At 47.5% G+C, this 249,410-nt stretch overlaps 12 protein-coding genes across 13 annotated transcripts; 6 read left to right on the top strand and 6 right to left on the bottom strand.

Annotated features, from left to right (window-relative positions):
- The first annotated feature begins 7,205 nt into the window (after window positions 1–7,205).
- DIXDC1 (DIX domain containing 1) lies at window positions 7,206–30,268 on the top strand. Its single transcript, XM_056860229.1, has 16 exons — window positions 7,206–7,274; window positions 10,851–10,963; window positions 13,251–13,399; window positions 17,758–17,847; window positions 17,940–17,993; window positions 19,513–19,563; window positions 22,855–22,959; window positions 23,585–23,638; window positions 23,928–24,020; window positions 24,125–24,196; window positions 25,093–25,179; window positions 25,316–25,477; window positions 27,087–27,153; window positions 28,457–28,565; window positions 28,749–28,857; window positions 30,153–30,268. The coding sequence occupies exons 1-16, from the start codon at window positions 7,252–7,254 to the stop codon at window positions 30,231–30,233; spliced, it is 1,419 nt and encodes a 472-aa protein (XP_056716207.1). The 5' UTR covers window positions 7,206–7,251; the 3' UTR covers window positions 30,234–30,268.
- Window positions 30,269–38,861: 8,593 nt separating this feature from the next.
- Window positions 38,862–50,409, top strand: DLAT (dihydrolipoamide S-acetyltransferase). The gene is made up of 14 exons (XM_056860227.1): window positions 38,862–39,086; window positions 40,426–40,527; window positions 41,063–41,187; window positions 42,009–42,165; window positions 42,796–42,922; window positions 43,583–43,770; window positions 44,772–44,913; window positions 45,021–45,088; window positions 45,964–46,065; window positions 46,561–46,668; window positions 47,953–48,068; window positions 48,316–48,478; window positions 48,651–48,787; window positions 49,862–50,409. The coding sequence occupies exons 1-14, from the start codon at window positions 38,862–38,864 to the stop codon at window positions 49,989–49,991; spliced, it is 1,890 nt and encodes a 629-aa protein (XP_056716205.1). The 3' UTR covers window positions 49,992–50,409.
- Window positions 50,410–52,946: 2,537 nt separating this feature from the next.
- Window positions 52,947–56,706, bottom strand: PIH1D2 (PIH1 domain containing 2). The gene is made up of 5 exons (XM_056860230.1): window positions 56,509–56,706; window positions 55,982–56,102; window positions 54,824–55,066; window positions 53,618–53,877; window positions 52,947–53,108 (listed from the first exon to the last, which is right to left on the bottom strand). Exons 1-5 carry the CDS (start codon window positions 56,689–56,691, stop codon window positions 52,947–52,949), a joined length of 969 nt encoding a protein of 322 aa, XP_056716208.1. The 5' UTR covers window positions 56,692–56,706.
- A 2,877-nt stretch (window positions 56,707–59,583) lies between these two features.
- Window positions 59,584–65,797, top strand: NKAPD1 (NKAP domain containing 1). 2 transcript variants are annotated; one of them, XM_056860231.1, is made up of 5 exons: window positions 59,584–59,691; window positions 59,801–59,901; window positions 60,768–60,926; window positions 63,843–63,896; window positions 65,283–65,797. In XM_056860231.1, exons 1-5 carry the CDS (start codon window positions 59,623–59,625, stop codon window positions 65,782–65,784), a joined length of 885 nt encoding a protein of 294 aa, XP_056716209.1. In that variant the 5' UTR covers window positions 59,584–59,622; the 3' UTR covers window positions 65,785–65,797. The 2 variants fall into 2 exon arrangements, with proteins under 2 accessions (XP_056716209.1, XP_056716210.1); XM_056860232.1 differs by having other exon boundaries at window positions 59,620–59,691; window positions 60,771–60,926.
- A 2,967-nt stretch (window positions 65,798–68,764) lies between these two features.
- Window positions 68,765–70,470, bottom strand: TIMM8B (translocase of inner mitochondrial membrane 8 homolog B). Its single transcript, XM_056860243.1, has 2 exons — window positions 70,368–70,470; window positions 68,765–68,932 (listed from the first exon to the last, which is right to left on the bottom strand). Exons 1-2 carry the CDS (start codon window positions 70,452–70,454, stop codon window positions 68,765–68,767), a joined length of 255 nt encoding a protein of 84 aa, XP_056716221.1. The 5' UTR covers window positions 70,455–70,470.
- A 134-nt stretch (window positions 70,471–70,604) lies between these two features.
- LOC130486941 (carotenoid-cleaving dioxygenase, mitochondrial-like) lies at window positions 70,605–101,434 on the top strand. Its single transcript, XM_056860245.1, has 13 exons — window positions 70,605–70,653; window positions 73,204–73,308; window positions 88,837–89,038; window positions 89,608–89,819; window positions 91,281–91,396; window positions 91,902–92,004; window positions 95,223–95,354; window positions 95,474–95,634; window positions 96,909–97,076; window positions 97,779–97,916; window positions 99,631–99,813; window positions 100,317–100,427; window positions 101,274–101,434. The coding sequence occupies exons 1-13, from the start codon at window positions 70,605–70,607 to the stop codon at window positions 101,385–101,387; spliced, it is 1,794 nt and encodes a 597-aa protein (XP_056716223.1). The 3' UTR covers window positions 101,388–101,434.
- Window positions 101,435–106,238: 4,804 nt separating this feature from the next.
- LOC130487354 (interleukin-18-like) lies at window positions 106,239–117,525 on the bottom strand. Its single transcript, XM_056860846.1, has 7 exons — window positions 117,398–117,525; window positions 116,873–116,986; window positions 110,281–110,354; window positions 109,004–109,012; window positions 107,803–107,952; window positions 107,077–107,222; window positions 106,239–106,472 (listed from the first exon to the last, which is right to left on the bottom strand). Exons 1-7 carry the CDS (start codon window positions 117,523–117,525, stop codon window positions 106,239–106,241), a joined length of 855 nt encoding a protein of 284 aa, XP_056716824.1.
- A 4,850-nt stretch (window positions 117,526–122,375) lies between these two features.
- On the top strand, window positions 122,376–150,226 carry BCO2 (beta-carotene oxygenase 2). The gene is made up of 15 exons (XM_056860228.1): window positions 122,376–122,435; window positions 122,649–122,757; window positions 126,572–126,600; window positions 127,062–127,072; window positions 128,417–128,584; window positions 131,241–131,452; window positions 135,429–135,544; window positions 136,064–136,166; window positions 138,153–138,284; window positions 139,405–139,565; window positions 141,264–141,431; window positions 147,545–147,691; window positions 148,741–148,923; window positions 149,713–149,823; window positions 150,113–150,226. Exons 1-15 carry the CDS (start codon window positions 122,376–122,378, stop codon window positions 150,224–150,226), a joined length of 1,824 nt encoding a protein of 607 aa, XP_056716206.1.
- Window positions 150,227–153,795: 3,569 nt separating this feature from the next.
- Window positions 153,796–159,114, bottom strand: LOC130487353 (6-pyruvoyl tetrahydrobiopterin synthase-like). Its single transcript, XM_056860845.1, has 7 exons — window positions 159,061–159,114; window positions 158,777–158,862; window positions 156,748–156,821; window positions 156,617–156,639; window positions 155,595–155,651; window positions 154,550–154,620; window positions 153,796–154,087 (listed from the first exon to the last, which is right to left on the bottom strand). Exons 1-7 carry the CDS (start codon window positions 159,112–159,114, stop codon window positions 153,796–153,798), a joined length of 657 nt encoding a protein of 218 aa, XP_056716823.1.
- A 1,661-nt stretch (window positions 159,115–160,775) lies between these two features.
- On the top strand, window positions 160,776–167,106 carry PTS (6-pyruvoyltetrahydropterin synthase). Its single transcript, XM_056860242.1, has 6 exons — window positions 160,776–160,843; window positions 161,932–162,011; window positions 164,412–164,434; window positions 165,625–165,681; window positions 166,313–166,383; window positions 166,920–167,106. The coding sequence occupies exons 1-6, from the start codon at window positions 160,776–160,778 to the stop codon at window positions 167,059–167,061; spliced, it is 441 nt and encodes a 146-aa protein (XP_056716220.1). The 3' UTR covers window positions 167,062–167,106.
- A 2,860-nt stretch (window positions 167,107–169,966) lies between these two features.
- Window positions 169,967–179,462, bottom strand: LOC130487352 (6-pyruvoyl tetrahydrobiopterin synthase-like). Its single transcript, XM_056860844.1, has 6 exons — window positions 179,365–179,462; window positions 175,442–175,515; window positions 175,133–175,155; window positions 174,133–174,189; window positions 170,898–170,968; window positions 169,967–170,100 (listed from the first exon to the last, which is right to left on the bottom strand). The coding sequence occupies exons 1-6, from the start codon at window positions 179,460–179,462 to the stop codon at window positions 169,977–169,979; spliced, it is 447 nt and encodes a 148-aa protein (XP_056716822.1). The 3' UTR covers window positions 169,967–169,976.
- Window positions 179,463–197,914: 18,452 nt separating this feature from the next.
- Window positions 197,915–203,250, bottom strand: LOC130487480 (uncharacterized). Its single transcript, XM_056861007.1, has 4 exons — window positions 203,085–203,250; window positions 200,125–200,332; window positions 198,968–199,026; window positions 197,915–198,194 (listed from the first exon to the last, which is right to left on the bottom strand). The coding sequence occupies exons 1-4, from the start codon at window positions 203,248–203,250 to the stop codon at window positions 197,977–197,979; spliced, it is 651 nt and encodes a 216-aa protein (XP_056716985.1). The 3' UTR covers window positions 197,915–197,976.
- Window positions 203,251–249,410: the final 46,160 nt, after the last annotated feature.

Here is a 249,410-nt window from a genome sequence, read left to right as displayed (position 1 = left end):
AATCTGGGGCTCTCTCTTCTGGCAGGGTTTTGGGGAGCCAGATCCAGAGGGAGCAGCTTGTAAGAGCTGATCTTGCCTCTCTCTGTGCGAGAGGAGAACAGGGGAAGTAGCCTTTCGTGCTATGCTGGAGGAAGCCCGACGTCCTGTAGAGGAACCTTTCATGGCCAGTTGGGTGGAGAAAAGCTGACTGAATTGTCAGAGGCTGCTGTCACCCCCCTTCCCGAAAAAAGCTTACTTTCTGCTACTGAAAGCGACTGGGTATTGCAGCGTTTCTTGCTGCTGCTATTTATCTCTTTTCATTTCTCCTGCCCTATATATTCCTTACCAGAGTGGTGTAGAGGTTAAGAGTGGTGGTTAGGAGCAGCCGACTCTAATCTGGAGAACTGGGTTCGATTCCCCACTCCTCCACATGAGCGGCGGATGCTAATCTGGAGAACCGGGTTGCTTTCCCTACTCCTACACATGAAGCCAGCTGGGTGACCTTGGGCTAGTCACACTCTCTCAGCCTCACCTACCTCACAGGGTGTCTGTTGTGGGGAGGGGAAGGGAAGGTGATTGTAAGCTGGTTTGATTCTTCCATCTTCTTCTGACCCCGACATGCTCAAGCACACATCCCATTACTCCTCCCCCTCAGGGTCCATGTTCAGAAGGTTCAGCATTTAATTCATTTCTGCAGAGACCCCTGTACCCACCCATTCCTCCTGAGGTACAAAAAGAAGTTGCTGCAGCCCTCCCAGCAGGTCCGTTGCCTCTGGACTAGGGAAGGAAGAATCTCACGTCTTGCTATAAATAGCCCCTGTGATCGTCAGGGCTGTGGACTCGGAGGACCTTTCAAGCTAATTGAAGCTTGAGCCAGGACCAGAGCTGAGAGGGGGGCGGCCCTGGGAAAGGGATCTTGCAGGAAGTGGTGCTTGGCTGTAATTAAAAAGGTAAAGGTCCCCTGTGAAAGCACCAGGTCATTCCTGACCCATGGGGTGACATCACATTTCGATGTTTCCTAGGCAGACTTTGTTTTATGGGGTGGTTTGCCAATGCCTTCCCCAGTCATCTTCCCTTTACTGCCCAGCAAGCTGGGTACTCATTTTACCGACCTCGGAAGGATGGAAGGCTGAGTCAACCTTGAGCCAGCTACCTGAAACTGACTTCCGTCGGGATCGAACTCAGGTTGTGAGCAGAGCTTTTGACTGCAGTACTGCAGCTTAACACTCTGCGCCACGGGGGTCCTATTGGCTGTAATTACCGCTCCTTTTTACCCTCCGCCTGACCACAGGGGGGTTTGCCGGGCAGGCGGCGTGCACGCCTCTGCAGTGTGGGCAGCAGAATTCTGTCCCTGTTTCTCTGTCAGATTGTCAGGGCGATCGCTTTTCCCACAGCGGGTCCGATGCTCACTAGTGGCGCCTGTCAGCCATACTGCGAGAGTCTGCTGCCGGCAGGCGCAGTTATGACATTGGGTTCTATGCTCCGAAAGGGGCCATGGCTCAGTGGTACAGCATCTGCTTGGCATGCAGAAGGTCCCAGGTTCAATCCCCGGCATCTCCAGTTAAAGGGACTAGGCAGGTAGGTGATGTGAAAGACCTCTGCCTGAGACCCTGGAGAGCCACTGCCGGTCTGAGTAGACGATACTGACTTTGATGGACCGAGGGTCTGATTCAGTAGAAGGCAGCTTCATGTGTTCAGAGCAGAGCAAGGAGGATGATCAGGGTTACCACTGAGGGCTACCACTGAGCCATGGCCCCTCTCCATGGCTCTCCAGGGTCTCAGGCAGAGGTCTTTCACATCATCTACTTGCCTGGTCCTTTTAACTGGCGATGCCGTTGTTTGAACCTGGGACCTTCTGCATGCCAAGCAGATGCTCTACCACTGAGCCACAGCCCCTCCTGTAGCAAGCGAGAGGGTGTCCAAATGCAGGAGTCCGAGGGGCACATGTACAGGTAGGAGGGAGCCCTTGTGACTGTGGAACAGGAGCGTCATGCAGACACACTCTGCCACTGAGCCACAGCCCCTCTCTACCACTGAGCCACAGCTCTTCCCCAAGGTATGGTGCTACCTGGCCTGGAAAGACACAGACACACACACACACACTCCTGATTTGGTAAAAATCTGACAGAAATGCTTATGGATTCCCTGTATGGCCCCTATAGAGAAGCCCTGGCTTTAGGGTACACGGGGGCAAAGAGACAGCGTACCACCACATATGCCGTTCTCGGGTGAAATAAAGGGAGTCCTCGGTCCTGTGGGCTCATTAAAAATCACACGGCCCATTTCACAAGAGTTAGGGTGATTGTTCCTCCGAGCCCTGGCCAGATTCCAGGGTGGGTAATGACAATTTGCCTCCTGCAGTTCCCTCTGCTGTTCTAATTGGCAGTGGTTCCCCCATGCCCTTCCTAACCTAAACTCAGCCATATTATCCGTAAACAGGAACCAAGCATTTCAGTCCCAGGCAACATGAGGATGGTTCTGCCATCTGGGAGCGCTTGGGGATTTGTTTTTCTCCTCTGTTCCATTCGTATAAAACGATGTCCGTGTTTGCAGGATGTGGTTTTTCATACATGAAAAACATAAGAACATAAGAAAAACCCTGCTGGATCAGACTAAGGCCCATCAAGTCCAGCAGTCTGTTTACACAGGTGCCTCTAAGAAGTCCACAAACAAGATGGCTGCAGCAGCATTATCCTGCCTGTGTTCCACCTAAGGTAGTAGGCATACTCCTCTGATATATGTCATATGCATATGTCATCTGCATATGTCAGATGACCTGTATGGCCCCTTCCAACTTTGTGGTTCTATGTTTGCAAAGAATTATCACAGAATCATAGAATCATAGAGTCAGAAGGGACCTTACAGGCCATCTAGTCCAACCCCCTGCCTCATGCAGGATCAGCCTAGTTCATCCCTGACAAGTGCTTGTCCAGCCTCTGCTTAAAGACTGCCAGTGAAGGGGAGCTCACCACCTCCCAAGGTAGCTGATTCCACTTTCCTTGAGCTCTGTTGCCATCCCTCTGCAGGCCTCTCACTTCCCACCCAGCTGTGTTCACAGGGTCAGAGACAAGAGGAGACCCCAAAGATTTGACAGGCTTGATCCAGTGTGCAAATTTCCCAGAGTTCTCCTAATCCTGCCAGGCTGAGGGTCGTTCGGAGGGACTTGCCTGCCTGCTAGGAAATTGATCGGAGATTGTATCAAGCGGAGCTCAGATGCTCTTTAATTAAACCCAGGTCTGTTCTGGGATGTGTAATTAGATTTCAATCGTAATGTCCTGAGAGTTAGAAATATTCCGCGTCCGTCGGGTGTGGATTTGCAGCCTGGCTTGGGACAAAGGGCAGAAACGGCACTGCGATGCTCAGCCGCCACACACATGAACACATGAAGCTGCCTTATACTGCATCAGACCTTCGGTCCATCAAAATCAGTATTGTCTACTTGGACCGGCAGTGGCTCTCCAGGGTCTCAGGCAGAGGTCTTTCACACCACCTACCTGCCTAGTCCCTTTAACTGGAGATGCCGGGGATTGAACCTGGGACCTTCTGCATGCCAAGCAGATGCTCTACCACTGAGCCACAGCCCCTCTCCATGGCTCTCCAGGGTCTCAGGCAGAGGTCTTTCACATCACCTACTTGCCTAGTCTCTTTAACTGGAGATGCCAGGGACTGGAGACCTGAGAGAGAGGCTGATAGAGGGTGATGCCATACCAGAATTGTGTCTGTGTTGTCACAGGGGAAAAAACCATGGTTGGCGTACAATAATGTAGGGGTGAGGACAGAAAATGCCGTTAATTCAGGGTAGATTCAGGGACCCAACAGAACGATGTCTCCCCCACCCCCTGCCCCCCACACTGTGCCAACTGCACAGCTTGTTTTGTGTGAAAGGAAGCAGATTGAGCTTCTTGTACACAGAAGTGCCTGAATCTGGCACCCAGACTCCTTGCAAGCACAGAGAATGACTGTTTAAATGGCAGTGGTGATTGCCAAACTGGCGTTATGCTTCTCCAAGAGGGGAGGAGGAGGAGGATTTGGGTTGGAGGGGTGGGAGGAACTGCTGCAGGGCAGAGAGGGCCACGCGGAGGCAGGATTCGCGTTGAGTCAGCGTCAAGACCAATTTGCCATCCTTCCGAAGGCGCTAGGTAGCTTGTTTTAAATCTAGGTCACATGCTGAAGGATGCTTAATGCAGATTAGCATGTCTTTAACTGTTATGGATTCACAATGGGGGGGGCGGTGAAGGGGCAGATTTTTCATATATGCCCTTGCGGAAGCAGACTTCAAGGAGTTCCTCATCTGGGTGGTAGTTTCAGAGGGCAGCCGTGTTGGTCTGCAGCAGAACAGCTAGATTCAAATCCAGGAGCACCTTAGAGGCCAACAAGATTTGGGGGGGTGAGCTTTCAACAGTCAAAACTCCCTTCGTCAGATCTGACCAAGGGAATTTTTACTCTCAAATGTAAAAGGTAAAGGTTTTTGCAAGCACCGGGTCATTCCTGACCCATGGGGTGACGTCACATCCTGACGTGTCCTAGGCAGACTTTGTTTACAGGGTGGTTTGCCATTGCCTTCCCCAGTCGTCTACACTTTACCCCAACAAGCTGGGTACTCATTTGACTGACCTCGGAAGGATGGAAGGCTGAGTCAACCTTGAGCCGGCTACCTGAAGCTGACTCCTGTTGGGATCGAACTCAGGTTGTGAGCAGAGCTTTTGACTACAGTACTGCAGTCTGTGCCACGGGGCTCTTACTCTCAAATGTGCATACCCCTAAAATCTTGCTGTCTCTAAGGGGCTACTGGACTCAGATCTAGCTAGCCTGGGTGAGCGGTTGAGACTACAGGGGACTGTCGTTCTTCAGGATTCACGTGAGACACGAAGGACATCTCCACACGTAATAGGGAAGGGCCGATAGCACAGTAGCAGAAACTGCCACAGAGACCAACTTTCAACGCAGCCCTTTTCTCCAGGGGAACTGATCTCTGTTGGCTGGAGACCAGTTGTAATTCCTTTACCGTTATCCCTGAGAAGCTCCTTGATCCATTGATCTTTAGTAGCGTAAATCTAATGTTTGAGGGTTATGAGGACTGAAATAAATCTTGCCACTGACAATGTAGCCTTGGGATCCCTGTCACTTGATAAAAAAAGGCATTATGTCAGAGATAGAGGCATTAAATTTATATGTTAAAAGGGGAGAGATATAATGATCTGAGTTACTCATAAAAGCGGCATTCCAAGAGGCCATGAGCTAATAGAGCCACAGGTCCTGTCTGGCTATGGTATATTCAGAATTCTGCCCTGCATAACCGTAGAGGGGTTAGCATTCAGTCTAGCTAAAGGTTGTAATTCCAGGAGATCTCCAGCCATGACCAATGTGACACGTAATGGCCCCCAGGTCCATTTTGGCTTGGGGAGATGGTCGGGGGGGGGAGAGGCGGGGTCCTCTCCTCACCCCCCACCACCAGTGTAGTCCCAAGTAGAATTGGACCCCTGCAGCTCTTCAAAAGGCAGTTCCCTGTGGCTCCCATGTCCATCGTGGGAACCCCAATCACCACCTTGGGAACTCTGAACTGAGTGGAAAGGCAGCATGGAAATGTTTAAAAGAAGTACAATGAATAAAAGTCATAAAGTCTGGTCTGGGTCTAAGTTGTGGTTGTGGGCACTTTGCTGCTCTGCTTGTTCCCTCCTTGCTGTAGCAGGAAGAGCACGGGTTTCCTAGGCGGGACTAGGATCTGGGAGACCCAGGTTCGAATCCCCACTCTGCTGCGGAAGCTCACTGGGTGACCTTGGGCCAGTTGCACTCTCTCAGCCTGGCCTACCTCACAGGATTGTTGTGCTAGTGAAAGAGAGGAGAATGATGTAAATAACCTTGGGTTCCCATTGGGTAGAATGGTGGGGTATAAATGAAGTTAATTAAAAAATCAACCGCTGGCGCTGCCTGTTACTTTCGGGTTCCAATGCAGAAATTAAAGCCTTTCTTCCAAAAAAGGAAGTGAATCAAAAGGAGCAGACAAGTTACCCAAAGGTGGCTGGAAATACCTGCTGCCTTTTTATCAATGAAGAAGAGGAAGAGTTGGTTTTTATGTGCCGACTTTCTCCACCATTTAGGCAGAATCAAACCTGCTTACAATCACCTTCCCTTCCCCTCCCACAATGGACACCCTGTGAAGTAGGTGGGGCTGAGAGAGCTGTGACTAGCCCAAGGTCACCCAGCTGGCCTTATGTGTAGGAGTGGGGAATCAAACCCAGTTCTCCAGATCAGAGTCCACCACTCCAAACCACCGCTCTTAACCACTACACCACGCTGGCTATTCTGTATCCCTCTGCCCCCCTGCCCCCCCCAAATCCCATGGCCAAATTTTTCTCAACACCCCCACCTACCCAGATGCAGGCATATAACAAGTATGTGTGTGTGTGTGTGCAGCATTTCTATGTGCATTTATTCCCTGTGGCTCAAAAGCACATTCCTGACGTCACAGTTCCTTGGTGTGTGTGTGGGGGGGGTCTTTGCACTAAGGGAAGGCAGCCGCTATGATTCATAGTGGAATTGCCCAATTCTTGCTGCTTTGCCCAGGCTCCGAAGCGCTCTTCCTTCCTCCCCTGCCTGCCTCCTTCCCTCCTTCCCCAGCCCCTCCCCTCCTCGACCATCCTCCTCCTCCACCCCGGGCTCGGATGTCTCGGAGCGGAGCTTCTTCCTCGCATAGCCCCAGTGACAGCATGAGCGAGACGGTGCTGCTGCGGAGAACGGAGCAAGGAGCAGCACGTGGGCAGTAGCACAGGCGGAGACACCCAGGACCGGGAGGGATCCGAGCATTTTCCGAGGCTCAGCGGACCCCGGGTGGCTGAACTGATCGGAATGGGATGAGGACCAGGACTCGCATTCTAGACTCAGGATCCAAGAATCCAGCCGTCATACGTCAGACCAAAATGCAACAGCGCGAAGCAAACAACCCGACAGGCGACCAAGCCAGCTCCAAGACCCAGGCGGCTGGATTTTCGGCTCCCGCCTCCCGTACCGCGCTCTCCGGCTGCAGATTTATCACCGGCTCCTGCCCAAGCAGCGGAGCTGGTTCTCCCCTGGCCACGAATGCCTCTTGGCTCACATGAGGGAGCCCGCCTGCCTGGCAAAGGTTTCTCCCTTAGTTTGACAGCCGCTGACATCCTCGGTGCAGAAATCCCAAGCCCGCGGAGGGGGACGGAGGAATGCCAGAGGCCGGGAACCGCGGACAGCTGAGGCTCCCGGGGAGACGGGTTCTGTGAGGGCAGAGGTTGACGGGGGATCATGGGAGGGAAGCAGGTCAAATGGTGAGCCACCGACGTGTGCTGTTGTCATTTAAATGGGGGGGGGCAGAGACGGGGAGGGGTGTTTGTGCAAATGCAGTGGATGAGGGGGAGGCGGGCTTGGTTGCTAAGACCCTTCCAGTGGTCCCTGGTCAACTGTTCATGGGGGCAAGGAAGGCAGGAAGGAATTGTGCTTTCCTGCACCATAAATCCTGCTGGGATTGATTTAATTTTCCAGACCTAATTTCCCTGTGTTTTAATGATGAAGGAATTGGAGCGCGTCCTTAAAAGACAGGTTCAAACACACGTTTTCCTCGTGGATAAGGTGCCGAACTATCCCCCCTCTTTTTCCAGGATACCAGTCAAAATGAATACTAGTCATGATGCATGCCTATTCTCTCCAGGATCAGAGGAGCAGGCCTGTTATATGAGGTGCTGTGGAACACAGGCAGGACAATGCTGCTGCCGTCGTCCTGCTTGTGGGCTTCCTAGAGGCACCTGGTTGGCCCCTGTGTGAACAGACTGCTGGACTCGATGGGCCTGGGCCTGATCCAGCATGGCTTTTCTTATGTTCTTATTGTGGAACTCCCTGCCCCAGGATGTGGTGATGGCTGCCAACTTGGAAGGCTTTGAGAAAGGAGTGGACATGTTCATGGAGGAGAGGGGTATTCATGGTTACTAGTCGTGATGCCTACCTATTCAGGATCAGAGGAACATGCCTATTATATCGGGTGCTGTGGAACACAGGCAGGATGGTGCTGCTGCAGTCGTCTTATTTGGGGGCTTCCTAGAGGCACCTGGTTGGCCCCTGTGTGAACAGACTGCTGGACTCGATGGGCCTGGGTCTGATCCAGCAGGGCTTTTCTTATGTCCTTATGTTCCTGCCCCTTTTATCTATGCAAGATTTAACCGATGGATGGAGGCAGCTTTTGATTGGTGCTTTTGGGCTGTAGCTGTAGACTCCAACTCTGTGGCTCGTTTTCTTTTTGAGGAGCCCCTATGGCTACTGGTGGTGATTCATGAGCCCACAAGGCTGTAAACAGAACTAGACTTGCACCACTAGCTCAGACGCTAGCAAGCTGCCTAGAGACAGAAGGTGTCTGAAATCCTGGTGCGACTGCAGTTTGGGTTGTTGAGCTTCCTTTGGGCTGCGTGAACCCCAAGATGTATTGTGCAGGGCTGGGGACGATCATTGTTTAAGGTTATTTTCCTGGGTGGATGTTGCCAGATGCCCCTCCTCTCCTGTTCAGGATCGCTGCCTACCGTTTGGCCTCCCAGCCGTAGCTCGCCTTGCCCCGGTCCCCGAAGGAAGGCCGCCTTTTTGGCCGTCCTGTTTCTGTGCGCTTGACGGCAGCCTGTCTGCTGTGCGTCAGCGTAACAGGTGAACCTGGTTCGGATATGGAAATAAAGTGGTGTGGAAAAGATCTACCCACCTGGCTGCTTTTAAAGGCACAAGAGCGGTACCGTGCAGTGATTCTCTCTGGCAAGGCTGTTCCCTCTTCCCGCTTTAGTCATTGCAACACTGCTGTCGTGACCAGCCATATGGAAAGCCCCCTGCTGATTTCAGATGGTTTTTGGGGTTTTTTTGGTTATCACCTGCACTTATGCAGAATTCCTGACACCCTGACGTCTCTCTGAGCCCATGCGGTTCCTCCTGAGGAGTCTGATTCAGAAGTGCTGGGAAGATTCCTGGAAATGTGCCTGAGAGGCATTCTTTTTCTTTTTCTCCAAAAAAATCTCTTCTGCTTTCTTCATCCCCATTTTTTCCTGTTTCTTTTGTTTGTTCCGTCTTTTGTTTCCATCTCTGGGAAAATGATACATTAACTCTTGCTCGCACTCGCAAGGATAAATTCTTTGGGGACGCATTAAATGGGTCAGTGGGTTTTAGATGCCGTTCGCTGTTGTCTGGGCGATGCGCACAGGAAGAATTTCCGGGAGGGGGAGAGGGAAGGGGTCTGAGAGGTTGGACAAGGGGAGGCATCTGGGAATGCCTGACATTTTTTTTTGGGGGGGGAGAGAGCAGGAACCTGCATTCAAGAGTGTAAAGTCCAGGTCAGGGGTTGGGGCCCCTCTCCTCGTGGGAATCCGCGATGGTTAAAAATAATCTTATTTGACTTTTGACTGGTGGCCGGTGGCCCCCCTTCATAGCCTCAGAAGCAAGAATCAAGAAGGATCTGGGAGAATGCAAAAAGCCTTGGTTAACAAATGGTAGCCCCTGCACATGAACACATGAAGCTGCTTTATACTGAATCAGACCCTCGGTCCATGGAAGTCAGTATAGTCTGCTCAGACCAGCAGCAGCTCTCCAGGGTCTCGGGCAGAGAAGACGAAGAAGAAGAGTTGGTTTTTATACGCCGGCTTTCTCTACCACTTAAGGGAGAATCAAACCAGCTTACAATCACCTTCCCTTCCCCTCCCCACAACAGACACCCTGTGAGGTAGGTGGGGCTGAGAGAGTGTGACTAGCCCAAGGTCACCCAGCTGGCTTCATGTGTAGGAGTGGGGAAACAAATCCAGTTCACCAGATTAGCCTCCGCCGCTCATGTGCAGGAGTGGGGAATCAAACCTGACTCTCCAGATTAAAGTCTACCGCTCCGAACCACCACTCTTATCCACTATACCACATCACCTACTTGCCTAGTCCCTTTAACTGGAGATGCCAGGGATTGAACCTGGGACCTTCTGCATGCCAAGCAGATGCTCTACCACTGAGCCACTGCCCCTTCTCAACGGCTCCTAATGAGAATCCCCATCATAAGATGTGTTTGCCTCCAAGTGAAACTGCTGTCACAGTATAGAACAAGCTGCTTGGTTTTTAGAATATGGGCTAAGCCCTCTGAGCTTTTATATATGTGTTAGGGTTGGGGATGGGGGAGCATAAAAAGAAGTTTCTTACCGCTCACACTTTGTTCAGCTAAGGGGATCGGCGGTAGAGGCAGCCCTACCGGAGGGGCAAGATGAAGTATCCACTGCAGACCATAGAGATTGAACACAATTGAAGGAGGCAAAACAGGGGAAAGAAAGACCTGGCCCTGGGGCAGCCTTCGGTGGGGAGTTTTCCTGCACTGTTGCATAGCTCCTGCCCTTCTCAAAGGGAATTTGCTGGTGGCTCGTTGCCTGGAAGACAGATGTCCTGGGTCTTTCCACTAATGTGCTCCTCTGAGAGCCAGTGTGGTGTAGTGGTTAAGAGCAGTGGTTTGGAGCGGTGGAGTCTGATCTGGAGATCCGGGTTGGTTTCCCCACTCCTTCACATGCAGCCAGCTGGGTGACCTTGGGCTATTCACAGCTCTCTCTGAGCTCTCTCAGCCCCACCTACCTCCCAGCGTGTCTGTGAGGAGGGGAAGGGGAGGGGATCGTAAGCCGTTTTGATTCTTCCTTAAGTGGTAGAGAAAGTCAGCGTATAAAAACCAACTCTTCTCCTTCTTCTTCTCCTTCTTCTGCTTCTTCTGCTTCTTCTCTGCTTATCCCTTAATTCAGTCTAGTTGGACGTCTTATAGCATGGGATACTTATTTATTTCACACACCAAGATGGGGGTTATTCCTTCCCTGCCAGTTTGCATTGAAAAGGACAGTTGCCTCCTCTTCTCTTCCCCTTCGCAGCCTCACGTCGCCCAGCCCAGTAAACAGTGCCAAGAGCGAGTCCAGCGCCACTCCTTCGGAGGAAAAGGCGGGATTTGACATTGTTCGTGAAGAGGAAGCCGAGGCTAGAACAGGTAGGGGAACGGTTAGCAAATTGTAGCCCCTACACATGAACACATGAAGCTGCCTTATACTGAATCAGACCATCTTGGTCCATCAGTCAGTATTGTCTACTCAGACCGGCAGCGGCTGTCCAGGGTCTCAGGCAGGGGTCTTTCACATCACCTACCTGCCTAGTCGTGGGACCTTTTGCATGCCAAGCAGATGCTCTACAAACAGCCACAGCAGATTCTCTACAAACTGAGCCACAGCTCCTCCCCTGTGACATGACTCTTATTCTTGGCAGCCTCAAGTCAATATGAAATTGTTTCCCCTGCTTTCACACCCACGGGACCTCGATACTGGTTTTTTGCTTTCCCATGTTTGCAAGTCAGTTGACCAGTATCGGCCAGCAGGTGCAGTTTTGTTTAAAAGGGTCTTTCTCCTGCTTTCCGTACCAGAACAACGTTTGCAAAGGAGAAATCCCAGGTGTCACAGCCTCTCGATGTGTAGCTCATAGAAACACCCAAAGTCTGAACTGCGTGACAAATGATGCATCTCCCCCCCCTCCGATTCAGGATTCCCCAAATAAGGGAGAGATGGCAGAGCTGCGGGGTCTCTGTACCTCATGCCCATGAGGTGGGTTTAGGGTTTCATTGATGGGTGGGTTTAAATCCCACGGCTCGAGTGATGGGGACACAACTGCAGCAGTCTCTTATTTGCAAAGGGAAAAGGTCCCAGAGAAGCCCCTTTTTATTATTCACGGTGCAGGGCAGGGGGCTTTGTCCTTAAACCAGGCAAGGGCGGGGGAACCCCTCAAAACAAAAGCCTGAAATCCCCAGTCTGAGTGAGTCTGAATTTATAATGCACAGAAGCTGGAACGGGGCCTGGGAAAATGCTGTTTCCAAGGCTGATTGTTGTTTTTTTTTTTAAAAAATGCTTCTGCTCAGTTATTTAGAGTCACTGCACCATCTGCGTTAGATGGGCGGATAGTTTGTTTGTACGTTGCATTCCTGTCCCATTTTCTCTTCCATTGTGGGAGTCAAGGGGGATTACATGGCCGTAGGAGGGGATCCCAGGTACTGACCTGATCCCAGTGGCTTCGCCCCTGCAAGGCTCCTGTGCAGTGGGTGTTCCGATAGATAATTGATAGCATGAATACTTGCAGCTGCCTTATACTGAATCAGACCCTAGGCCCATCACCCTAACCCTACTCAGACCGGCAGCGGCTCTCCAGGGTCTCAGGCAGAGGTCTTTCACATCACTTACCTGCCCGGTCCTTTTAACTGGAGATGCTGGGGATTGAACCTGGGACCTTCTGCATGCCAAACAGATGCTCTACCACTGAGCCACAGCCCCTCCCGTAGTGAGTGAGAGGGTTTCCAAATGCAGGAGTCCGAGTGGTACAGGTACAGGTGGGAGGGAGCCCTTGCGACTATGGCGAAGGAGCGTCATGCAGACACACTCTGGTGACTGGGAAAGCTGTATTTTTTGACATGGCCCTTTCCTCTGGACTTGGGTTAGTTCTTTTGTAGTTGGGTACAGCCCTACGAACTCTCACTGGGAGAGGTTTTGCGTGTTGGACAGCGGCATAGAGGTGCCTCTTGCTACCTGCAGGCACCCTCAAGAGAGAGACTTGGTGTGAGATATGGCAGATATGGTCATGGTTGCCAGCTTGGAAGGCTTGAAAAAGGTAGTGGACAAATTCATGGAGGACGGGGCTATCAGTGGCTACCAGTCGTGATGGATATTTACTCCCTCCAGTACCAGCTCATTCTATGACCTTAGGCAGATCATGAGAGGGAGGGCACCTTGGCCATCTTCTAGGCATGGAGTAGGTGGTCACTGGGTATGTTTGTGTGTGTGTGTGGGGGGGGTAGTTTGGAATTTCTTGCATTGTGCAGGAGGTTGGACTAGATGGCCCTGGTGGTCCCTTCCAGCTCTATGATTCTATGTACCAGAGATAGAATGCCTCCTGGAATCAGTTGCTGGGAAGCACAGGCAGGAGGATGCTGTTGCAGTGTTCCTGCTTGTGGACTTCCTAGAGGTAGTTGGTTGACCACTGTGCAAACAGAACGCTGGACTTGAGGGTCCTCTGGTCTGATCCAGCAGGGCTCTTCTTGCGTTCTTGTGGTGTGCCCTTCCTGCCAGCACTGATGGGTTTTCACCCCACTCCTTGGCATACTTTGAGAGTACAACAGTAGAAATGAAACATGGTGGGTGGGTCTCCCCTGCTATTCGCCACTGGCCCTTTCAGGGGAAGCTGGGCCCGTCTAGAGTGGTTCTGTTCTCCTCCCGACTGTGACATTGTTCCTCTTGCAGAAGAGACGGGCTGCCCCTTTTCCCTGGAGTGGCAGGCGCGCTGTCCTGCAGCGAGCTTGGAGACTTCATGGGAGGAGCAACTGCTGGAGCAGCAAGACCACTTAGAAAAGGAGATGGAGGAAGCCAAGAAGATGATTTCGGGACTACAGGTAGGAGCCTTTGCACCGTGCTGCGCAGTGGTAAAACAGTGGCAAAATAAAAATGTTTACTATATGCGCAGTTGTGTAGTGGCATGAGGGGAAGAATTTCCATGGGAGCCCGTGACATTTCTTTGACTACATTCCACACATAACAGTAGCAAACAGTGGTTAGCTGTCTGGGGGAAGGACTTTGTCCTCCCAGGTGTAAAACAGCAGGTGATACAGAAGTGCAACATCCCATAGCAGGAGCATGAACTTGAGTGAAAATGCCTGGACGGTGTATCACAACATGTGCAAAGTGCAAATTATTCTGCTAAGAGAAGAATAAGCGGGTAATGAAGAAGAAGAGTTGGTTTTTATATGCCAATTTTCTCTACCTTTTAAGGAGAATCAAACCACTCATGTGGTTTGGTCCGCCACTTACGTGGAGGAGCGGGGAATCAAACCCGGTTCTCCAGATTAGAGCCCACTGCTCCTAACCACTACACCACGTTGGCCCCCACAGCATTGGGAGTGATATCTACATTGGATCAACAACGGATCAAAATCCCGCGAGTTATTTGGATCATCCCAGAGCAGAAATGACTGAATCCATTTGGTTTTTACCAAGCCGGGTCTGAATGGTGTATTTTCAGATTTTCCTTACAGCAAGACTTGTTGGGCAACGAAGCCACAAGGCCTCACCTCGGTCCCCTCCATGACTCACCCTCCTCTGCTTCTGTGCCGTTCTGCTTTGGAGAGCAGACACTCTGGAGCAGAGACTCTGGATTCTCTCAAGAAACCAGGGTCTTTCTGTCCTGGGAACTGCACTGGGTTTTGAATGGTAAATATTTATGTAGGGATGAACAAAGGCTTCATTGTGCTGGCGGCTCCAAGCGGGGCAGGCAGAGAAAAGTGCCCTTGCAGCCACCGGTGAGACACACAACTGCTGGGTGCCCCCAGCAGAATTAGATCACGCAGCGTACCCTCGGAGGAGAGTGTGACCCCCCGCCCCGCCTTTTTTCCATGCCCCGGGAGCCAAGAGAGGCAGCTGGTGTTGCAACTGGCAGCTGCCTGGCACTGTTGCCCCCTCGTCTCCCAGGAGAAAAGGGGAGGCGGCTGAACCCCCTGCCCAAGAAACTGGATTTGCGTTGTCAGTTTTGCTCTTCAAAGGCAGGCTGCATCCGCTAGAAAACAGGATGAAGGAGAAGAGTTGGTTTTTATATGCTGACTTTCTCTACCACTTAAGGGAGACTCAAACCGGCTTACAATCACCTTCCCCTCCCCACAACAGACACCCTGTGAGGTAGGTGGGGCTGAGACAGTTTGAATAGAACTGTGACTGGCCCAAGGTCACCCAGCTGGCTTCGTGTGTAGGAGTGGGGAAACCAACCCGGTTCACCAGATTAGCCTGCCACTCATGTGGAGGAGTGGGGAATCAAACCCAGTTCTCCAGATCAGAGTCCACTGCTCCAAACCACCGCTGTTATCCACCACACCACGCTGGCTGTGGTAAGTCACTGTCTCCCACTTCCTTCGGACTGCATATCCTTTGGGGCAAAATTGGAGGAGGCCTTGGCACAGGGGATGCAAATATATACTCACTTTTTTTTTGCAAGAGGTTTTTTTTTTTAATTTGGCGAGGTATTCCTTCTTCCTGGATTGCAGAATGGAGCTGAACTGCTCGGCCTGTGCTCTTTCGGGATTTCAGTTAGACTGTCCTTGCCGGTGGGTAGCAGCCACTGATGTCCACCTCTGTCATTGGGATCGAAGGCCACGGTTCCCTTGCAGGCTGTATTTTAAAACTGCCAAGTTCTGAGATCCTCATCTCCTGCAGAGGCAATTCTTGTGATCTAAAAACTAACTCCTGTCTCCTGGATGCACACCTGGCCATGGATTGAGCTGTAATGCCATAGAATGTTTGCAAACATTCCGCCTGTTAAGGTAAAAGCTTTTAGTGCTGTTGCCAAAAAGGAACGGAGTAAGTTTGGCCAAACAAGGTCCTGCACACAGGAACACATGAAGCTGCCTTTTAGTGAATCAGACTCTTGGTCCATCAAAGTCAGTATTGTCTACTCAGACCGGCAGCGGCTCAGGCAGAGGTCTTTCACATCACCTACTTGCCTAGTCCCTTTAACTGGAGATGTCGGGGATTGAACCTGGGACCTTCTGCCCCTCCCAACATACACAGAACCGCCTCTGCTGTGTATGAACTAGATTTAGTGGCAACAGGCATTTGTGGGTTTTGTTGCCCATTTGGAAGGGCCCTTGGTTCTTCCATTGTGGACCTCAGGAGCATGCCTGCTTTCTGGGTCAGTATAACTGTCAAACTCCTACCTGCCAGTGCCAAATGTGCTGGAGATACAAACATCCCTTGAGATGAAGCTCTGCAAAAACCGCTCAGTTGGTTAATTAATTAAAAGTTTTCCCATGTGGTCCAAGGTACCTTACCATTCTAAAGTTAAAAACATACAAAGCTCAATAAAAGCCTGTTAACTCCCTCCTCTCACCAAAGTGCCTGCTGCTTCTACCTCATGAAAAACTCTTGCAAAAAAAAAAGCCATTACAGCGCCTCCTAAAAACTTGTAAAAATGGCTTCCCTCCATAACTCCTCAGGGAGCCTGTTCCACAAGGTGGGGGCCACCACACAGAAGAAGCAGGCTGTAGGAGATGCTGAATGGGTCGCCTTAAGTGGGGGAAACAACTTGAAGGTAGCAACCAGAAGACCGCAGTTGGCTCACCGGGACGTAGGAGGAGAGACGGCCTGTGAGACAGGTGCATTCTAGGCCACGAGGGGAGGGGCTGTGGCTCAGCGGTAGAGCATCTGCTTGGCATCCAGAAGGCCCCAGACTCCATCCCCGGCATCTCCAGGTTAAAGGACGAGGTCGTAGGTAATATGAAAGACATCTGCTTGAGACCCTGGAGAGCTGCTGCCAGTCTGAGTCGGCAATACTGACTTTGATGGACCAAGGATCTGACTCATCATCAGGCAGCGTCGTGCGTTCAGGGGCTTTAAGTCATAACCCGCACCTTGAACTGGATCCAGAAACAAACTGGCAGTCGGTGTAGCTGTTTTGAAACAGGCGAAATGCGTTCCCATCGGCTACCCCTTGACAATCGCCAGGCTGAACCAGCTGCAGTTTCTGGATGGTTTCCAAGGGCAGCCCAACCTAGAGTGTGTTACAGTAATATAGCAGGGAGACATAAAAGGGCTGCACCAGTCACAGGAGATAAAAAATAACGCCAAGGCAAATGGTGCAAAATACGTGAAAATATATTTTATTACTCAGATTAGAAATTCCCTCCACGTTTCGCCCAAGAGGCTTCCTCAGGGGAATCTGTAGTTCTGGCAGTGGTCCTTCAAAGAAGAGTAAGCTAGCTGGGTGACCTTGGGCTAGTCACACTCTCTCAGCCTCACCTAACTCACAAGGTGTCTTTTGTGGAGAGGGAAAGGGAAAGTGATTGTAAGCCAGTTTGATTCTTCCTTAAGTGGTAGAGAAAACCTCCGCCTCCTCCTCCTTCTTCTCTGGTAAATTATGTGAGAGATGTGGCAACTTTTCTCTTTATAGTGCCAAGAAAAAAATTAATCTTCATTTCTCCCTTTTTTAAAGGGTGAAATGGCAGATGAATATGCAAAATGGCTGTTAAATGTAGGGAAAGGAATTCAGAAATTCCTAGTTCATGCTGACCACCCCAGAGCCCCCCCTGCCTTCTGCCTGGCTCGTTTTCCTAGCAATTACTGTTCTAATTTTTTTGTTTAGATTACTCTTTCTTGGACGCTTATCAGACTTTGTCCCCAAAGGGGCCTCTGCTGAAGCAGCAGCCTCTTTCCTTGCCTTTCATTTTTTAAGATGTCATCTAAGGATAGTTTCAGAGGGTAGCTGTGTTGGTCTGCAGTAGAGGAACTAGATCCGAATCCAGTAAGACCTTCTTTCTTTATTTTTTCGATTTGTAGTTCGCTCTCCCTGGCCGAAGCCAGGCTCAAAGCGGGTAACATCATTTAAAATACATCATGAATAATCAGTAGCAAAATTAACCATAAATTCTAAATTCAAAACAACAAAATCCCAATTAAGACCAACAAAATGCCAGTCAGAGACCAACAAGATTTTCAGGGTATGAGCTTTCGACTTACCTGACAACGGGAGCTGTGACTCTCGAAAGCTCATACCCCCAAATATCTTGTTGGTCTCTAAGGTGCTACGGGACTCCGATTTAGCTCGTCTAGGGACAGCACTCCATTTTTTGCCCCCAGCTGAATGCCAGTTGTCGAAATGGACGCAGGCACGTCTTCCGCTCTGGTCCTCTTAAGACAAGGTTGAAATTCTCCCCGGTGCTTTTCCAGGGAGGCAGCTGACCAGGTTTCCGTGCCTTTCTTCTTTTGCCAGGCTTTGCTGCTCAACGGGTCGCTACCTGAGGACGAGCAGGAGAGATCGCTTGCCCTTTGTGAGCGGGAGGCCTGCCCGGAAGAGCAGCTGGTGAGTGAGAACGCCTCGTCCACTTTCAGAAACCGCTTTTGTGTGTTGCTCTGCCTGAGCGCCCATCAGTAACGGCAATGTTTTGCACTCAGATTATCATCCGAAGCCGACTGGACCAGAGCATGGAAGAGAACCAGGAGCTCAAGGTAAGAAGGTGCAGGCTCAAGTCAGAAAGAGAGCTTCCTTCAGTACTTAAAAGGTTAGAAAATGCTCAGCAACTGGAGGGACAGCAGCATCCTAAAGGTGTGGGCCATGAGGGGGCTGTTAAAGGGGAGGCAGCTATGTTTGGAGATAGTGCTTTGGAGGTGAACTGAACATGGCCGTGGCTCAGTGGTAGAGCATCTGCTTGGCATGCAGAAGGTCCCAGCTTCAGTCCCTGGCATCTCCAGTTAAAGGGACCAGGCAAGTAGGTGATGTGAAAGACCTCTGCCTGAGACCCTGGAGAGCCGCTGCCAGTCTGAGTAGACAATACTGACTTCGATGGACCAAGGGTCTGATTCAGTGTAAGGCAGCTTCATGTGTTCATGGCATTTTCTTTTTTAATAAGCTGCAAAATGGTGGAAAGGATAGGTTAGTCCAATCCCCTTCCGCCCCGAGTCAACCACGGGCTTTTCTGCACTACCACTTTTCTAAGTTGCGGAAGCCCTGGATCTGACACACAAGTCTAAACGTTTGAAGGCTCAGGGTGAAGTCTCCTGTGCTTATTTTCTCCATGGCTGTAGGGCTCAACCAGGGATGTTCCGGCATATGGCAACCCAGTAGGGTTTTCAAGGCGAGAGATGTTCAGAGGAGCTTTGCTATTGCCTGCTTCCCTGTCACGACCCTGGTATTCCTTGGAGGTCTCCCTTCCAAGTATTAACCAGGGCCGACCCTGCTTAGCATCTGAAATCTGACGAGATGAGGCTGGCCTGGGCTGTCCAGGGCAGGGCTTAATACAGATCTCTAAATATTAGGCTTAGACTGCCCGTATGTTACCAGGCTTTTCTGTTTGACCAAGAGGACTAGAAACTCATGCTTGGTCCCACAGGAGTCTTTCCATTCCATTTTAATAATTGGCATTCTTCAGCTTTTCTGCATCCTCCACCCTGTCATGGTATCGCTTCCCTCTCCTGCCACAGAAGGATATCAGGCCCAGCTCTCCATACGCTTGTCCGGTACTATCCTGAAACGCTGTGCTCTGTTTGGGAAACTGTCCGGCGAGGCGGTTGAGGTTTCTGCCCATGTCTGGATGTAAACGTGTTCGTTGGGCAGATGAAAGCAGCCCTGTCATGCCTCTTCCATCTGGGGCCAGTGCTGGGGGTTGGCTGGGAGCCCAGCGTTTGTCGCTGCGCCCCCAGCACTCGATTGAAAGGGCGATTTCAAGGGATTGACGGCTTTCCCGTTTCCCCTTTAATGTTGAGCGCTTAAGGGAACCGTGGATGCCCACAGGGCTGGGAGTGGGGGAAGAGTCTTAATGCAGGAATCGATTTCTCCTTTATGGTTCCTCCAGGCTCCTTAAAATAATTCCCGCTCCCAAATCTTGTTCTGATTTTTCAGGGGGAAAAGAGGCTTATTTTACATTGGGGGAGGGTGACAGAACTGGGCAGGGCTGGGGGAGAGGTGGGGCTGATTGGGAAATGACGACATGGAGCTGTCATTGTGACCTGAACTCTGTCGAATTTGCAGAAGGAACTGCTGAAGCACAAGCAAGAAGCCAGAAATCTGCAGGGAATGAAGGTGAGGAAAGAGAGGAAGGGACTTGGTGGGGCTGGAGAGCAAGGAAAGTGCGGAAATACCCCCACAGCGTCTTCTTACTCACTCCTGGAAGCATGGATGGTATAGTGGTTAAGAGTGGTGGTTTGGAGTGGTGGACTCTGATCTGAAGAACCAGGTTGGTTTCCCCACTCCTCCACATGAAGCCTGATGGGTGACCTTGGACTAGTCACAGCTCTCTTAGAGCTCTCTCAGCCCCACCTACCTCACAGGGTGTCTGTTGGGGAAGGGAAGGTGATTGTAAGCTGGTTTGAGTCTCCCTTAAGTGGTAGAGAAAGTCAGCATATAAAAACCAACTCCTCCTCCTCTTCTTCTTCTTCGATGGCGCTCACAGGGCACAGTAGGAGCAGGAGACACGCACTTTTAGAAATCCGCCTCCATGACCGTACAGAAAAAAGTGTGTCCTGGAAACTTTTGAAGTAACGCCCACTTTCACTCCACGCTGTGGGAACATGGTCTCAAAGAAACGGAGGGGTTGTGAGTTCCATTCTCCTCTTTAGAAGTGGAGGGTTAGTCCAAGCAGCAGCCTGGGAATTATGGACTTCGGGCCTCTGCTTTGGATCAGCCCCAGAGCGGATGCTGACCTTATGCGAGGTGCACAAAATGTCTCACCTGCATTCGGATGCTTGAAGAGCCAGTGTGGCGTAGTGGTTAAGAGCGGCGGACTCTAATCTGGAGAACCGGGTTCGATTCCCCACTCCACATGAAGCCTTCTGGGTGACCTTGGGCCAGTCACAGTTCTCTCCGAACTCTCTCAGCCCCACCTACCTCACAAGGTGTCTGTTGTGGGGAGAGGCAAGGAAGGTGATTGTAAGCTAGTTTGATTCTCCTTAAAAAGGTAGAGAAAATTGGGGTATAAAAACCAAGGCCATTTATGCATGAGAGGTTTTGCCTTGGATTTGCCGCTCTCTAGATGCACATTTTCCCCCACTTGAATTCTCAAAACCCTGCATGGGGGCTTATTTTTGAGTTTTGAGAATTTGGATGGGGAAAATATGCATCTAAAGAGCGGCAAATCCAAGGCAAAACTTCCCATGCATAAATGGCCTCTTCTTTCAGAGTGTAAAGTTGCCCAGGGGCCAATTAAAAACATGACAAGTCGATGGGGGTTGGGGCCCCCCCATGAAGAGCGATTAGAGTAGCATTTGCATTTGTGCTGAATGTGCAAATGCTGATTTACGAGTCAGACTGCAAGCACACAACGTGGGTTTCTGCAAGCAGCAAAATGAAGGCGGAAACAGCCTTTATGCTGGGATTCACGTTCTAAGGGACAAAGCAGAACTTGATCAACCCCTGGTTGCTTGGACCTCAATTGAAAAAAAGCCCTGTTTATTTTCATTTTACAAATCAATATAACCAACTGTAAATGTCCATTCCCCCTCCCTCTCACCCCCCATGTTTCCTGTTCACATCATGACTCAAATAACGTGTGTTATTTGTTTAGTGGCCTTAGTAATTACTACCCTTTGCTCCTCCATAAAGTGATCCTGACCTGTGGTGAGAATTTGCAGCTAAGTCTCAGACTTTCCAAATGCAGTTGTTCCCTGGTGAGGGTTCTTCCACTGCTGCATAAGGACATGGTGGGCTGCCATTAATACACCCTGAATTACGGTTTTGTGAAAAGAAGCTGCATCTCCATCACAAGCAACTCACAGTTCTTGATGCCAACAGGGATAATTTCCCAAAATTCTTAAATTTTAAAACAAGTCCACTATGCGAGCAAGTCCCTCCGTCAAAGTGTCCTGTCCAGCAGTCCATACCCCTCCTCCCCCTTTGTTGCTGTCAGGTCGCACCTGAATTATGGTGACCCTGCGGAGTTTTCAAGGAAAGATGTTCAGAGTTGGTTTGCCATTGCCTGCCTCTGTGTAGCCACCCTGGGCTTCCTTGGCGGTCATCTGTCCGAGTACTAACCAGGGCTAACCCTGAAGAAGAAGAAAAAGGCCTTTTATGCATGGCTATTTCCAGGGCCGGTGCTACCATTAGGCAAACTAGGCAGTCGTCTAGGGCGCAGACCTCAAAGGGGTGCAGAACTGACCCGAGGGGCCATTTTTTTAAAAAAACTAGCAGTTTCAAGTTTTGTGTTTTTATTTTTTCTACAAGACATTTGTTTTTGAAGACTGGTTTGCAATGGGTGGGGGGGGGCGCCTAGGGCGCAAAAAAGCCTGGCACAGGCCCTGGCAGTCATCCCTCTGCAGTCATCCCTCCGACGGCTTAGGCCTTTGTTTGGATTATGCATTCTGTTTCTGACTGTCAGAGGTCGCCTCGCTCTCCCCCTGGGCTTCCCTGCATTTTGCCCGTGTTTTCAAATTTGAGATAAAACAGGTCCCTCCAAACGCACCCACAAACAGGAAGACTGCCACAGCATCCTTCTGCCTGTGTTCCCCAGCAACTGATACAAAGAGGCATGCTGCCTGTGGTACTGGATGAGATGGGGCTATCCTGTATATGTATCTTATCTTACTTGGAATTAAATTCCAGAAAACTGAGGAACGTGAAAAAGAGGTTCCTCATATTAACTCATAAGCACTTATTGGGGACATCTGATAGAACTGCCAGTGTTCTGCTGCTATTTCCCGACTTAGCAGTGTCCCCCAACTTTTCATACACAATGTCTGTGTTTCTGTTCACAAAAGCACTATATTTGATACTGAACCCGGCCCCAGAGCACGGATCAAAAAACCTGCACAACAGGGCCAGGTACTGAAAAATAGGTTTCTACAAATGAGGGGAAGAAACCCAGATTTGTAGGAAAATGTTCACTTTTAAAAAATGGAGGGAAGAGAAGAAAATTCAAAAGATTTCCACACGTCGAGATCTTGTGATATTACCTCACACGATCTCTGCAGCCATTTTGGATTGCCTAAACCTCTGCCAACCATCTACAGTTTCCTGGGTGATTGAGAATGGCTGCTGCAGTTTCATTTGGAAACCTGAGGTGAGTTTGGCAGGGAGGGGGAGAAGAAGGGAGAGGCAGGAAACACAAGAAGGAAGATGGTGGGGGAGAAAGTTGGCATATAAAAACCAGCTCTTCTCCTTCTTCTCCTTCTAATATGAAGAACCGGGTTTGATTCCCCATTCCTACACACGAAGCCTGCTGGGTGACCTAATAAGGCTAGGCCTATGCCCATCCTGCTGACCCAGGCTGATACCTGCAGGTCTCTTTCCCCGGTAGCTAGGACCTTGCCCTCCCCTCTCCCCTCTCCCTCCCCATAGTGCCTGTCGATCTTTTTGAAGAGGGTGCACTTATTTTCCCAGGATGCCTTGCAGCAGCGGCTGGCTCAGCAGGATGCTCTGATTCTTCAGCTCAAGCAAGAGTTGCTGAGAGCCAACATGGACAAAGAAGAGCTGCACAGCCAGCACGTGAGTGTGTCCTTTTTATGCGCGCGTGGATAGGGCCGTCAAGTCACACTGTGGGGTTTTCAAGGCAAGAGGTGAACAGAGGTGATTGGCCATGGCTTGCCTCTGCGTAGCAACCCTGGACTCCCTTGGGGGTCTCCCATCCAAGTACTTACCAGGACAGACCCTGCTTAGCTTCTGAGATCTGACAAGATCGGGCTAGCCTGTGCAATCCAGGTCAGGACGTCATACTGCAGGCAGCCTCTGCAGAGGCCACGGAGCAAGGAGCCCAGTCTGTTTTGGGGTGAGTTAGAATGTGGGGATGAGGCATGGCTGGTGAAGATGGCCAGCAGTAACAAGAAAGATAAAGAGGGGATTTGCCCCTGCAGGTCACCAGTTAGCCTAGCTCCATCTTGAGCAGAACTGGCCCAGAGCCGCACCTGTTGACTTGCAGTCCATTCTGGACGAAAGAGGCTGGACGGGCTTGAGAGAGCCAGGGCGACAGGCAGGACCCCCACGAAGCTCCTGTTGTGCTTTGCTCTTGTTGGCTTTGGGTCTTGCTGAATGCTGGGCCCGGTCCCTCGTGCCAGTGCCTAGCGGTAAGTGCCAGGGGCGCACCCACCTGATGTGCCACCTTGTGTTTGCACAGGCTGACCTGCAGAGGAAGGTGGAAGAGAGGAATCGGCTGCTGGCGGAATACAAAGTAAGGGGGCCTTCCTGCCTTTCAGGGTTGGGGAGGGGCCGTGTGGTCATTGCAATGGCAGCAACCCCCGCCCCCCATCCATCTCCTGTGCCTCTACAAACCTGCCTCTTTTGCCAAGTTGACTCCTTGGCCGGTGGCCGAGCTGCTCTGCGTCCCTGTGGCATCCAAGCAGCCTGGAGCCCTGGGAGGGGGGGCCTAGTCAACCTCTCCAAAGAAGCGACGGCTGTACGGGCTGCACTGACCGTTGCCTCCCCCCTTGCTGAAGCCCCCCGTTCTCCACGTGTTGCAGAAGGAGCTGGCCCAGAAGGACCGGCACCTACACCAGCACCAAGCCAAGATGGACGAGATGTTGCGGCAACTCTCCGAGGCCAGCTACCAGCAGGTAGGCCACCCCCACCCCACCCCCACCGCCAGACGTGCCCCCCTCCCAGCCCCTGCCCCCCTCCCAGCCCCTGCCGTCCCTTGACCCGCTTCTTCCCTCTGCAGGCAGATTTGGAACGGGAGCTGGAGCACAAAGAAGCCCTGTTGGCTCAGTGTATGAAGAAGGATGCCGAGGAGGTGGGTGGGGCTTTAGCAGTGAGCAGTGGCTTACAGAGGTTGTATGGGGGGGGGGGCAAAGTTTCTTGGCTTGCCTAGCTCCAGATGCTTCTTCAGCCGTTCCAGCACCAACCCTTGATTGCACACAGTAGGTAGAACAGCAGCTTCATAAGATCAGGCTGCTAGGTAAGAAGAAGGTGCCATCAGATCGCGACCAACTGATGGTGACCCCATTCTCAGGGCTTTCCAGGCAAGAGACAGTTTGCCAAGGTGGTTTGCTGTTGCCTTTGCTGTTGCCTTCCTCTGCATAGCAACCCCAGTCTTCCTCGGTGGTCTCCCATCCAAGAACTGACTCTGGCCGACCCTGCTTAGCTCCCAAGAGCCGGGGCCAAACTGGGCTATTGAGGCTGCTCAGAGAGCCTCTGGTTTGATACCCCACTCCTCCACATGAGCGGAGGATGTTAATCTGGTGAACTGGGCTGGTTTCCCCACTCCCACACATGAAGCCTGCTGGGTGACCTTGGGCCAGTCACAGTTTTCTTAGAGCTCTATTTTTAAAGCGCCAACTAAATCTGGGAATTGGCAGGGAGGCAGAGGTGCCTAGTGATAGCATGGGCTTTAGCCATTGGCACCATGCAGCATCAGCTCCTGCTGCCCAGTTGCAAAACTGTTTCCCCCCTCCCTCCCCCTGGCTCTACAGAGGTGGAGGAGTGGAGCATTGGCATTCGTTGCCATGAGGGTGTTACCCAGATATCTCCCGAGCTCCACTGTCTCTTTTCTTCCTTGATCGCCTGTAGAACAAGGTGGCAAATTAAGTTGGATTCCTGCTACATCTTGCCCCCCTGGGAATTCCCTGTGGGGGAAGGTCTGGCCTGGCCTCTGAAGGTCTGGGGGTGTTTTTTTATCTCACCAAGCAGGTGATCGTCTACAGCAACCACAGCTCTCAGAGCAACGGCTTCCTGCAACCCTCAGGGAAAGGAGCAACTTCCACGACGCACCGAGGGGTGAGTGCCTTCCCCAGCCTCCCTCAGGTCTCTGCGGAGCACCCTCGCCCTGCAGAGAGGCGGGCACGGGGATGTGGGCAGAGGACCCCTACCGCTGACGCCCGCTTTCTCTGATTCCGGCCACCCGCGCGGACAGACCAACGACCTGCAGCTGGTGCGCGAGGCCCTGCGGAGCCTGCGGAACAGCTTCAGCGGCCACGACCCCCAGCACCACACCATCGACAGCTTGGAGCAGGGCATCTCCAGCCTGATGGAGAGGCTGCACCGCCTGGAGGTGCAGAAGAGGCAGGAGAGGCGGGTAAGAGGCGTTCCTGGGGCGAGGCTGGGCGGCTCGTCCAGAGACACTTTTTCTCTGTAAGTCGCTCGCCTGCTCTGTGTTCTCAGGATGTTTCACTCGGGGCTGAATGGGGTCACCTGCGCATGGGAGGGGATTGTTGGCGTCCTGCCGGAGTAGGAAACAGCCTTCCTGTCCAGTTCCCTCCTCGCTTGCCACGTGCAGCAGATGGCCCCAGGATCCCTCTTGCATGCAGGTCACCTGGGATGCCCCCTGCTCACGCAGTCCTGTGAGGAGCTTCTTACTGCAAAGACAGGGAGTCATGCAGGCCTGCGGGGAGTTTTGTCTACAAAGACGGAGGCTCCCTGGAATAGCAGCCCTTGGAGCGCATTCTGCCAGCAGAGGGCCCAAGAAAGTGGGATTGGGGGATGCCTCCGGCTCTCGGCTCCCGTTCCTCTGCTGGGTGGCCCCATGCCTTTGGGCAGAGGACCAGTACCCGCCAGATGGGCGACTCCCTCCCATGGAAAGCAGCAAGGGTGATCCATGTGCAATCTGGAGGCTCAAGGAGCCACTGTGGGCATCTATCACTGCGGGGCTTTTGGAAAAAACCTTGTGTTGTCCGCACTGTTCCCCCTCGGGGGTCGCGTTGCTGACATTACGGAGGGCTCGTGGTCCCTTTGCCTCTGACTGGTGCGGTCTTGCTTTAGGCCTTTTAATCAGCATTGCCCATCTGTTGTTTTTCTTTCCGGTGACCTTTCAGTTAGAGGACTGGTGGGGGGGGGGCATCTCGTGTGTGTCACTGTTGTGTGGCAGGCAAACTTGTGGCTGGCGAGCTGCGTCCTCTGCCTCGCTTGTTCTGCTCAGCAGTGCGGGCAGGGGGGCAGTAGAGAGCCGGCTGTCAAAAGAGCTGTTTGTTTATGTGTTTTTAGTGCATTATTTTATAATTTTACATGTATTTCTAATTGCTCGAATGTTCTAATGTCTTTTAAGTTAGCCGTTTTGTGGACCTGGATCAGGTGGAAAGGTGGCATAAAAATGTTTTAATAACAACAGTTAGTAAAAATAAATATTAGTCATGATGCATCCCTATTATCTCCAGGATCAAAGGAGCATACTGGTTATCTTAGGTATTGTGGAACCCAGGCGGGGCGGTGCTGCTGCCGTCGTCTTGTTTGTGGGCTTCCTAGAGGCACCTGGTTGGCCACTGTGTGACCAGACTGCTGGACTTGATGGACCTTGGTCTCATCCTGCATGGCCTTTCTTACGTTCTTACGTTTATGTAACAACAACAGTAATAGCAGGCTTAGACCTTGGAACCTGGGCTTCATAGAGGGCCTGTTCATTGACTCATGGAAAAATAACTTTCTACATCTCTTCCAAATACACAAAGAAAAGAGTTCAGATTGCGGATCTTTTGGGTTTTTGGTGCCAGAGGGGGCTCAATTCCAGGGCCTGTTGGATGACCTTGGGTTAGTCACATCTCTCTTAGAGCTCTCTCAGCCCCACCTACCTCACAGGGTGTCTGTTGTGGGGAGGGGAAAGGAAGGTGATTGTAAGCTGGTTTGATTCTCCCTTAAGTAGTAGAGAAAGTTGGCTTATAAAATCCAACTCTTCTTCTTTCCTTCTCATCTAGGGTAGAGGGAAGTCGCCCGCCGGCCACCCAACCAATGAGTGCCGAGACTCCTGGTCCTCCAACTCCAGTGAGTGTGATTCCAGAGCTGCCCTCCTCCCAACCCAGCGGCAGTTTCATGCTTTTCGGGCTGCTGCGTGCACCTCCTTCCAGGAGACTGGGGAGGGCTGGCTTCTCATTCCCGTTACCCCTCCGAGCCATCCCCCGGTCTTGACTGTTGGTTTTGGGAATCCGCCTGGGTTGGGTTGTCAGGGGACTGCTACAGCCTGTGGGCACAGGGTTGCCAACCCCCGGGTAGTAGCTGGAGATCTCCCGCTATTACAACTGATCTCCAGCCAATAGAGATCAGTTCACCTGGAGAAAATGCAATTTGACTCTACGGCATTGAAGTCCCTCCCCTCCCCAAACCCCGCCCTCCTTAGTCTCTGCCCCAAAAACCTCCTGCCGGTGGCGAAGAGAGCCCTGGCTACCCTGTGTGGGCATGAAGGATGAATGATATTTGGAGATAAAGCAGGAAAGGCCACATTGCAATGTTCCAGTGGATTTATTACAACCCAGATCTGTCATCTAGTGGCTGTGGCTGGTACTGCCGTCCCTTTTCCCTAAGCTCTTCCATCACTCAGTTAATCGGATGTCCGCACATTTGACTTTTTCTTTGGGACTTTTTTACCCGCACAAAGGTTGTTTTGCACTGCTGAACTATTACTCTTCCACACTTAGCCGGAAGTAGGCTTAAAAGTACAGTTCCACCCAGACCTTTCTGTAGGTCTATGTAACTCTCCATAAAATCCAAGCGATACCTGTCCCCACAGGCGAGGGCCTGTTTTACATTTACTTGGAAGTAGGCACATGATTGCTCGCTTTAAGTACTGAGCTGTTCCTGTTGGCAGCAGAGGATAGGACTCGCAATAATGGGCTCAAATTGTGTGCGGGAAGGTACCGGCTGGATATTAGAATTTTTTATTTTTTTTACAGTAAGAGTTGTTTGATGGTGGAATCGACTGCCTAGCGAGGTGGTGAGCTTCCTCTCACTGGCAGTCTTTAAGCAGTGGCTAGACAAGCACTTGTCAGGGATGCTGTAGGCTGATCCTGCATTGAACAGGGGGTTGGACTAGATGGCCTGTATGGCCCCTTCCAACTCTATGATTCTAATATCCCCTTTTTCTTTCTGGCAGCAGTCTTCCGGGGTCCTTGGCAAAGCTATTTCTAGTGTTTCCCAGCTCTGCCACCCAAGATTCTTTAAAAAAAAAAAACCCTTAAAAACAGGGTCTGAATTTGGGGTTTCTGCATTCAAAGTATGTGCTACCCCTTTGCTTTCCCCATACAGTGGGAAGTCTGTCTTCTCACTGCTGCCCGGATTCCTTTCTTTGCAGAACTGCCTCATTCTCACAGCACCCCAGCGATGGGCAGCAGCGCCTGCACCAAAGTGCTCTACTTCACTGATCGCTCCCTCACACCTTTCATGGTCAACATACCAAAGAGGTGAGGCCAGCAGCCCTGCCTTGCATTCCTGTGGCAGGAACCAGGCGAGATTTCTGCTTCTGCTTGGGGGCTTCCTCTCCCGGCAGGACGTGCACCACTGGCCCCCGAGAGGCCAGGGCCCAGGGCCCCGCCGCAAGGTCTCAGCAGGGGCGGCTGACCTCCTTTCTGCTCTCGTGTGGACAGGTTAGGTGAGGTGACCCTGAGGGACTTCAAAGCGGCTATCGATCGGGAAGGAACGCACCGGTACCATTTCAAGGCCTTGGATCCGGAATTCGGCACCGTCAAAGAGGAGGTAGGAGCCATAGGATTTTCAAGGCGAGAGATGTTCAGAGGTGGCTTGCTATTTCCTGCCACTTGTAGCAACCCTGGACTTCCTTGGTGGTCTCCCATCCAAGTACTAACCAAAGCCACCCCTGCTTAGCTTCTGAGATCAGGGCTCTTCCACAATACTAGAACTGAAGTCCAAAGGCGGGCGATTGAGGAAGTCGTGTGCTGCTGTCTTGTGGCAACCCCTTGAGATTTTTCAAGGCAAGAGACGTTCAGAGGTGGTTTGCCATTGCCTGTTTTTGGGTAGCAACCCTGGACTTCCTTGGTGGTCTCCCATTCAAATAATAACCAGGGCTGACCCTCCTTAGCTTCTGAGATCCGATGAGATCGGGCTGTGCTGAGCTAGCCAGGGCAGGACAACCTCTAATGGTGGTGTAAAGGGCCGTCAAGTCACAACCAGCTTATGGTGACCCTGTAGCATTTTCAAGGCAAGAGATGAACCAAGGTGGTTTGTTATTGCCTGCCTCTGCGTAGCAGCCCTGGGCTTTCTTTGGGGAGCGGGGGGGTCTCCCATCCAGTTACTAACCAGGGCTGACCCTCCTTAGCTTCCAAGGTCTGACGAGATTGGGTTAGCCTGGGGCATCCAGTTGAGGGCATCTGCTTGTAAAGGGAGGCAAAATGGCAGTGGGCCCAGGAGGCCCCTTTCTCATCTCCATATGCTCAAGTCTTGCCAGTATCGTGGCGGGGGGAAGGGGAGGCGGGACTGCCAGTCTAAAGTACAGTTAGGGAAAGTGCATGAAACAACCTGACACACACACACCCAATGAGGGCTCCAGGCAGAGAATGAAGTCTCCAGACAAATCAGCTGTTGTGGGTGTCCAATCAGTGGCGCACCAGAGCTGTGAGATCTTTTCTTGTTTGATTTGACTCAACAAGGACTGGGTTTTGCTGCACCCGATGAAGATGACACAATTTTTCGGCATAAGAACATAAGAAGGGCCATGCTGGATCAGACCAAGGTCCATCCAGTCTGGCAGTCTGTTCACACAGGGGCCAACTAGGTGCCTAAGAAGCCCACAAACAAGGCTACTGCAGAGCAGTTAAACATTGAGCAGGCTGTCATTTGCAGGGCCCGCAGCCTGTTTGCATGTCACTGCTGGATTTGGAGAAGTGTGAAAGTTTGCTGGGGATTGAACCTGGGACCTTCTGCGTTCCAAGCAGATGCTCTACCACTGCACCACGGCCCCAAACGTCTGTGCCATATCTGATGACCAACAGTTTCCCAGATGTCCCTGATTTTCTTTTCTGCTTTTCCATTAGGTTTTCCATGATGACGACATCATCCCCGGGTGGGAGGGGAAGATTGTAGCCTGGGTGGAAGAGGACCACGGGGAGAACTGATCGGATCCCTGTGACGCCTTTTATTGTGAAGCCCTGTCACTGACCAGGGCACTGACCAAAAGGGGTGCAAACTGGGATGCATCTGATTCAGACTGCCAAAAGAAAGAGATGGACTTCTTGCAAAACGACGGGTATAATGCTCCTCCACATGCGAGGGCATCCGGCACTTGAGTTCTGCGGCCAAATGTTGTGACGTTCAAAAATCCTACACCGTTGGGAATGAATCACCTCTCGTCATTCCATCTGTGTTGGCCTTAACGTCATGTTTCTCCCTGCTTCTTGTTCCTGCCGCTGTCGGTAATCCAGATTGCTTTCATCGGTGGCATACAGTATTTCAAGGAACGTTGCCCTTACGGATAAAACTGCACCCACTTGAGCTGGGCAGAGATGTTGCAGCCACACTCTCCGCATCAGAAGCACTCGCCGACTTAGCATTCCTCTTCCAGCAGCGAAGCCGTCTCGGTTCTGCCAGCACCGAAAACCCAAGAGAACCTTCACTGGAGAACGGCAAGCTGGTTGAAGTGTGCTCCATGTCCAAATCATCTGGGCAATCCTGCTTTTGCTGTTTTGGTTTGCTGTCCTGGAAGACTTGAGGAGCTTGAAACAACTCCTGTTTTGTTTCGGGGTATGGCCGAGGACTCTGCCCTTTTCCTCAATACCCATGTCCCCTTCCCGTTTTCCTTTTGGCAAAGCGGGTCACAGAAAGTCCTGCATTTTTAGCTTCTGAACCCTGCCAGAAAACAGCTCCAGGGATCGAGCAGAAAAAGAGCCCTGTTCGTGCATCTCTCTGGATGCTCTTGGATGAACTGCAAAAAAAGAGAGACCAGAACAGTAAGAGATTGAAGGGTAGCCCTTGGCATGGTGGCTTCTCTGTTTCTCAGAGCTCAGGGTTCCCAGCATGGCCTTGCTTCCAACACTGCCTGATCTCTTTTCTAGTCAGCTTGTGCTGAGACCCATGTGGAACCAGGGTTGAACCCTACACTAGTGGCTTCAGTTTCATGTGGATCTTGGCACCGGGTTAATGGCGCAAGAGAGGTCACTGTGCAAAACCGTCCCCCAGAGAGCAACGACTCTCTCCTGCCCTCCGCGATCTCTGGATTAAAACCATCAGCAGTCACGTGGGCTTCTTTCTCCCATGCCTGCGTCGCCTGATTTGTTTTCCTCTAGCAGAATGCGCTTGGAGGTGTTTGCAGAGGCACACAGACTTCTCTTGTGGCCAAGGTGACCTCTGCAGTTACCTTTCAATCGCATGGGCTGACCTTCAAGCTTCTTCTCTCTCCACCACCGGTCCCTGACTTTGAGTATGACATCATAAAGCTGAGTCAGAAATGGAGGGCTACGTCTAGGGCAGATTTTACGGAAGAAGCAATGTCTTCGTCATTTGGGCCGCACTTTACTGACTGACTGCGATTCTCCCCAGATCTAAACTGATCCTCTGGTGGGCCAGGCAAGAGGCTGGAGCTGTCACAGGCTTGGAGGAATCAGTGCCGGAGAAGGGACACACCCAGCTTTGGGCGACATTGTCTGTTGGGTTGGGGGGCAGCTTCCTATGTTTTCAGGGACCCTGTACATCGTTGAAGTGTGACCACGGGAAGATGCCCTGTCCACAAGTCCTTGGCCTCACTGAATTGCGAAGCAGGCCGTCTTTTGGGTCACCCAGGATTTTTGTTCCCTCTCCTCTCCAGGTCCTCCACGCTCTGCCACCCCCTCCCCATTTTGCCTCGTCCGTCCTCGCCTCCCAGAGGTGTGTTTGGAGGACCAGGTGATAGCCCTGCATGCCTTTGATGCATGAGTCCGGCACCCCCTGAATGTGCGCCTCTGCGTCGGCCTGTCTGCCCTCCCTTTTTTGTTCGAAGCTGGACATTGGGAGGAAAACTCGGTTTTATCATTTTGTAGATTCAAATGTGTCCTTTTGTATACTTGTTCCTGTTTTCTGGAATTATTTTGTATCTGTTGATGTCGTTGTCATGGTTCGAGGACAAGTGTATATTTTTATACCTGTGCGACTGCTTCTTTTTCTGTATATTTCTGCGCCCAAACCGCACTGTGTTTTATCCATTTTTTCTAGAGGACGCTTCTATGTTTTATACGGCATCCAGGTAATGCTACCTGAAGTGGCTTCCATAACTAGCTTTATTTTATTATGAAGGTATGACAGGTTCTTAACGGTTTTCTATTTTGCCAGCAATCTCTTGTACAGATGGTGTTTGTGTGCTGCTCGTCGCACTGCACCCTCAGTGTTCGGAAAGCATGGGAGTGCCTTCCTGACCCCTCCCCTTGTTGGCTGTTAGCATTCAGGGCACCAGCCTTGGCGGGTCAGCTGGATTTTGAGGGAAATCGTTCGATGAGGGATAAAGAAGAAAAGTTCTCATCACGGGATTGCTGGTTTCTCCGTTGCATGAAATTTAGTGGGTCGCAAAGCGACGGCATGACGTTATCTTTACTCAAAAGACCAAGGAAACGGTCGGGTTTATTTCAGCAAGGACACTTTCACTGAAATTGCATTCACTCTCCTCTGTCACACGGCCCCGAGGCCAGAAATCTGGGGAGGGGGCTGCCGGTCTCAGTCATCTCAGGAAAGACTTAAGGACTCTCTGGCTGCAATCTTGCACACTGTTCAGCTGCGTACCACCAATCAGTTCCACACGGTGATGCTTTCGTGGGGTTTCCCCGTTGCCACAGCTGCCGACACAGCGGGGTTTCCACAAGGTGGGGCTTTCCCCCATATTTTCCCTGCCGAGTTCCCACAGCAACCATTTCCCCCCCACAACACACACCCCAGGCGCTTTTTCACGTTTATCTTTATGGGTAATTGAAATACCAATGTACTATTATATCACTGTCAGTTGAACAATCCCCCTGGAAGCATGGGGGGAGGGGTGGGCCTCGGGCAGAGAAAATGGCCCCAATGTAAGAGGGATTGGGAGGATCCAGATTTCCCACCCACATGGCAACCATCCCGGCTTCATTGCAATCTTTCACAAAATATTGCAGCAAATCGGGTTTCAGAAGGATTGCAGGAAAGTTGGGGGAGACCTGGGAGGTGCACAAAAACACCACGATGCTTGCAGGAAGCCAGGGTGGGGGGACACGGACAGTTTCGAACAGCAGCAAAGCCGGGGCAAAGAACCCATGTGTACGAGTGATTACAGTTGAACTCACCTGGGTTTAAGTGTATCCTAGGTACGTGCCTGGTTACAGGCCGGATCTTTTAGCATTAATGCTCAAATTGCAGCACGTAAAATATTTCCCTATGACTGACACCTCCACCCACACAAATGCTCCTCCTACATGCTGGTTCGGTGTTTCTACAGTACCACTAAAGGTGTATTAATACCAGTTTGTCAATTATTTTTTCTTCTCCCCAGGGAACTACAGTTCTTCTGTGCGGGCGCCTGAGTAACAATTTTCAGCACCCTCAAAAAATTGCAGTTTCCAGGATCCTCTGGGGGATGCCACAACCCTTAAACTGGTTTAAATCCTTTTATGTGTTTGTAATATAGCCACACGCCATGTGTCTGTTTGCTCTCCTTTCAGTGGAAAAGACACAAAACTGCCCAGGGGGGGATGAATTGTTTGCAGAACGAGAGGCTGCAGTATAAGAGATTGCAAAGGAAGACGCTAGTTCTCTTATCTCTGGTTTATCCTCACCATTACTACTTCCGATTTGTACCCAGTTACCCCAGAGTCGTTCTCATTCCTTTTGAAATTGCTCTTCTGGTTTATTACCCTAGCCATGCAAGCTACGTGTAAAATACTCTTATTTTCCATAGAAATACTGAAGTTTTTCAATCGTTACTGTTAAATCAAGGATCACTCTCGCCTTCCAGGGCCCTGGCCAAGAGAGACCTGAAGCTCATTCTTGTTCTCTGACATTTGGATATGCTTTTAGATTTGTGGACCCAGCCTTGGAAGGGGCGGGGAGGAGAATATTCAATAAAGAGAGTTTGTGAACCGAATCTGATTTCGCTTCTTTGGGGCGGGAAGTGGAGGGAGGTCTTCTGAATGCCCCAGAGGAATTCCACAACTTTTCCGCCTGCGTCATGAGACGCGCGTCGTGTCTTTGTGCTGTGCTGGAGGAAAGAAAGTCACCCGTTTTTGAGGTGACGGGAACTGCAACCTGGCTCTGGTTTGAGGAGTTGGGCAGGCAGCCAAGCGAAGGGTGTTTCCACCCTGGATTCTGGGCAGCGGGAAGGTTTGGCAACACGAGAAATGACACTTTGGAAAGACTTGGGTAGGATCCCAGCCCTTTCCAGGCCAAAAAATTAGCGATGCCAGCCAAAGGCCTTTTTGTTTTGCAAGAAATTGTGAAATGGAAGTCTGCTGAGTATTTCCTCATTGAGTTACAGTCTGCTTTTTTCAGACGTGGCTTCAGTGAAGTCAAGGAAAAAGAGATTTGTTTGTGAGCGAAGATGTGCCTCCCACGAATACCAAAATCATCTCATGTGTCCTGAAGATGAGCGGCCTTCACTTCTCTCTCTCCACACCCCCACGCTGTTGACATCTGGTATTCTGAGTTGCCAAAAACTGTCCTGCTCCACCCCTGGCCTGCAGACACACACACATAAATACACCCTCCGGCCTCCTGACCGGCCATGACGTTATTTTGCACCCAATCAGGTCTTCTTCAAACTACAGGTTGGCAACCCTGTGGAAGACAGAGCCGGCTTTGGATGGGATTTGGTTGCGCTGATACAGCATTATTTTATTAGGGGCCTCCATGAATCACTGATCTTTCATTTCTAAGTTTCAGTAAACCTACAGAATTCATAAAGTGATTCTACTGTGTATGTATGATTGTGTGCATGCGTAACATGTATTAATATGTCTGTGCTGTCCCAATTTACCAGGGATGGTGCCCATTTTCTAGAGCATGCTATGATAAATTGCTGTCCCTATTTTATCTTGACATTTGAGGAATGCCTTTTTTCTTTTCTTTTTAAAAAGTTGTTAATCTACCCGTGTGCAATGGCTTCTATCTGTCCCATGTCTGTTTTTCCAGATCATGACTATGATCGCATGTGCTTTGTGTAGTAATTAGCCAGTACAACCTGATCCGCTGTGCTGTTACAAACATTAAGTTTTTAAAAAGGAATCGGTCAGGATCAATTTGCTGACACATTTTGTTCCAAAAGCTGGTATAGGAGAGGCCACTGCAGATTGAATGAATGTAACTTTCAGCAGGTACAGAAGAAAGTTTTAACAATTGGGGGGGGGGTGGATAGGGGGTGGATGTGGATGCCTAGCAGTGATCCTTGTGAGAAATTCCGGATGATATGCTTGCACTAGGACTCTTGCAAAGAACATGGCTGTTGGTTTGATCGGAAACATCTGAAACTGCCCAGTCCAAGCCTAGTTTTGTTTGTTCTGCAGCTCTCCCCCCAGGCTTTGCTGAAGATGGGTAGAGACCAAGCAAAGAAAAATATAACCCAGCGAGTTAATGATATTGTAAGGCAGACTGACTTGCTGAGCACCCGGATTTATGTCCACCCCTATGACCAGATACATTCCGGCCCCAGCTGCCTACCTTTCCATTTTGGAAATCCACACCCATAGAAGGGCATTCACTCTAGCCAGGTGTTCAGCCCTACCTTCTGCGGTCTTACAGGGAAGGTATAATAAGATCCCAAGCTCAGAGAGATTTTGTCCATGCAATTTTGGGGAAGTTGAAACACTGGATCACATGTTTCTTAGATGCCCATTCTACAAGGTTGCCTGTTCTAAGCTGACTCGATCCATGTCTGAGAAAATTTCAGGATATTCCGATAAATTTCAGGTTAGGAAGCTCCTCTCGGAGGAAAATCCCCACCAAATTAGTGAGGTTGCCAAATTCTGTGCAGCAATCTATAAACTTCGTCAAAGTCTTTTATGATAAAATCCAAAGGAATTAAGGAAAACAAAGAAGAGAGAGGGATTTTTTAAAAAAAATGTGTCAAAATGTTTATTTTTTACCTAACTGTAAATTATTTTAATTATATACACTCTTTCAATTTAATACGACATAACTTTTACATTATATCAATGTACCCGTGGTAACATTGCTGTTATGTTCTTAATCTTTATCGGCGCAATGCCGCAATAAATGTACTACTACTGTTCTGCAGCTTGGCATGGGAGATAAACTGGACCTCTCGTGTTGGGGTGACCCCGCCAGCTTCGCTCCTCTGCGAATATGGAGCTGATGCCAGAGAATTTGCTGCGCACACCCGACAAACCCCGCCCCGAAAACCTCCTGGCAACCCTATTCTGGCTCCTGAGATACTATCATCCTCCACAACCAATAATTTGGAATAATAATAATAATAATAATGTGACAGTACCCCAGAGATCTCCCAGTAATAATTGGCTTCCAGACTGCCAGGGAAGGAATTTCTGCCTAGCAACAAGCCTGCTCTGTGCACTGGGTGACTGGGCTAAGAGTCATTGGGCGAAAATGCACGGTCGCTTTAGCCTCCTTTCTTCCCTGTTCCAGCCAGGATGCAGCCAGGATCGAACGCACGTTTGTGCGTTCGATCCTGGCTGAATCCTGGCTGGAACAGGGAAGAAAGGAGGCTAAAGCGACCGTGCATTTTCGCCCATGGAGTGTCAGAGTGAACGATAAACAATGATAGGAGAAACTGGATGAAACTGCAGCTGTACTGAATCGCCTTTCCGTCCGTAACGCAGTCAGATATGCATAACTTGTCGATGTATCGTCATAACTTGAATTTGGATAAATCTCTCCTCCCCGGTGTTATCGGGACGCAGAGATTTCTGCCCATTAGGGCCTCTGAGTCAGCAGCTGCAAATACACTGTTTTCTTGATAATGATCTTGGGTCTCTCTCAACCCCCCCCCCACCCCGAACCCCTGTTTTACTGCAACATAATAATTTGGAATAGTAATAAGAATCACCACCACCACCGCAATAGTAATAATAATGAATAACGACGATATTGGATTGTTATATTAGAAATATTACCGTATATACTCGCGTATAAGCCGAGTTTTTCAGCCCCAAAAATGGGCTGAAAAAGCCGGCCTCGGCTTATACGCGGGTCAATACGGGGGGAGGGAGGGGGGAAACTTACCGCCGTCGCCGCCGCCGGGCCCGTGCCGCTTCCTGCCGCCGGGAGCGGCCTGGGGCAGCCTCCTGCAGCCGCAGGAAGGCTGCCCCGGCCCCCGCCGCCATTTTTCCCGGGCGGGAGGGGCCTTGGGCAGCCTTCTGCAGCCGCAGGATGGCTGCCCCGGCCCTTCCCACCCCCGCCGCCATTTTTCCCGGGCGGGAGGGGCCTGGGGCAGCCTCCTGCAGCCGTAGGATGGCTGCCCAAGGCCCCCCCCGCCCCCGCCGCCATTTTTCCCGGGCGGGAGGGGCCTGGGGCAGCCTCCTGCAGCCGTAGGATGGCTGCCCAAGGCCCCCCCCGCCCCCGCCGCCATTTTTCCCGGGCGGGAGGGGCCTGGGGCAGCCTCCTGCAGCCGCAGGAAGGCTGCTCCGGGTCCCCCTGGGCCTCGCCGCCGCTTCCTCCCGCCGGGAGCGGCCTGGGGCAGCCTCCTGCAGCCGCAGGAAGGCTGCCCAGGCCCCCCCGGGCCGCGCCGCCGCCGGACCCTCGCCGCTGGAGAGCCCTGTCAGGTAAGCCTGCGGGGGGGGGGAGGGGTTATAAGCCGACCCTCGGCTTATACGCGGGTGCCTAATTTTTCCCCATTTTTGGGGAGAAATTAGGCACCTCGGTTTATACGCGGGTCGGCTTATACATGGGTATATACGGTATATATATTTTTATCATTACTATTATTATTATTATAAAAATATATATTAAAATATATATTAAAATAAATATATATATTTTATTACTATTATTATATTTGTTTCTGTATATACATTAAATGAAGCAAGATTTTAAAATATTAATAAAAAAACTAATGCGATGAATATTATTATTATTAAAATATATATTTTAATATTATATATTAAAATAAATATATATATATTTATTATTACTATTATTATATTTGTTTCTGTATATACATTAAATGAAGAAAGATTTAAAAATATTAATAAAAAACTAATGCGATGAATATTATTATTAAAATATATATTTTAATATTATATATTAAAATAAATATATATTTATTATTACTATTATTATTTGTTTCTGTATATACATTAAATGAAGAAAGATTTAAAAATATTAATAAAAAACGAATGCGATGAATATTATTATTATTAAAAATATATTTTAATATTATATATTAAAATAAATATATATATATTTATTATTACTATTATTATATTTGCTTCTGTATATATATTAAATTAAGAAAGATTTAAAAATATTAATAAAAAAAAATTATGCGATGCAAACTGGCCCGCGGGGGCTCGTTCCCTCTCCGGCGCCCCCTAGCGGCCCTGAGCGGCACGTGGTCTCCGCCTGGCCCGGCGGGCGCGCCCCGCCCCGCCCCGCCCTTCCTCCTCCCTCCTCCCTCCCCCCCGCCCCGCGCTTCGCGGCTCCCTTTTGCGACACCGTCGCGCGCCCCGTGCCGTTCGGCGCTGCCGTCTGCGGAGAGGCGGGAGGTCACTCGCTCGCCTCACGGAGGGGCGGCTGGGTCCGGCGCGGCCTCCTCCTCCTCGTGCTCGTGCTCGTGGGTCGGGATGTGGCGCGTGCTGGCGCGGCGCGTGGCCCAGCAGTGCGCGGCCCCGCTGCGGCCCTGGGGGGCGAGCGCCGCGGGGCCGCGCCGGGGCCGCGCCTGGCGGTGTGGCAGCGGCGGCGGGGGGCTGGTAGGCCTGACGCCGCTGCGGGAGGGGGCGGCGCGGAGGAGCCCCCCGGCCCAGGCCCAGCCCGCCCGCCGATGGTGCAGCCACCCGCCCCACCAGAAGGTGAGCAGGGCCCGGGGGGTGGGAGGGAGGGAGGGAGGGAGGGGGCCGCCCCCCGCCCCCGCCCCACCAATGGGGCGGAGGGGGCCCCGTCCTCCTGGCCCCACCCTGCGGGGCGGGCAGGCAGGCTGGCGAAGCCTTGGGAGCCCCTTGCCAGGGGCACGGGCTGGTGGAGGAGCCTGGCATGGGGCGCCCGGCCTCGCCCTTGAGATGCCCTTCGGGGCCCTGGGGGGGGGGGAGACAAGCCCCTGGGCAGCACCCCCCCCCCAGCGGGGTGGCCCTTTGCCCGCCTGCCTCCCTCCCCTGGCCCAGGGCTGGGCTTCCTGCTCTCTGCCTTGGCCTCCCCCTGCCACCGAAGGGGCCCACAGCATGGGTCTGTCTGCCCCGGCGGTCGGGGACTCTTCCCTTTCAGGATCCTGCCTCTGCCCAAGGTCAGAGGGGGTCTCCTCCGTGGAGGATCCCGGGGGGGGGAGACAAGTCCCTGGGCAGCACCCCCAGCAGGGTGGCTCTTTGCCCGCCTGGCTTTTTCCCCTGGCCCAGGGCTGGGCTTCCTTCTCTTTCATCCCGTTCTCTGTCTCAGCATCCGCCTGCTGACCACGATGGGCCCAGGGACCCCCTTCTATATCAGCCCCGGGCCCCCTCTACCTGGGGTCGGGGACTCGGGATGTACTAAAACGAATGACAAGTCAGCCCATTGGAAGCAACGGGAGAGGCTGCACAGCCCGTTGAAGATAATGGGAAAAGAGAGTGCCGGTTGACTTGCATTGACTCCATGGAAAGACATTAAAGCACAAAAACGGTTGCAAAGGAAGCGTGGAATGGATTTCCCACTAAGGTTTCTACACCATTCTGAGGTGGGGATGACAGATCCCCAAGGGGAGTGAAAGCCTCTGGGACCCCCAGAATTGTTCTAGGGAGGGGATGACAGCCCCTGGGACCCCTAGAAATGTTCTTAGGTGGTGATGACAGATCCCCAAGTGGAGTAAAAGCCTCCAGGACCCCCAGAAGTGTTTTAGGGTGGGGATGACAGCCCCTGAGACCCCTAGAAGTATTCTTAGGTGGTGATGACACATCCCCAAGGGGAGTGAAAGCCTCTGGGACCCCCGGAAGTGTTCTTGGGTGGGGATGACAGCCAGGATCCTGCCTCCCTCCAAGGTCCAGTCGCAGCCGGCCGCCCCTCTTTCTAGCCTCCACCTCAAGCGAAACAAACTCTGCTGGAAAAGGGCAGAGGGCTGAGAAAGGGACCTGCGGGAGCAGACGGCCGAGATGGGTGCAGGCATCCCTCGCTGTGCCCGGGTGGGAGCCGCCCGTTCCCTTTGTGACGACCCCCTTTCCCTTCCAGGTGCCTTTGCCTGCCCTCTCCCCGACCATGCAGATGGGGACCATCGCCCGCTGGGAGAAGAAAGAAGGCGATAAGATCAACGAGGGGGACCTGATAGCCGAGGTACCTTGACAGGAGACAGAGCCTGCTTTTAAATCGAGGCTCTTGGTCGATAAGAGGGTCCGGACCCCCACTTTTGAATGTGTTGTAAATTCCCTTTTTACAGGGTGGCCGTGCCTCAAAAGCAAAACATCCTGCTTACATTCAGAAAGGTCAGGGTTCAGTCCCTGGTCATGTTGAAAAAGTCAGGTAGCAGGTGTAGTGAAGGACCTTTCTCTGGCTGAGACACTGGAGAGCTGCTGCCAGTCAGAGTAGGAAATACTGATCTTGATAGGCCAAAGGTCTGGCTCAGTAGAAGGCAGTTTCTTGTTGTGGTTTCTGGGCAAATCCGTCGTATTTGTTTCCATCATCCCCCAATGATTCCCCCGCTGTCTGTGCTTGAAGGAGAAGTGGGAGTTGATCCTTGCTGTAGTCTCGGCGGGGAGGCTTCCTGATAATGGGGGGGGGGCGGTTGATGGGGTGAAGCTCAGACAAACGTCATGGAACTGTTTTAGGGCTGTTGTTTTTGCCGTAACAAGACGGTTGTGTGTACGTGAAGGTGGAGACGGACAAAGCGACAGTGGGTTTTGAGAGCATGGAAGAGTGCTACCTGGCCAAGATCCTGGTAGCGGAAGGAACACGGGATGTTCCCATCGGAGCCGTCATATGCATCACGGTGGACAAGTGAGTAGGCTTGGACTCAGCTGGGTGAGGTTCCCTCCCTTCCTGCCATCTGCTTTCGTTTTGTGTGTCGTCCCCCCCCCCCCCCCGCCGGTTTTGGCTTAGCCACTCTGTTTCCTAAGACGTTTTCTCTGTCAGTCCCTCTTCTAGCTCATTCCTCCTCAGCAGCAACAAAACCTTTTCCAGACTTCCAGAGCCTTTGCCGTTGCCTTGAACTGGCCAGGTGCCGGGTCTCAAGTCTACTAGGAATCCCTTTTCCCTAGTCCTCTGAAATATGAGCAGGCTGCTTGCCATTAGGCAGTGGTGAGAGGCACTCTGCACTTGCACAGAGACAGTCCTGTGTTCTGGTCTCGCCAGCCGATCCACTGCATTTCAACCTCCTATTGGTGTCTTCCTCCAGCGGGTGAAGATCTTTTTGGTTCGTTTGGCATACCCACAATAACGTTTATTGTACCTCTTCCCTGTTTTTGGTATTGTTTGTTTATATGTTTTTATGGAAGTGTTGTTTTTAATTGTTCTAATGTTTTGATGTACACCGCCTTGGGGACCCTGATTGGAGGGGAAAGGTGGCATAGAATTTTTTAAATAAACAAATAGATTCTGAGGCTGAGCCCACCTTTTCCAAGCCCTGCCATTGTCTCTTTCTCCTCTCTGCCTGGCTGGGCAGGGAGCATTTTTCCTCGGTGTTGTGCACGGCACCTGGCACATGGTTGGCACACTTGGGTGTTTAGTGGCAGTCACCTGGGGCATCCTGGGTGCCCCAGTTCGAATGCTCAGGCTGCCACCTCTGGATTGGCTCATGGCTCCTTCCTGCCTTTTCCCAGGCCAGAACTTGTTGATGCCTTCAAGAACTACGCCTTGGATCCTGCGGCCCCTGCAGCCTCAGTGCCTCCCCCTCCAGCAGCAGCAGCTCCCCCCTCTCCGCCGCCAGCTCAGCCTCCTACTCAGGCCCCAGGCAGCTCTTACCCTCCTCACTTGCAGGTATCGTATGAAATTGCCAGCAGAATCCCTCACTCCCCATCCTGGATATCTCTGTGACAGATGTCCAAGTATGTGCAATTGTGAAGAACTGGGAAGTTCTCTTGGGGGTGAGAAACCTCCCGTGGGTCACAGCCCTTTCTCTGGGGGCACCAGAGGGACACAGGAAGGGTTGTTCGCGAATTAGAGGCTGTGTGAGAGAGGAGGCTTCTGTTGCCTCCTTTCACTGATGTCGCACGTAAGGAAGCCAGAGCAGAGATGTAACCACACTGTTGACTAAACCTCATTCATCTGTTTCTTGCTACCAGATCACTGAGATCTGGTAGGAAAAAAGGCTGTTGTGCGCTCTTAATTCCCGGGTGGTGTAGTGGTTAAGAGTGGTGGACTCTAATCTGGAGAACCGGGTTCGATTCCCTGCTCCTCCACTTGAGCGGCGGAGTCTAATCTGGTGAACTGGGTTGATGTCCCCATTCCTATGCACGAAGCCTGCTGGGTGACCTTGGGCTAGTTACAGACGCCTACCTCACAAGGTGTCTGTTGTGGGGAGAGGAAAGGAAGGCAATTGTAAGCCGGTTTGAGGGTCCTCAAAGGTAGAGAAAGTAGGGGTATAAAATCCAATCAAATCTTCCATAGATTGCTCTCCCCGCCCTCTCACCCACCATGACGATGGGCACCGTTCAGAGGTGGGAGAAGAAGGTTGGTGAGAAGCTGAGTGAAGGAGACTTGTTGGCAGAAATTGAGACTGACAAAGCGACGATAGGTGAGAAATTTCTGAACTCTCAAGTAAGACAGGCTTTGGGGATGGTTTCCATTTGCATTTCATGAAGACCATCATGGATGGGCTACGGCTCAGTGACGTACAGCTCCTGCTTTGCCTGCAGGAATTCCCATGTTCAATCCCTGCATCTCCAGTTAAAGGACTGTGGACGCAGGAAAAGACCTTTTTCTGCCTGAGACCCTGGAGAGCCACGGCCAGTCGGACCAGACGGGCTCACAGTCTGACTGAGTCTGCTTCATAGAAGGGACCGTAGCTCAGGGATAACAGTACATGCTTTACCTGCAGAAGGTCTCATCCTTGAAATCTCCAGTTAAAGACCTTTCAAATCCCGGAGAGTTGCTGTCTGTCAGAGTAGACAATACCAAGCTCACTGGACCAGTGATCCTGGCTCTGTGTAAGGCAGCCATCTAAGTTTTTCACATCTTGTAGTGATGAAGCTCTTTGCTAAATATTGCTCCAGATTTGATAAATGCCTGAACATCTGTTCCCTAAACTTGCTGATACTTTTTTAAAAATTACAATTTACACATAATTTGTGCACTGGCATTTACGCATGTAGCTTTAGTGGATTTTTGTGCAGTGGAATTGTGAATCTTGATTATTTCTCCCTCCAAACAATTTTTTCTCCCCCTCCCCCTGAAGGCTTCGAAGTGCAAGAAGAAGGTTACTTGGCTAAAATCTTGGTGGCAGAAGGCACAAGGGACGTACCTTTAGGAACTCCGCTCTGTATCATCGTGGAGAAGGAGTCGGACATTCCAGCATTCGCAGACTACAGGGATGCCGGAGTGGCTGATGTCAAGCCCCCAGCCCCTGTTTTGCCACCGAGCCCTGTAAGTACAACCTCCGTGGTACCTTCTCTGATTGGGGGGGGTGGGGGGAATGATGAAAGCCCCAACCAGCATATCCACTTGGGCCCAGATTCTTCTGAATTCCTTCTCTTGCACAGGAGGGTTTTGCAAATGGAAGGGGCCACCCCAAGCCAGCCCTCCTTGGGGATTTGGAGACTGGCTTAGGCAGCCTGTTTGCCAGTTTGATCTGCTTTCTCAGTCACTTCCATGTGAAGGGGCTGTGTCAGTTTAGAGCAGTGGTTCCCAACCTTTTCAGGCCACTTCTTCCTTGATTTCACAAACTCAACCCCAGCACCCCAAAACAGTAACAATTAATTGCACATCTATTCCAAATCAAATTAAAACTTTTTAGTGAAATGTACTTTAGCTCTTCAAAGTCTAGAAAAAAATTCTGATAGTTTCCATCAAATTTGCCAGCATGGTGCCATAGCTTGATCTATTGTAAATTAGTGAACAACACAGTTGAAGGAGTCCCCCTGCTGCCCCCTTGCCTCTTAGTGCCCCCCTAGGTAATCCCACCGCCCCCCAGGGGGTGGTACTGCCCACTTTGGGAACCACTGATTTAGAATGAAACGACTAGATTACCCTGGTGGTCTCTTTCAACACTATGATTCTATACTCCTAGTGAGGTGGCTCAGCTCTCTGCTGAACGCTGCACTTGGGAGGCCAGACTGTTTAGCCCACTTCCTGCCATGTGTTCCATCCTGTACAATCATCTCTCTTCTCTCTCATTCTTCTTCTGAGTAAGGTGGGCTCCCTGGCCAGTTCCTGCTAGCCATACCCATGCTAACACAAACCCACCATTCTGTTGGTACTGGACCCAGAGAGGTTACCACTATGCCCCAGCTATGTCCCTTTGCGCTGCACAATCGGGCACAGGTTGAGATAGGTGCACTGGGGGGGATGCTTGCACTGGGGGGATGCTTAAAGGTACGCTCAAGCCAGACGGTAACCCCCTACAGCACCTTATCCTTTTTCCCAAGATGGCAGCTCCTCTACCACCAATGCCCCCGTCTGGAGCCCCCGCTTCAGCTAAAATTAGCACACCTAAAGGAAGGATTGTAGTCAGCCCCCTGGCAAAGAAGCTGGCAGCAGAGAAAAGAGTTGATCTTTCGCAAGTGAAAGGTGAGTGGTTGTTCTCGGCATGCTTCTGAAGGCTTGGGCAACTGAGCTGGCCCCTAACTCACTCAGCCAGGCATTGCTTAAATGTTTGTGTTCTACATCTGCCCCAGGGACGGGTCCAGATGGGCGGATAACAAAGAAAGACATCGAATCGTTTGTGCCATCCAAGATTGCCCCGGTGAGTACAGCGTGATCTGCAGCAACGCATTACTTTGGCCTCGGCAGGGTGTGGACATTTGATAAGCTATTGGAGGACCTTTCCCAAGCTGGGGCTCTGTGTCCAGTCTGGGACAGGCATGATGCTGCACAAACAAGACCTTGGAGCACTTTCTGGGTACCTTCCCTCAACTCCGGGTAACTCTAACAATCCAGGGTGCATCTTCCTGACAGATCTGTCGATTGTTGCTTTAGGAACAGAGAACGGTTTGCACAGCCTGCCGCATCAAGAGATTGTTTGCTAGGAATGTGATGCTCGCAAATGCTTTTATCTTACTCTCAGTGAAATGGTGTGGAATTAGTTCAGAGCTTTGGTCATCTCCAGCACCAACTGAATGTCTTTATGGGAGCAGCTGCTGGTGCTGCCATAACTGTGTAGAATTGTGACCTGCTGCCAAAGGTTTGATTAGCTCAGATTAAGCCTGGATATATGCCCGCCTATTAGGATGCCTGCGCACATGCCCACCTCTGGGTGCTACATCCTCTGCAGCCTCCCTGCTTGCAAGCTCCCTCACCTTCCCAGCCATGGTCTGCCCACAGCCCCACTTCACTCCCACACTGTGTTTTCAGACACACTGGGGCTCTAAATTAGCTAAACTGCATTGGATGGAGCTGAATCAGGAGTTATGTTTTTCTGTGAATTGGAAAAAGTCAGGAAAGGGGGCGGCAGCAGGGATTCAGAACAGCCATCTTTGTGCATGGAATAATGAGGACACTTCAAAACTCAGTGTTTGGCATAGCGGAAAAGAAATCAGTTGTCATCTTCACTCCTGGTGGTGGTGGTTAAGACTTCTTCGCTCCCAGTTCTTGTTCACTGAGAATCTCTCCCACCAACAGGCCCCCCGGGCACCTGAAGCAGCTCCTTTGGCTCCACCGGCAGCTGCCGCAGCCCTTCCCACAGGCGCCTTCACAGATATTCCGATCAGCAATATTCGCAAGGTAAAGAGCCCGTCCTCTCCCCTTTATAGAGCGGTGGCTGGCAGCAAAGATCTGTGCTCCAGAACCGTGAAAACTTAATAGCCTGAGTGGAGAATTTGTTGGCTGTTCCTCTTCCCTGGGTGCTGAGGTGGGTTTGTGGGAGACTGGGGATGTTAAGGAAATCTAATAATGACGTTTCGCCATCCTCTCTGGCCCTTTACCAAAGCCCGATCTACACATGCCTCAAAATAAGGGGGTCAGATGGACTATACCATTTCAAGTTACAGGTGGAGGTACCACGTTCAAATGCTTCTGTGTGTAAAAGCAATCCATGCTCATTAGGACAGGGAAAAGCACAAGGAAAAGTTGGCTGGGTTAAGTTTTCTACTTGTGGGAAGCATTTCTGGAGGAATAGTCCAACGTGGTATCCTCCTGAAGAATGTGGTGGTACAGTCAGTTCTGCTTCCTGTGTAGGCCAGGCCCGGGTCAGATCTTAACGCCCCACCTTGCCCGCAGGTTATCGCTCAGCGCTTGATGCAGTCCAAGCAAACGATACCTCATTACTACCTCTCCGTTGATGTAGACATGGGAGAAATACTGGTGCTAAGAAAAGAGCTCAACCAGGTACTTTGCTGTTAGTGAAACTGTTTGAAAGCGTTTGGGGGGTGGGAGGGGGAATCAGCGTGGACCTCCTGGATCGAAATGGGTCTCTCTCAATAATGGCTTAGTGTTTCCCTGAGTTTCCCTTGTGTGACAGACAAGATGCTGGAGCATGACGCGTGTGCTCTGCCTGCCTTCCATGGGTATTCCAGCAGGATAGGGGGTCTATGTGCATCCCTCAAGGGTCCCTCCTTCTTTGCATTCTCAGATCTTAGGACAGACAACCAGAGATGGGAAGTGCAAAGTGAAATATGATTAGTTCAGAGGTAGCTTAGGGGGAGGGGACAGGTTTCGCGCCCCGGGGAGATGTGTCATTAGGGCAGAAGTGAGGAGAAGTAGCTCAGGCCGCCTTCTGCAGGCCTCTCATCTGGAATCCCAAATTGGAGAGAAGAGGAGAGGCTACCACTTAGTCTGAAAGGAGGAGGGGAAACCCTGTTGTGAACTGAGTGCTGCAGCTTGGTGTAGTGGTTAAGAGCAGTGGTTTGGAGTGGCAGAGTCTGATCTGGAGAACCGGGTTTGATTCCTCACTCCTCCACATGAGCGGCAGAGGCTAATCTGGTGAACTGGATATGTTTCCCTGCTCCTACACACAAAATCAGCTGGGTGACCTTGGGCTAGTCACAGCTCTCTCAGCCCCACCTACCTCGCAGGGTGTCTGTTGTGGGGAAGGGAAGGTGATTGTAAGCCGGTTTGAGTCTCCCTTAAGTGGCAGAGAAAGTCGGCATGTAAAAAACCAACTCTTCTCTCTCTTCTTCTCTTTTCAAACCTGCCTTGACCAAGTGGGCTCTCTGAGAAGACATTCAGTTTTAGTCCTGCTCCTGTTTGCTCCTAGGACTTTATTTAGTTTATACCCCACTTTTCTCCCCAATGGGGACCCAAAGTGGCTTACAACAGCCTCCCCATCTCCATGTTATCCTCACAACAACCCTGTGAAGTAGGCTGGGCTGAGAGAGAGTGACTGGCTCACGGCCACCCAGTGAGCTTCTGAGTTTGAGTGGGGATTTGAACCTGGGCATCCCGGATCCTAGCCTAACGCTCTAACTACTACACCACGCTGGGTGTCACTTGAGCTGAGGATTAAGTTCACTTAATAAGGCCTGTTGGGGCTGTTTGGGAAGATCGGTTTCCTGCAGTCCTTGTAGTTAGGTGGAGGACTGTGGTGGGAAGAATCACCTGCCCTCCTCTGAGAGCGGCTATGGAGGATGAGCCCTTCTGCCCGCATTGCCATCCTCTATCTTGTCTTTGCAGGAGACGCCGGAGAACGTTAAACTCTCTGTCAATGACTTCATTATTAAGGCTTCGGCGCTGGCTTGTCTGAAGGTGCCTGAAGCGAATTCCTCTTGGCTGGACACGGTCATTAGGCAGTAAGTGAACAGTAGAGTTCTGGGTAACGAACAGCCACATCTCAGAGCACGCTGGAGCCATTTGAGCTCCGGGGGCTGTGGCTGGTTGTTAGATAACTTCTCATGCAAGTAAGTCAAGTGAGGTCGGAAGGGTTTGGAGAAGGTGAGCGTAGATAGGTTGCAAGAAGTGGCTGCCGCTGTGTGTTTAAAACCTGGGCTGTCTTTTTCAGCCTTGCTTGTGTGTTTTTTGATTTTGTGCCTCTTCCAGGAATCATGTGGTTGACGTCAACGTCGCAGTCAGTACCCCAGCAGGTCTCATAACTCCAATCGTGTTTAACGCTCACATAAAGGGGCTGGCGTCCATTAACCGAGATGTTGTCACGCTAGCTGCCAAAGCTCGCGAAGGCAAGCTACAGCCGCATGAATTTCAGGTGAGGAATGCGGCACCAGAGGGCCTCTGAAATCTGGATGGCCAGAGAGACTCGAGCTGCATGGTTGGCTGGGAAGCAGATTTGCGAAGGGATCCTCTTCTGTGGCACAAGTGACAACCTGCCAGACACAGTGGCCCAGGACACGACATTGACACGGTGTGTTTATTTCCAGGGCGGAACATTCACGGTCTCAAATTTAGGAATGTATGGCATCAAGAACTTCTCTGCCATAATCAATCCACCACAGGCTTGCATTTTAGCAGTTGGTGGTTCCGAGAAACGGCTGGTGCCGGCAGATAATGAAAAGGGGTAAGTGTGTTTAGGTAGGAGGTAATGCATGCGGGAGAGGCTCTGGGGCGTTACTGTAACAGGGAACATTCCGTAATTTGTGGAAAAGATGGGACTGAGGCTTTCTTCTTCACTGGCAATTTGCCTCATCCCCTGCAGAATCCTCAAGGAAGTAATCTGAGGCAGTGTGAAGTGACAATTAGTGAGTTAAAAAAACAATGCTTAACCAATTAATGGGTTTAAAAAGACAGTTTGTTTTTATAACCAAAGCTTTCATCAGATACTGTCTAAAGCATGCTTCCAAGGGTGCGTTCACAGGGTTGGGCTGCTTGTAGCATTCGTTCCGTATACTTCAACACTTCCTTTCTCCAACATAACACGTGGTAGCAAAGGACGAGTGTAGCGCCCAGCCAACTGGGGTACAATGTAATAGTTTCAATATCGGCGCAACAGGATTCCAAAACCAGCAACCCGAAAGCGGCTACTGATGAGATACCATTTTCCTTCATTATATCCACACTCTGTATCGTGCCTAATAATGCTCATTCAGACTTGGGCAGTCCTGGGACATGGCTCATTTGATGTCTCCTCCCATGGATTGTATCGACATACACTGTGCTTATTAGATGTCTCTTCACACAGGCTTTTCAGCTTGCACCGTGTGATCCGCTTTGAGCCTTAGTGAGAAAGATGGACTATAAACACAGACGATATAACAATAAATAAGGGAGGGGTTCCGGCTCCATCATGGAGAGCCTGCTTTAATACAGCCTTGGGTTCTGTCTTTTGGAGAGCTGCTGCCAGTAAGAGTAGACAATGGTAAGTGAGGAGGATCAAAGGCAGCTTTTTATGTTCATCCGTACTAATTTTGGTTCAAGAAACCTCCAAAAGTGCAGCTGCAACCTTAAGAGAGGGTAGCCGTGTTAATCTGGATACCCTGCCAGAAATGTTATTAGTCTTTAAGGTTCTACTGGACTCTTGCTCTTTTCTACTTGAGAGAGGGTCTTTGAATAAAATAGTCAATTGCACCAGGGATTCGTCTCTTGGGCTAGGTTTGCAGAGGGCTAAGCGTCTGGGCCATCTCTCCCCACCCAGGTTTGACGTGGCCAGCATGATGTCCGTGACCCTGAGCTGTGACCACCGCGTTGTGGACGGGGCTGTCGGAGCCCAGTGGCTCGCCGAGTTCAAGAAGTTCCTGGAGAAGCCCACCACCATGTTGCTATAATCCTCCCCCCAAGCCGTCAGGACTGATTTGGCCACATCACTTCACCCTAAAGAAGCTATTTATATACCTAGTGTTTAGACTTTTAAACAAATGTTCCTTTCTTTATTTTTTAAACAAATATATATATATAAATATACATACAGTTGCTGGTAATTTTTATTGCCAGCTGTACAGATTACTAGTTTGCAAAGCACTTTCCAGAAGTGTCTACAACTATGCTGTATTTTGTACGGCGAATGAATTTGCAAACTTTCCCCCTCTTAAAAAATCCCAGCTGTGTAGAATCATGTGAGGAGCTTGTGCTTCTTTCTGATCAAGGGAACAAAGGCCAGCCCAGTCCAGCAATCCGAAGGCCCCTTCTGAGTTCCCCAAAGCAAGCAAGCTGGATTGCAAAAGCTTTAAAAGAAAAAGGAGAGAAACCTGAAAGGTGTGATGGATGGAACTGCCAGTCTAGTATTGAAAGTAAGCCGTTTTGTTCTCCTGTCCTCTAGACTAGCAGACATTTAGTGAGGTCAGGAGCAGAATAGGCTTCCGAACAGTTCACGCTCCAGATTATTTTGGGAATTCAGCATTTATTCAGGATTTCTAGTTGTAGGAACCCTTTGAAAGCACTTTAATGCAAAAGGGAACGAATTGTACTCTCTAAACTGTACTGCGAAACCGTTTATGAAAATGTGCCCCTTTTGGAGAATATCCAGAGTATCTTCTTCCCCACCCCCACTCAGTCCTTCATTTCATAGTTGAGAAGATGCTGCTTCACTCTCAGCAGGTGACACGGTTCAAGGGAACAGTGCAATTCATCAGGCATTGAGATCCACTATAAAAATAAAAATGGTGTCATCGATATTCCCGGATTTGGAAGTTTTTCCCGGGCAAGGTAACTGAGGAAGTTCTGGCAGGTGTTGAGACTGAAGGCAGTAATGCAGGGCCACATGAATGTAAGGTCACAGTCCCCCTTGTTTAAACCCAGGAATGTGCAACAAAGAAGCCCCTGGTGGTTGGACTGATTGCCTCTAATCCAGAGAAAGTTTGGTGTGCTCAGCGTCCCGTGAAATGGCTAGGACGGGCTCAGTCGTGGTGAAGTCCCGGCTGGTCCCACTTGGGGACCACGCTCTTTCTTCAGGCCACAAATGCTGCTAGTGCAGCCGGGTAGCTGTCTTGGCCACCCAAGTCTTGAAAGCAGCAGAATTTCTTTGGCCATGTAAATAGTGTAAAAAATGGAATGGCAGGAAATGGTTTCCTTTGCAGATTGCACCCAAATGTATTTATCGCTGTGTCCTGTAGTGGGAAGGATGTAGAAGTGGGAAATGCTCCCCTGGGCTCGCTTTCCAAAAGAGGATCACATTTAGCTGCCAAGAGACATGACCCAGAGAGCGGCAGCGACAGTGACGTGAACTGACCCTGAATTGTTCTGTATCATATGCAGCACATTAAATATTGTCTCTTGTAAAGCTGTGCTCGCAAATCCACTAAAAATAATATTTAAAAAAGGTTATACTGTGGAGAGCAAATATTTTTGTGAGAACACCTCACCAATATTTTCTGATTTTGGTTGCAGTTATACCTACAATCTTTTTGGTAAAGAGGCAGGTTGCACTTAAAATGAATTTTAAAAGTGTCCTCTGTTCCAAACTGGGCTAGTGGGCCCTGGTGTTCCATTAAAGGTTTGGAATTGATCGGCCTGCTTTTCCTTGTCCCCAGTGCTTTCTTTGTGTGGGTGTTTGTGTGTAGACAAGTCAGCATGCACACATGGCTGACCCTGGGTTCCTAATATGTATCGGGAAGCCTTCTGTGCAGGCCCACTAGGGCGGGGTGCTCCTGTAGCAGCACGGCGCTCTGAAGAGGCCTGCAGCAGGCGGGGCAACAGGCTGGGGTTTCTGAAGCCGAGGCTCCTACAGCTGGCAGCTGTATTAATTGGGAATGGGAGTAGTCACGCAGTCCTTGCTGGATTGACCCCAAAAAAACTTGAGTTGAACCCTGTCCTGCTTGGGGAAGGGGAGGGGGTTGCAGGGGAAAGCTTTTCTCATGCAGGCCAGATGCTTCTGGGCTATTTGTTAGGATCCAAGTTCGGTGAGGCCTTTTTTTGGTAATAAACAAAACTTGACTGTTTTGCAACTGACCATTGGGGGAAGGACTGTGTCAGAGCATATCCTTGGTATGCAGAAGGTCCCCGGTTTGATCCCCAGCATCTCCAGTTAAGGATCACGTAGTAGGTGATGTGAAAGACCTTAACCTGAGAATCTGGAGAGCCGCTGCCTGTCAGAGCAGATAATACTGACCTTGATGGACCAATAGTGTGATTCAGCGTAGAGCACCTTCATGTGTTCATATGTATGTTCGTTGTCTGCCTTACTGATAGCCCTACTGGGACAGAGTACAGCAGCCCAGAGGTTTTTTTCTTTGTCTGCTGAACCGGCAGCAACCAGAACAGAGAGGACCTTTGTGTCAGGAGTCTCAAAGTCAGCTTTCAATGGACCTGGGGCAACTGTGGTGAGTGAAGTCTGTTTCCCAGCAATCTAAACATTGCCAGCAAACGCCGCCCCCCCGGTATCTAATTCCCAGCTAATGCCAGGGAAAACCACTTCTACATCTGATCTATCCAGCTAAGCAATATGGCTCTTGAGAAGAGGGTATGAATGTATTTTGAACTTCAGAAACCATAGGAAGCGACAGGATTTAACTGGTTTTTATTCCGGTTAATGCAGGAATTGTTTTGAGGAGTATTGCTTTACAAGGTTAGTTAGTGTGGCTATCTCTTACGGTTTAATAGCACGGTAGAAATTCAGTGACGGATAAGAAATATGTAACCGTTGTTACTGGTGGCATGTCTTATCTCGAGGCGGTGGTAGAGAACGCGCTGCATCAGTTCAAAGGGCAGCGGAGCTTCCTGTTCACAGGAGTAAAATACTGGCTAAGAGCCAGCACACTGAATATTAACCCCTTTAAAATCGTTGCTCACTCAACACTCGGCTCTTGCTTCTCTTGGCAAACCGGCATGGTGATCAGCAGGACCCCTTTCTTCTTGAAAAACCTTGCCGATACGGCTTCCTCCTCCACAGACTCCGGCAGACTCAAGTGCAGTTGGTATTTTCGAGGGCATTCGATCAACAGGTCATCCTAAAGCACAGTGACAGAACATCCCATGTTTAAGAGCAGTAGGCTTCAAACTGCAGTGCTGGGGGGGTGGCAACAACAGGGGCAGGCTCTGTCGGGGGAATCTGGTAGGTCACTGGGAAAAAGGATATTGGGCAGTATAGCTGATGTGGTGCAGTGGTTAAGAGTGTTGGACTGGTATCTGGGAGTCCCAGGTTCAAATTCCTACTTGTGCCATGGAAGCTCACTGGGTGACCTTGGGCCAGTCACACACACTCAGCCAAACCTACCACACAGGGTTGTTGCAAGGCTAAAATGGAGGAGAGAACGACGTAAGCTTCCTTGGGTCCCAACTGGGGAGAAAAGTGGGGTGTACATGAATTAAATAAAATATATACTCGTCTGTTCCTAAAAAGCTTTTTGTAAACACAGATGTGGAACTGCTACTAGAGATTCAGGCTCACCAGACAGATAGGGATCGCCCGGGGGGAGAGGGCAGGTGGGGTCAGCCCTAATTCATCATTCTGACCTACCTTAGAAACGCTCAGGTTACACTCGGAGATGCAGCACACCTCTGGCACTTCAACTTTCACTTCAAGCTTCAGGGCTTTTCCGCTGGCATCCTTCCTGGTGGTGACTTCATAGGCCAGAGACCTCAGTTCCTCTGGCCTCTCCATACTAGAAATCTCCTCAATGAGGCACGGTTTACAGGGAACCGTTTTCTCTGCTGGCAGAGTCCGACTGCTGTCTTCCTCGGGTGCTGTGATGTCTCTCAGCTGGTCAAGTATCCCCTCTTTCCAAGATTACGTTTCCATCCATGGAGTTAAAAACATATTCAAATGAATGACTGCGTGAGTAGTAGGTGAGTGTCAAATCCATGGCCCTTTGCCTGCCTCATGCCAAATCTTTTTTTTCCTGTTTTGTTTTTAGGCTGGCAGCCAAAAGAGTTATATTTACTTATACTGGGCAACCTAAGGCCAGTCTTTGTAGCAGACGGAGAGTCTATTTGGTATAAATGTAAATAAGTGAAAGAACAGACTAAGGCCTACACCAGCATTGTCAACATTTCAGTATTTCTTACAAGTGGCGATGCCTGTCCTCCCACACAAGGAAGGTTCCTGGTACTGGAGGACAGTGTTGCTGTTAGTGGGAGAAATCCATGGCCAGCTGATCACTTCCAATGCATGTCGTGATGAAGAAGAAAATGTTTTTATACTCTGCTTTTCTCTACTGAAAGGAGTCTCAAAGCAGCTTACAATCGCCTTCCCTTCCCCCCCCCCACACACAACAGGCACCTTGCGAGGTAGGTGGGGCTGAGAGAACAGACTGTCCCAAGGTCACCCAGCAGGCTTCATATGGAGTAGGGAATTGAACCCGGTTCTCCAGATTAGAGTCCACCGCTCTTAACCACCACACCATGCCGGCTCTCAAGCATGGCCACAAGCATAGTTGGCTTGCAAAGGGGGTTAGGAGAGGTCCATCCATTGGCTACTCACCACGTTGATTAAAGGGAACATCTGTATACGGAGACAGCAAGCTTCTGGATACCAGAGGAAGCAGCCGGGCAAGGCCTCGGCCTCTACACCCTGTTCGTTCAGCCCTCCAAGGCAACTAGATGGACCAGATCCAGCAGGCTCTACTTCATGTTCCTATGTGCCTCCAACCCAGAAATTCAGAGAGTAGTTCACCCAACCCCCATCTTGCTTTCAGTCTTATTCATGATTTGGGGAGCTACTTACCATACTTTGTGCTCTTTGTAGGCGGGGACACTGTCGGATGCCCTCCCCGCAAGCTCTGCCTCATCCTTTCCATGCTTCCTTTCATTTTAACTGTTGCAATACTGTACGTGGGAGACAGAGTGATGTTGTAATGCTCCTCAATGAACTTCAGGGATAAGCGAATCAGCTGGTCTTTCTCTAATGGGTTCTTTTCTTGCTCGAGGACAGATGGATTGTATGCAATGTCGATGACTCTGTAAGACTCTGAAAGAAGAGTCAAATTGTTACTGTGCTCTGTACATCAGGCGAGAGTGAGAATACAGCCAGCTATGATGACTAGAAACTTATTTTTAAAAAACTAAAATGAAAAAGCTAGTCTTCAATTGTATTTAACAATGCTGTTTTGGGCTATACACTACTATAGTGCAGTTTTGTCTCTTTAATAGGGAGGTATATTCTATATGAAGCATTTATGTTGCCTCTCTGCTATACTGTGCAGGACGTAATTTAGAGTCAGTAAATATAAAATCCATAAAAACAATAGCCTGCACTAACAGAGCAGTAAGGCAGAGAGCAGATAAACCTCCCTAAGCTCCATTCCATAAATCAGAGGGGACCATCCGGCTGGAGAAGAAACATGGGAAAAAGGCTCAGAAGGCCTTCAGGAAAGAAGAGGGGTTGTGTGATGCCAAATAGTCTTAGAGAAGGTGCCAAGTGCAGGAAAAGAGGGAAAGCATTTCACAGCCAGGAGAACATCAGTGAAAAGGCCCTACCCCGACAGCCATAAATCCAAAGCCCACCTTTCTACTGTTCTCCGTTTTATCCTCACCACAACACCGCGAGGTAGGTTAGACTGAGAGTGTGTGACTGTCCCAAGGCCACCCAACGAGCTTACATGGTAGAGGGGGGAATGAAACCTGGGTCTTCAAGATCCAAGTCCACCACTAAATCATACTGAAGCTTAAGCACCACGGATGGCCTGTGCTTATGAATGTAGTGTTTGTGCAGGACCAGTATGGGAGCAAGTAGGCCTATAACCAGCCAGTAGAGTGTTCATTGCTGCCACAGCTTGGTGGAGGTACTAGAATCAGCATCAAGACATTCCATTGACAGCCTACAGAAAGAAGAATTGATGCAATACAGGAAGCTCAGTATCAAGCCTCTAGTTCCTTTGCTCACCTGACTTTGCAAACATATCCATTTTGCCAGCACTTAACGGGACTGGGTCGGATTGGGACTGGGGAGGGGGGACTTTATTCCAACTGCAGAGGTTCACGAACAGTCGGTTTTCAGTTGGCTCCTGCAAAGGGAATTTAAAACCCATTCCGTTACTAAAGCCGACTGTGAAATGAAGCAGTCATCAGTGAAATGAAGCAGTCATCAGTTACCTCGCTATTCTGTATGCATGACCCACCAGCAGGAATGCTATCAAGTCCTGGTTTGTATTTTCTGGAGTATTTGCTGAAGAAGACAATACAATTGCTTCTGATCTCTCCACTGTACAAGCTCCTAATGCAATTTATGCTCATACTGTAGGCAGGTCTACATGATTTGTCTTTTGTAGTCTGAACCTGACTACAAAATGCAAATCAGGCAGACACACCTGTCACATCTGCATTCCACTAGTCAATGGCTTTCTGTAGAGAGGGTCCCGCTTAGCCCGGAAGGTTTGCCATTCCTTCTTTCAGCACAGATGGCTCACATACCAAGATCTGGGCTTCCAGGCACAGATATGGCTCAGGAGGAGCATAATATTGCTTTGCACTGTTGAATTGCTGCTGCATGAATTGGCGGTAACTCTCGGGAGAACTCTCGGCCATGTCATCCAGCATCACCCAGACCTGGGATGCCTTTGCCAGCATGTCCTCTGAGCGGCAAAAGGCTTCCATCGCTGCCTTTCAAGTGATGAGAAGATGGCAGGAGCTGCCAAGGAGCAGGACCTGGAAGAGCAGTTGGATCTGAGGTGGAGCAGCAAAACCTTTAAGTGAAAAAAGAAGACGAGTTGGTGATTATCCCTCGCTTTTCTCTACTGTAAGGAGTCTCAAAGCAGCTTACGACAGCCTTCACCCCACCCCCCAAACAGGCATCTTGTGAGGTAGGTGAGGCTGAGAAAGTTCTGAGAGAACTGTGACTACACCCAGCAAGCTTCATGAGGAGGAGCGGGGAACCAAACCTGGCTCTCCAGATTGGAGTTATAAAAACATAAGAAAGGCCCTGCTGGATCAGACCCAGGCCCATTGAGTCCAGCAGTCTGTTCACACAGTGGCCAACCAGGGGCTTCAAAAACAAGACAACTGCAGCAGCACCATCCTGCCTGTGTTCCACAGCACCTCATATAACAGGCGTGCTCCTCTGATCCTGGAGATAATAGGGATGCATCATGACTAATATTCATTTTTACTAGTGAGGGTGACTTGCCAGAAAGGACAGTCTCTAATCAGGAGGCTGGAGGAAAAGCCCACTGCGAAGGCAACGCAAGCCAGCCCCAGACGCCCCCCACACCTGCTTCGGCCGCTGGTATGAGGCCAGCCTCGCAAGGCTGGCTGTTGCATTGAGGGAGGCAAAGAGGCATTTGTGCGTGTGTGTAAAGTGCCGTCAAGTCGCAGCCGACTTATGGCGACCCTTTTGGGGGGTTTTCATGGCAAGAGACTAACAGAGGTGGCTTGCCAGTGCCTTCCTCTGCACAGCAACCCTGGTATTCCTTGGTGGGCTCCCATCCAAATACTAACCAGGGCCGACCCTGCTTAGCTTCTGAGATCTGACGAGATCAGGCTCGCCTGGGCCATCCAGGCCAGGGCAAAAGAGGCATTTACGCTTGCGCAAAAGGCAGGGCCCAATCACTGTATTTGGTTTTTTTTAAAAAGGAAAAAATGGTTTACTTGGGAGTAAGACCTCGCTGAGTTCAGGCGGCTTACTTGCGATTAAGCAGGCTTAGGCCGCCCAACGGTTGCAGAAACTACTAAAGCGTTACGAAAACTTTAAAATGCTTGTACAAATAAATCTAAAAGGAAGAAGCAATGTCTGAAGCGCTCAGGCCCGCGGCAGCCTCCCTTCGCCGGAGCGTCCCACGCCGTCTCCATAGCAACCGCCGGAAGCCGGAAGCCGACCCGGCCGGAAGCGGAAGCGCCGCGTCCCCTCGTCCCCCTGCCCCGCTCGCCCTGCGCTCGCCGGGTTCCGAGGCCTCCGGAGCCTCGGGCGCCGCGCGGAGCCCCAGCCCGGTACGTGAGAAGCCGGCCGGGGGTGGCGGGACAGGAAGGGCCGGGCTCGGCCTCCGTGTCGGGCCGCGTGTGAATGAGCCTGAACGCGTGTTCGCCCAGGAAACCTCTCCCGCTGCTGCTGCGGGTGGTGTGTCTGTGGGGGGGGGAGGGGCTGGTCGGCTGCGTGGGATCTGCGCTTTCCGTCCCGCTCTTCCTCCCAGGGGCGATGTGCGTGGCCGGTTTCCCCCTCCCTCTTCCTCCTTGGGTTGTCTCCCAACAGCCCTGTGAGGTAGGCTAGGCCGTGCGAGGACCGGCTGTGCCACCGTGGCACGAAAGCAGGAAGTCCCGGCTTCCGTCGAGAGCACCTCCTGGCCGCGATTCTCCGGAAAGGCCTTTCTGTGCTCAAGACCCTGCAGGACTTTTACTGATCAGAGCTGAGCCAGCGACACACACACCCCTCCATGTCAGGCAGCTGCATGTGCAGGATGGCCAGCCTCGGGTCCCATCAACCCACCAGCGAGCTTTCTGTTTGTGGGATGAAGTTCTTAAAGGCTGGACACACAGAGTGGACCCTAAGAGGGAAAGCTGGCATCCAGCGTGGTGTAGTGGTTAAGAGCGGCGGTTTGGAGCGGTGGACTCTGATCTGGAGAACCGGGTTGGATTCCCCCACCCCTCCACGTGAGCGGTCGAGGCTAATCTGGTGAACTGGATTGGTTTCCCCGCTCCCACACATGAAGCCAGCTGGGTGACCTTGGGCTAGTCACAGCTCTCTCAGCCCCCCACCGACCTCACAGGGTGTCTGTTGCGGGGAGGGGGAGGAGATTGTAAGCCGGTTTGAGTCTCCGTTAAGCGGTAGAGAAAGTCGGCATATAAAAAACAACTCTTCTTCTTCTTCTAAGGCACCAAAGGTACACCTGTGAAAAGCGCCAGCTGCCCCTGAAAGGGTCCCCCTTCACATCCATTTAAAATGGGTGGATTTGTTAACCTGGAATGGTAACAATCAGCTTGTTACCTACTTCTGTACAATTAGAGTGAAAGTCTTGGTATATTTTAAAAGTCAAGCATGCGCTTTATAGGCATGACTGTAGTTTGTTTGAAAGGGACTGATCGGCATTCAGTGTTCCTGCAGTGACTTGTTCCTTTGAGTTTGGCTCTCTTTCTTCAGTTCAGCAGCATGACAAGGAAAACCAGCATTTTCAAAGAATGTGAGAAGAGATTTGTTCCCAAGATTCCTAATTAGCTGTGGGCAACAGGGATGACCTGGTTTTTAAAAGGCAGCAGTGAGTGATGCGTTTGTGAACCAGCGTAATCTTTTCTTTGGTATTTTGATCCCAGTTGCGTAACATGTTCTTTATCTGTAAAGGTATTGCGTTTGAGAACTGGGAATGAAAAAGGCCTCTCTCAGCATGGATACTGCTTGCTGACTGATGTTTTCCCCATGCAGATACAAGATTTTACCCTATTATTTATGTAACAAATTCCTTCTTTGAACAGCCACTGAATAGTTTTCCTCTTCCGCTTCCTAACAGGAATATTTTCCTAACAGGAATATTTAGGCAATAGTATATAGTGTCATTTACTAAACTTACTGGATGTTTGTTTGTTATTATCTAAGGTTGAAGTATGTCCCGGGTCCCTTTGGGGAAAGTCCTCCTGCGAAATGTCATTCGTCACACCGATGCCCATAACAAGGTACAGAGCAGAGCATATCACAGTCTAGGCTGTCTATGTTCAACTGAGATGTTTTATGCACTATTCCTGTAGAAATGTTGCTTTGAGTTTGTTTCTTGATGTTTCTCAGATTCAGGAAGAGTCAGAAATGTGGAAAATACGAGAGATGGAAAAGCAAACTGAAGAAGTACATCAGGGCAAGCAAAAGAGTTTGCTTTCCAATTCTTCCAGGTATATTATTACACTTTACCTTTAATGACCTTTTCCTGCTTTCAGATATTATCAAATGTTCTCTTTAGGAATGGAAATTCTATTTCCCCCTCTTTGCGCCTTGACTCTTGCTTCTTTATTAGGGCTACATATCCTGCTTAGAAGATTGTGCCTGGTCCATTCAGAGTTTGAGCATTAGGGAAAGGATGTTTGTTTCCTCCTTTCCTATCAGTCTTCTAGCTGTTCAGTGGCTTATCACATTCCACACCTAGGATTGTTCCCAGGAGCTTTTAACAGGAAGGAAACGTCTGGTACTCAGACTACAGTAGAATGTTTGAGGACAGAATGTAGAGCGCATTGCAGTAATCCAATCCCAAGGTTACAGCATGGCCAGATCAGCCGAGTCTAGGTAATGAGAGTTGGAGAATCAGATGTAGCTGATAGAAGGAGCTCCTGGCCACAGTGCCAACCTGCTTTATGGAGAGCAAGGCAGGGTCCGTGAGCACCCCCAAGCTCTTAACCTGCGCTGAAAAAGTCAATGTGACTCCATCTAGGACGATCCTATCCCAGCTATGATTGCCAATCTTCATATCAGGGAGAAGTTGAGTGAGTGTAGCTTTTCTGTCCACTGCAGCATTCTTTTATGAAAAGCTCTTGAAGCACTTCAGAAAACTTAACTCCAGCTGTGCATCTTTAGGACAACCCAAGCTGGGAAATGAAGTGATTTTTCTATTTCTGAGAAAGGAGGGAGGGTCATGGTGTCCTCTGTCCTTCTTACCAACATTGGCAGAGCTGTTTCTTGCCCTTAGCATGCAATTCCTTCCACAGAATGCTTATTTCATGTGCGTCGACTCCTACTGAAAAGTTTTCTCTTGTCCCGCCTGCAGTAGCCGGATGCGTAGCGACGGTTTTGATGAGGGCAGCCAACACAACGACTGGAAGGTGAGGAATTTTGCTCCTGTATCTGTGACGACGGAAGATGACCTCCGCCATGCCCGGTACTGGAACAAGAAGCTCTACGAATGTGAAGCCAGCATGCCAGACAGGTCGGGAAGCTGCTGCTGTTCGTAGGATGTCTACAGCGCCTTCACAGTGTCAGGCCTTTTATAGACAAACCTAAACTAAACAGAAAGGTCTCTGCCTCTCAGAACTTAAGAATCTAAATGTCAGTTTTGACTGGGGAATATTGGCCAGGGGGAGGAACGACGAAGGCCAGGATAATGAGGAATAGATTTATTTACGTTACTTATAGTCCGCCTTTCTCACAGGGACTCGAGGCAGATTACGCAGAGCACGTCAATACCGTCAACAATATGGAACATACAAAAAACAATGCATTAGGACTAGAAGTCTGGAACCAACCAGAAAAAACTGAAGCGTACAATAAGTATTCACATGACACATTAAGTGGTGCAGAATTTACAGAATAAGATCCTACTTACAGTAAGCTGCACAAAGCAATATAGACCTCAGTCCGTAATCGTTTGTCCAAGTAAGTTTGTGAACTATTTTGTACAGTACAACCCTGTTACCTGCACAGGAAAGCCCTCTTGAATAATTCAGTTTGAATATTGGTTCTTGTAGGTTATCCGGGCTGTGTAACCGTGGTCTTGGAATTTTCTTTCCTGACGTTTCGCCAGCAACTGTGGCAGGCATCTTCAGAGTAGTAACACTGAAGGACAGTGTCTCTCAGTGTCAAAGGTGTAGGAAGAGTAATATATAGTCAGAAAGGGGTTGGGTTTGAGCTGAGTATTGTCCTGCAAAAGTATTGTCCTGTAAGTATCAAGATAATGTGCTAATGAGGGTATGGTATGTTAATATGGAACCATTGTATCCTGAAGTGATCTGTTAATGTGTGTAATCCAAAGCTAATCTGTATGGCTATTGTTGAATGTTGTCTTTGTCTGGAGGTTTTTCAGGGCAGGAAGCCAAGCCTTATTCATTCTTAAACTCTCCTCTTTTCTGTTAAAGTTGTGCTGATGTTTATGAATTTCAATGGCTTCTCTGTGCAATCTGACAAAATAGTTGGTAGAAAATAGTTGGTACCATGGAAAAGGAAATTGAGGGTAAACTCCCATTTCTTGATACCCTTGTCATCCGTAAATCAAACCTTCAGTTAGGTCACAAGGTCTACCGGAAACCAACTCACACAGATCGCTACTTACACAAAAACTCCAACCACCACCCCCGACAGAAAAGAGGAATAATCAAAACATTAATGGACCGTGCAAGACGGATCTGTGAACCACAGTTTCTCAAGGAAGAAACTAATCATCTAAATCACGCACTGCTAGCAAACGGCTACTCCAAGAATGAAATCAGAAGGGCCATTAAACCAAACAAAAATCAGAAAACTCAAGAAAAACAGTCTCCCATAGGAAAGGTATTCTTGCCATTTATTAAAGGAGTCACTGATAGGATGGAGAAACTTTTGAAAAAACATAACCTACAAACAGTGTTTAAACCCACCAAGAAAATACAACAAATGCTACGATCAGCAAAAGACAAAAGAGACCCCCTCACCTCTGCAGGAGTATATCGTATACCTTGCAGCTGTGGAGAAGTTTACATCGGGACCACAAAACGCAGCATACAAACAAGGATAAAAGAACATGAAAGATACTGCAGACTTGGCCAACCTGAGAAATCAGCAGTGGCTGAACATGGACTGACACAAACAGGACACAGGGTCTTATTCCAAGACACTGAAAGACTGGACAATTCTACCAACTATTTTGTCAGATTGCACAGGGAAGCCATTGAAATTCATAAACATCAGCACAACTTTAACAGAAAAGAGGAGAGTTTAAGAATGAATAAGGCTTGGCTTCCTGCCCTGAAAAACCTCCAGACAAAGACAACATTCAACAATAGCCATACAGATTAGCTTTGGATTACACACATTAACAGATCACTTCAGGATACAATGGTTCCATATTAACATACCATACCCTCATTAGCACATTATCTTGATACTTACAGGACAATACTTTTGCAGGACAATACTCAGCTCAAACCCAACCCCTTTCTGACTATATATTACTCTTCCTACACCTTTGACACTGAGAGACACTGTCCTTCAGTGTTACTACTCTGAAGATGCCTGCCACAGTTGCTGGCGAAACGTCAGGAAAGAAAATTCCAAGACCACGGTTACACAGCCCGGATAACCTACAAGAACCAATGAACTCTGACCGTGAAAGCCTTCGACAATATTCAGTTTGAATAGTTTGCGGAAAGCCAGGAGAGAGGGAGCCTTCCTGACCTCCTCAGGCAGGCCCTTCCATAAGGTGGGAGGCCACAACGGAGAAGGCACTTGTAAGGGCAGCTGTGGGCTTTGCCCATTTGCAGGTTGGCACCTGCAGAAGGCCCTGCTGACATGAGCGAAGCTGTCATGCGGGAGCAAAGGGGGAGGGCCCCCCGCTAATGAGAGAGGCCAAGGCCATGAAGGGCTTTGTATGTGATAGCCGGTATCTTAAATTGAGCCCGGTAAGAAATGGGCAGCCAATGGACTGTCTGCCGAATGGGAGTAATATGCATGCTCCACCAAGCTCTGATAATAGTTGAGCCATAGCATTCTGCACCAGCTGAAGTTTCTGAATTGATTTTAAGGGGAGACCAATGCATAGTGCATTACAGTAGTCTAGGCTTTATGTGAATGTGAGCAAACACAGATGTCATTTTAGTTGGAGGTCCGAGCATACAGCAGGAACTGTTGTACTTCTGTTGCTCTATAAGTGTGCAGTAGTGCTTGATAAAATACTTGTGTTTCACTTCCCAGTAAACAAGTGAAGTAGAGATGCTATAGCGTTTATAAATATAATGTTCCCCTCCTGCTGCCAGAAGTGGTACAGCCCAGCAAGGACCATATCACATGATTCTATGGACGAGGCAGCCGGGCTCGGTCGTTATATAGCTCTTGGGTGAGACCATTTCTCCAGTGGCTTGATGCTCTCTTTCAGATGGGGCCACAGTGGCTACAAAGAACTGTATCCGGAAGAATTTGATACAGACAGGTAAAGCAAATAAGCTACTAAAGAAATCTTGTATGTGTGTGTGTGTGTGTGTGTAAAGTGCCGTCAAGTTGCAGCCAACTTAGGGCGACCAGTAGGGTTTTCAAAGCAAGAAGATGTTCAGAGGTGGTTTGCCATTGCCTTCCTGTGCATAGCAACTGCAGACTTCCAAAAAATCTTATAGCTGTGTCTAAAGTTGGTACTGCAATAGCTCCTTAGTCTTTTTCTGTATGAAATGAAATGCCGCTATGGAAATGTATCATTTGAGAAAGGATGGGGGGTGCTGCTGATTTTGAGTGGGGACACCCAAACTGCCTCTTGCTTTTCTCTGCCCCAAGCGGTTCTGGAACATCCACGTAATGTTTGAAAGACGTATTGAATTAACTAGCAATGCAGAGGTCTAATCCCAAGATGCACTCAGAAGTTTGAGAAGCATCACAGTAAGGATTTCGAACACGTGCGGCACGTGGCAAACAGCAGCAGATGACACTGTCTTGGTCACCAGGATGGACTTCTGCCCTGTTCAGTTAGAACATTTCTCTCCCCTGTCCGGGTATCTGCTTGATATATCCCAAACACTGAGGCTCTTGGCATGAGAGGAGGCAATGCCAGTTGCTGCCTCTCAGGTCTGTCCAGCTGCCAGAGCTCTTGGAGACAAGCCCGAGATTGTTAACACCACCGCTGGTGCTCGGGTTGTTCCTAGTGTGTCTGGCCAAGTATGGCCCTCATCTTTCTTCCCCTTCCTTCCATTTCAGTTTGCCGGCACACCAAAAGTTTCTCTTTTACATACTCTGGCCCACCCTTGCTTTAGAATATCGCAAGATGTCATAGTTCCGTTGTACACTGCATTGGTCAGGCCACATCTGGAGTATTGTGTGCGGTTCTGGAGGCCTCACTTCAAAAAGAATGTGGACAGAACTGAGTGAGTGCAGAGGAGAGCAATGAGGATGATCAGGAGCCTGGAGACCAAGCCCTGCGAGAAAAGGCTGAGGGAGTTGGGAATGTTTAGTCTGGAGAAGAGGAGGTTGAGCTCTCTTGAAGTATTGCTCTCTTGAAGGGCTGGCACTTAGTGGAGGGCAGGGAGCTGTTCCTGTTGGCAGCAGAGGATAAGACTCGCAAAAATGGGTTAAAATTGTTGGCAGAAAGGTACCGGCTGGATGTTAAGAAAAACGTTTTTACAGTAAGAGTTGTTCAGCAGTGGAATCTGCTTCCTAGGGAGGTGGTGAGCTCCCCCTCACTGGCAGTCTTTGAGCAGAGGCTGGACAAGCACTTGTCAGGGATGCTCTAGGCTGCATTGAGCATGGGGTTGGCCTGTGTCACCCCTTTGTGATTCTAATATTTTTTCATTCAACATGCTCAAAGCTTTTATTATTTTTATTTGCTAAACAGCGATCAACAGGAACGAGACAAACAGAATTCTCTAAATGGAAAAAGAAAATCTCAGCCTGGGAGACGGTCCTCGCTGGAGCTGCACAAAAAGAAAAAGGCCAAAAAATCACACAAGAAGAAGCGGAAAAAGAAGTCGCACAAGAAGCGGAAGAAGAAGAAAAGGGAGCAGCTGAGCGTGACATCGGATTCCTCCCAAGAATCTGAATGTTCCGAGGCCAGCGCTTCGGGCACAGGGAAGCAGAGGCAGCAACGCCACAAAAAGGCCAAGAAGACCCCGACCAAGCGGCCGGCCTCTTCCTCAGGGCAGGACAGTGGCTCCAGCGGCTCAGAGGACAGCGAGCCCAGGGGGAAGCTGGAGAAGCAGCCGAAGAAAAAGCGAAGGAAACACTGCTCTTCCACCTCAGAAAGATGCAGCGAAGGGGTGCAGGAGAAGCGCAGCAAGAGGAAGAACTGGAAAGTGGCGGCTGACGAGAAGTCGGAGGACAGCTCCGACGAGGATTAATGAAAAGGGACCAGCTCTGGCTGTGCCTGTGCTTATTTTTGCAAGAGAACAGGGCTCTCTTCCAAATGCCGTCCCAGTGGAGCAAACTGAGGTCCAAACTGGCTCTGCAAACCTCGGGATCTTGCAGGAGGCAGCCTTCCGTCTGCCCCTGGCCTGAAAGCTGCCATGGAGAGAAAGCAGCTCCTGACCAGGGCTGTTTGCCCACCCCCAATTCCGGCCACATCACCATCTAGCCATGACCAGGCGGACCCTTGATTACCAATTGATACTCTTGGGAGCGGCTCAGAAGGGAACTTGGTGGCTTTATGGCCCATCTCCATTTTTTTTGTAATCTAACTCTATTTTTAATGGCCAATATGTAAAACCTAATTGCAATAAATAATGGAGAAACCCCAGAACTCCTCAAGCTGTCAGTAAGGCTCTGCTGTGGAACTGAGCGGAGAGAGGCCATATTCCCCATGCATCCCTCGTGCCTAAGCTTACGGCTGTGAATAAAAGGGGTCAACAGGGAAAAGTGGAGATTAAGAGGTGCGGCTATCCCCTGGCTCTGATTAAGAGATTGTACTCTGGTGTGTGGAGGCTCAAAACACATACAGTCCTGAGCTTTGGTCTCTGTTAAGGGAAAGAGGATATTATACTAGGTGCTGTGGAACACAGGCAGGTTGCTGCTGCAGTTGTTTGTGGGCTTTAAGAGAGGAGTGGAGGATATTCATGGCTACTAGTCAAATTGGATACTAGTCATGATGCATACCTATTCTCTCCAGGATCAGATGAGCATGCCTGTTAGCTGCTTTGGAACACAGGCAGGATAAATGCTGCTGCAGTCATCTTGTTTGTGGGCTTCCTAGAGGCACTTGGTTGGCCACTGTGTGAACAGACTGCTGGACTTGATGGGCCTGGGTCTGATCCAGCAGGGCTTTTCTGATCTTATGTTTTTATGATAGTTGGGGGTCATAGCATCGTAGCTCTGAGCATACTGATGGTTTACTGGGAGCTGGCCAGTGCTGAAGCTGCCCTTCTCTCTGGGTGCAAGCAATCTCTGATTGTCAGACTTCCCCTTCTGAGGCAATTCTGGGATATGAGCGAAGAAAGGGCCACAATGGGTATAATAAATGTTTATGCAGTTAAAGAGAACAACACTCCTTGGCTAGAGCAACAGAAAAGGTTGGTAGGTTGCGCCCCCTCCCAACAAGTAGTGTTATAGACTTAAATAACTGAAGTACTGGCATCAAAGGATTTGAGAACATAACACGTTTTTTGGGGGGGGGGCTTGGGGTTACCAACTCCAGGTGGGGCATGGAAATCTCCCAGAATTACAGCTGGTCTCTTGACTACAGAGACCAGTTCCCCAGTAGGAAATGGCAGCTTCAAAGGGCAGACTATGGCATCACATCTGACTCAGTCACCCTCCCCAAACTCCGCTGTCCTCAAGTACTGCCCCCATCCCTGGGAATTTATGAGGCTGTGGTTGGCAACCTTAGTTTGGCTCTAATGTAAAAAAAAATTCCCAGCTGCACAGACAGCTCTGTAGAGGGTAGTATGGGGAGCTGTAATCCAAAGAGAGGGCCACAACAGTCCCCTCAACAAACTACAATTCCCAGAGTTCCTTAAGGGACACCATAACTGCTAAACAGCTGTAAAATGGATGTACCTAATGCTGTTTGTGCTTTTCAGCCACGGGGTGCTGTTGCCAATTGAAGGTGTTAACTCAGGGTAACAGAGCTGGTGAGATCGGGGGCTCGGGTGTGTTTACTCCATTCCGGATTCACAATTTACCCTCACAGGGCCCATATTGGCTTGCCCCCGCACCTCATCACTTTCTGCAGGACCTTTGCTTTACCGCTTGGGCCCCCTGGTCCACAATTGCTTGTTGTGGCATCCATGTCTGTGGAATCATCATCTTCCAAAGATTATGAGTGCCAGGTTTTCTGTCTTGCAGTGTAGGACCAGCACATATACAGCTTTGTTTTGAAAACAATCTTAAGGTGTGTTGCTATTAAAGCAATGGAAGCGATTTCTGATCCACTGAACTATTTGATTTTGATACATACAAGAGATGTTAGAATCGCTTGCGAGAAGTTGGGTTGATACAGCATGGGCTCCACTCATGAGCAGTCCAGGTGTGTGAGAGGGGGTGCTGACACCTGTTTTTCTAACTTCTGCATTATTGGGGATGAGAGGGGCAGAAGGTTTGATGCCAAGAACCTGGTGATTCATGCAGAGGAGCTGGTGGAAGAGGAAGAGAAACAGAAGGGGGTAGATTTGAGTCCAGTAGCACCTTAGAGACCTGAGGGAGTTATGACTCTCAAAAGCTCATACCTCAAAAATCTTGTTGGTCTCTATGGGTTTGCTAGATTCAAATCTAGATGTTCTAGGCTATCAGGGCTGCTATGATGCACAATGTGCTGGGCAGAGTAATTGTTACGCCTTTACAAAGAGACTGAAGAAATTGGTTTTAATGGAAACTACTGCATCATTACAATACACTTATACTGGTGCAGATACTGGTGCAGTGTGGCATGCTACACCTAAATGGTTGTGTGTTATACTTTCTTTTAAGTTCAGCTTTACCGAGTGGGGCAAAGGCCCAGAGCAGTGAGAGCTACACTTTCAGGTTCTCCAGCGAAACACATTTTTCATTAATTTCCTGAAACCACTTGTATTTTAAAGCAAGCCATTTGCCTCTTGAAAAAAATCTAATCCCGCAAACAAAAGAACACAAAGCAACCGGTTTCCACTATATCAAGTTGTTTGGGCAAGTTTTCCTGATTTATTAAATGTCACAGAGGCAAGATGTTGCTCTTGATGACACAGTTCAACATCTTCTAACAGTGGCCAGTGACATTCTCAGAACAGGGATAGACTTTCTGCACTGAGTTAGATCTTTTCACCAAGTAGGACTTTCGATGTTGCTGGCCAGTGTCCAGTCTGTTGGTCAAGGAAGGCTTGGCAGAACTCCACGCCGCACGAGGTGGGGCCATCAATGCCCTCCTTTCTGTACTATCTGCGCAAAGCGACTGGTGACAGACAACGTTGTGTCTATGAAGCGGTTGACGCAGTTGGCCAGGCAAGTTTCAGTTCTGGAGTCCAGTTTGGCGCCTGTTTTATCAACACATTTATCCCAGCAGACTTCCATAAAATTGTGGACCTAGAGGAACATGGGGGTGGGTGGGGGGGAAAGGGACACAAACATCTTTGGTCAGCAGCACCTTTTTTATAGTAATCAAAATTTGAACAAAGACTGATAGGCAGCTCTGGGAGAAGTGTGTGAAATTCAGTGTTTCCAGGGATTAAGGTTTCTCCCAAACTTCCCAGTTGGGAGAGACATGCCTCCAATGATGGGTGAGGTACGTGTAAAACAACAGGTAACTCTGAATAGGGCAGGCTAAAAGAACCTACTTTCTGTAGCAGTCTGGGTAAGGGCCAGACATCAAGATTGACCTCATGGGTTCTCCCTGGGCCAGGCCTCCTGTGAATGCTCCCAAGGAGTAGCCAGGTCAGTCTGCTGCAGCAGAACAGAACAGGAATCCTGTGGTGCCCTAAAGGTAGTGTGTGTTTGTGTGTCAAGGGAGAGCTGTGGCTCAGTGGTAGAGCATCTGCTTGGCATGCAGAAGGTCCCAGGATCAATCCCCGGCATCTCCAGTTAAAGGGACTAGGTGATGTGAAAGACCTGTGCCTGAGATCCTGGAAAGCCGCTGCCGGTCAGAGTAGACAATACCGACTTTGATGGACCAAAAGTCTGATTCAGTATAAGGCAGCTTAATGTGTTCATGGGTCAAGTGCCATCAAGTCGCAGTCCACTTCTGGCAACCCCAGCAAGGGGCTTTCAAGGCAAGTGAGAAGCAGAGGTGGTTTGCCATTGCCTTCCTTTGCAGAACCTTCCTTGGTGGTCTCCCTTCCAAGTTCTGACGCCGCTCAGCTTCCGAGACCTGAGGCAATCGGGCTCTGCCATGCCGCCTTCCCTCCCGCCACAAAGGTGACCCACATTTGTTCCAGTATGAGCCACAGCTCACTTCTTTGGCTGCAACGAGCATGCAATGACAGCCGGCGGTTAAGAGTGTCAGACTGGGATCTGGGAGTTCCTAGTCTGAACCCGCACTCGTGCCATGGAAGCTCACCGGGTGACCTCAGGCCAGTCACTAGGGTTGCCAGGTCCCCTTTTGCAAACGGCGGGAGGTTTTTTGGGCGGAGCCAGAGGAGGGGAGGGACTTCAGTGGGGTCTAATGCCATAGAGTTAGGGTTGCCAGGTCCCTCTCCACCACCGGCGGGAGGTTTTAGGGGCGGAGCCTGAGGAGGGCGGGGTTTGGGGCGGGACTTCAATGTGGCGCAATGCCAGAGAGTCCACCTTCCAAAGCAGCCATTTTCTCCAGGGGCACTGACCTCTATAGGCTGAAGATCTCCAGCTAGTACCTGGAGGTTTATAAATATAATTTCCTCAGATTGCACTATTGCTTCATAGCGCCTTTTCAATCAACAAAATGTACAGTATTATATATACACTCTCAGCCTAGCCTACTGCACAGGGTTGTTGTGAGGAGGGGAGCAGAAGACGTGGTGCTTCGGGGGGGGGGTGACTTTCCCACCTGGGCGGTGAAGCGGGCCCGCTGCTCCTCGGCCGCCACCAGGCGCTGCAGCTCCGCCGCGTCGGCCTCGCCGCCCGGCTCCGCCATCGCGGGGCTCTCCGGCCGCCCTTCCTCCTCGGCGCCGAGGGCCGCTCTAGGAACCGGCCGGAAGCGCCCCTGGCCCGGCCCCCTTCCTGCTTCCGGGTGGCCGCGCGACCTTGGCCGGCAAGCCCCGCCCCCCCGGCCCAGGGCGGCAAGATGGCGGCGGCGCTGCGGCTGGCGTGGCTGGGGAGGCCCCGCGGAGGCGGTGAGCGACCCCCCCCCGGGGGTGGGGGCAGGGGGGCGTTGTGAGTCACGTGCACAAGCACCCCTGCAGGGTGGGACGGGGAGACACGTGTGCGCGGGGTGGGAGGGGTCACTGCTGCTCTGGGACTCTTCTCCCCTCCCCCCCCCCTTAGCATCCCAAGGACTCCAGGAGAGGATGAAAGCGGAGGGAGGGATGGCGGGCTCCATGTCTCCCCCCCCACCCCGGTCCTGTGTTAATTGAGATTTTCCTCTGCGTTAAAGTACAGTCCCCTTAATGCCCTGGAGGCGTCTTCCCAATGTCTGTCTGTCTTAATACTGAGACAGCAGGGTAGACTTCCCCTGACTATGGAAGATCCACTGATGTTGCAATTTGTAATAATCTCTTTTCCTTTCTGTAAGTGTATTGAAATGTATTAGGGCAGCAAGGGAATAGCTTGTTGCTGGGCAGGGTCTCTCTGTGTGTCTGTGTGCTAGTAATTGGGGCAAAAGTCGTGGAGGGTTACAATAAACCGTAACAAGAACTGGGTGAAACTGTTACTCTACTGCCGCCTCCATGTCTGGAGTGCTATCCGCTTTACCCTGAATGTTGATGGGTTGTCGTATCTTGAATTTGGATAAATATCTCTCCCTCAGTACAATCGGGACTCAGATTTCTGCCCATTAGGGCCTCTGGGTCGCAGCTGCCAGAATAAACTGTTTTCTAGAAATAACGGTTCGGGTCTCTATTTCCCCCACGAACCTCTGGTTTACTGCATCAATGCCTATGAGAGCTTTCCCAGTTTCAAAGAGGGGGTGGTGGTGGTGACGGTCCTGGGCAAATGCCTTTGCAGCTGGCAGCCAGTTGCAGCCAACCCCTCCCTGCCCCGCCTACCAAGAGTTCTGTGCCATCCTAAAGCTTTTAGGCTCTTCTCGGGTTTTTTTTTCTTCAGTCTTGCAGTCTTTACCTAGCTAGGATTTGTTTCTTGGGTCTCCTTTCCAGTTACGAGGTCGTGTGTAAACGGCTTCAATAAATAGTGCTCCCAAATTCCGACCCAAGCCCGTTTCTTGCCCAGGAAAGCCGTGCTCTCTCTCTCCCCACCCCCCTGTGTGTTTGCTTTAGGGCACCACAAGGCTCTTTGCGCTTGTGTTTGTGCCCAGTCTCCTTCCACCTGTTTTTTGGGGGGCACAATACTTTAATTGCTGGATGTATGGGAGGTATTTGAGTGGGAGAAAGGTGTGTCCTTATTGGCATATCCTCCACTGTGTTGTCTGTGGGGCAGAGAAGCTCTTCCTTTGCAAATCACCTGGGGAGTAGCCTTCCTTGCTGGGAGTTGCATTCAGTTTAGTTAGAGCCAATGCACTGAGGAGGGGCAGCTTTGTCCTTTTGAAGGTGACCCTTATTCTCCTCCTTCCAGCCTAGAGCCTTCTGCGGCTGGGAGACCGGGCAGAGCCTCTTTTCCTCTCTCATCGTGGATGCTGTGCATTTACTAGTGTTGAGACTGGCATTGTGAATGTTTTTTCCTCGGCTTTCTTTTTTTTTATTCCTTGCGTGTTTAATCTCCAGGGCAAGAGACTTACTGCAGCTTTCTCAATGAATATTTTGGGAGGGCTCTAGGGCTGCTTGTCATGGACAGGGGGCCAATTGTTTTGTCTCCCCTCCCCCTTCCCTTTTATTTATTGGCAACGTGATGCATCATCTGGTGTATGTGCAAACAACGGACAGCATTGTGTGGATAAGGGCAATACAGCCTGTGGAAGCTTCCTTGCAGATAGCATGACATCTAGTAGCCAATTATAAACACATCTCATCTCTGACAAGTATGAATTGTACTAATGGCATACAAAAGTCATTTGCTTATAAACAGGATGGTCTCGTGGCAAACATTATGCAGGCTGAATAATGTTGTGACTTACAGTTCGGGGATCTTGTGTGGCAGCTTGTTACATCCTGCATTATGATATGGCCTGTTTGAGATTCCACTACTTTGGTGGTTGTTACTATAGTCAAAGTGTTCTTGTGTTATGCTTCTGAGCAGCAGAGAGAACATTGTTCTTACCCTTACAAAAAGGAACCTTAATACTGGATGTGCATACAGGTCCTCCCCACATTGTGGGCTTGCATAGTCTGTGGTTTTTGGAACACTTCCAAATAGTGTGGGGTCTGGAAGCCATCCAGTTCTCTCTCTTGTGCAGAGATGGGGTCCGTTTTGTTAAGAATTCACCCACTTTGACTTGAAGGCTGTTTCTCATGAGAATATGAACCACTTGAACATGGAAGCTCTTTTGTGTTTCGTATCGGGTGGTCCTTAGATGATACTACTGCACCCTTTTGAATTTCTGGTGTGTATGTGAGGTAGAAGATATTGGTGTCCGTATCTGGATGAGAAATGTTATCTGTACTGGATGAGACTTTACACTTCCATTGTTCCTAAGGGCCTCGTGTGTTTGGTTCCAAAGTCCTTTCCTTCAGCTTGATACTGGTGGTGCTTATTGCCTCTAGTGTTATAACTGTGTTGATTGGAATTGTGAAATCCATGTGCCGCTGAGTGAAACAAATGTGTTCTGTGTACAGTTCTCCTGAATAAGGCTCTTCTGACCAGATCAGCCATTGCCTGTGCTGCAACTGAGGAACGCCATCCTCTGGCATGCAGAATCCACACATCCCCCAGGAGTTTAGGTAAGCTTCTCAAGTTTATCTCATGTTCTTATTTCACATAACTGTACCAGTCTGCTGGAGTTGCCAAAATTGTTCCTAGGCTTCTGTGTGTCAGGATCAGTGCAAAACACTCTTCTGAACAGCAGAGGGGTTGAGATCATACTGATGGGATCGAGATCATACTGCTGCTTGTGCTGGTTGAAGCCTATGGCTTTCCTTAGGAGCTAGTACCCTTCCACCAAAACATGTTCATTGGCAGAACGTGCCAAACAAAAACAATACCATTAGCAAAATAAAGCCATTGGGGCGTCTCAATAAAATACATTTAAAATATTTGTTGTTTTAGACTTTATTCTGTTGTTTGTTGAAGACTGCTTGTTTTGGGTAATGCATTAGTCTTTAGAATCTAGTTTACCGTATATACTCGTGTATAAGCCGACCCACGTATAAGCCGAGGTGCCTAATTTCACCCCAAAAATGGGGGGAAATTAGGCACCCGCGTATAAGCTGAGGGTCGGCTTATACAACGCCCCTGCCCCGGGTTGCCCTCCCACCCGGCCTCCCGGGCCCTCCAGACCCACCCCGACCCCAGCTCCACCCCCTCCCGGGCCCTCCAGACCCACCCTGACCCCAGCACCACCCTAGGGGGGGAGGGGGAAGAGCCCCTGAACCTCCTACTCACTGGGAGAGGCGGGAGGACGAGGCCCGCTGATCAGCTGAAGGCGGCGGCAGCGCCCTCCCTGAGCATGGGCCGGTGGTGGCGGCGGGGCCCTGCTTGCGCGCAGAAAGGCCCCGCTGGCCGCTCCCAGGCCGCAAGGAAGGCGTGCGGGCCGGCGGCGGGCCCCTGCCTGCGCGCAGGAAGGCCCCTCTGGCCGCTCCCAGGGTACAGGGATGGCGCGCGGGCCGGCGGCGGGGCCCTGCATGCGCGCAGGAAGGCCCCGCTGGCCGCTCCCAGGGTGCAGGGAAGGCGCGCGGGCCGGCGGCGGGGCCCTGCCTGGCCGCAGGAAGGCCCCGCTTGCCACTCCCAGGGTGCAGGGAAGGCGCGCGGTGGTGGTGGTTTTAAGTTCCCCCTCCCTCCCTCCCTCCACCTGCCGTATTGACCCGCGTATAAGCCGAGTTGGGGTTTTTCAGCCCTTTTTTTGGGCTGAAAAACTCAGCTTATACGCGAGTATATACGGTAGATGAATACATACATGAAGCTGCCTCGTACTGAATCAGCCTCTTGGTCCATCAGGCTCATTATTATCTACTCAGACTGGCAGCATCACTCCAGGGTCTTAGGCTGAGGTCTTTCACATCACCTTTTACCCGGTCTTTTTTTAAAAAAACTGGAGATGCCTAGAATTGAACCTGGTACCCTCTGTATGCCAAACAGAAGTTCTACCACTGAGCCATGGACCCTCCCGAATGAAATGCTGCAGCCACCCCCACCACAAAGATAGATTTCTAGCCGTCATGGTTGGTTGCAGAGGAAGATTTTGAGAACATATAGTGGAAGTGTACAGTAAGGCAGCATGTTGGGGAAAGAAGGGTGGCTTGGCAAAGTTCCCGTTGGCAGCAAGTTCATGGTTCTTTTAGCTGTGACAGGATGGCACTGCCCCACAACCCCGTCAAGTCTCCACTCCTTTCTTGCCTTCAGTTGTTCCTTTTGTTCTGAATGAATGATGAGATGGTCAAGTTCAGGACATTGAATCACATTCCTGAAGGCTGTGGGTTCAATTCTTTCCTGCTGTATAAAGGGGGATCCATTTTTCTTGGTTTGAAAAAGTAGCAGCGTTTGGTTTTTATTTTCCATGCAGTGGCCTCAGTTAGTAGTAATCCTCAGAAAGTAATGAACCAAAGTGACCCTAGGTGGCTTGGAGACTGTTCAACAGGATGGGTTTTGTAGCGTTCTTGAGAGATCGCTGGCTTGTCTTGCACTTATCTTGGGATCCCCTGGGGTGTCTACTAATTAGTCAACCAGTTTCAAGCACAAGATTTTGCTGTACCTGTTTCCAGTGCCTGTTTAATATTGATTATCCCCCAAATCGTGCAACTTGCCGGCGCTGCTTAACATTTTGGAATTGAAAACTGTCTTTGAAAGATTCCCGGTTCTACTCCGCATTTTGAAGAAAACTCTGAACGCGCAGTGGTTGGAAAATCTGCCCACAGCATGCCTTTGAGACTTCCCCTTTGCGAATAAATGCTGGGTTCCACTTCGCTGATGAACACCTGCTTCTGATTGCAGGCTGGAACCTAGATGGTGGTGCTGCAGAACTGTGGAACAGCTACTGTTGGGGGATGGGGGTCTGGGCTTATCCTGCAATGCAAATCCTGTTACTTAGGAGGCAGTTAAAGTACTCAAAATGCGCAGATGGCGATGTGCATGCTACAGTCTTGAATGGAGCTGGGGAGTTTTCTGTGTGCTGCAGTGGTTCTTTTCTCAAATGGGTGCTCTGCGTCTTCAATTGTGTTGTTCCCCTCTTGTGACAACCTTAGGGATGCTCTCCAGAATGACAAAATCAGGTTCACAACTTCATCCTTGGAAGTCTTGCCTTTATATATTTTTTTCAAAGGACGTTTCTAGTCCTTTGGCTTCTGGACATTCATTTGGGCACAGACAGGCTTTATTTATTTATTTAAAGCATTTCTACGACACCTTTCTGCACAACACAGGGCCACCAAGGTGGTGAACATCAACACATTAAAACATTTCAAAACATTAAACCTTTGTGTGCGGGAGCTTCAGTATTCAGTGAGCGGAGCTTGTGTGCCCTTCGGAGGCTGCCCACGCCTCCCTTCCAAGCTGGCATTCCAATCCTGTGCCAAGATACCCTCCGCTGCCCCACATGTACCTCTGCCATCTTCCTTCTCCAAAAAGAAAAGGTACGCAAATGTCTGCCATTGGGTTTGGAATAACGTATGGCAATTATTGGTGTTCAAATTTACAAAATTGAATTGACCTGTGTGATTGGGACATTTAATTGGGGTGCGGGCAGGGGAATGATGCTTCTTTGTGCCACTGAGGTGTTGGGAATTCTTAATTGCTGGAGGGAGAGACATGATGGTACTTCTAGGCAGCTGCCTACATTTACAAACTTGAACCCTTAAGCAACACTCAAGTAGCCAAAGCAGGCCATTGTTGGAGAGTAACAGCACATCTTCTCTTTGTAGCAGGTTCCAAGGCCGCCTCTCTGCACTGGACGGCCGAGCGAGCGGTCAGCGTCTTCTTGCTTGGGCTCCTGCCTGCGGCCTACCTGTACCCTGGACCGGCTGTGGACTATTCGTTGGCTGCAGCTCTCACACTCCATGGCCACTGGTAAGCTTGTTGGTGGGCTTCCTAAAGGCACCAGCGTGGTGTAGTGGTTAAGAGCGGTGATTAGTAGGAGTGGTGGACTCTAATCTGGTGAACCCGGTTTGATTTCCCCACTCCTCTATATGAGCAATGGACTTTAAACTGGAGAACCGAGTTTGATTCCCCACTCCTCCACACGAGCGGTGGACTCTAATCTGGAGAACCGGGCTTGATTCCCCACTCCTCCACATGAGCAGTGGGCTCTGATCTGGAAAACCAGGTTTCATTCCCCACTGCTCCACACGAGCGGTGGACTCTAATCTGGAGAACCGGGCTTGATTCCCCACTCCTCCACATGAGCAGTGGGCTCTGATCTGGAAAACCAGGTTTCATTCCCCACTGCTCCACATGAGCTGTGGACTCTGATCTGGAAAACCAGGTTTGATTCCCCGCTCCTCCACAGGAGCGGTGGAGGCTAATCTGGTGAACCATGCTGGTTTCTCCACTCCTCCACATGAAGCCAGCTGGGTGACCTTGGGCTAGTCACAGTTCTCTCTGAACTCTCTCAGCCCCACCTACCTCACAGGGTGTCTGTTGTGGGGAGGGGGGGAAGGTGATTGTAAGCCTGTTTGATTCTTCCTTACATGGTAGAGGAAGTCGGCATATAAAAAACAAATCTTCTTCACCTGGTTGGCCTCTGTGTGAACAGACTGCTGGGATGGATGGGCCTGGGTCTGATCCAGCAGGGCTTTTCTGATATTTTTATGTCAGTCCAAAAGTGCAGCCAAAGTGGGAGGGCGGGTCTTCCTGACAGCGCAGGCCTGTGGCTGAGGAGCTCATTTGTTTTCTTAGTGTCGTTTTTAAAAAATGTACTAAATAACAACTAAGACAAAACTACCAAAAAGGGAGCTAGCTAACAAAATTACTGTTAAATGATGATCACTTTATACCAATATGAATACTTGTTTGAGGCACCTCCAGGTTTTCGTAAGGAATCTAGGAAGGCCAAGAAAGTTGACAGGAACAGGTGGGTTCATTTGAAATGTGGTGTTGGAGGACAGTTTTAACCGATACCGCGGACTGCCAGAAAGACAAATCAATGGGTTCTAGATCAAATCAAGCCTGAACTCTCCCTAGAAGCTGAAATGACTAAACCGAGGCTATCACACTTTGATCGTACTTATGAGAAGGCAAGAGTCACTGGAAAAGACAATCATGCTAGGAAAAGTTGAGGGCAGCAGGAAAAGAAGAAAACCCAACATGAGATGGATTGGCTCTATAAGGGAAGCCACGCCCCTCAATTTGCAAGACCTGAGCAAGGCTGTCAGAGATAAGATGTTTTGGAGGTCATGAATTCATAGGGTCGCCATGAGTCGGAAGTGACTTGACGGCACTTAACACAGACATACAAGTGGGTTCCAGGGCTGTTAACTCAAGACGCTAAACAAGATTAGTGAAGTCTTGTTTAGTATCTTAACAGCCCTGGAACCTACTCGGCCCTCCTATTTTTCTCACCAAAACCTGGAGTTGCTCCAAACAAGGTGGCAAATTCAAAGTGAAATCAGCTGTGAAAGAATGATGGGGGGGGGGCCTTGTTTGTCAAGTTGACAATCTCCAGAGATGCCAGTCGAAGTTCTAGCAGTGCCGTGACCTCCAGGGGATGCCACTGATGTCAGAATTGTCCTGTAAAAACAGAGTGGACCTGTTAATGGTCCAAGACAGTTTGGAAGTAGATGCTGGAGTTCCTGTTGTTATTTCTGACAAGTTACACCCTTTGAACCAAGAGGAAAGGCGGGTTATAAATGTTTGGATCTAGATCAGGGGTGTCGAGCTTATTTGTTATGAGGGCTAGATATGACATAAATGTCACTTGGTTGGGCTGGGCCATGCGTACCGTAAAATTTAATGCCATGAACTAGAGATACAAACTTTATAGAAAACACAAGCAAAGCCAATTAATGATATTTTTTAAACTTTATTGTTTACTTAAAATACAAGCATGCTTAACACAATAACACTCTTCCAGTATTTTCTTTTATTTAACAGTCTTTGATAATTGACACCTCAGGAGTCGGGGGGTGGCTGCCTTGGCTGGATCATGGGCCAGATAGGAGCTCTCAAGGGGCCAGATTTGGCCCCTGGGCCCTATGTTTGACACCCCTGATCTAGATAATATGGTACTCCAGGATCGGCCCTCTTATTTCTAATCTGGTCTGTCTTTTGGCCCTTTGCTTGTTCAGGCTGCCAAGTAAGCAGGGACTTCTTTTCATGGCTGTGAGCGGTGACAAAATGGAATCTCCCATGTACAGGAGCACTGTACCTTGGAATACTTTCTGTCAGAGAGGTAGTGCAGGGGTAGGGGAGCTTTGTTCATCTTGCTCTGCTTGTGAGCTTCCCAGGCGTACATGGCTGGCCTCTGTGGGAGACAGAGAACCAAGACTAAGTAGATAGGTGTTGGTCTGATTCCGCAAGGCAGTTCTTCTCAGAGTTTTAATTCTCAGAGTTTTATCTTCTCAGATTTTTAATTCTTTTGCAACTAGAGTTTTCTGCTGTAGAAATCACTTCTGCCTTATTATTAGGCTTCTGGTTTAGATGCACTTGCAAGATAACAACCAAGGGTGCCTTCGAGGTGCTTCTGGTTTCTCCAATCCGTGAAATGAAACCAAAAAAGGGAAATTAAATCCAAATCCAGGAGCACCTCAGATCAACAAGATTTTCAGAGTATAAGCTTTCAAGAGTCAAAGTTCCCTTCGTCAGGATGTCTCTTGCTCTCGAAAGCTTACACCTTGAAAACCTTGTTGATTTCTGACGTACTGCCAGACTCGAATCTAACTGTTCTACTGCAGACCAACAAGGCTACCCTCTGAAACTTATCTTAATAAAAGGGAAATTGTCTTTTCTGTATCGATGCTTTAGCTCAACACTAGGGAGCAGTGTGGTACTTAATGCTAACTAATTTGGTCCTTAAGGTACCATTAATATTTTAAAATACTTGCATGCCTTCAGGGCAGATAACAATAAAACGTAACGGTACAATACCAGAGTTTAAAATGTCATAGATCTGGAATAAAACAAAACCAAATTACTACCATCCTGAGAAGAGAGCAGTGGGGAAATGATGGCATATTGCAGACAAGTACAACCAGGCCACAATACAGCACAGTCTCCTGCAAAGGAGCTGAGGTGCCATTACTAAAAGGCCTTCTCCTTAGTAACCACCTGTCTCATTTCAGACACTGTACAGTAGCCTGTGCCATCTGGGCAGAACCAGGGGGAATTTGGCATACCTTTTAAGTGTCCTGGCCTCAGACTGTTTACCGCTTTATAGGTCAAAGCCGACATTGGGCCTGGAAACCAACAGATAACTTGTGTTAGACTTCTTCTTTGGGGCTGGTGCTTGTTCTGGACACTATCAATTTTTTGTGGGAAGAGATTTCCACAGCCAGCTGAACTGGAGGAAGCCAGTTTGGAGTAATTTTCAACAATCATTTGTTTTTCAGTAGTGCTTCTCAGAGTCAGCTGGCTTCTGCTCTTATGGATTATTAATCCCTGATCAGTTAGTAGAGATTAGCTATATGGGCAACTGTGACAAGTCCTTGTTGGGGCTCTGTTCTCGCATTTAGTACCAGCCAAACGCTGCCCTTAATGTTGGGCTGTGAATTGAGCATCCTTCATTCCAAAATGCATCTCTCCATCTTGGCGGTTTTCTGCAGTAGACTTAATATAGCTTTCTTGTGGCCATCTTTTGGCCATGGAGTAGGGGTCACTGGGGGTGTGGGGGTAGTTGTGAATTTCCTGCATTGTGCAGGGGGTTGGACTAGATGACTCTCGTGGTCCCTTCCAACTCTATGATTCTAATTTCAGGCCAGACTCTTAATTAGAGTCTGAGCCACAGCCCCTCCCTGATTGCCTCCTGGGGCAGTCAATTTATGGCTGTGCCCACCAAAGGCTCAGAAAGGTAGGAGACCCCTATTCTAGTGCTGAATGTCTGTTTTCAGGCTTGGTGTTCCACCCAGCGATATTATGGAAGAAATGGTGCTTCTTATATGCCCTGCCTTACTGTATTCACTGGCCCCCATATGCTGCCTCCTGGCTTTCTGTTGGAGGTTGTTTTGCAGGGTCTGTCCTGTTGATTTTCTCTGCCCCGTCAGGTCTCAGAAGTGGCTGCTGTATTGATGCTCTCATTTCGCACCTGCCCCCCCCACTCTGTCATCCTGCCATGGAGGCTCCTCATATTTGCATATATGCATATATCTTCCAATTTTGCATGTGTGTTTTGCCCTACAACCCTCCCCCAGGCCTCCTTAAGAGATTGTCATTTCTCTGGTGCGTTTCTTGCCAGGTTCAATCCTGTCACCTAGTCGCTGACTGCATCTCTTGCGTCCCCACGCCCAAAGGCTGAGTCATTGGAGTTTCTCTTGCCCTTTTCTGAGACCTCAGTCTGGAAGCTGCTCTGCGGCTTTTCCATCTCAAAAATTCCCCCAACGGGTAATGAACCTGCAGAGAGAGTGAAAAAGGCACTGTGCCAGTCAGATCCATTCATCTTTATTACAGCCAAAGGCCAGCATAAAATATAAAATAGCCATCCTATGATAAAACTGTATGGATCCTGCTTACAGCATCTTCTCCGTGCTGATTAACCTGAAGATTTACCCATAAGACCTTTATTCATCAGACAGTGAGACGTCCTCCCCCTGGCGTAACAGACCCGTGGTCATCTCTCAAAAGATGTACAGTTCGACAAGGGAGGCTGCAGGAGAGGTGGGGTAAGGTGGGCAGAGGTGGACCCACAGAAGGTGTAGCTTCATCCCCTAGAGCTGAAACTCCCCATGGCCCGGAAGGCCTGCATCTTCTGAACGTCTGCTTCCATCATGGATGGGTCAAAAGTTTTCTAATGTGATATTAACCCATTATTTGTTATGTTTTAAGCGTTCGTAGCTCTTTCCAGGGGATCCTCTTACAAATCCTTTTGACAATCCTAGGATGGGCCGACATTATTTTTTGTGTGTTGCGGGTCTGCGCTGGAGTGGGAGAACTCCACGAAGGCTACTGAGTGATGTGAAGAAGAAGAGTTGGTTTTTATATGCTGACTTTCTCTACCACTTAAGGCAGAATCAAACCAGCTTACAATCTCCTTCCCTTCCCCTCCCCACAACAGACACCCTGTGTGGTAGGTGGAGCTGAGACAGCTCTAAGAGAGCTGTGACTAGCCCAACGTCACCCAGCTGGCTTCGTGTGTAGAAGTGGGGAAACAAATCCAGTTCACCAGACTATCCTCTGCCGCTCATGTGGAGGAGTGGGGAATCAAACCTGGTTCTCCAGATCAGACTCCACTGCTCCAAACCACCACTCTTAACCACCACACCACCAGAGGTGTGATTTGAAGTGGGGATTACCCTGCTCCTACTCAAAGCCACATCCTCTCCCCCCCCCAGCTCCTGATGACTTCATCTTGTGTGAGAACCCTGGGAAATCCCTGTTTTCCCCCTGCTTCTCTCGCTGTCCAGCGAAGCAGGTCTCACAGTAGCTCTTCAGATAGCAGCACGGGACACCTTGGTCTCCTGACCGTCTGAGCTTGTAGTGGGGAACAGCAGTGGTTGATTTCTTGAAGGATGCTTTGCTGTTGTGTGTTAGGAGGCAGGGAAGCCATGTACCCCAGGCCAACTCGGAAGCGGAAGTCAAAAAAGGTGTCAGAGCCCCCTACCGAAAAGTGGTTCAGTCCTGGTGGGGCTCTGTGCCTGCTGCTGTGGGGCAACCAGAATCAGCACTTAAAGGCATTTGTGGCAGGGGAAGGGGTGGCCTAGGCAGCAGTGTTGCCCTGTCTGCCCCACAAACCACCCCCTGAATCTCCCCCAAAAGGGGGGGCTCAAGTCCACCCCATGCAACGCACTGCCTCGCATGGGGTGGACTAGAGCCCCTCTTTGGGGGGAGATTCGGGGGGTGGTTTGTGGGGCAGACAGGGCAACACAACTGCCTCTGGCAGCCCTGATACAAACTTGAATCTGGGTGAGCAAAATTGGCCACTGAACTCCATGTGAGTCCTCACCCAGAGCTTTGTGTGTTGCCGTTTCATCATCCTCTGCGCTCTCCCTGCTTGCGGGTTGTGTTTTTTCATTTCCTAGTGAGCCAGGGACTTTCCCCACCGCAGGCAGGAGTCAAGCTGTTGAAGACATATGGGCTTATGCTGGAAATGTGGAAAGGAAAGAGGAACATTTATGCATGCATGGTGGATATGTAAAAAAATTAAGTTTTTGGGGAAAAGTTATTATAGAAACTAATAATTTGATTAATATGAAAGTAAAAAAGAAAACCTGCATTTTGTTTATTGGGAATCCCACAAGAAAAAATGGGTAGTAATGATAGGGTCATTTGTCAATATAGTTTTGCGGCTGCAAGAATTGTAATAGCTAAAGTTTGGAAGCAAGTGAATAAACCTTCAATTCGTGACTGGAGAGGGAAACTATGGATGTATATGAGGATGGCCAAATTAACAGAATTCCTACAGGGTAAAGATATGGAAGAATTAAAAAACTTGGGCAAAGGCCATCACGTATTGGGACAAACTGGCAAAAATGGATTTTACTACTTTAGTTAGTGAGTTATAGAAACAAGATTATCTACTTTTATATTACTTTAATTAATAACTTTTAAAACTGTTTAGACACTTCTGCGGAAGTCAGGTGAAGGGTCACTTTTTAAGGTGGGTGGAGGGTCAAAAGGGTATTTTGGCTTTGTTGAACTTTATAATTCTGTATAATCATAATTGATACTCTTTTGTATTTTGTTTTTATTTTTTGTTTGTTATTGTATTTGTTTTGTTTTATATTATAAAAATTAAAAAAAATTAAAAAAAAAAGACACTGGTGACGAATGGTCTTGTGAGTAACTCAGTAGACAAAGGACCACTTGTGAACTGATTGTTTGAACGGGGCGGGCTGTTCAGCCTCTGCCTGCCTGGTCACCCCAATTTCCCCCTTCCTCGAATAATACCAAACAGTTTTCAAAGTGAAATGCGCAAAGTTTCCTGACATTTACTCACTCCCACTCCTGTTTTAGAGCCAAGAAAGGGTCTCCTTATGTGATTTACCAGTGGTGTCTAGCGTTAGCTGATTGAAACCAATAGTCATATACTGGGGAAGGATGGGGCTATTCCCCTCCCCCAGGCCTCAGTCTGTAAGACAGGACTCTGGGCATTCAATGGCATTTAATCTGTGTCCTGCATTTAATCTGCATCCTTTATGCTTTCATTGTTCCAGCTCCAGCATAGCTGACTATCAAAGAGGCCCGTACTGGCAGTCCTTTAAAACTGGGAGAGTCGCCATGGTGTAGTGATTAAAGTGTCAGACTAGGATCTTGGAGGCGCAGGTTCGAATCCCCAGTCTTGCCACAAACATTTGCTGGGTGACATCGAGTCAGTCACAACACTTCCAACTTCACCTACCTAGCAGGATTGTTGTGAGGATAAAACAGGGAAGGGAGAACTGTGCACGCTTCCCTGAGCCCCTGGCAGGGTGGGCAGGATAAAGCTGTTTTGGAGAGAGAGGGTATTCGCAGCTTGTGCCAACAGGAGAGCCAGTGTGGTGTTGTAATGGCTAGGATGCTGGACTAGGATCTGGGAGGCCCAGGTTCGAATCCCTGCTCTGCCATGGAAGCTCACTGGGTGACCCCAGTGCAGATACACTGCCTAACCTACCTCACAGGGTTGTTGTGAGGATAAAATGGAGGAGAGGAGAAGAATGTAAACCACTTTGGGTCCCGATTGGGGAGAAACGCGGCATATAAATGAAGCAAGTAAATAAATAAATTGTGCTTGGCAACATCTGCACATTCAGAATCTTCTCCCAAGCCTCTGTGTGCATGTCTTCCTGCAGTCTGACCTTTTGCAGCTAAGAGAGCTGTGGCCTCTCTCATCCTTTTGTTGGGGATAAAATCTACCACTTTAAGGAAAATTTCCTGGGTAGAAGTTTCTCCCCCAGGGGATCTAACCACGCTCCCTGGCAGCTTTCCCAGAGGACAGAAGGTACAATAATGGCTGTGAATGTAGAAAAGGGATTCTCCTCTGTCAGCAGTTGACGCCGTCTTGAGCCACGCGGAAGTCACAAAAGGTTATGTTGATATTTCGATCAGTCAAGAGTTCCCAAGGAAATTGCCCTTGAGAAGTTTAGGACGAAGGGCGGGGCCAATCTGGAAGGTGTCTGTGGTTTGTCTTTTCACACTGCTCTTTAATCTTCCCACCTCAGGGGCCTCAGCCAAGTTGTGACCGACTACGTCCACGGAGAGACGTCCTTCAAACTAGCCAGTGCCGGCCTCTACCTGCTCTCCGCTGCCACCTTTGCCGGCCTCTGCTACTTCAACTACCATGATGTGGGCATCTGCGAGGCCGTGGCCATGCTGTGGAGACTTTGAGATGCAACGCCCGCCGCTGGCAAAACACAACGATTGTCCACTGCTGCCTCAGCTTTGGTCATTTTATCACCAAGTCATTGAATAAGGGAAAGAAGGCAGCAGAGCTCTCTGCGTGGCACACAAGAATCCTTTGGGGAGAGTGGCTTAATAGCTGGAAGCGGCTCCCACAAAAGTGGGGAAGGGTGCGCTGCTGGCGCTGGGATGGCGAAGCCAACCGTTTTCTCTGTCTCCGCAGCTCCTCTTTCCCTGTCCAATGACAGCCGGGTTTCAACCGGTGCAGCATAGCTGATTTTGATTTTTTGGGGTCTCGCATTTTGGTCCTAAAGTTGTCATTAATAAAATCGTGTACGCGACATCGTGCCCTGGGGTCAGACTTTGGCCCCAAACAATCGCTGTGCAAAAGGGAAGCCTTTTTGTCTGTTTGCTTGTTTGTTTCTTTCAAACTGTATACAATAAAGAATTTACACAAGCCTGAAGTGTTTGTTTCAGAAATAACATTTTTTGTTCTTTCTTGTTGGGACTTAGCTTTTTGTCTTAAAAGTACCGTATTCTCTTCCAAAAGAGCCAGTGTGGTATAGTAGTTAGAGTGTTGGACTGTGATCTTGGAGACCCAGGTTCGAATCCTTTTTCTGCCATGGAATCATGCTGGGTGACCTTGGGACAGTCCCACACACTCATCCTACAGGGTTGTTGTGAAGATAAAATGGAGGAGAGGAGAATGATGTAAGCCACTTTGGGTCACCAATGGGGAGAAAAGCAGGGTGTAAATGAAATAAATAAAAATCTGGTGCCCCAAATAACATTACTTATAGAGACACCATTTCTTTTCAACCCTTCCCTTTGAGAACATCCCTGTACCTTATCTGTTTACATTGAGGCAGAGGTAAATGGCAGGTACATTCATTTAGCTCCTGTGGATGGATAAGAGACAGGCTGTGTCCCAGTTTTCCTTGAAGTCTGCCCTTTTGTTGGCTCCAAAGAGGTCACAGCTGTGTCTGGCTTACTTCCTCTGATCAAAAATAGAAGGAAATTTGCTGACAAGGAACATTTATTTCTTTACAGATTGTCAGTGGATATTTTGAGACAACTCACATTAATGTCATTTTGAAAATGTTGATTGGTAGGGAAGCTCATGAGGAAATTCAGGTTTTTTGTTTGTGTTTTTTAAAATATTGTTCAAAAGAGCTAGATACAAAGTGCAGTCTTAAGCAGAACTATACCCTTCTAAGCCCATTGACTGTGTTTAGGATTGCACTTTAAATAATTCTTCAGTGAGTGAAAGGAAGAACATATTAAGGGGGCAAGAGGAACACTCTTCCTTCCCTGATTTATTTCTAAAGGAGAATGGTCTAAAGGGCAGAGATTCTTCTGCATAATATTGCACATGACATTGGCACGTGCCAGCCCATCCCTGTTACATAAACTCAGGCTGCTGAGAAGGCTTTTATTTTGAAATGCAGTGTTCAGCCAGCCCTTCTCTGTATTCCCACAGTGTCAGATGCATTTTGAGTAGAAACAGGATACTTAGAATTTGCTTTGTTATTTGAGCACTACATCAGATGCTTTCCTATATCCTTTCGTTCACCAGTCTCCTAACGAAGAATGTGGCTGATTTCCTCTGGTTTTTGCTCCAGTACATCCCAGGTAAGAGTTTCCCCCCCCTCAATCTCCCACAAAGGTTGTATTGCTGGCATTTTTAAAAAGCATCCGAGGCTGGATGGACTGAATGCACAAGTCTCTCTTGTGCTGTGCAGATTACACAAAAGAGAAGTGTTTGATTCTCTCAGTCGGAAAATGCAGATTTAGGGCTAGGATGTCATTGGTGAACAGGTGCCAAAAGCTCTCGTTAAAGCTGGGCTCCTCGCTGAACTCTGCAAGGTTTCCTGACAGTTCAAACCATGAAGCGTACCTGCTAAGACTGTTTTCTACTGTTGCTAACAAAGCAGAATATCACAGGATGAGTGGTTAGTTAAGAGCATATTTCTTGTTGGAATTAAATGAGCTGGACTCCAAAGGTTCCAGAGTAATCTTATGTAGCAGCTACACATAATGCAACAAAACCGGGGGCACAGTCCTCAAGCAAATGAGTTACTCATGCACCAAGTAAATACAGTTTGCAAAGTCAGAGCAAGCTTTGGTGCAGTTATGTAAATATCCACTAGAGCTTTAATTGCAAACTAGGCAAGAATAAATGCCTTGAGCAACATTAATTTTTATTTGCATTTTGCTGTACTTTGTTCTACTTTGATATTGGCGTTTTTTTTCCCCTTTTGCGAATGAGAGCTAGCCCAAATGTTTTTCACGTTGCTTTATTTTGATGTGAAAAATCGGTTAAGAGCCTCGGGGTTATACTGGACCCAACATTATTGCTGGAGAAGCACATCAACACAGTTGCAAATAAGGCATTCTTCCAACTCATCCTAGCTCGAAAAATTGGCCCTTACCTTGCTATGGCTGATCTGGCCACTTGGGTACATTCCATGGTGGCATCAAGACTACACAACGGTAATGCACTGTACATTACTATCCCCTCAAAATCAATTTGGAAACTCCATTTGGTACAGAATGCTGCCGCTTGGCTATTATTGGGAGCTAGACCTTCTACACTGGCTGCCCATCAATTACCAGGCTCAATTTAAAGTATTGGCTATGACATACAAAGCCCTTCATGGCCGTGGACCCTCATATCTGTGAGACTGTCTCTCCCCCTATGCTCCACAACAATAGCTTTGTTCATCTGAGGAAGGCCTTCTACAGGTGCCAGCCTGCAAATGGGAACAGTCCACAATTGACCATACACATGCCCATGCACATACATAAGCTCTGTATATTTTAACTTATTATTGTAAGATGCTTTGGAATTTGCCCCCGACTGAAAAGTGGGTGTAAGTATTTTAGTAAGTAAATGAAACAATGGTATTACAAACACATTTATCAGACTCCAGATTCTTGTAACAATCTATTCCTTGTTCATTAAAAACAACATGGTGGATAAGAGTGTTTGCACCTTCCTAATGTGGGAGCAGACTTGTAATTTGTGCTCATGACGGATTCTAACAACCCATTCAGGATCCCAGTGGTCCTTACAATATTTTGAGCACCAGTGTCATCTAGTTCAGCCCCCTGCACAATGCAGGAAATTCACAACTACCTCCCCTACACACCCCCAGTGACCCCTACTCCATTCCCAGAAGGTGGCCAAGATGCCCTCCCTCTCATCATCTGCCTAAGGTCATAGAATCAGCACTGCCGACAGATGACTATCTAACCTCTTCTTAAAAACCTCCAGGGAAGGAGAGCTTACCACCTCCCGAGGAAGCCTGTTCCACTGAGGAACTGCTCTAACTGTTAGAAAATTCTTCCTAATGGCTAGATGGAAACTCTTTTGATTTAATTTCAACCCATTGGTTCTGGTCTGACCTTCGAGGGCAACAGAAAACAAGTCAGCACCCTCCTCTCTCTATATGACAACCCTTCAAGTACTTGATGGTTCTCATATCACCTCTCAGTCTTCTCCTCTCCAGGCTAAACATACCCCGCTCCTTCAACCTTTCCTCATAGGACGTGGTCTCCAGACCCCTCACTATCTTTGTTGCCCTCCTCTGGACATGTTCCAACTTGTCTACATCCTTCTTAAATTGTGGTGCCCAAAACTGAACACAGTACTCTAGGTGAGGTCTCCCTTGTTTCCAGTGTATGAACCCTGTTCTTTGCTGTACCAGTCCATTCTTTGAAATGGTCTCATTCAGTCACAACTGTATTGAATTAACGGTGAAGTTCTCACCTGAGATACACCAGGGTTGTGTTGTACACAGTGGCAATGATATTATTCTCTTCCTGTCTACTAACCTCTCACTTTATTCCCACAGTTCTGAATAGCCTCGTATCTAGCCAGAAGCAGCAGCTCACCTTCAGCAGTCGGAAAGGTTTGGAATGTATCGCACCATTGTTTGCCAGTGTGGAGGAGACACCCCAACAAATCCCTACACAGGTCAAAGGGAACATCCCCCAATGGCTCAAGGGCAAGTTGTTGCGGAACGGGCCAGGGAAGTTCGAGTTTGGAAAAGATAAGTAAGGCCTGCTTCTTGTTGTTGGATTCTCTCGGGTTTATTAATTCCAAACTTCGGTAGTGACCACAGCTGTCTCTGGGTCTGTAGTTACTAGCCCACAAAAAACTGTAACTATGCTGTGTTCTCACCTACCTGTGTTAGTAATTTTTGTCTCAGAAAAAAACACAACAACACAAGCTCTGCATTCCTGCCTGGTCGCCTAGAGGCAATTCTTGCTCCCCATAGGTGATTCTCTGAAGGCCTGGCTTACAGGGCACCTTTTCCTCTGAACTTCTGGGACTAATAACAGAGGGGACTCTTGCTTATGTTGTAGTGCTGCCCTTCTTTCTACCTGATATGCTTACCTTTTAAAGAAAGATTTCTTTTCCAAACATTTGATATTTACAAGGAAGAGGTGTTCCCAATGACAAAATGACAAAAAAAACCTTGCGGATTTGTATCCATTAGAATTTATTCCCCCACCCCACCAGGTGTGTGAATTTTGATTAAAAGCTATTAAACAATTTCCCTACATTTGGAGACTTCCCCCCTTTCTTCTCCTTTGACGGTGTTTCTTTTCTCTGATGAAAGGTACAACCATTGGTTTGATGGTGCTGCCCTGCTACACCAGTTCACTATTGAGAATGGGGTCGTGAAATACCAAAGCAAGTTCCTAAGGAGCGATTCCTATATGGCTAACATCCAGAACAACCGGATCACGACCTCTGAATTTGGAACCCTGGCTATGCCGGACCCTTGCAAGACCATTTTTGGTCGCTTCATGTCAAAGTTCGAACAACCAGGTCAGTATCTTTCTTAGATCTGCTCTATCACATCTTGTGTACTGGATGCTGTTGCTTTCCTTTAAGAAATGCTAAAACGAAATTGTGGAGCAACGTTTTGCAGTTGTGTGGACTTTTTTTTACAGTGTGCCTGTTGCAGAGGGTGGGCAGGATTCGGCATGGACCTGAGCCCAATAGGAGCGTACTTTTCTTGCCTGCCCTTGAACGCCATCCCCCATCATTTTTGTGCCAAATTGGAAACCGTGCTTAAAACAGCTGAGCTTCTTGAACTGCAAAAACAGGAAACATTTTAAAAGAAAAATTGAGAGAGCAATCCTAAACAGGTCCACTCAGAATCCTACTTAGGTCTATTCAGTGGTGTCTGCTCCCAGGAAAGTGTTCTTCAACTTGCAGACCAAGGGTTGCAAGAGTGGTTAAGTGATCAAGTCAGGGCCAGCGTAAGCATACTCTGAGGTGGGGCAGCTGCTGAGGCCCACAGTTTCATGCAGGGGCCACTGCTGCTGGTGTCCCTTCTGCACTGATTTGCCAGCACTCCTCTCACTACCCATGCTGTCTGCTTCATGCACTGCCTAGTGCCACTGGGGAAAGGGCGGGAGGCAGCTGTGAGCGAAGGCAGTAGGAGGGCTCTTGAGCAGACAATGGAAGAATGCAAAGCAGGGAGAAGCATGTGGATGGGTAGGGCTGCCAACCTCCAGGTGGTTGTAAGAAAAGCAAGGACAGCACTGATGGCTAACTGGATATATAATAAATACCAAAAGGCAATGAATTCCAAAAGGCAATGAATCACAAATGTACAATGCACAATAACAGAAGGCACAATAACAGAACACAAAGTCCCAAAAATGAGTCCACACTCCTGATGAAACGCTCAAGGCGAGGTAAGTGTTGCTCTGCTCTGGGTGTAGAGCATCTACCCAAGCTGCGGATCAGAGTGGAGTCGAAGACTGAGATTGTGATCAAACAGAAGCATCCCTGAGATGGGAACCCAGTATGAATCACTATTTCCCACAGGCAGGAGGGTGCTGCTGCAGTCATCTTGTTTGGGGGCTTCCTAGAGGCACCTGGTTGGGCCACTATGAACAGACTGCTGGACTTGATGGGCCTTGGTCTGATCCAGCAGGGCCTTTTGTTATGTTCTTATGTTACGCTATCGCTTTGACTATCAGGAATTAGTTGCAATGGATGAATATCTATCACATTGCTCAGTGTATATACACGTAGTATTCAAACGGAAGGCTATTAGCCTCCCCTCCCCAAACCACACCCTCCCCAGTCTCCACCTGCAAAACCTCCAGGTATTTCCCCACCCAGAGCTGGCAACCCTATTCCTCAGTCAGTTCTCTCAAGATGTCAGTGATTTCCACAAGTGGATGTGCTTAATTATAAATGCATCCATGCCACCCAATGAACCCCTGGTGTTTCATACCACACCCACAAACTAAGCCAGGACTTTTGTTCCAGGTACCACTGACAACTGCAGTGTGAACTATGTGGTCTACAAAGGGGACTATTATGTCAGCACAGAGACCAGCTTAATGCACAGAGTAGATGTGGAAACCCTGGAGTCCAAGGAGAAGGTAAAGGGGGTGGGACAGCCACGGGATTAGGGTCTCAGATGGGTGTGTGTGGGGTGGTCCCAACATTTCCAGTTTGGTGTCCATCGGGGTAATTTCAGCATATGCTGGGAGTAACCCATACCGAAGGAGACATCACCTTGGACTGAGCTCAGTTTGGGCTTGAGGCTGCAGTGGAATGATAGGGAAACGCAATGGAATGACAGCTGAGTCCCTTCAGTTTGCAGGTAAGGAATTACAATTTTAGGTGCTCCCCAAGTTACAAAGATCAGTGCATGCAGAAAACTCCTGCAGCAAGTGCTGCATACACCACACCCGTTAACTAATTAATTTTAATCTATTAGCCAAAAGGCCCATTTATGTTATTACCCGTAGTATGAATATCCAAATAGCATCGTGCATAGCTGGTTGCAAACATAGAGACACACAGTTTATTCCAGTACTGGAAAAATATTTTGAAGATTTCAAGAGCTACTTCTTGGAAAGACAAGCATCTTTGCATTGGCAGGTGGATTGGAGCAAGTATGCTGCAGTGAATGGGGCGACCGCCCACCCACATTACGACCCAGACGGAACAGCATACAACATGGGCAATTCGTATGGGAAACATGGTAAGGCTAGTGGATTTAGAGATGTGGTCTAGGGTTCAATCAGCGCATCAATCAATCATCTATTACGGTCATGGAGCAGCAGGGTTGGGCTTCTCTAATTTGTTCTTTACTGGGTACTTATGTCTGTGATTGTGCTCATAAAATGTTTGGAAGTAAATAATTGGGGTTGGGTACCCAAGGTTGGGTGGGATGAAAAAAATATAAATAGTGGAAATATGTGATTTATTAGAAGCGCTATGTCAAGATTAAAATTATTTTAAAAACGTTAAAACCGCACAATGGCATTTCCTAAGGTTGATATCTGTCACCACATGCCAAATGCGTTTCAGCCTATATGGTCTTCCTCAGTGGTCTATTTGAAACCCATATAAAACATGCACACATATTACAAATATATTTACATATACTGGCAATATAAAACAGACCAGGCTTGTAATAGGTTATATATATTACCAATTAAACCCACATTTGGTAAGATTGTTTTAAGTTTTTATGCTGGGCTGTATATGTCTCCCGTATAAGCTGTGTGGAAGTATCAACCTAGTCAAACAGTGTGTGATTGTGCTCATAAAATGTTTGGAAGTAAATAATTGGAGTTGGGTACTCAAGGTTGGCTGGGATGAAAAATAAATAAATAATGGAAATATATGGTTTATTAATCAGTCATTTATTACGGTCATGGACCAGCAGGGTTGAGTTCTCATTTGTTCTTTACTGGGTACTTATTTCTGTGATTATGCTCATAAAATGTTTGGAAGTAAATAATTGGGCTCATGCTCTGAACAGAAGCTGAAGTATTCTAGTGTCAGAACAGTAAGGTTAGAGTCTTACATGGAAAGCTTAGAGGAGAAAGGGTTTCTTTATATCCCATGAATGTGAACATACAAACTTACGAAATTGCCTTCTTCTGAGCCATCCCACTGGTCCTCCTAACTCTGTGAGAGCAGCTCTTTGGTACCAGAGATCCTTATTGAAGATGCTGGGGATGGAACATGGGGGATTTTACATAGAAAACAAAACTCTCTTTAGCCCTCTTTTTCTTAAAGTGTGTTCATAATTTTCATATGGGGCAAAGGGATGGAGAACAAAATGTGTATCATTGGGATAGGAACCCTCATGTAGAAACTGGTGTGGGTGAGGGAAGTATCTTTCAAACAGAAAGTGTTCAGAGAGTTCACTGAATCCTGTTCACAAGCTTGTAACAACAAGAACTTTCCAGTCCCCAGAGAAACTGTTCATGGCCTGTGAGGCTGAGGCATAGGCAGCTCACTTGCTCCAGCTCTCCCCAGCAGTTCCTTGAATTTGCTGACTTTTCTCTCTTGCAGCTCCCAACCCTCACTGCTGGGCCACATGAATTGCTGGCAAAGCTGTCTGGTTTATTCTCATTATAAAAAACATTGGGGGAAAACCTAAGAGAATGGAGAGTTTGTTTTTTAAAAGATTAAAATTTTGTACCATGGTTTCCTTTTACTATCTGCCAGGGCTACATTCTGTCCTGCTATTGCTGTTTCATGCTTATTCAGAATGTGCCCAGACAGATACTTTCTAGGAAATCAGAAGGCCTATTCTGAGTATATCTGACAAGGTTGATCAACCTGCAATGATGTATACAGCAGCAGGGAGCCAAAGAAGACTGTGCAGCTCAGATGTTTGACTTCCTGCAAGTCGGTTTGAGGATCCATGCTTTAAAATACAACAATGACCCTTTTCGCATTCTTGCTTTCATCTCTGGTGTCATGGAAAAGCATGTCTTTGGGCAGTGCCATGTGCACCAGCCGTTTTTGGCAGGTGTTGCTGATACCAGCTGTGGCACTTGTGGACTATAACTGCTCCTATCACGAGTTAGTAATACAAAGCAGAAGATTGGCCCAGAATCTTCAAGTGTTTTGAAATCCACAATGATTATTTAAAACCATACACGTATAGCCTAGAAATGGTAGAATTTATTTGTAGGTGGCCATAGGCCTTCTCAAAACATCATCCACAGAGTAGCACAGTATTAAAAAAAGAGAGACATGTACAAGAAAATAAAATCTAGTAGAATTAACATTGATATGAACCACCAAAAACAACATCATTTGTGGGATTCTGCTCTAGAGCTAACTACCTTAGCTCTTATTTTTCTTGCTGCCAGAGCAAACAATGATGTTCTATGAGAAATATATTGGTTGCAGTCGGACAGCAAGAATATGGTTTTCTCATTTTCTGAGTGGAGGTTGTACCCACTAGTAGCCCATCAAGAAACTTAATCCTGGGCTGTACATGGAGTGGACAATGAAATAAATAATGGGGTAAATCCCCCTGCAGATACACAAGCGTTGATCCTTGGGGATTTGTTTGTACCGCCTGACTAAAACGGTCTTTGGCATGGTTTCAAAGCGTAGAGCAGAAAACACTGCTCTAAGGTTATAATTCGAAATCTTAAGTTAGTTACCACGCTCTAAAGTGGTCGCTTTTAATTAATTTAAACAATGGTGCATTCTGAATTAATGCCCTGTCAGACAGGGCATCACACCTAAAGACCCAGTCTCTTAGATGCGTTTTGGCTGCTGAAAGTCTAAGAAGTGCATCAGGGATGGAGTACTGAGTTAATAATTTGTTTATATAGCCTGATCGCACCGGGTCCCTCGAGAGCATAATATCACAGGACAGTTTGCTAAATGAGTTTGATCTGTCCGCTGTGTTTTTAAAAATAGTTTTAGAACCTCAAGGTGGACGCCGGCCCTAAGAGATGGTAAGCCTGTTTCAGCTCTCATCAGAGCAATTGGAGTACCCTTAGGAAGGGTACACGTATAGCAACCTTTCCTGGTAGAACAGCTAGATTCGAGTCCAGAAAGATTTTTGGGACATGAGCTTTTGAGAGTCAAAGCTTAAGCTGTTCTGATTCTAGCAGTTCTGCTGCAGACCAACACAGATACCCTCTGAAACTTTCCTGGTAACAATCCCATTCTCTGATGTTTTTTCTTGAATTTCTGCCCACTGGGATCTTGCTTACCCAGAACCTTTGGTTTGCAGCTCATGGGAGTTAGGCTCGATCAAAGCATGGTTCCAGAGCAATTTGGCACGAGCTGTGCTCCTACTCTGGTGTCTTGTTTAGCGCTTGATGTGTCCTTTAGCAAAAGGTGCTAGGTACACCAATAACGCAACAGGCAAAGGCCCAAACCCACTTGCAGCTGTGGTCAGAATCATTCCTAACAGATGTGCTTTTTCCTGTCCAGGTTCAAAATATAACATCATTCAGATCCCCCCACAGAAGTCTAGCCCTGAAGACACCAATCTGAAGGGCGCAAAAATCCTGTGCTCCATTCAGCCAGAAGAGAAGATGAAGCCCTCCTATTACCACAGCTTTGGTGAGAGTGTCCCTCCTTGGAACCGAAACTCATGCACATCCAGTAGAATTGCCAGAGATAGTGACCAGAAGTGCGATTGGGACAGAGCTTGCCTAAACCCTGTCATCTTTTGCTTCTAGGAATGAGCGAAAACTACGTGATCTTCATTGAGCTGCCCCTCAAAATGAACCTGTGGAAAATCATCACAGCCAAGAGTCTTGGCAGGTCCTTTTTGGATGGAATCAGCTGGGAGCCTCAGCAAAATACCCGCTTCCATGTTGTGAACAAGCTTACAGGGGAGGTAGGTCTTTGCCAGGGTGCTAGGGCTGAATCTGTCATTGCTGGGGGCTGGAGGAGGGTGAAAAGCAGGCAGTCATCTGGCTTTCCAAGGAACCTCATGAGAGCTCAAGAGCCAGAGGTATGATCATAGATATGCAAGGTCTGATGTTCAGGGAGGCGACAGGTAGAACAGAGAGAAGCAGATCTGTCCTAGATCTGTCCACATCTTGGCAAGTGGTCCAGACTGAAGAAGCAGTCTTCAAACCAGGATCTTATAAAAACTGAGGTATCCTGGTTCAGTCAAGTCATGCCTGAAGTGATTGGAGCCAACATGTGGGGGTGGCTCACCCACTAGGTGGCCCTAGGCAACTGCCTAGGGTGTCAGAAGGCGGCAGGCACTGGCAGACCAAAGCCCTGCAGTGCTTCAGTCCCAACTCTGCCACCTGACGTGCCAGGCCAGGGGACACCTCAGGGCATGCCCACCCAGGCTGCTTAGGCAGCATGTGGCTCCAAATGTGCCTGCCTCCAGAAGCGCCTGCCTGTGCCAACTGGCTGATGGGTGGGTGTGCCCACTGCCAGCAGGAGGTTTGGGATATGCCTGGGCCAGCCGGTGGGAGGAGAAGCGCCATGGGCACCACCAACCCTTGGGCTGCCCCTGCCCATATGGGTTTGTTGGGCTGCTCTGGGTCTTTCCTGCCTTCTATGCAGTCGCTGGCTTTGTGGGGCCTGGCAAGAAGAAGGATCAAGTAGATCCCCAACTGGGCCTCTTTGAGATCTAGGATTTCCCTGCTGTGAAATCAATTGGCCCAACCCAAGCTTGTATAACAGCAAATTATTTGGCTACTGCAGAGGAATTGCTCGACAGTCATGAATGTGACAATCCTTGGGTTTGAAGAAGCCAGACTGTGGAACAGGCTGGGCTGTAGGCTTTCAGGCTCTTCCCATGTATAAAAATCTTATCAAGCAACATTGTGTTATTTCCAGATTTTGAGAGGGGACGTTCCCTTGGTGGGGCTGAAGGTAGGGTGGCCAACCTCCAGGTAGGGCCTGGGGATCTCCTGGAATCACAACTGATCTCTAGACGACATAAATCTGTTTCTCTGGAGAAAATGGCAGCTTTGGAGGATGGCCTGTATGACATTTTAGCCCCTTAAGGTCCCTCCTCAAACCCTGCCCTCCCTAGGCTCCACCCCCAAATCTCCCAGAATTTTCCAACCCAAAGCTGACAACCATAACTGTAGAGGAGAGATGAACAGAGAACGAATGGCTTGCATGTCTTGTGTGTTCTTTGCACAGGTCTTGCCCACGCAATACTATACCAAGCCCCTCATGTCTTTCCATCAAATCAACGCCTTCGAAGATCAAGGCTGCATTATCCTTGATCTCTGTTGTCAAGATGATGGGGGAGCCCTTGATATTTACCGACTGCAGAACCTCCACAAGGCAGGGGAAGCCCTGGACAAGGTAAAACTCTGAAGACACTCTTGAATACAAGGCCTGGCTAAAGGTCATAGGGCTTCATTGACCAGCTCAGGGTGCTCACATTCCAGACCTATAATGGCAATTTCTTATCCATCAGTATTCATGCACTGACCAAGGGCCTTCTCTGTCATGGCACCAAAGCTCTGGAACTCTCTTCCCAGGGAAATTTGCCTGTCCCCTTCTGTTTCCATCTTCTGCCAGTGAATGAAGACTGTTTTGTCAATGATCCCTCCCTCCTCACGAATGTTTTTATGTTTTGTGGGTATTTAAACTCTGTTTTGTATGTATTTTAATCTCTGTTTTTTAACTCTGTTTTAAAATTGTTTTAATGTTGTCTGTTTGGCCAGGGGAGTTGATTTTAATGGTTTAAAAATGTGATTTTATCATGTACATTTTAAATTGTTAGCTGCCTTGGTGGCCCTTCTAAGGGCAGAAAGGTGAGATACAAATTAGAATTTAAAAAATACACAAAAACGTACACAGGCAAAGGAACACGTGTCATTCTTGTCCACTTCCAACTGCTCTTTCCTTAAAGGCACACGGGGGCCTGGAATTTTCTGTACCCATATGGTGGACAAGCTGTTGAAATTTCCTCCTCCTCCCTAGCTAATGCTTCCAGTTCCCCATCTTCAGGGAACAGAGTTAATTCCTGTCTTTTGCTGCATCTTTCTGTCTCCTTGGCAGGTCTATAACTCGGTAACACGGCCGTTTCCATGGCGCTTCGTTCTTCCCATCCACGTGGATCCCAATAGCCCTATTGGACAGAATCTCAACCCCTTGTCCTACGCATCAGCAAAAGCCATGAAAGAGGCTGATGGGAAGGTATGGACAAACTTTATGCCCCAATAGGGGTTTCTGGAGTGGTGCTGGTCTTTTGTCTGGCATTTCTACAGGCTGCTGAATTCACCCTTGTGTCATGGCCCTGTACTGAGACCAGTTTTGTCCCTTGGGTTCCTGCCACTGGACTGCCACTTGGCAAAGAGGTACTGTCTCTAAACCCAAGAATGCAAATCCAACTAGAATGTGAACTGAGAATCCATGTCTAGGCCAGCCTTGTTTCCAACATTGCCCACTAAGATGCCTCCAGAAACTCACAAGTGTTGGCACAGAGGGAATGGTTATCCCTGTTGTTGGTCCCTTATCTAGTACATGGCTATGGAAAACTAAGCAAGAGTCTGGTGGTGGTGGAAGAAAGTGATGTTAAGTTGCAGCCAACTTATGGTGACCCCTCATGGGGTTTTCAAGGCAAGAGACGTTCAGAGGTGGTTTGCCATTGCCTGCCTCTGCATAGCAACCCTGGACTTTCTTGGTGGTCTCCCATCCAAGTACTAACCGGGGACGACCCTGCTTAGCTTCTGAGCACTGATGAGATTGGGCTATGCTGGGTCATCCAAGCAGGAGTCTAATAGCACCTTAAAGAGTAACAAGATTTGATTCCAGAATATGTTTTGTGGACTAGAGCCCACTGCTTCAGATACAGTGGAGGTTCCATTTAGCAGCCACTGATTGACCTCTTCTCCTTGAATGTTTCTGATCCTTCCTAAGCTTGTGATCATTCACAAGAGCCAGCGTGGTGTAGTGGTAAGAGTGGTGGACTCTAATCTGCAGAATCAGGTTTGATTTCCCCACTCCTCCACATGAGGGGCAGACTCTAATCTGGTGAACCCGGTTGGTTTCCCCACTCCACATGAAGCCAGCTGGGTGACCTTTGGCTAGTCACAGTTCTTTCTGAACTCTCTTTGCCTCACCTACCTCACAAGGTGTCTGTTGGGGGTAGAGGAAGGGAAGGAGATTGGAAGCCAGTTTGATTCTCCTTAAAAGGTAGAGAAAGTTGGCATATAAAAACAAACTCCAACTCCTACTCTTCCTTCTTCTACCTTGCAAAATAAACAGACCTGCATACATTCTGTAATTCTAGCTCAGAACCTGATACCCTGCTGGATTGGTTTTGGGTGGGAGAGGTTTTGCTATGTAAATAAGCTTGCTTTGAAGACCCTTGCAAAACTAGGAATGTGGAACAGGATGATATTACCTTGGGGGGAGGAGGAGGAGGAGATTTTTATAGGCCGATTTATAGGCCGACTTTCTCTAACACTTAAGGAAGAATCAAACTGGCTTACAATTTCATTCCCTTCCTTTCCCCTCCCCACAACAGACACTGTGTGAAGTAGGTCGGGCTGAGAGAGTGTGACTAGCCAAAGATCAGCCAGCTGGCTTCATGTGGAGGAGTGGGGAAACAAATCCAGTTCACCAGATTAGCCTCTGCCTCTCATGTGGAGGAGTGGGGAATCAAACCCGGTTCTCCAGATCAGAGTCCACTGCTCCAAACCACTGCTCTTAACCACTACACCATCCTGGCTCTCAGCGTGGAACTTTGAACTTTGTGCCTGAAAACCTAGACCCATCTCAAAGGTTGCCCACCATATTTCATTTTTCCCATTAAATGTAAATAATTAATACCTGCTTTACATAAGATGGACCATGAGACTACTGAAGCCATCTTCAGGAGCTGATGACATGTTGATTCCTTTTCCAGATTTGGTGTACATATGAAAGTCTACATGATGAGAGCCTAAAGGAAGCAGGAGGCCTGGAATTCCCTCAGATTAATTACACTCTTTGCAATGGGAAAAAATATCGTTTTGTTTACGGCTGTGGCTTTGGCCATATGGTTGGAGACTCGTTGGTTAAGATTGACACAAAGACCAAGGAGGTGAAGGTGAGAGCATGTGAGGCTTCTCTGTGGCCTGGAAGTTGTGTGCTAAATATAACCTCAGTTTGAGGAGAGGGGATATATGGTTGCCCACTCCAGTGTGAAAAATTCCTGGAGGTTTGGGGAGTGGAGCCTGGAAAAAATGGGGTTATGGGGAGGGAAGAGACCTCAGCAGGGTATGATTCCACAGAGTCCACCCTCCAAAGCAGCCATTTTCTCCAGGGGAACAGATCTCAGTAGTCTGGAGATCAATGGTAGTTCCAAGAGATCTCCAGGCAGCACACCAAGAGTTCGGCAACCCTAGCTCAGCAGGGGTATGATGATGCCATGGAGCCCATCTTCTGAAGCCGCCAGTTCTTATGGGGGAACTGATCTCTGTGGAGATCAGGTGTACTTCTGGAAGAACTCCAGGTCCCCCGCCTAGAGACTGGCAACCCTCGGGGAGAGAATCAACTCTGAAAAGCTGCATCAAAAGCCTGTTTTGATCCCTTCTTTTTGATGCCTACTAGATTTGGAAAGAGAAAGGCACATATCCTTCTGAGCCGGTGTTTGTTCCAGATCCTAATGCTACTGGGGAGGACAGCGGAGTCATCCTGTCCGTAGTGGTCACACCCAAGCAGGTAGTGTAAAGCCCTAAATTACTTTTAGCACTCAATTAAGTAATTCAAGGTGAGGTTAACAACCAAACAGCTCTTTTATTGGCCAATAAAATAGCAGAGCGCACGTGGAGGAAGCTCTTAAAAAGTCAGAGATCTTCCACCACCAAACAAAGGGAGACGTTAGGTTTTATAATCATTAAGGCAGACAGCACTAATTATCATTGCGTATAACAAGTGAACCAATAAACCATTATAGACGTATAAGCAACTATTTGCATGTCCAATAGAAAGTGCTCTTCAAGGCGTTCCCTAATGGTCATAAGATCTTAGTGAGGAAACGAAAGCTAAGATTCCTGGCTGACACTTCTTGTCTTAAATCAAAGCTTCAGGTCTCGTTAGGGAGCCTGGCTGTACCAAGTGAGAATGATCTCACTTGCACCTGAATTACAAACTAGCTGCTAGGTCATTCTGACCCAGAGATTCATTAGTGAATCTCTTGACCAAAGATTTCTACTTTACCCATCATGCATAGTGTCTTTACATATGTATCAGAATATATGTGTCTGATGCCTAAGCTCTTATATAAGAGCATGGCATCTTATGTTAGCTTGTGAATATACATACATGTGAAAGAATATACCGGTATGTTTTCCCCATAAATGAAGTTAATAAGGCATTACAGTAGTTTAGTTTTCGCTGCTGATAAAATGGCCACTGTTTGGACTTAAATTTTAGGCTGTATGCTTCTGCCTTTCACCTTTCCTTTTGAGTATTTCCAATTTAATACACTACCTGTGGAAGAAGAGCCCTGTAAGTGAATATTCTGGTTGAGAAAGTAGCTGATTTTAACTTTCCTTCTTGTTTCAGAATCAAGGCACCTTCCTTCTCATTCTTGATGCTGAGAACTTCACTGAACTGGGCCGAGCCGAAGTTCCAGTACAGATCCCCTATGGTTTCCATGGCATATTTATCCAGCATTAACAGGGATTCTGTTTGCAGGGAGGGGGAGGACATAGCAGCAAGGAAATACTTTGACCTCAGCTATTCTCCCCTTTTGTGGCCTTGGACAAATTCAGTACAGTATGTGCCTTGATTTCCTTTGTCTATGCACTGGTGTTTGAGAACTGCCCTGATCCATACAGGTATTGTAAGGGAGAATATGTTTATGATTGCAATGTGGATATTTTCATGAATGGTAGATAAATATTGCCCACGCACAAAGCTTTTTAAAGAGTCAATCAAGAGATGTAAGGTTCAAGTTTGACTTTGGGTTGGGAGAGTTCAATCTTTTGTTCTTTATTTTTGTATACGGTAAATGTATTACAGTATGATTTTACTGTTACCATATATGCAACGAGAAATGCCTGATGTTCAAGCTGGATTCAGAAAAGGAAGAGGCACTAGAGATCATATTGCAAATATACGTTGTTTAATGGAGCATACGAGAGAATTTCAGAAGAAAATCAGCTTGTGTTTCATAGATTACAGCAAAGCTTTTGACTGTGTAGATCACGAAAAGCTATGGCTGGTTTTAATGGAAATGGGTGTGCCACTACATCTGATTGTTTTGATGCACAACCTGTACTCTGGACAAGAGGCCACAGTTAGAACAGAATATGGAGAAACAGAATGGTTTCCAATTGGCAAAGGTGTCAGACTAGGATGTATTTTATCTCCCTATCTCTTCAATCTATATGCAGAACATATAATTAGGAAAGCTGGATTAGATTTAGATGAAGGTGGAGTGAAAATTGGAGGGAGGAACATTAACAATTTGAGATATGCCGATGATACTACATTACTGGCAGAAAATAGCGAAGACTTGAAACAACTACTGCTGAAAGTTAAAAGAGAAAGTGCCAAAGCAGGACTACAGCTGAACATCAAGAAGACAAAAGTAATGACTATGGGAGAATTACACAACTTTAAGGTTGACAATGAAGAAACTGAAATTGTGAAAGATTTTCTATTCCTTGGCTCAATTATCAACCAAAAGGGAGACTGCAACCAAGAAATCAGAAGGAGATTGAGACTGGGAAGGGCAGTCATGAAGGAGCTAGAAAGGATTCTGAAGTGTAAGGATGTGTCACTGGCCACCAAGACTAGATTAATTTATGCCGTCGTATTCCCTATTACTATGTATGGGTGTGAAAGATGGACAATAAAGAAAGCTGACAGGAAGAGACTCCTTTGAAATGTGGTGTTGGAGGAGAGTGTTACGGATACCGTAGACTGCCAAAAAAACAAATCAGTGGGTTATAGATCAAATCAAGCCTAAACTGACCCTATAAGCTAAAATGACTAAACTGAGGCTGTCGTACTTTGGTCACATTATGAGACAACAAGAGTCACTAGAAAAGACAGTCATGCTAGGAAAAGTTGAGGGCAGCAGGAAAAGAGGAAGACCCAACAAAAGATGGATTGACTCTGTAGAGGAAGCCACAGCCCTCAGTTTGCAAGACCTGAGCAAGGCTGTCAAAGATAGGACATTTTGGAGGACGTTGATTCATAGGGTCGCCATGAGTCGGAAGCGGCTTGACGGCACTTAACACACACACATGATTTTACTATATACATGTGCCCAAAGCAGTTAATACATTTTGTTAGTTTTAGAAGAAATCTTTACAGTAATTGTCAATATGCTTAAAATCAATTTTGGAGAGGATAGGCAACATGTTGGAGGAGAATGTTGAAGTTCTTCTAACTCTTTACTGAGAGCATCTGTAAGATCTGACAGAAGGAAAAGCCATCCCCCTTCTTTCTAGAACATGAGGCAGGAGAAGGGAAACTCAGGGTCTGCAGTGAGATGCAATTGCCTTTATTAAACAGGGGCTGGTTTAGGCAGATCTGTTCTGCTTACAGCTATGGCTACTTCAGCTGGAAGGTGCCTTCCCCGATACAACACAAGAGCTTCTGAGAGGCCCTTGTTCCAGAGGAAGGTTCCACCATTAGTGGAATAGATCCACAGGATCTGTTTCAGGGTGATCAGATGCAAAGAAGAATAGCTCCTATGCCTTTCATACAATCATAGAGTTGGAAGGGACCACCAGGGTCCAAATGGGGGGGGGGGGGCTCTTAGGCTTGCCACAGACTTGGTGTGGTCTTCTATACACAGGGCAGGAATTCTTAATATGTTTTAAACCTAAGCCAGATTTTTTAACATAATTATTTAAAAACCTGATCTTTGCATAGGAACCTAAATTGAAATCTGTGGTGAAAATCAGGGGTTTTGCTGGGTGACTTTACAAATGGAACCACCTTTTTGGCAAAGGCTGTCGTGGGGTTTTGCATCTAAGGTTGCCAGATCCCTCTTTGCCACCGGTGGGAGGTTTTGGGGGTGGAGCCTGAGGAGGGCGGGGTTTGGGGAGCGGAGGGACTTCAATGCCATAGAGTCCAATTGCCAAAGCTGCCATTTTCTCCAGGTGAATTGATCTCTATTGGCTGGAGATCAGTTGTAATAGTAGGAGATGTCCAGCTAGTACCTGGAGGTTGGAGAGTAGATTTTTCAAGTAGAAAGCCTATTGTTTATAAGTTGGTCGCTGGCTGCTTTTTCTGAAGGGAAAGATCTTGCAACCTGACTATGTGTTTTGATGATTAATATTCAGATTCATATTGTGGCTTCCCACTTTTAAAATGAATCAGCTGGACAGACTGAGTCTCTGACGAAATGACCGCTCTGTTTTGAAGCGGCTAACTTCCCTGTCTGCAGTTACAAGCGTTCTGCTCTCTAGGGTGAGGCAATCTGCTGGCTTGTGAGTCATAGAGTGTGGGCGCTGCTTACGATAAAGAAGCACTTTCCCTCACCTTGGGGAAACTCCTGAGTGCAAATCATTTGCATTGAATGCCATTGTTGATATTTCAAATGTCTCTCTGCTTAAAGAGCAGTTCACGCATGCGTAATAATGCATTTTCAATGCACTTTGCAGCTGGATTTTACTGTGTGAAGCAGCAAGATCCACTTGCGAATGATTGTTAAAGTGCATTGAAAGTGGATTGAAAGTGCATTATTCAGCATGTGTGAAAGGTATCCTAAGTCTTGTGTTGCAGACCGCAGCATGGTGATTTGAGTGGGGGTTGGAGTGGAATGTAGTGGAGCATGTGCAAAAGGACCAGAGTACAATCCCCAGCCCCTCCAATCAAAGGAAGTCTTGCAAACTGGAGTAGGGAAACCTTTCACCCAGGACTTCAGAGAATCCGTTATAGGCGGTCTGGACTCGATGGGATAATGATCTGTTTTAGTAAATAGTGATTCCTTCTATACCTGTGGGGCAGTTTTGGCCACCCATACCTGTTCAGCAAATAGTCTTAATTGATTGCTTTGTGGCAGACTTCAGTGATGATTGAGAAGTGGGGTGAGGCTTTGGCTCAGTGGTAGAGCATCTGCTTGGCATGAGGAAAGCCCCAGGTTCAATCCCCAACATATCCTTTCACGGTCAGAGTTCATTGGTTCTTGTGGGTTATCCGGGCTGCGTAACCGTGGTCTTGGTACGGTTGCACAGTTACACAGCCCGGATAACCCACAAAAACCAATATCCTGTTAAAGATCGAGGCAGTAGTTGATGTCAAGGCAGTAGGAGAGCCAGCGTGGTGTGGTGGATGGGAACGGTTGTTTGGAGCGGTAGAGTCTGATCTGGAGAATCGGGTTTGATTCCCCACTCCTCCACATGAGCAGCGGAGGCTAATCTGGTTAACTGGATTTGTTTCCCCACTCCTACACATGAAGCCAGCTGGGTGACCTTGGGAAAGTCATTCTCTCTCAGCCTCACTTACTTCACAGGGTGTCTGTTGTGGGGAGGGGAGGGGAAGGTGATTGTAAGCCAGTTTGATTCTCCCTTAAGTGGCAGATAAAGTTGGCATATAAAAACCAACTCTTCTTCTTCTTCTCTTCTTCTGTGAAAGACCTCTGCCTGAGACCCTGGAGAGCTACTGCCTGTCTGAGTAGACAAAACTGACCTCGATGGACCAAGGGTCTGATTCAGTATAAGGCAGCTTCGTGTATGCAGCTGGATTCAATTGCCCTAGAAATAAAACTGGAATGTGAGTAGTCGTCTGCCAAAGACAACTTTCCCCTTTGTTCTGTGGGTGTCTGTCCCACAACATGGAATGATTCATATCAAAAGCATGATGAAATGCAAACTCACATGACTGTTCCATGGTTGCACACTGCTGCATGCAATTTCTAGGTATGTTAAGGGCCTCTTTGCTCACTACGTTTTCCTAAGTAATATACCTAAAGTTACATGCAAAGCAGGTGTCTGAAATATGTATGCCATACAAGTATCCTCGGTTGTGTTGACTGGAGCTTTGCTGGTGAGACTCATTCAGTTATTACTCAGTGTAGCACTTTCTTTGTCTTTTCTTGTGGTTTTTTCCTTTACTTATTTGCATAACAGTAATATGGCTCAGAACAGTGGCTTTTCAGCACTTTTCTAAGTCAAATGCTGTCCTAATTTGGGTTGTGCTAGTATCTTCACTGCCTTGTTTGCATTTGTTAGAGGGAACAGAAGATATATGAAAAACCAGGGAATATTAGAAGCAATAATAAAAAATGAGCGGCTAAAAGGTTAAATCCTGAGTCTGAAAAGGCTGGTCTGTCTTCTCTTTGTTGCATCGTAGAATAACCCTGACACAAACCAAGCCCTTTTTGCAACTTTTTAATCAACTCTATTAAAAAAAAACCAATAAAAAAACCCTTTATCAAATAATTGTACCGATTTTAATTTGAGTATTAATGGAGTATTTCTTCCCATCCCCCCCTCCCCCCCACACACACACTTGAAGAGGGATCCACTGACTCCAGATGGAACCATTTATTGGCCCCGGTGAAAAGTGCTAGTTTGAGGAAGGGCACAGTTTGATGGTTTCATCCACTTCATCTTTTGTGAGTACTCTCTTCATGATCAGTCTCCGGGTGTGGTTGCCCTCGCCTCGCTCAAAGGCAAGGAAGTAACCCCGCTGCAGTGTGGACTCAAATTTGAAGAATTTGCTGTCGCCTTCTGAAAATGGGATTTGAAAGAAGATGATGCCGCTGGTGTCTCCTGAAATGCGTTCTGGAATGTTGCTTTCCTGAAATGGAGAGAATGCACTCCTGCTCAATCGATCTTAAAGGGAAGGAAAGAAGATTGGAAACCTCTGCATTTCTGAAAGCCACTCAAAGAGATTGCAGGGCATCTTTGGGCAGCAATACCCCACTAGTGATTGGAGCGGTTTTTTAGAGAGCCAGTGTGGTGTAGTGGTTAAGAGTGGTGGTTTGGAGTGGTGGAGTCTGATCTGGAGAACCGGGTTTAATCCCCCACTCCTCCACATGAGCGGGGGAGGTAATCTGGTGAACTGGATTTGTTCCCCCTCTCCTGCACATGAAGCCAGCTGTGTCACAGGCGGTTGTGATGGTCTGATATACAAACTGTCACAAACAGTATATTTCTGCTAATTAAAGTTGTACTACGTTTTTCTGAAAGAGCTGAAGGAGGCAGGTAAGTTCTGAGCAGATGGGTGGTCAGAAATTAATATGGGACAGCTTCGTATTTAATGTAATATTAAAAGCAGGTACTCAATCAAATTAACATGCATAGAGTTTATAAAGAAAAAAAATGCATATGTTTTCAAGGGTTCCATCTGATAAGGGCAGTGCTTAAAATACCATAAACGATTCCAAAGAGCAACCGTTTACCTGGAATGCCACCCGCATTTCTCCGTTTGCTTGTTTCTCAGCACGCAAGCAGTAGGTTTTGTTGTCCTTTCTTGTGGTCAGGGCTACACTCTGCGCTCTGGGCACAGTGTCCTCATAACTGTGAATGATGAACCTGATTCCGGACTCTGGGGATGAAGGAGAACCAGACAGGTTTCTGCTTAAAAAGCACGTTGTGGTAGCTGACAGAGCATGCAGCTTGGGTCCTACCATGGCTCAGCTTTCTTGGTTTAGTACCTACTACCAACCCCAGCCCATGTTCCCAACCTGCCCTTTGATATAAATAATGTTGCTGTCAGTAGGATTGTCAACTCTGCCTTGAGCCTGAGCTCAAGGAGGGGAGGCCTGAGGAGGGGAGGGACTTCAGCAGAGTACAATGTCATAGAGTCCACCCTCCAATGCAGCCATTTTCTCCAGAAGAACTGATCTCTGTCATCTGGAGATCATCTGAAATTCCAGGAGACCTCCAGGTTTCACCTAAAATATAATCTAGACATACACCCCTGCCAATTAACAGTTTCTTCTTACCCTGTCTCTTAGTAACAGTTCAATGTTTACCTTGTTGCAAATATTTTTCCCAAATGCATGAAACTTGGAGAACCAGGGTTGGGGGGGAAGAGAGAGTGTGGGGGAGGGAGAGGGAGAGAGAATTGATGGGTGACTCCAGGTAAAATCAGGACTTCAGAGAGGTGTGAACAATTACCATACCATCATCCTTGTCTTGATCTGTCATCTCCTCAAATACTGCTGTCTGATTTTCTGGTCTTCCTAGCTTCGCTATGAGGATGTAATGTTCTACGTTTCGGAAGATTTGCGGTTCTGAGCACCATTTAGATCTCCAGTTGTCAGATTCTAGGCCTTTGAAACAGGTATATTAAGCAGTGCATTAGAAAGAGGATTCATAGGGCTCTTAATTTGTTATTCCATAAAGTGTGCCACCCCCACCCCCAGTGAGCATGTATACAGTCAAAAGTGACCACTTTGAAGCATGGTAATTTCCTATCCCTTGAATCTCAGTATGAATTGAAGAATCAACTTTTTTTCATGCTGGTTCACTCTTCAATCAATCGTGCCCTACTCCTGTTGTTTACAATCTCTGTTATAACATGTATTGTTCAGCTGTTCGTTCTGTCATGAGGCCCATATTAAATTCATTGCTCCCCTGATCAGTGAATTCCCCGATAAGCCAGTAGAATTCCTGACTAAGAGGCTCCTGATGGGTGAAACTCCACACTTTTCAATCCCAATTGCCAAATTTTGTGCCATCGCAATTAAAACTCGCAAAAATAGAATGGAAAAAAATGACTACACCTTGCTATACTTTTAGAAATATTAAGATGTCAAGTTAATTCTTGTGATTTGTTTTAATATCATTAGTCTTTTATCTAATTTTGTAATTTATATTAGTTTTGCAGTTTTATTAAGTCAGATAATTTTATGTACTAACCTTTGTCTGGTCAAACAGACCATATCAAATAACAACAACAACAACAACAATCTCTGTTATGGAAATTGGGCTAGCTATGATCAGAGTGACTCCATGCAGAAATGGATCTGGGCTGAAACGATTCTCACTTTTCCACTTTTGTTTTCATTTATACTGAAAAATGTTTTCCCTTTGACACCTTTTCAGAAATTCTTTGTTCATGATCATTTGTCTTTATTTGCTGAATTCATGCTCAATGACTAGGACTGGTTAAACCAGTCTGTCTCTGTTGCCCCATGCGACTATTTATGTTTGCTGACATTGTGATGTCCATGAATAGCAGCATGACATCATAATGTTTGCTGCATGGTATTCAACTGAGAATGCAGTTGCTGCTGAACACACAGACAGAAACATCAGTGGGAGAAGACGTGGTGTAACCTATTAACAACTGATTTTTCACCAAACTGGATTACTGCTCACCATCATCATCTTCATTTCATCCCAGGTAATGGACAAGGGAATAAAAAAGAGAGAGGTGTTAGAATGCATCCGGGCCAAATATTATTTCCACTTCTTTCTGATCAGCATCCCCTCCTGCCCCCACCCCATCACCAATTCATTTAGGAATAACTAGAGAGCTTGCGACACGGGAATTGTGCTGCTATCAGAAACTGCTTGCTTTCTTAATGTGTGTGCTTTCACCTAAAAAAGAAAAGAAAAAGACCAAAAGCTTCAAAACATGAAGTCAGCTGGCGGAACATCTTCATTCTGCACTTACTCTGAGACTGTCACCCTTTCCCTCCAGCTAGACTGTGCATCTACTTAGCCCAGGGGCTTCTACTTGGATTTGCAACAGGTTGCTAAAGTTTCAGCGCTGCAATCTGAAATTCTTCAATCAGAGATTGAATTTAGGACCAAATGTGGGACTAGGGTGAGTCTACTAGAATACACATGTAAATAATAATAATAATAATAATAATAATATTGAAAAATGCAAATCTGCCACTCAGTGGGACTATTTTGCAAAGTGCGGACGCAGAAACATAAGAAACCAAAGCAAGTCTTTATGGAGTGGAGAACAATTCCCGAATGGCTCACGTCCTGCCGGCAACCTCATTTTGTCTGACTATGTTACTAGTCTGAGTTGCCCTCCAGTTTTCCACGAGTGTCAGCGGGCATCATTAATCCGTTCCAAAGGTTACCCCATCCCTTCATGCTTTCTATGGGGATGTAGGCCATAATCCAGCACAGAGTTGCATGTGCTTAAGCCAAGCGCTTTCTTTAATTTCAGGCACTGACTTGGCTTGCAACAGCCAGGGCATTAAAAAACACTTTTCAAATTAATAGGCCCCAGTCTTAATTTTAGGCAGAGCTCCATCAGATTTTAATGCGCTAGATTTGCTCAGGGCTGCATGAAATGTTAGCATTCCTAAGCACCAACATAAGATGTCTAGGAACCAAGCTGGGCTGAGTGCCCAGCTATTGTTCCAGACTCTCTGTGTTGAGGGAGTACCTTGTACCAAAAGGGAGTGGCAGTGGCTGGACAAAGCTGCTACAGCCGTCTTGTTTGTGGGCTTCCTAGTAGAGGCACCTGGTTGGCCACTGTGTGAACAGACTGCTGGACTTGATGGACCTGGGTCTGATCCAGCTTGGTCTTTCTTATGTTCTTATGTTATGCTCTAATGCAGCCAAAATATCAGTGTGTGGCCTGATTCACAAAACCTGACACTAGTCCAAATCAGTTGGCCAAGAGATACCTTGGAAACAGAGTGTCCCATCGTCTTCGAAATACACTGGAAACATGCGAACTGGGGCACCATTCTTCTCTGCTCTACAGTGAGGGAAATAAAAGGAGTGGTTAGCAAAAGGTAATAACATGATGGGCCCAGGTAGGGCACTTCTCTGCTCTGTGAGTAGGTACTTCTGTTGTCGTGAGGTATGTTTTATTTTGTAGGTCATATTGAATGAAGGGGAGAGGAGGAAATAATTACCGGTATTTCTTTTGGAAAACGGTGTTATTACTTCCTACTTTTTCCCGTCCTGGTTGCTTAACTTCCTCTTGTTTTATGACATCACTGAATCATTAGTCAGAATTTGCTGGTTTGCACAGCCAAGAAATGTGACATATGTACATTTCTGCACAGCTTGAATATGCAGTGTTTGGAGGCATGACGGCAGGGCCCTCCTTTTGTGGGAACTGTACAGTAATTCAACTCCAGCTTTCCAGTTGTGCTACCCTCTCCCACACACAACGTTGGCAACTATTCCCTTGCCACTGCAGGGTTAACCCTAGTGCAAAAGGCAATGTGGTGCAGTGCTACAGTGTCAGACTAACAAAAGAACATAAGAAAGCCCTGCTGGATCAGACCAAGGTCCATCAAGCCCAGCAAGCTGTTCACACAGTGGCCAATCAGGTGCCTCTAGGAAGCCCACAAGTAAGACAGCTGCAGCAGCATTATCCTGCCTGTGCTCCTCAGCACTTAATATATTTGGCATGCTCCTCTGATCATGGAGAGAACAGATGTTAATCATGACTAGTATCCATCTTAACTAGTAGCCATGAATACCCCTCTCCTTCATGAACAAGCCCACTCCTCTCTTAAAGACTTCCAAGTTGGCAGCCATCACCACATCCTGGGGCAGGGAGTTCCACAATTTAACTATGCGTTGTGTGAAGAAATACTTCCTTTTATCAGTTTTGAATCTCTCACCCTCCAGCTTCAGCAGATGACCCTGTGTTCTGGTATTATGAGAGAGGGGAAAAAGCTTCTCCCTGCCCACTCTCTCCAAACCATGCATAATTTTATAGACTAGGACCTGGGAAAAGAAGAACTTGCTGTGGCTCAGTGGTAGAGCATCTGCTTGGCATGCAGAAGGTCCCAGGTTCAATCCCTGTCATCTGCAATGCAAAGGATCATCAGGTGATGTGAAAGAGCTCCTCCATCTGAGATGCTGGAGAGCCACTATCACAGTACGCAATGCTGACTTTGATGGACTGATCGTCTGATTCAGTATAAGGGAGCTTCCTTTGTTTGTGTCACCATAAGTCGGCTGCGACTTAAAGGCACTTTACACACACGTGGAGATGCAGCCATGATGTCACATCCAGGTATCAACCACAGCTGACTCTGCTTAGCTTCCAAGCTCTGACGGCCCAGGTGCAAATCCCTGGTCACTCTGCCATGGAAACTCGGTGCATGACCTTGGGCCAGTCACACACCCTCAGCCTAACCTACCTCGCAGGGTTGGTGTGAGGATAAAATGGAGGAGAGGAGAACAAAGTCAGCTACTTTGAGTCCCCATTTGAGTGGGGGGTGCAGGGTTAGAAATGAAGAAATTCATCAAGCAAGGCAAAGTTTGTTGGAGCAGTGAAATTTTTTGGCGGCGGCAAGCATTCCAAGATGATGTTCCCCAGTGTGCTGGGTAACCTGGCAAGGGAAGCATGCTTCTTTGTTCTTGTGGTAAAGAAAAGTATCTTAGGAGGATCCTGCTCTTTACCGCTCGGCATTGACCTACTTTAACAAAGTTTTTGACCCTCAGCAGCAGAAGAGCTCGATTCGAGTCCAGGAGCACCAGAGGCCATTTATGGGAGGTTTTGCTTTGGATTTGCCACTCTCTAGATGCACATTTTCCCCCAACCAAACTCTCAAAACTCAACAATAAGCCCCCATGCAGAGTTTTGAGAACTCAGGTGGGGAAAATGTGCAGCTAGAGAGCAGCAAATCCAAGGCAAAACCTCCCATGCAAGATTTTCAGAGTATAAGGTTCCCAGAGTCCAAACTCCCTTTAGTCAGCTGAGTCAAAGCTTCCTGACCAAATCTGACCAAGGGAGCTTTAACTCTCCAAAGCTTATTACCCCCACCCCCTGTCCCAAATCTAGCTGGTCTCTAAGATGCTACTGTACTGCTCCAACCCCCCACCCCCCGCCCCAAACCCAGCGCCCCGGACTGCAGCTCCCAGCCTACCTGCCTCCCGCAGCCGCGAGGTCCGAGGCCATCTGTGCCAGCCGGGATCGCGCGCGCGACTGGGCCGCGTCTGCCGAGTTGCAGGACTTCGCTCCGGCTTAGAGGCTGGGCGGTGCCAGGGCGGGGGATCGCGGCTCTCTCCGCCCCCTCGTCCACCGGCTAGCAGGCATGATGGCATCAGCCCCGCGGCTCCTGGTCCCTGGCCGAGCTGCCCTGCCACAGATCTTCCCTGCGCCCTGGTCAACGTCTAAGTGCTGAATAACCCCGTGAAACTCCAGGCTCCAGTTTGCGCAGCAGTCGTGGGGTTGCCTACAGACAATTGGGGGGGGGGGTGATGCACAGGGCCCGGCTTCCTCCTCTTCTCGTGCGGAAGAGGGAGGGCGAGATTGCTTCACACCACCCTTCCCTCTTTTGTGGGTGTGGGTTCATGCGCTTGTGACTTCACCAGAGGTGGTGGTGGTGGTAAATTCCTCCAAAGACGCGTTGAAGCTGAAAGGCGCATATGCCCCTTTCCCCCTAATCCGAAATTCGCGGGTCGTGTTCAATGGAGCTTTTAGTTTGTTGGAAGAAGTCGGTTCCGGATGCAACCACTGCGCGCTGGCTGCACGACCGAAGCTGGCCGTCCGTCTTCGAGTCTGACTCTGCAGTGCTCCTTTGGTGCGCCCCTTTCTCTAATCGGAGCTCCAGCCAAACGATCTGGCTGTCTGTCTGAATTCCTGTCCTGTATGTGGAGATGCGCCCTGACATGGATGGCCCAGGCTACCCTGATCTTGTCAGATCTCAGAAGCTAAGCAGGATCGGCCTTGGTTAGTATTTGGATGGGAGCCCACCAAGGAATACCAGGGTTGCTGTGCAGAGGAAGGCACTGGCAAATCACCTCTGTTAGTCTCTTGCCATTAAAACCCCCCAAAAGGGGTCACCATAAGTCGGCTGCGACTTAAAGGCACTTTACACAGACATGTGGAGATGCAGCCATGATGTCACATCATGAACATTGAACATGAAGCTGCCTTATACTGAATCAGACCCTGGGTCCATCAAGTCAGTATTGTCTACTCAGACTGGCAGTGGCTCTCCAGGGTCTCAGGCAGGGGTCTTTCACAAAACCGACCTGCCTGGTCACTTTAACTGGAGATGCCTTGCTGGGTGACCTTGAATCAGTCACCCACATTCAGTCTAGCCTACCTTACAAGGTTGTTGTGAGGATGAAATGGAGGAGAGGAGAAGGAAGTGTGAATCTCTTTAGGTCCCTAGTGGGGAGAAAGAAGAACTTGGCGTTCCAAGCAAGAGAGGAGGAGCAGATGTAGCAAATGCCATTGTCTTCCTCCACATAGCAACCCCTCTTCTTTGGCAGTCTCCCATCCAAGTACTGGCTGCGGCCATCTGTGCTTGGCGCCCAAGCTCTATGGAGCCCAGGCGGAGCTTGGCTATTTGTGCTACCTATTGGGGAGAAAGGGGGTGCTCAAATCTAACGTTAAAATCTAATGCTCAAATCTAACTTAAAAAAAACAACTCATCATTTTTAGCCTAATGTTCACTTTCAAAGTAATTCAACTTTATCCAATAAAAATATTTTAATCCATTAATACATGAGATCAAATTCCTATCTCACAGGGATCTTCTGAGAATAAAACTGGAGAGGAGGGAACCATATATACCACTGTGAGCTCCATGGATGAAGGACAAAATGCGGAAAGGTAACCCAGTGTGCTATAATATGACAAACTGTTTTATTTTGGTTGGAACATGTTACCCCTCTTGAATTTTCCTTAATATATGTAAGCTCTGGCTATTCTCAGAGCATCGGTGAAATGTATTTGGTGCACCAACATTCCAAAATCCTAGCAATTCATGAGACAATTGAGAGGATTGTACATTGAAATGTCTTTATGTGTACTGCCCTCACAAGGCTCTACTGGAATGTTTAAAACACCTATTTGCTTACTTTGGAGAAAATCAGGCTTTGAGAACAGCTTGTGGGAGTTTGTGTGGGATCATTAGGATCACACCCAGCCCTTTTTTGCTCCCTTTAATAACTTACATTGTTAGCCCTAAACAAATAATTAACTGTATTTGGTTTTCTTCTTTAAAAATGTGTTAAAATTGTGAATATTTGTTTGATCTGAATTTAGTCCCGGTGAACACGACAGCTGTGCAGATAAATACATGATTTGAAATACAATGTGTCAATGGTGGGCTAATACCGCTGTGTATGCCCAGGTTTGGGGGTTGTTGTTAGCTCTGTCCCTGCAGATGAATGCTCAAGTATCACCTGTGGCATACAGCACCATTAACCACCTTCAGTGGTTGTGCTAGCTGTGCCCTTTCCTTAAAAAGCAAGATCTGGAGATCTCTACTTTGATCATATCCAGGTTGGATTACCGCAGTGTACTATAAGTGGGACTGCCTAACTGTACCCCAACAGCGAAGAGCATATATGCTCGCTAGATTAAATGTATTACCATCTGCATTACTAAATGGAAGATTTAATAAAGTTCCATATCTGGATAGGGTCTGACCATGCAGGGAGGGCAACATAGAAACCGTTTCACATATCCTCCTTAAGTGTCCGCTCTACGATAGGGGCCGTTCTAATCTCATAGACCCATTACTTGCTGATAGGGAATGGTTACCTACCAAATCTAAGGTGTCCCACCTTATGACCACGCAGGATCCAATAGTTACTGACTCAGTAGCAAGGTTTTTTCAGCTCGTAATTAGAGAACGGGATTTTTACTATGCACCATATAACGGTTAAGTCAAAATTGAATAACCAAGTAACCAATTTAGTGGGATTTGTATGTTCTTATAAAAATGATTTTATAGTATGATATCTGCATGCCCTTATATCATGATTTTAATGTAAACTTCACTGTATGATTTCCCTTTTAATGCCAATAAAGGCTTTCATATTCATATGGCACTGCCCTTGAAGATGGTTTAGAGACTCCAGTCAGTTGAAAATGCAGTCACAAGATGGCTGGGTGGTAAGCATTGCAGAGAACATAAATAACTGGTACTGAGAAAACTTCACTGGCTGCCCATGCCCTCCTGGGCACAATTCACAGTGCCGGTGCTTCCCTTCCAAAGCACTCGATTATCTGGGACCTGCCTGCTCCCCTATGAACCTGCTTGGCAGTTGATATCTTCCTCAGAGGTTGCATTGCATTCCATGCCCTCTCATTTTCAGAGGTGAAGTGTGGTTACAATTTCCTCTATAGTGGTGGCTCACCTCTGGCAAACCTTCCCATTACCTATTTGCTTGGCATCAATGTTGTTGAGTTTTTTATTTTACAGGAAGTTGGGGATACGGGGCTGTAGCTCAGTTTGTAGAGCATCTAGGTCCCAGGTTCAATCCCCGGCATCTCCATTTAAAGGGCCTAGGCAAGTGGGTGATGTGGGGGACCTCTACCTGAGACCCTGGAGAGTGGCTGCCAGTCTGTGTGGACAGTGCTGACTTCGATGGACCGAGGGTCTGATTCAGTATAAGGCAGCTTCATGTGTTCATGTTTATTTCCCAGATGTCTGTTGCTGACTAGCTTTGTGCTCTACACCCTGGTTATATGCTGTACACTTTGTTTTCTGTTTTTTGTTCTCTAGCTGCTTTATTTTATGGGTATCTGCTGTTGTTTGCACTGACCTGGATGACTCAAGTTAGCCCAACCTTGGAAGTCTAAGTGGGGTCAGCCTGGGTTAGTGTTTGAATGGGAGACCACTGAGGAAGTCCGGTGCTGCTTCGCAGAGGCAGGCAATGGCAAACTGCCTCTGAACATCTCTTGCCTTGAAAATCCCATGGTCCTGGGGTTGCCAAAAGTCAGCTGCCTCTTGATGGCACTTTCTTTCACCATTATTCTTTTGGATTTTACTGTCAAGGCATCTTTAGAATAGGGCTGTTTTTAGTATGGCCCGATCTTTTTACTGTTTATTTTTTACTGCTTGTTTTTTTGCTAGTTTTTAATTACTATTGTAAACCGCCCTATGAATGTCGGTTGAAACAGTGGGATTGAAATGCCTTAAATAAATAAAAATAAACACCCAACTCTCTTACTAAGAGAGCAATCCTAAGCAGGTCTACTCAAAATCCAACTTGTGTTGTTAGCCAAATTGCCTAGTTATGAACGGTTAGATGGGGAATAGCGAATTAATAACTGGCAAAAGGCGTAACTAAATGGGATCTAACCTGTGTGTACAAGAGCCCGTCCCGTGACCTCCAGAATAAGGCAGAAGCGATGGATTTTGTTTAAAAGGTTTTTACCTAATTAAATGTACACACACAAGAAAACAAACTTTCACAACATTCAAACAGAGCCTAGAGAATAAATGTAGTACAAGCAGAATGTTCGCCAATTTGGCAGGGTCCCTTTGAAGATAGGGCAATAGTCACCTGATCCTGAAGACTGTGTCCTGGGTTCCGTGCGGCGAAGATGAGGGGGCAGGGGGTTCCCTTGACTTGACCAGCAAGGTGGGAGGAGTGCATGGTTGGGCAGCGCCATCCAAACTGACAGAGTAACAGGAGGAGAGAGATAGGGGGTACGAAAAGAAAAAGAAGAGAGCGAGTGTGGGCTGGGATCCCCAGTTATACTCTTTCTGGGGGTGGGGGATCAATGAGATGACCCCTCATGGTTCCCTGAGTGAACAAAGACCTTGATGGTTGGCAGAGGGCAATTTGGGCAGTCTACACCTAAACCATTGATTAAGCACATTCCGGGAATGTGGGGACAAAGACAAGACAAAAATTCACAGGGCTACGTCTGGGTGACTCATCCCTTCGACGCTGGAGGTGCGATCTTTTGCTCCACTGTTATCTCGGAGGTTTTCGATGAGCCATCAATCATGCAGATGGAGGATGGGGTGGGCTGCCTGCGTGTCCAGTTGTTCCCTGCGAAATGGTTGCTGCTGGAGACTTGACCTGGGCACAGTGAAAATGGATTCCCTCTTGGTCTCCATGAGGGGCTTCTCTGCCCATGGTTCCTCCTTGTCAGTTTCGCTCTTTCCATAGCGTCTGGGCTTGACATAGGTCTGGGATGGTTGTGACATGTGTCCGTTTGGTTACCATGTAAATAGTCCGGGAGACTGTAGCCATTTGGCGCTGCCATTTGGCTACAGTGTATTCAGTGAAACTTAACTCCAGGAAGCGTTTTTTGGACTGTACCGTTAGTCGTGGCTGTCAGAGATCTGAGGTGGAGAGGCTAAACAGATTAAACTATCCAAATAAGTAAGATATTTTGCAACATTGCGATTAGGGTGATGGTACTTGGAGATTGTAAGTTCATTGGGGTGGGAGAGTTACTGGAATCCAAGGCTGTGTTCCAGGGTGTAAAGCACTGATGAGAAGGAACCGAAATTAATACAGAAGAGGAAGCTGAAGCTAGTTTTGTCCACAATGGAACTGGTCATCCCTTGTTGCAAAGAAATATCAGTCTGTTCTGGACCGACAAAGTGCACGGGAAGTGGATTTGCAGAGTGGAAGTGGTTTGGGGTGTCTTGTGAGAGGCTTGTGATTCATCTCCCCCCTTTACTTACAGTGAAATTTCAGCTGTGGTGGAATATCTGTATGTTTCCTACCACAGTTCTAGGTTAACAACAGTTACTCTGGGTCAGCAAAAAAGGTTGGCGATAAATGGCTGTAAAGTTCATAACCCTTGAGAGGACCCTGACAAAAACTGAGTTTGTGACAGGGAATTAATTTGCCTTCTGTTTTTCAGCTTTCGTACAAGCATTACTAACAGTTCATGTCAGATATTTTGTTGAAAGTTTTAATTTGCCTTCCGTATTTGTATTTACAATTCTAATTACATTGGCATTGGCTCCTGGGAGGACACTTTATCCACAGATTAGTAGAGCAGCAAACTATTCAACTGAGAGACGATTAAAAATCCACTTGAAACCATCTTGAAAGTTCCAGGGGGGCTTTTATACCACTGTATTTGCAAATTATTTTAAAATGCTGATTTCATGTTCACTTACCTCAACAAGCATTACTTACTGTCTGGTGGAAGTATTTGCAGTGCACAATACATCTAATTCTCCAGGATTGGTTGCCAGGTCCCTCTTCTCTACTAGCAGGAGGTTTTTGGGGTGGAGCCTGAAGAGGGCGGGGTTTGGGGAGGGGAGGGGCTTCAATGCCATAGAGCCCAATGGCCAAAGGGGCCATTTTTTCCAGGGGAACTGATCTCTATTGGCAGGAGATCACTTGTAATAGAAGGAGATCTCCAGCTAGTCCCTGGAGGTTGGGGGAGAAATAGACACCACTGTACTAATATTGGGAGGATGAGGAACTCAGTACAGGAGCGAAGTGTATACAAAGTGCAAAAAACTTTATAAGCTACCAAAATGATATAACAATACAGCTATACACACTATACAGTCATGTTGTTTGTCTTAGCTTGTGTGTTTCAGCTTTGTAGTGTATATAGTGTGTATAGCTGTATTGTTATGTCATTTTGGTAGCTTATAAAGTTTTTTGCACTTTGTATACACTTCGCTCCTGTATTGAGTCCCTGGAGGTTGGCAGCCCTACTTGATGTTGACCTTACTTCACTACAGTGTTATGGTTCACTTTATTTATTTATTGGATTTTTATCCCACCTTCCAAATTGCCCACAGGCTCAAAAAGGTTGGGGACCCCCGCCATAAATAGTGGCATGGATATAATACAAATGTCGGTTAATGCAGAATATTTATCAGGGAGGAGATTCTTTGGCATGAGAGAGCAGTGCCTGGTTGTTTCCGGCCCTCCCTCTGCAGGCCAAACTCATGCAACATTTCAAGCTAAGTAATATTCCTGGAACGTGTGCTCATATTTTGGCTGCTGCAGTTTCCTCATTCGCATGATTCACACACTCCCTTTTGTGGGATGTGTAAGATTTTAATGAATTTAATTCTAGCATATTAGAAAAATGTTATTCTTCTATTATATTTGTAAGCTGTGGTTATTTATATAAGTCAGTAGAAAATAGTCCTGTCTAACTTAAACTGAACAAAGCAGGTGATTTTTCGTATCTGGAACAGGGTATTACCAACTAACAAGTGAGATCATATACATGTGACCACGAAGATGAGATCAGAGTTAGGGTGGATTTGAGAGGAGGAGATATTCAAATCCTCTTAGAACAAAGAACTCTGGAAAAGTATAAAAGATTAAGAAATGGGAGGAGATTCCTGGGGTGGAGATTTTCATTTTGTGGCCTTTGGCTAAAATCTCTGCTCTCATTATTTTTGCAGCAAAAATAATTAAAAATCTCTTGCTTTCAATCCTGAGGTTGGGTTTCTTTTTATTCAGAACTTAAATCTGTTTAAAGAAATAAATCTTTTTATTTCCAACACTTTTTCTCTCCTCTGAGGAAGAAAAAGGCTGGCTATTAGTGTTGTGTCTCATGAAGCTGTCCTACTGTCCATGGGTTAATTCAGAATATCGGATGCTGTGGATTCCCTACCCACTAATTCCCCTCCCTCCAGCGCAGAGGATGGGTTTTCGGGTCAGTCCAAATAGGGGATGTCCAGATAAGGGATACTGTCGTGCCTCAATGATCTAATTGCCCAATTAAACAATTGAGAGGAGGTCGGGTAAACTAAACAGCTTTTATTTGGTACCAATAAACAGAAAGCTGGGTGTACAAACCCACGACCAAAGATCGAGAGAATGTCACACCCAGAAATAGGCAGGGACAACGTTTGGAGACTTCCAGCAATCACGTTACAATTAACAGATACAATTTCTGATCAGCCCACCATTATGTCATTGTACAGTGAAATTGACATTGTCAGTGATTTGCTTATGCGCAAGCGTCTATTACAGCCAAGAGAATTCTTATCAAGGAACGGACAAAGAGCAGGGAGGAAAGCTTTGCTGAACTAGCTATTGTTCTAGCAGGCAACAGTGTGGGAAAGCATGCAGTGCTTCTTGAATACTTTTAGTGAAGGAGAGAGGGTTGACACGCATTTATGTACATGCATGTCTTTCATAAGTGCAGAGAGGGTTTTCCCCCCCCATAGGCACATCAATACCTCTACCTGTATGAGCTTTTGAGAGTCAAACCTCCCTTCTTCAGATACTATCTGACTCTTAAAAGCATATACCTCCAAAATCTTGTTGGTATTTATGGCGCTGCTAGACTCAGATGTAGCTGTTTGGCTGCAGATCAACATGGTCACCCTCTGAAACTACCATATATTAGTGCTGGATTAGGACCTGGGAAAACAGGGCTCAGGTTCTATCATGGAAAATGAACCGTGGGGCCTCGAAGCAATAACTCTCTCTGCCTCTCTATGGCCTACCTCACAGGGAGGATAAAATATGGGAGAACTACGCATGCTGCCCTGAGCTCCTTGGAGGAAGGCAGAATAATAATGCAATGGAAGCATTGAAATAGCAAACTTTATACAGACGGGTATGCTTAAAGGGTGTGACAGAGTCTTGGGGTGGCTTTTGATCAAGAGTGCCATTTGCAGGGCAGAGTGTCCTGCATGTTAACATTAGCTTTTCTGACAGATGAGACAATCAGCCTGGCTGTGAGGAGGCTCACCCTTTTACCCTACAGCTTGCTGTGCCAAATGTTTATTTTTATTTATTTTATTTAAGGCAAGAAGACCAGCCGAAAGTCTGTCAAAATTGTGATGCTCTTTGTTACTTGAGCCATTTCACCCCCCCCCCCGCTTCTTCTCTGCTTTCTCCTGAAAGAAGCGTCTTTTCCCTTCCCCCCTTTTCTCGTTCTCCCGCCAAAACTGACAGACACGCGACGACCGTTGACGTTCCCCTGAGGGAGGGGGGAGGACGCCTCTCGAGTACGCATGCGCGCGCGCGATCCAGCTAGAGAGAGAGAGAGAGAGAGCCGGTGGGGGAGGGGCTGCACTGAGGGAAAGTGTGCGAGGTGAATGGCGGCTGGGCGGGACTGGCGGGAAAGTCGCGCGCTGCCCTTCAGCGCTCTGGAGCATCCGTTCACACGAGACGGGGGCGGGACAGCGTGTTCCCTTCCTTTCCGTCAGTGTCAAAGATGAAGCACGCCATGTAGAGATTGTAAATACTGTAGGAACATTTCTGGTGGATCCTTTTCGAACCACAGAGGCATCCCTAACTCGTATATTTTCATATAAGCCACACTGTACTTTTTAGACGCAGGCTAAAATATTAAAATAAAATACATATTTTTATTTATCTTATTTCTAGCTCACCTTTCTCCACACTGGGGACCCAAAGCGGCTTACATCTTTCTCCTCTCCTCTCTTTTATCCTCACAACAACCCTGTGAGGTCGGTTAGCCTGAGAGGGTGTGAGTGACCCAAGTCACCCAGCAAGCTTCCATGGCAGAGTGGAAATTCGAACCTGGTCCTCCCAGATCCTAGTCCTGCACTTTAACCACTACACCAACAATATAAATTAATATCAGATTTTACATGATTAATATTAACATGAAAGATATATAAACAGAAGATGTCAGCTTCAGACAAATGGGGACACAAAAGGGTGTTTACATGAAAGGAAGAGATCTGCTCAAAGCCGTTTCTGTGTCTTCCCACACAACTGCTCGTTGGTTTATTGCTTGTTTTTGACTTCTGTGTTTCAGACCATAATGTTTCTAATTACTATTGGAGTCCAGAAAGTGGCCCTACAATTGTTTTGATGCCATCCACATAACAGAATAATCTTTACTGCTGTGTAAATTGTTCACATATAGAAGGGACAGCTAGTCCTGTTTGAATACATCCCTCAGTTCTCACTACACAACTTATTCGTATCACCTTTCCTGTCTCCACCTCAATTTCTGACAAGCAAGGATCTTGTTTTGCAATTACATTGTTTTCCTATGCTTTTATCTTGCAGTGCCACAACAAGAAAAACAGTCTGGTTTCTCAATTGTGATATTGGCACTGCTTTTTGTTAGTTAACAATGGCAAGTAACCTAGAAAAGTCTGATGAAAATAGATGTAAGCGTAAAAAGGAAATGGAGGTAAGCCGTTTTGGGCACTGGCTAGTACTTGGGTTTCAGTGTTACAGCTATAGCATGGTGTTTGGTGTTTTGCTTTAGCTTTAAAAAAATCACCGCCAGGCATGTGCAAATATAAATATTGGGGATAGGTGTAGAAATCTGTGAGAGCAAAAGACTGTATAGAGGCCTATTTAATTGTTTCAGCATTTACCTGTTTATGCCTTCTTTTGATAGAATGAAACATCAGAGAATCCACAGCTGCCTTCTGAAAAAACAGATTTGTCCCCTTCTGAAAGCTCCCAGTTAGTTTACAAAACTGAAACTCTGGAAACAGTTTTAAATGGTGATGTATGAAAAAATATCTCAACCAATCATACATTTCATTTAAAACCAGTAGTTACATCCATTATTAATTAAAATGTATATTTATATTGACAGATACAAGCAAAGAAATCAGTGTCCTGATCTCAAAATATGCCCACATGCTAAGGCAAGTAACCAAAACTGATGATATAAACTGATTATTAGCAGAGTTGTTTCAGAAACTCCAGTTGTGTAGGATCTAATTTGCACTTATTGGGGGTCATCAGTTCTGTCACTGTTAGTGGTTTTAATTGATAACATAATAATTCTGTTCAGAATAAAACACATGTTCAGAATAAAACACAGAACCTACTTTTTTAAAAGCCCAGTAAACCTAAACTTTGGTGCTCCGCTGGATTTTATATGGGCACCAAAATTATTTCTCCCATGATCTTAATTTCTTGTGAATATTATACTCTTCTTCAATGTTAACAAAACATATTGCTTAATTTTATTTTTAAAAGACCACTTCAATATCGTAGAAATTTTTTAAATAGGTATAATCAGAAATTAGGATATCAATTTTCACTGTAGCCTTTTTTCCATTTTTGGCGGCGGGGGGGCTGTAAATACAGTGAGAGAGCAGCAATGGATGCTTCCTATGTAGAAGAGCTTGAAGGAATCTTGAAAGAAGCTGTTTCTGTAGAAAAGCACTTGAAGTTGAAGCAGGAGAGTCTGAAGCAAAGGTTTGCTGCAATTGCAGGTCCTCTACAAAGTGAAAATGGATTACCTGGCAAATATCCTGAAATCTGAAGTGCACCCTGCATACTTAGAGTTGCACCTATGTAGTACACTAATAGAGAATGAAACAGCTTTTTATTTACCTTGATTCTTGTAATTATTTTTTATTATTGGAGAATATCCCAATACTTTTCAAAGCAGTAATGAACCTTAAATATTAAAAAGAGTGTCAAAACGTATAAGAAACTAGTCACTATGGCACTGATTTTATAATGGCTATATGGAACTGGTTTCTTGGTGAATTCCTGTATTCTGTGAAAATCCTTATAAGGTATTATCTTGAAGTTTGGTTGTGAATTTGTTGTCTGTCATGACTAGCTGTTACCAGAACTCCCAGCAACCCATTGAACAGGTTGGGAGAACAGAATGGAGAGAACTATTGAATGCTTGGCTGAAAACAGAAATTTAAGTGAAGAAGGGAGATGACAGAGTTTCACAGTAGAAGTTGGCAAGAAAATGAAGTATTTTGACGAATGTTTTCCTTTTGTGTGCGCAATTCAGCCAAGTGTGCTTAAACTCCATTACTTTCAGTAGAAGATAGTTATACTTGATTGCCACACTCTGTTCTTTGAGACTTAACAGTGCTTACCTTTAGCTAGATTGTTCCTAAGTATAATGCTACATTTATAATTAAATAGCAGCTAAATACTGTGTCAAAAGGTGGTCTTTGTTACAATATAATTATCCTTTCATTTTTCACGTAACAATTGTTTAGAATATTGGCAAATTCCATAAATGAAAATAATTTGGAAAGAAGCGAGAATTCTAACAGTGATCTTATTTTGCTGTGCATAGCATTTGTCAAGATCTACTTGTCTCAAATAAACCATGCTTTCTTACTTATCATCAAAAGTGTAAGGATATTATTTTAAGCAATTTATAGAAGTATATTATTAAACCACCTGCACTAATTTGTATGGGCCACCACTGTGTGGTGTATTGAGTCAAACTGAAACCTGTTCTTCTCGGTCATTTGAGAAATGTGCTCCCAAAAGGGTACTACTTTTGCTTATGTAACTCACTGTCCAGTTTTAGTGGGTAAGGTTTGAACTGAAAATTTATTGGCTTTAAAGCTGCATAGCTTATCTAGTAAATACTTTTTCTCTAAGTCTTTATCTTATATTGTTTAACCTACAGAGTTTGTAACATCCCAGATCAGTAGTAGTATCACAGCTTCAATACAGCATAGGATTCTACATAGTCCAGTAGCTTGTAACAGCTTCTGTCTAAGGCAGGGGTTCCCAACCTTTCTGAGCCTGCGGGCACCTTAGGAATTCTGACATGGCATGGTGGGCGTAGCGACAAAATGGCTTCCAAAGGAGGAGGAGCCAGTCACAAAAATTATTGCTGTAGCTTAACTTCAGTCACACAGTGAAGATCCTTGTGCTGTTGTGGCAGTGGCTGGTAAAGCAACATTTTAAAAAATCTGCACAGACAATCAAATCTCCAACAGTCACTTCCTAAAAACACTTGGAGGTCATCAGAAAAGGTATCAGTGGGCGCCATGGTGCCTATGGGCACCACATTGGGGACTCTTGATATAAGGCCTTCTGCTCCTGCTGGTAGGAACTTGCTGTGACATCCCAGATAGACAGCAATCAATATCAACAGTGGCCACATGGCTACTGGGCTACGTGGTTTCCTTGTTCTCAGTTGCTTTGACAAAGAAGAAGAAGAAGAAGAGTTGGTTTTTATATGCCGACTTTCTCTACCATGTAAGGGAGACTCAAACAGGCTTACAATCACCTCCCCTTCCCCTCCCCACAACAGGCACCCTGTGAGGTAGGTGGGGCTGAGAGAGCTCTAACAGAGCTGTAACTTGCCCAAGGTCACCCAGCAGGTTTTTGTATAGGAGTGGGGAAACCAATCCAGTTCACCAGATTAGTGTCTGCTGCTCATGTGGAGGAGTGGGGAATCAAACCCGATTCTCCAGATCAGACTTCGCTGCTCCAAACCACCACTCTTAACCACTACACCACGCTGGATCTCAACCACAAATGCCTTGAGCAATATTTTTTCTTTGCATTTTGCTATACTTTGTTTTACTTTGATATTAGTGAGTTTGTTTTTCTTTTTTTATTTATAATTTTCTTTATTTTTGAAAAAAAATTCAAAAAGAAAAAGAAGGGGGGGAATTAGGAAAAGATAAAAAAGAATTATATACAGTACATTAAAAAAAATGTTTTGGCTCCCAGAATATGTTGTGGTAAACTCACTAATACATTGAAAACTATTAAAAATAATATCGAATATTTTCAACATTTCTTGTCCTGTCTTCTTTTCTTCTCTTCTGATCTTAATTTCTTCTCTTTTTAATGCACAAACTCGGTTATAACCCAAATTGGGTTATAAACATAATAACACAGTGAGACATGCAAAATTGCAAGTGGATATTTACAGTATGATTTAAACTATAGGCTCTAATATCATTTTAAAATAAACACAATAAAATCAATAATATTGATAGAAAAGCTTCCTTTTTTCTTTTTTCTTTTGAGAATGAGAGCTGCCCAAAATGTTTTGCACATTGCTGTATTTTGATGTGAAAAATTAAATCGGTTAAGAGCCTCGGGTTATACTGGACCCAACATAATTGCTGGAGAAGTAAGTTAACACAGTTGCAAATAAAGCATTCTTCCAACTCATCCTAGCTCGAAAAATGGGCCCTTACCTTGATATGGCTGATCTGGCCACTTGGATACATGCCATGGCGACATCAAGACTACACTACTGTAATGCACTGTACATTCGTATCCCCTCAAAATCAATTTGGAAACTCCATTTGGTACAGAATGCTGCCGCTTGGCTAATATTGGGAGCTAGACCTTCTACACTGGCTGCCCATCAATTACCAGGTTCAATTTAAAGTATTGGCTATGACATACAAAGCCCTTCATGGCCTTGGACCCTCATATCTGTAAGACTGTCTCTCCCCCTATGCTCCACAACAACAGCTTTGTTCATCTGAGGAAGGCCTTCTACAGGTGCCAGCCTGCAAATGGGAACAGTCCACAACTGACCATACACATACATAAGCTCCATATATGGCTCAGTGGTAGAGCATCTGCTTGGCACGCAGAAGGTTCAATCCCTGGCATCTCCAGTTAAAGAGGCTAGGCAAGTTGGTGATGTGAAAGACTTCTGTCTGAGACCCTGGAGAGCTGCTGCCGGTCTGAGTAGACAATACTGACTTCAATGGACCAAGGGTCTGATTCAGTATAAGGCACCTTGATGTGTTCATTATTGTAAGATGCTTTGGGATTCCCCACCCACCCAAAGACTGAAAAGTGGGTATAAGTATTTTAGTAAGTAAATGAAACAATGGTGTTACAAACACATTTATCACACTCCAGATCCTTGGAACAATCTACAGGTTGAGTATCCGTTATCCGGACTTCTGATATCTGGACTGATAAAAAACAAACAAACCCAGACCTTTTGAGCCGGCATGCAGGCATTACTCACAGGCCCTCAGCAACATACCAATTTGCTTTCTGATGGTTAAATGTACACAGAATTATCCAAAATATTGTTTACAATTAGATTCAGGCTATGTGTATAAAGTATATAATATATATATAAAACATAAATGAATTTCGTGTATAGATCTGGGTCCCAATCCCCAAGATATCTCGTTATGTATATGCAAAATATTTCAAAATACGGAAAGATAAAAAATATGGACTACTGGTCCCAAGCAGTCTGGATAAGGGATACTCAACCTGTACTTCTTGCTAATTAAAAACAATATGGGGAATAAGACAGTGTTTGCACCTTCCTAATGTGGGAGCAGAATTGTAATTTGTGCTCATGACAAATGGATTCTGACAACCCATTCGTTACTTGCAGTCTTGAAGGGGAGATTAGATAAACCAGGTTTTCAGTGGTCATTACAATATTTTGACAGTGCTGTCCAATTAGGATGTTAGATACTCAATTTCTCATTTATTCCCCAACTCCCTTGGTTCCAGTGTATGAACCCTGTTCTTTGCAGTACCAGTCCATTCTTTGAAATGGTCTCATTCAGTCACAACTGTATACACCAGGGTTGTGTTGTATATGCATACCCATTCTCTCTAGTATCAAAGGAACATGCCTATTATATTAGGTGCTGTGGAACACAGGCAGGATAATGCTGCTGCAGTCGTCTTGTTTGTGGGCTTCCAAGAGGCACCTGGTTGGCCGTGTGAACAGACTGCTGGACTTGATGGGCCTTGGTCTGATCCAGCAGGGCTTTTCTTATGTTCTTAAGGAGGACAGGGCTATCAATGGCTACTAGTCCAAATGGGTCCTAGTCATGATGCATACCTATTCTCTCCAGGATCAGAGGAGCTTGCCCATTATATGAGGTGCTGTGGAACACAGGCAGGATAATGCTGCTGCAGTCGTCTTGCTTGTAGGCTTCCTAGAGGGACCTGGTTGGCCACTGTGTGAACAGGCTGCTGGACTTGATGGGCCTGGGTCTGATCCAGCAGGGCTTTTCTTGTGTTCTTTACACAGGCAGGACAATGCTACTGCAGCCGTCTTACTTGTGGGCTTCCTAGAGGCACCTGGTTGGCCACTGTGTGAACGGACTGCTGGACTTGATGTGCCTGGGTCTGATCCAGCAGGGCTTTTCTTATGTTCTTATGATGCATACCTATTCTCTCCAGGATCAGAGGAGCAGGCCTATTATATGAGGTGTTGTGGAACACAGGCAGGATAATGCTGCTGCAGTCTTCCTGCTTGTGGGCTTCCTAGAGGGACCTGGTTGGCCGCTGTGTGAACAGAAGGCTGGACTTGATGGGCCTGGGTCTGATCCAGCAGGGCTTTTCTTATGTTCTTATGTACACAGTGGCAATGATATTATTTTCTTCCTGTCTACTAACCTCTCACTTTGTCCCCACAGTTCAGAGTAGCCCCGGATCCAGCAGTCAGAAAGGTTTGGAATGTATCGCACCATTGTTTGACTCTGTGGAGGAGACACCTCAACAAATCCCTACACTGGTCAAAGGGAACATCCCCAGATGGCTCAAGGGAAAGTTCCTGAGGAATGGACCAGGGAAGTTCGAGTTTGGAAAAGATAAGTAAGGCCTGCTTTTTGTTGTTGGATTTTCTCAGGTTTATTAATTCCAAACTTCGGTTGCGGGGTTCCTCATGTAAATGACAATCTAGGATAATGTGTTGTAGGGAATCTGGCTGGCCTATTTCACATGGACGTAGTCTCTTGTTAAAGGGAGTTTTTGTAAATCTCCCATAAAGAAGCTTGGATGGGAAAGAGTTAAAGCGAGCTAACATAAAAGCTCTCTGTTGGAGAGGTTCCTCCAGTGTATGGAAATATTGCTGTATCTTTCCAGGCAATGTTAGCAAGTCCATTTTAAGTGGGGAACATACTGGCGGATTGAGTGGACATATTTTCTGGTATTCATGGTCTAAGAACCGTTGCTTAATTATATAGGATGCTGCTTTTTCATCTAGCATTAGTAATTCGTCCAAATTAATTCTGATTTGTTTAAGCTTAGCTAATATTTTGGAGAACCAGCTCGCCCTATAGGAGTCTCTCAATAGATAGATAATTAGGTTTTTCAAGTTAGCTCTATAATGGATTTTAATCCAATACTTGAAAGTCAGTATCCAGGCTCTCGTCATTAATAGACTGTGGCCTATTTCCAGAGATATAGTTGAGTATGAAACACATTTAGGGATTCCTAATATTTGTCTTATAAAGTTCGCCTGGAGGTTCTCTACGGTATTGTTAAAAGCCCCTATCCAAATTGGGATACCATAAAGGATTTGGCCACATATTTTGAGGTCAAAAATTTTGATAGCCGCAATGACATTCTGATTGCCTTTAGAGAAAAAAATGTTTTAATTGTGCTGTTGAATGTCTGGCCAGGTTTACCATCCTATTTCTGTGCTCGGTCCAAGATAAACTATAATTAAAAGTAATGCCTAAATATTTATAGTTTTTAACTTGTTCTATTGGGGTTCTACCAATACTCCATTTCATTGGCTGCCAACTTTTTCCAAAGACCATCACTTTGGATTTGGGGTAGTTAATTCATAACATCAACATAACACACAACTTACACAATTTAACACAAAACCAAATGTGCCTTACTTACACCAAAATTAGCTGCCTATTAGAATACATTTATTTCTACCATCTCTTGAGATCTGTTCTTATAATCTCTAACTCATTCAGCATGAAGAGCCGTGGAATTATATTTATGATAACATACATTAGAAAACGTTTTACATTTGCCATGCTTACACTTTTTATACAGCTATATTAAACTCTTTATCTTTTATTTAAAAACTTCATCTGTTTATTCTGGTCTAAAACATTAATTAATATTTAATATTATTATTATTAAGATTTAGTTAATATAAGTTCTATATTCTAATGTATCTGTTCTCTTAAAAAAGGTAAAAGGTAAAGGTCCCCTGTGCAAGCACCGGGTCATTCCTGACCCATGGGGTGATGTCACATCCCGACGTTTTCTAGCAGACTTTGTTTACGGGGTGATTTGCTGGTGCCTTCCCAGTCATCTTCCCTTTACCCCCAGCAAGCTGGGTACTCATTTGACTGACCTCGGAAGGATGGAAGGCTGAGTCAACCTTGAGCTGGCTACCTGAAACTGACTTCCATTGGGATCGAACTCAGGTCATGAGCAGAGCTTAGACTGCAGTACTGCAGCTTACCACTCTGCGCCACGGGGCTCCTGTTCTCTTAACACATGCTTAAACTTGCAGTTTTGCATAATCATAATAGAATTTCAATTTTCTTTGCTGTTGTTCAATTGATCTGTTATTCAGCAGATGTATTAGTAATTTTTGTCTAAGAAAACAAACAAACTAACAAGTTCTGCATTCCTGCCTGGTTGCCTAGAGGCAATTCTTGCTTGCCATTGGTGATATTCTGTAGGCCTGGCTTACAGGGCACCATGTCCTCTGAACAAAGACAAGTCAGTGTACTGCTGATCGATACCCTTAAAGATAAAAATATTTTGCTTACCTTTTAAAGAAAGATTTCTTTTCTAAACATTTGATATTTACAAGGAAGGGGTATTCCCAATGTTTAAAAATGACAAAAAAAAACCTTGCGGGTTTGTATCCATTAGAATTTATCCCCTACCCCACCAGGTGTGTGAATTTTGATTAAAAGTTATTAAACAATTTCCCTACATTTGGAGTCTTTCCCCCCTTTTTTTGACTGACTGATGGGAAGGAACAAGACCTGTGTTTGCTCACCAGAGCCCTTCCCCAGAAAGCAGTAAGTTCTTGATCTTGCTGTTACTTTGATCTATGTGTAGGGTTTTTTTTCTGGGGGGTGGGGTGTCCTCATCTTGCAAAGTCCATGTGCAGTTTTTCCTCCTGTGGTGGATTCAGTCTGAGTTCTTGGATACATAAAGTTAGAAGACAAAGAAGAAGAGTTGGTTTCTATATGCTGATTTTCTCTACATTTTAAGGAGAATCAAACCGGTTTACAATTCCTTCTCTTCCTCTCTGCACAACAGACACCTTGGGAGGTAGGTGGGGCTGAGAGAGTTCAGAGAGAACTGTGAATAGTCCATCCAAGGTCATCCAGAGGGCTGCATGTGGAGGAGTGGGGAAACCAACCTGGTTCTCCAGATTAGAGTTCACTGCTCTTAACCACTACACCACGCTGGCTCTTTCAAGGAACTTTCTTCTCCTTTGCCTTTCTTCTCCTTTGATGGTGTTTCTCTTCTCTGATGGAAGATACAACCATTGGTTTGATGGCGCTGCCATGCTACACCAGTTCACTATTGAGAATGGGATTGTGAAATACCAAAGCAAGTTCCTAAGGAGCGATTCCTATATGGCTAACATCCAGAACAACCGGATCACGACCTCTGAATTTGGAACCCTGGCTATGCCGGACCCTTGCAAGACCATTTTTGGGCGCTTCATTTCAAAGTTTGAACAACTAGGTCGGTATCTTTCTTAGATCAGCTCTATCACATCTTGTGTACTGGATGCTGTTGCTTTCCTTTAAGAAATGCTAAAATGAAATTGTGGAGCAACGTTTTGCAGTTGTGTGGACTTTTTTTTACAGTGTGCCTGTTGCAGAGGGTGGGCAGGATTCGGCATGGACCTGAGTCCAATAGTAGCATACTTTCCTTGCCTGCCCTTGAATGCCATCCCCCATCATTTTTGTGCCAAATTGGAAACCGTGCTTAAAACAGCTGAGCTTCTTGAACTGCAAAAACAGGAAACAAACAGTTCATTTTAAAAGAAAAATTGAGAGAGCAATCCTAAACAGGTCCACTCAGAATCCTACTTAGGTCTATTCAGTGGTGTCTGCTCCCAGGAAAGTGTTCTTCAACTTGCAAACAAGGGATGCAAGAGTGGTTAAGTGATCAGGTCAGGGCCAGCGTAAGCGTACTCTGAGGTGGGACAGCTGCTGAGGCCCACAGTTTCAAGTAGGGGCCACTGCTGCTGGTATCCCTTGCACACTCATTTGTCAGCACTCCACTCACTATCCATGCTCTCTGTTAGGGTGGCCAACCAGGTACTAGCTGGAGATCTCCTGCTATTACAACTGATCGCCAGCTGATTGAGATCAGTTCCCCTCGAAAAAATGGCCACTTTGGCAATTGGACTCTATGGCATTGAAGTCCCTCCTCTCCCCAAATCCTGCCCTCCTCAGGAAATTGTGAGCGAAGGCAGTAGGAGGGTTCTTAAGCAGACGAGGGAAGGATGCACAATTAGTTCGAAGCATGTGGATGTGTAGGGCTGACAACCTCCAGGTGGTGGCTGGAGATCTCCCAGAATTACAACTGATCTCCAGAAGACAAATATCAGTTCCCCCTGGAGAAAACGGCTGCCTTGGAAGGTGGAATGTAGGGCAATATACCCTGCTGATGTTCCTCCCCTCCTCAAATCCTACTCTCCCCAGGCTCTACTCCCAAAATTTCCAGGTATTTCCCAACCCAGAGCTGACAACCCTGGTGGATGTATGGGGGGAGGGAAGGAAGTAGAGTTGCTAACTGGAGATCTCCTGCTATTTCAACTGATCTCCAGCTGATATGGATTGGTTCACCTGGAGAAAACGGCTGCTTTGGCAATTGGACTCTATGGCATTGAAGTCCCCTCCCCAAACCCTGCCCTTCTCAGGCTCCACCCCAAAAACCTCCCGCCGGTGGTGCAGATGGAACTGTCTATCTGGCACCCCCCAAAATCTGGAACCATCCTCAGATCAAGTGTTAGAAGTCCAAGGACCAGTCATCACTATAAGTACAAGCTCTGCTAAAGAGCACTGTGAACCATCCTTCTCCATCAAGCCACCTTTGAACTTCACTGACAGTGCTTTTCACTGGCTTGATGTGGTGTTTCGGGAGATATCTCATGGAAAACTTGATTCCCCTGTGCCCATTTACTTCTATGTGTCCATAGCTGACTAAAGATCCAGATAAAGGAGCTGGGATCTTCTAAATCAGTCTGCCTGAGATTGCCGTGTGTTTCATTTGGTTGCAAGGAGATCAGCCCTTGCCATGTTGACAATAACCCCAGGCAATGTGCCAAGAGGAAGAATATATCTATTGGCCCAGCGCAAAAACATCCTAAGCAGCTCATCCTTCTGTGCCCAGTCTCAGCTGCTAGGGAGGTCCCCACCACCACTTACTTCCACAGTAGGGTTTTCAGCCTCCAGGTGGGGCCTAGAGTTCTCTCACTATTATAAGTGATCTCCAGACAACAGAGATCAGGTCCCTTGAAGAAAATGGCTGCTTTGGAAGGGTAGACTCTATGGCATTATACCCTGCTGAGCTCACTCCCCTCCCCTCCCCAAACCACACCCTCCCCAGGCTCCACCCCCCAAACCTCCACGTATTTCCTCGCCCAGAGCCGGCAACCCTATTCCTCAGTCAGTTCTCTGAAGACATCAGTGATTTCATCAAGGGAATGTGCTTAATTATAAATGCATCACAAAATAGCAGCATGTGTAGCTAGACAGACTTGAATAAAAGATATATGTATTTTTGACATAAATGCCTACCAAACATATATTACAAGAGCTAACATACACAGTACTCTCCAATTATATATCAATACATCAATAATCAGAAGTCTATATGCATATTGGCAACATCTGAGAATCCAGTAAATCAAAGTGTTCAATCAAAGTCCAATATTGTTCGAAATGAGAACCATTCATAAACAGGAAACTGTTGCTTTCTATGTTGCTTTCTACTGAAATTCCAAGAAATGCAGAACCATGTTTGTGCTTACTGAGTACTAGTAGTAGCAACAGTTACAAAGGATTGAGGAAATCTGCTTGGAAGTGTAGCGGCAAACCGGGGTCCGTGGGGGGTGGGGGAAGAGACCTGAGACCGTTATCAAGAAAAAACAGGATAGTGCCAGTCGTATCAGGGGGATTACTTTGTAGGCGTGTTGCCCCCTGGAAATATGGGCCGAACTATTCCTTTTGATGTACCTGTCGTGAAGAAACCTTCAGGGTCCACAGCCATTTTTATTCAGGCACTAATCAGAACACATGGGGACTCATTACCTGTGTGAGTGCCTGTGATTGCACTCATAAGTGGTGGTGTCCTTCGCAGTGATATTGATGTGGTTGATTAGCCAGTGTGATGCAATGTGATAATTGTTTTGCAAGCAGGGTAATTGGCCAGTTGGGTGGCAGTACTATAACTATGTCAATGTCAATGTTGGATGCAGATGGGGCTGTGTCAAGACTGGTTCTTCCTATTAGAGACACCCAACGACACCCGACTCACGGCCAAGATCAGGGTGTCTGTGCGTAACTCTCTCGACCAAAAGGGGTTGTGGCGCCAGAAAGAACCCAAAGGCACCCTGCTCCCGGGCACCCGAGCTGGGTGGGCCAGAGGGGTCCAACACCCCGTCTCCCCCCCCTTCGCGAGTTCACGGCACCAAGTAATGTAGTGGCAAACCGGGATCTGTGGTGGTGGGGGAAACAGACCTGAGACCGTTATCAAGAAAAAACAGTTTTATTCCAGCTGGTCACCCAGTGGCTTTAGCAAGCAAAATTAACTGGGCCCCGATTATACTGGGGCTCACACTTTTAACCAAAATCGATGCCTTGAGAGGACGTGTCAACATTCCACGCCTATCAGGTTGTTTAACATTGTCTGGAGCCTCTAAAGCTCTGGCAGTTTATTCCAGTTTTCGATATCGTACAGCGTTCACCATGACTTTCCCTGACATTTCACCTAGTAGCATACACACAGAGCTAGCTAGCTTGTATCCAGGCAGACTTCTCCCCCTGCTGTCTTAATACATTTCAATACATCTACAGAAAGGAAAAGAGGTTATTACACACTATTAAATCAGACTGCTTAAGTGGATCTTCCATATTTAGGGGAAATCTATCTTGCTGTCTCAGATGAAAAGGCTGAATATCAATCCGGATATCCCGTCTCCTGCTTAAAAAAATTCTGTTTATGAATGGTTCTCATTTGAAACAATATTGGACTTTGGTTCTTATAGGTTATCCGGGCTGTGTATCCGTGGTCTTGGTATTTTCTCGGTCTCGGTTACACAGCCCGGATAACCTACAAGAACCAATGAACTCTGACCGTGAAAGCCTTCGACAATATTGGACTTTGATTGAACACTTTGATTTATTGGATTGTCAGATGTGGCTGTTATGCATATAGACCTCTGATGATTGATGTATAGATATATAATTGGAGAGTACCGTGTATGTTAGCACTTGTAATTTATGTTTGATAGGCATTTATGTCAAAAATACATTTATCCTTTATTCAAGTCTATTTAGCTACATGTGCTGTTATTTTGTGATTCTTTAATGTATTCAGTATAGGTTCTTGTTTTGTATTTGTATCATTATAAATGCACCCATGCCACCCAATGAGCCCCAGGTGTTTCATACCACACCCACAAACTTAGTCAGGACTTTTGTTCCAGACAGCACTGACAACTGCAATGTGAGCTATGTGGTGTACAAAGGGGACTATTATGTCAGCACAGAGACCAACTTAATGCACAGAGTGGATGTGGAAACCCTGGAGTCCAAGGAGAAGGTAAAGGGGGTGGGACAGCCGCGGGATTAGGGTCTCAGATGGGTGTGTGTGTGTGTGTGGGGGGGGTCCCGACATTTCCAGGTTGGTGTCCATAGTCCATCGGGGTAATTTCAGCATATGCTGGGAGTAACCCATACCGAAGGAGACATCACCTTGGATGGAGCTCAGTTTGGGCTTGAGGCTGCAGTGGAATGATAGGGAAACAAGCTGCTTGCATCCTGAGGTGGTAGAATCAACTGAGCCACCTCAGTTTGCAGGTAAGGAATTGCAATTTTAACGCCCACCCCAAGTTACAAAGATCAGTGCAAGCAGAAAACTCCTGCAGCAGGTACCACTTACATCCGTTAACTAATTAATTTCAATCTATTGGCCGAAAGGCCCATTTATTGAATGTTATTACTACTAGTATGAATATCCAAATAGCAATGTGCATAGCTGGTTGCAAACATAGAGAAACACATCCAGCTTATGCCAGGTCAGGAAAAATATTTTGAAAATTTCAAAAGCTTCTTCTTGCAGGTGGATTGGAACAAGTATGTGGCAGTGAATGGAGCGACTGCGCACCCACATTACGACCCAGACGGAACAGCATACAACCTGGGCAATTCATATGGGGGAAATGGTGAGGCCAGTGGATTTAGAGGTGTGGTCTAGTTGAGTTGCTTGATACTTGCCTGGGATTCCTTTGTGTCTATTTGTAGGCAGGGTTCAATCAACCAATTAATCAATCATGGACCAGCAGGGTTGGGCTTCTCTAATTTGTTCTTTACTGGGTACTTATTTCTGTGATTGTGCTCATGAAATGTTTGGAAGTAAATAATTGGGCTCATGCTCCGAACAGAAACTGAAGTATTCTAGTGTCTATCCTTACTGTTCTGACACTTACATGGAAAGCTTAGAGGATAAAGGGTTTCTTTACATTCTCTGTATGTGAACATACGAAATTGCCTTCTTCTGAGCCATACCATTGATCCTTCTATCTCCATGACAGCAGCTCTGGTATCAGAACTCCTTATTAAAGATGCTGAGGATGGAACATGAGGAATTTTGCATAGAAAGCAAAACTCTCTTTAGCCCTCTTTTTCTTAAAGTGTGTTTATAATTTTCATGTGGGGCAAAGGGACGGAGAACAAAATGTGTATCATTGTGATAGGAACCCTCATGGAGAAACTGGGGTGGGTGAGGGAAGTACCTTTTAAACAGAAAGTGTTCAGAGAATTCGCTGAATCCTGTTCACAAGCTTGTAACAACAAGAGCTTTCCAGTCCCCAGAGAAACTGTTCATGGCCTGTGAGGCTGAGGTGTAGGCAGCTCACTTGCTCCAGCTCTCCCCAGCAGTTCCTTGAATTTGCTGACTTTTCTCTCTTGCAGCTCCCAACCCTTTCCCTTCAGCCCTCACTGCTGGGCCACATGAATTGCTGGCAAAGCTGTCTGGTTTATTCTCATTATAGAAAACATTGGGGGGAAATCTAAGAGAATGGAGAAGTTTGTTTTTAAAAAGACTGAAATTTTGTACCATGGTTTCCTTTTACTATCTGCCAGGGCTACATTCTGTCCTGCTATTGCTGTTTCATGCTTATTCAGAATGTGCCAGACAGATACTTTCTGGGAAATCAGAAGGCCTATTCTGAGTATATCTGACAAGGTTGTTCAACCTGCATTGATGCATACAGCTGCAGGGAGCCAAAGAAGACTGTGCAGCTCAGATGTTTGACTTCCTACAAGTCAGTTTGAGGATCCATGCTTTAAAATACAACAATGACCCTTTTCATATTCTTGCTTTCATCTCTTATGTTATGGGAAAGCATGTCTTTGGGCAGGTGTTGCTGATACTGGCTGTGGCACTTGTGGAATATAACTGCTCCTGTCACAAGTTAGTAACACCAATACAAAGCAGAGGATTGGCCCAGAATCTTCAAGTGTTTTGAAATCCACAATGATTATTTAAAACCATACATGTATAGCAAACTTTCCTGGTAGAACAGCTAGATTCGCGTTCAACAGCACTTTGGAGACCAACAATTTTTTTGGGATATGAGCTTTCGAGAGGAGGAGGGGCTGTGGCTCAGTGGTAGAGCTTCTGCTTGGCATGCAGAAGGTCCCAGGTTCAATCCTTGGCATGTCCCAAAGGGACTAGGCCAGGAGATGATGTGAAAGACTTCTACCTTGAGACCCCAGAGAGCTGCTGCCAGTCTGAGTACATTATACTGACTTTGATGGACCAAGGGTCTGATTCACTATAAGGCAGCTTCATGTGTTCTTGTGTTCATGTGAATCAAAGCTTAAGCTGTTCTGAATCTAGCTGTTCTGCTGCAGACCAACATGGGTACCCTCTGAAACTTTCTTGGTAGCAATCCCTTTCTTGGATGTTTTATCTTGAATTCCCATCCACTGTGATCTTGCTTAACCTGAACCTGTGGTTTGCAGCTCATGGGAGTTAGGCTTGATCAAAGCACGGTTCCAGAGTAATTTGGCACGAGCTGTGCAGCACTTGATGTGTCCTTTATCAAAAGGTGCTAGGTACACCAATAACGCAACAGGCAAAGGCCCAAACCCACTTGCAGCTGTGGTCAGAATCGTTCCTAACAGATGTGCTTTCTCCTGTCCAGGTTCAAAATATAACATCATTCAGATCCCCCCGCAGAAGTCTAGCCCTGAAGACACCAGTCTGAAGGGAGCAAAAATCCTGTGCTCCATTCAGCCAGAAAATAAGATGAAGCCCTCCTATTACCACAGCTTTGGTGAGAGTGTCCCTCCTTGGAACTGAAACTCCTGCACCTCCAGTAGTATTGCTAGAGCTAATGACCAAGGAAGTTTAGGATAGTCTGAATGGGAGATTTCTGTTTCACAGCTAAGGCCCATAGAAGCCTAGTCAATAGTTTGGAATGTCATAGGCAGGGCTATTCATGCTCTTTGAATTATGACAAAAAGCCCCAAGAACATGGCCAGTGCATGGAATTCAGTGCTTCAAGATGTGGCGACAACCATGAGCATGCATCATTTGGAAAAGGATCAGGCAAATTCATGGAGGGCCAGTCTATCTACAGCTGTTAGATATAATGGCTTGATGGAATCTCCGTGTTCAGAGGCACAACCCTGTACCCTGGAATATCAGTTACTGTGCACCAACAGTGGCCTTCACCTACATGCCTTGTTTATGGGCCTCCAAGTGGAAACAGTACTGGAGTAAATGGACCTTTCACTGGGATTAGTGGAACAATTCTTATATAAAGGGAAATATATGTTAAGTGCCATCAAGTCACTTCTGACTCATGGCGGCCCTATGAATTAATGACCTCCAAAACATACTATAATTAACAACGTTGCTCAGGTCTTGCAAACGGAGGACTGTGGCTTCCTTCACAGAGTCAATCCATCTCATGATGGCTCTTCCTCTTTTCCTGCTACCTTCAACTTTTCCTAGCATTATTGTCTTTTCCATCGAGTCTTGTGTTCTCATAATGTGACCAAAGTATATGATAGCCTCAATTTAGTAATTTTAGCTTCTAGGGAGAGTTCAGGCTTGACTTGACCTAGACCCACTGATTTGTTTTTGTTTTTAGTGGACCGTAGTATATGTAAAACTGTCCTATAGTGTGACATAATTCCTATATGTTTATTGAAAGTTTCTGCAGAAATAATGCAATTCATGCTCTGAGTAAATTTACTTCTAAGCATTGTATGAGGGCTGTTGGATCATTTGACATTTTTTGGCAAGAATGGCTATGCCCGTGGGAGGAAAGGTAGCAATGTATTGTCCAAGGAGCACAATTAAGTAGTCATGGCAGAAGGACAGGTAATGAGGTTCAGAAGTGTGATTGGGACAGAGCTTGCCTAAACCCTGTCGTCTTTTGCATCCAGGAATGAGCGAAAACCACGTGATCTTCATTGAGCTGCCCCTCAAAATGAACCTGTGGAAAATCATGACAGCCAAGGCTCGTGGCAAGTCCTTTTATGACGCATTCAACTGGGAGCCTCAGCGCAATACCCGCTTCCATGTGGTGAACAAGCTCACGGGGAAGGTCGGTCTTTGCCAGGGTGCGGGGGCTGAATCTGTCATTGCTCGGGGCTGGAGGCAGGGTGAAAAGCAGGCAGTCATCTGGCTTTCCAAGGAATCTCATGAGAGCTCAAGAGCCAGAGGTGTGATCCCATATGTGCAAGGTCTGATATCCAAGGATTTCTCCCTCTTCCATAATACTAGAACATGAGGTCACCTGCTGAAGCTGGAGGGTGAGAGATTCAAAACAGATAAAAGGAAGTATATCTTCACACAACACATAGATAAACTGTGTAACTCCCTGCCTCAAAATGTGGTGATGGCTGTTAACTTGGAAGGCTTTAACAGGGGAGTGGACATGTTCATGGAGGAGAGGGCTATCCATGGATACTAGTCATGATGCATGCCTATTCTCTCTAGGATCAGAAGAGCTTGCCTATTATATTAGGTACTGTGGAACCCAGGCATGATGTTGCTGCAGCCGTCTTGTTTGTTCGCTTCCTGGAGGCACCTGGTTGGCCACTGTGTGAACAAATTGCTGGACTCAATAGGCCTTGCTCTGATCCAGCAGGGATTTTCTTATGTTCTTACATTCTAAGGAGGTGATAGGTAGAACAGAGAGATGCAAGCTTGAGCTCATTCTGGGCCATATCAGCCCACAGCTTGGCAAGTGGTCCAGACAGCTGTTGGCAGTCTCCAAGCCAGGATCTTATAAAAACTGAGGTATCCTGGTTCAGTCAAGTCATGCCTGAAGTGATTGGAGCCAACATGTGGGGGTGGCTCACCCACTAGGTGGCCTTAGGCAACTGCCTAGGGTGTCAGAAGGCGGCAGGCGCTGGCAGACCAAAGGCCTGCAGTGCTTCAGTGCCAACTCTGCCACTCGGCTTGCCAGGCCAGTGGACATCTCAGGGCATGCCCACCCAGGCTGCTTAGGTAGCATGGGGCTCCATGGGCCTGTCTGGCCTGGCCAACTGTTCCAAAGCTGATGGGCAGCTTTGGGTTTGTCCACTGACTGGCAGGTGGTTCGGAGTATGCCTGGGCCAGCCAGTGGGGGGAGAGGTGCATGGGCCTGCTGGCCTTGGGCACCACCAGCCCTTGGGCTGCCCCTGCCCATATGGGTTTATTGGGATGCTCTGGGTCTTCTCTGTCTTCTATGCAGTCGCTGACTTTGTGGGGCCTAGCCAACTAGACCTCTTTGAGATCTAGGATTTCCCTGTTGTGGAATCAGTTGGCCCAACCCAAACTTGTATAACAGCAAATTATTTGGGTGCTGCAGAGGAACTGCTTGACCATTGGGAATGTGACAGTCTTTGGGTCTGAAGAAGCCAGACCGTGGAACAGGCTGGGCTGTAGATTTTCTGGCTCTTCCGATGTATAAAAATCTCATCAAGCAACATTGTGTTATTTCCAGATTTTGAGAGGGGACGTTCCCTTGGTGGGGCTGAAGGTAGGGTTGCCAACCTCCAGGAAGGGCCTGGGGATCTCCTGGAATCACAACTGATCTCTAGAAGACAGAAATCTGTTTCTCTGGAGGACATGGCAGCTTTGGAGGGTGGCCTGTATGACATTATAGCCCCTTAAGGACCCTCCTCAAACCCTGCCCTCCCTAGGCTCCACCCCCAAATCTCCCAGAATTTTCCAACCCGGAGCTGACAATCATAACTGTAGAGGAGAGATGAACAGAGAACGAATGGCTTGCATGTCTTGTGTGTTCTTTGCACAGGTCTTGCCCACGCAGTACTATACCAAGCCCCTCATGTCTTTCCATCAAATCAACGCCTTCGAAGATCAAGGCTGCATTATCCTTGATCTCTGTTGTCAAGATGATGGGGGAGCCCTTGATATTTACCGACTGCAGAACCTCCGCAAGGCAGGGGAAGCCCTGGACAAGGTAAAACTCTGAGGACACTCTTGAATACAAGGCTTGACTAAAGGTCATAGGGCTTCATTGACCAGCTCAGGGTGCTCACATTCCAGACCTATAATGGCAATTTCTTATCCATCAGTATTCATGCACTGACCAAGGGCCTTCTCGGTCATGGCACCAAAGCTCTGGAACTCTCTTCCCAGGGAAATTTGTCTGTCCCCTTCTGTTGCTGTCTTCTGCCAGCGAATGAAGACTGTTTTGCCAATGATCCCTCCCTCCTCACAAATGTTTTTATGTTTTGTGGGTATTTAAACTCTGTTTTGTATGTATTTTAATATCTGTTTTTTAACTCTATTTTTAAATTGTTTTAATGTTATGTGTTTGGCAAGGGGAGTTGATTTTAATGGGCTTAAAATGTGAGTTTTATCATGTGTTTTAAATTGCTGGCTGCCTTGGTGGCCCTTCTAAGGGCAGAAAGGTGGGATACAAAGAATACACAAAAACATACACAGGCACAGGAACGTGTGTCATTCTTTGAATCATCGAATCATAGTTGGAAGGACCACCAGGGTCATCTAGTCCAACCCCCTGCACAATGCAGGAACCTCACAACTACCTTGTCCACTTCCAGCTGCTCTTTCCTTAAAGGCACATAGGTGCCTGGGATTTTCTGCACCCATGTGCTGGTCAAGCCGTTAAAATTTCCTTGGGAGAGGGGGCTGCTACTTGCCTGCTTTGTGACAGGGAAGCTGGTCCCTGGTTTGTTGCACCTGTTAGACTGACAGGGGATAAAATGAGAACTGAAAGTGATGTGTATAACGATAACATGGCAATGGATTATTGTTTGTTTCTGAGGTTGGACCTTGCAGCAAGATAGAGAGGTGTGGTGGGGGTGGAATTTAGTGGGTGGTGTACGGCAGCAGAGGTATTGAGGGCGCTCTAGGCAGGGAGGGCACTGGCAGCATTCCAGTCTGTTCTCCCCCTGATCTCGGAGGACATCTGCATCAGCGGGTGCTTTGTTTCCTATGCTCAGGGAGAGGCAGGATCTAAATTCTTTCTTCCTGTCCCCTGGGCTAGGACCGCCCCTTGGTTTCCAGTTCTCCTCCTGCCTCAGAGGGAGTAGCAGTGTTAGGCGTTAGCTCTCAGCAAACTTCTCCTTTTCTTCTTAAAAATCTCGTCTTTAGACTTACCTATTGTCTAACAGTGGCCTTTCTGTCCATTGTCTTGTGTATTTAGTTTCTGTTGTTCCTCCTTTGTTCATTCTATAGCCCTCTCCCCCCACTTACCCCTTCCCACTCCTTACTTCCTCCTTCCCCTCCCCTCCCTGCTGGAGGCTATGGCAGCAAAAGGAGAGAGAGTGGTGGAAGAATTAATGTCAGGGGACGAAGAACAAGTCGCCGGGCTACTTTCGCCCCGACTGGCCCCGGCCGCAAAAAACAGCGGTGAAGAGGAACGCCCATCTAAAAACTGCGGTGAGGAAGATCGGGCCTCAAAGGGCCGCGCCGATGAGGATCGGCCTTCAAAGAGCCTATCTAGTGAGGATCGGCCTTCAAAGAGCCTATCTAATGAGGATCGGCCTTCAAAGAGCCTATCTAATGAGGATCGGCCTTCAAAGAGCCGTGGCGAAGACGATTGGGCCAGGAAGCCTAATGCAGGCGCAACGGTGTGTAAGCGGGACTCCCAGCCTAATGGCAGTGAAAAGAGCATGAAAAAGGTGCGGGAAGACAAGATGGCCACCGCAACTCCCCTTTCGGCCCCTGTGGGTTATGAGGGCGAGACTGGCCCCTGTACTGCCGGCTCCAGTGGAGATCAAGCGACAGGGACGCACTCTGGTAATGTAGAAGCCTTTTCTTTACCCTCTCAGGCGGGGAGGTTGGGGGAGCACAGCATGATAGAGCTTTTGAGACAAGCTCTCAGAGAAGAGTTTGCATGCTTTGGTGAACCGGGCAGCAGATGCTTCCCAAGTTCCAGGGCTTCCTCCTCAGTAACTGTATTTTCTTCCCTCTCCACCGGGGAAGAAGGGGGGGGGCGAGTGAGTCCGGCCGTATCTGGTCATCTAAGGCTACCAGAAAGACTGAGTTTCATGTTACAAACAGGGACAGATTCCCGTCCCCCCCACTCTGGCAGCGAAAGAGAAGAAGGGGAATTCTCCTCAGGAGAAGAGAATGAAGGAGCCTCAGGGCCAAGACCAACAGTCCCGCCTCTTTATGGGAGAAGACTATCAGGCCTTATTATCAAAAGTCATGGCTGCATTGGATCTTCATGAAGATGAGGAGATGGAGGCAGCTAAGAGCAAGTCTACGTTTAGAGGCAACAAAGAATTCTTTGCCAGAATTAAAACTCATGCTAAGGCTGTACCATTTCCAGAGTATTTTGAGGATTTGCTCAAAGGCAAATGGGATAAGCCACTCTCAAATAAGCAGTTCCCAGTGACTGTTAAAAAGATGTATTCACTAGAGCCAAGGGCTATGACCCTACTGCAGACTCCCCTGGTTGAAGACCCAGTGGCTGTCCTCCAGTCAAATGGCCTTCTTTCTGAAGATGGGGCCGGAAACATTAGAGACCCTTTGGATAGAAAGGCAGATTATGCTGGTAGGAGAGCCCATGAGGCCTCTGCATTATCAATCCAGGCATCAGCCACGGCTGCCTTATTTACTAGACTAGAGCGTCCATCATGTGGATTAGGAAGCTGATTGATTTAGTTCCACAGGACAATAAGAGGGTCCTGGATGATCTGCATTGTGTATTGAAGGCCATAAACTTCTTCACTGATGCTACCCTGGATTCCATGACCCTGTCGGCCAGAGCTCTAGCTGCCTCTGCAGTTTCTAGGAGGGCACTTTGGCTCAGAACGTGGTCGGCTGACTGCGGCTCAAAGGCCATCCTTCTGGGATATCCTTTTTGAAGGGGGGCACCTGTTTGGATCAAAACTAGACGACATTCTAGTTGAAACTAAAGATAAAAAGAAGGCTATGCCAAAATCTATCAGGAAGGAAGGGAAAGGCTCTTATACTTCTTCCTTTTGTCCCTTTCGATCATCACCTTGGCTCGACCCAGAGGGGACTGTAGAAGGGGCAACTGGTCTTGAGGAAGGGGATCCTTTATTCAGAAGAGGGACATTCGGGTTAACGTTTCACAGCCAGTGAAGGTCAGCCTCAAATGGTGGACTATTGCATCCAATCTCTCCAAAGGACAGACTTAGCTTCCAACCTCCACAACCCAAATCTTTACAGATGCCAGCTTGGAGGGCTGGGGGGCAACCTTTCAACACCACATTGCCCATGGTTTCTGGAACCAGACCAAGAAAAAGATGCATCCAGAAAGCCCTGCTAGAGTTTCAACCACTGATTCAGAATCATCACGTCCTACTGAGGACGGACAACATCTCAGCGAAGGCCCACATCAACAAGGAAGGAGGGTGTCTCTCCTCCTCCCTACACACAGAGGCAATGACCATCTTAAGCTGGGTGGAAAGACATCTCGCCTCATTCAGAGTGGAACACATCAAAGGCGAGATGAACATGCAAGCAGACTGGCTCAGCCGTCAACAAGTAGACGAAGCAGAGTGGGCATTGAAAAGAGAAGTGTTCCTGCAGATAGTGGAAAGATTCGGGCAACCTATCGTAGATCTGTTTGCATCGCACAGAAATCACCAGACACTGAGGTTTCTCTCTCGGTTCTACCACCAGAAGGCCGAGGGGGTGGATACTAGAGCCCCTGTGGCCTCAGGGTCTACTGTACGCCTTCCCTCCTCTTCCTATCCTACCTAGGGTCCTTCGGAAGATTCATCGGGAACAGGCTCAGGTCATCCTGATTGCTACTCATTGGCCACGAAGACCGTGGTTTCCCACGTTGAGAGAACAGTTGATTCAGGAGTCATGGCCTCTACCAGCAGTCCAGGATCTTCTCTGCCAAGGACCTCTGCTTCACCCAGATCCGGCTTAGCTAAAACTGACCGCCTGGTCTTGAAAGGAAGAGGCTGCTAGACCTGGGATACTCGCAGAGAGTAGTCGACACCATGCAAGAGGCTAGAAGGGAGTCCACCAGAAGAATCTACAATTTCTCCTGAAAGGCTCTTGCTTGGTGGTGTAGCCGAAAAAGTATAGACCCGTTATCAATTTCCTCAGGCAATCTTCTAGAATTCCTGCAGAAAGGAGTGTCACGGAACCTAAAAACTTCCACACTACGCAGACAGGTTACAGCAATAGCTACGGTGATTCCCCAACTAGACTGTTTTCCGATCACTAGGCATCCACACGTGTCGGCTTTTCTTAAAGGAGTAGCTGCCACTTCTAGTCCAGTAATTATCGCTTTCCCACCTGGTAATTGCACGTAGTTCTTCAGGCTCTGACTCAACCTCCGTTTGAGCCTCTTACGGAAGCGTCCCTGAGTCATCTGAGGATGAAAGTTCTGTTTCTAGTAGCCGTGACCTCAGCCAGGAGGGTGTCGGAGTTAGGTACACTGTCAGCCAGAAAATGTTTATGTGTGTTCCATGCCGATAAAGTTGTCCTACGTACTGATCCGACATTCAAGCCTAAAGTAAGTTCCAGGTTCCATAAACAGCAGGAACTGCACTTACCTTCCTTTTGTCCCAGCCCATCTCACCCAAAGGAGAAGAGATGGCACACATTAGATATAAAAAGAGCCTTAAGTATCTACTTACACAGAACAGAGCCATTTCGTCGTTCTGAATCCCTCTTCATCTCGATCTCTCCCCCCAATAAGGGGAACAAGATGTCTAACGCGTCTATCAGCAAATGCATCCGTCAGTGCATTCAAGCCTGTTATCAGTACAGCAAAGTCCCGGTTCCATCCGGGATTACGGCTCATTCAGTGCATAGCGCGGCCACTTCACAGCCTTTGACCGACAGGCATCCATGGATGAAATTTGCAAAGGGGCAACCAGGTCGAGCCCCTCGACTTTTATTAGGCATTACAGGATAGATTCATTTGCCTCAGCTGATGCAGCCTTTGGGAGAAGAGTTCTCCAGCATGTGGCTTCAGATGAGTAATTCTGGATACCACCCGAGTGAAGCAGCTTTGGAAGATCCCGCTGATGCAGATGTCCTCCGAGATTAGGGGGAGAACGGAACCTTGGCTTACCTGTGCAGGTTCCTTCTACCCTGATGGGGGACATCTGGCCCGCCTAGGGTGAAGATTGGCATCGGCAGAAAGCTCTACAGAACAGAACAGAATATTATGAAGTTACAGAAGGAGGAAAAAGGTTTTTTCCCCTATTCCTCCTTCCCATTGTTATCAAATGATGTTGTTGTTACTAATTACTGTCCCTAGACTTCCCGTTTCAGAGACTGTTCTCTGCTTTTAAGTAAGTTTTTAAAAAATCCATTTAGGTGGTAAGCAGCTTGGGAAGTCCTCGAACTGGAAACCAAGAGGCAGTCCTAGCCCAGGGGACAGGAAGAAAGAATTTAGATCCTGCCTCTCCTTGAGCATAGGAAGGAAAGCACCCGCTGATGCAGATGTCCTCCTCCATCAGGGTAGAAGGAACCTTCACAGGTAAGCCAAGGTTCTGTTCCGTGCTCAGAGCACGGTTTGTCTGCAGGGTAGTCTGGTTTGTCTGAGTGTAGCCTGGTTTGTCTGCAGTAGAAGAACAAGACTGGAGTCCAGGAGCACTTTAGAGACCAACATAATTTTCAAGGTATAAGCTTTCAAGAGTCAAAACTGCTTGTACTGGTTGCTCACGAAAACGTATTCCCTGGAAAATCGTGCAGGTCTTTCAGGTGCTATTGGGCTCAAATCTAGCTGTTCAAAGCAAATTGCAGCTGTAACGAAAGGCTACTTCTTTCGAAAGGAAGAGGACTGAACTGCTGCTGCTGCTTCAACATTTCCTTCATCTTAAACCTTTGATACTTTGAATGACAATATGTACCTTGTTAATTAGAGTTCTTTGTGTTTGCTGCACACTCTTTCCTGTTTTTTCTGCTCATCAGAAAAATGGAATTGTTTTGCAAAGTTTCAATTTGATGCAAGAACAGTTTGAGCTCAAGACAAGTGGAATTAAGCAAAGCTGGGAAGCAGGGCCTTCTGTATTGTCTTTCTAGCTGATGCTTCCAGTCCCCCAACTTCAGGGACCAGAGTTCATACCTGTCATTTGCTGCATCTTTCTATCTCCTTGGCAGGTCTTTAACTCGTTATCACTTGCATATCCACGGCGCTTCGTTCTTCCCATCCAGATAGATCCCAAAAGCCCTGTTGGACAGAATCTCAACCCCTTGTCCTACACATCAGCAAGAGCCATGAAAGAGCTTGGTGGGAAGGTATGGGGGGTTTCTGGAGTGGTGTTGGTTTTTATCTGGCATTTCTAGAGGCTGCTAAATTCCCTCTTGCATCATAGCCCTGTACTGAGACCAATTTTGCTCCTTAGGTTCCTGCCATTGGACTGCCACTTGGCAAAGAGTACTGGATCTAAACTCAAGAGTGCGAATCCAACTAGAATATGAACTCAGAATCCATCTCTAGGCCAGCCTTGTTTCCAACATTGTTCGCTAAGATGCCCTTAGAAACTCACAAGTGGTGGCATAGAGGGAAAGGTTATCCCTGTTGTTTGTCCCTTATCCAGTACATGGCTATGGAAAACTAAGCAAGAGTCTGCTGGTGGTGGAGCAAAGTGATGTTAAGCCGCTGTGAACTTATGGTGACCCCTCATTGGGTTTTCAAAGCAAGAGACATTCAGAGGTGGTTTGCCATTGCCCTCCTCTGCAAAGCAACCCTGGACTTCCTTGGTGGTCTCCCATCCAAGTACTAACCAGGGCTGACCCTGCTTAGCTTCTGTGCACTGAGAAGATTGGGCTAGCCTGGGTCATCCAAGCAGGAGTCTGATGGCACCTTAAAGAGTAACAAGATTTGATTACAGAAAATGCTTTATGGACTAGAGCCCACTGGTTCAGATACTGCGGAGGTTCTATTTCGTTAATGTGGCTAGCAGCTGCTGATTGACCTCTTCTCCATGAATGATTCTAATCCTTCTTAAGCTTGTGATCATTCACACTTGCAAAATAAATAGACTTGCATTGGTTCTCCCACTCTAGCTCAGAACCTGATACCCTGCTGGACTGTTTTTGGTTGGGGTAGGTTTTGCTATGTGAATAGGCTTGCTTTTAAGACCCTTGCAAAACAAGGAATGTGTAATGGGATGATATTGCCTTGGCAGAAAGGAACTTTTGAGTATGAAAACTTAGACCCATCTCAAAGGTTGCTCACCATCTTTCATTGTCTCCATTAAATGTAAATAATTAATATCCGCTTTACATAAGATGGACCATGAGACTACTGAAGCCATCTTCAGAGGTTGATGATGTGTTGATTCCTTTTCCAGATTCGGTGTATACATGAAAATCTTCATAATGACAAACTAAAGGAAGCAGGAGGCATGGAATTCCCCCAGATTAATTATACTCGTTGCAGTGGGAGGAAATACCGTTTTTTTTATTGCTGTGGCTTTACTCATATTCTTGGAGACTCATTGGTTAAGATGGACACAAACACCAAGGAGGTGAAGGTGAGGTTTCTCTGTGGCCTCGAAGTTGACTGCTAAATATAACCTTGGTGGTGGTGGTGGGGAAATATGGTTGCCCACTCTGGGTTGAAAAATTCTTGGAGTGGAGCTTGGAGAAAGAAGAAGAGTTGGTTTTTATATGCTGACTTTCTCTACCACTTAAGGCAGAATCAAACCAGTTTACAATCACCTTCCCTTCCCCTCCCCTCAACAGGCACCCTGTGAGGTAGGTGATGCTGAGAGAGCTCTAAGAGCTGTGACTAGTGCAAGGTCACCCAGCTGGCTTGGTGTGGAGGGTTGGGGAAACTAATCCAGTTCACCAGATTAGCCTCTGTCGCTCATGTGGAGGAGTGGGGAATCAAACCTGGTTCTCCAGATCAGAGTCCACTACTCCAAACCATTGCTGTTAACCACTACACCATGCTGGGGTTATGGGAAGGGAAGAGACCTCAGTGGCATATGATTCCACAGAGTCCACCCTCCAAAGCAGCCATTTTCTCCAGGGGAACAGATCTCAGTAGTCTGGAGATCAATGGTAGTTCCAAGAGATCTCCAGGCAGCACATCAAGAGTTCGGCAACCCTAGCTCAGCAGGGGTGTGATGATGCCATGGAGCCCATCTTCTGAAGCTGCCAGTTCTTATAGGGGAACTGATCTCTGTGGAGATCAGGTGTAATTCTGGAAGAACTCCAGGCCCCCCCCGCCTAGAGACTGGCAACCCTCGGGGAGAGAATCAACTCTGAAAAGCTGCATCAAAAGCCTGTTTTGATCCCTTCTTTTTGATGCCTGCTAGATTTGGAAAGAGAAAGGAACATATCCTTCCGAGCCGATGTTTGTTCCAGAACCTAATGCTACTGGGGAAGACAGCGGAGTCATCCTGTCCGTAGTGGTCACACCCAAGCAGGTAGTTTAGTTTTCGCTGCTGATAAAATGGCCACTGTTCGGACTTTAATTTTAGGCTGCTAAAATCAAACAGTATTATGCCCTCTAGTGAACGCTGACATGCATGGCAGGGTACAGTGCTGAGCTTCGAAGAGCTATGGCTCTATATAGCTACCATATGCTCCTGCTTTTCACCTGTCATTTGACTGTTTCCAATTTAATGCGATACCTGTGGAAGAAGAACCCTGTAAGTGAATATTCTGGATGAGAAAGTAGCTGTCGTTTTATTTTATCTTTCCTTCTTGTTTCAGAATCAAGGTGCTTTCCTTCTCATTCTCAATGCTGAGAACTTCACTGAACTGGCCCGAGCCGAAGTTGCAGTACAGATGCCCTATGGATTCCATGGCATGTTTGTCCAGAATTAACAGGGATTCTGTTTGCGGGGAGCGGGAGGACATAACAGCAAGTAAAGACTTTGAACCTCAACTTAGTCAGACCATGAAATGGAGGGCAGGACGGGTTGGGTCAATGTTTGGATCTTATGGCCCTTTCTTGCATGTTTGGGGTAGTGCCGCTCACCACTTTGGGGTCAGGAAGCAATTTTCCTCCAGGCCAGATTGGCCAGGGATCTTGGAGGATATTTTTTTTTTTTGGCCATCTTCTGGGCATGGAGTAGGGGTCACTGGTGGTGTCGGGGGGAGGTAGTTGTGAATTTCCTGTATTGTGCAGGGGATTGGACTAGATGACCCTGGTGGTCCCTTCTAACTCTATGATTCTATCTTCCCCTTTTGTGGCCTTGGACAAATGCAGTATAGTATGTGCTTTGATTTCCTTCGACTATGTATTGGTGTTTGAGAACTGCCCTGATCCATAGAGGTATTGTAAGGGAGAATATGTTCATGATTGCAATGTGGATATTTTAGTGAATGATGGATAAATATTGCCCACGTACAAAGCTTTTTAAAGACTTTTGGGGGGGAGTTTAATCTTTTGTTCCTTATATTTGTATTAATGTGCTACAGCATGATTTTACTACATACATGTGCCCAAAGCAATTAATACGTTTTGTGGGTTTTAAAAGAAATCTTTACAGTAATTACAATACGCCTAAACATTTAATTTTGGAGAGGATAGGCAACATGTCAGAGGAGGGGGATGTCCGTTCTTCTCACTCTTTACCAAGAGCATCTGTAAAATCTGACAGAAGGAAAAGCCATGCCCCTCCTTTCCAGAACATGAGGCAAGAGAAGGGAAACTCAGAGTCTGGAATGAGATGCAATTGCCTCTATTAAATAGGGGCTGGATTAGGCAGAGATGTTCTGCTAACAACTATGGCTATTTCAGCTGAAAGATGCCTTCCCCTGATACAATGTAAGAGCTGCTCTATGGCCCTTGGCTCCAGAGGCAGGTTCCACTGTTAGTGGGATAGATCCACAGGATCTGGTTTCAGGGTAATAAGATGCAAAGAAGAACAGCACAACTCCTCTGCCTTTCATAGCTGGGGAGAAGAGGGAATTTTGACAGATGCTGCTTTCCGCACCTCTGCGTTAGAAACGGCGCTACTGGCATCTCTCATTTTTACCCAGCCTTTCAAAGCCCTACTGTCCTCATTTGCCTCTGGTTAATGCATGAAGTGGAAGGGTGAAGATAAAAGTCTCCCCTTCAGTAGCTTGTCCTACTTGCAAAGCTTTGCAGCTGTTGATGGATCCCCCTACCCCCAGTTCCCTTCACCTACTTGCCAGTTTATCTTTGCTTCTCTTGGGAAAATCACCAGGCTGTCTCCAAGCTGAGTTGCAGCTGGTTGTCTGTTGGCTGCTGCTAGGGTTACCAAGTCCCCCTGGCCACCAGCAGGGGCTTGGCAGGGTGGCAGGGTTGCTAGATTCAGGTTGGGAAACTCCTGGAGATTTGGGGTAGGTGCCTGGGGAGGACAGGGATCTCAGTGAGGTACAGTGCCATAGACTCTGCCCTACAACACATTCATTTTCTCCAGGGGGACTAATCTTGATAGTCTGGAGATAAGCTGTAATTCCAGGGGATCCTCAGGTCCCACCTGGAGACTGGCATTCTTAGCTGCTGCGACTGTTTCCTTGGAAGAAGAAGGAGAAGAAGAAGAAGAAGAAAAGAGTTGGTTTTTATATGCCGACTTTCTCTACCACTTAAAGGGAGACTTAAACCGGCTTACAATCACCTTCCCTTCCCCTCCCCACAACAGACACCCTGTAAGGTAGGTAGGGCTGAGAGAGCTCTAACAGAGCTGTGACTAGCCCCAGGTCACCCAGCTGGCTTTGTGTGTAGGAGTGGGGAAACAAATCCAGTTCACCAGATTAGTGTCCGCCACTCATATGGAGGAGTGGGGAATCAAACCCGGTTCTCCAGATCAACGTCCACCGCTCCAAACTACCGCTCTTAACCACTACACCACGCTGGATCTCACTACACTACGCTGGAGAGGAAAGGGCTCTGGAAAGTAGCCTGGAAGTGGAGCCTACATCCACAGTGCCTGCCAACCAGTGTATGAGTTCACTTATTTATTTATTAAAATATTTATATCCAGCCTTTTCTCTCGGTTCAAGGCAGCTTACAATAATGGTTAAAACATCCCCAGCTAAAACCAAAGATAATAATCCCAAATGCCTGCCATTCAAACCCCTTCAAGGACCCTGGCAAACAGGCAGGCCTTGCATCGCCTACTGAAGGTCTCCAAGGAGGCGGCCCCTCTCGCCTCTTCAGGGAGCCCATCCCACAGAGCTGGGACCATGATGGAAAAGGCCCAGGCTCTGGTTGATGCAAGACGGGCCACCCTGAGTGGTGGAGCCTTTCTATGGCTGTGTCCCGAATGGGCTGATGGGCGTACCTGGATTTTTAACACAGCCTTGCATATAAATCCACAAACATTACCTACATTTTCCTAAATATTTTTGCCTGCCTACAATAGACCCAGGTTAGTCATTTGTTCCTTGCCAGGAAAGAGAAAACAGGAACAGTGAAAACAACACAACAGTTCTATTTGGTTAATGTCTCCCTGCCCGAAGGCAATTTATGCTTGCCGCGATGGCCAGGTGAGCAGTTATTATTTACATGCTGCTGTAACAGCTGTAGAAAAAAAGATATCAACTGTGCCAACCTATTCTGGCAAGACTGTATCATTGCCCCCCCATTCCTTGCATCATTGCCCCCATTCCTTTGCTAATGCCTTTTTTTCTACTTCAAAAGCTAGAGAGAAACTGCTTCCACACAGGGGATTCTGCTCTCATTTGCAGTGGCAACAGAGAATCCACATGTTGATATCCTATTCCTTCTCACATCAGCCATTTCCCCCACCCTGCCACTATTGAGCTTTTTGCCATTTTTTAAAAGAAATTGGCAGAGTTATAACACTCTAGCGATATATCTAAAAGAAAAGAAAATGGGCAAAGGGGGGCAAATGGCAGTGGCAAAAGGAAATTGGAGGAAATCTGCCTCTTCCCACACACACAGATGTCACACTCGCTTTGAGTACAGCCTTTCTGGAAAAATTGTACCAAAGCAGGTTTTTCTGGGGGGGGGGAACCCACGAAGCTGAGGAAAACCTGGAAGGTGCATAAAGGCACAATGACATTTTGCAAAAAAAACCCTCCTTCCCTTCCCTTTTACCTATTTTCCTATATTCCACCTATTTTTTATTCCCCATCCCTTCCCTTATTGAGGGTACCTTGTTGTTCCTTCCTTCCCTTATTCTTTCCCCTCCTTGACTGGTTCCTCGTTATTGTTAAACGGTTTAAGGGTGCCACTGGAATTTTAATAGATATTGAGGATTTTAAATTGTAGCTGATGTGATTTTAATTGTTTTTGGAATTAGTTGTGAACCGCCCTGAGCCTGACTTGGTCGGGAAAGGGTGGGATAGAAGTTGAAAGAATAACTAAATAAATAAAGTTGCTGAATACTGGAGTGTAAAAGCTTGGTGTGGAAACAGCCAGAGTAGAGAAGGTAGTAAACAGCGTCAGCAAGGTGAGTCTAACAGTGAATTTCCCCCAGACTCAGAGTTCCAAAAAGGCAGCGGCCGTTAGCAGGGAAGGAGTCACCGTTGGGCAGGTCATCCTTTTCCAGGCCATTACAAATCTTCTTTGCATCCGGGGTGAGCAGAGGGGCTATACACGTGCCCATGACAGCAGCTGGAGCAGGTGCATCTCCTTTATAGGTGACACCGTTCTCCTCTGTTTCGTACAGTTTTATCTTGTAAAGAGCCCCTGCGGGCAAGTACCTCTGGAGGTTTTCCCAGATGAACAGGGCAAGATTCTCTGTGGTGCTACAGATTAGGAGAATGACAGAGACAAACACAGAAGAGAACATTAGGATGGTTTGGGTCTTTTGTGCACGTGACATAGAAATGTTTGGGAGATTGCTGAGGGGCCATAGTTGAGTAGTAGAGCCCTTGCTTGGCATGCAGAAGGTCCCTAGTCAGTCCTGGCCATTTCCAGTTAAAGGATACCAGGTAAGAAATGTTGGGGAAGACCTTTACTTGAGCCTGAAATAGACAATAGTAAGCTGACACGGTATAAGGTGGCTTCATGGTATATTGATTTTAATACAGGACCTGAGACCTGGACAGGATTTGAACAGGGTTCTGGGTAGCCCTGCAATTACCCTGCTTTCCAGATCACAAAGATATTACTAGCCCTGGGCAAGTGGCCAACAATACTGGGTTAAGTTCATACAAACAAGGCCCATGTGGCTGAATTTCTGTCAGCCAAGAATCCCGGCTACTTACCTTACAACGTTGGCAAAATAAGGGATATCTTCATCTAGGTCTTTCCTGTCAAGGGGCTCTGTGATCGCCTCCTGGTAGGGGCAGAGAAGTACACTCAGTGGGGCTTGATGCTGGGGTTGCAAAGGGAAGAGCAAAGCAGGCTTGGATAAGACAAATTTCCCCAAGCTTTATACGTTTGCACTCAAGAAATTGGAATTCTGCACCATCAAGCCAAACCTTGGCCAAGAAAATATGGATAATGTGAATGTGTGAAATGCTTGCTTTATACTTTTTTGGGTAAAAATTTGCTTCTTTAATACATTTTCAGGGTTCAGAAACACACAGAGCCATGGTCTTTAGCCATGGCCAATTGGTTCTAGTTTTATAATAAACATTTATTAACCACCTTCCTACCTTGCAGAATTCAAGGCAACTTGCAATGTAAATAAAACAACAATTATAACAAAACACATATAAAACTACAATTTATAATCTCAATTTGGACTGCCAATAAATAAAAAAACAGTCAAATGCAGTCCTAACCAACTGTCTTCAACTGCCTTATGAAGGTCGAAAGTGAGGAAGCCAGGCTGGGGAGGTTGTTCCATAATTGTGGGCTGCCACTGAAAAGGCCCTCTCTCGTGTGCCCTTTCTGTGGATCTGGAGATTTCATCTTTTTTTTTTTAATGTCAGGGTTTCCTCTTGATAGTATGATACGATGTCTATCATAATTCTTGTTTACCTTAACATGTGTTTTCTCTGCCCCTGCTCTGGGGGTGGGAAATCACTTTGCTTTTTCAACCTGAAATTGCTGCAATAATAAAGTTTTCTTTACTTTGCATTGCAAACTTGAGACCCTTGGTAGCGACCATGTCCATTCAAAATTAATACTGAAATAGGTGAGATCTGTGTCTGTTTAGTCATCAGCTATTTTATTACAGAAAAAGCTGGGCAGGCCAGTGAAGATGCTCAACAGAACTGGGCAAAGGTACCATCTCTCAGGAGTGTTTCCATTTTCGTGCCACCAACCTCCCATGTACCATCTCTGCAGAGCTAATGTGTTTACCTTCATGTAGGTTTTCAAATCTGTCAGGTCTACCACCATCCCTGAAGTGGGATTGATCTAGAAAGAAGGTGAATGGGCATGTCAGCAATCTGTTTTGGGTTATAGGAATTGCTTTTCGGATTTGAGGCAGCTGCTGAAGATATTCATAGGTCGAAGGGAGAAAAGGCTAGGGGCTGGCAAGCACCATAACCACGTCAACTGGGCAGGGTCCAGAGACTAGGTGGGCCACAGGGTTGGGTTGAATGGGCATGAGGCATATTGATATGGTTTCAGTGGTTAGTTCAAAGGCCTTTGTGGCTCTCTGACTTGATACAAGGTGGCATGTCCTGTTTGTCATGTGTGTGTTAAGCCGCTTTTGACTTCCGGTGACCCTATGAATTCACCATGGATGCCTCATTACGAGGCTGGGCAACCTATGAGCACTTTTACATGGCCAACGCTCTCCATTTAGAACCCTGATGGGTTGGCAGTATGATAGCCTGGATGCTAAAGGATCAGGAGACAAGGAAGCATGAGAAATGGTGCCCCCATTCATTGGGCACAATCCACCAGAAAGTTCTCCTGTGCAAGCTCCATGAATAGGAGCAGGAGCACCTCATTCAGTGGGGCTTCTGCAGGAGAACCTCCCAGTTGGCCCAATTGTTATGTTCCATTTTGGCAGTTTCATTATTTAATTGCTCTTGTACTTGTCGATTGCATTCATTTCCTTGTCTGGTATTTCTAAATATACATCAGAATTGAAGCTTTCCACCTGGTTCAACCCTTGTGGTTCAGACCACATACCAAAGGCTTCCTAGGAGGGAGTGGGTTATTGTAATTTTGTATACAGTAAGTCAGTGGGGTCAGCAATTACAATTTTGCCCCTGCATTTTTCATGACAGTGACCACAGTTAGAATGTGGTCTTCAGTCACAAATAAGTTGTCCATAATGCAAATAATCAAAAGGGCCCAAAGGCTTATACCTGAGCCAAATACCCCCTAAGCCTGTCCCAGACTCACCCACCCTTCCTTGTTTCACTTACTTCTCCACGGACAGTCACCACAACTAGGAAGAAGGAAGAAAGGACACGTCACACAATACTCCCAAATCTAAAAAGACTACAGATAATCTTGAATTGTTTGCTTTTATCCATAGAAACATCAAGATCCTCACCTTTATAATTGTGCCCATGCCTCTGACTGCTTTTCCCAAACAACTTCTGGTTCTCAGCGTCACTCAGTAGTTTGCTGGAAAGAAAAATTATGCTGGATTGAAGTGGGCACAGGTTGAAAGGCACTGCTTTCCAATCTGCTAGGATTTGTAGCAGCTTATTTACATTTTCTAATATATTCGGCCTTTTATTTCAGGCAGTTCTGTGATAGCTTGTCAACCTCGCCAAGAGTGACTTGACAAAGCTTTGTATGTGTGGGATTATTTATTTACTTCATTTATAACCTGCCTTTCTCCCCAGCGGGGACCCAAAGGGGCTTACATCATTTTCTTCTCTATTTTATCCTCGCAATGACCCTGTGAGGTACGTTTGGCTGTGACCAACCCAAGGTCACCCACCAAGAGTCCATGGAAGAGTAGGGATTTGAACCTGGGCCTCCCAGCTCCTAGCTTTAACTGTTACACCATGCTGACTGGCAAAATATGCCTGGGGAGAACAATGCACAGTCTAGGAGTCAGCACAGAGAAGGCCTAGTTCTCATTGCTGAAGTTGGGGTACCTGGAGTTCACCTTCAATGGGTCTTAATAAAAAGGCAGGGGCTTGTGTTTTCTTCAGGGGCTACAGAAGGCTTGCCAATAACCCTGGAAGCTGGGCTGGCATTACAGAATACCATTCTAGTGGCAGCTGCAATAGCAATAGCCACCCTCAGTTTGCCTTCAAGCAGTAGGGTTGCCAACCTCCAGGTACTAGCTGGAGATCTGCTATTACAACTGATCTCCAACTGATAAGAGATTAGTTCACCTGGAGAAAATGGCCGCTTTGGCAATTGGACTCTATGGCATGGAACTCCCTCCTCTCCCCAAACCATGCCCTCAGGCTCCGCCCCCCAAATCTCCAGGTATCTCCCAACCTGCAGCTGGCAACCCTATCAAGCAGCGACAGACAGGCCAACCCTTAAGCCTTACAGCTAGGGTTGTTAGCTCTGGGTAGGGAAATTCTTGGGCTCATTCACTAGGGTGATGACATCTTCAGTCCAGGTAGTCCCCAAAGAATCCAGAGCTGTACTGCAGTTCACCCTGGCTTGACTATAGGGTTGCTGACCTCCAGGGACTAGCTGGAGATCTCCCTCTATTACAACTGATCTGCAGCCAATAAGAGATCAGTTCCCCTGGAGAAAAATGTCGCTTTGGCAACTGGACTCTATGGAATTGAAGCCCCTCCCCAAACCCTGCCCTCCATAGGCTCCGCCCCAAAAAATCTCCGGGTATTTCCTAACCAGGGCCTGGCCACCCTGCTTGACTATACCCCTGCCTTGGGGGGGGGGGGGAGCGAAGGAGATACTGTGCTAAGCAAAACGGTCTGGCATGCTGCTCTTTGGCCCATGTGCTGGGGGCAACTCTGCCTTATTTAGGATTGCCAACCTCCAGGTGGGGCCATCTGGAATTACAACTGATCTCTCCAGGCTCTCCTGGAATTACAAATGATCTCAGACTACACAGATCAGTTGCCTTGGAGAAAATGGCTGTTTTGGAGGGTGGACTCTATGACATTATGCCCTGCAGAGGTCCCTCCCCAAACCCCACCCTCCCTTAGCTCCACCTCAAAATTTTCAGGAATTTCCCAACCAGGAGTTGGCAACCAGAGATAACTTTTCAACAAAGCATTTTAACCAAAGCCATACTTTCATTGTCATCCCAACCCAGGGTGAAAAAATACTTCCACAGCATCAGCACCCATTTTTTAAGGAATTCTGCAGACAAATGTTCAGAATTCCCTGATCAGCCTTTCAGCCATTGGACATTGAGGCTCCGTCCAACATCTGGGGATCCAGATGTATTCCTAGGGTTGCCAGGTCCCTCCTCGACACCGGCGGGAAGTTTTGGGGGCAGAGCCTGAGGAGGGTGGGGTTTGGGGAGGGGAGGGTTAGGACTTCAATGCCATAGAGTCCATTGGCAACCCTATGTATTCCCCAACTGTCAAAAGCCACCAGAGGATAGGAAGTCAGTTACCAGGCTAGCCTGTGGGAAGCACAGAATGTCTCCATCCTGGAGAAGGCAACAGTCCTCACTGGTTTCGTTCCCGAAGAGGAAGTCTGCATTGCTGGAGCCGAGCTGAGCCTGGGGAGGACAGGGAAAGAGACGCTCTCAATGTCAAGGGACTGAGATGCCCCAATATAAAGCCCAGCTGCTCATCATGTGAGCAAGCTGGCAGGAGAAAAATGTGGTAGATCTTGAAAGCCAAGACCACGGGATGGCTGGAGGAACCAATCGATTGACCCAGAAGGCTTGGCTGGAGAAACCAATTGATTGACCCACAGCTAAATAGCACATGCTCGTCACGGACAAAGTCTCAAGTTCAGTCCCGGGCATCTCTGTTTGAAAAGGTATCAGGTGAAAAGACGAAAGGAAGGCCCTGCTTCAGATTTCGGTTAGCTGCTACCAGTCATGCATGTGACTGACTAATGCCATTTATGCAGGGCTGTTTCCCTGCTGTCACCCCTGCCGACTGCTTTGGGTCTTCCATTTTATTATGCATGCCTTTCCCAAATGTCAAGAGATCGCCTTGTGCTCCCCGAGTCCCCACGCATTTCCGCTCATTTTGCCTGCGTTTTCCAGATTCTGGCATCCAGAAAACACAGGCAAATTGCCTGGAAATGCATGGGAAGATAAATGCTACCTCTGATGGTCAGGAAAGGCATGCATAATCAAAGGAAGCCCTGAAGAAGTCGACGGGGCGACCTCAAGGGAAACAACCCTGCATAAATCGCCGAAGAGGACTCTAGTTCATGGAAGTTCATGCTGGAATAAGGTTGCCAGCTCCAGGTTGAGAAATACCTGGAGATTATGTGGGTGGAGCCTAAGGAGGGCGGGGTGAGCGGAGGGACTTCAATGGGGGAGGGATGTCAATAATGCCATACAGTCCACCTTCTAAAGTAGCCATTTTCTCCAGGTGAACTGATCTCTGTTGCCTGGAGATCAGTTGTAATCCCAGGAGATCTCTGGCCACCACCTGGAGGTTGGCAACTCTGTGCTGGAATAAAAATGTGTTCGTCCTTATGGAATAGAGCTCCAGTTTATTTATTTTTCTTGCAACAGACAAACATGGCTACTTCTCTGGAAAGAGTCTTCTGGCACCTTGAAGACTACCAGAATTTTATTTCAGCATAAGCGATTGTGGACAAAACCCTCTTCTTCAGATGCACTGAATAAGTCCTTGCTAGGAGGAGAGGGCTATTCTTGGCTACTAGTCAAAATGAATACTAGTCATGATGCGTACCTATTCTCTCCAGGATCAGAGGAGCAGGCCTATTATATTGGGTGCTGAGGAACACGGGCAGGATAAATGCTGCTGCAGTCGTCTTGTTTGGGGGCTTCCTAGAGGCACCTGGTTGGCCACTGTGTGAACAGGCTGCTGGACTTGATGGGCCTGGGTCTGATCCGGCAGGCCTTTCTTATGTTGTTGTAGTAGAAAAGGGCAAGAGTCCAGTAGCACCTTAAAGACTAACAAAAATATTTTCTAATAGGGTATGAACTTTCGTGAGCTCACGAAAGCTCATACCCTATTAGAAAATATTTTTGTTAGTCTTTAAGGTGCTACTGGACTCTTGCCCTTTTCTTCGAAGTGAGCTGTGGCTCACGAAAGCTCCTACCCTACCAGAAAATATTTTTGTTAGTCTTTAAGGTGCTACTGGACTCTTGCCCTTTTCTACTACTGCAGACGGACTAATACGGCTACCCACTGTGAATTATGTTCTCGTGTTCTCCAATAAACTTTCTACTGACATGAAATTCAGATGCCACAAAGCTTTTGTGGATTAACCCAATCAAAGTGTTCTGGGCAAGGTCACCGATATGAATAATGCCAAAATTAATTACAGCGCCCTCTCCTTCCATCCCCTCTCCTTCGCCTGCACGGAAACCTGCTTTTTCCAAAACAGCTGTTTCCCAAAGAACAAAAGGGCAAAGAAGAGGCTTCAGCCCCCGCGCCGGGCGCATGCTCCGTAGCCGCCGGCAGGGCTCTTGGCTGGGCGATGGCGCCGCGCCGCCTGGCCCGGGTCTCCCGCTGCCTCTGCTTCAGCGCCTCCCACCGGCTGCACAGGTAAGGGGGGCGGGAAGCAGCCCCATCCCGGGCGGCTCCCCCCGATGCAGGGGCGCGTCGGGCTTCCGCGCTGGCGGGTGGGTGCGGGAGCGGAGGGGTTAATCGGAAGCGTCGTTCGTTTGCACCGGAGATGCGTGCAGAACAGGCACGCGGGCTTTATTACCTGCATTGGTGCAGCCCGTTCGAAACGCTTCGTGTGCATTGGCTTGCCTTCCATACAACAGCCCTGTAAGGTAGGCAGGTGGTGTTCCCGTGTTGCAGAGAACACGGGAAAGGCTGAGGCTGCAGGAGGGGGCATGTGGCGAGGGTCGAGCCAGGTGCTTCGTAATTCTTAGCCAGGCTGCTGCTCCAGCTGTCATGCAAGGAAGGAAAGGAATCAGTTGCTGACATTTTGCTGACGTGGTATGGAGAGGAGGTGTTTGAGGCTTCATTCGTGCCAAACTAGCAGCTTCTGAAGACAAGCGGAAGTGCCTCTGAGTTCATTGGTTCTTGTGGGTTATCCGGGCTGTGTAACCGTGGTCTTGGTATGAGAGACACCGTCCTTCAGTGTTACTCCTCTGAAGGTGCCTGCCACAGCTGCTGGCGAAACGTCAGGAAAGAAAATTCCAAGACCACGGTTACACAGCCTGGATAACCCACAAGAACCAATGAACTCTGACCGTGAAAACCTTCCACAATATTTTGAGTGCCTCTGAGTGTTTGCAGAGTGCCCCTCCCATTTCCCTGAGCAGCAGGCCATTGCTACTTTTTTGTCCTCTTCTTCTCCAAGGAGCTCAGGCGGTAATGGAAGGTACTTTCCTTCCTCCGTTTTATCCCCCACGACAACCCTGTGACTGTCGCCTAGCAAGCTTTCTGGGGATTTGAACCCAGGTCTTTGACACTCTAACAACTACATATCGTACTAAACTAAGCCTCGGTAAAACTGTAGTGGAGATTAACAGGGCAATCCTAAACAGAGTTACTCCAGTGGAATCAGTGAATTTACAAAGGATTGCATTGTAAATCGCCCCATGATGTTAGTGAACGAGCGCATTGTGTGTGTGTGCAACAGGAACACATTTGTGTAATGCATTTTTCTTGCCCTGCAGTAAGTCTCTGAGTGATGAAGAAAACCAGAAACTTTTTGGGAAGTGCAATAACCCCAACGGGCATGGCCATAATTATAAAGGTAAGGACCAACTATCCTGTTCATTAGTTTCCTGCCACAGGGATGTGCTTGACTTCCATAGTTCGAGAACTCAGAGGAGATAATGTGATCTGAGCTCTGCTGATTTGAGACTCTGGTAGCATCGAGCTCAGTCGCATTTTACTCTTCACAACCTGGTTTGCAAACTTGTTCTTCTTTCTCTACATGGTATCTTAACCTCTTACTTGCAATTACTGAGGTCAGGATGATTCCAAAAGCAAGGTTTTCTTCTGTGCAGGAGTATCTAGGAGAAACTTTGCACCACAGTTGCAAATCCACACGAAGTTGCCTTATTCTGGGTCTGCCCATTGGTTCATCCTGCTCTGTATTGTCTGTTTGAAATAACAGTGGCTTTCCTAGATCTCTGAGAATGGTCTTTCCCAACATCAATTATGAGAGATGAGAGGGGTTGAACCTGGGACCTTCTGTATTCAAAACAGTGTCCTGTACCAGTGACCAGGAGGAGAAAAAGCTGGGCTGACCTGTCCTGCTCATGATTGTTTCTTGCTAAATCCATGTGACTTTTGGACTCTAGATGGAGTAAACAGAAGAACATAAGAAGAGCCCTGGTGGATCAGACCAGTGGACCATCTAGTCACACATCCTGTCTCACGCAGTGGCCATCCAGTTCCTCTGGAGGTTCAAAAACAGGGCATAGAGGCCAAGGCCTTCCCCTGTTGTTGCCTCCTGGCACTGGGATTCAGAGATCGACTGCCTCTGAACGTGGAGGTTCCCTTTAGTCACCATGGCTACTAGCCACTGATAGATCTCTTCTCCATGAATCTGTCTAATGCCCTTTTAAAGCTGTCTGTGCCCGTGGCCATCACTACATCCTCTGGCAGCAAATTCTACATTTTACTCACTCGCTAAGTATTTCCTTTTGCCCGTACTGAATCTACTGCCCATCAGCTTAATTAGATGCCCTCCAGTTCTATCTCCTCTCCTCCATTTTCTTACTACAACAGCCCTGTGAGGTAGGTTTGACTAGGAGAATATGATTGGCCCAAGGTCACCCAGTGAGTTTCCATGGTAGAGAGCCAGCGTGATGTCGTGGTTAAAGTGTTGGCCTAGGACAGGGGTGGGGAACCTTGTTTCTGCCAAGGTTCCTTACAACATCATTTGTGGGCCATACAAAATTATCAACTTAAAAATTAGCCTGCTGTATTTGGTCAAACATTTAGCCAAGAGGCATGACCGGAGACGGCTCCAAGTGTCTGCTGCATAGAGCAACTCGCTTTTGAGCTCTGCTGTCTCTAGCTGGGCCCAAGAGATTCAGGCAGGGCAGCATCCTTCTGAGCTAGAGATCTGCCAGGACCCATGAAGGGCCAGACCAAATGATTTCGCGGGCCTCATACGGCCCCCGGGCCTGACGTTCCCCACCTCTGGTCTAGGATCTGGGAGACTGAGGTTCGAATCCCCACTCTGCCATGGAAGCTTGGGCCAGTCATACTTTCTCAGCCTATCCTACCTCAGAGGGCTGTTGTGAGGATAAAATGGAGGAGACTGATGTCAGCCGCTGTGGGTCCCCATTGGGGAGAAAGGTGGGATATACCTAAATAAATAAAAATAAATAAGAGTGGGGATTGGATCTCCCAGGCTCCTAGTCCAACACTATCAACTGTGCCACACTGGTTCTCATTTTACAGATTAAAAAAAATACTGCCTCCATGCCTGTTTTTGCTCTGTACCCCACCCTCTGTGGTTGCAGGTATGTAGACTTGAGTTCCTAGTTTGGATCCTGCATATCTGTTCCACTAACAGCGGTGGGGCAACTTTCCTCTGGCAGAAGGCAGGGCATGTTACGTCAGCGGAAGGCGCCTTGTGCCTGCGGAGGGGGCTGTGCCACCGTTGGCAGAACAGATCCGTAAGGCTGAAGGTAGTTAGACATATTCTGTGTTTTTCTGTGTATAAGTAGGCAAGCTACAGGTTATATGAATGAAGGCAGAAATGTGGGACCCCTGTGGCTGGAAGAGCTATATTCCCCTCTCCCCCTCTGAAAACCAAATATAATTTTTCTTTGTGGTGTCCAAACTCTGCAGGCTTGTTAAATGCAAGATAGGAGATATGTTACTACAAATTGACTACTCCAGGTATCAAAGCCTTCTTTCTCTCAGTGTGATAGAAACTCATAGGCGCGTCTTTTTCTCCTTGGCTGGCAATCAATTGCATTTTTTTAAAAAAAAATTGTTAACCTTTTCAAATTAAAGTGAGCAAGGGAAGCCGACTTGTAAGTCTGTTTTTTGAACTCTTGCAGAAGCTGGTCATTGGCTGTACATTCAGGCCCTTCTCAGTTGTCCTGACTTGACCTGGCATTTTTTTTTAATTGTATCTTTGCCATGCCCTGCCCATGACTTGGCATTTTCTTTGTCTCTTTATTTCTAGTGGAAGTAACTGTGCAGGGAAAGGTAAGTGTGGCTTCTGGGGAGGCTTACAATGTTCCAGGTCCTTCGGCCGTGGCTTCATGGTTTTAGGTTCCAGATAATGACTGCCTTGGTTTTTTTTAAAAAAATCCAGCATTCCTGTAGGAGGTGGAGAATGATCTAAGTGTGGTTTTGAGTTGAGGGCCAAAAATGGAGGTTCCCCTCCTGATTGTGGGGAGCGCTCATGATTCTGGATCTTGGATCCTTCCAAGGCACAGAATCACATGGGTGCACAACCAGCCTTCTTCACCCCTGCTTCCAAAACATAGTGCCCCCGCCCCCCCCCCCGCCACCAAAACCCACTGCAGGCATTCTCTCTCCTGCCTCCACCGAAGGGGGAGAATAAGCTTGGCACCAAGAATCCATGGGCCCAGGGATTATTTATGATTATTTATTACTGTATTTACTCAAATTCAAGATTAAGGTTTTTCCCCCAGGTATGGGGGTGGGTCACTTTACATTTGCATACATGTAAAAGTTATGTCCCATAGTAATTTTTTTGTGTGTATAACATTTTTGGAGGGATCATTTTACATCAGGGTTGCCTTCCTTTCAAGTAAATATAGTACACAGCTTCCTGAACTTTCAAGTAAATATGGTACACAGCTTCCTGAACTTTTTTTCCATCCTGGGATCATGGCAGCATCAATGAGGGCCTCCTCTCCAGGCACTGACCAGGGCCAGGTGCCTTCACACCTTTCCCTGAGCACTTGAGCATGATGTGTGTGTGTGTGTTTTTGCCATCAAGTCACAGCTGACATATAGTAACCCCATGGGGTTTTCAAGGCAAGAGACGTTCATAGGTGGTTTGCTGTCGCCTGCCTCTGCATAGTGATTCTGGTATTCCTTGGAGGTCTCCCATCCAAATACTTGCCAGGGTCAGGGCTGAGAGTGTGTGACTGGCCCAAGGTCACCCAGCAAGTTTTCATGGCAGAGTGGGGATTCGAACCTGGGTCTCCCAGGTTCTGTTCCGACACCTTAACCACTATACCATGCTGGCTCTGTGTGTGTATGTTGAGGGAGAATGATTAGGGGCTGTGGTAGAGCAGCAGAGGGCCACATGGAAGCGTTGCCTGAACATTCAGCAACCAAATACCCGACATGTAGGATACCATTTCTGTTGCCATTAGAAAAAGGAATCAAGAAGCTCAAGATGGGCCTCCTTTGTCTTGTAGATTGATCCAGATACGGGAATGGTGATCAACCTCACGGATTTAAAAGACTACATGCAGGTAATAAGGCTGTATTAGTGCGTGTTGCCAACTGTTAGCCCAAAGGACCATGCTTTTCAGGGCCCAGAACACATGAGATAAGAAGCAGATGATGCGTTAAATGTCACTCTTGTCTCTGGGTGCAACCCAAAGGCTCCTTCCAGAAAGTGGGTGGAGCCAAAGAGGCAGGTGACACCTCAGTCGCCAAAACTGGAGGCAGAGTGGGGGGGATCGCTGACAAGATCTGAGGTTGGGAGGAAGTTCTACAGCTGTTTGTGAGGTGGGAGAGGGGCGGGTTGGAGAGGGCAGCGCTCAAACTTCTTTGAGTATATGGGAGTTCTTGAACCCAAGGGATGCAATTAAGCATCACATGAAGCTGCCTTCTACTGAATCAGACCCTTGGTCCATCAAAGTCAGTATTGTCTACTCAGACTGCCAGCGGCTCTCCAGGGTCTCAGGCAGAGAAAGGTCTTTCACATCGCCTACTTGCCTAGTCCCTGTAGCTGGAGATGCCGGGGATTGAACCTTTTGCATGCCAAGCAGATGCTCTACTACTGAGCCACAGCCCCTCCCATGCCCCTCGGTCCCACGGTGGGCATGCCCCACCGTGCCAGGGGTACATCTGCCTGACTCCCCTTCTCTCTATCCTCAGGAAGCCATCATGGATCCTCTTGACCACAAGAATTTGGATAAGGACGTTCCCTACTTTGCTGACGTTGTGAGGTAGGTGAATCTTAAAGCGCCACCCTTCATTCTGTCATGCTGGGGCTTTTGAGTTCCTCTTGTGCTGTGCAATCGTTTATGCAAAAGGATATAACTTTTGTTCCTTCTATGCAAATCCCGTCACAGCTGCAAAATTGCTCTTCCTGTTTCCCCTTTCATTTCTTGACATTTCTTACGTCCCGTCTGCAAACTCATGATATTTCCCTTAGCGATGAGGAGAGCTAGAATCTTTCATTTTTTTTGAAATATTGGAGCAGTGATTTTCCAGTTTGTAGCACAGCCTCCGTATTCTGCATCCACTTTCATAGACGGTATTGCTGATGAAACCCAAAATTTAAAGAAAACCAAGACAAGATCCAAGGAAGGTTGGTGGTGTTGGTGGTAAAGGGGGCACCATTGGGCAACGAGCCACCAAAACAAACCACCATGACCAACAGGGTTTTCTTTCTAGTGTAGGCACAGCCTTGGCCTGTGTGCAAAATTCAGAAATGCAGTTGTCAAGACTGAAAAACTAACTCTGACGGTTTTGCTCCTAGTACCACTGAGAATGTTGCTGTGTTCATCTGGGAAAACCTCCAGAAACATCTCCCGGAGGGGACTCTTTATAAAGTCAAAGTGTATGAAACAGACAAGAACATAGTTGTCTACAAGGGAGAGGAGGCTCTTCCGAAGAAATGATCGGGTACATGTCTCAGTGCCGTAATCTGTCCTTGGAGAATGAACCTAATCAGTGGATTGAGGAACTTTATCGGATAAGTGAAGCTGTTTCATGTATATTTTCTCAAAATATAATTTAAGGGAATTATAGTATTCTGGCTAGAAGTGGCTCTCTTATGCAGCTCTGTGCTTTGGGGATTTCCTGCTCTCTTTGATGCTTCTTCACTAAAGCATTCCATTTCTGAAGATGCAAATTCTCCATAATTTCATATCTGTTATACACAGAAGGTGCAAAAGAAGAATTTAATTCCTGGCGAAGATCCAGACAAAGTACAGTGTCTGTCATTCAAATCTCACCTCTGCCGTAATGTCAGTAAGGGCCTGCAGTAAGCCACTCTCTGACAGTTCCCTCATCTAAAATATGGAGATAATATTATCCTACCTAACAGGATTGTTGTAAGGACTGCAGAGATAATTATGCTAAATGATCTGAATACTCTGAAGTGCTGTATAAATGCGAAACAGGAGTATAACTGTGGCAGATTCTTCTCATCGAGGTTTGAGTTTCCTGCCTAGCTGATCCTGCACGTGGAACAGTTATTTCTGAGAAATAACCTTATTTGTCAAGCCTAACGTGGAAGAGAAACATCTTGTACTGCCTTCAGCCGAACCATATTCTTATCCAGAATACTCTTGATTCAGCAGAACAGATGAGAGAGAAGAGCAGCAATAAATACAGATTAGCTTGGGGGACTCCATGTTGGGGGTTGGACCTGGATTCGAGTTCCGCCTCTGCCATGATCTTAACTGGGTGGTTTGGAGCAAGTCATTCTTGTCTTTCGTCCATAAAAGGGTGCTGAAAATAGCCTTTGCAATGGTGTAATTGCCCATCAGCCACATGATGTTACTGAGTGTATAGGGGCTTTGATTGCTAAATTTGTTGAAGCAGTTTTATTACATATGGGCACTTTGCAAGAAAAACACACGTCAGGTCTATTGCCCTCTGCTTCTCGGAAACACGTTTGCAGTATGCCTGGTTGGGACCAGAGGCGACGGAGCAGCAGGACACATCTTGTCTGTGGGAGATGGACACCTAACCTCCTTTTAGAGCCCCCACTACCCCCCCATGGGCCATTTTCTACAACCCAGTCTTTAACCTCTGTTTTCTGGCCGTGACGTTAATGGTTGTGAAATGATGCATCTAACTCATTAACGGGCAGAAACAATGGTGGGAAATACCTCCCGAGCATTAATACAGCGTAGAGTTTCCTATCGGATCAGGGGCTTCAGCATTCGTAAAGTTAATAGCCCTTAAAAATGGTCCGTGTCCAGGTTTTTGTTTATTAAATAAAACTGAAATGAAACATCTTGTGTTGTACTAACCCAGCAAGCAATCCTGGCATCGTGGGTTGCCCAATTAACTATCAGCTGAGGCATCTCAATCAAGGAAGATCAGCTGCCAGATTCTTTGCACCTCCTATGACACAGCTCACCGGGTGGGGGGGTTGAGCCATGTCGGCGCGTGATTTGATGGCGACAACCATGTGTGATGGCTTCCAAATGCGCAAATGGACCCTCATAGGTGCAGTGCCCTAGAGAGAATCTCCCATCACTTTAGAACAGAGTGGCAAAGTTCAGATATAATGAGAAATGAAGGTTTGTCATGGGAATGAGCCGTGCGTGTTCATTCGTGTTCTGAGGCTCTCTTGCCCCTGGGCACAGCCCTTGCTGGTGACAACATCTGTTTTTGCAGCAAATGATTTGCAGTTTGTTCCTTTTTCTTCTAAACAAGGATTCTGAACTCTGGCTCAACCCTGGTTTGAACAGAAGAGAATAAACTGTAGTTTCAGACTCTGACACAGGCAAACTAGGATTTGCCTTGAAAGGGGAAGTGTTTAATTCTCAAGCTGTGAGCAGAGGGAGAGAGTACAGGACCTTGAGAATCCCCCAGGATAATTCATGCGACCAGATGGGCTATATTCAAATGTCACTTATAACCAGGGTTCACAAAAAACATTGCCATGGGTGTGTGTGTGTGTGTGTGTAATGCTTCCTCTCTCCAGGCTTCCTTGGGAAGTGGTAAGCTCTCCTTCTCTGGAGGATTTTAAGCAGAGGCCATTTGTGAGCAATGTTGATTCTATGACCTTAGGCAGATCATAGGGCATCTTGGGCATCTTCTGGGCATGGAGTAGGGGTCACTGTGGGGGTGTGGGGGAGGTAGTTGTGAATTTCTTGCATTGTGCAGAGGGTTGGACTAGATGACCCTGGTGGTACCTTCCAACTCTATGATTCTATGATTCTCCCTTCTCTTGCTGAGAATTGTGGTTTAAATCTAGTTATGCATGATGTACAAATGCAGGTGTACAAATTAACTAGAGTTAGTCCGCACACCCCAAAGTGATCCTGTACCAGCACTGGCTCACTTGTGGGCTTGCATTCAGACATCGTGGGTGTTACTGGAAACGGCAGGCGGAGGAGCCCAATGCACAGGCAAATCCAGCACCAAGCGGGGTTCGGACATGTTTTTCCTGAACGGTCATTACAAGTGGCTCCCAACTCCAGCTGGCTATTATATATGAGCCTTGCCGCTGTTTTTAAACTGTCGGTCCAAATTTTCAGCTGCATGCTATCGAATGCTGTCTGTGTACCTGTGTGTGTGTGAACCAGCTTAGCCAAAAAGAAATTGTCCTTAGCTACAAGAAAAGCATTTTGGCAGGTCTAACCACCAGACTAGAAAAAACGTCTGCAGTTCTTTTTTGGTTAAAGACTGTACAGACATGGCTGTCTCCCAACCCCCCCACCCCACAGCATTCCAAGTATGGAAACACTTGCAAATATTCCCATGAAAGACTGTCAAACTGAATCCAGAATAAGTGTTAACATGACACATGGGAGATCTGCTCCCAGCCAGAGCCGCCTCTGCTGTGTCTACATTTTTATTCTCCCTTGTAAACAATGAAGTTTTTGTCAGATTCATAGACCTTGACTTTGTACAGGCATCCTGCCGGAAGGATTTTTTCAAGGTTGCGCCAGATGTAGATGGCTAAATTCTCTGTCGTACTGCAAAAAGAACAGAGGGATGGATGAGGGAAGGAAAAATGCAGGTGATGTGTAGTTTTGTATAAAGGCAGATTGATAGACGGGGCTAGATCCCTTTGTACCTGCCCGTTAACTTCAGATCAAGTCTGTCTGTCCTCTGGAGGAGGAAAGGCAGCCTTCTGTGACTTTGTAAGTCATGGATTTGTATGGCTTCAGGAGCGGTTACACAAATGTTGTAGCTAATTAGTCATCTTAATCTGGGACTCGGGCAAGCAATCCAGATTGCTCAATTTTGCCTAGCTGCACATTCCAGCTACCTTCCCATTGACCCATTCTTCAACCTCTGCTACCCAAATAAGTCTCTAAATTCTGCACTAATTTTTTTTAAGTCAAATCTGTTTGAAATCAAGCAAATGGTATTTCCCAATATCTGAAATGAGCCCGTATGGACATAAAATTGGATTCAAGAGGCCAGAGTTCAAAATTCATCTCAGCTGGGAATTTACCCACTGGCGTTGGGCATCTGCCTATTGAGCCTAGCTTGCCTCCCAGGGTAGTCATGAAGATAAAATGGAGGAGAGGAGAATGATGTAAGCTACTTTGGATCCTCACTGGGGAGAAAGGCAGAGTATAAATGAAGTAAATAAATTAATTGCCAATTTCCCAGCTGTAAAGTGGAGCAATTAGTGGCCTCCTCTGTATGTCAAAATGATTAATATCGATCGGCTGGATTTCTTTCCGAACACAGAACATACTTTCCTTGCACAAAACAGACACATTTTGAGGAGTGCCCCTCCCAGTTCTTCCCACCCACCTACCTGACAACATCAGCAAAAAAATCCACATCCTGGTCCAGGTTCTTGTGGTCCAGAGGTTCCAGAATTGCTTCCTGAAGATAACAAGGACAGAGGTGAGTCTGGGTTGCAAAAAAGAAGAAGCAGGAGGCTACTAGCTGTGCATTGGGGAGCCAAAGGTGATGTCAACAGGCTCCGCCCCAAAAACCTCCCGCCGGTGGCAAAGAGGGACCTGGCATCCCTAATTTGTTCCCTCTCTTCAAAGCCAACTAAACAAGCGACTGACACTCCATCTTGTGGGGGGTGAATCCCACAAGTTAATTGCTTATTGAGTGAAAAAGCACTTCCTATTTGTCCAGAAGGGTGGGTGTAGAGCTGCCAGGTCCCTCTTCACCACCGGTGGGAGGTTTTTAGGGTAGATCCTAAGGAGGGCAGAGTTTGGGGAGGGGACTTAAGTGCCATAGAGTCCAGTTGCCAAAGCGGCCATTTTCTCCAGGCGAACTGATCTCTATTGGCTGGAGGTCAGTTGTAATAGCAGGAGATTTCCAGCTAGTACCTGGAGGTTGGCAACTCTAGGTGGGGGGAGGGGAGGGCCCTAGAAAATCAGCTTCCACCCCCAACAGAAAATGCATTGATTTCTTGGGGTCAGAGGCTTCTACCGATCGTGCTCTCTTGTTTAGGAACCAGTCCTCAGCAGGTTTTCTCAGAAGTAAGTTTCATTTTATCCATTGTGTGTGTGTGTTAAGTGCCGTCAAGTCACTTCCGACTCATGGCGACCCTATGAATGATGTCCTATCCAAAATGTCCTATCTTTGACAGCCTTGTTCAGATCTTGCAAATTGAAGGCTGTGGCTTCCTTTATTGAGTCAATCCATCTCTTGTTGGGTCTTTTATTCCTGAAGACAACAAGGACAGAGGTGAGTCTGGGTTGCAAAAAAAGAAGCAGGAGGCTACTAGTGCAAGTAATGTGCTTGGTTATTTCCCTCTCCTTAAGTAGGCAGTTTCCTAATTGACTATGTATTTTAGGCCTTTTAAAGAACTTCAGGAAAGAACAGAAACCGTGCAGGGCAGAAACTTTTATTCCCACTAATTTTATCCATTAGTGGGAAGGAAAGTGTTCTTAGAACTAGTCATTCACAGCTGAGTGTTCCAGATCCTGCCTGGTTACTCACGACAGATGTGACTGTCAGGCTGTGATTGGCTAGGGTTAAACAGCCTTTCTCCTCATTTTCAAACCTGAGCTCTCCCTCTGCTAGTAAGCAATAGTGGGCATTGCCCCCCTAGGGTTGCCAGGTCCCTCTTTGCCACTGGTGGGAGGTTTTTGGGGCGAAGCCTGGGGAGGGGAGGAACTTCAATGCCATAGAATCCAATGGCCAACACAGCCATTTTCTCCAGGGGAACTGATCTCTATCGGCTGGAGATCTCCAGCCTGTACCTGGAGGTTGGCAACCCTATGCCCCCCCACTGACGACTTGGCTATAGACTATCTGGATGGATAGTTGCAACACATCTGTTGTGAGAAGGGTAGGGGAAGGTTTTCTGCCCTATTTGTTTGTTTCTTTGCATGTTTATGGCAGCCTAAATATCCTGGGAAGCTAAGCAGGGGCAGCCCTGTTAGTACTTGGATAGGAGACCACCAAGGAAGTCCAGAGTTGCTGTGCATCTTGCCTTGAAACCCCATGAGGGGTTGCCATGTCAGTTGCAACTTGACAGCTCGTTGTTGTTGTTGTTGTTGTTGTTGTTGTTAGCCTGCCTTTCTCACTGAAACTCCAAGTGGATTGCACAGTGCAAGTCAATGCAGTCAATAGGATGTGACATCTAATAAGCAATGCAATCGTAGTGAGCCCAGTTAGCTGAGCTTTCCATGCAGAAGAGGAAAGGAGCATTCCTCAGTGGGTCTGGATTCTTTTGCAAGTAATGTTATTTCCCTCTCCTTAAGTAATTGGTTATTTCCCTCTCCTTAAGTAGGCACTTTCCTAATTGACTATGTATTTTAGGCCTTTTAAAGAACTTCAGGAAAGAACAGAAACCGTGCAGGGCAGAAACTCCTTCTGGTGGTTCCTGTCTCGAGGAAAGCAGTTTCTAGGTCAGATGTGTTTACAGAGATTCTGCTGCTGTTTTCCCTACGGTGGAGGTTTGTGCTGAGCTGTGCTGTCCCAAGAATCTGGGTTTTCTTTATTTACATTATTTATAGTCCGCCTTTCTTACAGAGACTCAAGGCAGATTACACATAGTGACTCAGTACAATCAGCAAAATAGGACGTTCAGTGACCAATGCATTAGAATTTTGGAAGTCTGGAACCACCAGAAAGTACTGAAGCATAGCATAAGTATTCACACGACTCAAGCGGTACAGAAATTACATAAATAGGATCCTACTTAACAATAAGCAATATGCACCAATATAGACCCACAAGTCCCTAATCATTTATCCAAGTAAGTTTGAAAAACCATTCTGCGCAGTGCAACCCTGGTACCTGCATTTAGGGTTTCCAGGTCCCTCTTCGCCACCGGCGGGTGGTTTTGGGGGCAGAGCCTGAGGAGGGCGGGGTTTGGGGAGGGACTTCAATGCCATACAGTCCAATTGCCAAAGCGGCCATTTTCTCCAGGTGAACTGATCTCTATTGGCTGGAGATCTAGCGTCTAATGGCCCCTTTCTGTAAGGGAGGAGCTGTGGCTCAGTGGTAGTGCATCTGGTTGGCATGCAGAAGGTCCCAGGTTCAATCCCTGGCATCTCCAGTTAAAGGGACCAGGCAAGTAGGTGATGTGAAAGACCTCTGCCTGAGACCCTGGAGAGCTGCTGCTGGTCCGAGTAGACAATACTGACTGATGGACCAAAGGTTTGATTCAGTATAAGGAAGCTTCATGTGTTCATGAGATCTCCAGCTAGTACCTGGAGGTTGGCAACCCTATCTGCCTAGAAAAGCCCTCTTGAATAGTTCAGTTTTTCATAGACCTTTTATGTGTGGGTTGTTTCTGTGGAGATCACCCCCCAGACTACTTTGGGGATTTGTTTTCATTATCCATGTCTTCGCTCTTTCCCCGCATTTTCTGGATGCCGCCAGAAACAGCATCCAGAAAACACGGGGAAAATGCGGGGAGAGCGCGAAGTGACTTCTAAAGGTTAGAAAAGATGTGCACAATGAAAATGAAGCCCCAAAGTAGTCGGGGTGTGTGTGTGATAGCCACGGAAGGCCGTAGTTTGGCAGTCAGTGATCTTTACAGATGCAAAAGGTTTCAGTCAGAAACCCAAAGTTACCTGCATGTATTCCTGAAGTTTGTAAATGTTCATGAACATGCCACTGATAGGATTCATCTGGAAGACAAGATTTTAAAAAAGTTAAAGCAAAGTGTTTATTAAAACATCTTTACTCTCAGTTTTTGGGCATAAGTGACCCCAAAGAAGCTTAGAACAGCATAGAAATCACAGTTAAAAACCCCAAAACCAAACAAACAAAAAAGCCAGACGGTAGAAATATAGATATATACAAAAAGGAAACAGTACATAATTACTCTACAGACCGAATACCAAAAGACGCCCCCTGCCCCCAAGCATCAAAATCCAGATAAGTTTCCAATGAGCTAAACTTCAGCTAAGACAAATGCTTGGAAGGTTTTTTACTACTCTCCTAAAAACCAAAAAGGGCAGCGGGGGGGGGGGGCAGCCCTCAGTTCACCACTGCTGATAACGTGGCAAGCAGCGTATTGATGGCCACTAACTCAGCTTTGGAATAAACAACTACTACAAATTTTTGGCAGGTTTACACTGGGGATTAGCAAAAAATGGAGAATTCATGTACAGAGGCATTACACTGGGGGAATCAACAGCAGGGGGCAATCCACTCATTGCTTTCCTCCCCTGCTTTCCTGCCACTAGGTGGTTGGAAACAATGCCAGAGGAAACTTGGTCTAGTAAAACCGCCTGATCTGACAGTATTCTAATTTAATTCACATTTATTTCTTCTTTAATTCATTTAAACCTTTCTCCCCAGTGGGGATCCAAAGTTACTTATATCGTTCTCCTCCATTTTATCCTCACAACAACCCTGCGAGGTAGGTTTGGCTGAGATCACGTGAGTGGCCCAAGTTCACGCAGCAAGCTTCCATGGCAGCATGGGGATCAACCCGGTTCTCCAGGTCAGAGTCCACCACTCCAAACCCCCGCTCTTAACCACTGCACCACGCTGGCACAGCTCTCAATTGTGTGTGTGTGTGTTTGTGTGCTCTTTGCAAAAGGAGAAATGAGCAAAACCGCTTACCTGTCCACGTACAGTCACGATCACTGAAAAGCAAAGAAGGGAAAGTCAGGTTCTCATCATCAGCAGTCCCGCTTTGTAGCCGGGAGAGGGCAGCAAAGAGTTGGGGATCGGTATCTCCCTCTCTCGCAAGGAGGGGCAGAAACTCTCATGGCAGAGAGAGGGGCCTGCTGCAGCTTCCCCTGGATGGTCCAACCTGCACGTTTGAATACCGGCTGCCTCCTCCCACGGGCACCTGCCACAGAGTTACTTCGCTCCCGTCTAAAGCCGGAGATGGCTGGCGAAGCATGCGTGACGCGGAGAGCCACTTACCTTTATAATTGTGCCCGTGGCTTTGGTTACATTTCCCGAACAGCTTCCGGTTCTCTTCATCGTTAAGCAGTTTGCTGGAAGATCAGAGGGGGTGGGATGATGGTGGTGGTGTTAATAGGTGTAAAGGTAGACCCCTGTGCATAGGGTTGCCAACCTTCAGGTACTAGCTGGAGATCTGTTACAACTGATCCCCAAACCATGCCCTCAGGCTCTGCCCCAAAAACCTCCTGCCAGTGGAGAGGGGGGAGCTGGGCAACTTTACATGTGCAAGCACCGGGTCATGGGGTGAAGTCACATCCCGACATTTCCTAGGCAGACTGTATTTATGGGGTGGCTTGCCACTGCCTTCCCAGGTCAGCTACACTTTACCCCCAGCAGCAAGCTGGGTACTCATTTGCCCGACCTCGGAAGGATGGAAGGCTGAGTCAACCTTGAGCCGGCTACCCGAAACCGACTTCTGTCGGGATCAAACTCAGGTCATGAGCAGAGCTTTCGACTGCAGTACTGCAGCTTAACACTCTGCGCCACGGGGCTCAGTGTTAATAAGCCAGTGGTTAAAATGGGCACACATTCCATTTCCTTTCACACATTGTGCAGCAGGACAGGCAATTCTGCCACACACCAGAGCAGAAGCTGTATGGCTGCCAACCTCCAGGTGGGGCCTGGAGATTCTCCTGGAATTACAACTGATCTCCAGACTACAAAGATCAGTTCCCTGAGCTTCAGAGGGCAAACTCCATGGTATACCATAGATTCTAGGTGAAGTCCCTCCCCAAATTCTCTCCTTTGCAAGCACTGCCACTAAATCCCCAGGGATTTTCCAGGCTTGAGTTGGCAACCTTGTGTCCAATCTATAAGGAATTAAGGCTGTTTCCTAAATTTGCTTCCCAGGGAGTAAGACTCACTGAGCAAAATGGTACTCCCTTTGGAGGACATATACAGCTGCTTATGCTGCAGATCTCTTGGTCATGGAAGAAAAATCTATCAACTATTAGCCAGGATTGCTACAATGGAACTCCCATGTTCAGGTGCAGTATACCACAGTAGGAACAGGGACTGGGTATCTCCTTCTCGGCTTACTTTGGAGATGTCAGAGGTGTCAGGCTGAAATTTGGCATGGAGAATCTTCATGGGGGGGGGTGTCATCTGCCCTGATTTCAGAGAAATCCAAGTAAAAATGGCCGAGTTAAAAGAAAAAAGAAAAAAATTGTTGAAGAAGAGTTAGCTTTTATATGCTGACTTCCTCTACCGTTTTCAAAGAGAATCAAAACGGCTTACAATCGCCTTCCCTTCCCCTCCCCACAACAGACACCCTGTGAGGTAGGTGGGGCTGAGAGAGTTCGGAGAGAACTGTGTGACCGGCCCAAGGTCATCCAGCTGGCTTCATGTGGACGAGGGGAAACCAACCCAGTTCTCCAGATTAGAGTCCGCCGCTCTTAACCGCTACACACTGTGCAGCATCATGTTTGTGAGACATTTCCTCCCCACAAGCGAAGCATACCTCTAGTATTTTTCTTTTCCCAGTGAAATATCAAAAATTCTGAAATATTTAAAGGGTTGCATCATCTGTGGCCTGGTAAAAACCCACTGTTCAGTAGTAAAGTTATGAAGTACCAGAGTTCCCACAGGAATTTTTAATAAAAGTACTGGCAAGTTATATGGGCGTGTGTGGTTGGTAAGGGAAGTCTTGCCCCTGGAATGTCTACCCAAAGGGAAAATGTGAATGCCAGCCTGTTGCCATCAAGGGCAGAGCTCTGCCACCTTCTCTGCCCCTCTCCTCCCTGTACATTAGTTTGTGGATGGTAGATCTGTTGCCAACTTGGGTTTAGATATTTTCTGTTGTGTTGGTGTGTGTGGGTAATATCATAAGCTGCTTTGAATTCAGTATTGGGCAGAGAAAGGCAGGTTAAAAGTACCCTTAAGAAAATTAGGCTTGGGGTACCGAAAGAGGACAGAGGGATTTTTTTCTCCCTGCCCCATAACGCTGGAACTTGGGGGGAACCCGATGAAATTGTTGGGAAATCAGATCAGGACAATCAAAAGAAAAAACTTCTTTACTCAACGAGTAATTAAAACTGGAATTCGCCGCCGATGGAGGTGGCGGTGGCCATGAGCATAGATACCTTTAAGAGGGGGCTAGATGGATTTGAGGAGAGCCCCGTCAGTGGCTACCCCAAATAAAAGAAATAAAATGGCTGGCCTCCTGCACCGCGGGTTTGGAGGGGATTGGGGAAAGCAGTTCCGTCAGTGTTTTTTCTGCAGGGGATTTTTGCAAACGAGTTCCGGAAAAAGTCTTTTGTCATTCCTCTACCAGTTGGCGCTTCCTAATGCTGCTGACCATCCGGCATCTGCCGGGTCTCTCAGCCAGCTGTGAGCTGCCCCCAGAGAAACTCAGTTTCTGGCTCCTTGAATCATCTTGAGAGAGCAACACAGGATATATTGATAGGAGCCAGTGAGAGTGGGGAAAGGAAGAAGAGATCTCCCTGAGAGCAGGAGAAGGATCCATGAAAGGGCGTCCCAGGTTGCTTCTCCGGTGGTCCTTCACTCCTGCCGTCTTGCCCCTAACCAGCCACAGACAATACTTGGCCCTCCCCGTCGACCCCCCTCCTGCCAAGCTAGCAAAGATCCTAAGCCCTCTGAATGGAGCGAGAGAGTGCGATTCGAGTCCAGGAGCACCTTAGAGATCAACAAGATTTTTGGGGTAGAAGTTTTCAAGAGTCAAAGCTCCCTTCGTCGGATGAATGGAGCAGATGGCCAGTGGCTGTATGAAGTAACCAGAGCCAGCATGGTGTAGAGGTTAAGAGCAGTGGACTCTGATCTGGAGAACCAGGTTCAATTCCCCACTCCTCCACATGAAGCCAGCTGGTTGACCTTGGGCTAGTCACAGCTCTCTCAGCCCCGCCTACCTCACAGGTTGTCAGTTGTGGGGAGAGGAAGGGAAGGTGATTGTAAGCAGGTTTGATTCTTTCTTTCTTCTTTCCTTCTTTCCTTCTTTCCTTCTCCCATCATGAAGGTAGATGGTGGTAGAGAAAGGCAGCGGGCAAGGGGAGTGGGAGGGACTGTGAAACAACAACCCTTCATGATGTGGCCCTTCCTCTGGATCCTGGCTTGCACTGGCGTCCCTTTGGACCCTGCAAATGGTGTGGTTGGCAGCATCCGAGCCCTCTGGGTTCTAAGGATCTAGAGAGAAAGGGTTGCCAGGTTCCCTCTGGACACTGGGGGTGGTGGTGGTTGTTAAATCCCAACCTGGGAAACTTCTGGAGATTTGGGGATGGAGCCTTGGGAGGACAGGGACCTCAGTGGGGTACAATGCCACAGAGGCGACCCTCCAAAGTCTCTGTTTTCTGCAGGGGAGCTGATCTCCATAGTTTGAAGGTGAGCTGTAATTCCGGGAGATTCCCCAGGTCTCACCTGGAGGTTGGCATCCCTAACCAAGGAATTGTGGGTAATTTGTCATGTCTTGGGAGTGAGAGCCAGCATGGTGTAGTGGTTAAGAGCAGTAGTTTGGAGCATTGGACTTTAATCTGGAGAACGGGGTTTGATTCCCCACTCCTCCACATGAGCGGCGGAGGCTAATCTGGTGAACTGGATTTGTTTCCCCACTCCGACACATGAAGCTGGCTGGATGACCTTGGGCTAGTCACAGTTCTATTAAGAGCTCTGTTAGCCCCACCTACCTCGTAGGGTGTCTGTTGTGGGGAAGGGAAGGGGATTATAAGCCGGTTTGATTCTCCCTCAAGTGGTAGAGACAGTCGGCATATAAAAACCAACTCTTCTTCTCCTCCCCACAAACGTTTCTTAAAATTCTCTGGTACCCAAGACAACACCAGCTGCTCGGCACCTGGCTGTTTACGAAGTGGAACGATTTTGTCCCCTCCTCCCCACAACCAGTCCACCCTCCCTCTCCTCCTCCCCGCCATTACCTGCTCAGCCTGTGGGCAGCGGCAAAGGTTTCCATTCGGGAAAGGAAGGTCATTTTGCCCGTGGCGTTGGGTTTGCTGTTTTCTGCGATGCTCTCCATGGCTAAAACCCCCGCCAGAGCTGAGTAGCAGCAAAAACCAGGAACCCTCCCCAGACACCCAAATAAATACACCCACAAGCCCTCATCATATGATAAGTGGCAAAACAGGCCATTGGGTGCAGGGCTTAAACCCTGTTTCCTGGGCCCTGTACTTTTTGCACAGAATGACCATGACGGCGTGACCTAATTTCTTTAATGCAGCATGTTTCCGTCTTGCTCACATTGATGTGGCCGCCTCTCAAAATGTGGAATTAGCTTGAACTCGTTCATGGCCAGGCAGGGCTCCAATTCATGTGATGCAGAGTGCCTGGAAAAGGATTCTGTGAGTGGGAGCTAGAAGGCCTGTCGTGTCTGAAATGCAAATGTATTGGTTATGTAGCCCAGGATGAGTTCTGTTACAAACTAGACAGCCAAATTCTTGCAAACTTTTGTGTGTGTGTGGGTCTATGCTTTGATTCAGAAAGCTCAGCTTTTAGTCTCGGGATGACATGGGTTGAAACAATTGCTTGAACACCAGCATTTGGTTCAGACATAGCACAAAATCTTAGTTTAACTGAAGAAACTATGGTTACTGTGATCATCTGAATACCCTCCATAAACTAGCCCCGTGGCGCAGAATGGTCAGCTGCAGTACTGCAGTCCAAGCTCAGTTCACGACCTGAGCTCGATCCCGATGGAAGTTGGTTTCAGGTAGCCGGCTCAAGGTCGACTCAGCCTTCCATCCTTCCGAGGTCGGTAAAATGAGGACCCAGCTTGCTGGGGGTAAAGTGTAGGCGACTGGGGAAGGCACTGGAAAACCACCCAATAAACAAAGTCTGCCTAGTAAATGTCAGGATGTGACATCACCCCATGGGTCAGGAATGACCCGCTGCTTGCACAGGGGACTACCTTTACCTTTTAGTTAGTTAGGTGGGGCTGAGAGAGCTCTAAGAGAGCTGTGACTAGCCCAAGGTTACCCAGCTGGCTTCATGCGGAGGAGTGGGGAATCAAACCCGGTTCACTAGATTAGAGTCTGTTGCTCATGTGGAGGAGCGGGGAATCAAACCCGGTTCTCCAGATTAGAGTCCTCCGTTCCTAACCACTACATCCCTCTGGCTGGAGCTCAGGGTAGTTTACATGGGGTCTCCATGTTACCCTCAGAATGACCCTGTGAGATAGTACACATGAACTCATGAAGCTGCCTTATACTGAGTCAGACTGACAAGACCATCGGTCCATCACAGCCAGTATTGTCTACTCAGACCGGCAGCAGCTCTCCAGGGTCTCGGTGGAGGTCTTTCAGATCACCTGATTCCTTTAACTGGAGATGCTGGGGATTGAACCTGGAACCTTCTGCATGGGATGCTGAGAGAATGTGACTGGCCAAGGTCACTGGGGATTTGAACCCAGGTCTCGTAGTCCAGCCTTCTATGCCTTGCTGGGTCTCTGACTGAGACCCCGTCGATGCCAGAGCTCTTCCTAGGGTTGCCAGCCTCCAGGCACAGCTTGGAGTTATTACGGAATTACAACTCCTCTCCAGATGACAGTGATCAGTTCCTTAGGAGAAAACGGCTGCTTCGGAGGATGGACTCTATGGCATTATACCCTGCTGAAGTCCCCTCCTCTCCATAAACCCTGCTTTTCTCAGGCTCCACCCCAAAATCTCCAGGAATTTCTCAACCTGGAGTTGGCAACCCTAGCTCTTCCAGGGCTTCCTAACCACTCCCCCCCCCCCGGCTCAGGGACAGGCCGCCACGTTTCTCGCTTGCCATCTGCCAAGGGAGGGCTCCTTCTTCTTCCCCCGTCACCATGCCACATGTGGTTCTCCGCACACATGGCGGGAACAAGAGTGCCTCAGTGTGTCTGTCCTGAAGCCCTCGATCAGGCAGGGGCAATGCCAGCGTTTGTCTCCAACTCGGTCACAAGACCAGGTCACGGCAGCGTGCTGCATCAGCTGCAGACTCCCTCAAAGCAAAACTTCATCTCCCAGTTTTGCAAAAAAAATTGCTTAGCTGCAGCCTGGCTGCTTGGGGAAGGGCAATTATCGCATAGTGAATGAATCCGTTGTTCTGCACGTTTGGCCTTTTGGGGGTCAAACTATGGGCTTTTGGTCCCCTGACTTGTTGCATTATTTATTTAGCATTTAAACGACGCCCCCCAAATTCATGGTGTTTTACAAAACCTCCTAAGTGAAGGCTGTCTGTATAGGGTTGCCGACTCTGGGTTGGGAAACTGCTGGAGATTTGGGGGCAGACCCTGGGGAGGGCCTGGTTAGGGGAGGGGAGAGACCTCAGCAGGATATAATGCCATCGAGCCAACCCTCCAAAGCAGCCAGTTTCTCCAGAGGAACTGATCTGTGTATGGAGATCAGTCATCATTTTGGGAGATCTCCAGGCCACACTGGAAATTGGCAACCCTCTTCTTCCCACCCATCCATTGACAAGAACATACTAAATGTCAAATTCTGCATATCTTTTTTCCTCCAAGATGCTTAAAAATGGTAAAGGTAGAGTTGGTCCCTTCCAACTCTATGATTCTATGATTCCCCTGTGCAAGCACCGGGTCATTCCTGACCCATGGGGTGACGTCACATCCCGACGTTTACGAGGCAGACTTTGTTTATGGGGTGCTTTGCCAGTGCCTTCCCCAGTCATCTTCCCTTGACCCCCATCGAGCTCATTTGACTGACCTCGGAAGGATGGAAGGCTGAGTCAACCTTGAGCCGGCTACCTGAAACCAACTTCCATCGGGATCGAACTCAGGTGGTGAGCAGAGCTTTGGACTGCAATACTGCAGCTTACCACTCTGCGCCACGGGGCCGTATATGGTTCTCCCTGTCATTTTATTCTTACAACAGCCCTGTGAGTTTGGTCGGGCTGAGAGAGAGATGGACAGCTCCAAGGTTACCCAGGGAGCTGTATTCATTCGTTCATTCATTCGTTCATTTGTTAACTTTCTAACCCACCCTCCCCGGCCCAGACCAGGCTCAGGGCGGATAACAACAGTTACAATCACAAATATATATATATCACAGTAAAACTTCTAAAACCATAGAATACAATCTCATAAATGATCCCAACCCCCCCCCAGTCTGTCCTCCATTTTATTTTCACAACAACCCTGTGGAGTAGGTTGAACTCAAATCTAGCTGTACTACTTCTGTTATTATTATTGGCCCACCTTTAATCTGATGGGACCCTGGCCATCAAGTGTGCTTCATGGCAGAGTTGGGAATTTGAACCTGGGTCTCCCAGATCCTAGTCTGACTCTAACCACTACTCCACCCTGTCTAGGGTTGCCAGCCTCCAGGTGGTGGCTGGAGATCTCCTGCTATTACAACTGATCTCCAGGCGACAGAAATCCGTTCCCCTGTTGAAAATGGCCGCTTTGGCAGTTGGACTCTATGGCATTGAAGTCCCTCCCCAAACCCCGCCCTCCTCAGGCTCCGCCCCCAAAATCTCCAGGCATTTCCTAACCCAGCGCTGTCAACCCTAACCCTGACTCACTTAACTCCTTCCTTCCCAGCACTGTTTTCCCATTATAAATCAGGCCTTTGTTTGTTTTTCCTGGGTGAGAGTGTGATAAACTCTGGCTTTTATAGGAAGGCTGTTTTATATTTTAAATTTAGTATTTTGCTGCTGGGTATTTGGAGATCCTTGACGCTTTTACATGACTCTTATTTATAGTTTGAGTATTTGGGCTGTTTGCTTCTTACATTCTGGGTTTTATTGTTGCGCTTTTACAAGGTTTATAGGTATTACGATCTCTCTTTTTGGGGGGGCTTACGGCTGGAGTTTCGTGCTGCGGCTGTTCTCAATTTGGTTTATATGTTGCTTTTTACATTTATAAACTGCCTTGATCTACCAGTGAATGCAGCAAGTAAATATTTTGAATGAGAAAATGCCACCCCTCTCTCATAGTTACTTTCTGGGGTCAGAAAACCCACTGGCAAAACTGTACATGCAAGGCTGGTTCAAGATATTTTGTTGACCCAAGCCAGGTACACCCATTCTAAGGTTACCAACCTCCAGGTGGGGCCTGGAGGTCTCCCAGAATTACACCTAATCTCTAGACTCAAGAGATCAATTCCCCTTGGGAAAATTGCTGCTTTGGAGGGTGGACTCTATGACATTATATACCACTGAAGTTCCCTCCATCTCAAACCTAACCCTTTCCCGACTCCACTCCCAAATCTCCGCTTTGGCAATTGGACTCTATGGCACTGAAGTCCCTCCCCTCCCCTCCCCAAACCCTCCCCTCCTCAGGCTCCACCCCAAAAATCTCCAGGTATTTCCCAACCTGGAGCTGGCAACCTTATGGGGAGACTATATTTTGCAAGAGGCAAGGGTAACCAGGACCTTTTACCCTTTATATGCAGAGGTCAAATCCCAGTGGAAAACTCTTAATAAAGATATTTGTTTTAACAATTAATTGGTTTTTATAGTAAAAATAACTTCTTAAACACGCACACACAGCAAAACACACACAAAACCTGATACATACAAAAAACTAGGAAAATAAAGGTAGGAGGGGGTGGACACAAGGACTGAAGGTTCCCAGGGGGAGATTATATTTAACTGATCTGGGGAGTGAGATCCAAAATGGCAGCTGCAGGAAGGGAAAAAGAAGAGCAAGCAAGTGGGGTGTGCGCGCGCAGGGTTGAACACACACATTGCCATTGTGAGAGGGGAGATATTTATACCCAAGAGAGGGTATAAATGTCTGGCCATGTCTGGAAATGGCTTGTCATTGCCAGTGACAAAGGCCAGATTGGATTAGGACTAGGAAGGAGTATAGAGCCCGGAGGTGAGACGGATCAGAAACAACATCTGGGTACTTGTGGCTGAGTACCGGAGCATTGGCCTATACAATTGGAGATGAAGGCGAAGTCTGGAAAAGGATCTGGCAGGGTGAGTCAGAGGGTACCACTGTAGGGGGTGCAGGGAGATTGCAGGGGACAATCTCTGGAGTGTGGGGTTGCGTCATGTGGGGTGGTCCAAAGATTGGTTTGGGTTGCAGCTGGCCCCCAGTGTCTGTGTGTGCATCTGTCCTGGGGGCCCCCCACTTGGGAGCAGCTGGCACAAGAACTGGAGTTTGGACCAGGACCCAGCACGTGCCCTCTCGGAGGGCACAGTCCCCTGAATGTAGGGCTGTGTGATATGTGGTGGTCCAGTCCTTGTTTCGGGGTGCAGAGCTTTTAAATTTTCCTCAGTATCATTCAGGAATTAGGAAATGTTAATAAGGAACTGGGAATAGGGAACGAACTGGAAACGGAGAACCAACTTCAGCCTCCTCCCGGCTAGCAACGTGATGAGATGAGTGTGTCCGTCCTGATTCTCTGAATGGAGTTCTGCTGTTGATGAGATTTAGCGAGAGCTAAAGAAATGCTAAAGGTATCTGTCCTTTGTCCCTTTGTTTCCAAGGAACACCAGACGTTCTCCCAAGGGGAAACATGGTAAACAAGCCTGGACTTTGCCCAGTCGGCTTCTGTAGCATGGCACAAACAAGATGGATGCCAGGAGACCCCTGTTTGTCCCTGGCTATACAGCAGTGTTCCATTGTTGCACACTTGCTCCAGTCCTGAACACCTTGCTGGGTGTACCAGGGTAGCCTAGGGCTATTAGCATACCACAACATGGGGAGCAGGGGGAAGGGTTGTCAGGTCCCCCTGGCGAAGGATGGGTGGGTAGGGTTTCCAGCTCCAGGGTGGAAAACTCCTAGAGATTTGGGAGTGGAGCCGTGGGAGGGCAGGGACCTCAGCAGGGTGCAATACCCTACAGTTCACCCCCCAAAGCTGACATTTCCTACTGGGGAACTGATCTCCGTAGTCTGAAGATGAGCTGTAATTCCGGGGGATCCCCAGGTCCCACCTGGAGGCTGCTGGCATCCCTAGCAGGGAGGAATGTCATTGGTGTTGCATCAATGCCCTTGCATGCCTTCCGCTGCGAACCTGGAGTTGACATCATCATGTTGGGGCAACACTCTAGGATCTCACTGAAACTGTGGGTTTTTGGGGTTCGCGCTATAAGTGACGTAATGCCATTGGTGTAATGGTGGTTTTGTCCTTTATTTTCTTTACTTTTTCTCAGGCCACCCTACCAAGGGGCACCAGAGAGGATGTAATGCGCCATCTTTAATACGGCATCACAAGTCATGGCTGAATCTTCTGAAGCCCTGAAAATGGAGGCCGAATCCTTCCGATGCAGTAGCCTGTCACGTTTAAACGTTCAAAGGCAGAGTTATGTTTTCATAATTTGACAAACCTCTGAGACGTTCCCCTTCATCATTCTCCCCTGCCCCCAAACTACAAATCCGTAAACACTTTAATCGACCGTGTCTTAAAGACCTGGGGTAGTTCAAAGGCCGGCTGTTTCAATGCTCTGGGCTGGTAAATGCAATGAAAGAGCCCCATTGATCAGAAGACAGATCCGATTTAAAAAGGGCTCGGATTGGCTTTGCAAGTGAAGCACACGAGACAAGTCAGGCCTTCTTGTGAAATTTCAAAAGGCAGCCACAATTTCCGACCATTGGAGACGTGTTAGGAAGATGGATGGTAGCTCGATCATTGACAGTTTATCTTCCTGATTGCTTGGCTGGGGAGGGACGGAGGAAACCACCAAGGCAGCTCCAGGAATGTGGGGCTTTTAGGCTGTGCAGATTGTGGAGCCTGGGCACAAGGGGGAAATTCCCTGGGAGAAGGAAGAACAACTGCCCACAAAGTGATTTTAACCTCCACTTTGGGGTCTGGCATAGGGTTGCCAACTGCCAGATACTTTGAGAGAAAAAAACACCTATGCTATAATGAATTAGTATGAACAAATAGCACTGGGCTCATTGTATATGCAAATTACAAATTTATATAAACACAATTGAAACTAACTAATATAACAGTGTTATCTACCACCTATGTGACTACATAAAAGACATAACAATATTTACAAAAATTGCTTTTCTATGTAAGCAAAAGAGCTTTGTTAAGTTCTTTCAAAGTGAATCAGCAAATAAGCAAAATGTTTCTCTTTGCCTACAAGGCTAAATTTGCAAGAACTGTTCATTGAGATTAAAATCTTCTCAGCCAGAAAAGATCGAAAGGAACGCTTTCCGGATTGTACTTCCGCGTTTTCGCCCCTAGGGGCTTCATCAGCCTGGCAACAAATACAATTTAAAATGAAATTCTTGCTTACTAAAGCTGAAAAACATTACATATAACATGCAGATATCTAGTAACAACAAATAAAAATGTCAACAGAATTACATACAGTTTTAAGGCACAACCGGCTCTTGGTCGCCCCAAAGGGCTTATCTCGTTCGAGCAACCTCACTAGGCTGTATCGGCTCTCAGGTTGTAGAATGCAATAACGAGAATGGTGCGATGCTACGTTAAATAGTTGCAGGTGTTGGTATTGCAACGTGAAATTCAGCATCAGATCATTTTTAAAGGTACAAACCATTTTTAGACACCATTTAAGAAATACAAACTATTTTTAAAGATACATAGCAATGTTGATAGAAAAAAATTAAATGAAACAAGATAAATCTAGCTCTGTATTCAATCCGTATGGACTCGGTATTAAAGAGCTGTATGAACATAGCCTCTTTTTGGAGTAATATTTTCTGTACATTAGACCTATTGTATTGTTGGCCTTTGTACACCCATAATACAAAAAATCTAAGATCATCTGCGTTGAGCCTATTTTCTATAAAATGGCTGACTAATGGCGCCTCTAATGTTCTTGAGCGTATTCTGGATCGATGTTCTCCAATCCTTAATTTAACAGATCTATTTGTGCCTCCTATATATAATTTTTGGCAACTGCAAATAACGGCATAAATGACACGGCTAGTGGAACAATTCGAAAAATGTTTCAATTTAAAGCAAAAATTAGAAGTTGTAGATTGAAATTCTCGCACTGGCAAGCATAACGAACAGACACTGCAGGAACCACTTTTAAAATGTCCTACTACTAAAGGAGTAGGGGAAGGAGGCAAAAAATCGGAGTGTATAATTCTGTCCCTAACGGATTGAATACAGAGCTAGATTTGGCAATTGGACTCTATGGCATTGAAGTCCCTCCCCAAACCCCGCCCTCCTCAGGCTCCACCCCAAAAACTTCCCGCCGATGGCAAAGAGGGACCTGGCAGCCCTAGTCTGGCACTAGAAGAAGGGTCAGGATAACAAAAAGGGGGGTGGGCGGAAGGGGAAAAAAACTCAACCAGAAAAGTACAGGGATCCTCAAAGGATGAGCTGGAAACTTTAAACTATAACAAAATAATTATATTTATTACAAGGTGCACACTATAAATTTGTTCAAAACACAGGGCCTGGAATACAGGCGACACATAAAACATCAGTTACAAACATCTCATACACAGTTGATATACATTCAATATAAATGACCAATGCAGGACCATATGTGTTTCGGCCTGAATAGGCGTTCCTCAGTGGTCATAAATATACAACATGATTATTAAAAACACATCTGGAAGTGAACCTTATGAGGTATTTTTATTTTATGTGGCCTGATGTAAGGTCTTATCCTAAACCTTGGGAGTTGCCGCATGGAAATTTACTCACACATCAATCTGGTATAGAACTATCAGTGTTTTCGGATGTGTGTACATCAACCTGTAATAAATTGCATTGACTCGATAGTTCTATACCAGATTGGTGTGTGAGTAAATTTTAGGGTTGCCAACCTCCAGGTGATGGCTGGAGATCTCCTGCTATTACAACTGATCTCCAGCCGTTAGAGATCAGTTCACCTGGAGAAAATGGCCGCTTTGGCAGTTGGACTCTATGGCATTGAAGTCCCTCCCCTCCCCAAACCCCACCCTCCTCAGGCTCTGCCCCAAAAACCTCCTGCTGGTTACGAAGAGGGACCTGGCAACCCTAGTAAATTTCCATGTGGCAACTCCCAAGGTTTAGGATAAGAGCTTACATGAGGCCACATAAGATAAAATACCTAATAAGGTTTACTTCCAGATGTGTTTTTAATAATCATGTTGTATATTTATGACCACTGAGGAAGGCCTACTCTTGCAGCTTGTACCTTCTGCTTGTATTCTGCCTTTGAGTTATGCCCCTTCTCAAGAGCTGGTGCCTTATAGCTAGTTCCCAGCTTCCAGGTGTGACCTGGAGATCTCCCGCTATTCCAGCTGAAGGTAAGAAAGAGCACAGTTTTCTGCTGTTAACTTCTAGATTAGCTACCGGTGCTGGACGTGTAAGATCAATTTCTGATCCAAACAGATCGTGGTATTGTTGAGTTCTGGCCCCTGTTTGCATCATCCAGGAGAACTGCAACACCATAACCTTCTTTCACATCCTGCAGTTGTTCTGATTTGGTGGGTTCACTTCTCCTTTTGTGCCGGAAGGCTGTGGCTTTTTTGTATGACTTCATTAGCCTTCCCCCAGATGGTGACAAACTTTCTGGTATGTTTGCCTGACCACAGGAAGCAGGGTTTTGTGCTTCACTGGTGGAGGGAAGTTGTTCTTTGCAGTAGGTTAGTAGCACACTTCACAGAGGAGATCCTGAAATTTGATGTTCCTTTGTGGCTATTTTTTCCATCTCAAGAAATGTCAAAGACGACGCAGTCCACTGTGATTATTTTGCCAAGCATTTTTCCCGATAAAATCTCTCACATCCATTCTGACTTGGATTCTACATCAGCATTGGCAAGATCACTCACTCCTAGGGTGCTGATTTGTCCAGTTGTGTGGGATATACATGAACACATGAACTCATGAAGCTGCCTTATACTGAATCAGACCCTTGGTCTGTCAAAGTCAGTACTGTCTACTCTGACTGGCAGCGGCTTTCCAGGGTCTCAGGCAGAGGTCTTTCACGTCACCTTCTTGCCTAGTCCCTTTAACTGTAGATGCTGGGGACTGAACCTGGGACCTTCTGCATGTCAAGCAGATGAGCCATGGCCCCTACCTTTGTTTGGTCTGAGGGTGTGGACAGGATTCTTGGACGTTTTGAGACTTACCAGCGGCTTGTATGACTCTTGACTCTCCTGGCTGCTTAAATTTGCTGGGAGGGAGGGCTGGCAAACTGGGTCTGGGGGACAGTAAATGCCTCCCTTAGAGAGGGGGCAGAGGCCTATTTTAGGGTTGCCAGCCTCAAATCTATAGGAATTTCTGAACCTGGAGCTGGCAACAACCCAAGCCCAGAGCAGTAACTCTCCTTGGTGGAAAGTCAAGGTATTCATGGTAACAGATACAAAAAAGTACAATAAATTTGGATGGGAAAAGACAGAATGCTCAGCGAGGAGCAACCGTTGCTCCCAACCCAAGGTGGAGATTGTCAAATTTTTCCAGAATGTGGGAGTACGTTGCTTTACTGGATCGGTTTCCAGATGGGAGTTCCAAGGACTGGGTGTGATCCCCAGGAAAAGATAGAAGTGTCTTTCATTCAAGCAGGAGTGGAAAGAACACGTGCATTTGGGAGGGTGATTATTAAGCAATGAGGACAATAAATCCGGCACGCAAAGCTCGTAAGTAAAAACGGGAGAAACCCATGGACAGCCTCTTGGCTAATTCAGGGTGGGCCAGGGTTGCCAACTCTGGATTGGGACATTTCTGGAGATTTGGGGGGTGAAGGCTGCAGACAGCAGGGTTTGGAGAAGGGAGGAACCTTATCAGGGTCATAGAGATCCACCCTCCAAGCAGCCATTTTCTTTGGAGGGGTAGCATTGCCAGGTCCTTCTTCGCCACCAGTGGGAGATTTTTGGGGTGGAGCCTGAGGAGGGCGGGGTTGGGGGAGGGACTTCAATGCCATAGAGTTCAATTGCCAAATCGACCATTTTCTGCTGGTTTACTGATCTCTATCAGCTGGAGATCAGTTGTAACAACAGGACATCTCCAGCTACTACCTGGAGGCTGGCAACCGTATGGAGGGGGGAACTGGTCTCTGTCACCTGGAAATCAGTTGTAATTCCAGAGATGATCTGACCCTTCCTGGAGGTTGGCAACCCAACCCTAGGCTGGCCCTTTAATTGACATAGCACAGAGGGGCATGGTGTGGGGAAGACAAGGGGAAGCAGTGGCTGAAAAGAGGGGGCCCGTCACCAGGCCTCTTGGCGGGAGGCCTTGGCCTGCCATCTTCTTGGTAATGCTGGTTGCTGACCAAGGCACTCAATCTTGATCAGGTCTCGGGTTGCCAGCTCCGAGTTGGAAAATACCTGGAGATTTTTGGGGTGGAGACTGAAGAGGGTGGGGTTTGGGGAGGGGAGGGAATTCAGTGCCATAGAGTCCAATTGATAAAGCTGTCATTTTCTCCATGTAAACTGATCTCTATCGGCTGGGGATCATTTTTAATGCAACCCTTCTCCTCTCCTGCACCATCAGAAGGACTGATCTCATCAAATGGATTGGTCCAGGTTTTGGTGAGTGGGGTAGACTCCAGGCAGTGAAGATGAGGGCTCCCCCCAACAGCTAGTTGACTGCTGATCCAGGTGACTAAACCTGATGGGAATTCCAGATAAGGAAGCCGCACCTGGGCCCTGTTCCTCCCGGCTTTTGCAAGATCTGGGTTGTTTACCTGTCCGGTATCATCACCTGAGAGAGAGTGACAGAGATTCAGCTCCAGGTAGGGTGCAATTCATTAGTACATACCTGAGAGGCATTCCTAAACTAAACAGCCAGCTGATGATACTGATCCTTGCAAGAATCAGCAGCTAACTCTGAGTGAAAGTCAAAATGTTACTGATGAAGAAGCTAACATTTCCTCTAGTCATCCTGGAAGCAATCAAAGCACAAGAGCAGCAACACCTTGAAGAAACCTTGCAGAACCCATGGACATTAGTTGCCAACTTTTCTATGTTGGTGGGGAAAACTATGAAGTTTCTAGTCCACCAACTAGGGAATATATCTTCCCAGCTAGAACTACTTACTTTAACACCAAATGCACACATTGCAGATACTACTTACGCAAACAAACCTTTATCTTCACAAAATCAACACTCCCAATACCAATTGCAAAAAAATAGAATAGCACTCGTAATTGAAGCTGAACCCTGGAATAGAGGCAAATGGAAAGACAAAAACAGCATAATCAAAGCATTAAGCCAACTTACTAGACAGCTAAGAGAACATGTAGACCTGGCTGAAGTTGAATATCTACCTGCAACAAACAGGTCCCAAAGACATTTACAAAGCCTTGTATGCCAGATATCTTGCTACATAGGAGAAACCTTCTTCGCTCTTATACTATCTTTCCACAAAGAGTATTTAAAAATAACATGAGAAGTCCACTCCTACGAACTGATAACTCTAAAAAGGTTCTTACCAAAACATACTCCCTAACAAATAACCTTAATGCCGTTCTGCAGGCCATGCAAGCAGTCTTAAAAGCTACTGATTCAATTCTAGGTAACACCTACACACTAAATCCTACACACTAAATCTATTCAAGACAGATGTGCCAACTACAGCTCTTATCCCACCAACAGAAGACATCTCTTTTCAACAACAAGTGTCGGCAACCACGAAACTCAACACGACTAACTCTGAAATAACGCCGTCAGGATCAAGAATACCTCTACCGGCTACACAACTTCCAAACACCCTGGATCTCCCTTTGTTAGATCTATCCATAACTGAAGCATCCCCAGTCTGCCCCTATCAGGCCAGGAATGGCAGTATTTACACAGACACTAACAAGGACCTGGAAAAAATATTAGAACTAAATTGACTAAAGCGGAGAGAGAAGTCCTTCAGCCTACTCTTTTGGAGAATGCAGGAGAACGGGAAAGACAGCATTCCTGCTGGTACCCCATTGAATTGGACCATTCCCTGGATTTAAAATTGTTTCTAGGCCTGGGGGTATTGATGATGAGGTTGTCTGTGGGGCCAGTTATCCCACATGCCTGTTCCAGTGTTCACCGAACTTCAGTTCTTCAGCTAGAAAATAGTTTTAGGGGGGCTTCTCAAGGCGGAGGGCCCCCTCGTTTTAGGAGCAAAGTTTTTGTGCAAGTGAGGCACAGATCGTTACCCCTCCCCATCCCAGTCATTATGGATCTGTCACGTTTCAAGAGTTCTGCGTATCATAAGCAGAAAACTTAACTGTGCACAGAAGGGAACGTGGGATGTCTCTCAAACTGAACCCCACCTTTTCAAATTAATTGGTTTGGGGAAAAGAATGGGTCATCCGGGCAAGGGTCTGTTTGAGCTTCTACCCTTTAAAGACATAAAAGGGCATGAGCTATTCCACTTTCAAATTAAAGAATGAATGTAAAACATGGTGTAAATACATTATAGCATCATTTTATTTTTCACACCCACTGTCAAAATTGAAGTTGAACAACTTCAAATCAATAGCAAAAGGTGCGCCACGGACCTGATAATTGTTGGTGGAAAGTGCCGTCAAATCTGAGCCTCCACGTAGCAACCACGTAGCTTCCGAGATCTAAGACTGGTCTAGCCTGGGCCATCCAGGTCAAGGCAAGAGATGCACAGTGGTGGCTGGCCATTGCCTACTTCCGTGTAGCAACCCTGGACTTTCTTGGTGGTCTCCCATCTAAGTATTAACTAGGTCTGACTGTGCTTGGCTTCCAAGATCTGACAAGATTGTGCTAGCCTGGGTCACATTAGTACCACCACAACTTCTTAGATGGGTCATTACTTAGCATAGCAGAAGCTGGTGTGGTCATCTAGTTGTCACAGTCAGGCTGATTAAGAGTCCCTGGCTTGAGATTCAATGATGTCATGATCTCCAGTTGGTTCCCCAAACTTAGAGTCCCCTCGAATGGTGCAGGCGTCTCTCGGACAGTTCTTCAGTTCACTTGCTACCCCACACCTTTCCAAGCCTTGATGGCCATGTCTGCACTTCCTCATATCCCCAAAGTAGTTAAGCCAGGTTCCCCCAAAGCCCTCAACAAGCAGGCCCTGGCTCTGGTCTTGAGTATGGATCTGGTTGCAGTTATTCCAGGACTTACACATCCAACCACTTGAACTAACTGGAAAGGCAAATGAAGGGGGAAATGCACTGGTATTTTGTGTTTAGACAACCAAGAAAGAATCAGCTCAGATGCATCTGGTTGCATGGCGGCAATCATCCGGAACTTTCTCCCCAGGGACTCGCCTGTCCTGCTTCTGTTGCTGTCTTCTACCAGCGGGTAAAGACTTTGTTTAATTTAGCATTCCCTCAATGATCTCTTCTTCTTGGCCTGTATTTTAGCTTAGTTTCAATTGTTTTCATAATGTGTTTTGTTTGCTTTTAATGGTTTATTAAGATGTGTTTTTAATTATGTATGTTTCTAATTTGTTAGCTGCCCTGGTGGTCCTACCAGGATGTCCTCCACCAGGGCCAGGGCCTTTTTTGTCCTGGCCCCAGCCTGGTGGAACTCTCAGTCTAATGAGACCCACAGACTTAGTCCAGTTACACAGGGCTTATAAGATGGAGATGTTCCACTGGTAGGGTTGCCAACCTCCAGGTAGTGGCTGGAGATCTCTTGCTATTACAACTGGTCTCCAGGCAATAGAGATCAGCTCCCCTGGAGAGAATAACGGCTTTGGAAGGTGGACTCTATGGAATGATACCCCATGGAAGCCCCTCTCCCAAATCCCACCCTCCCCAGGCTCCACCCCCAAAATCTCCAGGTATTTCCCAAGCTGGAGCTGGCAACCCTATCCACCAGTAGGGTTGCCAGGTCCCTCTTTGCCACCGGTGGGAAATTTTGGGGGCGAAACCTGAGAAGGACAGGGTTTGGGGAGGGGAGGGACTTCAATGCCATAGAGTCCAGTTACCAAAACGGCCATTTTCTCCAGGTGAACCGATCTCTATTGGCTGGAGATCAGTTGTAATAGCGGGAGATCACCACCCACCACCCAGATGTTGGCAACCCTAGCTGTCAGTCAACCTATTATCATCTTGGACCTATTTTCCACATTAAGATCAGTCCAACCTACAGGAAAAGATTGCGTAGCTTTTGACACCATCCAGAAATTATCAGAAATTTTAAATTGTTTTAATTTTTTAATATCAATTATGTTATATATTTGTTATGTTGTGAAGCCTCCCTGAGCCTCTCTCTGCTGGGGGAGGGTGGGGTATAAATCTAATAAACTAAACTGAGCTAAACTACCGAGGGCAGAAAGGCGGGGTTTAAATTTTGTGAATAAATACATAAAATAAAACATCGATGTCTTCTGGTTAAAAATATACTACAAAAATGTAATTGCTTTATGATATGCTATCATACTTAATTGTTCAAGCCAAAGCTTTCTAGAGGCAAGCTGTATATTGGACAGCACCTTAGCGATCATAGAATCGTAGAATCAGAGTTGGAAGGGACCACCAGGGTCCAACAGTGGGGTAACGGTAACCACCGGGCAGCGTGATGTGTTTGCTACCAGAATTGTACACAGCACCCCCAAAATCTTCTCAAATGACTGATTGCTTCTTCCAGATGCGCTTAGGCTGTAAATTTGGTTAGCGCTTAAGTGTTTTTCTAAAGTCTATGTGTGTTTCAGTCCCATTTTAGATGGTTGAGACATTTCGTGAGCAAAAGTTCAAACAACAGAGTGTGGTCACTCAAGGGAAATGAAACATATAATCCTATTTTATTATCCTGGCTGCTGCAGATTAGATTCCTTAGAAATGAGATGCTTTAAAATGAAATCCTGATGCCCGTATTTTCCCAGCATTCTGTTAGAAAAAGCGATTGCTGATGAGTGACAAATTGGAGCCAGCCAACTAAGACTCATGCCCCGCATCCAGGCGTGCCCCAAAGGAGAAATCTGAGCACCGAAGCCCATAAGAGGTCGGTTCATGGAGATGCCAAGCCAAACAGTTTGTCTTTAGTGGCCGCTTCACTAATGCAGGCATTTCCCAAATCTGCAAGTTGAATGAAGATGCTACTCTGTTTTTGTCTTGCATGAATAGTGCTTACACACTAGGAGCACTTCTGAAAGGAAAGCTGTAGAGTATCAGGTCTCCTGGAAGCCTTCGCCATTTGTCTTGGGAACCCAGATCCCGCCATCAAGTGTGATTTGTCCTATAATGGGATTTGGGCTGCCAATGTCCAGGTGAGACCTGGAGATCTCCTGGAATTACAACTTGTCTCCAGAGGACAGATGAGTTTCATTGGACAAAATGGCTGCTTTAGAGGATGGACTCTATGGCATTATACCCCGCTGGGGTCCTGCCCCTCCCCAACCCCTGCCCTCCCCAGGCTCCACCTTCAAATCTCCAGGAATTTCCCAACCTGGAGATGGCAACCCTCAGTGAGGGAAAAGCCCTCTGCACATGGTCAGTGCTACATTTTTATCACTCCTCCCCTATATTTCAAGGCTGAACGCTACTTCTGAAAACGAGCCCTGGCCACAAATTATTCATCATTCTAAATGGAAATTCATGTACCAGGGTATAAAAATGATTCTTAGAGCCTTCTTCAAAAATTCCCTTGAATGCAATCAATTCTTTTCCTAAAGAATGTTAAGAAAAGAGACCTGGGTCTGGTACCTCTTGCTTGGTGAAGAGAGTATTCATGGCTACTAGTCAACATGGTTACTAGTCATGATGCATGCCTATTTTCTCCAGGATCAGAGGAGCATGCCCATTATATGAGGTGCTGAGGAACACAGGCAGGGCAATTCTGCTGCAGTTGTCTTGTTTGTGGGCTTCCTGGAGGCACCTGGTTGGCCACTGTGGGAACGGACTGCTGGACTTGATGGGCCTGGGTCTGATCCAGCAGAGCTTTTCTTATGTTCTTATGTGATGGCCCCCTGAACTGGAAATCAAGGCTAACTGTGTTTACTGTCCTTTTGCATCCAAAGTGGACTGATCTGCAAGATGGAAGTCCACGTTAAAATGGATTTAGCCTCGTGTGACACCGCTAAGGCCAGTCCTGATTCCGCAGCAATATATCCATGCCAACTGAAAGGGGTGAGTGTGTGTGTGTGTGTGGTGGGGATATGATTTCTGGCTTAAACCAGCTTGGAAGGTAGCGAAAGAGAGCATGCCTTAGAGGCAAAAAAGCCTCCCCCCCCTCAACCCAAACCGTTCACAGCACAGACCCATAATTAAAAGGGTACATTTACCATTGCTTTTCCCACTTGCTTTCCTCCACCATGACCTTGAAGAATTCATCTGCATAATGAACCCAAACCTCACCTGTTCCATTTCTCCTTTGGTCGTTCAGTTTTCTCGCATGCCAAATGGAAGCCACAAGTTCACAGGGTGTTCTAAAGCATTTTTATTAAGGCCAAGGTCATTCAAACAAAGCAGGTATCCAAAATACATTTTCCAAATAAACACAGTCTGTACAAAAACCCGTCAGCGACAAACCCAGCCTATTGGGGAGCGCAGAACGACAGCGAAAAGGCTCGAACCAGCTAACACCCTCCTTCATCTTCAGCCCTGTGCTCTGCCTCAGGTGGGGAGACAGCAAAAAGGGTAGGGTTGCCAACCTCCAGGTGGGACCTGGAACTCTCCTGGACTTCCAACTTATCTCCAGACAACGGAGATCGGTTCCCCTGGAAAAAAGGGCCATTCTGGAGGGTATACTCTGGCGTTAACTGCTCTGAGGTCTCTCCCCTCCCCAAACCCATCTTTCCCCGGCCTTCACCCCCAAATCTCTAGGAATTGCCCAACACTGAGTTGCCAAGCCTGAAGGGTCAAGATTTACATGGTTGTTTCAGAGCAAGGGAATATTTTACAGTGGAGGGGACAGAGCCCTGCCCGCAGGGGTAGATCAAAATTAAGTTCATAAAAGCCCTCTGCCCATATTGCAAAGAGTTTGGGAGGTGGAAAGAAGGGATGTGAACGACCACCTGAAAATTCACATCGGCGTTTGAATTGAAACTCATCTTTCCAAAGCAGAATAAGGTGCCAGAATTCCAGAGTCATCCTTGCTGCAGAAGGGCTTTGCATGGGATTTCCCCCCCTCCAAGTCCAGATTGTTTGCGGGTCACACAGCACACAACGGCTCCAGTTCTGGCTTGTCACATGAAGCAGCAGCTTCCAAAGAACACCTCCTGATCTCCCACGTGCCACGAAGTCCCATTTCTTCAAAACGCCAAATGACTTCTGACTTCAGAGACTTTGAGGATAGAAGGCAGAACCTTCTCTAAGGGTCTCTGAGGTCTGAATTCTTAAAATAATAAAAAAGAGAGCCTAACAATATTAGTACTTTTTAGATAGGTTAAGGCAGCCTCTCTCAGGCAGCTGATTTGGCGATTCACAAAATGGCAGCGCCTTATATATTAATAAATTATTATTATCATTATTAGGCAACGCCTTATCATTATTCTGCTTTATTATTCCATTTTTGCCCTTATGATGGGAGGTGAGGACACTGTTTGGATTTTCTGCCTTCGGCACCAAAATATCTGGGCCGTCTATTTGGACCTACAAGTTGCAACACATCTTGGGTCACTCACAGTTGAGCTATGGGGTCATGGAAAGAATTGTGCCATGAATTTATGGTTTCATTAGCAGGGGGGTGGTGGATTTCTTTCCTGAGGGCATCGGTCTTCCCAGCTTGAAGATGGAGGCATCTTTGAGGCAGTGGGAAGATGCACGAGGGGTTCGGCTTAGGAGAGAAGCTTGAAGCCGAGGAAGATGGGCAGGAGCTGGATGGCAGCCAGGAGGACGGAGGTGGTTTGGGACGTGGAGGCGGAGTTGTATGGGCCTTTGGTCTGGTCATGAGTAGAGGCCCAGTTGTGGTGGAGCATTGTTGCGTTGTGGAGGATGGTTGGCCTGTGGGTGTGTGTGGCTGTTGGGGGTGGCGTCATGGCTCCCGTTGTCTGGTCTGAAAGAGGAAAATACAGAAGCTGGGTTAGACGAGACACGGCAGTTTCAACAACCGAAGGGCAGGGATGGGTTGGATTTGGGTTGCCAAACTCCTGGGGGACCCTGGAGATTTTCCAGAATAGCTGTGGATCTTCAGGCGAAACAGATCAGTTCCCAATGAGAAAAGGGGTGCTTTGGAGGGAAGATGTGATGGCCTTATATTTAGGGTTGCCAGGTCCCTCTTCGCCACTGGTGGGAGGTTTTTAGGGCGGAGTCTGAGGAGGGTGGGTTTGAAGAGGGGAGGGACTTCAATGCCATAGAGTCCAATTGCCAAAGCGGCCATTTTCTCCAGGGGAACTGATCTCTATCGGCTGGAGAGCAGTTGTAGTAGCAGGAGATCTCCAGCTAGTGCCTGGAGGTTGGCAACCCTAATTATACCCCACTGAGGTCTCTCCTCAAACTCCACCCAGGTTCTATCCCCAAAATCTGCATCAATTTCCCAACCTGGAGTTGGATGCCCGAATTTGGATGGACCCAGATTCACCCCCCCACACACACTTGTGGTATACCCTCAGGCAAATATTACTCTCCTGGGCTTGTTTGTTAAATGGGATTTATCGCAGCCTACCTCACAGGGGTGTCACATGGAAATGCCGTAAGTGGGCTATATCAGCACCCCCTAAATCTTGTCTGAGAAATCAAACCACTGTCTGCCTTGGCCGTCTGGAAGAGGGTGAGGGGAGTGAAGAAGGGTACCAGAACTGGGAGCGACATATCTTTCAGCAAACTTACTTCTTGCGAAGGTGTGAGACTGGAGCATCGTTGTGCCGTTGGCAAAGGTGACAAAGGCCCTGTTATGAAAAGAAGAGGAAAGACCGTGAGATGAGCTCTGTAGCGGCGGGGCAGCCATGGCCAGTGGGAAGACGGCTACTGAATGGCCGCTGCCCTTTTATTAGGGCCTGGCCGGTACGGCAGGCTGGTTCGTAGGAACCTCCAGGAAGGAGAGACACGCGGCTCATTGTTGTTCCAGTTGCTGATCATTACCAATGATGCAGCGGTTAAATGTTGATGGCTTCAAGTTCTCACAGAAGAAATAAATAAGCTCCTTTACTGACACCTCTCCCATTAGTCACATGCTAGATAATTGCCCGGATTAGTCTTCCCTGCTCCACCCTCCAATTACTGGAAGTTGTAGATTCACTTGGTGTAGGTGGTGAAAAGCATCAGTAACCCTCCCGGCTGGGTCAGAATCAAGATTGGACTGTGTGCCCCAGCCTCCTGTCTCCAGCGAAGCATCTCCTGGAGTCCACATGCAGGACATGGAGGCAATGGCCTTCCTCGTCATTTTCCCCCAGCATCTAGTACTCAGAGGTAGACTGCCTCTGTGCATGGATGTTCCCTTTCGCTCTCATCGGTAAAAGTTCTCAGTGCACCATGAATTTGCCTAATGGTTTTTTAAAAGGCCTAGCTATAGGCAACTGTATTTGGCCACGTTCACTGCTTGCCTCTCTCTTGGTTGCATCATCTCTCGCCTCCACATTAATGGTAACAGTCGCTTCACTAGCCCGTTCTTGTCAGATCTCAGAAGCTAAGCAGGGTCGGCTCTGATTAGTCCTTGGATGGGAGACCACCAAGGAAGTTGAGGGTCGCTACACAGAGGCAGGCAGTGGCCCAACCACCTCTGAACGTCTCTTGCCTTGAAACCCCAAGGGGTCGCCATAAGTCAGCTGTGACTTGATGGCAAAAAAAGAAGAAGAGAGAAACTTCACTCAGCCACAGAGCTCCCTGGGCGGCCCTCTCTTTCAGCCTAACCTACCTCCCAGGGTTGTTGTGAGGAGAAAATTAGCAGGTATGCTACCCTTGCAGGAGAATCGTTAACTAAGCAGGACAGCTAAGTGGAAAGGCTGGAAGTTCCTTGGGGCAGGGATCCTTTGTTGCCGCATTCTCACCTGATGTACACAGCCCCCACATTGGCATTTCTTGGGGATATCCAACGAATCCGGGTGGCATTGCCAGAGACATTTTTCTGCACCGCGTACTCTGCGCCGCTGCAGCTGACAGCTTCGCTTTCCATTTCCCAGAGACCCCCGGAACGGTTGTCGGCAGACACGGCTTGCAGGATAACGGAGGTGCTGTTGTCTATTCCCCCGACGGTTACTGGAAAGAGAAACATTTTTTTTTTAGCGTATGTGAGATGCCGGAGGGAAATTCCACAGAGTCTAAAGCCAGGGTGTCTCTAGAGCATTCCTAGCTGTCCCCCACCCCTACCCCCAGACCCCCCTGCGGCCGTTCCCCAAACCAGAGAGCGGACATCAGTTGACATGCGCTGGGGTGGTGAATGCCTGTAGCCAGCAGTAGACAAGGCAAACAGAAGTGCGGCTAGCTGGCAAACCACAAACTTTTTTTAGTTGTTGTTCAGGAGAGGAAGCATACACGAAGGGGGGATAATGGGGGGAGGGAACTGCGAAGAAAGTGGGTTCCTTGGTAATGTGTTACGACGAAATCTATGTGCCGTTCTGGGGAGTGTAGTTGCATCTGGTAGGGTTGCCAGCTCAGGGTTGGGAAATTCCTGGAGATTGGGAGGTGGAGCCATTGGGAAAGGCAAGATTCGGGGAGGGACCTCAGCGGGGTAGAACGCCATACAGTCCACCCTCCAAAGCGGCCATTTCCTCCAGGGGAACTGGTCTCTGTTGTCATTTGTAATCCTGGGAGATCTCCAGACCCCACCTGGAGGTTGGCAACCTTAGCCAACTTCACCACCTCATCACCCCTCATGTTCCTGCATGTGTGAATCAGCCCAGAGGGCTGTTTTGACTGTTTCTGCTCTATCACTTCACTGATTCCTCATGGACGAAGGGAGAACACTGCCTAGGCTCAGGAATGTTTGGTGCATAACATGCATTAAAGATGGCACTAGAAACCGGTTTCCAGGGCTGAGCCCCGATACAAATCCGGTTCTGTAACTGGGACAGACCACACCCCAGGGAATTAGCTGAGTCCAGCAGATCTTTCTTCCCATCGCAGGAATGTGAAGATCCCAAGATAAGAGCAAAACTTTGGGTTTAATCCTTAAAATCCGGATTCCCAGCAAACCAGTCATGTCAGCTCAGGTTGCTCCCTGGGCTCTCTTCCGTCTCCCTAGCCCTGGTTAGTGCTTGGATGGGAGACCAGTGAGGAACACCATGGTTGCTATGCAGAGGAAGGCAATGGCAAACCACCTCTGTCAGTCTCTTGCCTTGAAAACCCTATTGGGTTACCATAAGTTATCTGGCAATTGACGGCACCTTACACACACACACAAAGCGTGAAATCAACCTTGTAGTATCTGATGGGCAAACCTTTCATGTTTCTGAATCAGGTAAACTGAACACTACTCCCCCCCCCCCAAACTGAACATTCTCCCAAAGCTTCTTGCAATGGAGGGTGTTGAATTCTGCTTGCATTAATTAAGGGCAGGTTTTCATCTGAGCAGAGATGCAATCCTGGGTTTGAAATGATATATGGAAATAGCAGGGTGGTGCAATAGATCGCACACTGAGTTTGGTTGTGGGTTCCGATTCCACCTTGGCTTATTAGGTTTGCTTGGTAACTTTGGGCAAACTAGTTTGTGGCAGTTTAACCTATTTCACAGGGCTGTTGTGCAGGCTTGCAAAATGATGGTTGTGACATTCTTTGAAGTGTGTGTGTGTGTGTGTGTGTGTGTGTGAAAAGACACCTGGCAAAATTCTCTTCCCTTCCAGTATTATCCATGTTCTTTTTATGCCAATTCTTCATCTAGTATTTTTTTAAAATCATTGCCTCTTGTTTTCTTTGGAAGTTAGAGGATTTTTGCACTGAACTGGATAACAGGATTTTAAAAAAAAAAGCATTACTAACACCACGTTTTACTGTGCAAAGGCTTTTATAAACCATACATCTTCTCCTGACAACAGCCTTACGAGGTGGGTGATAATGTCCCCCATTTTACAAATGGGAGACTGAGAGACATGGGCACGACCCCAGGCTATCTAGCAAGTCAACGGCAGGAACTGAACCCCTGTGATTTTGTTGTGCCACAGACTCTTTCTAATGCTAACCGAAAGAAGAAGGAGTTGGTTTTTATATGCCGACTTTCTTTACCACTTAAAGAAGAATCAAACTGGCTTACAATCACTTTCCCTTCCCCTCCCCACAACAGACACCCTGTGAGGTAGGTGGGGCTGAGAGAGCTCTAAGAGAGCTGTGACTAGCCCAAGGTCACCCAGCTAGCTTCGTGTGGAGGAGTGGGGAAACCAACCCGGTTCACCAGATTAGTGTCCGCTGCTCATGTGGAGGAGTGGGGAATCAAACCCGGTTCTCTAGATCTGAGTCCACCGCTCCAAACCACTGCTCTTAACCACTACACCACGCTGGCTCAGGTACACCGAACACCCCCCCCCAAACTGAACACTCCCCCAAGGTCCTTGCGAAGACTAGACTCTAGCATGCAAGTCCTCTGGGTCCTGTAATCGCATGTCTGCAAATCCTTCTTATGTGGTGGGAATCCGTGCCCTCAAATCACAGCTGATTTATGGTGACCCCCCATGGGGTTTTCAAGGCAAGTGATTCAGCAGAGGGGGTTTGCCACTGCCCTCACTGCAGGGTCGTCCTTGGTGGTCTCCCTTGCAAGGATCAACCCTGCTTAGTTTCCGAGATCTGACGAGATGGGGCTGCACTATACCATTCCACATCGCAATCCCTCTTATAGTTTCCCTTTCTTTGCATACTTTCTGACCTGCTTGGCCTAATTTCTACAACAGTACTTCAAAATCTTAGGGACCTTTGGGGTATTCGTGCCCCGACCTGAAGATAATTCAAGACAATCCAAGAAACAGCAGCCGTGGCAAGAAAAACGTTGCAAGATACAGTCCAGAGAGGTGTTCGTACTTACTTGTATAGGTTTCCCCTGGTCTGTAAGTCTGAGGACTCACATCCAGGTTGAAGGTGCCGTGGGAGACCGTCTTTTTGATGATCTCGCAGGGATGCTGCTGAAGGAAGGCAGGAGCAATCAACAGCCCGAGGAAAAGAAGGTGAAGGGTGCACCTGGGATTTGCCATGATGAAGGGGAGCCTTGGCCTCTTTGTCCAGCTACTTTTCTGCAAGGCGTGCCTGTCCTCTACCTGAGATGTGAGGAGAGACCGCGCTTGCTGAGCTATTTATCTTCTAGGGGCGAGGCAAATTCCTCCCCTCTCACACCCTCATCAGGGGGAGGTTTCACAGGAGTGACAAATTTGGTGTGCATTTCCTTTGCCTTGCCGTTTGGCATTCGAACGAGCTATTTGGGTGAAGGGGGAAAGAGACCAGCCAGCCAGGAGGTGGTTTATCCCTGCAATGATCTACTGGCATGAATCATCTTCCCTTTCCTTAGAGTGCCCCGAAAGCCAGGCCTTGCAATGAATGAGGTTGAGAGGAAAGAAAAGATTGATCAATCTTTAGGGTTGCCAGCTCCAGGTAGGGAAATACCTGGAGATTTTGGGGGTGAAGCCTGAGGAGGGTGGGGTTTGAGGAGGGAATGGACTTCGATGCCATGGAGTCCAATTGCCAAAGCAGCCGTTTTCTCCTGGGGAACTGATCTTTATCGGCTGGAGCTCAGTTGTAATAGTGGGAGATCTCCAGCTACCACCTGGAGGCTGTATGTAGGAACAAGGCACCTCTATGCTAGTACTTAGGTTTGGAAATCAGCATAGATGCGAAAAAATTAAACGAAGTGCAAAACTTTATAATGCTACACAGTAACACAAACCACAACTGGTCATACAAACAGATACAACACAGATAACAACAACATGTGCACCACCAAGAAACAATCAAGGGGGACTGAAGAAGATATCAGTATAAGAAATCGAAATGGCCATATCCCCATCGGTCTGTGTCTTCACTTCATGGAAACCTTCGTGGGACCACTATTTACTATGAACACTTACCTTTTACAGGACTATCGAATGCTTACCTCTTAAAGGATTGTATATTTTTTGGATTATAGTTTTTGGACTGCTCTTGATTGTTTCTTGGTGGTGCACATGTTGTTGTTATCTGGGTTGTATCTGTTTGTATAACCAGTTGTGGTTTGTGTTACTGTGTAGCATTATAAAGTTTTGCACTTTGTTTAATCTTTTCGCAACCACCTGGAGGCTGGCAACCCTATCAATCTGCTCTGCTTGTAATCATCCACCTTAGCATTTATAGAGCACTTTATTCACATTTTTATCTTGCTTTTTATTATGTTTGTATCCTGCTTTTCAGCCATCAGCCTGGTGCCCAGAGTTGCTGGCGGGGAATAAAAGAAATGCACATGCTAATTACAGTTCAATACAAAGGGTTTTTTTTCGGGGAGGCCATCTTTTAGCTCTCCTTCTTATAGCCCTGTTGAGGGGAGGTCTCAGCTGGAGCTGGGTTCAAGCATGATGGGGGGTGGATAGCTGTGCCCCCTTTCCCTCTGATGGCCCCATTAATGACAGCTGACAGCTTTGGGGCATTCAGAGTGCTAAGTGTACATGATCTGGTTAGGTCCTAACAACAGCCCTGCGAGGGAGGTCAGTATGATTTTAGTGTCCCCCTGTGGCAGAGGTTTGACTCAGTCAAGGAAGCCACAGCCTTCAGTTTGCAAGACCTGAGCCAGGCTGTTAATGATAGGATGTTTTGGGGGTCATTCATTCATAGGGTTGCCATAAATTGAAGCGACTTGATGACCCATAATGCACACATATATGCAATAAATGCTACCATTTCAACTAAACTATGGTACTTTGGGCACATTACAAGAAGACAAGAGTCACTGGAAAAGAGTCACATTACAAGAAGACAAGAGTCACTAGGCAAAGTGAAGTCAGCAGGCAAAGACGAAAACCCAATATGGGATGGACTGACCCAATCAAGGATGCCACGGCCCTCAGTTTGCAAAACCTAAACTTTTCCTTTCCTTTTTCCTTCCCAGGTCTTGAACCGTTAATAGGGAGTTTTTTGTTTTTTGTTTAAACCTATTTCTTTAAGGAAAATACTTGGATCTCTATCCACCAGCAAAAAGGGGACTATGTTATTATCTGTTACGGTGGCAGGTAATTTCATTAAAATAGGAGCGATCCATTGATCACGTTGGAGTTTGAAGTGGGGACACTCCAGTGCAAAACCTAAGCAAGGCTGTTAATGATTAGGACTTTTGGAGGACTTTCATAGGGTCACCATAAGTTGGAAGCAACTTGAGGACACATAACACATACATTGCAGTGGTGGTAGGGCAGACAGAGTACCTAGGGGGGGGGAAATGCCAAAAAGAAAAGGGAGTCATTCTATTTATTATTTTATTTATTTTATTAAACTTATATCCCACACTCCCCAGCAAAAAGCCGGGCTCAGGACAGCTTACCTATCTTATCCCCTGTTCCCGCTGCCTGTCTGAAATGTGGGAATAGTAAGAACATAAGAGCCCTGCTTGATCAGTCCAAAGGTGGCCAACCAACTACCTCTGGGAAGCCCACAAACAGGAAGACTACAGCATCCTCCTCTTGCCTGTGCTCCCCAGCGATCGATTTAAGGAGGCATTCTGCCTCTGGTTCTGGAGGAAGTAGATATCCATCATGATCGGAAGCCATTGATAGCCCTGTCCTCCATGAATTTGTCCACTCCCTTTTAAAGCCTTCCAAGCTGGTGGCCATCACCACATCCTGTGCAAGCAAGTTCTACAAATTAACTATACACTGGGTGAAGAATCACGTCCTTTTGTCTGCCCTGAATCTCCCACTCTTCAGCTTCAGTAGATGACCATGGATTCTAGTATTACAGCAAAGGGAGAAAAGTTTCTCTGTCCTCTCTCTCCACACCCATAGTAAAACAATGCTGACCTCCCTTGCAGGGTTGTAGTTGGGGTTGCCAGGTCCCTCTTCACCACCCGAGGGAGGTTTTTGCGCAAGAGTCTAAGGAAGGTGGGATTTGGGGAGGGGAGGGACTTCAGTGCCATAGAGTCCCATTGCCAAAGTGGCCATTTTCTCCAGGTGAACCGGTCTCTATTGGCTGGATAGCAGTTGTAATAGCAGGAGATCTCCAGCTAGTTCCCGGAGGTTGGCAACCCTAGTTATAGTAGGGGAGTCTGCCTAGTCAGTTCATCACAGAGGCAAGTTTCACACAGGGGACTTCTAGCTTAGTCCTCTGGATTCTTGGATAGCTGTGTTTTTCCTTGGCAGTTTTGCCCCAGGCTGTTTTCTATGAGACTGAGGTGCAGTGTTGGATTGACCTGATGAATGTCTGCCTGTTACATATTTTTTTTAAAGAAAGGGGAACTCTTCTACGGAAAGGTCACAGCTGCCAACCCCAGTGATGGGCCTGCTTGAGATTCTGGGGATCCTGATAGAACAATCACATCTGTCTGTGTTCAGGTTTAAAGCCAGCCAGAACAGAGAAGGAACTAAAGAGCTTGTTGCTGTGCAGGAAATATACTCAGCAGTAAAGTCCATTTCTAGCTGGCCCTTTATTCCTATGTAGGTTTGCCAGGTCCCTCTTTGCCACCGGTGGGAGTTTTTTGGGGCAGAGCCTGAGGAGGGCAGGGTTTGGAGAGGGGAGGGGCTTCAATGCCATAGAGTCCGATTGCCAAAGCGGCCATTTTCTCCAGGTGAACCAGTCTCTATTGGCTGTAGATCGGTTGTAATAGCAGGAAATCTCCAGATAGTACCCGGAGGTTGGCAACCCTATTCCTATGGATAGAGAAACCTGTCTGTTTTATTCATTTCTTTCATTTTTCCACCTATGCAACAAACTCATCAAGTGCCCTGCTGGTGTTATTTATACCAACCAAACTCTTTTTAATATTTAGACGCCACAAATGATCACATTTTATTCATACAGCTGAATGGAACCCTTTTCAAAAATGCAGAACTAAGCATACGACAGCAGAGCCGTCAGATCAGGTGATAATGATGTTGGTCACCCCATTAAAAGACCTTTAGTTAATCAGTCATATGGCTTTCACTTGATTAATGGATAAAATCTACCTACCGGTATGTTGGCACATGAATAAAAGCAATCGTTTTGAAGAAGAGAGAATACTTTGTTTTACGGGGGATGCATGTTTATCACACAGCAGGCCTTGCGAGCGGGGATAAATGCCGCAGTAAAGATTCACACCTGCTTCTTGTAGACTTTAGAAGTAATTGCATGCATTATTGAAATATCTGCTGCTCAGTTAATTGGGGCATGTTTTCAGTCAATCAAAAGGTTTTCAATTGATTAATCTCACCAATTAAATGAGTGTATGTGGCCACAGTTTTAATGATCACTGTTATTACGATTAAGATTTCATCTGTGTGCAAGGCCCTTGACAGATTGATGTCAGCTGATGTCAGGTCTACAATCTAAATTGTTTACAATCTAAATAAGAGGTACCACTAGGGTTGCTAGGTCCTTCTTTGCCACTGGCGGGAGGTTTTTGGGGTGGAGCCTGAGGAGGGCAGGGTTTGGGGAGGGGAGGGGAGGGGAGGGGAGGGACTTCAGTGCCATAGAGTCCAATTGCCAAAGCAGTCATTTTCTCCAGGGGAACTGATATCCATCGGCTGGAGATCAGTTGTAATAGCAGGAGATCTCCAGCTAGTAACTGGAGGTTGGCAACCCTAGGTACCACCGAGAGAAGAAGAGTGGGTTTTTATATGCTGACTTTCTCTACCTCTTAAGAGAGACTCAAACTGGCTTACAATCCCCTTCCCCTCCCCTAGGGTTGCCAGTTCCCTCTTCACCACTGGCGGGAGATTTTTGGGGCGGAGCCTGGGGAGGGAGGGGTTTGGGGAGGGGAGGGACTTCGATTCCATAGAGTCCAATTGCCAAAACTGCCATTTTCTCCAGGTGAAATGATCTCTACCGGCTGGAGATCAGCTGAATTAGCAGGAGATCTCCTGCTACTGGTACCTGGCAGTTGGCAACCCTCCTCTCCCCACAACAGACACCCTGTGGGGTAGGTGAGGCTGAGAGCTCTAAGAGAACTGTGACTAGCCTGTGAGAAAAAGCCTTGCTATTGCACTCAAAGTGAGCCCCCACTGGAACCTGCCGGCTTGGTGGGAAATTTGGCGTTGTTGGAGTGACCATGCTTTGTGCACTGAAAGAGATATCATGCCACCATTCTGATAGCGAATTGCAAACTGGCTGCCCCCTGTGTGGATGATGAAAATGGGTTGCCTTGCCAAGTTTGGGCTGGGAAACCCCTGTACATTTGTGGGTGGAGCTTGTGGGTGGAGCTTGTGGGTTTAGAGAGGGAGGGTCCTCAGCAGGGTACAATGCCATAGAGTCCACCCTCCAAAGCAGCCATTTTCTGCAGGGGAACTGATCGCTGTTGTCTGGAGATCAGTTGGAATTCCAGGAGATCTCCAGGCCCCACCTTAGGAGTGGGACCTAAATCACAGTACCTCTGAGGACATTTTCATGCCGCTGCAGCTCCACCTCTCTGCTCTTGCCATGCTCAGGTGCAGATTGTCAGCAGTTCCAGTCTTGCAAAGACAATAAATGCATTTCATATGAATGAGGTAGTTTGGAATTTCCTGCATTGTGCAGGGGGTCGGACTAGATGACCCTGTTGGTCCCTTCCAACTCTATGATTCTATGACTGCTTTAGCATATGTTTGAGCATGTACACATGTGCATCTTTGATGGAGGACAATTTCTAAGGATTTCCTCTGTTGGTGCAGCCGAGAGGGATGCATGTTCTCCTCACCCCATGTTTCAGGGCACATCTGTGCTGTTTCTCCACATTGCCAAGGGCTAGAACATTGGCTTTGCTTCCGGCTCTCCTGTGTACCTGCAGTGGGTGATGGCACACTGCAGGTGCACAGGACTTAAACCCACTGTTAAGAAGCCCTTCTTCCATTGAGAGGCAGTGTGGTGTAGTGGTTAGAGTGTCAGACTAGGACCCGGGTATGCCATACGTACAGTCCACCTTCCAAAGCAGCTGTTTTCTCCAGGAAAAGTGGAATGTCTTAAATAAATAAATTGTAAATAAGCAATCCATGTCATCTGGAGAACAGCTGTAATTCTGGGGGATCTCCAGCCCCCACCTGGAGGTTGGCAACCCTATAATATGAAGATAAAATGGAGGATGGGAGAACGGTGCAGTCACTTTGGGTCCCCATTTGGAAGAAAGTTGGAGTGTAAATAAATAAGTCGTCTTCTTTGGAACCCATGTGGTTTTCTCTGGTGAAGGCAGAGAGGTTGACCTGGAGTCTGAGAAGTCAAGGTGGGATAGAAATGTTCTAAAGAAATGTATATGTTTTCACGACACCCCATCCCAAACATTAAAACAGCCATAAAGGCAATCTGTTCCTAGTATACTACGAGGACATTCTTCTAGAGATAGTTGCCAGGTCCCTCTTCGCCAACAGTGGGAGGTTTTGGGGGTGAAGCATGAGGAGGGCTGGGTTTGGGGAGGGGAGGGGCTTCAGTGCCATATGGTCCAATTGCCAAAGCGGCCATTTTCTCCAGGTGAACTGATCTCTATCGGCTGGAGATCAGTTGTAATAGCAGGAGATCTCCAGCTAGTACCTGGAGGTTGGCAACCCTAGTTTCACCTCCCTACCAAAAGTGGCACTTCTTGTGAATATTCTGTTGCTTTCAGTTTCAGCAGCTGGAGATATTCATGAACATCTTATGATGTCACAAAAATCATATCGTTCTCAAAATCAACCTCTCCTTGAATACGAAGCCCGTAGTCTTACTCATGGCTTCCGGCTCTGCATTGGCCCCCTGGGTAGTCCCTTCTAAGCCATCTGCATTTTTCCACTACCTCACTGGAGGTTTAATTATACCCTTCTCCCTCCATTCTTTGAGGTGGATCATTAACTTTGCCCCTGAACCAGTTTACATATCCAGTGACTTTCCAACGTGCTTATCTGCCTCATCCTTCCCCCAACCTCATCTTCTGCCGATGGGCCATTTTTGACATACAGCTGCTGAGTCCCAGTTCTTCGCCGTGGCAATTGTGGCCAAACATTTGCTGCAGAAACAGGTGAGGCAACAATGAAGAACTCATGCAGGTATCTGGCCCACTCCTTGCGGATCAGCAGTCTTCATGCTGCTACGTTCCAGCACTAAAGAGCTAGGAATAATACTGGCTGGGCCTTGGGGCATTTGGGAGGGTGTCGGAATGATTCCTCTGCAGCCCCACCTCAACGGACAGAATTAAGCATTGCCTTGTTTTGCTCAATTGCAAATGAGTCAGAGAGAAGAAGGTGGAAGATGTAAAGCAGGCTGAATACCAAGGACAGTCAGGGAGGGAAAGTCCCCACATCTGAACAGCAACTGGAAACATGTGCTTGGGAATGCCATGCCAAATACCATGCTTTCCAAACCGCTGCCCGCTCTAGTTTGGGGACAGGCCTCTTGATCTGGTATTCCAAGAAGGTGGCCATTATAGTTTGTTGCAACAAATACAACTAGGGTTGCCAGAAGGGTTGTCAACCTCCAGGTACTAGCTGGAGATCTCCCACTATTACAACTGATCTCCAGCTGTTAGAGATCAGTTCGCCTGGAGAAAATGGCCGGTGGCCAGCCGGGCCCTGGCAACTAGGGTTGCCAGTTCTGGGTTGGGAAATTCTTGAAGATTTTGGGGGGTGGAGTCTGAAGAGAGCGGGGTTTGGGGAGGGACTTCAATGCCATAGAGTCCAATTGCCAAAGTGGCCATTTTCTCCAGGGAAACTGATCTCTTTCGGCTGGAGATCAGTTGTAATAGCGGAAGATCTCCAGCTTGTACCTGGAGGTTGGCAACCCTATTGCCAATTCTGGGTTTGGAAGTTCTTGGAGATTTGGGTGTGGAGTCTGAAGAGGGCAGGATGTGACGAGGGGAGGAATCTCAGTGAGGTATAATGCCGGTGAGGTATATTGCAGCCCTCCAAATAAGCTATTTTCTCCATGGAAACTGATCCTTGTTTTCTGGAGATCAGCTGTAACACCAAGAGATCTCCAGGCCCCACTTGGAGATTGGCAACCCTAAAACAGGAATGTGAGGACAGGAATTGTATTGCTCTGATTGTTGCTGCAGTAAATCTGTGCTGTTGTTTTCTCGAAGAGAAAGGCCCTGGGTCGGAAGTGGAGGATTGAGCCACAACCCCGGTTGTGCGAACTCTCCGTGACTCAATGAAGAGGGTTATGAGTTGCCATCTAGAGTTATTCCTATTGCTCAACAGAATATGGGATTACAATACCTTGTCTTAGGTAGTTATTACTCAGTTATTCGAAAGCCTTTTAGGTACAGGGCAGAGAATGCCATATTTACAGTCTTGCATTTAAAAGACCTGTCGCTCATTCTAAGAGAGAAGCATTTAAAAGAGGGAAAGTCCTTGGAGGAAATAATGCGGTGGGGGTGGGGAAGAGTAACATTTCCCCCTAAATTTCCCCTCCATGCCCAGAGATCCCTTATTCTCAAGCATTACTTCACATATTCCAAACCTGAGGCTTGATACCAAGAAAGGCAAAAATTCTAGGCATAAACTCTGCCTCAGATTAAGCCCTGCAGGCAGAAATAACAGTAGAACAGATTTAATACATTGTCTGATGTAGCCCTGGCACCATGTTGTTTTTGTGGCTTATTTTATTCTGAATAATTCTTAAGATTTTAATGCTTTTATTGTTTTGTTTTTACCGCCTGAGCCTCCTTGAACAGGTCTCTGGGACGGCAATGTATCAATTTTCTAAATATTATTTATTTACTTACTAAATTTATACCCCTCCTGTCTCCCCAGGGAGGACCCAAAGTGGCTTACATCAATATCCTCTCCTCCATTTTATCCTCACAACAACCCTGTGAGGTAGGTTAGGCTGAGAGAGTGTGACCAGCCCAAGGTCACCCAGTGAGCTTCCGCTGCAGAGCACATGAACACATGAAGCTGCCTTCTGCTGAATCAGACCCTTGGTCCATCCAAGTCAGTGTTGTCTACTCAGACCAGCAGCAGCTCTCCAGGGTCTCAGGCGGAGGTCTTTCACATCACCTACTTGCCTGGTCCCTTTAACTGGAGATGCTGGGGATTGAACCTTCTGCATGCTAAGCAGATGCTCTACCACTGAGCCACGCCTCCTCCCCAAGCGGGGGATTTGAACCTGGGTCTCCCAGATGCTAGTCCAACACTCTAACCACTATGCCACACTGGCTGTATATTGACTACACGGGGCTTTCCAGAGTAACATAAGAAAAAATAAAATAAATTGAAGCTCCCTGCCCCATGGAGATGAAAGATTGTCACCAGCCCTTCTCAATCTGCGTGGGTATCGGTCCTTATAGGCGCATCAGTATTCAAGTCACACCTACCTTTTCTAATGACTCCATGGCTTGATTGAGGGTGTGAGAAGTGTTTGTAGGACAGAGTTGTCAGGGAACAAAATAAAGAGAGCAAAGCCACCGGCACACTCAAGTTGCATGGGGAAAACAAGAGCGCATGTTTGGGAGGTGGCGCAAGAGGGCCATCTCCGTCATCCTGGTCCCATCTCCTGGGGCAGTTTCATCTGATACCTCCGCATGACAGCCTCACCCTGTCGAAGTATGGAAAATCCCTGGAGGGGGGAGACCTCAAAATAGAGACAAGCTCTGGGGACAGGACAAGGGGAGACAATACCCAAAGGAATGGCCGTTCTGGGTAGATGGGATGGCAGGTTTGAACATGCCCAGTGACGTTCCACAGATAAGCACTGTTGGTTGTAGAAGACAAGAGCAAGAGTCCAGTAGCACCTTCAAGACTAACAACATTTCTGGCAGGGTATGAGCTTTCATGAGCTGCAGCTCACTTATTCGGACTCTTTGGAAACTTTTGGTTGTAACAACTCTGGTCTCATATAGGGTTGCTGGCTCCGGGTTGGGAAATACCTGGATATTTTGGGGGCCGAGCCTGAGGGCAGGATTTGGGGAAGGGAGGGGCTTCAATGCCATACAGTCCAATTGCCAAAGTGACCATTTTCTCCAGGAGAACTGATCTCTATAGGTCGACAATCAGTTGTAATAGCGGGAGATCTCCAGCTAGTACCTGGAGGTTGGCAACTCTAGTCTCATATCAAGGATCAGTTCCCAAGCCAGTTGCCTTACAATACATTATCAGTGGCCTGAAATAAATCCTGGCAACTTTTCTTTGTGAAATGGCTGCATGCATGCTGCACGGGGGAGTGGCTCGTGTCCACGTGCAAGCATTTGCACAGATGTACACCAGAGACAAAAATCTGCACCCCCTCCCACCTGCTCAGAGACTGAACAGCAAGAGACCCTGAGGAAGGAACTGAATCCAGAAAAATGCCAGGGCAAATAATATTTTAATAAGGCATCCCCTGCCCCAAGCTAAAAACTGGAGCTGTGATTTGCCAGGGAGAGGCATCAGAAAACAGGGACCTTCCCAGGTAAACAGGAAGAGTTGTGCCTCTGGGAGAATTGGCTAGTCTTGTGCACACCTTCTGTTCCTCACAAGGCATTTGAAGGGCCTGGGAAGTCTTGGCTTTGCTCCCAGGAAATCAGATGAGAGAGCTGGCACAGCATACTGGGAGAGGGCGTGAGCCATGGGAGGGAGAATCAGCCATTCAGATCTTGCCTCAAATTCTAGGGTTGCCACCCTCCAGGTGGGGCCTGGAGTTCTCCTGGAATTACAACTTATCTCCAGACTACAAAAATCCCCGGGAGAAATGTAGGGTTGCCAACCTCCAGGTACTAGCTGGAGATCTCCTGCTATTACATCTGATCTCCAGCCGATAGAGATCAGTTCACCTGGAGAAAATGGCCACTTTGGCAATTGGACTCTATGGCACTGAAGTCCCTCCCCTCTCCAAACCCCGCCCTCCTCAGGCTCCACCCCAAAAACCTCCCACCGGTGGCGCAGAGAGAGACCTGGCAACCCTAAGAAAATGGCTGCTTTGGAGGGCGGATTCTACGGCATTATACCCCACTGAGGTCCCTCCCATCCCCAACTCCTGCCTTTCCCAAGGCTGCACCCCCAAATCTTCAGGAATCTCCCAACTCAGAGTTTGGCCACCTCACGAGTCTACAACAGGCCTGGCTGAGAGGCTGTAACCAGGAAGGGTGAAGGACGACTCTGGAGATGAGGCCGCCGGGGCTTCTCCCCAGACATTGCCAGCCATCACCCTACCTTTCCTGAGCACAGCCTGTATTGCCTGTTATGGCAAGGAGTGGAGAGGGATGGAGGAATGGGAGGGAAAGCTGTGTCTCCCCAGCCTCTGAGGCACATTGGCAAATGTCAGATTGTGGGGGCTTAGATGGCTACAGGCAAGCTGCCGCTAAGCAGACCCCGCCCCATTTGCAACAGAAGAAGAGTTGGTTTTTATACCCCACTTTTCTCTGCCTTTAAGGGGTCTCAAAGAGGCTTACAACATGAACCCATGATGCTGCCTTGTGCTGAATCAGACCCTCGGTCCATCAAGGTCAGTATTGTCTACTCAGACTGGCAGCGGCTCTCCAGGGTCTCAGGCAGAGGTCTTTCACATCCCCTAGTTGCCTAGTCCCTTTAACTGGAGATGCCGGGGATTGAACCTGGGACCTTCTGCATGCCAAGCAGATGCTCTGCCACTGAGCCATGGCCCCTCCCCTCTTCCCTTCACCTCCACACAACGGACACCTTGTGAGGTAGGTGGTGGAGCTGAGAGAGTTTGGAGAGAAATGTGACTAGCCCAAGGTCACCCAGCAGGCTTCACGTGGAGGAGTGGGGAATCGCACCTGATTAGAGTCCTCGCTCCAGATTAGAGTCCACAGCTCTTAACCACTACACCAGTCTGGCTCACAAGAGTCTGCCGTGAGAGCAGTAGTGAGCCAAGATAAATAACTAAACAAACCAAGCACCTATCAACAGAGAAGGCTGCCTGCTGCATCTCTGCATGATCCTGTGCTCCAGCTTTGCCTGCTTCCACTGAGTCTTTTGCTGCAGGTGGGTAGCTGTGCTGTGACCCCACACCCGCTGTGGCCAGATCTATTACAACTCTGCCTGGGTGGACCGTTCCGGGCTGGCCACCTTCCAGATGAAATGGATGCCCAGGTCAGCGACTCAATCCACGCCACACAGGTGGTGGGCTTCTCTGGGGCATAGTGGTAACTCTTACCCGCTTGGAAAGGAAACCATTTTGGCGTGGAAGTGAGGCTGTTACCGCACTTGGTATTCCCAGCGATGTATTAAGAGTTTGAAAATGTTATAAAAAACATCGCTTTAAAAGGGTTTTTGGATGCCACGGCTTATAAATGGTTGGAAGACGTCTTCACAGCTAAAGGGGCCAAACAAAGTGCGAACAGTATTTTTTATAACAGTTTCAAACTCTTAATACATCGGTGGGAATACATAGAAAGCGCAAACAGTATTTTTTATAACATTTTCAAACTCTTAATACATCGCTGGGAATACCTAGTGCGGTAACAGCCTGAGACACACACCCCTTTTGGAAAAACGAGCAGGGCTCAACAACAATCAGAAGTTTGGGAAACACGGAGACATGTTCAAAACAACAAGAGCATCCACAAAGCCGCAGTGAAACAGTGTTGATGTTATTTCGTTTTTCAAAAAAACCAGAACATGCTCTAGGCCCTTTTTGCCTCTTTGTTCCCAAAGGAGAGTGACCAGTTTCACAGGTGACTTGAAGCTCCTGATGTTATCGACTTTGAATAAAGATGAGGAAAGACAGGTGGAGTGACACTTCCCTTTCCAACTGGCACATGACTTAAGAGCATGTAGAAATAGTTTAGACAACCAAACCTGCTAGACCAGTAGAATGGCGGCTCTGGCATGGGTGAGCTCTAGGCCCTGTGCGCAAGCTCCAAACTCTTACGTTCCACATTAATGAATTAATCAGTGTGGTCTCATACTTTCCGTCATGAGCATGGATGAGGTATCTTATACCCAAGCATGCACTGAAAGGGTTGCGGGGAAGAAATCCACCTTTATGCTCTGAGTGAATACAGATGGAGTTAGGGTTAGAGTTGCCAGCTCCGGGTTGGGAAATACCTGGAGATTTTTGGGGCGGAGCCTGAGGAAGACAGGGTTTGGAGAGGGAAGGGACCTCAATGCCATAGAGTCCAATTGCCAAAGCGGCCCTTTTCTCCAGGGGAACTGATCTCTATCGGCTGGAGATCAGATGTAATAGCAGGAGATCTCCAGCCACCACCTGGAGGTTCTACAAAGCAAGCAGCACTGATGGCTTAAACACATGCAAGCAACAATCACATACTGTGTATATTTCTGTTTCAACAATCTTTTCTGCAATCATATATACAAGTGCAAAAGTCTCACTGTTGTAAACAGTGCACAACATTACATCGGATACCACAAGGACAGTAAAAAGTCGAATGAAAATAGTAGGTGGGGCACAGCAGTGCCAATCTTTTAGTTATTCATGCAGTTATTGGTGTGCACCGATGATGCCGCTTGATTCCAAGAGATGGGCTTCTGGTATTCTACCCATTTCACCAATGCAGGTTTCATCAATCAGGAAGAAATCCTTACGTGGCTGTGAGGCAAACGCCTGTTCCAAACATGAGGAGTGTACCTCTCCGTTTCAGATGGATGACATGCTGAGTCAATGGTCAGCTCGAGACTTACTTTGATACCACCTGGAGGTTGGCAACCCTAGATTAGAGTTGACAACCTAGAAATTTCCTGGAATTACAGCTGATCTCTAGATCAGCATGGTGTAGTGGTTAAGAGTGGTGGTTCGGAGCGGTGAACTCTAATCTGGAGAACCGGGTTTGATTCCCCACTCCTCCACACGAGCGGTGGAGGCTAATCTGGTGAACTGGGTTGGTTTCCACACTCCTCCACATGAAGCCGGCAGGGTGGCCTTGGACTAGTCACAGCTCTGTTAGAGCTCTGTCAGGCTCACCTTCCTCACAGGGTGTCTGTCGTGGGGAGGGGAAGGGAAGGTGGTTATAAGATGGTTTGATTCTCCCTTAAGTGGTAGAAAAAGCCGGCATATAAAAAAACCAACTCTTCTCTCTTCTTCTCTTTGGAGGGTGGAATCTATGGCATTATTACCCCTTGGAAGTCCCTCCTCTCCCCAAATATTTTCCTCCCCAGGCTCTGGCCCCTGAATCTCCAGGAATTTCACAGCCTGGAGTTGGCAACACTAACATTGGGGTAGGGTCATAGTTGAATGCCATAGCACCATAGTTTGTGGATATGGTTGCCAGGTCCCTTTTTGGCACCGGTGGGTTTTTTTGGGGCGGATCCTGAAGAGGGAGGGGTTTGGGGAGGGACTTCAGGACCATAAAGACCAATTGCCAAAGTGGCCATTTTCTCCAGATGAACTGATCTCTGTGAGCTGGAAATCAGCTGTAATATCAGATCTCCAGTTTGAGTGAGTAGTTCATACCAAGTACCTGGAGGTTGGCAACCCTATTTGTGGAAGGCCAGGAGAGTGGGAGCTTTCCTGGCCTTCTTGGGGAGGCCGCTCTGCAAGATGGGAGCCACAACGGAGAAAGCACGAGGGCAGGCAGTTGCTGATAAAGGCACAGATTTAAAAAATGCTTCTTGAACCCTTGCTGAAGGTACTGGCATAGTTCAGACACAATAGCTAACCACACTATTTGCAAATTATAGTTGAGGTTCTAGACCATGGTTTGTGTCCCTTGTCTCAAAATTTGCTTTGATAATTTAGCTGTGACACCAAACCACACTTTCTCCGAAGTGAGGCTTGCAAGTCAGCCTCATACTATTTTTATTTATTGATTTATGTTATTTATAGTCCACCTTTCTCAGTGGGAACAGGCAAATGGTATAAGATGCTTTTCATCCCCTCTGTGGTGAAAGGTAGGATATAAATGCAGTGCGTAAAAATAAATAAACAAACCACCGTTTGACATTCTGATTTAGTGTCTATTCTCAAACCATGATGCAATAGTTTAACAAGAAACCGTGCCAATATGTCTGTAGAAATTTATTTCAATTTTTTTAACCATCAAGTCACAGCTGACTTGTGGAGACCCCATTGGGTTTTCAAGGCAAGAGACATTCAGAGGAGGTTTGCCATTGCCTGCCTCTGCATAGCGACCCTGGACTTCCTTGGTGGTCTCCCATCCAAATACTAGCCAAGGCCAATCTTGCTTTCAATATCTGACGAGATCAGGCTAGCCTGGGCTATCCAGGTCAGGGCAATTTCAATTACACATATACATTGTATGAATATAAATCTGGCTGACAACTAGTTAGTCACCCGGTTTTCCCTAGTGAGTAGAATTGCCTCCGGGTGACCGAGCTTTATAAAGTTTTCCTTGTTCTATTGGTATGATGTCATAAATGAGTAATGTGATTAATGCAGACATTGGTGCGTGGGCAGGCTGACTAGCGAAAATGCTTTGTGGGCTAGTAACTTTGGTGGACAGATTTCACAAGGCTTTGCCTCTCTATCACATCCCCCATTGCAAGTGTAGGCAAACCCTTGGCAGTGGCCAAGCCCATCCCAGGATTTCATAGTTCAATTCAATAACCTTTAATAGGCATAGTACAAAAGACAGGTCATACAGATTCTCACGATTGAAAACAGATCACACAAATTCCTGATGAACAAACCAGGGCCCCTACAGAGTATACAATACAATTAAGTATAAAATATATAAAATGTACCATATTTTGGGATTAAACAAAAGGTTAAAATAAAGGATTAAAATAATCTAACCATCCAACCAGACTGTGATATAATAAGCAATGATAATCATGATCATTGACCAATCTCTAGAAACCACATCACAGCAGCAACTTGAAATATTAGGCAGGCTTCAAAGATCCCAGTCTCAGTAACATTACCAAATTTTTTGCAACCGAGGCAGTTGTTTCAGGCTTGACATCAGGCAGTAGAGCAGTTAACATTCGGCTTTTATTATTGACTAAATCAGTATCAAGCTAATCTAACAGACAGTCATTACGAAGGCCCTCATCCAGGCGAGATTCCAACATAATATGCATAAGTGAGTCTGGGGATCCTGAACCACAGGGGCAGAGTCTCTCCTGATACGGAATGTGATTGAATCTACCAAGTAAGACCTTCAATGGAAAGGCATTCATACGAGCTAAGAAAAAGGCTCTTCTTTGGTCTGGGTCAGCTAAATTATAAAAAATAATGAGCCATGGAGTTTGGCTGGCTAGAAATGCCAAAAAAAGCAGGTGAACATATATACACCTTAGTAGGGAAAAGGATTTGCAGTTCATGATCCAAAAGGCTTTGCCTGATTACTCGAATTCATAGAATCATAGAGTTGGAAGGGACCACCAGGGTCCAACCCCCAGCACAATGCAGGAAATTCCAAACTACCTCCCCCCACGACCCCCAGTGACCCCTACTCCATGCCCAGAAGATGGCCAAGGTGCCCTCCCTTTCATGAGCTGCCTAAGGTCATAAAATCAGCATTGCTGACAGATGGCCATCTAGCTTCTGCTTAAAAACCTCCAGGGAAGGAGAGCTCACCACCTCCAGGGAAGCCTGTTCCACTGAGGAACCACTCTAACGGTTAGAAAATTCTTCCTAATGTCTAGACGGAAAGTCTTTTGATTTAATTTCAACCCATTGGTTCTGGTCTGACCTTCTGGGGCAACAGAAAACAACTCCGCACCCTCCTCTATATGACAGCCCTTCAAGTACTTGAAGATGGTTATCATATCCCCTCTCAGTCTTCTCCTCTTCAGGCTAAACATCCCCAGCTCGAACCTTTCCTCATAGGACTTGGTCTCCAGACCCCTCACCATCTTTGTTGCCCTCCTCTGGACACGTTCCAGCTTGTCTACATCCCTCTTAAATTGCGGCACCCAAAACTGAACACCATACTCTACGTTGAAATAAAGAAGTGGGGAAATGCCCCTGCATATCCCATGGCATTATGCATTTCTCCTTGTGGCTAATTAATTGCTCAGGGGAAATGGGAAGAGGTTCCCTCTTATGCAATACAGGCCACATCTCATGGGAAACTAGAACATCGGGGAAAGAATGAAAGCAATTCAGCACTGGAGTCTTGCCAGGAATTAAAGCTGATACTAAATCAGGGCCATTGCTAATGGGACCGTGATGTCACAGGCACCAGGGGGCAATTTGTGGTGCCCCGACAAGAGGGGCTGGGTTTCCGTTTTAGAAAGCCAAGGGCCAAGTCCTCGCTCAGCCGCTTTGATGTGACCTTGTTCAATTCATGATGTGTAGCCAAACCTAGGCAGAAAGGTATCCGGTCAGGAAACGTCCTCTCTTGGACAGCCAGGAGAGTAAGCTAGTTTGGACTAGAGGGCCCCATGGCCCGACTCAGTATGAGGCAACTTCTGATGTTTATAAGAACTTTTATCTACTTCTGACAAATGCAGTCTTTTAACCTCTGAGTGTCCCCGTCTCTTGGTTTATGTTCTATGATTTTGTGCAAAGTATTTAAAAATTACATCCAGGGTAAACAGCAAGACCAGTGTGGTATAGTGATTAAGAGCGGGAGACTCTAATCTGCAGAACTGGGTTCGATTTCCCACACCTCCACATGAAGCCTGCTGGGTGCCCTTGGGCTAGTCACAGTTCTCTCCAAACTTTCTCAGCCCCACCTACCTCACAAGTAGGGTTGCCAGGTCCCTCTTTGCCACTGGTGGGAGGTTTTTGGGGTGGATCCTGAGGAGGGTGGGGTTTGGGGACGGGAGGGACTTCAATGCCATAGAGTCCAATTGCCAAAGCAGCCATTTTCTCCAGGTGAACTGATGTCTATCTGCTGGAGATCAGTTGTAATAGCTGGCGATCAGTTGTAATAGCTGGTTTCTACCTCTCCTGCCTGAAGATAAGCACCCTTTGAGTAAAGGCACAGTCATAAGGCCTGGAGGCTGCTCCACAGGGTCAGACCTATTGACCAATCTGTGTGTGCCAAGCAAGCCCCATCAATTATCATCAACAGACCAGGATGAATCAAATTCTTCTTCTATTACCTAAGACGGAAATTGGGTAACAACCCTCCGAATGCAACAGCGTGAGCGGTAGAGTCCTCACATGTAATGGAGGGGTTGGATTCCTGGCCTACCTGGTAGGCTATGGAAGGTGAGAGAATGAAGAAGCAGATGCCAAAGGAGAAGGGAAATAAATAACACAATGGACTGCAATGGAAATGGCAGAAAAAAACAAGGAAAACAGAGGAGAGATGAACTTTTTTTGGTTAAGGGTTTAGGTCATGTGAAGGTACAGTATTAGGGTTGCCAGGTCCCTCTTCGCCACTGCTGGGAGGTTTTTGGGGCGGAGCCTGAGGAGGGTGGGGTTTGGGGAGGGGAGGGATTTCAATGCCATAGAGTCCAATCGTCAAAGCGGCCATTTTTTTCAGGTGAACTGATCTCTATTGGCTGGAGAGCAGTTATAATAGCATGCGATCTCCAGCTAAAACCTGGAGTTTGGCAACCCTATACAGTGTGGTGGCCAGATATTTTTTTTTGGGTTGGCCTCATTTGTATCCATGGTTTCTCCCCTACCATCAACATGGTGTGGTCTGGGGTCAACCATCAGTTGGTTGCAATTGCAATCAATGGGTCGAACTGCAAAATGGAAGTGGGCTCAGACTCTGGAGGGCCTGTTGCAGATGACACACCGTTTTCTAGCACCACCCCTCCCAAGATACCGAAACCAGAGTGCCACCCGTGTCACAACACTGGACAGAAGACCAAAACCACGGGAACCAGATCTGCCACGTGGCTGGTTTCAAGAGTCTGGCCATTGCAGTCATGACCGTGACATTTGCGTCTCAGTGCCTTGGGAGGAGGGAGCTGTCTGATACGGATCTGTGGAACAGGGACTGAATGTTGCTGCCCCGCCAAGATGTTACAAAAAAGGGAAGGAATCAGTTCACACCATTCAAGACATGCATCAACTTTGCACAGAGAGCCACAAAAGCTTGCCGATTTATTTACTTTACTTCTATCCCACCTTTCTCTCCAATGGGGACCCAAAGAGGCTTACGTCGTTCTCCTCTCCTCCGTTTTATCTTCACAATACCCTGTGAGGTAGGCTAGGCTGAGAGTATGTGACTGGCTCAAGATCACCCAGCAAGCTGCCAAGGGAGTGGGGATTCGAACATGGGGCTCCCAGATCCTAGTCTAACCACCAAGGCGGCTAACAATTTATATATAAATATATTATAAGTCAATAAATATACAGCTCCAGCTCTTACAACTGATCTCCAGCTGATAGACATCAGTTCACCTGGAGAAAATGGCAGCTTTGGCAATTGGACTCTATGGCATTGAAGTCCCTCCCCTCCGCAAACAAAACCAGCACTAAAATACATGCAAATACATAAAAACGATTAAAATGAGGCAGGAAGGGATCACTGAGGGAATGCCAAACAAAATTTAAAAAGTGTTCACCTGCTGGCAGAAGATGGCAACAGAAGGAGGAGAGACGCATCTCACCGGCGAGAGTGTTCCAGAGCTTTGGTGCCACTACCATAAGGCCCTGCCTTGGGTTGCCCTCTGCCTAATCTCAAAAGGCGGAGGCACCCGAAGCAGGGCTCCGGAAGATGACCATAGTGGGTGGGCTGGTGCATAAGGGAGTTGGAGGTCCTTCAGTTTTGATCTGGGTTTGGAAATAGATCCGAAGCCAGTGGAGCCGACGTAGTACTCTGTTCCCAGGGCCAGGACCCATGTAGAACCCTGGATGCCCCGATTGATGCCCACTGGAGTTTCCAGGCTGTCTCTTTTTACTCTGGGACAAAGCCCTTCGCTGGAAGAAATGTTGTGCCGACTTAGCATCAGAAGCCTCAGCTGTCACTTCATCTTTGAGATCGAATATGGCCAGAAACCCCTGTTTGGTCTTGTTACTCTCCACTTCTCTATCCCCAGATGGAACTGTGGAGAGCTGTCCAGATAGGGTTGCCAGGTCCCTCTTCGCCACCGGCGGGAGGTTCTTGGGGTGAAGCCTGAGGAGTGTGGGGTTTGGGGAGGGGAGGGACTTCAATGCCATAGAGTCCAATTGCCAAAGCAGCCATTTTCCCCTGGTGAACTGATCTCTATCGGCTGGAGATCAGTTGTAAAAGCGGGAGATCTCCAGCTAGTACCTGGAGGCTGGCAACCCTATGTCCAGAGACAGAGACCCCCCCCCCCTTGGGAAAAGAAATCCCTGCTTCCTGGCCACAGTCAGGATCCCTCTGCTAACTTCTGAGGATGCTTTGACAATATCGCTGCTTTTATCCCAAACTATCAGAGCGGGACTGAGCATAGCCTGGTTCTGCAGTCTCTCTCCCTGAGAACACCACCAACACAATGATGTTTTTTGCTGTCCCCATTCTTTACTAACTCCAGTCTATTATAGCATCTAGTCACTTCCAGGTCTTTGCAATATCCTTTTTCTTTTTTGCTTACAATGTTTATATTCCCGCTTCCCTGCAAAATGCACATAAGGCGGCTTCCAGCCAGTGCCCGTGACAGAGAGTAAAACCCACAAGCAATTTCAAAACCCTATTACAAGACTACCCTGTGAGGCAGTGCAAGATCACCCTCTTACGGAAGGAGGCCCAGAAACTCTGCTCTGCCTCGGAGGCCTCTCCCACGGCTCATTTACAGTGCCGTCTGCTGGATATTCAGCTAATTTCAATAATATTGATATTGTTTGCAGGGAGTGAAAAGATTGCAGGAAAGATGACCAGGCACAACCGCCATTTTCAAACTCAGAATGGGTAAAACTTGATGAATGTCAAATTTATGAAAATGTCTTTATCAGCTGTACAGAAACATTCCCCAACTCTGTCAGGCTGTTATCTCGGTTTAGATGTTTCCTTTCATTTCTCTGCTGAACCGTCCAGACTCAAGGACGGCTACACATACCAAAGCCTGGGAACGCCACTCCTGGGAAATAATGCTCTGTTTATGCTTTGTAATCTCCCGCCGTTTCTCTGCCTTATATTTCCAAATAACGGGCAAGACAAGCCATAGCTGTCATTTTATCTTCTGTGCACTGTATTGCCTATTTGACCAGTAAAGCCATCTGCTTGGAATCTGATTGTCTCTGTGGTGATTTCTGGTTCGATGGGTCAAGAGCTCACAAACTCCCCCTTTCCACTCCAAATCTTACCTTACAGGCCTAAGTAGATTGCCACCTCTAGATTGGGAAACACCTGTAGATTTTGGGAACGGAGCCTGAGGAGGTTGAGGTTTAGAGTGGGGAGGGACCTCAGTGTGGTGTAATTCCACACAGTTTACCCTCCAAAGCAGCCATTTTCTCCAGGTGAACTGATCTCTGTTGCCTGGAGATAGGTTTGCCAACCTCCAGGTACTAGCTGGAGTTCTCCTGCTCTTACAACTGATCTCCAGCCGAAAGAGATCAGTTCACCTGGAGAAAATGGCTGCTTTGGCAATTGGACTCTATGGCATTGAAGTCCCTCCCCTATCCAAACAACACCCTCCTCAGGCTCCACCCCCAAAATCTCCAGGTATGTCCCTACCCAGACCTGGAAATCCTATCATTGTAGCTTCTAGGGAGAGTTCAAGCTTGATTTGATCTAGAACCCACTGATTTGCCTTTTTGGTGGTCCGTAAAACTCTCCTCCAACACCCCATTTCAAATTTCTTGGCTTCTCCTCCTCCTCAAGCTGTGACGGGATCGTGAACGTGGGCCCGAGCTCAGTCACTCTGCTGTTCGGGCGTGGTCTGCTTCACCTGGCCATGCTACCTGAAGAGTCAATCACGTGGGAGCATGAGGGGCATACAAGTCCAAAAATAATTTCATATAATTTCAGATTGCTGACTGTTTGCTATACGGTGGCCAACCTCCAGGTATTGTCTGGAGACCTCCCGCTATTACAACTGATCTCCCGCTGATAGAGGTCAGTTCACCTGGAGAAAATGGCCACTTTGGCCATTGGACTCCATGGCATTGAAGTCCCTCCCCTTCCCAAACCCTGCCCTCCTTAGGCTCCGCCCCAAAAACCTCCTGCCGGTAGCAAAGAGGGACCTGGCAACCCTAGTCTTCTAGTGTTATAAGTGAACACAACATATGGGACCTCTAATCCTGGTCCTTCTGGCCTTCATTTCCCAACTGGAGCTGGCAACCCTTACCTGCCCGCTTCTCTCCCCTTGCCACAGCAGCAGGGGCAGGGCCCTGGGCATCCGGCAGGGCCCTCCAGAGTTGCTGTGTCGTGGGTAAGATCCAAAGCATTCCCATCAGCCTCTGCCTGAAAACTTCCAGCAAGTGGCTGGAACTTTTGGCTCTTCCTCTTGTTCTTTGGCAATATTGGTTTAGTGGGGGAAAAAAAAAACATGCTCTGTCTTTCCCAACAAGCAAACACTTTGTCCTGTTGTTGCCATATTGCATGTAAATTCCCTGCCAGCTCTTGGTGATCTTGTTTGTAAATAAAGAGAAACCACAGAATCCAAGGGAACTGCTGTGTGAGGAATGGGAATGAAATGCTGTTTGCTTTTCCCCTGTCCTAACCCGTCATGGCCGTGTAGCTGCTCTGGTAGAAAAAACGGAATTTTTGGGAATGTTTTTGCTAATTTCCTGTGAGCTGTGCAAAAGGCTTCACCTGTCCTGCACACTGAGATTGGTTTGAAACTGGATCAACTGTAGTGGCTTCCTCTCAAGAGAACGAGAGCTCTCTTGGATACACTCACCCACAGAAGAATGTTTGGACAATTTCACCAGATATTTAAAAAGCAGGAGAGTTCCAAGGAACCATCTTAGGGCATCTGGGAACCAAAGCAGCCTCTGGAAGAATTATGACCCACCTCCCACCATAAACTGCAGAAATATGTGAATTCCTGATAGGCATTCAGAATGGGGAGGGGGGACCATTCTTTCGATTGCAGCCCACATATTTGGTGTTGATGACAAAGGTTTCTTGAAGGCCTCTAATGACCCGATTAAAATCAAAGGGGAGAAAAGCACCTGATACCCGGACTGTCTGAGACATTTGTCTTTCACCACGTCTAAGCAGGATCCGGTCGTTGTCTGCTGAATAAAGACGCTGATGATACCATGATGCAAGTACAGAATGCACTGGAGGTTTCGACGTGCTTTCCTAACGAGTTTTGTAATCCATGGGGTGACCCTGTATTGCCATCACCATAATTGCCGAATGGGGAAGCCGTGAGACACCGAGGCTTGCCTCTGGTCTCTGAATGAGTCTGTGGCTAAGACGAAAAGGATTTTGTTCTGCTCAGCCCAGCGGGTACCCAGAGAATCCATCAATTTCCTCGGTCTCCTGATGCAAGCCCCCCAAAAAACTAGTAGAAAGGAAAGATGGGGCCGGGGGTACGAGGAACAGCGGTGATGCTGCCTCTGTTGCCATAGCAACCGCCTCCTCTCTTCCTGAAAGAAGATGCTCGCTTGGCTGTAGAACAGCAGGTAGCCTGCGGGAAGACAAAAGCACCCTCTAAGAGCAGAAAGAGAGAGAGAGAGAGAGAAAGAGAGAGAGAGAGATATCCAAATGAACCAAGAAAAGCAGAATGATGCTGTAGAGTGTTCATGCATCCGATTACCTTCTCGCTGTTCAATATGTTTATTACAGTTAGGGCCGGATCATAGAATTTTATCAAGATGAGAGGAGAGCTCTTGGAAATGTCCTCCTTATGCCGGAGACGTCTGTTGTCAAGCATGAAATGGCACCTTGTTAAGCTGGATGGCGGCAAGATGCTTTATTGCTCTGTTCTCTCTCCTTCTCTACCTGTTTTTTCCATACAGGAAAGCTGCGCGTCAGAGGCTAAAATTAACCTTCCTTGAAACAATATCACTTTGAGAACAATGGCTCTGCACGTCTATTAAATAGCTGCTTTCAAAATTAAATTAGGCAAGGGTGGACCCAGAAGAAAAGATTTAAGGGTCGGGGTACAGCAGAGTGAGTTTTTCCTCCTTACTTCCTTGTTTCGATTTCAGAATGCTTCAATTTCACTTTTCTTTGGGTTGACTTGGACCCATGATTCTTTCTTTTCATGTCTCTTTCTGTTCCCTGTAAAATGCATGGGTTAGCTAATGTTACTTGTGTTAATAAACATATTTTGAAATGTATATGATACATAATGCATTACATTCCTGGTACATATAAATGCCCAATACATTGTGTATGATATGTACAGTATGCATACACACCATACAAATGAATACAGAACACCCTAATGTCAATCTGCCCTGACCTGGATAGCCCAGGCTAGCCTGACCTCGTCAGATCTTGGAAGCTAAACAAGGTTGGCCCTGGTTAGTATATACAGAGGCAGGCAATGGCAAACCACTTTTGAATATCTCTTGCCTTGAAAGCTTTTTGGGGTCACCATAAGTTGGCTGCATCTTCATAGGAAAAAAAATCACTCCATGTGCAAAACCCAGGAGCTGGCCAGAAATTTATATGCTCCGGAGGAATAACCGGATATCATAGAATCATAGAGTTGGAATGTACCACCAGGTCATCTAGTCCAACCCCCTGCACAATGCAGGACATTCACAACTACCTCCCCCCCTCAAACCCCCAGTGACCTCTACTCCACATGCAGAAGATGGCAAAAAAACAAAAAAAAAACCCTCCAGGATCTCTGGTCAATCTGGCCTGAATGAAAATTGCTTCCTTGCCCTAAAGTGGTGATCGGCTCTACCCTAGGCATGCCGGGGAAAGGGCCCCTGGAGCCAAATACTGATGCAAACCTTCCTACCCTCCCTCTCATGATCTGCCAAAGGTCACAGAATCAGCATTGCTGACAGATGGCCATCTAGCCTCTGCTTAAAAACCTCCAAAGAAGGAGAGCCCACCACCTCCCGAGGAAGCCTGTTCCACTGAGGAACTGTTCTGTTAGGAGGTTCTTCCTAATGTTTGGCCAGAAACTCTTGATTTAATTTCAACTTGTTGATTCTGGTCTGAACTTCTGGGGCAACAGAAAATCATCAGAGATATAGTGGGAGACACCGTTCCCCTCCTTATATAGCACTGTGGACCATCATCTTATGGTTAAGATTTCTCAATTTTGCATGTTCAAAGGTGTATTATATTACATTGTAGGCAGCTCTTTCAAACTTGCCATTTAAAAGGGTATAACTATCCCTATATATCTAGTACCTTTTTTAACCCACCTGCCCTCCAAGGAGGTTAAGGCGGCACATGTTTGCACAACAACAGAGAGGTTGACTGAAGACAGGTCACTTGGTGAACTTCATAGCAGAGCAAGGATCTGAACCCAGATTCCCTAGGTTCTCATCCAGCATAGAATCATAGAGTTGGAAGGGACCACCTGGGTCATCTAGTCCAACCCCCTGCACAACGCAGGAAATTCACAACTACCTCCCCCCCAGCACCCCCAGTGACCCCCACTACATGCCCAGAAGATGGCCAAGATTCCCTCCCTCTCATCATCTGCTTAAGGTTATAGAATCAGCATTGCTTCTTAACAACCTCCAGTGAAGGAGAGTTTACCACCTCCCGAGGAAGTCTAACCACTTCATCGCGTTGAATCTCTGCATTGTTGGAGGGTATAAACACCGCTGCAGTGTAGCACTCCCAAACAGAGTTTTTCTCATAGATGCTGTGCCGTGGATTTTAAGAGAAGCAACTGAAGGTTTAGCCTAAGGGCAGATGATATTCTAAACTCTCCAACATCCAAGAAAGAAGAGTTGGTTTTTATATGCTGACTTTCTCTCCCACTTAAGGAAGAATCAAACCGGCTTACAATCACCTTCCCTTCCCCCTCCCCACAGCAGACACCCTGTGAGGTAGGTGAGGCTGAGAGAGTGTGACTTGCCCAAAGTCACCCAGCTGGCTTCATGTGCAGGAGTGGGGAAACAAATCCAGTTCACCAAATTAGCTTCTGCCGCTCATGTGGAGGAGTAGAAAATCAATCCCGGTTCTTCAGATCAGAGTCCACCACTCCAAACCACCGTTCTTAACCACTACACCACTCTGGCTGGGCGCATGTGGAGCTTGTGACGTTACCTCTAATCCCCAAGGGTCCTGCTCTGAGACCCACCTGAAACTGTACACATTAAGGACATTTCTTCACCTGCTGTCTGCAGATTCTGCAAGGGCTTCTTTTGCACCGGTTTTTAAAGCAGGTTGTGTTAGTAAGATGACTGTGGCAGTGAAACGGCATGTTGAATCTCACCATGGAGATGGTGATTTTGTGTTTGGTAGTCTGAATGGGAGAAGGGACGGAAGGGAAGGCATTTTCTGGCATTGATGCCTGTTGGTGTGCATGGATGTGCATGTGCCTTAGAGGTAAGAAGCGTTCCCTCCCACCTGACATTTAATTTTTACCCGCTTTGGTCCAGCCTGAAGAATTCCAATATGTAGGTAAGTGCCGTCAAATCACAAATGATGACCTATGGCGATCCCAGCACAAATGACTTATGGCGATCCCAGCTTTCCAGGCAAACAAGAAGGAGAGGTGGTTGAAGAATGCTAATACACACAAACAAAACTCTCAAAAGGCAAGCGGCGACCCACAAGGACTTGCAGGAGGCATCTCGTTTTCCCCCCAAGATAAAACAGGGTCAAAATAAAAACAGCAATTTGCCAGAGATGGTCTTTGTTAAATAGGGACAGTTGGAGCCCACACTGTTTTCATCTTACATGCAAAAAGACGCCCCGTGGAGAGACCTGGTTTGGAACCTGAGGACTGTTTGCACAATTAAACCGAAGCACCTGGTTTCCTGCTTATTCTGTGGGGGTGGGTGGAATTCCCTGCTCCTCAGGTCCTCTCTGCTATGGGTCGCCAGCTGTTCCCCTGCCACGCTACATGTCAACTTTATAGCGTTTCCTCCTGAGCACAGCCAGGGGGTAGAATTTGGTTCCAGCCGACTTCTGCCCTGCCTGCAGATCTCTCCTGCGCCAAGACAGAAGCAGGGAATGACGAGAGCTAATGAATGCGGCGACAGTTAAGAGCGCAACGGCACCTGTGTGCAATTAATCAAACCAAAGGCAAAAAAAGAGAAGAAACCCAGAATTAATTACACACCAAGATCTGTATTAAAATAACTAGAAAGGGGGCTGCGTCTAGCAAAAACAGTTGGAAGGACTTGCCGTTCTTCATTCCTGGGAGTGGTGCCGCTTTCCACGCTGGAAAGAATTCTCAGGAGCGTATGTGGTATGAATTCTGTGTTTCCCACCTGCAACGCCTTCCAAATTGTTGGGATTTTCAGCTGAGCTTTTTATGTGAGAGCTTATGCATTAAAACAGCAGGACAATATCAAAGTAACAGAGCGTCTGTGGAATTTACAAGACTAACACGGTCTTCTGTACGTTTTCTTGAGCCAGAATCTATTCCAGCGGTACGAAGTGTAATTCTCAGTTGGCAGGTGTATCTATATACATGGGTACAAACATTTGCTTTTTAATCCAATTGTTAAGTCAGAAATGGAAATGGAAGACTCAACGTTTGTAGTTTGAATATGTTGTTTTACTTTATTGCACCAGCCAAAAGAATGAGGTGGGAGCCAAGAAATCATATCTTGCCTGTATCACAATTTCATGTGGAAAACTGCCATTCATCTTCTCCCTCTTCGGCAACTTCAGTGATACTAAGACTGGCCTACCTTACAGAGATGTTGGAAAGATGTGCACATGTGGTGCTTGGAATATACCCACTAAAGCACTTTATAAACACTAAACATTATTGTAGGAAAACTCCACTTATTTTTCCCCTAGGAGACTTTTGCAAAGGAAGGATATTTGTATGTATGACACAACTATTAATGTTGAGAGAGCTGTTTTGTAAAATAGTACCGAAAGCCCTCTGGCTTGGGGCAAACCAGCCGGAGCTGTCTCCACTGTCGTACCATAATATTTGGGACTCCTGAGTGTTATCTGTAATGTCTCAGTTGATATGCATGCCTTCAGTCCTCTGTTTCCCCCCATCCTTGGGGCCAGTTTACCTTAGAGACTGCCTCCTCCCATGTGAACCTACCTGATCACTATGGTCATTTTTGGGGTCCTGCTTCAGATGCATCCACCTGAGGCTAGACGGGAGGAAACCTGGGAAAGGACCTTTTTGGTTGTGGCACCAAAATTATGGAAGTCTCTCCCCAGGGAGATTCATCTGCTTCTCTATATCCCCAGTAGGTGAAGACTTTTCTGTTTTGTTTGGCATTCCCTCCTTTCTGTGTATGTATTCATGCATTTCTTTAAACTGATGTTTATATTTGTTTCATATCTATCTGTCGCGGGAAGGTGGCATGGTATAGCCCAATCTCATCAGATCTCAGAAGCTAAGCAGGGTCGGTACTTGGAAGGGAGACCTTCAAGGAAGACTCTGCAGAGGAAGGCAATGGCAAACCACCTCTGCTTCTCACTTGCCTTGACAGCCCCTTGCTGGGGTCGCCATAAATTGGCTGTGACTTGATGGCACTTTACACACACACACACACACACATCCATCCATCATCTATCTGAGGCTAGATGGGAGTGTGGTCACTAGGGGTGTGTGTGGGGGAGGTAGTTGTGAATTTCCTGCATTGTGCAGGGAGTTGGACTAGATGACCCTGGTGGTCCCTTCCAACTCTATGATTCTATGATCTATCTGTGTGTCTGTCCATCCATCTGTCCTATTTTTAAAGCTTATTTTAATGTTTTGATTGTTCACCATCTCGGGGACTCTACATTGGGTGGAAAGGTGGCATACATTTTTCTTTTAATAAAATAAATAAACGCATAGCCCCCAGGGTTTGTTGTCCACCTCAGACACAGGGCGCCCCGCCATCCTGCAGGTGATTGATAGGAAGTTTTAGTAATAAATTGTACAGAAGTTGTGGGATTTATGTCACTCAAAGCAGGCCATTACATAAATCACTCTATAATTTATATAAATGAGCATTCATCGTAAAACAGGGGTGAGGAAGAGATTGTTAGAGAATCAATCTGCAGAGCTGATAAAAGGGGAGGCTTGGCTGGGCTCTGAAGTATGTTTTTTTGTGGGTGGGGGGGAGGAAAAAAATAACGTATGAGCCATTTATATTAGGAAGAACCGTGGCCTGTAGCCAGTTTCTCAGGAATGACTTTTCTGTACCTCTCACTTTATTGCCTCACGTACTAGGATTGTGTGCATGTGTGTGAATGAGAGAGCGAGCAAAATTAAATGGATATCCCTTTTCCCCCCCTGAACTATTTAAAGACCTGTTCATAATTTCTGCATTCCTTACACCTGTACCAATTTACTGGAATGCATAATGAATTTTAGGTCTTCGCCCTAGTTTGCCAAAGGCTTCCAACTTGCAGTGTATATGCCTTTGGGATGCAAAAGTCCATTTGGATTATTTGCTACAAAGGGTATGACCAAACCCTATTCTCATTGGTCAGGCAACCAGAGGTGGAACAGTTCTGCGGTTTCCATTGCTCACATCCCCGTCAACTTCTGCTTGTGACTTCCCTAAAAGAATTAGAACATAAGAACATAAGAAAAGCCCTGCTGGATCAGACCAAGGCCCATCAAGTCCAGCAGTCTGTTCCCACAGTGGCCAACCAGGTGCCTCTAGGAAGCCCACAAGCAAGACGACTGCAGCAGCACCATCCTGCCTGTGTTCACCGCACCCAAAATAATAGGCATGCTCCTCTGATACTAGAGAGAATAGGTATGCATCATGACTAGTCTCCATTTTGACTAGGAGCCATGGACAGCCCTCTCCTCCATGAACATGTCCACTCCCCTCTTAAAGCCTTCCAAGTTGGCAGCCATCACACATCCTGGGGCAGGGAGTTCCACAACTAAACTCTGCGTTGTGTGAAAAAATACTTCCTTTTCTCTATTTTGAATCCCTCACCTTCCAGCTTCAGCAGATGACCCTGAGTTCTAGTATTATGAGAGAGGGAGAACAGCTCCTCCCTGTCCACTCTCTCCACACCACACATAATTTTATAGACCTCTATCATATCTCCCCTTAACCGCCTTCTGGGAAAGGAGATTTGACTCTCAAAACCTCATACCCCCCATATCTTGTTGACCTCTAAGGGGCTATTGGACTCGAACCTAGCTCTTCTGCTGCAGACCAATACAACGACCCTCTAAAACTATTTTCATGAGAATTATAGCTTTGTGAGTATGCGAAGATGGCTAGATTGCAGATTCCTTTACTCCCTACAAAGCAATACGTCTCTCCCCTACTCTTAAAAGTAAAGGCATGGATCCATACGCTTGTTAAATTGCCTGGATTATCCCCTGTTCTTCTGAAGAATGGCAATGATTTCGGAATTCGTTTTAAGCCCTTCTCCAGTTACACTGCAAGATGAAGCTATTGATTTTTTTAAAACTACAAACTGCTTTAATAGTTAACCCAGCGTATATGCAGCACTACACAGGTCTTTACAAGAAAACATCACATCCTCTTCTGATAGGTGGTGTTCTAAAGCTTTTTTTTTTACAGCAGTCACTGCTGTAGGACTATGCACCTCCTGTGTAAAACTATTGCCGTATTTGAGTAACAGCAGACCATGGGTCCTGTTTGGAGAACGATCAGTTCCCAGGCCCAGATACTGAAGCTAGTAGCGAACAAGAAGAAGAAGAAGAGTTGTTTTTTATATGCTGACTTTCTCTACCACTTAAGGAAGAATCAAACCAGCTTACAATCACCTTCCCTTCCCCACAACAGACACCCTGTGAGGTGGGTGGGGCTAAGAGAGCTCTAAGAGAGCTGTGACTAGCCCAAGGTCATCCAGCAGGCTGCATGTGTAGGAGTGGGGAAGCCAACCCGGTTCACCAGATCAGAGTCCACCGCTCCAAACCACCACTCTTAACTACTACACCACACTGACTACCTGAGTAAGCAGTCTGAACTCTTTGAAGAATCAGCTAACCATCAAGGATGCTCCTGGGAATGCTTGCTTGCAATGGCAGGAGATACCCCAAAGACCAAAGAATCAAAAAGCTGCCTTTCCAAGTTCATCCTCCTTAAGGCTTCTTAGTGGAGGATAGCTTAGATCAGGGATGCTCAGCCTTTTTGAGCCTGCAGGCACATTGGGAATTCTGACACAGGGTAGTGGGCACAACCACAAAATGTCAGAGAGGGAGGTCACACATAACTCTTAACAGCAGCTCTTCGACATTTCAGGCAGAAGCTCTGTGTAACAGGGTGCCTTTTAAAATGAACCTATTGTTATAGTATTTTCTTGCATACACACAGCTTTCCTTCAGTCACGCAGTGAAGATCCTTACGCTGAGGTGGCAGCTGCTGCTGTGACAACTTTTTAAAAATCAGCACAGCCAATCAGATCTCCTCTAGCCAACCAGAGGCCCTGCAGGATCAAAGCCCCACCTGGCCCTGCCCAGTTTCTAAAAACACCTGGCAGGCACCAGGAAAGGGGTCCACAGGCACCAGGGCACACATGGGCACCATGTTGGGGAACCCTGCCTTAGACTAAGATCTGAGAGGTTCTTGAGCTCTGTATCTTTTTGGAGCAACTTGGCTGCTGCCTTGGAGCTGTCCTTGGTACAACAGAATCTGCTTCTAAGTGCTGAACTGGCTACGACATGGGAGAGAGCTGATCAGAATCTCCTCGATGTGTGTGTGTAAAACTAATTAAAAGCCACACATGACTGCTTTGAAGATTAGGAAGTAGCTCTGTGTCAGGGGCTTTCTGCTAGATGTCTCTTTCCCAAGTGGTGTGCTTTGTATTTCAGGAATACCCATGTCTGCAAGCTGCTGCCTCCATCTGCTTTCTAACTAGTTTGCAGAGGACTTCACCCCGCACTCATAGGGTCTGACTGGCTTCAGCAAGGCCTTGTCCTTCAGAAAAGATGGGAAATGTCATAGATCCCTGGAAAGAATGCTGCATGAAAACTGCTCCCGAAATCTCTCCCCCATTTCTATTTGTTGACAATGAGGAAATTGAAATTGTTCAAGACTTTTGGGCGGTCCATGGTATCCATAACACTCTCCTCCAACACCGCATTTCAAAGGAATCTACTTTCTTCCTATCAGCTTTCTTCATTGTCCAGCTTTCACACCTGATTCTTCCCGCTCCCCTGAGCTCAGCCCGGGTGAAATCCCTGCGCATAAGGCAAAGTGCAGGGCACGCAAGCTTGCTTTCTCTCACAGACAATTATAAAGCAGTGTGTAAAGAGGCGGGGATTCAAATGCTTGCTGCTTCCTTGGAGCTCTTTCTGAGCAGAAGAAAGGCTTTTTAAAACCTAGGCTTGGATTTCGCCCCCACCCCTTTCAGATTGCTCTGTTTTTTGTTCTTAAAATGCTTTTTTATGCAGCAACTGGGGTTTTTTTGAGGGGAATTTTCTCTCACAGTAAGCTCTACAATGTAATCCAATTACAAAGCAGCATAAAAAGGGGCGGGGACTTGATTTGAGCTTGGAGACTGCTGGTACATAGATTCCCAACAGGAAAGTTTGGGTCCAGCCAGCAACGAACCTCAGGTAAAATTCCCACTCAAAAATGGCCCAGGAAGACCTATTGATGGAGAGAGGAAGGGGGACATTCTATGTAAAAAGAGACTCGCCTGTGACTCTTGAGTCCTGGCCCCATGCTTTCTTCCTCGGTGGGCAGGATGTCAGTTAAGGGTCACAAGAAGAAGTGCAGACGCAAACCACAGAGCAAGACTTCTCCTTCTCAAAGCACAATGGGGAACTCACCTCTCGGTGCGTTCGGGCAAAGAGGTGAGCTCCCTGTTGAGCCTTTAATCTAGTGCTATGAAAGGACTTTAATCTACTGATGGGCTCTGACCTCCGCGGTGGAGGGAGCCATCTTCCAGGAACTGGTGTGTGAAAGAAGCAGATTTGAGTAATTTCACACTTGGACACCTTTGGCTTGCCCGGCTCCCGGGACTGCTTCGGTCAGAGTTGCGGAGGAGAATCGCCGCCTCCTGTTCCTAGACAGCAATGCAGACTTTTTGGCTCTCTTATCCAGCGCAGCAGAAACGGGCGCCTGCCCTGCACTGAATGCGACCGCACTGTCTCCATCTGCAAATAACTGTATGTGTGTGTATAAAATGCCATCAAGTGGCAGCCAACTTATGGCGACCCCGTAGGGTTTTCAAAGCAAGTGATTAAGCAGAGTTGGTTTGCCAGTGCCTTCCTCTGGAGAGTCTTCCGTGGAGGTCTCCCTTCCAAGTCCCGACCCTGCTTAGCTTCCAAGATCTGACGAGATCGGGCTATACTATACCATTCCACATCCCTGCTAATTACCAGCTCGTGCAAATTGGAGACTCTGGCTTCTCATGAATTCTTGCTTATAATGTGACTAGGGAGTTTCAGTGACCCTGGGAATGTGATACGGGTGGACACAGAAATATATCTGGCTTGCTCACTGACAAAGCAGGGAGTGAGGGTGACTGATTTTTGCACCAAAGGTGCACAAGGGTGAGGGGTGAGAACATGAGAACTGCTGAAGCTGGAGGGTGAGAGATTCAAAACAGATAAAAGGAAATATTTCTTCACACAACGCATAGTTGAATTGTGGAACTCCCTTCCCCAGGATGTGGTGATGGCTGCCAACTTGGAAGGCTTTAAGAGGGGAGAGGACATGTTCATGGAGGAGAGGGCTGTCCATGGCTACTAGTCCAAATGGATACTAATTGTGATGCATACCTATTCTCTCCGGTATCCGAGGAGAATGCCTGTTATATTGGGTGCTGTGGAACGCAGGCGGGATAAATGCTGCTGCAGATGCCTTGTTTGTGGGCTTCCTAGAGGTACCTGGTTGGACACTGTGTGAACAGACTGCAGGACTTGATGGGCCTGGGTCTCATCCCGCAGGGCTTTTCTTATGTTCTTCTGAGAGGCCTACAGCAATTTATCCCCGAGGTGTGCAGCTCCCCTCTTTGGCTGGGGTGGAAATCCCTCTCGGAGGACCTGCTTGCCTCTGTCTCCTGAGTCTGGTTGGCAGCTTCAGGCCTTCATCCTCCAGGGCCCATTGGAATATACGAGAGGTCAGCCAGTGAGCCCTTTGGCACTCCGGCCTCCTCGGACACGGCTCCTTTTCAGCGAGTAAACACGGCAGAGGCAAAGGCAGCAGCTGCTGACAGGCTTTGACAGGGGGAGGGGGAGCTTTGGCAGTTGGCGTTTGATGGACTCCATCAGCATTCAGCTCCTGCCTCGGCAAAGCTCCGAGTCTGAGAGCAGGGCCCTTTGTCTCACCCGCTGCGGCGCTCCGAGCACCCTCGGGAAACGGGAACTCTGGCCTATGCCTCCTCTGATCGTCCAGAAGAGCCCCTCTCCCCATCCGTTTGGTGCTCAGCGAGGGGCGAGGGAACAAGGACATTCAGTTCCCGAGCTACAACAGCTGGCAACTGCAGCGCGTGGAGAATCTGAAGGGATCCCGTCTGTGCAGCTTGTTCCTTTCCTTGACCAGGCGCTCGCGTGAGCGGAAACGCAATCTCCCAAATCTTAAGTGCTAGAGTTCCTCTGACTATGGGAGCTCTGTTTGATTCTGCATCTTAGGACTGGCTGCGGGCTTTAGGGGCCCTGGGTGAGATGGTTTTTCCAGTGCACCCCCCCATTAAGTGTGTCACTACCCCCCAGAGTTGTTAGCTTTGGCTGGGAAATTCCTGGAGATTTGGGAGGTGGGATCTGGAGATCTCCTGGAATTATAGTGGGTTTCCGGGCAATAGAGGTCAGTCCTCCTGGAGAAAATGGCTGCTTTGAATGGTGGACTCTATAGCATTCATGCCCCGCTGAGGTCCCTCCCCTCCCCAAACTCTTCCTTTCCCAGGCTCCACTCCCAAATCTCCAGGAATTTCCCAACCCAGAGTTAGTAACCCTACCAGGAGCGGATGCCAAACACTTCCTGTGTAGCTGACAGCTCCACTCCATTGTGCCACCCCCCAAGCAGTCCCTTAGAAGAAGAAGAAGAGTTGGTTTTTATATGCCGACTTTCTCTACCACTTAAGGAAGAATCAAACTGGCTTACAATCTCCTTCCCTTCCCCTCCCCAAAACAGACACCCTGTGAGGTAGGTGTTGGGGCTGAGAGAGTTCTGAAAGAGCTGTGACTAGCCCAAGGTCACCCAGCTGGCTTCAGGTGTAGGAGTGGGGAAGCCAACCCGGTTCACCAAATTAGCATCCACCGCTCATGTGGAGGAGTGGAGAATCAAACCTGGTTCTCCAGATGCTCCAAACCACCGCTCCTAACCAGTACACCACACTGACTTGTCTTTAGGGTTGCCAGCTCTGGGTGGGGAAATACCTAGAGTCTTTGGGGGTGGAGCCTGGGGAAGGGTGAGGTTTGGGGAGGGGAGGGACCTTAGCAGTATACGATGCCATAGAGTCCACCCTTCAAATCAGCCATTTCCTCCAGGGGAACTGATCTCTGTTGTCTGGATTCTAATAGCGGGAGACCTCCAAGCCCCCACCTGGAGGTTGGTAACCCTACTTGTTGAAGGACGAGCAAACAGAATTTTGGACCAGGTGGATCTTGGCCTCATCCAGCAAGGCAGTTCTTTGCACCAATACAGAGAATGAGAAATAGATGCTCCACTCTTTAAAGAAGACAGTGGAAGGGCATTTTAAGGTTGAGAGGGGATTGCATGTATGAACCACTCTGCCTAGGTGGGTCCCTGGATTAGTCCAACTGTATGATCTGATGGAGCCGAATGCTTTCTCCTCTTTGCAGTCACAATCTTGACACAAAACTGGAAATCAGCATGAACACTCTGTCTGTCAGGGGATGGCTTCATTATTTTTGAAGCACAGAAGATTTGGATGCTGCTGCCGCCCCTGCCTCTGAACAAAGCGGCCTGCTTGAAACAAGGTATAGATTTTCCACTTGGGAAGGTACCCTCTAGGAAAGCTGTCAGTGAGTCTGACTAAATTGAAACGAGCTTGCAACCCGGAGAGTTTCTGATAATGCCTGAGACTTTCTCTCCATGAAGGTCTGTCAGCCTCCATGGGAAGAGAAGCCTGAGAAACAATGATGGAAAAATTCTGACTGCCGCATCAATATTAGCACAATGGATGTATTCACAGTAATTGGATCCCTTCTTCCCCATAATATGTTGGATAAGGAAGTATCTTGGTTTTCATTTGTGGGGAAAAGGGGAGATTTTTTACTATCTTGTAGAGTGGACTTCGCAAGAGTTAGGCACCTTTACAAATCAAGAGCTTCTTCCAAGGGGCAAACTCCGGTGCAAGTTACACAAAAACCAGCTTTGCGCAAGAACAAAAATAAAAGGCAAGATGTGTTATTTAGTCTCCAATCCAAGCTATGTATCTACCAATTTGTTGCGTGGTGTAGTGGTTAAGAGCAGTGGGCACTAATATTGATAACCGGGTTTAATTCCCCACTCCTTCACATGAAGGATATTTGACAGAGTCCACACATTGTTGTCTCTTCTCATCCACCATCCTCAGAGGACAGTGCCTTGGCGTGCCTCCTCACCCATTGCTTTGCTGCTTTCTCTTGCCTCTCTGCCCTCTCTGGCTGGCATTTTCAGCCAGTTCCATTACCTGGAGGTGGACACGTAATCTTTCTCCGGAGCTGGACCTCTCTCGCTGTTGCAAGAGCAGCGTAATTGGATATTTTCCGTCCGGTAATGACTTCACCTTCTCTTCCTCCCATTCCTGCACAATGAGCAAGGAAAGTGTTAGCGGGCCTCAGGATTGCATGCCACCTCAGCGGCAGGTGTAATTTGACACGTTGCTGTGATTAGAAACAAACAGCAAGCGGTGAAGTTGGTCAGCATTGCCAATTCTCTCTCTTTTTTAAATGGAAAGCTCCTTTTAATGCAACAAACACATGGTGGGACGCTGCCTTTCCTGGGTCAAGTAATTGGTCTGCTTACACATGAACACTTGAAGCTGCCTTATACTAAATCAGACCCTCAGTACATCACAGTCAGTAGTGTCTACTTAGACTGGCAGTGGCTCTCCAGGGTCTTATGCAGAGGTCTTTCACATCACCTACTGCCAGATCTTTTAACTGGAGATGCTGGGGACTGAACCCGGGACCTTCTGTATGCCAAGCAGTTGCTCTTCCACTGAGCCACAGCACCTTCCAATGTGCATAGAAAACTGTGATTTGGTTTCTCTCACTGAGTCCAGCTCAGAGGGGCATTTCCTCCTCAGCTTGTAGAGGCCAACTAATTCAATTCATGGTCATGCAAGAGGCAATTGCTAAACCAGCTTTGCTGAACCTGTGGATGCTGTTGGGATGTTGAGAGAAAGAAGAGACCCAGGAAGGTGTAGTGGTTAGAGGTGTAGATTCGGATTTTGGAGAGCCAGGTTTGAATCTCCGCTGCCATGGAAGCTTGCTGGGTGACCCTGGGCCGGTCTTTCTCAGCCTTACTTGCTCCACAGGGTTGTTGCAAGAGGAGAACAATGCAGGCTGCTTTGGGTCTCCATTGGGGAGGAAGATGGGGTACAAATAAATTAAATAGTGGCACCACCACCAAATAGCCACCATGAAGGTAAGATTCATGCAATAAGGACAGTATAGGATGCCAAATATCTTGTTATTCCAACATTAGATAAGTAACACACACATGTCCAGAGGAGGGAAACCAGAATGGTCAAAGGTCTGGAATCCATGCCCTATGAGGAGAGACTTAAGGAGCTGGGTTTGTTTAGTCTGGAGAAGAGAAGGTTAAGGAGTGACATGATAGCCATGTTTAAATATCTGAAGGGATGTCATGTTGATGAGGGAACTAGCTTGTTCTCTGTTGCTCCAGAGACTGGAACATGGAGTAATGGATTTAAACTAAGAGACAAGCGATTCCACCTAAGAAGAAAAGGAAGAGGAAGAAGAGGAAGAATAGGAAGTTGGTTTTTTATATGCCAAGAGTTGGTTTTTATATGCCAACTTTTTCTACCACTTAAGGCAGAATCAAACCGGCTTACAATCACCTTCCCTTCCCCTCCCCACAACAGACACCCTGTGAGGTAGGTGGGGCTGAGAGAGCTCTAAGAGAGCTATAACTTGCCCAAGGTCACCCAGCTGGCTTTGTGTGTAGGAGTGGGGAAACAAATCCAGTTAGGAAGAACGTTCTGACGGGGAGGGATGTTCGACGGAGGAATGCACTGCCTCGGGGGAGGGGGAGTCCCCGTCTTTGGAGGTCTTTAAGCAGAGGCTGGATGGCCATCTGTCCGGAGTGCTTTGATTGTGGGATCCTGCATGGCAGGGGGTTGGACTGGATGGCCCTTGTGGTCTCTTCCAACCTTGTGAACTAATTATATAGAGATAGCCAAACAGTCCAAGAAGTGCAGCAATCAACTACCAACTCATGTGCACCAACACAATGTGCTAATGTGAATCATTGTGTGCTGTTGGATGGTTTTGTGAAGCTGACTACCACCTTGTCTCTACAACAAGTTCACCTGAAGATTTTATTGCAAGGGTTGGTAGTTGATCACTGCACTTCTTGGACTGCTTGGCTATCTCTGTATAATTAGTTGTGTATGTTACTCATCTAATGTTGGAATAACAAGATATTTGGCATCCTATACTGTCTTTATTGCATGTACATTTAGTATAGAGGTGTTTCTTTATATTTACCTTATGGGGGTAAGATTGGCTTTTTGGTTTGGGGAAGGGAGGCAGTTACAGTTTCAGTTTCCAGGAGAGGATTGGTTGCCTAAATGACTACAGGGAGGGTTGGCCAAGCTGATAGCCAAGAAAGAAGAAGCGTTGGTTTTTATATTCCGACTTTCTCTGCCACTTAAGGGAGACTCAAACTGGCTTACAATCACCTTCCCCTCCCCTCCCCACAACAGACACCCTGTGAAGTAGGTGGGGATGAGAGAGCTCTAACAGAGCTGTGACTAGCCCAAGGTCACTCAGCTGGCTTTTTGTGGAGGAGTGGGGAAACCAATCCAGTTCACCAGATTAGCCTCCGCCGTTCATTTGGAGGAGTGGGGTATCAAACCCGGCTTGCCAGATCAGAGTCCACTGCTCCAAACCACTGCTCTTAACCACTACACCACACTGGCTCTTGAGAGCCTGCGCCTAGGGGTCATGGCTCATACAGGAAGTAACAGGTTTAATCCCTGGCAACCTCAGTTAAAAGGACCAGGAAGCAGGTGATGTGAGTGACCTCTCTCTGCCTGAGACCAGGAGAGCTGCTGCCAGTCTGAGTAGACAAGACCAACCTTGATGAACCAATGGTTTGATTCAGTACAAGGCAGCTTCTCCTGTTCATCAGAGCCACTGACCCACAGGGGTGACAATTTCTGCTTCACTTCTCTCTAGCATCACATGGGGCACCAGACGCTGTGTGGGTGACTCAGTCCCTAACCAGAGGGTACAGAATTGACATTTCGATAGGCAAAAATGGGGATGAGGGAAGAGGACACATATACACACACACCCAAATGGTTAGTACAGAGGGAATAGGTGGTGTTGCGGTGAGAATGAAGCTGGATTAGTTCCCCTGGAGAAAATGGCTGCATTGGTGGGTGGACTCTGTGGCTTTATAAGCTGCTGAGGTTCCTCCTGTCCTCAAGCCCTGCCCTCCCCAGGATCCACCCCCAAATCTCCAGGAATTCTGCAACTCAGGGTTGGCAACCATAATCTGGCTTGTTCCTGGCCATCAGTGCGGCTTCTGGGGCTGTTTTCAAAGATTGGGCTCATTTCAAATCAGTTAAATACAGGAAGAGGCAATGGGGAGAACTTGCTTGAGGTGATAAAAATACCTCGAACCAGTCCCCTACTGGAGAATACAAGGCAGAGAAAGAGAAAAAAGAGAAAGAGGAGGTTTGCAGTATCTTGTGGGATTCCAGTGTGATTTATCTGTTTACCCTGCACTGTTTTCTAGTAATTTTTCAGTTAATTAAATGTTAATCGTTCCTATTGCCTTCAATTAATTGCTCTCCTTTTCTCCACCTGAAGAGTATCTTTGCTTATTGTTGTATCCATGGGAACCTTTCAGACTTGCATATTTGATGCTTGTTTTGGGTCCTTTGTTTGTTTCTTCTTTACATACACTCTCCAAATTGTCTTACAGGGAAGGCAGGTGTAACATTCACGCTGTGCCAAAAGTGGTTTGAAAGGGAGTTTGCTGCCCTGCTGTACGTTTTGCTACCCTCTTGTGAGCCCTAGGGACCCCTCCCCCTTGCTTCCCGGGAAAAAAAACCTGGTAACCAGGGAACAGGTTTGGGATAACACTTGCAAATGACATGATTGCATCAGCTATTTCGGGTAATGAGCAGTGACACATGAACACATGAAGCTGCCTTATACTGAATCAGACCCTTGGTCCATCCGAGTCAGTATTGTCTACTCAGACTGGCAGCAGCTCTCCAGGGTCTCAGGCACGGGTCTTTCACATAACCTACCTGCCTAGTCCCTTTAACTGGAGATGCCGGGGATTGAACCTGGGACCTTCTGCATGCCAAGCAGATGCTCTGCCACTTAGCCACAGCCCCTCCCCGACTGTTTGGTGATGAAACAGTGACCACTCCTGGAAGGAACACAGAGAGGTAGCGTGGTGTAGTGGAGGAAGCAGCAGACTTAGAGGCAAGAGGTTTTGGTTCAAATAATAATTCCTAGCATTTATATGGTGCTTTCAGTGTTTGAAGCACCACCTACATTAGTGTGTGGCAATGCTTAACGTCCCTTCCAGGTTGTCCAACATTATTGCCAGCGTGGTGTACTGGTTTGGAACAGTGGTTTGGAGCAGTGGACTCTAATCTAGGGAACCAGGTTTGATCCCCCACTCCTCCACATGAACGGCATACTATAATCTGGTTAACTGGGTTCGTTTCCCCACTCCTCCACATGAAGCCAGCTAGGTGACCTTGGGCTAGTCACACTCTCTCAGCCCCACCTACCTCACAGGGTTTCTGTTGTGGAGAGGGGAAAGGAAGGTGATTGTAAGCTGGTTTGATTCTTCCTTAAGTGGTAGAGAAAGTCGGCATATAAAAAACCAACTCTTCTTCTTCATGGGGGGTGGGTAGAGAATGCTTTTAGTAAGGCTAAATTGGTGAGTTTGTGACAGAGGCAAGATGTGAATTTGAACTGGGGACTTCAGATCACAGCTCATGCTCTTAACAAGGATCTGGGAGACCCAGGTCTAAATACTCACTTTTGCTGGCTGACCTTGAGGCAGCCACATGCACTTGGCCTATCCTACCTCACTGGGTTGTTGTGAGAATAAAACAGAGAAGGGGAGACCATTTTGGGTCCGCAGTGTGGAAAAAGGGTGGTATAAATGAAGCAAATAAATGTTATGTTGTACCCCTCCACAGAGCCACTCAGTAAGGAAGATCCACAAACAACTCTGGAGATCTGCATTCATCTCCCCAAATGTGAAATTGCACTGCAAAAGGCAGACGGATGGTGGCAGTGGTGGTGAAGATGGACTGAGGCTGTAGTGTAGGGGAAAGGGTTTTTCAATTGTCTCCCTTACAGATGCCCCAGGTAAATTCCTGGAGATTTGGGGCGGGGGGAGAGGCCTGGATAAGGTGGGGTTTGGGAAGGTGGGGTTTGTCCATCTAGACATTAGGAAGATATTTCTAACAGAGTGGTTCCTCAGCAGAACAGGCTTCCTCGAGAGGTGGTGAGTTCTCCTTCCCTAGAGGTTTTTAAGAAGAGGCTAGATGGCCATCTGTGAGCAATGCTGATTCTGTGGCCTTAGGCAGATGATGAGAGGGAGGGCATCTTGGCCATCTTCTGGGCATGGAGTAGGGGTCACTGTGGGTGTGGGGGGGAAGTAGTTTGGAATTTCCTGCATTGTGCAGGGGGTTGGACTAGATGACCCTGGTGGTCCCTTCCAACTATATGATTCTACGATTCTAAGTGGAGGGAGCTCAGAGGGGATATGATGCCATAGAGTCCATCCTCCAAAGCAGCCATTTTCTCCAGGAGAACTGGTCTTCATAGTAATTCCAGAAGATCTCCACGCTCCACCTGGAGATTGTCAACCTTGTCCCGCCACATTGCTTCATCAACAAATGTGCCTTCCCTCCCTGACTGTTTTAAGTCCTGGAGGGGCGTTTTCAGCCAATGAAATAGTGTGTGTGGGGGGCAGGGAGTCAATTCCCTTGATCCCAAAAACCTGCATCCCATGCTGTGATCCTTCATCCATACTGGGCCTCCCATGGCTGCTTATTCATTCCATTCCATTCCATTCCTATCCTGCCTTTCATCCCAATGGGGACCCAAAGTGGCTTACATTCTTATCCGCTCCTCCATTTTATTCTCACAACAACCCTACGAGATAGGCTTGGCCGAAAGAGTGAGACTGGCCCAAGGTCCCCCAGTGAGCTTCCATGGCATAGCAGGGGTTCAAACCCGGGTCTCCCAGATCCTAGTCCAACACTCTTTACCACTACGCCACACCGACTCTCCTCACCTCAACTGCAGATCTAGGAATCCGGTCATGGATTCCCAACAGCAGATGTCATTCACCTCTGGACGGAATCGCAACAGGATACCGGAAAGTGACGGGCTGCCCAAAAAGTGCCAGCAGAAAGGGAAAATATCACAGGGAACTGGGCGACTCCTGAGGTTGGCCCTCTCTGGGTGTGAAATTGGACACGGGTCCACTAGATGGCACTCTGACCTCAAGCTGTGCTCTTGGCCCTTTGGGGGAATAAAAAGCAAGTTCCTCCTCAGAGGGAAACATGGAGCTCCTCTCCCCTCCCCAAAAACTGCAGCTGGGGCCACATCCACAAATTCTGCCACCACTTGTCCCAGAGGACCACCCCAAGGCCATGACTAATTGCACACGTGTTAATTTAATTAAGTACAGGCAAATTTGAAATTGCACACAGCCTCAGGGAAAACCAAGCATCCCCTCAGATGAAGGGAGTGTAGAGAAAAACTGACCATGAAGGTGTTATTTTTTTTTTAAATAAAATAAAGGCTCTGATTAGAACCTGAGCTCTCCGTGGCTCAGCCCCGGAATCTGTACTCAGTGCTAGGGATCACGTCAAGAAGAAGAGCAGCAATAATAAAGACGAATGTCCCTCTGAGCACCTGCAGAGTATTTCCCCACTCACTGCTGGAAAAACAGCAGTGAAATTCGCACAGCTGCTTACCCAAGCACGCACCGTCAAACTGTGTCCTCCAACCAGGATTTACATGATAATCTAATAAAAATATAAATAAATTAATACAGGAATAAAAGTAAATAAAGATGATAGTGATTTTTTTGTGCAAGGGTGTAGATTAATATGCTTTGTAAAAGGGACCGGGGCTGTGGACTATACTGCTATATATGGCCCGTATTGTCTGTTGCTGTATGATCTTACTCTGAAATTTCTGCATCGTTCAACGTGTCCTGTTTATGCTTATACTTCGTTTCAGCTCTGTTTTCAGATTTCTGCTGCATAATCTGCCTTTAGTCTCAGTAAGAAAGGCAGACTAAACATAATGGGGGGAAAAAATCTGCAGATGAACATGTTATTAAAAGATAGGGAGCTGTACCGGAGATTTTGGGGGCTGGCTTTGGGGAGGGGAGGGACTTCAATGCCAAAGAGTCCAATTGTCAAAGTGGCCATTTTCTCCAGGGAAACTGATCTCTATCGGCTGGAGATCAGTTATAACAGCAGGAGGTCTCCAGCTCGTACCTGGAGGCAGGCAACCCTAGTACTAAAGGGTGAAGGAGGGGTTGGAGAATGGCTGGAATGAGGATCATTTCAAGCAGTTCAGAATTCTGCAGTCAAGTTAGTTCCTATTTTCAGAAAGCACTAACTTTCACACTGAGAATCCTACAAATGTAACACTAATTGGGTTGGGATATTGGGCTACGGTACGGACAGTAAAATTACGGGCTGCATTTTCTGGATCAAGTCACAGGAGAGTGAGCGAACTAGAGGTACCCATCAAGAAGACGGTCAAGGTATCAATGTAAGGAGTTAATAGCCAGGTCGTATCAGAAGAAAAGAGACTTTGCCTTGGCTACATCCCAGCAAGAAGCTTACAAAAAAGACAGTGCGGGAAGCCTTTTGTTGCGCCTTGGTTCTCATTTAATTTCCTCAAATACCAGGGCATGGATCACAACTCACCCGTCTGTGAAGGGAAAAGCTCAAGACGCAGACTAGAAGGGAAGTAGCCAACCGTCCTACCGCTAATGGGGGTTGCTGATCTGAGGAGCCAGGTGGATTTGGAACCAGTAAGTGACGAAGTGGAAGCAAATGAGGTTTGTTCTGGCCAATCGGCCTGGCAAATGTCCATTCAGGGAATCCTTGCTGCCCTCAGGCAAGGGACATCTAGCAGCAGAACATCTCCATGAAACCAGCTTCAGAGGAAGGGGCTGTGGCTCAGTGGCAGTGCAGAAAGTCCCCGGTTCCATCCCTGGCATCTCCAGTTGCAAGGGTCGCAGGCTGCAAGTGCTGGGAAACTTGTGGGAGAGCTGCTGTCAGGCAGCGGAGGTGCCGAGCTAAGCAGGCCAGCAGGCTGGCTGGGCAGAAGGCAGCTTCATAGGAGCTTCTGGTCAAATGAGACCGGCTGGTCTCCATCCCTGCAAAGAAAGCAGAAAAGCTACTTTAGGTCATTTATGCATGGATACTTTCACTCATGTTCGCCCTTGGTCTGTCTCAATTGTTCCTTGGAGTTATGTATGAGTTTTCCATCCATTAGAGATGACCTCGCTGCCAGCCCGCAAAAATCCCGGGATTTCCCGTCCCTCTGTTAACCCAGTTCTTCCCTCTCTCCTAAGCTCAGCCCATGTGAAATACCCGCGCACAAGGCAAAGTGTAGGACACACAAGCGTGGTTTCTCTCATAGCCAATTACAAAGCAGCAATTGGGGTTTTTTTGGGGGGGGGGTTTTCTCTCCCAGCAAGCTCTATTACAGCTCCCAAGATTCCCTGACTGGGAGATTTGAAGTGGTTCTACTCTGCGGCTCTTATTTGTTCCGGCGGCGGTTGTGCAGGAGAACTCGGTGGATTGTGTCCCCTCCCCCATCCTGTTAAGGCCCAAGATGCAAGAGCCCCTTTGGTAGAAATGACAACAAAGCTTTCCTCTCATTAACTTTTCAAAGCCAGCTGTGCTGATGGACCTGCGGCAGCTGTAAATTATGTATGGAAAGCAACGGCCGGCCGCAGTCCAAGTGGCTGGCTGAGGAGCGTCACTGCTCTGAAGAACTGCTTGCTTGCTGCTGCATTAAGAACATAAGAACATAATAAAGGCCATGCAGGATCAGACCATCATGTCCCACAGTCTGTTCACACCGTGGCCAATCAGGGGCCTCTAGGAAGCCCACAAAAAAGACAACTGCAGCAGCACCATCCTGCCTGGGTTCCACAGCACCTAATATAATAGGCATGCTTCTTTGAGACTAGAGAGAATAGGTATGCATCATGACTAGTATCTAGGGTTGCCAACCTCCAGGTACTAGTTGGAGATCTCCTGCTATTACATCTGATTTCCAGCCGATAGAGATCAGTTCACCTGGAGAAATGGCCGCTTTGGCGACTGGACTTTATGGCATTGAAGTCCCTTTCCTCCCCAAGCCCCACTCTCCTCAGGCTCTGCCCCAAAAATCTCCAGGTATTTGCCAACCCAGAGCTGGCAACCCTACTAGTATCCATTTTGAATTAGCCATGAATACCCCACTCCTCCATGAACATGTCCACTCCCCTCTTAAAGCCTTCCAAGTTGACAGCCATCCCCACATCCTGGGGAGTTCCACAATTTAACTATTATCCTCTTTGTACAAGCTGCATGGTAGTGATACCCCTTTCCTTCAATCTCTTTATTGCCCCAAAGAAAAGGCCCAGCCTTAGCCATATGCTTGGGCTTGCTCTGGCTTTGCCTCCTGTTCTTAGTTCAAACACAAGATGCTCCAGGGAACCTTCCAGCCTGTTTGAATGACCTTCAACCAGAGCCAGACAGTGACTATAGGGTTGTCAACCTCCAGGTGGACCTTGGAGACCTCCCACATTTACAACTGGTCTCCAGACTATCAGAGATCAGTTCCTCTGGAGAAAATGGCTGCTTTGGAGTGTGGACTCTATGGTGTTATACCCCATTGAGGATCCTCCCCAAATCTCATCTCTCCAGGCTCCCAAATCTCCAAGAATTTCCCACCCAGGAGTTGGCAATGCTGGAACCAGATGGAATTTCCCCCTTCCACCATATATCTATATATGGAGGATAAAGTACCTATGTAGGATAAAGACTGGTGTCATTGCTCATTCCAGAGAACACTCCCTCAAAAAAACCCTGGACTTTTCTGATGGTTACCTTTCTATAGCATGGCTCCCCTCTTTCAGAAACATTTCCCTTTCCTCCCTAAGAGAATCGTGGGTCTTTGATAAATCTGTTTCCAAGGCAACACAGCAACATCTTCAGAGACGAGCAATACAGAGACAGAGCGAATGTTTCAGTTTATTAGGATGTATGGGAAGGGACTGAATGGCGTAAAAACACCGACCTCTGAGACAGAGGGGTCCCAGGAGTCTCAGTCTTTATCAAGTCGAACAAAAGATTAAAAAAAATGGGGGGCATCCCCTC

This window comes from Euleptes europaea, chromosome 14 (genome assembly GCF_029931775.1).
Source record: "Euleptes europaea isolate rEulEur1 chromosome 14, rEulEur1.hap1, whole genome shotgun sequence".
In the NCBI taxonomy this organism is placed as follows: Eukaryota; Metazoa; Chordata; class Lepidosauria; order Squamata; family Sphaerodactylidae; genus Euleptes; species Euleptes europaea.
This window is presented reverse-complemented; position numbering and strand designations above follow the sequence as displayed.

Coding starts and splice junctions, on each gene's coding strand:
- DIXDC1 (XM_056860229.1), top strand. CDS start 7,252: ATGGGAGGGAAGCAGGTCAAATG. Junction 19,564..22,854: donor GAAATCTGCAGGGAATGAAG/GTGAGGAAAGAG, acceptor TTATTTTCCCAG/GATGCCTTGCAGCAGCGGCT. Junction 28,858..30,152: donor TCGGCACCGTCAAAGAGGAG/GTAGGAGCCATA, acceptor CTTTTCCATTAG/GTTTTCCATGATGACGACAT.
- DLAT (XM_056860227.1), top strand. CDS start 38,862: ATGTGGCGCGTGCTGGCGCGGCGCGTGGCCCAGCAGTGCGCGGCCCCG. Junction 42,166..42,795: donor CTTACCCTCCTCACTTGCAG/GTATCGTATGAA, acceptor AATCTTCCATAG/ATTGCTCTCCCCGCCCTCTC. Junction 45,089..45,963: donor TGCCATCCAAGATTGCCCCG/GTGAGTACAGCG, acceptor TCCCACCAACAG/GCCCCCCGGGCACCTGAAGC.
- PIH1D2 (XM_056860230.1), bottom strand. CDS start 56,691: ATGGAAGCCTTTTGCCGCTCAGAGGACATGCTGGCAAAGGCATCCCAG. Junction 55,067..55,981: donor GGATATGTTTGCAAAGTCAG/GTGAGCAAAGGA, acceptor CTCTTCTTTCAG/AGTCTTACAGAGTCATCGAC. Junction 53,109..53,617: donor GTAACCTGAGCGTTTCTAAG/GTAGGTCAGAAT, acceptor ACTGTGCTTTAG/GATGACCTGTTGATCGAATG.
- NKAPD1 (XM_056860231.1), top strand. CDS start 59,623: ATGTCCCGGGTCCCTTTGGGGAAAGTCCTCCTGCGAAATGTCATTCGT. Junction 59,902..60,767: donor TTGCTTTCCAATTCTTCCAG/GTATATTATTAC, acceptor TCCCGCCTGCAG/TAGCCGGATGCGTAGCGACG. Junction 60,927..63,842: donor GAAGCCAGCATGCCAGACAG/GTCGGGAAGCTG, acceptor GCTCTCTTTCAG/ATGGGGCCACAGTGGCTACA.
- TIMM8B (XM_056860243.1), bottom strand. CDS start 70,454: ATGGCGGAGCCGGGCGGCGAGGCCGACGCGGCGGAGCTGCAGCGCCTG. Junction 68,933..70,367: donor GGGCCCGCTTCACCGCCCAG/GTGGGAAAGTCA, acceptor ATGTTCCTCTAG/GTCCACAATTTTATGGAAGT.
- LOC130486941 (XM_056860245.1), top strand. CDS start 70,605: ATGGCGGCGGCGCTGCGGCTGGCGTGGCTGGGGAGGCCCCGCGGAGGC. Junction 89,039..89,607: donor TTCGAGTTTGGAAAAGATAA/GTAAGGCCTGCT, acceptor CTCTGATGAAAG/GTACAACCATTGGTTTGATG. Junction 95,355..95,473: donor CTCCTATTACCACAGCTTTG/GTGAGAGTGTCC, acceptor TTTTGCTTCTAG/GAATGAGCGAAAACTACGTG.
- LOC130487354 (XM_056860846.1), bottom strand. CDS start 117,525: ATGTCACAACCATCCCAGACCTATGTCAAGCCCAGACGCTATGGAAAG. Junction 116,987..117,397: donor TCCATTTTCACTGTGCCCAG/GTCAAGTCTCCA, acceptor TTACTCTGTCAG/TTTGGATGGCGCTGCCCAAC. Junction 110,355..116,872: donor GACACAGTCTTCAGGATCAG/GTGACTATTGCC, acceptor CCCTCACTGTAG/AGCAGAGAAGAATGGTGCCC.
- BCO2 (XM_056860228.1), top strand. CDS start 122,376: ATGGCAAGTAACCTAGAAAAGTCTGATGAAAATAGATGTAAGCGTAAA. Junction 128,585..131,240: donor TTCGAGTTTGGAAAAGATAA/GTAAGGCCTGCT, acceptor CTCTGATGGAAG/ATACAACCATTGGTTTGATG. Junction 135,545..136,063: donor CCCTGGAGTCCAAGGAGAAG/GTAAAGGGGGTG, acceptor TTCTTCTTGCAG/GTGGATTGGAACAAGTATGT.
- LOC130487353 (XM_056860845.1), bottom strand. CDS start 159,114: ATGCCCGGGACTGAACTTGAGACTTTGTCCGTGACGAGCATGTGCTAT. Junction 155,652..156,616: donor TGGTGACTGTCCGTGGAGAA/GTAAGTGAAACA, acceptor CCTTCTTTCTAG/ATCAATCCCACTTCAGGGAT. Junction 154,621..155,594: donor ATTTGAAAACCTACATGAAG/GTAAACACATTA, acceptor TGCCCCTACCAG/GAGGCGATCACAGAGCCCCT.
- PTS (XM_056860242.1), top strand. CDS start 160,776: ATGGCGCCGCGCCGCCTGGCCCGGGTCTCCCGCTGCCTCTGCTTCAGC. Junction 160,844..161,931: donor GCCTCCCACCGGCTGCACAG/GTAAGGGGGGCG, acceptor CTTGCCCTGCAG/TAAGTCTCTGAGTGATGAAG. Junction 166,384..166,919: donor TACTTTGCTGACGTTGTGAG/GTAGGTGAATCT, acceptor TTTTGCTCCTAG/TACCACTGAGAATGTTGCTG.
- LOC130487352 (XM_056860844.1), bottom strand. CDS start 179,462: ATGGAGAGCATCGCAGAAAACAGCAAACCCAACGCCACGGGCAAAATG. Junction 175,516..179,364: donor GCTGCCCACAGGCTGAGCAG/GTAATGGCGGGG, acceptor CTGATCTTCCAG/CAAACTGCTTAACGATGAAG. Junction 170,101..170,897: donor TTTTTTGCTGATGTTGTCAG/GTAGGTGGGTGG, acceptor TTCTTTTTGCAG/TACGACAGAGAATTTAGCCA.
- LOC130487480 (XM_056861007.1), bottom strand. CDS start 203,250: ATGGCAAATCCCAGGTGCACCCTTCACCTTCTTTTCCTCGGGCTGTTG. Junction 200,333..203,084: donor ACCAGGGGAAACCTATACAA/GTAAGTACGAAC, acceptor TTCTCTTTCCAG/TAACCGTCGGGGGAATAGAC. Junction 198,195..198,967: donor GTCTCACACCTTCGCAAGAA/GTAAGTTTGCTG, acceptor TTCCTCTTTCAG/ACCAGACAACGGGAGCCATG.